Here is a 274,638-nt window from a genome sequence, read left to right as displayed (position 1 = left end):
ATAAGTAAATAAAATCTTTAAAAAACAAAAGTAAAAGAATCCTGTTTTCCCAAATGTTGTCAATACCACTGAATCAAAAGCAGTCACATCTTAACTGTAACTGCTTTCTCTGTCAACATAGATCCCAAGCTAGCTGCATAGGCAGAGGACATGCAAATAAGCCCCTCCTTCTGCTGATTAAACGTCCCAGCCCTGACCCTAGATATGAGAGAAGAGCCCCAGGCCCAGGAATCCCAGGTATTCCAATGCAGTGATCAGGACAGAACACAAAAAACTAATCGTGGAAACTGTGGTTGGCTGGGTTTCCCTGGTTACTATTCTAAAAGGCAATTTGTGGTGAACAAGAAACATTCATTATGTGAGTAGATATGAATGAGAGGATCAGTGTGGAGTTGTGACAGTTTCCTGACAAGGATATCTTGTGCCTGCTGGTGTCTATGTGAGGTGCAGCTGGTGGAGTCTGTAGGAGACCTGGTGAAACCTTGGGGGTCCCAAAATCACTCCTGTGCAGCCTGTGGGTTCACCTTCAGGATCTACTGGATGAGCTGGCTCAGCCAGGTTCTAGGGAAAGGGCTGCAGGTGTCTAATGTACTAGCTTGGATGGAAGTAGCATAAGTTGGGGAACTTGGAGACCTGAATGGTAACTGTCAACAAAGGCACGAGGACAGGAATGTTCCAGATCAAGCATACAGGAAGGAAGAATGAGGAAATTCTTCCTCCTTCTGCATTTCATTCTTTTCAAAACTGTAATAGATTGGATGATGCCCACTGGCCCAGACACCATGGATACAAATACCAATCTCTTCTGAAACAGCATTACAGGCACCCACGGAAAAAAATGTTTATTTGGGCACCCATGGCCCAGTCACTTTGACAAATAGGGTTAACCATCACACATCAACCTTCTGTAAATGTTAGCATCAACATGCATCTCCTTAAATCACACTCATTCTGAACATAGAGAAAGTAACATGGTCATAATTTCAACTGATATGATGTAAATATCCTGCATACAATCAAAAGCACAAAACCCCTTTCCAGAGGAGTGATGTTTACTCTTCTCCTCAATAAACTGTAACAGAGGAGAGGAGGAGTCAAGATGGCAGAGAAGTAGCAGACTAAGATTACCTCAGGTAGCAGGAAATCAGATAATTAGTTTATCAAACCATTCTGAACACCTACAAATCCAAGAGGAGTTCAAAGAGAAGAGCAGCAATTCTAGAAACATAAAATCTACCACTTTCTGAAAGGCAGTGTAAGGGCCTATTTAGCCAGAGCGGCCCCACCTCTGTTGAATTTTGTTGTTTATGCAGTAAATCTTAAATTGACCCTGCCCACCTCCCAAGGGAACTTACTTAAAAGCAAGTTGGGGAAGCCAGTCCCAGGTAACAAAGCCCAAATACAAGGGTGGATCTGATCGGTAGAGATAACAGCCCGAATGCAGGGATGAGTCGGGTCAGGTGGAGACATCCAATCAGTAAAGTGTGCATACTGTCTCTCTAGCTACAAAGGAGTGTGGTTCCTGCCCTTTGGGTGCCAATTCCCACCAAGGTTATAGGCTAGTTCAAATGTCTATGATAGTGTAAATTGTAATTCAATTGGTCACTTATGCGTGACCTAGCATGACTGTGCAGCTTTCTCTGTGTGTTACAATCTCATTTGCCACCTGTATGTGGCTAGGTCCAACCACATGGCTTTGCTCTATAAAAGTTAGTCTGTGAGGCAGGGAGGGGTCGCCTTTTCTGTAAGAGCCATGGCCCCGGCCAGTCGGTTTGATTCTCGATGCTTAGCATGAAATAAAGCTTTGCTTAAACTTATCTTTGTATCAGTCTCGCTCCTTTAATCACAGACCCATTATTTGGGGACCCAACATAGGGGACCCAACAGTAGGACCAGCAGAGAAGTGAATCCAAAGTGATGGGAAGATAGACTGTGGCGGGAAGGACCGTCTCCCTGCAAGTGGCGGAGCAAGGGAGCACAAAATCAGAACTTTTAAAAGTCGGCTCCACTGAGGGACATCGCTCCAAAGGCTAAGCCAGGGTGAAGCCCACGTGGGGATAGAATGGTCTCTGATCCCACAGGGTTACAGGAGGATCCGGGGTGTCTGAGTGTAGCAGAGCTCGCCCGTATTGGAGAGGAGAAGCCGACTAGAGAGACAGAGCTGAGAAGTGAGCTCTCAGCTTGGGGTTACCTTAAATGGTGATCCATGTCACCCGCCACTGCTCTGTGAGCAGGGATCCCACAAGATCTGGGAAGACTCCCCTGGAAGAGTGCAGGGATCTGTGGGGTTTGGAGACTCCAGGCGGTACTGTGTGCCAGAGACAGAGACACTCGGTCACAGGCCAGGTGAGCTCGGAGAGCAGACAGAGGCCAGGGAGACAGGAGTGATTGAGCGCTTTTCTCCGACAGCCCACTGAGGAGTGGGGCCCCGAGCTCTCAACTCCTCCGGCCAGAGACTGGGAGGCCACCATTTTCATTCCCGTTCTCCAGAACTCTACGGAAAGCACTCAGGGAAAAAAGCTCCCAAAAGCGAACCCGAGTGGATGATTTAGCCCGGCCCCTGGTAAGGGCGGTGCAATTCCGCCTCAGGCAACAACACGTGAAAATCACTACAACAGGCCCCTCCCCCAGAAGATCAGCAAGAAATCCATCCCCCACCAAGTTCACTGACCAAGGAGAACAGCAGAATTCCAGAGGAGGAGAAAGCAAAGCATGGAATTCATGGCTCTCTCCCCATGATTCCTTAGTCTTGCAAAGTTAATTAAATTTTTTAAATTTATTTTTTCTTATTCTAATATTTTTAATTTTACTCTCACCTCTTTTAACATTTTTTAACTAGTTTATCTTAACAATACCTTTCTTTAAAAAATCTTTTTGAACCTTCATTATTCTAGTCATATTTTATCCTTCATTGTATCTAACCTTATTTTTTGTATACACATAGAGTTTTTTCTTATAAGAAATTTTGGGATACAACTTCTTCTAATAGATCAACATATACTCTAAATCTAGCACAGGGCTTTGTTCTAGTCTGCAGCCTCAGCAAATTCTCTCCACTTTCTTTCACTTTATGCTCCCAACCAACTTATCTTATCAACTCCTTTTCTAGAATTTTTTAAAAATTTTTTCACCTTTATAGTCATATTCCACCCATTCATCATTTTTATTCTTATATATGTTTTTCATTCTTTAAAACTAGGGGAGCTATTTTCTTCTGAGAGAGTAAAATACTCCCCAAATTAAGTGGGTGACCCTGTTCTATTGACCAGTCTAATATATATATATATATATATATATATATATATATATATATTCTTTTTTGTATTTTTTCTTTATTTTTTTCTTTGTTAATTTTCTTTTCTAAACTTCTTTTTATCCCATTTCTTCCCCCAATGATTTGGGGTCTCTTCTGATTTGGTTTAAGCACATTTTCCTGGGGTCTTTGCCACCCTTTTACTATTTTATTGGCTCCTTCATATATTTTTATCTGGATAAAATGACCCAACTTTTGTAACAACATGGATGTACTGGAGGAGATTAGCTGAGTGAAATAAGTCAAGCAGAGAGAGTCAAGTATCATATGGTTTCACTTATTTGTGGAGCATAAGGAATAACATGGAGGACATGGGAGATGGAGAGGAGAAGTGATTTGGGGGAAATTGGATGGTGAGATGAACCATTAAGAGACTATGGACTCTGAAAAACAAACCAACAATTTTGGATGGGAGGGGAGTGAGGGTTGGAGGAGCCTGGTGGTGGGTATTATGGATGGGACGTATTGCAGGGAGCACTGGGTGTGATGCATAATGAATGAATTCTGGAACACTGAAAATAAATTAAAAAAAAGAAATCTTAATTTTCCATCATAATATTTCAGTGGAAACCTATCAAGGGGACAGTAAACACCACTTAAGATTTTCACCCCCTCTTCGGAGAAAGGTTTAGAGAGTTCTTGGTTGTATGCAGGATACTTGTATCATATATGGTGAAACTCTATTACTATTTTTTACTTGGGAAACGAGTATGATTAAGGCAATGAATATGGATGCCCAGTTTTCAGGAGTTGATGAGTGGTGGTTAATGCTATATGTCAAATTACAGGGACATGGGTGCCCAGATTGAACATTGTTTCTCTGGGGCTTTGTGAGGCTGTTTTTAGGAGAGATTGATGATTTTATCCATGGTCTCTGTGTACGTCGACATCATCCAATCCATTAAGCTTCTGAATAGAATAAAGGGCTGTGGGAGGAGGAATTCCCTCATGTTTACTTCCCGTGTGCATGCATGAGCAGGTACACTGGTCACCTCCTGCCCTTGGATGCAGTTATACCGTCAAGTCCCCAGGATCTCTGACTACACCCCAATGAAAATCTGATGAGACCTTCATCACTGGCCATCCTGGGTCCCTTGTGATAGGAGATCATGAGACTTCCCAGACTTTTCAGTGATGTAGGCCAGTGAGCTATGTGTTCTTCAGGAGAACACTGACTAATACGTGGAGATTCTAGAATGTTCTTGTGGCTTACTGTAACTGTGATTCCCTCTGTAATTCAGGTAAACTCTAGAACAAACAAAACCATCCTGTCCCCATTACAGGAGGGGTTCCACATTCCTCCTGAGCCTGACATTCTGTCCTACAGGTGGTTCACGGGTGCAGTATGTCTTGTGGGAGGAGGACAGATCAGATCCTGGGGTCACTCTTCCCCCTTACATGCTTTATACACCTCAAAAACCATCTAAAATCCTGGGCATACATTCACATCTCTTAATGGATCACATGAAATCTATACCTAAAGATATCTGTGCATGTGTTTAAAAAAAGGTAGCATGTGGAGGTTAAGCGTGTGCTCTGGAAAATCATATAATAAAAAAATCATATTTTCCCAAATGCTGTCAATACCACAAAATCAGGTGCAATCACATGGAGGACATGGAGAGATGGAGAGGAGTAGGAGTTGGGGGAAACTGGAGGGGGAGATGAACCATGAGAGACTGCGGACTCGGAGAAACAAAGTGAGGGATTTCAAGGGGAGGGGCATGGGGGATTGGGTGAGCTTACTGGTGGGTATCATGGAGGGCACGTATTGCACGAAGCACAGGGTATGGTGCATAAACAATGAATTCTGGAACATTGAAAAAAATAAAAGAAATTTTTAAAAAAAGACAGAGAGTCAATTATCATATGGTTTCACTTATTTGTGGAGCATAACAAATAACATGGAGGACAAGGGGAGTTAAAGAGGAGAAGGGAGTTGAGGGAAATTGGAAGGCGAGATGAACCATGAGAGACTATGGACTCTGAAAAACAATAAGAGGGTTTTGAAGGGGCGGGGGTGAGAGGTTGGGGGAGCCAGGTGGTGGGTATTAAGGAGGGCACATATTGCATGGAGCACTGGGTGTGGTGCAAAAACAATGAATACTGTTACGCTGAAAAGAAATTTAAAAAAAAAAGACAGAGTGGACACATAGGAGAACCTTTAGAAAAGGGAGATGGTTTCTGAGACTGTGGAACTTTATTTTAAGGATGCTATTTTTTTTTTAGCCTTTCCAGAAGTTGCAGATGTGGTCACCCTGTGGGATTTGAGACTGAGAATCACTTTACAAAGTTGCGTTATACTGATTGTCATGAGGTGTGCACCTGTCACTGAATGTACGGTTGTTAACTCATGTCCCTATTTGAAACCCACCTGCATCTATGACTCTTCCTGTGGTCATGATGGTAGGTTCCATGTGGTGTGTGCACTACTGGAAACACTCAAAGGCACCTACCTTACCTGTTGACAATTTCACTTTTCAGTTGTCTGCAATCCTTTTACTAATTGGTCTCTACTCTAACCAGAGAACACGTCCGAGTGTCCAGCCGGAGTTGTTGTTGGTAATGTCCACAGCATCAGACACTTGATAGCTCCAAATGTCTCCACTTCCACCCACGTAAACATAAGTGCACCAGTTATACATTCTTCCCTTTGAGCAGTGATGGCAGCAGGTCTCTGTCCAGGAGCACACACACCCTGAGTGTCAAGTACACTCATCAAAGCTGCTGCAGATAAGCACATAGACGCCTCTGGCAGAACGCAGAAATAATGAAATATTATCACCTGGAAAATGCAGCTGCAAGAACTGTGATGCTCTGTATTTCAAGTAAATTCTAGAACAAGCAAAATCATCCTGTCCCCATTCCAGGAGGGGTGTGTTCCTCATGAGCCTGACACTCTGTCCTGCATGTGGTCCATGGGTGCAGTACATCCTGTGGGAGGAGCACAGAACAGACCATGGGGTCACTCTTACCCTGTACAGATTATGGGGTCGCGCTTAACCAGTACATGCTTTAGACCCCTCAAAAACCATCTAAAATTCTAGGTATACACTCACATCTCTTAATGAGGTCACATGAAATCTACATGTAAAGATTTCTGTTCATGTGTAAAAAAGAAGGTAGCACGTGGAGGATAAGCATGTGCTCTGGAAAATCATAATTAAAATGTCTTATTTTTTATTTTGTTGTCATATACAGCATAATAATACTGTCAATACTGCAACTTCAAATGCAATCACACCAATCTGCTCTGGTCACTGCCCTCTCTGTTCACATAGACCCCAAAGCTGAATATATACTAAGAGGACATGAAAATAGAGCCTTCCTTCTGCTGATTAAAGCAGACCAACCCTAACCCTGCAGCTGGAAGAGGAGCCCCAGCCACCAAATTTCCAGGTGTTCCCATTCATGAATCAGGACAGAATAGAGAAAACTCACCATGGAGTTTGTGCTTGGCTGGGTTATCCTTGTTACTCTTTTAAGAGGTAATTTACAGGGAATAAGAGACCTTGAGAGTGAGAGTGGACATGAATGAGAGAAACACTGGCTGTGTGAGAGTGTCCTGACAAAGATGCCTTGTGTCTGCAGGTGTCCAGTGTGAGGTGCAGCTGGTGGAGTCTAGGGGGTCCCTGAGACTCTCCTGTGCAGCCTCTGGATTCACCTTCAGTAGCTATGCCATGAACTAAGTCCGCCAGGCTCCAGGAAAGGGGCTGCAGTTGGTTGCAGATATTAGCAGTGGTGGTAGTTACACATACTATGCAGACTCTGTGAAGGGCGGATACACCATCTGCAGACAATGGCAAGAATACGTTGTATCTGCAGATGAACGGCCTGAGCACCAAGAACACGGCTGTGTATTACTGTGTGAGAGACAGAGTGAGGGGACATCAGTGTGAGCTCAGATACAAACCTCACCTTAGGAAGGGATCTGGACAACCAAGGGGGTGCACACTACTCACCAATTCTGTCTTTAGCCGCAGGAGCAGAGGCAGATGGTAGTTATGGGCAGGTTTCCTCTCAGGATCTGGTGCTTCCTCTCTGTTTATAGCTGTTCCCCCAGGAAACCTCTGTGGACACATGATTCTGTGCTTACCTATTCATTCTCAGACATAAAAATTGAAAAGTTGAAGAACTACTATAGTAACAAGTGCAAAAGTCAGTGTCACATGCACTTGCTTTTTCCTGGCCCCAAATTTGAATGAATTATGAATGTCTCCATGCACATCACCAGAGTACGTTCAAGAGTTCCAGCTGCACTCACTGTGCATCACAGGAACATCCAGCTCAATGTGCAAGGTTGCCAGAAGTGGCATAACGTGCATGCTGGACAGGAGGCTACAAGGGTATCAACAAACGAAAGCAAGAGATGAAATATCCCTGGTAGGGGTCACTGTCTTGAACCATGTTCACAGCATGGTTAGTAGCACCATGGTAAAGTGACAGACTCCCACCAGGACATGGTGTGGATGTGGAGTCTGAAGACCACACATGCATGCAAACACACACACACACACATACAAGTGTATAAAACCATCATCACCTTCACAGTCGTGTCTGTTGAGAGTAGGGCTGGTCTCTCAGCAAGACAAATGCATAGAAGGAGCCAGTGAAGGACACTGGCTCAGGTTTTGTACTGTGGGTCAGCGGTGGGGATTGGGTCCTGTTCATGGGAGGAGCTTTTGTGGAGTCAGACTCCCATATGCATCAAAGGATGGAGAACAGGTGTGTTCTTCTTAGATTTCCCATCTGTGAGGCAGGCAGAAAAGAGAGAGGAATGAAGGTAAAGGACCTAGCAGGGAATAATGTGATGATTAATTCCACTAAACATGTGTGAAACTGAAAGAACAAAAGAGGAAATTGGCCACTCTAAGTAGAAAATGGTATGAATCCTTAGAAAATTGGAATAATCCATAGAAGCACCACAGTAAAAAGACAATGATAGAAGTAGACTGTGTTCTACCCAGGGTCTGCAAGGGAAGCTGTCCACTCCCCAAGATCACCTGCTGGTTCTGAAGGTCTTCTGTCCCCTGTGTGCACACGGAGATCAGAAGCTTCTACTGGACCCATAAGAATCAGCAATCCAAAGCAAGAGAATTGACAGCCCTGGTAGAGCCTCCATCTTGAACCATGGTCACAGTATCAATGTTAATGACAACGTGGGAAAGAAGAGGAAACCTGCACCAGGATGTTGTGTGGATACAGAGTCTGAAGATCACACACACACACACACACACACACACACACACACACACACACGTGATTATAAAACTGTTATCACCTTAACCATCAAGTCTGTTGAGAGGAGGCAGGCCTCTCAGAAAGTCATAAGTGCTTGAATAGAGAGCCAGGGAAGGATACTGGCTCAGGGTGTCTGTTGTGTGTCTGTGGTCTTGACAGGGTACTGCTTATGGGAGGGGCTTCTGGGGAGTCAGTCTCCTACCTGTATCAAAAGAGGGAGAAGATTTGCATTCTTGTTAGAGATCCCATGCGTAGGATGAGAGGAGAAGAGGATGAAAAAAGCTCAAGGAACTAGCAGACAATAATCAACGCATGTGTCATGATGACTAAATCCACTAAACAAGTTTTAAAACTGTGAGAACAAAAAGAGAAATGGTCATTCTAAATAGAAAATGAATCTTTGGAAAATGGGAAGAATGATCCATGGAAAAGCACAAGCAATAGAATCATGATAAAATAGACCAAGTTCTACCCAGTATCTGGGGTGGAGTCTGTACACACCCCAAGGTCACCAGCTGATTTCGGAGGTCTTGTGTCCCCTGTGTGCACACAGAGACCAGAAGCTTCTACTGGATCCATGAGAATCCTCAGGTTGAGATGCTGGATTGGAGGGACCTTCCACCTGCAGGGAATAACTAATTGATCCTCTAGTTGTTGCTATCAGCTCTATGTGTGTGACCTCTACCATCACAGAGGAATCCTAATGACAATGTGATGGGATGAGGAGGATGGGTCTTAGGGAAGCACTTAGGTCAGGAGAGGGCAATCTCATGATAGTATTTGTGCCTTTACACACCAGGACTGGGAAAGATCCTTGCCTCCTGGCCCCACATGAAGTGACAGGGAAAGGACACTCTAAGATGTGTAGGCTCTCCAGACACCAAATCTGTCTACACCTTGACCTGGGACTTCCGAGACTACAGAACTGTGAGAAATTAGTGTGTGTTGTTTAAAGTCACTCAATCTGTGTACCTTGCTACAGCAGCTGGAACAGATGAAGACATTAGTGACATATGAACCCAAGCACTGACCCTCTGGAGTTTCTCTGCTGCTTTTGTTGTGGAAAGTACTTGATAAGTTCCTTCAATAAGGTTCTGAGTGGACTTGTCACATGTTCCCTCCCACAGACAGGACTAACCAGTTGATTATGCCAGGGCTCTGTGAAATGATGCAGTGGACACACACAAGGAGAAACTTGGTACAAGGGAGTCAGGGTTTCCTAGAATTTCTGGAACTTCAATATAAGGGTGATGATTTTTCAAACTTTCCAGAAGATGTGGATGTGACGACTCTGTGGGATTTGATTCTGATCATCACATTACAGAGTTGTGTTGTACTGAAAGCCCTAAAGGTTAAGCTCTTTTGTTCCCTAGTTCCTTTCAGGATTCTTTCCTTCTCTGTGTTGTATTTTATGAGTTTGACTATGATAAGCTTTAGAGATCATCAGCTTTTGTTGAATTTAACAAGAGTTCCCTATAGTTCCTGGATTTTGATGTCAGTGTCCTTCTGCATATTACAGAACTTTTCAGCTACTATCTTATGGAATAAACCTAATCCCCCTCTTTTCCTCTGTTCATCGTCAGAGACTCTTATGATACAAATATTATTATGTTTTAATAAGACCCTGAATTCTCAGGAGAGGAGTCAAGATGGTGGAGAAGTAGCAGCTGAGACGACTTCAGGTAGCGGAAGATCAGCTAGATAGCTTATCCAAAGATTGCAAACACCTACAAATCCAATGGGAGATCAAAGAGAAGAAGAACAGCAACTCTAGAAACAGAAAATCAACCACTTTGTGAAAGGTAGGACTGGCGGAGAAGTGACTCCAAAGCGACAGGAAGAAAGACTGCGGGGGGAGGGGCCGGCTCCCGGCAAGCGGCAGAGCAACGGAGCACAAAATCAGGACTTTTAAAAGTCTGTTCCGCTGAGGGACATCGCTTCAGAGGCTTAACCCGGGTGAAGCCCACGCGGGGTCAGCGTGGCCTCAGGTCCTGCAGGGTCACAGAAGGATCGGGGGTGTCTGAGTGTCGCAGAGCTCACAGGTATTAGAACGGGGAAGCCAGCTCCAGAGACAGAGCCGAGGAGTGACTCTCGCTCAGGGTTACCTTGAACCGGTCGACGGCTCGGTCAGCTGGGAGCGCTGCCGGAGGCCAGGGTGGCTGGAGTAATTGGGCGCTGTTCTCTGAGGGTGCACTGAGGAGTGGGGCCCCGGGCTCTCAGCTCTTCCGGTCAGACACTGGGAGGCCGCCATCTTCATTCCCGCCCTCTGGACTCTATGGAAAGCGCTCAGGGAACAAAAGCTCCTGAAAGCGAACCCGAGCGGGTAGGGTGGTGCAACTCCGCCTGGGGCAAAGACGCTTGAGAATCACTACAACAGGCCACTCCCCCAAAAGATCAACGAGAAACCCAGCCAGGACCAAGTTCGCCTACCAAAGAGTGCAGGTTCAAAACCAAGGAGAGCAGGGGAATTCCAGAGGAGGAGAAAGCAAAGCACGGAACACATGGCTTTCTCCCCATGATTCTTTAGCCTTGCAGTTAATTTAATTTTTTTTTTCAATTTTTTTTCTTCTTCTGCTAAATTTTTTTAACTTTTACCCTTTTCTTTTTTAACGTTTTTTTAACTAGTTTATCTAATATATTTTCTTTACTTTTTATATTTTTTCTTTATACGCTTTCTTTTTTTAATTGTTTCTTTTTTTTTTTTTCTTTCTGAACCTCTTTTTATCCCCTTACTCCCCCTCACGATTTGGAACCTATTCTGATTTGGCTAAAGCATATTTTTCTGGGGTTGTTGCCACCCTTTTAGTATTTTACTTGCTCCTTCATATACTCTTATCTGGACAAAATGACAAGGCAGAAAAATTCACAACAAAAAAAAAAGAACAAGAGGCAGTATCAAAGGCTAGGGACCTAATCAATACAGATATTGGTAATATGTCAGATATAGAGTTCAGAATGATGATTCTCAAGATTCTAGCCGGGCTCGAAAAAGGCATGGAAGATATTAGAGAAACCCTCTCAGGAGATATAAAAGCCCTTTCTGGAGAAATAAAAGAACTAAAATCTAACCAAGTTGAAATCAAAAAAGCTATTAATGAGGTGCAATCAAAAATGGAGGCTCTCACTGCTAGGATAAATGAGGCAGAAGAAAGAATTAGCGATATAGAAGACAAAATGACAGAGAATAAAGAAGCTGAGCAAAAGAGGGACAAACAGCTACTGGACCACGAGGGGAGAATTCGAGAGATAAGTGACACCATAAGACGAAACAACATTAGAATAATTGGGATTCCAGAAGAAGAGGAAACAGAGAGGGGAGCAGAAGGTATGTTGGAGAGAATTATTGGAGAGAATTTCCCCAATATGGCAAAGGGAACAAGCATCAAAGTCCAGGAGGTGCAGAGAACCCCCCTCAAAATCAATAAGAATAGGTCCACACCCCATCACCTAATAGTAAAATTGACAAGTCTTAGTGACAAAGAAAAGATCCTGAAAGCAGCCCAGGAAAAGACGTCTGTAACGTACAATGGTAAAAATATTAGATTGGCAGCAGACTTATCCACAGAGACCTGGCAGGCCAGAAAGAGCTGGCATGATATATTCAGAGCACTAAACGAGAAAAACATGCAGCTAAGAATACTATATCCAGCTAGGCTATCATTGAAAATAGAAGGAGAGATTAAAAGCTTCCAGGACAAACAAAAACGGAAAGAATTTGCAAACACCAAACCAGCTCTACAGGAAATATTGAAAGGGGTCCTCTAAGCAAAGAGAGACCCCAAAAGTAGTAAATCAGAAAGGAACAGAGACAACATACCGTAACAGTCACCTTACAGGCAATGTAATGGCACTAAATTCATATCTCTCAATACTTACCCTGAATGTTAATGGGCTAAATGCCCCAATCAAAAGATACAGGGTATCACAATGGATAAAAAAAACAAAACCCATCTATATGTTGCCTACAAGAAACTCATCTTAAACCTGAAGACAACTCCAGATTTAAAGTAGGGGGTGGAAAAGAATTTACCATGCTAATGGACATCAGAAGAAAGCAGGAGTGGCAATCCTTACATCAGATCAATTAGATTTTAAGCCAAGGATATAATAAGAGATGAGGAAAGACACTATATCATAATCAAGGAACTGTCCAACAAGAAGATCTAACAATTTTAAATATCTATGCCCCTAACGTGGGAGCAGCCAACTATATAAACCAATTAATAACAAAATCAAAGAAACACATCGACAAGAATACAATAATAGTAGGGGATTTTAACACTCCCCTCACTGAAATGGACAGATCATCCAAGCAAAAGATCAACAAGGAAATAAAGGCCTTAAATGACACACTGGACCAGATGGACATCACAGATATATTCAGAACATTTCATTCCAAAGCAACAGAATACACATTCTTCTCTAGTGCACATGGAACATTCTCCAGAATAGATCACATTCTTGGTCCTAAATCAGGTCTCAACCATTATCAAAAGATGGAATAACTCCCTGCACATTTTCAGACCACAATGCTCTGAAGCTAGAACTCAATCACAAGAGGAAATTTGGAAAGAACCCAAATACATGGAGACTAAACAGCATCCTTCTAAAGAATGAATGGGTCAACCAGGAAATTAAAGAAGAATTGAAAAAATTCATGGAAACAAATGATAATGAAAACACAACGGTTCAAATTCTGTAGGACACAACAAAGGCAGTCCTGAGAGGAAAATATATAGCAGTACAAGCCTTTCTCAAGAAACAAGAAAGGTCTCAGGTACACAACCTAACCCTACACCTAAAGGAGCTGGAGAAAGAACAAGAAAGAAAGCCTAAACCCAACAGGAGAAGAAAAATCAAAGATCAGAGCAGAAATCAATGAAATAGAAACCAAAAAAAACAATAGAACAAATCAACAAAACTAGGAGCTGGTTCTTTGAAAAATTAATAAGATTGATAAACCCCTGGCCAGACTTATCAAAAAGAAAAGAGAAAGGACCCAAATAAATAAAATCAAGAATGAAAGAGGAAAGATCACAACTAACACCAAAGAAATACAGACAATTATAAGAACATACTATGAGCAACTCTACGCCAACAAATTTGACAATCTGGAAGAAATGGATGCATTCCTAGAGACATATAAACTACCACAACTGAACCAGGAAGAAATAGAAAGCCTGAACAGACCCATAACCAGTAAGGAGGTTGAAACAGTCATCAAAAATCTCCAAACAACAACAACAAAAAAAAAGCCCAGGGCCAGATGTCTTCCCGGGGGAATTCTACCAAACATTTAAAGAAGAACTAATTCCTATTCTCATGAAACTGTTCCAAAAAATAGAAATGGAAGGAAAACTTCCAAACTCATTTTATGAGGCCAGCATCACCTTGATCCCAAAACCAGAAAAGGATCCCATCAAAAAGGAGAACTACAGACCAATATCCTTGATGAACAGAGATGCAAAAATTCCCGCCAAAATACTAGACAATAGGATTCAACAGTACATTAAAAGGATCATTCACCACGACCAAGTGGGATTTATTCCAGGGCTGCAAGGTTGGTTCAACATCCGCAAATCAATCAATGTGATACAACACATTAATAAAAGAAAGAACAAGAACCATATGATACTCTCCATAGATGCTGAAAAAGCATTTGACAAAGTACAGCATCCCTTCCTGATCAAAACTTTTCAAAGTATAGGGATAGAGGGCACATACCTCGATATTATCAAAGCCATCTATGAAAAACCCACCGCAAATATCATTCTCAATGGAGAAAAACTGAAAGCTTTTCCGCTAAGGTCAGGAACACGGCAGGGATGTCCGTTATCACCACTGCTATTCAACATAGTACTAGAAGTCCTAGCCTCAGCAACCAGACAACAAAAGGAAATTAAAGGCATCCAAATCGGCAAAGAAGAAGTCAAACTATCACTCTTCGCAGATGATATGATACTATATGTGGAAAACCCAAAAGACTCCACTCCAAAACTGCTAGAACTTGTACAGGAATTCAGTAAAGTGTCAGGATATAAAATCAATGCACAGAAATCAGTTGCATTTCTCTACACCAAAAACAAGACAGAAGAAAGAGAAATTAAGGAGTCCATCCCATTTACAATTGCACCCAAATCTATAAGATACCTAGGAATAAACCTAAGCAAAGAGACTAAGAATCTATACTCAGAAAACTATAAAGTACTCATGAAAGAAATTGAGGAAGACACAAAGAAATGGAAAAATGTTCCATGCTCCTGGATTGGAAGAATAAATATTGTGAAAATGTCTATGCTACTTAAAGCAATCTACACATTTAATGCAATTCCTATCAAAGTACCATCCATTTTTTTCAAAGAAATGAAACAAATAATCCTAAAATTTATATGGAACCAGAAAAGACCTCGAATAGCCAAAGGAACATTGAAAAAGAAAGCCAAAGTTGGTGGCATCACAATTCCGGACTTCAAGCTCTATTACAAAGCTGTCATCATCAAGACAGCATGGTACTGGCACAAAAACAGACACATAGATCAAGGGAACAGAAGAGAGAGCCCAGAAATAGACCCTCAACTCTATGGTCAACTAATCTTCGACAAAGCAGGAAAGAATGTCCAATGGAACAAAGACAGCCTCTTCAATAAATGGTGTTGGGAAAATTGGACAGCCACATGCAGAAAAATGAAATTGGATCATTTCCTTACACCACACATGAAAATAGACTCAAAATTCATGAAGGATCTCAATGTGGGAAAGGAATCCATCAAAATCCTTGAGGAGAACACAGGCAGCAACCTCTTCGACCTCAGCCGCAGCAACATCTTCCTAGGAACATTGCCAAAGGCAAGGGAAGCAAGGGCAAAAATGAACTTTTGGGATTTTATCAAGATCAATAGCTTTTGCAAGCAAAGGAAACAGTTAACAAATCCAAAAGACAACTGACAGAATGGGAGAAGATATTTGTAAGCGACATATCAGATAAAGGGCTAGTGTCCAAAATCTATAAGGAACTTAGCAAACTCAATACTCAAAGAACCAATAATCCAATCAAGAAATGGGCAGAGGACATGAACAGACATTTCTGCAAAGAAGACATCCAGATGGCCAACAGACACATGAAAAAGTGCTCCACATCACTCAGCATCAGGAAATACAAATCAAAATCACAATGAGATCCCACCTCACACCAGTCAGAATGGCTAAAATGAACAAGTCAGGAAATGACTGATGCTGGTGAGGATGCGTAGAAAGGGGAACCCTCCTACACTGTTGGTGGGAATGCAAGCTGGTGCAACCACTCTGGAAAACAGCATGGAGGTTCCTCAAAATGTTGAAAATAGAACTACCCTATGACCCAGCAATTGCACTGCTGGGTATTTACCCTAAAGATACAAACATAGTGATCAGAAGGGGCACGTGCACCCGAATGTTTATAGCAGCAATGTCTACAATAGCCAAACTATGGAAAGAACCTAGATGTCCATCAACAGACGAATGGATAAAGAAGATGTGGTATATATACACAATGGAATACTATGCAGCCATCAAAAGAAATGAAATCTTGCCATTTGCGACGACGTGGATGGAACTAGAGGGTATCATGCTTAGTGAAGTAAGTCAGTCGGAGAAAGACAACTATCATATGATCTCCCTATATGAGGGAGAAGAGATGCAACATGGGGGGTTAAGGGGGTAGGAGAAGAGTAAAAGAAACAAGATGGGATTGGGAGGGAGACAAACCATAAGTGACTCTTAATCTCACAAAACAAACTGAGGGTTGCTGGGGGGAGGGGGTTTGGGAGAGGGGTGGTGGGATTATGGACATTGGGGAGGGTATGTGCTATGGTGAGTGCTGTGAAGTGTGTAAACCTGGTGATTCACAGACCTGTACCTCTGGGGATAAAAATAGATGTTTATAAAAAATAAAAAATAATAACAAAAAAGATTAAAAAAATAAAATAAAATAAAAATTTAAAAAAAGACCCTGAATTTTCTAAGCCTACCTTTGCAGTCCATTATCTTGGTTTCAATCATCTTCTCAGTCATTATTTTCTATAATTTTATCTTGTATACCACCAATTTGCTCCTCTCCATCCATCTTTATTTTTTATTGCCTCCACTCGGGATTGTGACTTGGTTTTAGAGCTTGTTTGTTTTTAATTTGGGCCTGATTCAATTTTAGTTCATGTATCATTGCAGTAAGGAATTCTTAGTGTCTTGTGTCCTTTTTCAAGTCCAGCTAGTATACTTACAATCATCACTTTAAATTCTAGTTCAGACTTCATATTTATGTTTGTATTGATTAAAAACCTGGGAATGAGATCTACATCTTATTCATTCTTCTAGGGTGAATTTTTCCATCCTTTCATTTCTTTTCAATATCTTCTTTTTTCAAATTTTATTTTACTTTTTCAGTGCTCCAACTATCGTTTATGCACCACACCCAGTGCTCCATGAAATACATGCCCTCCAGAATACCCACCACCATGCTCAACTAACCCCCCACTCCCCACCCACTCCAAAACCCTTAGTTTCTCAGAGTCCACAGTTTCTCATCTCCCCCTCAGATTTTCCCCAATTCTCTTCTCCTCTCCTTCTCTCAAAATCCTCCATGTTATTCCTTATACTTCACAAGTAAATGAAACCATATGATAATTGATTCTCTCTGCTTGACATATTTCACTCAGAATACTCTCCTCCAGTCCCGTCCATGTTGATGCATAAGGTGGATATTTATCCTTTATGATGGAGACATAAAACTCCATTGTATATATGGACTATATCTTCTTTATCCATTCGTCCGTTGAGAGACATCTTGGCTCTTTCCACAGTTTGGTGACTGTGGCCGTTGTTGCTATGAACACTGGGGTACAGACGGTCCTTCTTTTCACTACATCTGTATCCTTGGGGTAAATACCCAGTAGTGCAATGGCAAGGTCATAGGGTAGCTCTATTTTTAATTTCTTGAGGAATCTCCATACTGTTCTCCAAAGTGGCTGCACCAACTTGCATTCCCACCAACAGTGTGAGAGGGTTCCCCTTTCTCCACATCCTCTCCAACACATGTTTTTCCTGTCTTGCTAATTTTGGCCATTCTAACTGGTGTAAGGTGGTATCTCAATGTGGTTTTAATTTGAATCTCCCTGATGGCTAGTGATGATGAACATTTTTTCATGTGTCTGATAGCCATTTGTATGTCTTCATTGGAGAAGTGCCTGTTCATCCTTTCATTTTTTTTTTTTGAAAAATAAAATAAGAAGAGGGGGGAAATTAAGACATATAAATTGAGGATTTGTCATAATGAATGCTTCTTAAATAGAATATAGATCATAAATAAATAAAATATATATAAATGAAAAAAGCAAAAATAGAAAAGATAAGTATGTGTATTTATAAAAATTAAACCTAAAAAAATGTAAGGAGCAAGTATATAAAATGCAAAGAAAGATGAATCAGAAAATAAATCAAAAATAAAAATAAAAAACTTAAGAATAAAAAGAAAGAAAGCTAAGCCTACTTCCCTGGGAACTGAAAGTGTGCCACACTCTATGATCATTAAACTTGCTGAGTTGCAATTGTTCTGTGGATCTTCTGGGGCAGGTGTCTGCTATGATTATTCTCAGGGGTTTTGCCCTCATGGAAATGGACATCTTGGGAGCAGGGGACAGGGCTTGGTGTAGGTGTGTCTGCCCTCCACTAGGTGCCACTGTTTTGCTTCCTGATGGCACTGATGTGTAGGTTGAATATGGCATCCATTCTCTAGGCAGGGGTTGAAATCTCACATACACCCCTCACTTCAGTGAGCCCTCACAGAAAAGAAATCAACCCCTTTCTCTCCAAAGTTTCCATCTGAAACCCGTGTTCACCCTACCTGTGTCTGAGCTGTTGCATCTCAGGCACATGATTGCATTTCAAAACTTCAACATTAGGGGCTCCTATGGTGTGGACCCATGCTATTCCTCCAGGGGAGAGTCTCATACCTTTTGCCATTTGCCCACAGGTCTCAGAAAAGAGGTCACATGACCAGATTGTGGTTCACTGTTTATGGCAAGTCAGACCAGAAAGCCTGCACTTAGACTTACTGTTCAACCGGGTTCCAAGCTCTTTGCCCAGCATCTGTGCATCACAATGGTGCCACACATCCTTCTTGTGACTCAGCAGACCTCAGACCCTGGAATTCTGTCCCATTTTGCACTTCAGCTTCTTTATACCAGCCATATTCCCACAGTAGCACACTTCTAAAAGTTCACATGTTGTGCTCTGCTGCTACAATACACCGTGGTAGCTTCCAGAAGCAGGCTCCATCCCTGATGTCACCCCCACAGCTATATCTGTCCCAAGACAACTCTCTGCACCTGCTACATAAAAAAAGGAGATTGATTTTCTATTTGAAGACTTGCAGGTTTTGTTCTCTCTGACCTCTGATTGACTTCTTGGCTGCTCAGAATGACTTGATGACTACCTGGCTGTGTTCCAGAAATCCAAGCCTAGGGACCCCATCTCCTCTGCCATCCTAACCACTCCATCCCACATTTTCTTGTAGCAATGAGGGTGTGATAAATTCCTTCTTCTGTATATGCTTAAGCTCAAACTTGAAATCCAGTGTTTTATTTCAGAATACCCTAATTTATTTCTCTCTTTGCTCTGATCCAGTTGTCTTATGGTTCAGTTGCTCTTTCAATGCGCAATCCCATTAAATATTATACAATTATTATATTATTTTGCAGTAATGATTGACATACGTTGTCCACGTACATAACCTCATTCACTAGGAGACTCAGAGAGGAACGCATCTCCTGGCAGTGAGCCCGGGGCTATGAGCAAGTAGTGAGGGGTGCTCCCCAAGGAGAAGTATTGCAGGAACATTGCTAGCACCAATCCATGTGTCCATGCAGTGAACACAGGTGCATTTTGGATGGCATGGCCAGTTTGCAGTCTTCCTGATGCACAAAATGCACTCAAGGAAGGAAACTGCAGGATGTGGAGACAGAACCAAACTCCTGTACTCATCCAGCAAGGTCAAAGGGTCTCAGCTGAGAAAACAAAAGCAAAGGTAGATCAGAGCTGCAACCTGAAGTTGAATTGGTTTTGAATTTCCATGCTGGGTTTGTTGTCAAAAGTCCCTGTAGGCATTTTAACAATGTTTATTCTTCTGATCCAAAAGCATGGAATGGTCTTCCATCTTTTTGTGTCTTCTTCAATTTCCTTCATGAGTTTTCTGTAGTTCCTCAAGTACAGATCCTTCACCTCTTTGGTTAGGTCTATTCCCATGTATCTTACGCTTCTTAGGGCTATAGTAAATGGAATCGATTCTCTAATTTCCCTCTCTGTATTTTCATTGTTAGTGTATAAGAAAGCCACTGATTTATGTACATTGACCTTGTATCCTGCCACGTTACTGAATTGCTGTATGAGTTCTAGTAGTTTGGGGGTGGAGTCTTTTGGGTTTTCCATATAAAGAATCATGTCATCAGCAAAGAGAGAGAGTTTGACTTCTTCATTGGCAATTTGGATACCTTTTATTTCTCTTTGTTGTCTGATTGCTGTTGCTAGGACTTCTAATAGTATGTTGAACAAGAGTGGTGAGAGTGGGCATCCTTGTCGTGTTCCTGATCTCAATGGGAAGGCTGTGAGCTTTTTCCCATTGAGGATGATATTTGCTGTGCGTCTTTCATAGATAGATTTGATGAAGTTCAGGAATGTTCCCTCTATCCCTATACTTTGAAGTGTTTTAATCAGGAACAGATGCTGGATTTTGTCAAATGCTTTTTCTGCATCAATTGAGAGGACCATGTGGTTCTTTTCTCTTCTCTTATTAATTTGTTCTTTCACATTGATTGATTTGCGAATGTTGAACCATCCTTGTAGCCCAGGAATGAATCCCACCTGGTCATGGTGGATAATCTTTTTAATGTGCTGTTGGATCCTGTTTGCTAGGATCTTGTTGAGAATCTTAGCATCCATATTCATCAGTGATATTGGTCTGAAATTCTCCTTTTTGGTAGGGTCTTTGCCTGGTTTGGGGATCAGGGTAATGCTGGCTTCATAGAAAGAATCTGGAAGTTTTCCTTCTGCTTCAACTTTTTGAAACAGCTTCAGGAGAATAGGTGTTATTTCTTCTTTGAATGTTTGGTAGAATTCCCCAGGGAATCCATCAGGTACTGGGCTCTTGTTTTAATGTCATTCTGGTCAAAATTCCACCGGCATTTTTCAAAGAGCTGGAGCAAATAATCCAGAAATTTGTACAGAACCAAAGAGACCCCGAATCTCTAAGGAAATGTTGAGAAACAAAAATAAAACTGGGGGCATCACATTGCCTGATTTCAAGCTTTACTACAAAGCTGTGATCACCAAGACAGCAAGGTACTTGCATAAAAACAGACACATAGACCAGTGGAACAGAGTAGAGAGCCCAGATATGGACCCTCAACTCTATGGTCAGTTAACCTTCGACAAAACAGGAAAAAATATACAGTGGAAAAAAGACAGTCTCTTCAATAAATGGTGCTGGGAAAACTGGACAGCTATTTGTAGAAGAATGGATCTCAACCATTCTCTTCCACCGTACACAAAGATAAACTCAAAATGGATAAAAGACCTCACCGTGAGACAGGAATCCATCAGAATCCTAGAGGAGAACATAGACAGTAATCCCTTCGATATCAGCCACAGGAACTTCTTTCAAGATATGTCTCCAAAGGCCAAGGAAACAAAAGCGAAAATAAACTTTTGGGACTTCATCAAAATCAAAAGCTTCTGCACAGCCAAGGAAACAGTCAACAAAACAAAGAGGCAACACACGGAATGGGAGAAGATATTTGCAAATGACAGTACAGACTAAAGATCGATATCCAGGATCTCTAAAGAACTCCTCAAACTCAACACACACAAAACAAACAATCATATAAAAAGATGGGCAGAAGATATGAACAGACAATTCTCCAATGAAGACATACAAATGGCTATCAGACACATGAAAAAATGTTCATCATCACTAGCCATCAGGGAGATTCAAATTAAAACCACATTGGGATATTGCCTTACACCAGTTAGAATGGCCAAAATTAGCAAGACAAGAAACAACATGTGTTGGAGGGGATGTGGAAAAAGGGGAAACCTCTTACACTGTTGGTGGGAATGCAAGTTGGTGCAGCCACTTTGGAGAACAGTGTGGAGATTCCTCAAGAAATTAAAAATAGAGCTTCCCTATGACCCTGCAATCGCACTACTGGGTATTTACCCCAAAGATACAGATGGAGTAAAAGAAGGGCCATCTGTACCCCAATGTTCATAGCAGCAATGGCCACGGTCGCCAAACTGTGTAAAGAACCAAGATGCCCTTCAATGGACGAATGGATAAGGAAGATGTTGTCCATATACATGATGGAGTATTATGCCTCATCAGAAAGGATGAATACCCAACTTTTGTAGCAACATGGACGGGACTGGAAGAGATTATGGTGAGTGAAATAAGTCAAGCAGAGAGAGTCAATGATCATATAGTTTCACTTATTTGTGGAGCATAACAAATAGCATGGAGGACAAGGGGAGTTAGAGAGGAGAAGGGAGTTGGGGGAAATTGGAAGGGGAGGTGAACCATGAGAGACTATGGACACTGAAAAACAATCTGAGGGGTTTGAAGCGGCAGGGGGTGGGAGGTGCGGGAACCAGGTGGTGGGTATTAGAGAGGGCACGGATTGCATGGAGCAATGGGCGTGGGGCAAAAACAAGGAATACTGTTATGCTGAAAATTAAAAAATTTTTTTTTCAAAATTGGTCATTAGCACTGAATTAAAGGTATTCACAACTGTGTGGGTCACTGCCTCTCTGTCAGAATAGATCCCCAAGCTGAATATATAGCCAGAGGACATGCAAATAGGGCCTTCCTTCTGCTGATTTAACTACCACAGACAAGATCCTGCAGTTGGGAGAAAAGCCCCAGGCCCGGGATACCCAGGTGTTCATTCAGTGATCAGGACAGAATACAGACAACTCACCATGGAATTTGTGCTGGGTTGGGTTTTCCTTCTTGCTCTTTTAAAAGGTAATTTATGGATAAAAAAAGAAATTGAGTATATGAGTGGGTATGAGTGAGTGAAACACTGGATATGTGATAGTTTCCTGACCAAGGTGTCTTCCATCTACAGGTGTCCAGTGTGAGGTGCAGCTGGTGGAGTCTGGGGGAGACCTGGTGAAGCCTGGGGGGTCCCTGAGACTCTCCTGTGCAGCCTCTGGATTCACCTTCAGCAACTACTACATGCACTGGGTCCGCCAGGCTCCAGGGAAGGGGCTGCAGTGGGTCGCACGTATTAGCGATACTGGTCGTAGCACAAGCTATGCAGACTCTGTGAAGGGCAGATTCACCATCTCCAGAGACAACGGCAAGAACACGCTGTATCTGCAGATGAACAGCCTGAGAGCTGAGGACACAGCCGTGTATTACTGTGTGAGAGACACAGTGAGGGGCCCTCAGCTTGAGCCAGGACAGAAATCTCCCTGTTGACACAGGATGTGCTGAGCTGCAGGGGCACTCAGGGCAGCAGAGAGTGCTCAGCATCCACAGCAGAGATCAGACCCAGGAGCAGGTGTAGTGGGGTATGGCTTCCTTTTGAGATCAGGGATTTCCTCTCTAGACTCTCAGCTGTCCACAAGGATATATTTTTTTTCTTCCATCGCTAATACCTCATGTTCTCCATGCAGCCAACCACAAGAATATAACTTTGCCTCCACATAGCTGAGATCTCACCAGTCTCTGGGGAACTTCCCTTCATCAACCTCTTCTATGTCCCATTTTTGTTCTCCACAGAAGCACATGCTGCAGATTCCCATCGTCCTTGAGAAGTACCTGCACAGCCCAGGATCTCTGCATGCTGCGTGCCTGTTCTCTGCCCTCAGGGGGCACACACTGTCCCCACATGTTTATGAGCTTCCCACAGGATGACTGCCCAACTCAGTTCTTGTCCTTCTGGCTCCAGGGTATCCTCTGGCTCATTATACATGTGGGTGGACACAGGTGATCAGGAACTGCCCCTCTGTAGGCACCGCTCCATTTCCTGGATGGAAAAGCAACCCACCTGTTATGAGGGGTTCTCAGATTTCCCCCAAGAAAGTGGTGGGATGACAATACAGAGGGGGAAACCCATCCCTGTCCTGCTGGATCCTGTTCTGGTGGGGAGAGTCCTTGAAAGCATCCTTGGTGAATGTGTTTGAGATGTGTTTCCTGGCTTCCAAACAGGGAATCCATGTGAATCCTGAGATCCAGCTGGCAGGTCCCAGATCCCTGCCCACCCTGTGCTGTCCCTTGAATATCCATCAGAAACCAACCCCCAACCTCACTCTCTCCTTCTTCTGACTTCTCCCTCAACCTGTCCTGGACCCTGAGCCCCATGGAGCTGGACCCCTGTAACTCTTCCCAGATTTCCACCAAGTACCAGATGGAGAGAGGCTAAATGATGAATGTCTACCATGATAGCAGAACCCTAAAGTGTCACTGCAATTGGGATCTACAGCTCAAACCATGATCCAGAATTAAAATAATATATCAACTACTATATGAGACAATACTGTCACTTCCTCTCATATCCCTGCTTATGTCCCATCGACTGGCCAGGATTTCCCCTAGAGAATTCATAAATAAATTCTGAGTGGTTTGCTCTCTTGATTTCCCATGAAATCAGTACTGAACTCTGCACATCAAAGGAGTCACAGGAATGGGGTCATCTGAGGGGGGTCGGCATGGAATCCATCTTCTTTGTCGGAGGTGAATCTGTGCCCTTGTAGCTGGAGCAGGGTCAGGCCCAGTCCTCACCAAAACATGAAACTCCTTGAGATGGCCGGTCCCAAGAAGAGGGAAACTCATTAGGGGGTCTTCTGTCTATTGGAAGTTGTCCTGTGCATATATCTAAGACATTTCAGGAATGAATAAAAACAGTTACTAATCTAATGTACCTGTCCCCTGTGACTTTCCTTGTGTTGGGTGCACTGGTCCTGATGAACCTGGACAAGGAGACTCAGGTGTGCAGAACCTCACAAACTCTCTCACTTACCTGTGTCACCACAGAGTTCTCTTGAGCATCCTGCTCTAGAATGTTTGGTTCAACCAGGAGAGCAAAGAAGAACTTAAATAATTTGGGGAAACCAATGAGAATGAGGACACTTCGGTCCAAAACCTATGGGATACAGCAAAGGCAGTCCTAAGGGGGGAATACATAGCCATCCAAGCCTCCCTCAAAAAAATTGAAAAATCCAGAACACAGCAGCTGTCTCTACACCTTAAAGAACTGGAGAATCAACAACAAACTAAACCAACTCCACACACAAGAAGGGAAATAATCAAGATTAGAGCTGAGATCAAAGAGATAGAAACTAGAGATACAGTAGAACGTATCAATGAAACTAGAAGCCGGTTTTTTTTAAAGAATCAATAAGATCGATAAACCATTGAACACTAATCCAAAAGAAAAGAGAGAAAGCCTAAATTCATAAAATTATGAATGAAAAGAAAGAGATCACAATTAACAACAAGGAAGTAGAAACAATCATCAGAAGTTATTACCAACAGTTATATGACAATAAGTTAAGCAAACTAGATGAAATGGATGCATTCCTGGAAAACTATAAACTCCCAAAATTGAACCAGGAAGAATTTGACAACCTGAATAGAGCAATATCTAGTAACGAGATTGAAGCAGTGATCAAAAACCTTCCAAAAAACAAGAGCCCAGGACCTGACGGATTCCCTGGGGAATTCTACCAAACTTTCAAAGAAGAAATAACACCTATTCTCCTGAAGCTGTTTCAAAAAATTGAAGCAGAAGGAAAACTTCCAGATTCTTTCTATGAAGCCAGCATTACCCTGATCCCCAAACCAGGCAAAGACCCTACCAAAAAGGAGAATTTCAGACCAATATCACTGATGAATATGGATGCTAAGATTCTCAACAAGATCCTAGCAAACAGGATCCAACAGCACATTAAAAAGATTATCCACCATGACCAGGTGGGATTCATTCCTGGGCTACAAGGATGGTTCAACATTCGCAAATCAATCAATGTGAAAGAACAAATCAATAAGAGAAGAGAAAAGAAACACATAGTCCTCTCAATTGATGCAGAAAAAGCATTTGACAAAATCCAGCATCTGTTCCTGATTAAAATGCTGCAAAGTATAGGGATAGAGGGAACATTCCTGAACTTCATCAAATCTATCTATGAAAGACCCACAGCAAATATCATCCTCAATGGGAAAAAGCTCACAGCCTTCCCATTGAGATCAGGAACACGACAAGGAAGCACACTCTCACCACTCTTGTTCAACATACTATTAGAAGTCCTAGCAACAGCAGTCAGACAACAAAGAGAAATAAAAGGTATCCAAATTGCCAATGAAGAAGTCAAACTCTCTCTCTTTGCTGATGACATGATTCTTTATATGGAAAACCCAAAAGACTTCACCCCCAAACTACTAGAACTCATACAGCAATTCAGTAACGTGGCAGGATACAAGGTCAATGTACATAAATCAGTGGCTTCCTTATACACTAACAATGAAAATACAGAGAGCGAAATTAGAGAATCAATTCCATTTACTATAAACCAAGAACAATAAGATCCTGGGAATAGACCTAACCAAAGAGGTGAAGGATCTGTACTTGAGGAACTACAGAAAACTCATGAAGGAAATTGAAGAAGACACAAAAAGATGGAAGACCTTTCCATGCTCTTGGATGGGAAGAATAAATATTGTTAAAATGTCGATACTACCTCGAGCAATAGGTAAATAGTATACTACCTATACTTTTAATGCCATTCCAACCAAAATACCACCGGTATTTTTGAAAGAGCTGGAGCAAATAATCCAGAAATTTGTATGGAATCAGAAAAGACCCTGAATTACTAATGAAATGCTGAAAAACAAAAGTAAAACTAGCTTCATCATGTTACCTGATTTCAAACATTACTACAAAGCTGTGATCACCAAGACAGCAAGGTACTGGCATAAAAACAGACACATAGACCAGTGGAACAGAGTAGGGAGCCCAGATATGGACCCTCAACTCTATGGTCAGTTAACCTTCGACAAAACAGGAAAAGATATACAGTGGAAAAAAGACAGTCTCTTCAATAAATGGTGCTGGGAAAACTGGACAGCTATGTGTAGAAGAATGAATCTCAACCATTCTCTTCCACCGTACACAAAGATAAACTCAAAATGGATAAAAGACCTCACCCTGAGACAGGAATCCATCAGAATCCTAGAGGAGAACATAGACAGTAATCCCTTCGATATCAGCCACAGCAACTTCTTTCAAGATATGTCTCCAAAGGCCAAGGAAACAAAAGCGAAAATAAACTTTTGGGACTTCATCAAAATCAAAAGCTTCTGCACAGCAAAGGAAACAGTCAACAAAACAAAGAGGCAACACACGGAATGGGAGAAGATATTTGCGAATGACAGTACAGACTAAAGATCGATATCCAGGATCTCTAAAGAACTCCTCAAACTCAACACACACAAAACAATCATATAAAAAAATGGGCATAAGATATGAACGACACTTCTCCAATGAAGACATACAAATGGCTACCAGACACATGAAAAAATGTTCATCATCACTAGCCATCAGGGAGATTCAAATTAAAACCACATTGAGATATCACCTTACAACAGTTAGAATGGCCAAAATTAGCAAGACAGGAAACAACATGTGTTGGGGGGGGGGATGTGGAGAAAGGGGAACCCTCTTCCACTGTTGGTGGGAATGCAAGTTGGTGCAGCCACTTTGGAGAACATTGTGGAGATTCCTCAAGAAATTAAAAATAGAGTTTCCCTATGACCCTGCCATTGCATTACTGGGTATTTACCCCAAAGATATAGATGTAGTGAAAAGAAGGGCCATCTGTACCCCAATGTTTATAGCAGCAATAGCCAAGGTCGCCAAACTGTGGGAAGAACCAAGATGCCCTTCAACAGACAAATGGATAAGGAAGATGTGGTCCATATATCTATGGAGTATGATGCCTCCATCAGAAAGGAAGAATACCCAACTTTTGAAGCAACATGGACAGGACTGGAAGAGATTATGCTGAGTGAAATAAGTCAAGCAGAGAGAGTCAATTATCATATGGTTTCACTTATTTGTGGAGCATAACAAATAGCATGGAGGACATGGGGAGTTATGAGAAGGGAGTTGGGGGAAATTGGAAGGGGAGGTGAACAATGAGAGACTATGGACTCTGAAAAACAATCTGAAGGGTTTGAAGAGGTGGGGGCGTGGGAGGTTGGGGGAACCAGGTGGTGGATATTAGAGAGGGCACAGACTGCATGGAGCACTGGGTGTAGTACAAAAACAATGAATACTGTTATGCTGAAAATAAATTTTAAAAAATGATTAAAAAAAAGAAAGAAATTAAAAATAGAGCTTCCCTATGACTCTGCAATTGCACTACTGGGTATTTACCCCAAAATTACAGAGGTAGTGAAAAGGGGCATCTGTACCCCAATGTTTATAGCAGCAATGGCCACGGTCGCCAAACTGTGGGAAGAACCAAGATGCCCTTCAACAGACAAATGGATAAGGAAGATGTGGTCCATATATCTATGGAGTATGATGCCTCCATCAGAAAGGAAGAATACCCAACTTTTGAAGCAACATGGACAGGACTGGAAGAGATTATGCTGAGTGAAATAAGTCAAGCAGAGAGAGTCAATTATCATATGGTTTCACTTATTTGTGGAGCATAACAAATAGCATGGAGGACATGGGGAGTTATGAGAAGGGAGTTGGGGGAAATTGGAAGGGGAGGTGAACAATGAGAGACTATGGACTCTGAAAAACAATCTGAAGGGTTTGAAGAGGTGGGGGCGTGGGAGGTTGGGGGAACCAGGTGGTGGATATTAGAGAGGGCACAGACTGCATGGAGCACTGGGTGTAGTACAAAAACAATGAATACTGTTATGCTGAAAATAAATTTTAAAAAATGATTAAAAAAAAGAAAGAAATTAAAAATAGAGCTTCCCTATGACTCTGCAATTGCACTACTGGGTATTTACCCCAAAATTACAGAGGTAGTGAAAAGGGGCATCTGTACCCCAATGTTTATAGCAGCAATGGCCACGGTCGCCAAACTGTGGGAAGAACCAAGATGCCCTTCAACAGACAAATGGATAAGGAAGATGTGGTCCATATATCTATGGAGTATGATGCCTCCATCAGAAAGGAAGAATACCCAACTTTTGAAGCAACATGGACAGGACTGGAAGAGATTATGCTGAGTGAAATAAGTCAAGCAGAGAGAGTCAATTATCATATGGTTTCACTTATTTGTGGAGCATAACAAATAGCATGGAGGACATGGGGAGTTATGAGAAGGGAGTTGGGGGAAATTGGAAGGGGAGGTGAACAATGAGAGACTATGGACTCTGAAAAACAATCTGAAGGGTTTGAAGAGGTGGGGGCGTGGGAGGTTGGGGGAACCAGGTGGTGGATATTAGAGAGGGCACAGACTGCATGGAGCACTGGGTGTAGTACAAAAACAATGAATACTGTTATGCTGAAAATAAATTTTAAAAAATGAGTAAAAAAAAGAAAGAAATTAAAAATAGAGCTTCCCTATGACTCTGCAATTGCACTACTGGGTATTTACCCCAAAATTACAGAGGTAGTGAAAAGGGGCATCTGTACCCCAATGTTTATAGCAGCAATGGCCACGGTCGCCAAACTGTGTAAAGAACCAAGAGGCCCTTCAACGGACGAATGGATAAGGAAGATGTGGTCCATATACACTATGGAGTATTATGCCTCCATCAGAAATGATGAATACCCAACTTTTGTAGCAACATGGATGGGACTGGAAGAGATTATGCTGAGTGAAATAAGTCAAGCAGAGAGAGTCAATTATCATATGGTTTCACTTATTTGTGGAGCTTAAGAAATAACATGGAGGACATGGGGAGATGGAGAGGAGAAGGGAGTTGAAGGTAATGGAATGGGAGGTGAACCATGAGAGACTATGAACTCTAAAAAACAATCTGAGGGTTTTGAAGGGGCGGCGGGTGGGAGGTTGGGGGAACCAGGTGGTGGATATTAGAGAGGGCACAGATCGCATGGAGCACTGGGTGTGGTGCAAAAACAATGAATACTGTTATGCTGAAAAGAAATAAAAAAAAAATTTTTAACTTAAAAAAAAAGAAATTAAAAATAGAGCTTCCCAATCGCACTACTGGCTATTTTCCCCAAAGATAGAGATATAGTGAAAAGAAGGGCCATCTGTACCCCAATGTTTATAGCAGCAATGGTCACGGTTGCCAAATTGTGGAAAGAACCAAGATGCCCTTCAACGGATGAATGGATAAGGAAGATGTGGTCCATATACACTATGGAGTATGATGCCTCCATCAAAAAGGATGAATACCCAACTTTTGTAGCAACATGGACGGAACTGGAAGAGATGATGCTGAGTGTAATAAGTCAAACAGAGAGAGTCAATTGTCATACGGTTTCATTTATTTGTGTAGCATAACAAATAACATGGAGGACATGGGGATATGGAGAGGAGAAGGGAGTTGAGGGCCATTGAAAGGGGAGATGAACCATGAGAGACTATGGACTCTGAAAAACAATCTGAGGGATTTGAACGGGCGGAGGGTGGGAGGTGGGGGAGCCAGGTGGTGGTATTATGGAGGGCACGTATTGCATGGAGCACTGGGTGTGGTGCATAAACAATGAATTCTGTTACACTGAAAAGAAATTTTAAAAAACTACAAGAAAAAAAAGAAGATATGGTCCATATATACAATGGAAATTTATGCCTCCATCAGAATGGATGAATACCCAATTTTGTATCAACATGGATGGGACTAGAAGAGATTATGCTGAGTGGAATAAGTTAAGCAGAGAGAGTCAGTCATCATATAGTTTCATTCACTTGTGGAGCATAATAAATAACACAGAGGACTTGGGGAGCTGGAGAGGAGAAAGGAGTTGGGAGAAATTGGAGGGGAGACAAACCATGAGAGACTATGGACTCAGAGGAACTAACTGAGGGTTTTGGGGGGGAGAGGGGTGCGAGGTTGGGTGAGCCTGGTGTTGAGTATTGTGGAGGACATGTATTGCATGGACCACTAGGTGTGGTGCATAAAAAATGAATTCTGAACATTGAAAGACATTTAAATAAATAAATAAAATTTTTAAGAAAAAAGAAATAAATAGAGCAAACAACTGACTCCACCTGGAGTCACCACACCCCAATTTCAAGCTAGATTACAAAGCTGTTTCATGAAAACAGTATGGTGCTGGCATAAAAACGGACACACAGGACAATGGAACACAACAGAAAGCTTGGAAACTGATAGTCCTAGTACTTTTGCAAAGTTTATCCATTCATATATTGAAGGTAATTTAAACTTGGCTCTAATAGAACTCTTAACTCTGAATGGGAATTTATATTATTGATGCCCTGTTCCAACATTTCCCACCAATAAATGCATTTTTTAAACATTTTATTTATTTATATTGACAGACAGAGATCACAAGTTGTCAGAGAGGCAGGCAGAGAGAGGGGGGTGGTGAAGCAGACTCCCTGGCCCAACAGAAAGCCCGAGGGGGGTGCTCGATCCCAGGAATCTGGGATCATGACCTGAGCCAAAGGCAGAGGCTTTAACCCACTGATATACCCAGGGGCCTGATAAATGCATTTTAAAACAAACAAACAAAAAGGAATACTGCATATTTTCAAAGTGCCATCTAAACAAAGTGATCCACAAACAATGCAATCTTTGTTTTTAACTTGTAATGAATTGATCCTATGTCTGGAGCTAACAATATACTCAGAGGACATGCAAATAGGGTCTTCCCTCCACTGAATAAGAGAGCCCAGCCCAGACCATGCAGCTGGAAGAGGAGTCCCAGGCCTGGGATTTCCAGGTGTCCACATTCACTGATCAGGACAGAACACCAAAACTCACCATGGAGTTTGTGTTTGGCTGGGTTTTCCTTGTTGCTCTTTTAAAAGGTAATTTCTGGAGAACAAAAGAAATTGAGGATGTGAGAGGATATGAGTGAGAGAAACCATGGTTGTGTGACATTTTCCTGACCAGCTTGTCTTGTGTCTGCAGGTGTCCAGTGTGAGGTGCAGCTGGTGGAGTCTGGGGGAGACCTGGTGAAGCCTGGGGGGTCCCTGAGACTCTCCTGTGCAGTCTCTGGATTCACCTTCAGTAGTACTGGCATGAGTTGGATCCGCCAGACTCCAGGGAAGGGGCTGCAGTGGGTCACAAGTATTAGCTATGATGGAAGTAACACATACTACGCAGACTCTGTGAAAGGCCGATTCACCATCTCCAGAGACAATGGCAAGAACATGCTGTATCTGCGATGAACAGCCTGAGAACTGAGGACACGGCTGTGTACTTCTGTGTTACAGACACAGTGAGGGGACATCAGTGTGAGCCGACACAAACCTCAAACTACAAGGGTATCAGACCAGCAGAGGGTGCACACATCTCACCAATTCTGTCTTTAATCCCAGGAGCAGGAGCAGATGGAATCTATGGCATATTTCCTGTCAGGGTCTGAGGTTTCCTCTCCATAGAGCAGTTTCCCCAAGGGACTTTCCTTGACATTATTCTCTGCTTACCTATTCACTCTCTGACTTAGAAACTTAGTTGTAGCAGGAAGACAAATATACGAACATGCAAAAAAAAAAAAAAGAGTCAGTTACATTAGTTTCCTCTTGTCCTTAAATACCAATAAATTACAAATATCCTGATGCAGGTCAACAAAACCTTTAAAAGAATCTCAGTGGCACTCACTGTGGATCACAAAACCTCCAGCAGAGCCAGAAGATCACACACACACACACACACACACACACACACACACACACACACAGCAGTATAAAACCTCCACTGAAAAAATAAAATTAAATTTAAGAAAATAGTAGAAAACCGTTACCACCATCCTGTAATTTCTCTGCAGTAAAGGTGGTCCTAAGACAGAAATACATACCATACAGGAGCACCTCAAGAAGCAAGAAAAATCTCAAATAAACAACCTATCGTTACACCTAAAGATGCTAGAGAAATAGCAGCAGCTGAATCCTAAATATAGCAGAAGGAAGGAAATAGTAAGATTAGAGCAGAAAGAGATTATATAGAAACTAAGAAACACAAAACAGATTAAAGAAACCAGGGTCTGATGGGGGGTTAAGGGGGTAGGAGAAGAGTAAATGAAACAAGATGGGGTTGGGAGGGAGACAAACCATAAGTGACTCTTAATCTCACAAAACAAACTGAGGGTTGCTGGGGGAAGGGGTTTGGGAGGCGGGGCGGGTTATGGACATTGGGGAGGGTATGTGCTGTGATGAGTGCTGTGAAATGTGTAAACCTGGTGATTCACAGACCTGTACATCTGGGGATAAAAATACATTATATGTTTATAAAAAATAAAAATTTTTTAAAAAGGAAACCAGGGTCTGCCTATGTTGTTTTCTAATTCAATTAGCCAAAAAATAGTACATCATTGACTTTTGATATAATATTCAATGCTCCGTCTGTTCAGAATAAAACTTTGTGCTCATCATGTCACGTGATACTTTGGAGAAAAAAACCACAATACACCTGAGAATCCTCTACCTAAGTTTATCAAAATGAAAGAGAAAGAGCCCAAGTTAATAACAAAGAAGTCTATCTGGTCCAGTGTGTCATTCAAAGCCCTTATTTTAATTTTTTTTTATTTTTAAAGATTTTATTTATTTCACAGCCAGATCACAACTAGGGAGAGAGGCAGGCAGAGAGAGAGAGGGTGAAGTAGGCTCCCCTCCGAGCAGAGAGCCCGATGCGGGGCTTGATTCCAGGACCCTGGGATCATGACCTGAACCGAAGGCAGAGGCTTAATCCACTGAGCCACCCAGGCGCCCCTCAAAGCCCTATTTCCTTGGAGCATGAACAATGAATTCTGGAACACTGAAAAGCAATTAAAAAAAAACAAAAACAAAAACAAAATGTCCGGCGCCTTGGTGGCTCAGTGGTTAAGCCTCAGCTCAGGTCATGATCTCAGGGTCCTGGGATCAAGTCCCACAATGGGCTCTCTGCTGTGGAGAACCTGCTTCCTCCTCTCTCTCTCTCTCTCTCTCTCTCTCTCTCTCTCTCTCTCCGCCTACTTGTGATCTCTGTCAAATAAATAAATAAAATCTTAAAATAAAATTAAATTAAATTAAAAAATTAAAAAAATTTTTTAAAGTGAAAAAAGTCTATATTCTTTTTTAATGTTCACTTAGCCAGCATATAGTACATCATCAGATTTTGATGTATTGTTCAAAGTTTCATTAGTTGTGTATAACACCCAGTGCTCATCGCATCACCTGCCCTCCTTAATACCGATCACCTGCCTACCCCATCCCCCACCACCCTCACTTCTGTAATCCTTGTTTGTTTCTGAGATACAGAGTCTCTCATGGTTTGTCTCCCTCTCTGTTTTTTATTTTTCAGTGTCCAAGATACACTGTTTATGCAGCACACCCAGTGCTCCATGCAATACGTGTCCTCCTTAATACCCACCACCAGGCTCACCCATCCCTCCACCCCCTCCACTCCCAAACCCTCAGTTTGTTTCTCAGAGTCCTCACTCTCTTATGCTTCATCTCCCCCTCTGATTTGCCACAATTCAGTTTTCCTTTAATCTCCTAATATCTTCTGTGTTATTCCTTATGCTCCACAAGTAAGTAAACCCGTATGATAATTGACTTTCTCTGTGGTCCTCCTCATTATCCCTATGTTCCACATAGAGGTGAAACCATAGGATAATTATCTTTCTCTGCTTGACTTATTCTACTTGACATAACACCCTCCGGTTCCATCCAAGTCGATGAAATGGTAGGTATTCATCCTGTCGGATGGCTGAGAAATATTCCATTGTATATATGGACCACATCTTCTTTATCCATTCATATGTGGAAGGACATCTCACCTCCTTCCACAGATTCCCTATAATGGACATTATTCCTATGACTACTGGGGTGCATGTGCACCTTTTTTCACTACAGCTGTATCTTTGGGGTAAATACCCAGTAGAACAATTGCTGAGTCATAGGGTAGTTCTATTTTTAACTTCTGAGGAATCTAGACACTGTTTTCCATGGTGGCTGTATCAACATGCATTCGCACCTACAGCATAAGAGAGTTCCCCTTTCTCCACATCCTCTCCAACATTTGTTGTTCCCTGTCTTGTTAATTTTAGTCTTTCTAACTCATGAAAGGTGATAACTTATTGTGGTTTTGATTTATATTTCCATGGTGGCAAGAGATGTGCAGCATTTTTTCATGTGTCTGTTGGCCACTTGTATGTCTCTCTGGAGAAGTGTCTATTCATGCCTTCTGCCCATTTTTTGACTGGATTATTTGTTTTTTGGGTGTTCAGTCTGGTAAGTTCTTTATAGATCTTGGATATCAACCCTTTTTCTGTAGTGTCATTTGCAAATATCTTCTCCCATTCCATAGGTTGCCTTTTAGTTTTGTTGACTGTTTCCTTTGCATCGCAGAAGATTTTTATCTTGGTGAAGTCCAAAAATTCCTTTCTGTTTGTTTCCCTTGCTTTTAGAGACCCAACTTGCAAGAAGTTGTTGCACTTGAGGATTTAAAATGTTACTGTCTGTGTTCTCCTCTCAGATGTTGATGCTAACCTTTTCTCTTTTTTTAAGATTTTATTTATTTATTTGACAGACAGAGATCACGAGCAGGTAGAGAGGCAGGTGCGGGGGGAAGCTGGCTCCCCACTCAGCAGAGAGCACAATGCGGGGCTTGATCCCAGGACCCTGGGATCATGACCTGAGCCAAAGGCAGAGGCTTTAACCAACTGAGCCACCCAGGCACACCTATGCAGTCCTTTTCTTAATGGGTCTCTGAACTACATAGGTAACACACCCTAGTATCCAGCCAAAGTTGTCATTGACAATGTCCACATCACAGACACCTGTTACCCCACATGCCAGTTGTATTGTTCCTGGGGATGAGAACCCCATAGCAACCCACCCACACCCACATAAATATGAACACTCCTGTTTATTTCCTTCCCTCTGACCTGTGATGTCAGCTGCTCTCTATCCAGGTCCACACACACCCTGGAGCCAGGGTGGACACTCACCTCTGTCTGTGCAGATTAAGGGCCCAGAGAACAAATTGTGAATTTGAGAATCCCCTTGACCCGGATGCTGTGGGTGTCTCTTCCTGTCTGCAGTCCCCAATCTGGTCAGCCAACTCTTCCAGGCCCTAACACAGGGTCCAGATGTGTCCTCATAACTGCATCTGCCAGCTTCTCATGATCTTCAATCCCTCTATCAGGCACGTTATGTATTTATTATTTAATTCATTTTTACAACCTACAGGGGAGCCAGGGGACACGATCCTGCATCCACAGCTCTGTTCATGAAGACAATGAGAGAAGCGCCTTCACAGAGCACTGATCTAAATCACTGAGTGCAGTGGTGAGGACACAGGTTATAAAGGGGCTGATCTGCTCCTGTAACACTAGTATCAAGTGTCATTGCAGGACCAGAGAAGGTGTTACTTGTCTAAATGTGTCACTGAGAGGTGAGTGGTCTCCCAGGAAGTTCCCAGGGAGGTGACACTGATTGGAGCAATGACAAAATCTGACAGCTCTGCCATACTATTCTGTCCTTTACACGTGAACATATCTGGTAATGAAGGTGTTTCAGGGAAGTTAAATCCACTCGTGATGAGTGGAGCAGCTCTGAATTGCCAAATACAGTGGAGTGACCCAGCTTTGAGAAATTTCCACATGATTTGTACATGGAGCTGCTGTCCCCAAACTTGCACACACAGTACTTGAACCACAAGGGAATAGAGGGGCGGGTGGAACAGAGAGGTTCCCTAACAGTACGGAGCCCCTGGAATTATGGTGGGGTTTCATGAATGTGTACCATGCACAGGGCACTTGGTATTATATTGTTATGTTTTATGCTTCCTGTAGATGATCACACCCTCCCTTTGTGAGGCCTATGCTGTGGAGTGTGTGACTCTCTTCCTGGCTCCACTGGTAAATGGGCTGCCTGGGTAGCAGCAGTGAAATGTGTCTCTGCTGTAGCCACACAAGAGTTCAGATTCCTCCAGAGATCTCCTGTTTTTGGTCCCGGATCAGCACTGTGAGCTCCTTGAGCTCCACCATGTAGAATCTACTTCCACTCTCCAGTACACTCCTCTGCTCTACACAGGTAACAGTCGTTAGTGTGGTGGAAGGCTTCAGACTACAAGGACTCTGACTCGATGATGTAGCCTTAGCCTCAGGTGTTCCCAGGTACCTGGGTCAGGGGAGGCCTTTATGTGTCTTTGCCCCTCCTCCAAGTGGTCCAAGTCCATGTATTTTTGCCTGTCTCTGGGTACACAGTCATTCTGTTCTTCCCCGTTGTCCCCTCCCAGAGCTCCAGTGGTCCCTGGGTGTCCTCAGCTTCCTGTTTCTCTACATTTCCCTGAAGACTAAGGCTTTCATTCCATGTGAAAAGTGTGTGTGGTCCTCAACAGAACTGAGGTTGTGACGTCTGTTCCCATCCCAGATCCTATGGGGCTCCACCTGTGACCACAGGATGCATATTCTAAGGGCTTCCTCTGCAGGTAAATTATTTATTTCTGTGGTGGACTCAGGATGCATGGATCTTCATGCATTCCTGCTCTGAGTCATCTTCCTCCCATTCTGCCAGGACCACCAGGGTGTGGGGAGGTTTTTTATGATTTTTCCCCATCCTACAGGATAGGATTGATTTAATGATACGGTCCTGGAGAACCTCACACTATAACACCATTAGCACACGTGATGTCAAGAAATCCATTAAATGTTCTATCTAAACCTGGTGATAGTTTATTTGTCATCAGAGATCTGCAGTCACAATATGCCAAGATGCTGGTTCTTAGCCCCTGTGAGTACTTGTCACTCCTGAGAGTTTAAGATTATTGTTTGTCTCATGAACACAATTAGAAGGTATACTGACACGAATTTGTTGATCTGAAGTTTATTCTATTTACTTCTTTAGCTCTTGCAACTCCAATCTGATTAGTGAGTTTATTGAAATACAGAAACACTACATCAAAACTAATGATGTCCATATGGTAACTAAAATAAATAGATAAATAAATAAATACATAAATGAAAATAAAATACAGAAACATGGGAACAATTCCAAGCCCAATCATCGGCTTAAAAGTGGACATATTGTGCTCTATGTCATCTTTCGAAAGCTGCCCATCATTAAAAAATTATAATAAATATGGGGGTATTGTCAAGTATTTGGTTCAGTAATAGAAGCCCTAGAAATAAAGGTAAATTTCACACAGTTACAAAATTATATATTCTAGAAAATTAAAGCTAGTGTGAGGTACCATGAGGATCAATAACAATGTAAGGACAGAGTAAAGAAGGAACGAGGAAGGAAGGAAGAATTGCAAATACAGGAATTTTGTGGAAAATGGATTTGCTCGCTCTGGATACTGTTGATTCGGACACCTGTGTTCCTCATATCACACTCTCTGCCTGTGTGCAGTCCATCCTGCGTCGAGCGCACTCATCAAAACTATTACAAATACTCCCAGAGATGACTTGGGATGAAGACAGTGACAGTGAAACCTTAGAGACTTGAAAGACCACCTGCACGCACCCTGATTCTGTATTTTAGATAAATTCTAGGACAAAGTCACCTTGTCCTCACTACAGGCAGGATCTTACGTTCTGCATGAGCCTGTGCACTCCGTCCTGCAGGGGGCTCAGGGTGGGTAGTAGGTCCTGTGAGAGGAGCACAGGTCCAAATCCCGGGGCTCCCTCTCACCTGAGTGTTCTTGGACAACTCTAAACCCTCCACAATTCTGGATGTAGGATTATGTCACTTTAAGGGGAAACATGATACCTACACTCTCGATATGAGTGACTATGTGAAATCAAACTGGTAAATGGAAACCAAGCAGGTACTCTGAAAATCATATAATTAAACTTGATCTTTTCCCAAATCCTGTCAGCATCACCAAATCAAAGGCAGTCACACTTGCTCTGGTTACTGTCCTCTCTGTCAGGATAGATAGCATGCTGGCTATATAGTCAAGGGTCATGCAAATAGGGTTCACCTTCTGCTGATTAAACCAGCCCTGCCCCAAGCCTGCAGCTAGGATGGGAGCCCCAGTCTTGGGATTCCCAGACTTTCCATTCAGTGTTCAGGACAGAACAGAGACAGCTCATGATGGAGTTTATTCTTGGCTGGGTTTTCCTTGTTATTCTTTTCAAAGGTCATTTACAGAGAACAAGAGACATTGAATAAGAAAGTGGATATGAGTAAGAAAAACAGTAAGAGAAGGACAGTTTCTTGACCAGGATGTCTTGTGTCTGCAGGTGTCCAGTGTGAAGTGCAGCTGGTGGAGTCTGGGGGAGACCTGGGAAGCCTGGGGGGTCCCTGAGTCTCTCCTGTGCAGTCTCTGGGTTCACTTTCAGTGACTACAGCATGATTGGGTTTTCCAGGCTCTAGGGAAGGGGCTGCAGTGTGTCTCAGCCATTATAAGTGGTGGTAGTTACAAATAATACGAAGACACTGTGAAGGGCCAATTCACCATCTCCTGAGACAATGGCAAGGCCATGCTGATTCTGCAGGTGAACAGCCTGAGAGCTGAGGACACCACCGTGTGTTACTGTAATGTGTGTACACAGTGTGTACACTCTTGGGGTGAACCGAGACACAAACTTTCCTGCAGGGGCACAGGAGTAGCTGGGTTGCAGGGGTGCTCAAGGCCCCAGGAGGCTCTCTGGTCACCAGAGGGAGCTCAGGTCCCCAACAGGTGCTCAGGAGTCAGTCAAAACACCAGGGGGCTCTCAGGGCACCAGGGAGTACTTAGGACAGAAGGATCAGATAGTTCAGTGCTCTTGAGGTGCTCAGGACACCTGGGGGTGCTCACTTCAGCACGATGCACTCAAGATCCACAGACACAAATCAGACCCAGGAGCCGGGGCAGTTGGGGGTGAGGGGCTTTCTATTGAAATAGGGGGTTTCCCCTCTAGCCTCTCTAGATTCACTCAGGGCTATATATAGTTATTTCTTCATTCTCTAATTTCTCATATTCTCCATGTAGCCAACCAGAACGAGATAACATTGGCTATGTTAGATGAGATCTCACCAGTCCCTGGGGAACTTTCCTTCATCAACCTTATCCATATCCTGTTTTTCTTTCTCCAAAGAGGACCTGCAGGAATTCTCATCATCCCTGAGAAACACCTGCACAGCCCAGGCTTTCTGAGAGCTTAGTTCCTGTTCTCTGCCCTCAGCGGGCACACACTACCTCCACATGGTTATGAAAACACCCCCAGGACATCTACCCAAACTGGGTCCTTGTCCTCCTAGATACAGTTTATCCTCTGGCTCATTATCCAAGTGGGTGGACACTGGTGATCAGGAACTGTCCTTCTGGAGGCACTGCTCCATCTCTTCAGTGGAAAGGCAGCCCACCTCATGGGATACACTCTCTGATTTCCCCCAATGAAATAGGCAGGATGACCTGGAGGATGACAACCAGAGACAAAAACCCATCACAGTACTGCTGGGTCCTGTTCTGGAGTCTATGAGAGCAGCCTTGGAGGTTGTGTCTGAAACGTGTTTCCTGGCTTCCACACAGGAAACACATGAATCATCAGATCTGGCTGGTAGAGTGTGGATCCCTGCCCATCCACTGCTGTCCTTCAATTATCCTACAGAAAGTCACCATGTCCTCACTCTGCCCTATTGTAACTTCTCCCTCAACCTGTCCTGGACCCTGAGCCCCATGGGGCTGGAGTCCTGTCACTCTTTCCTGATCCCCACCAGGTGCCAGTTGTAGAGTGAGACTCAATAACGGATGTCTACCATGATGACAGACCCTAGAGTGCGGCTAACCTGGGAACTCTGGCCCAAAATATGTTTCAGAAGAAAAATAATGAATCAACCACTGATGAGACAACACTGACATTTCCTCTCATGTCCCTGCTTTTGACTCATTTTAAGCTGAATTCCATATAGAATTCAAAAATAACTTCTGGTTTTCTAGCTCTCTTTGCTTTTTTCTTGTTATTATTATAGAAGATCCCTATGGTAGGGGCATAAGCTGTGGGTATAAACAGGTATTTGTAGTTTATGATTGGTCTCTCTATCTCTGACCTGAGACCCTTGATGTCTTCCTCACAAGAGAATCTCAGGTTACACCTCACTGAGGCGACACAGGAAGGCCTAAGGGGAGGGGAGGAGGGGTGCTTCCCTTACCCCACGCAAAATCTAGAATGAACTGGATGTTGGCATTTAACTTCCTCCAGTTCTTGAATTATCTGGCGAGTTTCTTAAGAGGATCTTTCCCCACCTCAGAAGCACAGCAGATGTTCATCCTTTCATTCCTGGGGGAATGAGGTGGGGCTTCTGGACTTAAAACACAAACTTGTAGGAAACCCCTAAGGTGGTCACCAATTCCACAGGAGCTTCAACTCAGACATCTTGACACCGAACCTTCATCAATTCACCATCTGCCTTTCAATTTTCCTATTTTCTTGTGGGTCCTGTAGATATTTCTCTACTTTCCTGTGGGTCCTGTGGATATATCTGCAAGTGGCTTTTGCCTTAGTAAGTTGCTAATTCCTTGCATATGCCCATTTGTAAACTCAATTTTTGGATCACAGTTTTCCCTGAACTATGATATAAATATATGTGTCCCCTGCAAATTCAAGTGTTCTAATGTAATGTCCAATTAGATGGCAAAGGAGTAAGGGCTCTGGGAGAATGTTTGGTTATGAATGGAATCAGAGCTATTATGATCCCATAGGATCCTCAAAATCTTCCATTTGCCATATGAAGACACAGTTTAAAGACATGCCCAATGATCCAGATGGAGGCACGCACTACACAGCGAATATGCCAATACCTTGATCTTGCACTTCGAAGGCTCCAAAAATGTGAGAAATGTATTTGTAAGCTACCTAGTTTATGCTCTCCGTTATAGCATCCTAAGAAGTGTGGATCTGCTGTTACAAAGACCTAAATCATGGAAGCCGTTTGAATCTGAGTACGGGTAAGGGCTAGCAGGCTTCTGTGATGTGTGCAGAAGAAGCCTACATTGCCAGGAAGGGGTCATAAAGGGTGATTCATGGGAGACCCCAGAAGGAAAGAAGAGACCTACAATGAAAGCCCCAATCTTCATAGAGAGTATCTAAATGCTTAAGGACTGTATGTGGTAAGACATAAATATTATGGGCCACTCTGATGTTGTCACAGACAAGATGAGGAATGTGCCTTTGGGAAACAGAGGGGAGGTGACCTATGCTGTAGACTGGTAGAGAGCGTACTTGCATTGAGATCTGAATGGAAGAATTAGGGAGAGGTGCAACTTGGTAAGAGGCTGAGGGAATTTCTGAGCAAAGGTAAAGCATCAGAAGGCTTCTCTTGAATTCTTATGATAAAGTGTGGTATGAACAAATGATATGAAGACATAATCATTAATCAGTATGAAGCAGAACTGAAAATTTGGGGAAATTCTCAGCCTGTTCCTACTGGAAAGAAGGAGAGATTTTGTTCCAGAGAAATCAGGAAGGATGTGGAAATACTTGATGAGGGGGTGGTTATGGGTTGACCATCTCAGCATAACCCTGGAGCTCCTCGTCAAGACCCTGAGAACAATATGAGCCTCTAAAGAGAAGCCTGGACCTCCTGTCCACAACATTTTGGAGATCAATGGGAATAACCCCCTCCCAGCACAGGCTGAGCAAGGCAGCCTGGATGTGCTGCATGACTTGACATTGAACTTCAATATTTCATAACTCTGATGGAATTCATTTCTACAGTTTATACACTACCCAGGCAGTGGTATTTTTCACAGCTGCCTGATCAGACAAAGATATCCTATCACAACATCTCTGGTGGGTCTGAGAAGAGCTGGTGACTTCCAGTTGTTCAGCTTATGGGCAGACTAAAGACTTCCAGGCTTTGACAGATCTGACCAGAAACCAGATTCCTCATGTCACACATGAATAATAGGGATTTGGTTTGTTGTTACATATTTAGTACTTGTTACTTTGCTTCTCCAAATGAAAAGGTTTTTCAATTTAATTTAAATTCACTTAATTAACACATAGTGTATCATTAGTTTTGGAGTAAAGTTCAGTTACTCATCAGTTGCCTATAACACCCAGTGCACATTACATCACATATCCTGCTCAATGTCCATCATCCACTTACCCCAGACACCAGCCCCTCACCTCTAGCAACCCTCAGTTTGTTTCCTAGACTTAAGAGTCTCTCAGGCTTTGTCTCACTCTCTGATTTCGTCTTATTTTATTTTTCCCTCCCTTCCCCCAGATCGTGTTTTGTTTCTTAAATTCCGCATATGAGTGAAATTTTATGATAATTGTCTCTCCCTGGTCGACTTATTTCACCCTTGCATAATAGTTTCTAGTTCCATCAATGTCTTTGCAAATTTTTTATGAAGAAGTAAATTCCATTGTATATATATACCACATCTTCTTTATCCACGAAAATAATGATACAGGGTATGATGGAACCTTGTCCATGGCTTCTAAGGAAATGGTTCAGTCACTTACCATTAAATGAGATATCTTTCATTAATTAAATCATTTTTAGTTTGATGATCATGACTTTTTATCTTAAATAGGGGGATGACTTCTTTTTTTTTTTTATTTATTTATTTATTTATTTATTTTTTTTTTTTTTAATTTTTTTATTTTTTTTCAGCATAACAGTATTCATTACTTCTTGATGTTAACATTTGAACACATTACGATTAGAAGAGACTCTGTAGGAATATGTAATTTTTACACACATGGTTATGTTAGGTTTACCAGCATTTCATTACAATATGTGCATTTGGGTCCATCAGACACATCATCCAGGTGACCTGACTCAGGTTCAGGTGTTTCTCTACCCAGACCCCACTTCTCCACCTGAGAAGGGGGGTGCACAGGGCATCACAGACACTGGTCCACAGGGACTGACACATCAGGTTTCCCATCCCTGGTCCCCTGTTCCCAGATCAGCACTTGCTTCTGCTCCTAGGGAAACTGCCTTACCCAGTAGCCTCCACAGCTCTGTACTCGAGCTCATTCTCTGTGGAAAGAGCCCTGGTAACACAGAGTCGGGGATGTGGCAAGGGTGTATATCCTCAAAGAGATGTTCAGATGTGGGACCTCAGCATCCCAGGAATGTGTTTCCCCTCTGATGTGTCTTCTCTCTGGATGAGCCATTTCCTGATATGAAATATTCTGCTTTGTGAATATGCAAATGAGCCAAAGTGTACTCGCTTAAATAAACACATGTTTGGGTCCTGAGAACATCACCCAACAGCTGCACACAATCCTTTGTAGATACCATGAGAGCACAGCACCTCACCATGGACTGGAGCTGGAGAATCCTCTTCCTGGTGGTATTGGCTACAGGTAGGTGATTTCTCCAGTCCTTTGGCAGAGGAGGGGGACAGGGCCAGTCAGCATGACTTCATCCCCTCCTATGCCCTCTCCACAGGTGTCCACTCCCAGGTGCAGCTGGTACAGTCTGAGGCTGAGGTGAGGAAGCCTGGGGAATCCGTGAAGGTCTCCTGCAAGGCATCTGGGTACACCTTCACCAGCTATGCAATGAGGTGGGTGCGACAGGCACCAGGAAAGAGCCTGTAGTACATGGGATATATCAACACGAACACTGGGAATCCAACATATGCCCAGGGCTTCTCTGGTCGGTTTGTTTTCTCCACGGACACCTCTGTCAGCACAGCCTATCTACAGATCAGCAGCCTGAACTCTGAGGACACGGCCGTGTATTACTGTGCAAGAGACACGATGTGAAAACCCACATCCTGCCTCTGTCAGAAACCTGTGGAAGGCTCATCTGTGCTGGGCTGAGGGGGTGACAGGGACCACAAATCTAAAGACACTCTATAACTGAGGGCCATGCACTTAGTTTTTATTTTTTATTGTTATGTTATTTTAGTCACCATGCAGCACATCATTAGTGTTTGATGTAGTATTCCAAGACTCATTGTTTACATATAACACCCGGGGCTCCATGCAACATGTGCCTCCTTAATACCCATCCCAGGATAACCCAACCTCCACCATCCTCCTCTCTAAAACCTTCACTTTATTTCTCAGTGTCCATAGTCTATTGTGGTTCATTTCACCCTCTGATTCCCACACCTTCATTTTTCCCTTACTTCTCCTAATGACCTCCATGACTCCTTATCTTCCACAAATAAGGGAAACCTATGATAATGGTCTTTCTCTGCTTAACTTATTTCACTCAGTATAATTGCCTCCAGTCCCATCCATGCTGATACAAAAGTTGGGTATTCATCCTTTGTGATGGATGAGTAATATTCTGTTGTAGATATGAACTGCATCTTCCTTATCCATTCCTCTGTTGAAGGGCATTTCAACTGTTTCCACAGTTTGGCAATTGTGGACATTGCTGCTATGAACACTGGGGCTCCTGTGGCCCTTCTTTACACTAATTTGTATCTTTGGGGTAAATACCCAGTAGTGCAATTGCTGGGTCATATGATAGTTCTGTTTTCATTTTTTTTAGGAACTCCAACTTTTTTCCAATGTGGCTGTATCAACTTGGATTCCCACCAACAGTGTAAGAGGGTTCTCCTCTCTCCAGAACTTCTCCAACATTTTTTGTTTCCTGCCTTCTCTCTTTTTTTTAAATTTTATTTCTTTTTTTCAGTTTTCCAAGATTCATTGTTTATGCATTGTCACTTGTGCCATTCTATCTGGCGTAAGGTGGTATCTCAATGTGGGTTTTTTTGTTGTTGTTACTGGTATGTATTTTATTTTTTTATTAATTTCTTTTCAGCATAACAGAATTCATTCTCTCTGCACCACACCCAGTGCTCCATGCCATACCTGCCCTCCTTAATGCCCACCACCTGTCTCCCCCAACCTCCCACCCCCCACCCCTTCAAAATCCTCAGATTGTTTTTTCAGAGTCCATAGTCCATAGTCTCTCATTATTCATCTCCCCTTCCTATTTTGATTTGAATTTACCTGAAGGCTAATGATGATGAACACTTTTTCATGGGCCTCTTGGTTATTCATATGTGTCCTTTGGAGAAGTGTCTGTTCATGTCTTCTGCCCATTTATTGATGTGATTATCTGTTTTTTGAGTGTTGAGTTTGAGTTCTTTCTACATCCTGGATCTTAGCCCTTTGTAGTATTTGTAGTATCATTTGCATTGTCTCTTTGTTTTGTTGACTGTTTCCTTTGCTGTGCAGAAGCTTTTCATCTTGATGAAGTCACAAAACATCATTTTTGCTTTCATCACCTTTGCCTTTGGAGACATGTCTTGAAAGAATTAGCTTGGCCAATGTCGGAGTGGTTACTGTCTATGTTCTCCTCTAGGATTTGGATAATTCCTGTCTCACATTGAGGTCTTTCATCCATCTTGAGTTTATATTTGTGTATGGTGTAAGTGAATGGTCGAGTTTCATTCTTCTGTATATAGGCAATTTCCCCAGCACCACTTATTGAAGAGACTGTTTTTTTCCATTAGATATTTTTCCCTGCTTTGTCAATTACTTGATCATAGAGTTGAGGGTCCATGTCTGGACTGTCTACTCTGTTCCATTGGTCTAAGTGTCTGTTTTTGTACCAGTACCAGACTGCTTTTTTTTTTTTTTTAGTTTCTTTTCAGTGTACCAGAATTCACTGTTTATGTACCACACCCAGTGTTCCATGCATTACCTGCCGCCCATAATATCCACTACCATGCTCACCCAACCTCCCACCACCTCCCCTTCAAAACCCTCAGGTTGCTGTCTTGGTGATCACTACTCTGTAATATAGCTTGAAGTCAGGCAATATGATGTCCCCAGCTTTGTTATCCTTTTTCAACATTTCCTTGTTGATTCAGGATCTTTTCTGGTTCTGTGCAAATTTTAGGATTGTTTGTTCCACCACTTGATCAGGATGGAATTGAAAGTATAGGTTGTTCTTGGCAACATAGAAATATTAGCAATATTTATTCTTCCAAACCATGAACATGAAATGTTTTCCATCTTTTTGAGTCTTTTTCCATTTCTTTCATAAGTGTTCTGTAGTTTCTGGAGTATAGATACTTTACCTCTTTGGTTAGGTGTATTCCAAGGTATCTTAATATTTTTGTGCTATTGTAAATGGAGTCAATTCTCTATTTTCTCTTTCCACAGGTTCATTGTTAGTGTATATAAAAGCAACTGATTTCTGTGCATAGGTTTTGTATCCTGCCATGTTACGAATTGCTGTGTGAGTTCTAGTTGTTTGGGGGTGGAGTCTTTTAGGTCTTCCATATAAAGAATCATGCCATCTTGAAGAGAGAGAGTTTGACTCCTTCTTTGCCCATCTGAATACCCTTTATTTCTTTTTGTTTTCTAATTGCTGTTGCTAGAACTTCTAGCACTATGCTGAACAATAGTGGCTAAAGGGGGTAACCTTGTCATGTTCCTGATCTTAAAGGAATGATATTTGCTGTGGGTTTTTCACAGATGGAATTTAGGAAATCAAGGAATGTTTCTTCTATCCCACACTCTGAAGAGTTTTAATCAGGAAAAGATGTTGTATTTTACCGAATGCTATTTCTGCATCAATTGAGAGGACCATGTTATTCTTCTCTTCTCTTATTAATTTGTTCTATCACACTGACTGGTTTGCAAATATTGAATGAACCTGTCAGCCCGGGGAAAATCCACTTGGTCGTGATGGATAATCCTTTCAAAGTACTATTATGCAATTATCTACGATCTACGTGACACTTTTGGCATCCATATTCAATCGCGTTACTGGTTATTGGTCTATTCAGGTTGTCAATATCTTCCTGTTTCAGTTTTGGAAGTTTATAGGTTTCTAGGAATGCATCCATTTCTTCTAGGTTGCTTAACTTATTGACATATAGCTGTTGATAATAATTCTGATGATTGTTTCTATCTCCTTGGTGTTAGTCATGTTATCTCCACTTTCATTTGTAATTTAATAATTTACTAATTTAATTTACATAACTTAACAATTTAATAATATAATAATTTAATAATTTAGGTCCTTTCTCTTTACTTTTGGATAATTCTGGCCTGTGGCTTATTGATCTTACTAATTCTTTCAAAGAACCAGCTTCTAGTTTCATTGATGTGTTCTACTGTATTTCTGGTTTCTAATTCATTGATCTCTGCTCTGATCTTTTTTTTTAAAGATTTTATTTATTTATTTGACAGACAGAGATCACATGTAGGCAGAGAGGCAGGCAGAGAGAGAGAGAGAGAGAGGAGGAAGCAGGCTCTCCACTGAGCAGAGAGCCCGATGCGGGGCTTGATCCCAGGACCCTGAGATCATGACCTGAGCCGAAGGCAGAGGCTTTAACCCACTGAGCCACCCAGGCGCCCCTCTGCTCTGATCTTAATTGTTCCCCTTCTAGTGAATAGGTTAGGCTAAATTTGCTTTCATTGTCTTCTTCCCAGGTTGCTTCCCTAGCCCTAGCAAGAGAGCATGCTCCTCCAGATACCAGTCAGCCTGGGGAGGAGGTTGCTCCATGAGGCAGGCAAGACCACTTCCTCTGTGCTCTCTCCCAGTGTGCGAGCTACCTCGCGGTCCACTTTCAGGACACTTCCTATTCTCTGGAATATTTGAATAATTACTCTCACACCTGATAAACACCTTTTCTCAGGAGACAGGATGGCGGAGAAGTAGGAGATACTATTCCAACCTGTCCCCTAAAGTGAGCTGATTACCTACCAAAGAACTCTGATCATCCATGAAATCAGCCTAAGATTAGAATTATACGCTTCTGGATCTCTATGGGGGCAGAAGAGGCCAGTGGACAAGTAAAGTGGAGTGGGAACATCAGGCTGCTATTGGAAGATAAATAAGAGGGGGAGGGAGCCACCAGAAGTGACCCATTGGAAAGTCATACCCCAATATGAGAGTGCCCTGTGATTGGGGACCAGCATTAACTTGGAGTCTGGTTGAAAGCACTCAAAAAGAGCAAAAGATCTTAAAGGGAAATTGATTGAATCAGGTGGTTAGGGACAGGGGCTGAAGCCCACGAACCCAGGACCACTACCCCTGGTGCTGAGCCAGAGAGAGTGCAGCAAAGAACCAGGCCTTTGTCTCTAAGCTGCCAACATGCGTGAGAGCATCTGCATGGCAGCTCACGTGAGAGAGTCTGGTGTGGATGCCAGCTGGAGCTCTCTAGAACCACAGAATTTTGTACTCTGCATGCACAGTGTGCAAATGGGGTCTGAGTCACTCTCTACACCCTCCCCTGAGAGAGATCCTAGCCAGTGTTCTCTAGGACCAGGAGAGTCTGAACACTCCAAGCCTGGACCAGCAGGAAAATCTCAGTGTGCTATCTCTAGTTGGGACCTCTCTGGAGGTCTGGACCTGCACAGACAGCCATGGCAGAGGCAACCACAGGAAGCCAGCTCTCAGGACTAGTATTTCTCATGGTTTTGGGTAAAAGCGGGAGTTCTTCTGACCACTGAGAATGTGACTGAATATGTGTTCTGCCAGCAGCAAGGGGTGGAACTTATATGCTCTGGAACACCCAGAGAGGAAAGGACTGAGGCTTCTCTCTGAGACGGAGGTCCGGGTGCAGTTTGTTTTCCTCTAGACCTCCAAAGAAATGCCAAAAGCCACAAAGGGAGGGAAAAAAAAAAAAAAACAGAGAACAAAAGCCTGAAAAAACAGTTTCCTCAGAGCCCAGCCCCTTGAGAGGGGCAGGAGGACTAAACTGTAGCAAGACTGCCTAAAAAACCACACAGCAGGACCCTCCCACAAAAAGCCAGTGAAAAGAACAACAACAACAAAATAAAACCAAGAGAACAACCACCACTACTTCATAGATACAACTTTTAATTTTAATTCATTCCCACTATTCTCATTATTTTCAATTTTTTAAAATAATTTATTAACCTATTTACCATCACAATGAGATGTTCAGTACAACAAATTCCATAATAACCTTTTTTTTTTTTTAGTAAAATGCTATCCAAATACACAAACATTAGGATAACTTTTATTAAAAAAATTCTACACATTTGGCATATAGTTGGTGTTGAATAAAGGCTTGGTCACCTCTTCACACACTAGCACCTCCTTACTTACTTCCAATTTTAGTATGTGTGCTGCCAAAGTGAGCACTCCTTACTTACTTACTTTTTTTTTTTATAAACATATAATATATTTTTATCCCAAGGGGTACAGGTCTGTGAATCACCAGGTTTACACACTTCACAGCGCTCACCATAGCACAAACCCTCCCCAATGTCCATAACCCCACCCCCCCTCCCAAACCCCTTCCGCCAACAACCCTCAGTTTGTTTTGTGAGATTAAGAGTCATTTATGGTTTGACTCCCTCCTAATCCCATCTTGTTTCATTTACTCTTCTCCTACCCTCTTAACCCCCTATGTTGCATCTCCTCTCCCTCATATCAGGGAGATCATATGATAGTTGTCTTTCTCCAACTGACTTTTTCGCTAAGCATGATACCCTTTAGTTCCATCCACGTCATCGCAAATGGCACGATTTCATTTATTTTGATGGCTGCATAGTATTCCATTGTATATATATATACCACATCTTCGTTATCCATTCTTCTGTTGATGGACATCTAGGATCTTCCCATAGTTTGGCAATTGTAGACATTGCTGCTATAAACATTCGGGTGCACGTGCCCCTTCGGATCACTACATTTGTATCTTTAGGGTAAATACACAGTAGTGCAATTGCTGGGTCATAGGGTAGTTATATTTTCAACATTTTGAGGAACCTCCATGCTGTTTTCCAGAGTGGTTGCACCAGCTTGCATTCCCACCAACAGTGTAGAAGGGTTCCCCTTTCTCCGCATCCTCGCCAGCATCTGTCATTTCCTGACTTGTTCATTTTACCATTGTGACGGGTGTGAGGTGATATCTCATTGTGGTTTTGATTTGTATTTCCCTGATGCCGAGTGATATGGAGCACTTTTTCATGTGTCTGTTGGCCATCTGGATGTCTTCTTTGAAGAAATGTCTGTTCATGTCTTCTGCCCAATTCTTGATTGGATTATTTGTTCTTTGGGTGTTGAGTTTGCTCAGTTCTTTATAGATTTTGGACACTTGCACTTTATCTGATATGTCGCTTGCAAATATCTTCTCCCATTCTGTCAGTTCTCTTTTGGTTTTGTTAACTGTTTCCTTTGCTGTGCAAAAGCTTTTGATCTTGATGAAATCCCAATAGATCATTTTTGCCCTTGCTTCTGTTGCCTCTGGCTATGATCCTAGGAAGATGTTGCTGCGGCTGAGGTCGAAGAGGTTGCTGCCTGTGTTCTCCTCGAGGATTTTGATGGATTCCTTTCTCACATTGAGATCCTTCATCCATTTTGAGTATATTTTCGTGTGTGGTGTAAGGAAATGATCCAATTTCATTTTTCTGCATGTGGCTGTCCAATTTTCCCAACACCATTTATTGAAGAGGCTGTCTTTGTTCCATTGGACATTCTTTCCTGCTTTGTCGAAGATGAGTTGACCATACAGGTGAGGGCCTATTTCTGGGCTCTCTCTTCTGACCATTGATCTATGTGTCTGTTTTTGTGCCAGTACCATGCTGTCTTGATGATGACAGCTTTGTAGTAGAGCTTGAAGTCCGGAATTGTGACGCCACCAACTTTGGCTTTCTTTTTCAATATTGCTTTGGCTATTCGAGGTCTTTTCTGGTTCCATATAAATTTTAGGATTATTTGTTCCATTTCTTTGAAAAAAATGGATGGTACTTTGATAGGAATTGCATTAAATGTGTAGATTCCTTTAGGTAGCATAGACATTTTCACAATATTTATTCTTCCAATCCAGGAGCATGGAACATTTTTCCATTTCTTTGTGTCTTCCTCAATTTCTTTCATGAGTACTTTATAGTTTTCTGAGTATAGATTCTTAGCCTCTCTGGTTTGGTTTATTCCTAGGTATCTTATAGTTTTGGGTGCAATTGTAAATGGGATTGACTCGTTAATTTCTCTTTCTTCTGTCTTGTTTTTGGTGTAGAGAAATGCAACTGATTTCTGTGCATTGATTTTATATCCTGACACTTGACTGAATTTCTGTACAAGTTCTAGCAGTTTTGGAGTGGAGTCTTTTGGGTTTTCCACATATAGTATCATATCATCTGCGAAGAGTGGTAGTTTGACTTCTTCTTTGCTGATTTGGATGCCTTTAATTTACTTTTGTTGTCTGATTGCTGAGGCTAGGACTTCTAGTACTATGTTGAATAGCAGTGGTGATAACGGACATCCCTGCCGTGTTCCTGACCTTAGCGGAAAAGCTTTCAGTTTTTCTCCATTGAGAATGATATTTGCGGTGGGTTTTTCATAGATAGCTTTGATAATATTGAGGTGTGTGCCTTCTATCCCTACACTTTGAAGAGTTTTGATCAGGAAGGGATGCTGCACTTTGTCAAATGCTTTCTCAGCATCTATGGAGAGTATCATATGGTTCTTGTTCTTTCTCTTATTAATGTGTTGTATCACATTGATTGATTTGCGGTTGTTGAACCAGCCTTGCAGCCCTGGAATAAATCCCACTTGGTCGTGGTGAATAATCCTTTTAATGTACTGTTGAATCCTATTGGCTAGTATTTTGGTGAGAATTTTTGCATCTGTGTTCATCAAGGATATTGGTCTCTAGTTCTCTTTTTTGATGGGATCCTTGTCTGGTTTTGGGATCAAGGTGATGCTGGCCTCATAAAATGAGTTTGGAAGTTTTCCTTCTATTTCTATTTTTTGGAACAGTTTCAGGAGAATAGGAATTAGTTCTTCTTTAAACGTTTGGTAGAATTCCCCGGGGAAGAAGTCTGGCCCTGGGCTTTTGTTTGTTTGGAGATTTTTGATGACTGTTTCAATCTCCTTACTGGTTATGGGTCTGTTCAGGCTTTCTATTTCTTCCTGGTTCAGTTGTGGTAGTTTATATTTCTAGGAATTCATCCATTTCTTCCAGATTGTCAAATTTGTTGGTGTAGAGTTGCTCATAGTATGTTCTTATAATTGTCTGTATTTCCTTGGTGTTAGTTGTGTTCTCTCCTCTTTCATTCATGATTTTATTTATTTGGGTCCTTTCTCTTTTCTTTTTATAAGTCTGGCCAGGGGTTTATCAATCTTATTAATTCTTTCAAAGAACCAGTTCCTAGTTTCGTTGATTTGTTCTATTGTTTTCTTGGTTTCTATTTCATTGATTTCTGCTCTGATCTTTATGATTTCTCTTCTCCTGTTGGGTTTAGGGTTTCTTTCTTGTTCTTTCTCCAGCTCCTTTAGGTGTAGGGTTAGGTTGTGTACCTGAGACCTTTCTGGTTTCTTGAGAAAGGCTTGTACCGCTATATATTTTCCTCTCAGGACTGCCTTTGTTGTGTCCCACAGATTCTGCACCGTTGTGTTTTCATTATCATTTGTTTCCATGAATTTTTTCAATTCTTCTTTAATTTCCTGGTTGACCCATTCATTCTTTAGAAGGATGCTGTTTAGTCTCCATGTATTTGGGTTCTTTCCAAATTTCCTCTTATGATTGAGTTCTAGCTCCAGAGCATTGTGGTCTGAAAATATGCAGGGAATGATCCCAATCTTTTGATACCGGTTGAGACCCGATTTAGGACCGCGGATGTGATCTATTCTGGAGAATGTTCCATGTGCACTAGAGAAGAATGTGTATGCTGTTGCTTTGGGATGAAATGTTCTGAATATATCTGTGATGTCCATCTGGTCCAGTGTGTCATTTAAGGCCTTCATTTCCTTGTTGATCTTTTGCTTGGATGATCTGTCCATTTCAGTGAGGGGAGTGTTAAAGTCCCCTACTATTATTGTATTATTGTTGATGTGTTTCTTTGATTTTGTTATTAATTGGTTTATATAGTTGGCTGCTCCCACGTTAGGGGCATAGATATTTAAAATTGTTAGATCTTCTTGTTGGACAGTACCTTTGAGTATGATATAGTGTCCTTCCTCATCTCTTATTATAGTCTTTGGCTTAAAATCTAATTGATCTGATATAAGGATTGCCACTCCTGCTTTCTTCTGATGTCCATTAGCATGGTAAATTCTTTTCCACCCCCTCACTTTAAATCTGGAGGTGTCTTTGGGTTTAAAATGAGTTTCTTGTAGGCAACATATAGACGGGTTTTGTTTTTTTTATCCATTCTGATACCCTGTGTCTTTTGATTGGGGCATTTAGTCCATTAACATTCAGGGTAACTATTGAGAGATATGAATTTAGTGCCATTGTATTGCCTGTAAGGTGACTGTTATTGTATATTGTCTCTGTTCCTTCCAGATCTACTACTTTCTGGGTCTCTCTTTGCTTAGAGGACCCCTTTCAATATTTCCTGTAGAGCTGATTTGGTGTTTGCAAATTCTTTCAGTTTTTGTTTGTCCTGGAAGCTTTTAATCTCTCCTTCTATTTTCAGTGATAGCCTAGCTGGATATAGTATTCTTGACTGCATGTTTTTCTCGTTTAGTGCTCTGAATATATCATGCCAGCTCTTTCTCGTCTGCCAGGTCTCTGTGGATAAGTCTGCTCCCGATCTAATATTTTTACCATTGTATGTTACAGATTCTTTTCCAGGGCTGCTTTCAGGATTTTCTCTTTGTCACTAAGACTTGACTTATTAGGTGATGGGGTGTGGACCTATTCTTAATGACTTTGAGGGGGGTTCTCTGAACCTCCTGGATTTTGATGCTTGTTCCCTTTGCCATATTGGGGAAGTTCTCTCCAATAATTCTCTCTAATATACCTTCTGCTCCCTCTCTCTTTCTTCTTCTTCTGGAATTTCAATTATTCTAATGTTGTTACGTCTTATGGTGTCACTTATCTCTCAATTTCTCCCCTCGTGGTCCAGTAGCTGTTTGTCCCTCTTTTGTTCAGCTTCTTTATTCTCTGTCATTTTTTCTTCTATATCACTAATTCTGTCTTCTGCCTCATTTATCCTAGCAGTGAGAGCCTTCATTTTTTATTGCACCTCATTAATAGCTTATTTGATTTCAACTTGGTTAGATTTTAGTTCTTTTATTTCTCCAGAAAAGGCTTTTATATCTCCCAAGAGGGTTTCTCTAATATCTTCCATGCTTTTTCGAGCCCAGCTAGAACCTTGAGAATCGTCATTCTGAACTCTAGATCTGACATATTACTAATATCTGTATTGATTAGGTCCCTAGCCTTTGGTACTGCCTCTTGTTCTTTTTTTTGTGGTTAATTTTTCCACCTTGTCATTTTGTCCAGATAAGAGTATATGAAGGAGGGGCGCCTGGGTGGCTCAGTGGGTTAAGCCGCTGCCTTCGGCTCAGGTCATGATCCCAGGTCCTGGGTTCGAGCCCCACATCGGGCTTTCTGCTCAGCAAGGAGCCTGCTTCATCCTCTCTCTCTGCCTGCCTCTCTGCTTACTTGTGATTTCTCTCTGTCAAATAAATAAATAAAAATCTTAAAAAAAAAGAGTATATGAAGGAGGAAGTAAAATACTAAAAGGGTGGCAATAACCCCAGGAAAATATGCTTTAACCAAATCAGAAGAGATCCGAAATCGTGAGGGGGAAGAAAGTGGATAAAAAGAGGTTCAGAAAGGAAAAAAAATAAACAATTAAAAAAGAAAATGAATAAAGAAAAAATATATATATATATATATTAGATAAACTATTTAAAAACGCTAAAAAAAGAAAAGGGTAAAAGTTTTTAAAAATTGGCAGAAGAAAAGAAAAAAAATTTTAAAAGAAAAAAAATTAAATTAACTGCTAAGCTAAAGAAACATGGGGAGAAAGGCATGAGTTCTGTGTTTTGCTTTCTCCTCCTCTGGAATTCCGCTGCTCTCCTTGCTATTGAACCTGCACTCCTTGGTAGGTGAACTTATTCCTGGCTGGATTTCTTGTTGATCTTCTGGGGGAGGGGTCTGTTGTAGTGATTCTCAAGTGTCTTTGCCCCAGGCGGAATTTCACTGCCCTTACCAGGAGCCTGGCTGAGTAATCCGCTCGGGTTTGCTTTTGGGAGTTTTTGTTCCCTTAGCCCTTTCCATAGAGTCCAGAGGATGGGAATGAAGTTGGTGGCCTCCAGTCTCCAGTCCAGAGGAGCTGAGAGCCCGGGGCCCCACTCCTCAGTGTACCCTCAGAGAACAGCGCCCAATTACTCCCGTCACCCTGGCCTCCGGCCACTCTCCAAGCTGACCGAGCCTGAAACCGGTTCAAGTTAACCCTGAGCTGAGAGCTCACTCCTCAGCTCTGTCTCTGTAGCCGGCTTCCCCGTTCTAATACCTGTAAGCTCTGTGACACTCAGAAACCCCTGATCCTTCTGTGACCCTACAGGACCTGAGGCCACACTGACCCTGCGTGGGCTTCACCCTGGTTAAGCCTCTGGAGCAATGTCCCTCAGCAGAACAGACTTTTAAAAGTCCTGATTTTGTGCTCCGTTGCTCAGCCGCTTGCCGGGAGCCGGCCCCTCCCCCCACGGTCTATCTTCCCGTCGCTTTGGAGTCACTACTCCACCAGTCCTACCTTTCAGAAAGTGGTTGATTTTCTGTTTCTAGAATTGCTGTTCTTCTTCTCTTTGATCTCCCATTGGATTTGTAGGTGTTTGCAATCTTTAGATAAGCTATCTAGCTGATCTCCTGCTACCTGAAATAGTCTCAGTCTGCTACTTCTCTGCCATCTTGACTCCTCCTCCCCATAATAACCTTTTAACTTGAAATTTTTTGAGACATATACCTGTGTTTTTCTTTTGATTTTCTATTTTTTAATTTTTTTAAATATTCATATAGAGATAAGCTTCAAGGTAATCCCCTTAACCCAATCAATGCTACTCTTATATATAAACCAGTTTTAATCCCCCATTATCTCAGGAATGTTGAGTCCTTTAACAAAGATATAAAGATACATCCAGGAAGGGTGAGGAGGAGTCAATATGGCAGAGAAGTATCAGGCTGAGATGACATCAGGTAGTGGGGATCATCTAGATAGCTTATCAAGCCATTTCAAACTCCTACAAATTCTGCAGGAGATCGAAGAGAAAAACAGAAAAAGAAAATCAACCACTTTCTGAAAGGTAGGACCATCAGAGAAGTGACTCCAAAGTGATGGGAAGATAGACCTCGAGGGAAGGGCCAGCTCCTGGAAAGCATCAGAACAATGGAGCACAAAACCAGAACATTTAAAAGGCTGCTCCCCTGAGGGACATCACTCCAGAGGCTAAGCCCAGGTGAAGCCTACATGGGACTGAGTGGTCCTCAGGTCCCACGGGGTCATGGAAGGATCAGGGGTGTCTGAGTGTCGCAGAGTTCACAGGTATTAGAGCGGGAAGCCAGCTACAGAGACAGAGCTGAGGAATGAGCTCTCAACTCTGGGTTACCTTAAACTGTGATCCATGGCACAATCAGACCGCTGCTCTGTGAGCTGGGACCCCACAAGATCCAGGGAGAACCCCCTGAAAGAGCTCAGGGATCTGTGGGGTTCAGAGACTCCAGGCGGGGCTATGTGCCAGAGACAGAGATGCTCAGCCACAGGCTGGGTGAGCTCCGAGCACAGCCAGAAGCCAAGGAGACAGGAGTGATTGAACGCTTTTCTCTGAGCACACACTGAGGAGTGGGGCCCCGAGTTCTAGGCTCCTCGAGCCAGAGACTGGGAGGCCACCATTTTCATTTCCATCCTCAGGAGCTCTATGGAATGTGTTCATGGAACAAAAGCTCCTAAAAAGCAAACCTGAGTGGATTACCTAGCCTGGCCTCTGGTAAGGATGGTGCAATTCGACCTCGGGCAAAGACACTTGAGAATCACTACAACAGGCCCCTCCCCCAGAATATTAGCAAGAAATCCAGCCAAGATGAAGTTCATTTACCAAGGAGAACAGCGGAATTCCAGAGGAGGAGAAAACAAATCTTACCTGGACAAAACGACAAGGTGGAAAAACTCACCACAAAAAAAGAACAAAAGGTAGTACCAAAGGCTGTGGACTTAATCAATATGGATATTGGTAATATGACAGATTTAGAGTTCAGAATGACGATTCTCAAGGTTCTAGCCAGGATCAAAAAGGCATGGAAAATATTAGAGAAACCATCTTGGGATATATAAAAGCCCTTTCTGGAAAAATAAAAGAACTAAAATCTAACCAAGTTGAAATAAAAAAAGCGATTAATGAGGTGCAATCAAAAATGGAGGCTCTCACTGCTAGGATAAATGAGGCAGAAGACAGAATTAGCGATATAGAAGACCAAATGACAGAGAATAAAGAAGTTGAGCAAAAGAGAGACAAACTACTGGACTACAAGGAGAGAATTCGAAGATAAGTGACACCATAAGATGACACAACATTAGAAAAATTGGGATTCCAGAAGAAGAAGAAAGAGAGAGGGGAGCAGAAGGTATATTGGAGAGAATTACTGTAGAGAATTTCCCTAATATGGCAAAGGGAACAAACATCAAAATCCAGGAGATGCAAAGAATGCCCCTCAAAATCAATAAGAATAGGTCCACACTCCATCACCTAATAGTAAAATTTACAAGTCTTAGTGACAAAGAGAAAATTCTGAAAGCAGCCCGGGAAAAGAAGTCTGTAATATACAAGGGTAAAGATTGGCAGCAGACTTCTCCACAGAGACCTGGCAAGCCAGAAAGAGCTGACATGATATATTCAGAGCACTAAACAAAAACAAAAACAAAAACAAAAACAAAACAAAACAAAACAAAAAAACAAAATAAACAAACAAACAAAAAAAAACCATGCAGCCAAGAATACTATATTCAGCGAGGCTACCATTGAAAATAGAAGGAGAGATTAAAAGCTTCCAGGACAAACAAAAACTGAAAGAATTTGCAAACACCAAACCAGCTCTACAGGAAATATTGAAAGGGGTCCTCTAAGCAAAGAGAGACGCTAAAAGTAGTAGATCAGAAAGAAACAGAGACAATATACAAAGACAGTCACCTTACAGGCAATACAATGGCACTAAATTCATATATCTCAATACTTACCCTGAATGTTAATGGGCTAAATGCCCCAATCAAAAGACACAGGGTACCAGAATGGATAAAAAAACCAAAACCCGTCTATATGTTGCCTACAAGAAACTCATTTTAAACCCAAAGACACCTCCAGATTTAAAGTGAGGGGGTGGAAAAGAATTCACCTTGCTAAAGGACATCAGAAGAAAGCAGGAGTGGCAATCCCTATATCAGATCAATTAGATTTTAAGCCAAAGACTATAATAAGAGATGAGGAAGGACACTATATCATACTCAGAGGGTCTGTCCAACAAGAAGATCTAACAATTTTAAATATGTATGCCCCTAACGTGGGAGCAGCCAACTATATAAACCAATTAATAACAAAATCAAAGAAACACATCGACAAGAATACAATAATAGTAGGGGATTTTAACACTCCCCTCACTGAAATGGACAGATCATCCAAGCAAAAGATCAACAAGGAAATATAGGCCTTAAATGACACACTGGACCAGATGGACATCACGGATATATTCAGAACATTTCATCCCAAATCAACAGCATACACATTCTTCTCTAGTGCACATGGAACATTCTCCAGAATAGATCACATCCTTGGTCCTAAATCGGGTTTCAACCGGTATCAAAAGATTGGGATCATTCCCTGCATATTTTCAGACCACAATGCTCTGGAGTTAGAACTCAATCACAAGAGGAAATTTGGAAAGAACCCAAACACATGGAGACTAAACAGCATCCTTCTAAAGAATGATTGTGTCAACCAGGAAATTAAAGAGGAATTGAAAAAAATTATGGAAACAAATGATAATGAAAACACAACGGTTCAGAATCTGTGGGACACAACAAAGGCAGTCCTGAGAGGAAAATATATAGTGGTACAAGCCTTTCTCAAGAAACAAGAAAGGTCTCAGGTACACAACCTAACCCTACACCTAAAGGAGCTGGAGAAAGAACAAGAAAGAAACCCTAAACCCAGCAGGAGAAGAGAAATCATAAAGATCAGAGCAGAAATCAATGAAATAGAAACCAAAAAAACAATAGAACAAATCAACGAAACTAGGAACTGGTTCTTTGAAAGAATTAATAAGATTGATAAACCCCTGGCCAGAATTATCCAAAAGAAAAGAGAAAGGACCCAAATAAGTAAAATCATGAATGAAAGAGGGAAGATCAAATCTAACACCAAAGAAATACAGAAAATTATATGAACATAATATGAGCAAGTCTACACCAAAAAAATTTGACCATCTGGAAGAAATTGATGCATTCCTAGAGACATTTAAACTACCACAACTGTACCAGGAAGAAATAGAAAGCCTGAACAGACCCATAACCAGTAAGGAGATTGAAACAGTCATCAAAAATCTCCAAACTAACAAAAGCCCAGGGCCAGACGGCTACCCCGGGGCATTCTACAAACGTTTAAAGAAGAACTAATTCCTATTCTCCTGAAACTGTTCCAAAAAACAGAAATGGAACGAAAACTTCCAAACTCATTTTATGAGGCCAGCATCACCTTGATCCCAAAACCAGACAAGGATCCCATCAAAAAAGAGAACTAGAGACCAATATCCTTGATGAGCACAGATGCAAAAATTCTCACCAAAATACTAGCCAATAGGATTCAACAGTACATTAAAAGGATTATTCACCACGACCAAGTGGGATTTATTCCAGGGCTGCAAGGCTGGTTCAACATCTGCAAATCAATCAATGTGATACAACACATTAATAAAAGAAAGAACAGGAATCATATGATACTCTCCATAGATGCTGAAAAAGCATTTGACAAAGTGCAGCATCCCTTCCTGATCAAAACTCTTCAAAGTGTGGGGATAGAAGGCACACACCTCAATATTATCAAAGCCATCTATGAAAAACCCACCGGAAATATCATTCTCAATGGAGAAAAACTGAAAGCTTTTCCGCTAAGGTCAGGAAAACGGCAGGGATGTCCGTGATCACCACTGCTATTCATCATAGTACTAGAAGTCCTAGCCTCAGCAATCAGACAACAAAAGGAAATTAAAGGCATCAAATCGGCAAAGAAGAAGTCAAACTATCACTCTTCGCAGATGATATGATACTATATGTGGAAAACCCAAAAGACTCCACTCCAAAACTGCTAGAACTTGTACAGGAATTCAGTAGAGTGTCAGGATATAAAATCAATGCACAAAAATCAGTTTCATTTCTCTACACCAAAAACAAGACAGAAGAAAGAGAAATTAACGAGTCAATCCCATTTACAATTGCACCCAAAACTATAAGATACCTAGGAATAAACCTAACCAGAGAGGCTAAGAATCTATACCCAGAAAACTATAAAGTACTCATGAAAGAAATTGAGGAAGACACAAAGAAATGGAAAAATGTTCCATGCTCCTGGATTGGAAGAATAAATATTGTGAAAATGTCTATGCTACCTAAAGCAATCTACACATTTAATGCAATTCCTATCAAAGTACCATTCATTTTTTTCAAAGAAATGGAACAAATAATCCTAAAATTTATATGGAACCAGAAAAGACCTCGAATAGCCAAAGCAATATTGAAAAAGAAAGCCAAAGTTGGTGGCATCACAATTCCGGACTTCAAGCTCTACTACAAAGCTGTCATCATCAAGACAGCATGGTACTGGCACAAAAACAGACACATAGATCAATGGAACAGAAGAGAGAGCCAAGAAATGGACCCTCAACTCTATGGTCAACTCATCTTCGACAAAGCAGGAAAGAATGTCCAATGGAAAAAAGACAGCCTCTTCAATAAATGGTGTTGGGAAAATTGGACAGCCACATGCAGAAAAATGAAATTGGATCATTTACTTACACCATACACGAAAATAGACTCAAAATGGATAAAGGACGTCAATGTGAGAAAGGAATCCATCAAAATTCTTGAGGAGAACACAGGCAGCAACCTCTTTGACCTCAGCCACAGCAACATCTTCCTAGGTTCATCGCCAGAGGCAAGGGAAGCAAGGGCAAAAATGAACTATTGGGATTTTATCAAGATCAAAAGCTTTTGCACAGTGGATGGAACTAGAGGGTATCATGCTCAGCGAAATAAGTCAGTTGGAGAAAGACAACTATCATATGATCTCCCAGATATGAGGGAGAGGAGAAGCATCATGGGGGGTTAAGGGGGTAGGAGAAGAGTAAATGAAACAAGATGGGATTGGGAGAGAGACAAACCATAAGTGACTCTTAATCTCACAAAACAAACTGAGGGTTGCTGGGGGGAGAGGGGTGGGAGAGGGGGTTGGGGTTTTGGACATTGGGGTTGGGTATGTGCTATGGTGAGTGCTGTGAAATGTGTAAACCTGGCTACTCACAGACCTGTACCCCTGGGGATAAAAATATATTATATGTTATAAAAAATAAATTTTTAAAAAAATTTTAATAAAAAAAATGGTGTAGTGTCCTTCTGTATCTCTGACTACAGTCTTTAGTTTAAAATCGAATTTATCTTATATGAGAATCGCTACCCCGGGCCTTCTTTTGAGGCCCATTGGCATGAAAGATGCTACTCCATCCCTTAACTTTCAGTCTGGGTGTATCTTTAGGTTCAAAATGGGTCTCTTGTAGACAACATATGTATGGGTCCTGTCGTTTTATCCAATCTGCAACCCTGTTTCATTTGATGGGTGCATTTAGGCCATTCACATTGAGAGTGATTGTTGATAGATACGTTTTTATTGACATCGTGTTACATTTTAAGTCTTTCTGTAGACTGTCTCTGTAATTATGTTCAATGCTATTCTTAGGAATTTTCCTCTTTTATAGAAGCCCCCTTAATATATCCTGCAGTGTCGGCTTGGTGGTTGCATATTCTTTTAAGCTTTGCCAGTCTTGGAAACTCTTTATCTCTCTATCCATTTTGAATGTCAGTCTTGCTGGATAACGTATTCTTGGCTGCATGTTCTTCTCATTTAGTGCCCTGAGTATATCTTGCCAGCCCTTTTTGGCTTGCCAGGTCTCTGTGGACGGGTCTGACGTTATTCTGATGGGCTTTCTTCTGTAAGTAAGGAGCCTCTTTGTCCTAGCAGCTTTCAAGAGATTATACCTACAATTATGATTCCTCAATTTGACTATCAGGTGTCTTGATGGTTTTTTTTGGGGGGGGATCTATAATATTGGGGGAGACCGTTTGGCCTCTAGTACATGAACACTGGTTCCATTCACGAGATTGGGAAAATTTTCATGAAGAACTTGTTCCACTATATCCTCTAGACTTCTTTCTTTCTCCTCCCCTTCGGGGATTCCAATAATTCTGACGTTGGAACGTTTCATGGCATCATTTATTTCCCTGATTCTGTTTTCATGGCTTCTAAGCTGTTTATTCCAGGCTTCCTCCTGATCCTTTCTCTCTATCTGTTTGTCCTCCAGATCACTAATTCTATCTTCTGTCTCAGTTACCCTAGCTTTGAGAGAATTTAGATCAGAATGGAACTCATTGAGAGCATTGTGAACCTCCTCCCTGGTGGCTTTCAGTTCTGCCCTAACATTGTGAACATCATCCCTGGTGGCTTCAGTTCTGCCCTAATCAATTCCGTTTGATCATCCATGGCTTCCTCCAACCTAGCTATTGCCTGGATAATTGTTAGCCTGAATTCTCTTTCTGATTTATTGTCTATGTTCATAGCTGTTAGCTCTGTTGCAAAAGGCCCATTCTCTGTATTTTTCTTCTGTTGGGCATTCCTCCTCCTATTCATTTTGGTGAGAGATGACTGAATGGATGTAGCTGGATGTATCAACCATGGTGCTGTCAAGGTGCACCCTTGAGCAATCAGGATTCCCCACCCAAGTGAGAGAAAAAAGAAAAGAAAAAGAAAAAAAGAGAGAGAGAGAGAGGGAAAAAAGGGAAGCTAAAAGAGAAGGTTCAGCCCAAATTGGCCCCAAGGTAAGATTTATGAGGTATACAAACAAAAACAGACATACAAAAAGACTGATAAAAGTATATGACAAGAGAAAAAAATATATATATACAAGCAAATAAAGGAAGAACCTTGTCAAAAAGAACCCCAAGTATAAGATTTGTATACTATCAGGACAAACACAAAAACACAGAAACACTGGTGGAAGAAAAAGATGGGAGAGTGGTTATAAATTCTTAGTGTGGGCGAGGAAGGTTGTTTTGATTCTTCCTGGATGTAACTTCATATCTTTGTTAAAGGACTCAACTTTCCTAAGATAAAGGGGGATTAAAAATTGCTTTACCAGGGCGCCTGGGTGGCTCAGTGGGTTAAAGCCTTGCCTTCAGCTCCAGTCATTATCCCAGGATCCTGGGATCGAGCCCCACATCAGGTTCTCTGCTCTGCGGGGAGCCTGCTTCCTCCTCTATCTCTCTCTGCCTGCCTCTCTGCCTACTTGTGATCCCTGTCTGTCAAATAAATAAATAAATAAAATCTTTTTTAAAAATTGGTTTACCTACAGGAGTAGCATTGATTGCAGAAAGGGGATTACCTTGAAGTTTAACTCTATATGAATATTAGAAAATAAAAATAAAAAAGGAATAAACTAGACTAAACTAAACTAAAAGTTAAAAAAAATTAAAAATAGAAATGCAAAAGAAATACACAGGTGTATGTATCAAAGTTCAGGTTACAAGGTTATTATGGAATTTGATGTACTGTACATCTCACTGCAATGGTAAATAGGTTTAAAAAATTATCTATATAAAAAAATGAACCAGAATAGTGGGAAGGTGTTAAAAATAAAAGTTGTCCTATGAAGTAGTGGTGGTTGTTCTCTTTTAGTCTTTTTTTCTTTTTCTTTCCTGGTTGGTTTTCTGGGGGCGGGGCCTGCCACGTGGGTTTTCAGTCAACGATGTTCCCTGAGTTAAGTCCTCTCCTGCCCCTCAAGGGGGTGGGCTCTGAGGAAACCGGTTTTTTCAGGCTTTTGTTCTCTGGAGGTTTTTATGTTTGTTCAATTATTTTTTCCTCTCGCCTTGACCACTTTTGATGGTTTTTGTAGGTTTAGAGGAAAGCAAACTGCACCCCGACCTCTCTCTCAGAGAGAAGCCTCAGTCTGGTCCCCTGTGGATGCTGCAGAGCCCATATAAATTCCCTCTTGGCCGCTGGCAGAGGAGGTTTGAAGTCGCGGTCCCTGGGGACACACGATCTTCTGCTTGTACCCAAAACCACAGCATTGGCTGCTGTCTGGGCTGGTGTATTCTGGATTTTTCGATTTCTTTTGAGGGAGGCTTGGATGGCTATGTATTTCCCCCTTAGGGCTGCCTTTGCTATATCCCATAGTATTTGGACCAAAGTGTCTTCATTCTCATTGGATTCAATGGATTGTTTAAGTTGCCTTTCACTTCCTGGTTGATGCAAACCTTTTTAAGCAAGGTGGTCTTTAGCTTCCAGGTGTTTGAATTCCTTCCAAACTTTTCTGTGTGGTTGAGCTCCAGTTTCAAATCATTGTGATCTGAGAATATGCAGGGAATAATCTCAATCTTTTGTGTATCCATTCTTTCTGATGGAGGCATAATGCTCCATAGTACATATGGACCACATCTTCCTTATCCATTCGCCCATTGAAGGGCATCATGGTTCTTTCCACAGTTTGGCGACTGTGGCCATTGCTGCTAAAAACATTGGGGTACAGATGGCCCTTCTTTTCACATCTGTATCATTGTGGTAAATACCTAGTAGTGCAATAGCAGTGTCATAGGGAAGCACTAATTTTAATTTCCCTGAAGAATACTACCAAACATTCAAAGATGAGATAATGCCTCTTCTCCTGAAGCTGTTTCAAAAAACTGAAGCACAAGAAAAACTTCCAGACTCTTTTTTTGAAGCCAGCATTACCCTGATCCCCAAATCAGGCAAAGACCCCACCAAGGAGGGGAATTTCAGACCAATATCCCTGATTAACATGGATGCTAAGATTCTCAACATGATCCTAGCTAATACGATCCAACAGTTCATTAAAATAATTACCCACCATGACCAGGTGGGATTTGTCCATGGGATGAAGAGGTGATTCAACATTCGCAAATCAATCATGTGATACAGAAGTCAATAAGAGAAAAGAGAAAAACCACAAGGTCCTCTCATTTGATGCAGAAAAGGCATTTGACAAGATACAGCATCTATTTCTGATTAAAATGCTTCAAAGTATAGGGATAGAGGTAACATTCCTTAATTTCATAAAATCTATCTGTGAAAAACCCACAGCATATATCATCCTCAATGGGAAAAAACTGACAGCATTCCCTTGGAGATCAGTAGCAGGACAAGGAGGCCCACTCTCACTACTCTTGTTCAACACAGTATTAGAAGTCCTCCAACAATAAGCAGACATCAAAGAGAAATAAAATGTATTCAAACTGTCCATGAAGAAGTCGAACTCTCTCTCTTCACAGATAACATGATACTTTATATTAAAAACCCAAAACACTCCAACCCTAAAGTGCTAGAACTCATACAGCAATTCAGTAATGTGGCAGAATACAAAATCAATGTACAGAAATCAGTGGCTTTCTTATACACTAACAATGAAAATAGAGAAATGGAAATTAGTGAATTGATTCCACTTACTATAGCACCAAGAACCATAAGATACCTGGGAATAAACCTAACTGAAGAGGTAAAGGATCTGTACATCTGTACTCGAGGAACTACAGAACACTCATGAAAGAAATTGAAGAAGACACAAAAGGACGGAAGACCATTCCGTGCTCATGAATCAGAAGAATAAACATTGTTAAAATGTCTATACTGCCTTGAGCAGTCTATACTTCCAATGCCATCCCAAAAAAATTCCACAGAATTTTTCAAAGAGCTGGAACAAACAATCCTAAAACTTGTGTGCAACCAGAAAGAGACCCTGGATTGCTAAGGATATGTTGAAAAAGTATAACAAAACTGGGGGCATCACGTTGCCTGATTTCAAGCTTTACTACAAAGCTGTGATCACCAAGACAGCATGGTACTGGCATAAAAACAGACACATAGACCAGTGGAACAGAGTAGTGAGCCCAGATATGGACCCTCAACTCTATGGTCAAATAATCTTCGACAAACCGGAAAAAACATCCAGTGGAAAAAAGACGGTCTCTTCACAAAATGGTGCTGGGAATATTGGACAGCTATGTGTAGAAGAATGAAACTCGACTAACCTCTTCCACCATATAGAAAGATAAACTACAAATGTGTAAAAAACCTCAGTGTGAGACAGGAATCCATCAGAACCCTAGAGGAGAACATCAGCAGTAACCTCTTCGACTTTGGCCACAGCAACTTCTTTCAAGATATGTCTCAAATGCCAAAGGAAATAAAAGTGAAAATGAATTTGTGGAACTTCATCAAGTTCAAAATCTTCTGCACAGTGAGCCTGGTGGTGGGTATTATGGAGGACACATATTGCATAGAATACTGGGTGTGATACACAAACAATGAAATCTGGATACACTGAAAAGTAATTTAAAATTTTTTAAAAATTTTTTTTATTTAATCATTTTTTTAATTTATTTTCAGCATAACAGTATTCATTGTTTTTGTACCACACCCAGTGCTCCATGCAATCCGTGCCCTAATACCCACCACCTGGTTCCCCCAACCTCACACCCCCCCACCTCTTCAAACCCTTCAGATTGTTTTTCAGAGTCCATCGTCTCTCATGGTTCACCTCCCGTTCCAATTTCCCCCAACTCCCTATTCCTAACTCCCCATGTCCTCCATGCTAATTATTATGTTCCACAAATAAGTGACTTGTATTTTTACAAACCTATATTTTTAACAGGTATATACTTTATTTTAGCAAGTTGTTCACTCTACTCAGTTTTACCTTCTTATATATCCATCTTTTAATTTTCTAGTGATTTTGAGATTTAGTGTCCTCTAACATATAGATCAAAATTCACCCAGGAGTAACTGAAGCACTCTATTTTGTCCAAAATGAAAGTTACAGCCACTATTTACTTGCCCTCTTTTTTATTTTCTACTCTATATATATTTTATACATAATATTTTAATTTTTTCAATGTTTTTTGCTTATTTTATTTATTTTTTTAGTTGACAAATGTATGTTTATTCTTTTTTAAATTTTTTAAATTAATTTTCAGCGTAACAGTATTCATTGTTTTTTGTTTTGTTTTGTTTTGTTTTGTTTTGTTTTGTTTTTTAAACATATATTTTTATAGCCAGGGGTACAGGTCTGCGAATCACCAGGTTTACACACTTCACAGCACTCACCATAGCATATACCCTCCCCAATATCCATAACCCCACACCCCTCTCCCAAACCCCCACCCCCCATCAACCCTGTTTGTTTTGTAAGATTAAGAGTCACTTATGGTTTGTCTCCCTCCCAATCCCATCTTGTTTCATTTATTCTTCTCCTACCCCCTTAACCCCCCATGTTGCATCTCCTCTCATATCAGGGAGATCATATGATAGTTGTCTTTCTCCGATTGACTTAGTTCACTAAGCATGATACCCTCTAGTTCCATCCACGTCGTCGCAAATGGCAAGATTTCATTTCTTTTGATGGCTGCATAGTATTCCATTGTGTATATATACCACTTCTTCTTTATCCATTCGTCTGTTGATGGACATCTAGGTTCTTTCCATAGTTTGGCTATTGTAGACATTGCTGCTATAAACATTCGGGTGCACGTGCCCCGTCGGATCACTACGTTTGTATCTTTAGGGTAAATACCCAGCAGTGCAATTGCTGGGTCATAGGGTAGTTCTATTTTCAACATTTTGAGGAACCTCCATGCTGTTTTCCAGAGTGGTTGCACCAGCTTGCATTCCCACCAACAGTGTAGGAGGGTTCCCCTTTCTCCGCATCCTCGCCAGCATCTGTCATTTCCTGACTAGTTTATTTTTAGCAATTCTGACTGGTGTGAGGTGATATCTCATGGTGGTTTTGATTTGTATTTCCCTGATGTCGAGTGATATGGAGCACTTTTTCATGTGTCTGTTGGCCATCTGGATGTCTTCTTTGCAGAAATGTCTGTTCATGTCCTCTGCCCATTTCTTGATTGGATTATTTGTTCTTTGGGTGTTGAGTTTGCTAAGTTCTTTATAGATTTTGGACACTAGCCCTTTATCTGATATGTCATTTGCAAATATCTTCTCCCATTCTGTCAGTTCTCTTCTGGTTTTGTTCACTGTTTCCTTTGCTGTGCAAAAGCTTTTGATCTTGATGAAATCCCAATAGATCATTTTTGCCCTTGCTTCTGTTGCCTCTGGCTATGATACTAGGAAGATGTTGCTGCGGCTGACGTCGAAGAGGTTGCTGCCTGTGTTCTCCTCTAGGATTTTTTTTTAAAGATTTTATTTCTTTATTTGACAGAGAGAAATCACAAGTAGGCAGAGAGGCAGGCAGAGAGAGAGGAGGAAGCAGGCTCCCTGCTGAGCAAAAAGCCCCATGTGGGGTTTAAACCCAGGACTTGGGATCATGACGTGAGCCGAAGGCAGCAGCTCAACCCACTGAGCCACCCAGGCGCCCCTCCTCAAGGATTTTGATGGATTCCTTTCTCACATTGAGATCCTTCATCCATTTTGAGTCTATTTTCGTGTGTGGTGTAAGGAAATGATCCAATTTCATTTTTCTGCATGTGGCTGTCCAATTTTCCCAACACCATTTATTGAAGAGGCTGTCTTTGTTCCATTGGACATTCTTTCCTGCTTTTACGAAGATGAGATGACCAAAGAGTTGAGGGTCCATTTCTGGGCTCCCTCTTCTGTTCCATTGATCTATGTGTCTGTTTTTGTGCCAGTACCATGCTGTCTTGATGATGACAGCTTTGTAGTAGAGCTTGAAGTCCGGAATTGTGATGCCACCAACTTTGGCTTTCTTTTTCAATATTGCTTTGGCTATTCGAGATCTTTTCTGGTTCCATATAAATTTTAGGATTATTTGTTCCATTTCTTTGAAAAAAATGAATGGTATTTTGATAGGAATTGCATTAAATGTGTAGATAGCTTTAGGTAGCATACCCATTTTCACAATATTTATTCTTCCAATCCAGGAGCATGGAACATTTTTCCATTTCTTTGTGTCTTCCTCAAATTCTTTCATGAGTACTTTATAGTTTTCTGGGTATAGATTCTTAGCCTCTCTGGTTAGGTTTATTCCTAGGTATCTTATAGTTTTGGGTGCAATTGTAAATGGGATGGACTCCTTAATTTCTCTTTCTTCTGTCTTGTTGTTGGTGTAGAGAAATGCAATTGATTTCTGTGCATTGATTTTATATCCTGACACTTGACTGAATTCCTGTACAAGTTCTAGCAGTTTTGGAGTGGAGTCTTTTGGGTTTTCCACATATAGTATCATATCATCTGCGAAGAGTGATAGTTTGACTTCTTCTTTGCCAATTTGATGCCTTTAATTTCCTTTTGTTGTCTGATTGCTGAGGCTAGGACTTCTACTACTATGATGAATAGCAGTGGTGATAACGGACATCCCTGCCGTGTTCCTGACCTTAGCGGAAAAGCTTTCAGTTTTTCTCCATTAAGAGTGATATTTGCGGTGGATTTTTCATAGATGGCTTTGATAATATTGAGGTATGTGCCCTCTATCCCTACACTTTGAAGAGTTTTGATCAGGAAGGGATGCTGTACTTTGTCAAATGCTTTTTCACCATCTATGGAGAGTATCATATGGTTCTTGTTCTTTCTTTTATTAATGTGTTGTATCACATTGATTGATTTGCGGATGTTGAACCAACATTGCAGCCCTGGAATAAATCCCACTTGGTCGTGGTGAATAATCCTTTTAATGTACTGTTGAATCCTATTGGCTAGTATTTTGGTGAGAATTTTTGCATCTGTGTTCATCAAGGATATTGGTCTCTAGTTCTCTTTTTTGATGGGATCCTTGTCTGGTTTTGGGATCAAGGTGATGCTGGCCTCATAAAATGAGTTTGGAAGTTTTCATTCCATTTCTGTTTTTTGGAACAGTTTCAGGAGAATAGGAATTAGTTCTTCTTTAAATGTTTGGTAGAATTCCCCCAGGAAGCCGTCTGGCCCTGGGCTTTTGTTTGTTTGGAGATTTTTGATGACTGTTTCAATCTCCTTACTGGTTATGTGTCTGTTGAGGCTTTCCATTTCTTCCTGGTACAATTGTGGTAGTTTATATGTCTCTAGGAATGCATCCATTTCTTCCAGATTGTCAAATTTGTTGGCGTAGAGTTGCTCATAGTATGTTCTTATAATTGTCTGTATTTCTTAGGTGTTCATTGTGATCTCTCCTCTTTCATTCATGATTTTATTTATTTGGGTCCTTTCTCTTTTCTTTTTGATAAGTCTGGCCAGGGGTTTATCAATCTTATTAATTCTTTCAAAGAACCAGCTCCTAGTTTCGTTGATTTGTTCTATTGTTTTTTGGTTTCTATTTCATTGATTTCTGCTCTGATCTTTATGATTTCTCTTCTCCTGCTGGGTTTAGGGTTTCTTTCTTGTTCTTTCTCCAGCTCCTTTAGGTGTAGGGTTAGGTTGTGTACCTGAGACCTTTCTTCTTTCTTGAGAAAGGCTTGTACCGCTGTATATTTTCCTCTTAGGACTGCCTTTGTTGTGTCCCACAGAATCTGAACCGTTGTGTTTTCATTATCATTTGTTTCCATGAATTTTTTCAATTCTTCTTTAATTTCCTGGTTGACCCATTCATTCTTTAGAAGGATGCTGTTTAGTCTCCATGTGTTTGGGTTCTTTCCAAATTTCCTCTTGTGATTGAGTTCTAGCTTCAGAGCATTGTGGTCTGAAAATAGGCAGGGAATGATCCCAATCTTTTCATACCGGTTGAGACTTGATTTAGGACCAAGATTGTGATCTATTCTGGAGAATGTTCCAAGTGCACTAGAGAAGAATGTGTATGCTGTTGCTTTGGGATGAAATGTTCTGAATATATCTGTGATGTCCATCTGGTCCCGTGTGTCATTTATGGCCTTGATTTCCTTGTTGATCTTTTGCTTGGATGATCTGTCCATTTCATTGAGGGGAGTGTTAAAATCCCCTACTATTATTGTATTCTTGTCGATGTGTTTCTTTGATTTTGTTATTAATTGGTTTATATAGTTGGCTGCTCCCACGTTTGGGGCATAGATATTTTAAATTGTTAGATCTTCTTGTTGGACAGTTCCTTTGAGTATGATATAGTGTCCTTCATCATCTCTTATTATAGTCTTTGGCTTAAAATCTAGTTGACTGATATAAAGATTGCCACTCCTGCTTTCTTCTGATGTCCATTAGCATGGTAAATTCTTTTCCACACCCTCACTTTAAACCTGGAGGTGTCTTCGGGTTTAAGATGAGTTTCTTGTAGGCAACATATAGATGGGTTTTGTTTTTTTATCCATTCTGATACCCTGTGTCTTTTGATTGGGCCATTTAGCCCATTAACATTCAGGGTAAGTATTGAGAGATATGAATTTAGTGCCATTGTATTGCCTGTAAGGTGACTGTTATTGTATATTGTCTCTGTTTCTTTCTGATCTACTACTTTTAGCGTCTCTCTTTGCTTAGAGGACCCCTTTCAATATTTCCTGTAGAGCTGGTTTGGTGTTTGCAAATTCTTTCAGTTTTTGTTTGTCCTGGAAGCTTTTAATCTCTCCTTCTATTTTCAGTGATAGCCTAGCTGGATATAGTATTCTTGGCTGCATGTTTTTCTCATTTAGTACTCTGAATATATCATGCCAGCTCTTTCTGGCCTGCCAGGTCTCTGTGGATAAGTCTGCTGCCAATCTAATATTTTTACCATTGTATGTTACAGACTTCTTTTCCCGGGCTGCTTTCAGGATCTTTTCTTTGTCACTAAGACTTGTCAACTTTACTATTAGGTGACGGGGTGTGGACCTATTCTTATTGATTTTGAGGGGGGTTCTCTGAACCTCCTGGATTTTGATGCTTGTTCCCTTTGCCATATTGGGGAAATTCTCTCCAATAATTCTCTCCAACATATCTTCTGCTCCCCTCTCTGTTTCCTCTTCTTCTGGAATCCCAATTATTCTAATGTTGTTTCGTCTTATGGTGTCACTTATCTCTCGAATTCTCCCCTCGTGGTCCAGTAGCTGTTTGTCCCTCTTTTGCTCAGCTTCTTTATTCTCTGTCATTTGGTCTTCTATATCGCTAATTCTTTCTTCTGCCTCATTTATCCCAGCAGTGAGAGCCTCCATTTTTGATTGCACCTCATTAATAACTTTTTTGATTTCAACTTGGTTAGATTTTAGTTCTTTTATTTCTCCAGAAAGGGCTTTTATATTTCCCGAGAGGGTTGCTTTAATATCTTCCATGCCTTTTTCAAGCCCGGCTAGAACCTTGAGAATCGTCATTCTGAACTCTATATCTGACATATTACCAATGTCTGTATTGATTAGGTCCCTAGCCTTTGGTACTGCCTCTTGTTCTTTTTTTTTGTTGTGAATTTTTCCGCCTTGTCATTTTGTCCAGATAAGACTTTATGAAGGAGCAAGTAAGATACTAAAAGGGTGGCAACAACCCCAGGAAAATATGCTTTAGCCAAATCAGAAGAGTTCCCAAATTGTGAGGGGGTAGAAAGGGGATAAAAAGGGGTTCAGAACGAAAAAAAAAAGAAACTATTAAAAAAAAGAAAGCCAATAAAGAAAAAATATAAAAAGAGGAAAAATATATATATATATTAGATATACTATTTTAAAAACGTTTAAAAAGAAAACAGTAAACGTTAAAAAAATTTAGCAGAAGAAGAGAAAAAAAATTGAAAAAGAAAAAAAAATTAAATTAACTGCAAGGCTAAAGAGTCATGGGGAGAAAGCCATGAGTTCCATGCTTTGCTTTCTTTTCCTCTGGAATTCCGCCGCTCTCCTTGGTATAGAAACTGCATTCCTTGGTAGGTGAACTTGGTCCTGGCTGGGTTTCTCGTTGATCTTCTGGGGGAGGGGCCTGTTGTAGTGATTCTCAAGCATCTTTGCCCCAGGCGGAGTTGCACCGCCCTTACCCGGGGCCGGGCTGAGTAATCCGCTCGGGTTTGCTGGGTTTGCTTTCGGGAGCTTTTGTTCCCTGAGCACTTTCTGTAGAGTTCTGAAAGACGGGAATGAAGATGGGGGCTTCCCGGTCTCCTGCCTGGAGGAGCCGAGAGCCCAGGGCCCCACACCTCAGAGCGCCCACAGAGAACAGTGCCCAATTACTCCCGTCACCCTGGCCTCCCACCGCGCTCTGAGCTGACCGAGCCTGCGACCGGTTCAAGGCAACCCCAAGCTGAGAGTCACTCCTCGGCTCTGTCTCTGTAGCCGGCTTCCCCGTTCTAATACCGGTAAGCTCTGCGACACTCAGACACCCCCCATCCTTCTGTGACCCTGTGGGACCTGAGGCCGCGCTGACCCCGCCCCAGTTAAGCCTCTGGAGCGATGTCCCTCAGCAGAACAGACTTTTAAAATCCTGATTTTGTGCTCCATTGCTCCGCCACTTGCCGGGATCCAGCCCCTCCCCCCGCGGTCTATCTTCCCGTCGCCTTGGATTCACTTCTCCGCCAGTCCTACCTTTCAGATAGTGGTTGATTTTCTGTTTCTAGAATTGCTGTTCTTCTTCTCTTCAATCTCCCATTGGATTTGTAGGTGTTTGCAATCTTTAGATAATCTATTTAGCTGATCTCCCGCTACCTGAAGTAGTCTCAGCCTGCTACTTCTCTGCCATCTTGATTCCTCCTTTGTATTCATTGTTTTTGCACCACACCCAATGCTCCATGCAGTCCATGCCCTCTCCAATACCCACCACCTGGTTCCCCCAACCTCCCAACCCCAGCCCCTTCAAACCCCTCAGATTGTTTTTCAGAGTCCATAGTCTCTCATGGTTCACCTCCCCTTCCAATTTCCCCCAACTCCCTTCTCTCCATCTCCTCTTGTCCTCCATGCTATTTGTTATGCTCCACAAAAGAGTGAAACCATATGATAATTGACTCTTTCTGCTTGAGTTATTTAACTCAGTATAATCTCTTCCAGTCCCATCCATGTTGCTACAAAAGTTGGGTTTCATCCTCTCTGATGGAGGCATCATACTCCATAGTGTATATGGACCACATCTTCCCTATCCATTCGTCAATTGAAGGGCATCTTGGTTCTTTCCACAGTTTGGTGACCGTGGCCATTGCTGCTATAAACATTGGGGTACAGATGGCCCTTCTTTTCACTACCTCTGTATCTTTGGGGTAAATACCCAGTAGTGCAATGGCAGGATCCTAGGGGAGCTCTATTTTTAATTTCTTGGGGAATCGCCACACTGTTCTCCAAAGTGGCTGCACCAACTTGCATTCCTACCAACCTTGGAAGAGGGTTCCCCTTTCTCCACATCCTCTCCAACACATGTTGTTTCCTGTCTTGCTAATTGTGGCCATTCTAACTGGTGTAAGTTGGTATCTCAATGTGGTTTTAATTTGAATCTCCCTGATGGCTAGTGATGATGAACACTTTTTCATGTGTCTGATAGCCATTTGTATGTCTTCATTGGAGAAGTGTCTGTTCATATCTTCTTTCCATTTTTTGATATGATTGTCTGTTTTGTGTGTGTTGAGTTTGAGGAGTTCTTTGTAGATCCTGGATATCAACCTTTTGTCTGTACTGTCATTTGCAAATATCTTCTCCCATTCCGTGAGTTGCCTCTTTGTTTTGTTGACTGTTTCCTTTGCTGTTTTGATCTTGAGGAAGTCCCAAAAGTTCATCCTCACTTGTGTTTCCTTTGCCTTTGGAGACATATCTTGAAAGAAGTTGCTGTGGCTGATATCGAAGAGGTTACTGCCTATGTTCTCCCATAGGATTCTGATGGATTCCTGTCTCACGTTGAGGTGTTTTATACATCTGGAGTTTATCTTTGAATATGGTGGAAGAGAATGCTCACGTTTCGTTCTTCTACACATAGCTCTCCAATTTTCCCAGTACTATTTATTAAGGAGACCGTCTTTTTTCCACCATATATTTTTTTCCTGCTTTGTTGAAGATCATTTGACCATAGACTTGAGGGTCCATGTCGGGGCTCTCTACTCTGTTCCACTGGTCTATGTGTGTCTGTTTTTGCACCAGTACCATGCTGTCTTGGTGATCACAACTTTGTAGTAAAGCTTGAAATCAGGCAACGTGATACCACCAGTTTTGTTTTTCTTTTTCAACATTTCTTTACCAATTCGGGGTCTCTTCTGATTCCATATAAATTTTAGGATTGTTTCCTCCAGCTCTTTGAAAAATATCAGTGGAATTTTGATTGGAATGGCATTAAAAGGATAGATTTCTCTAGGCAGTATAGACATTTTCACAATGTTTATTCTTCCGATCCAAGAGCATGGAATGGTCTTCCATCTTTTTGTGTCTTCTTCAATTTCTTTCATGAGTGTTCTGTAGTTCCTCGAGTACAGATCCTTTACCTCTTTAGTTAGGTTGATTCCCAGAAATCTTATGGTTTTTGGTGCTATAGTAAATGGATTCGATTCTTTAATTTCCCTTTCTGTATTTTCATTGTTAGCGTATAAGAAAGCCATTGATTTCTGTACATTGACTTTGTATCCTGCCACGTTACTTTATTGCTGTATGAGTTCTAGTAGTTTGGGGGTGGAGTCTTTGGGTTTTCCATATAATGTATCATGTCATCTGCAAAGAGAGTTTGACTTCTTCATTGCCAATTTGAATACCTTTTATTTCTCTTTGTTGCTGATTGTTATTGCTAGGACTTCTAATACTATGTTGAACAAGAGTGGTGAGAGTGGTCATCCTTATCATGATCCTGATCTCAAAGAGAGCTGTGAGCTTCTTCCCACTGAGGATGATATTTGCGCTGGGTTTTTATATCTAGATTTTATGAAGTTAAGGGATGTTCCCTCTATCCCAATACTTTGAAGCGTTTTAATCAGGAACGGATGCTGGATTTTGTCAAATGCTTTTTCTGCATCAATTGAGAGGACCATGTGGTTCTTCTCTCTTCTCTTATTGATTTGTTCTATCACATTGATTGATTTGCGAATGTCGAACCATCATTGTAACCTCGGGATGAATCCCACTTGTTCATGGTGGATAATCTTTCTAATGTGCTGTTGTATCCTATTTGTTAGGATCTTGTTGAGAATCTTAGCAATCATAATCACCAGGGATATTGGTCTGAAATTGTCTTTTTTGTTGGGTTCTTTGCCTGGTTTTGGGTTGAGGGTAATGCTAGCTTCTTAAGAAGAGTATTGAAGTTTTCCTTCTGCTTCAATTTTTGAAACATCTTCAGGAAAATAGGTATTATTTCTTCTTGGAAAGTCTGGTAGAATTCCCCAGGGAATCAGTCAGGTCCTGAGCTCTTGTTTTGGGGATGTTTTGATCACTGCTTCAATCACGTTACTAGATGTTGGTCTATTCAGGTTGTCAATTTAGTCCTGCTCCAGTCTGGAAGTTTATAGTTTTTAGGAATGTATCCATCTTGACTAGGTTGCTTAGCCTTGGCATATAACTGTTGATAATAATTTTTGATGACTGTTTCTATTTCCTTGGTGTTAGTCGTGATCTCTCCCTTTTCACTCATAATTTTATAAATTTGGGTCCTCTCACTCTTTCTTTTGGGTTATTTGGCCAACGGCATATTGATCTTATTGATTTTTTCAAAAACCAGCTTCTAGTTTCACCTATGCAGTCTACTGTATCTCTAGTTTCTAGCTCATTGATCTCTGCTCTAATCTCGATTACTTCCCTTCTTGTGCATGGGGTTGGCTTAATTTGTTGTTGTTCTCCCGTTCTTTAAGGTGTAAAGACAGCTAATGTATTCTGGAATTTTCAATTTTTTTGAATGAGGCTTAGATGGCTATGTATTTCTCCCTTAGGACCATCTTTGGTATATCCCGTAGGTTTTGGACTCTAGTGTATTCATACTCATTGGTGTAAAAGAATTGTTTAAGTTCTTCTTTGATTTCCTGGTTGATCCAAGCATCTTAAGCAAGATGGTCTTTAGCTTCCAGGTGTTTGAATTCCTTCTGAACTTTTCTTGTAGTTGAGTTCCAGATTCAAAGCACTGTGTTCTGAGAATATGCAGGGAATAATCTCAATCTTTTGGTATCAGTTGAGCCCTGTATTTTGACCCAGTACAGGATCTATTCTGGAGAAGGTTCCATGTGCACACGAGAAGAAAGAGTATTCTGTTGTCTGGGGGTGGAATGTTCTATATGTATCAATGAGGTCCATCTGGTCCAATGTGTCATTCAATGGTCTTGTTTCTTTATTGATTTTCTGCTCGGATGATCTGTCTATTACTGAGAGTGGCATGTTAAGATCCGCTACTAATGTATTTATATCAATATGACTCTTTATCTTGATTAACAGTTGTCTTATGTAGTTGGCTGCTCCCATATTGGAATTATAAATATTTACAATTGTTTGATCTTCTCGGTGGATAGACCCTTTAAGAATGACATAGTGGGGTCACCTGGGTGGCACAGATGGTTAGGCATCTGCCTTCAGCTCAGGTCATGATCCCATGGTCCTGGGATCGAGCCCCGCATCTGGCTCCCTGCTTGGGCGGGGAGTCTGCTTCTCCCTCTCTCTCCCCGTTGTCCCCCCTGCTAGTGCTCTCTCGATCTCTCTGTCAGATAAATAAATAAAATCTTAAAAAAAAAAAAGAATGATGTAGTGTCCTTCTGTATCTCTGACTACAGTCTTTAGTTTAAAATCTAATTTATCTGATATGAGAATCATTATCCCAGCCTTCTTTTGAGGCCAGTTGGCATCCATCCCTTCACTTTCAGTCTGGATGTATCCTTAAGTTCAAAATGGGTCTCTTGGGGGCGCCTGGGTGGCTCAGTGGGTTAAAGCCTCTGCCTTCAGCTCAGGTCATGTTCCCAGGATCCTGGGATCAAGCCCCACATCGGGCTCTCTGCTCGGCGGGAGCCTGCTTCCCCCCCTCTCTCTGCCTGTCTCTCTCCCTGCTTGTGATCTCTGACTGTCAAATAAATAAATGAAATCTTTAAAAAAAATGGGTCTCTTGTAGACAACATATGGACAGGCCCTCTCATTTTATCCAATCTACAACCCTGTGCCATTTAATCGAACATTCAGGCCATTCACGTTGAATGTGATCATTGAGAGTAAGTTTTTATCGGCATCATGTTGCCCATGAAGTCCTTGTTTCTATAGATTGTCTCCATAAATTTCTGTTCTATGACCCTCTTGGGTTCCTTCTTCTTTTATAAAACCCCACTTAATATTTCTTGTAGTGCCAGCTTGGTGGTCATATAATCTTTAAAACCTTGCTGGTCTCAGAAGCTCTTTATCTCTCTATCTATTTTGAATGTCAGCCTTGCTGGATAAAGTATTCTTAGATACAAGTTCTTTTCATTTAGTGCCCTGAATATGTCTTTCCAGCCCTTTTTGGCTTTCCAGGTTTCTGTGGACAGGTCTGAAGTTATTCTCATGGACCTTCCCCTATACATAAGGAATCTCTTACCCCAGCTGTTTTCAAGAGCTTCTGTCTAAAATTATGATTCCTCCATTTCACAATCAGGTGTCTCGAGGTCTTTCTAGATCCTATGATCTTGGGGGCAGCCCTTTCTGCCTCTAGGACACATATGCTGGTTCCATTCGCCAGATTGGGAAAATTTTCATGGAGAATTTGTTCAACTATATCTTCTAGTCTTCTTTCTTTCTCCTCCCTCTCAGGAATTCCAATAATTCTGACATTGGAATGTTTCATGGCATCATTTATTTCCCTAATTCTGTGTTCGTGGTTTCTAAGCTGTTTGTTCCAGGCCTCCTCCTGATCCTTTTTCTCTCCGTTTGTTCCCTAGATCACTAATTTTATCTTCTCCCTCAGTTACCATAGCTTTTAGAGAATTTAGATTAGATTGGAACTCATTGAGAGAATTGTTAACATATTCCCTGGTTGCTTTCACTTCTGTCCTAATCAACTCCATGTTGTCATTAATGGTTTTCTCTAACCTAACCATTGTCTGGATGATTGTTAGCCTGAATTCCCTTTCTGACATACTGTTTATCCATATCTAAGAGCTCTGATGGAGAGGGCACAGTCTCTGAATTTTTCCTCTGGTGGGGATTCCTCCTCCTAGTCCTTTTGGTGAGAGATGCCTGAAGTGTAGCTGAATGTATCAACCGTGATCCAGGCAAGGTGCACCCCTGAACTCTTCTGAGCTATTGGGAGTCCCCACCAAAGTGAAAGAAAGAAAGAGACAGGAAAAAGAGAAAAAAGAGAGAAAATCCAGCTAGAACGGGCCCCAAGGTAAGATTTATAAGGTATACAAACAAAAAAGGACAAACAAAAAGACCGACAAAAATAAATGACAAGAAAAAATAGAACCCACCCAAAATGAACCCCAAGTATAGCATTTATATACTGTTAGGGCCAATTTAATGTTAAAACCTGTTTAACTATTAGGGTCTGCTTAGCCAGAGCAACTCCATATTGCCTAAGTAACCATATTGTTATTTAAATCCACAGACTTCATTCTGGCAATAAACGCCCCTGTAGTTCATGGTATGGTTCCAGGTATCGACTCATGGAGTAAACGCCTTAACAATAGAAGCCACGTACCTTGGGTCTGTGGTTATGCCCTATAAAACCAGCCTGTGAGATCTGGAGGGGGTCGCTCTCTTCGGAGGCGGCCCTGGCCAGTCAGTCTGACTTCTAATGCTTGGCATAGAATAAGGCTTTGCATAACTTTCACTTTGTCTCCGTCTTGTTCCTTTGATAATGGACCCCAACATTCTGGGGGCTCGTCTGGGATTAAAGAACAAGAACATCAGAATTTCTGGGAAAAGCCTTTGGAGGTAAGATCTCAAGATTTTATCCTGCAGGATCTGGTCTGTCTGTCTGGTTGCAGAGCTCCAGGCTATAGCCCACCGGGGAGAACCTGGACGCAGCATTGCTCCCCAGGGCTGGAACAGATGTGAGGAGGCCCCATCCCTCCACTGGGATGCCAGGGGGTTCAAATCCCCCTAGGCCATCAGGGGACCAAGAAAATCCCCACCAGCGGCAGGTTGTATCTGGTTGAGGAAGGGTTGCTGGGTCTGGTCTGCGGTTGTCTTTGTCTTGTCTTTTTGTTGACTGTTATGTTGTTTGTTGTGTTTGAAGAAATGGGGCAAGTGGAGAGTAAGGGACCTATGACACCCCTAAGGCTTGTTTTCCAGCATTTCAAGGATTTTCAAGGTAAAACCACCCAGTTGGCTGACAAGGTTTACCCAGGAAAACGTTCTAAAACTGGGAATCCTTTCTCTGCCTTCTGACAGCACTCCCCCTTCTGTTTCTGCACCAACTTGGGTGTGGCCTGCATAACTGGCCTCCAGACTGTCCTCAGTGCTTCCTGCACCATGGATCCTTCCCTCTTCACTGTCAAGGAGCAAGAAGAGCAGCCCCTGGACCTAACACCCCACACTCCAGATCTTCCCTTCCCACCCATGACTCGGGTAGATATTAAAAGTGGAGTGGGTCCAGGTGAAACGTAAATCAATATGTGAACTAAGTTAAGTTTGTTGGTTTAATTAAGATAGACATGTCTTTAAAGTTACAGCAGTAAATGTGAAACTTCAATCAAAGTTTACCGAAGGTCAAATAAGCTCATGCTATTTGTTAAAATCTGTTAGCAAAGAAGTAACTGAACTGATGGTTAACTGTCTGTCTCAAAGTTTTAATGGGTAACTGTTAAAGTAACTTTCAAAGTCTTTGGTAACCTGAAACTTTAAAGTTTTGGTTGGATGACAAATGGAATTAAATTATGGACATCTAGGTCTTAACCAAATGAGATAAAATGCTAAAGCATTGAGTACTTGATATAGGTTTATGTTTTTGACTTCTTACTACAATTCTGTTGTAACTGTTCACAATTGCTTAATACTTAACCATCACTAGAGACTGAAGTGTTTCTAAGAATAGAAAATTCTGCTAACTATAACTAAGACTGATGGCAGTAAGGGAAATAACCCTATATGTTAAAAAGTAGGAGATACATAAGAAATATAAGGAATGGGAATACATTTTGTTAAAGAAAAGGTAATTTTGTCCTAAATGAGATGGTTGTTTGAAAGGAAATGGCTTGAGACAAAACCTGGATACAAAAGAAAGTTTTAAAAGGTTTGTGAAGGGAAATTTTCAGAAAAAAAATTTTTTTAGGTATGCTCAGGATGGACTACCAAAAGAAAAACGCAGTAAGGTTTTTATTAAAAGTTTTAATGTTGTCTGAAAAACCAGAGGAAAGGCAGTTAACTGATAGTAAGTTTAAAAAAAAACTGTACACCCAAAAAAAGAGGGCCTAAGAGAGTAAATAGTTTTATCTTAAAGTATGAAAACCAGACTAAAAAAATAGTTAAAGTTTTGGCATTACATGAGGTGGGAAGGAGACATAAAATAAAAATGTCAGTGGAAAAGAAAAAGGCAGGTAGGAGATGGTCAATGGAAAGAAAAGCCTAAACACAGAGAAAGCAGGTGGGAAGGCTTAGATTCAGATCAATGTGCTTACTGCAAGGAAAAAGGACATTGGACCAGAGAGTGCCCTAAGAAGAAAATGGCAATGCCTGCCACCAAAGACTGAAGGGGCCATGGTTCGGAGTCCCTCCCAGAACCTCGGGTTAAAATTGAGGTGGAGGGGAAATCAATTTATTTTTTGGTGGACATGGGAGCCCAATTTTCATCATTACTAAAGCCTATGGGAAAACTATCTGGAGAAGAAGTCTGGGTACAAGGGGCAAATGGCACAGAAAGAGAAATGGACAACAGAAAGGACTTTTTTTAAAAGATTTATTTATTTATTTATTTGACAGATGGAGATCACAAGTAGGCAGAGCCAGGCAGAGAAAGGAGGAAGCAGGCTCCCCGCTGAGCAGAGAGCCCAATGCAGGGCTCGATCCCAGGACCAGGGGATCATGACCTGAGCCGAAGGCAGAGGCTTTAACCCACTGAGCCACTCAGGTACCCCCAGGAAGGACTTTAAATTTGGCCACAGGAGTAGTCAAACATCAATTCTTGGTCCTCCCTAATGCCCCGTATAACCTGATGGGAAGAGATCTCCACAAACTATGGGCTGGCATTCAGTTCTCAGAAGGAGACATGACTGTGACTTTGGGACAACCCACTGTGCACTGTGCAGATGCTTGTGGCAGCAGTAGATGAACATCTCCTTTACGAACCAGTCTCAAAACCAGAGGAGATAAGGGAGGGAAGCCTTCTCCAAACCCTACACATTAAAATTCCTGAAGTCTGGGCAGAAGGGAGGCCTCCTGGCTGGCCAAAGTACAGCCTCCAGTAGTGGTACAGTTAAAAGCAACAGCTATGGCCATTCAAGTCCAGCAGTACTCCCTCCCCTGGGAAGCAAAGGAAGGGATCAGAAAACACATTAACTGCCTCTGAGGAGACAGGATCCTAGTTTCTTGCAAGTGTCCATGGAACACACTTGCCCATCAAAAAGGCTGAAACTGGGGAGTACCAACCCGTTCAGGACTTGCGGGAAGTTAACAAACAGGTTGAAGATATCCACCCGATGATGCCCAACCCCTATACCCTACTCTCCCTCCTGGGCCCCAAAAGAACTGTGTATACCATCTTAGATCTCAAGGATACATTTTTCTGCATACCTTTGGCAAGGGAGTCTCAACCCCTCTTTGCTTTTGAGTGGTCTGACCCACAGGAAGGGTTCCAGGGCCAGTTCACCTGAACAAGACTTTCCTAAGGATTCAAGAATTCACCCACCATTTTTGACAAGGCCCTACACGAGGATTTGCGTGAGTACAGAATCACCAACCCAGACTGGAAGAGATTATGCTGAGTGAAATAAGTCAAGCAGAGAGAGTCAATTATCATATGGTTTCACTTATTTGGGGAGCACAACAAATAGCATGGAGGACATGGGGAATTAGGAGAAGGGAGTTGGGGGAAATTGGAAAGGGAAGTGAACAATGAGAGACTACGGACTCTGAAAAACAATCTGAAAGGTTTGAAGAGGTGGGGGGTGGGAGGTTGGGGGAACCAGGTGGTGTGTATTAGAGAGGGCACGGATTGCATGGAGCACTGGGTGTGGTACAAAAACAATGAATATTGTTATGCTGAAAATAAATTTTAAAAATGATTAAAAAAAAAAGAATCACCAACCCGGGAGTCACTCTGTTACAGTATGTTGATGACTTGCTAATAGCCGCTGAGGACTATGTGTCATGCTTGCGGGGGGACAAAAACTATCTTACAGATTCTGCAGGAAAAAGGGTATCAGGTGTCAGCAAGGAAAGCACAGCTCTGTCAGAGCCATGCCACTTATTTAGGCTTTGATCTCCACAAGGGAGTGCGTTCACTGTCTGAGTCCAGGAAACAGGTGATCACCCGATACCCCCACCCCAGCACACCCCAACAAGTGAGGGAGTTTCTTGGGACAGTGGACTACTGTAGGCTGTGGATACCGCAGTTCGTGCAGATTGCCTGACCCCTCTACAAACTGATTAAGGGAGGACTCACTATGGTAGACTGGACAGCTGAGGCAGAAGGACCATTTCAAAAATTAAAAACAGCCTTACTGAGTGCCCCAGCACTGGCCGTCCCAGATGTTACCAAGCTTGTATGTGGATGAAAAAGCAGGGGTGGCCAAAGGGGTTTTGACTCAGACTCTGGGGGCTTGTCAAAGGCCAGTAGCCTATCTTAGCAAAAAAAAAAAAAAAAACTAGATCCAGTAGCAGCTGGTTCTCCCTCGTGCCTCGGCATAATTGCTGCAATGGCCCTCCTGGTCAAGGATGCATGTAAATTAACTTTGGGTCAAAATCTCATCTTCACCACCACCCAGGCTATCTAAGGCCTCCTCTGGACCCCACCAGACCGGTGGATGACAAACACCCAAGTGACAGGGTATCAAGCCCTCCTCCTCAATGAAAGGAAAGTGATTTTCAGGCCCCCAGCAGTGCTAAATCCAGCCACGTTGCTGCCAGAAAAGCTAGCTGACCACCCACACGACTGCAGGGAGGTCCTAACCCAGATCACAGGAATAAGGCCTGACCTCAGAGACACTCCCCTCCTGGATCCGGAGATGACTCTGTTCACAGATGGGAGTAACTACGTGGCTGACGGAAAGAGGTATGTGGGGGCTGCGGTGGTTTCTCCTGGACAGGAGCTCTGGAAGGCGGCCCTGCCACACGGAACCTCAGTGCAAAAGCCAGAGCTGATTGCACTCACCAAGACACTGCAGATGGCCAAGGGTTAGACTGCCAACATCTATACGGACAGCAGGTACAGCAGGTACGCCTTTGCTACTCTCCATATACACGGGACTATTTATTTTAAAAGGGGCCTATTAACAGCAGAAGGAAAAGAAATTAAAAACAGAAAAGAAATATTGGCTCTCCTCCAGGCTATTTGGGACCTGAAAGAGGTCGCTGTTATGCATTGCCCGGGACACCAAAAGGGGACTAATCTGGTTTCAAAAGGAAACCAATTAGCAGATCGAACAGCAAAGCAAGCAGCCAGGGAAACGGCTCGAGAAATGGTACCGCTCCAGCCCTACCAAAAATACAGATTATTCAGAGGAAGGTTTAAAACATTCACAAAAATGGACTAAATTAGACTATGAAGGGGATTGGGCTAAGACTAGAGCAGGAGAGTTAATTCTTCCTCGAAGACTAGGAAAACAAAATTAGTAAGCCAAATACATCAGGGCACTCCTTTAGGGACACACAAGCTTAAGGAGCTCATGGGTAAACTGTTCCAGGTTTCTAAATTAGGGCGTATGGCTCAGGATGTGGTTGATAGATGTGCTCAATGTCAGACGGTAAATGCGGGAGGAACTAGGATGAGAAGAGGAAAAAGAAAAAGAGGAGGGGAACCAGGAATTTATTGGGAAGTAGATTTTACAGAGATGAAACAGGAAAAGTATGGACACAAGTATATATTAGTTTTTGTGGATACCTTTTCAGGCTGGGTAGAGGCTTTTTCTGCCAAACATGAAATGGCAGGAATGGTAGCCAAAATATACTACAGGAAATAATTCCTAGGTTTGGGTTGCCTCTCATGATTGGGCCAGACAACGGCCCTGCATTTGTGAGTTCAGTCTCACAGGCATTGGCCAAGGCCATGAGCACTAATTGGAAACTACACTGTGCCTACCTGACCCAGAGCTCCTGACAAGTAGAGAGAATGAACCAGACTCTTAAAGAGACCCTAACAAAGTTAATTCTGGAGACTGGCGGTGGATGGGTGGATCTTCTTCCCTTTGCCCTCCTTAGGGTGCAATGTACACCCTACTTAAACAAGGTGACCCCATTTAAAATAATGCTCAGAAGACCCCCTCCACTCTGCCTATGGCTACAAGAGGTTGCGCTAGCAGAAATGACTGATCAGTCTGTACTCCAGTCACTGCAGGTGCTACCGTCTGTCTTAAAAAGAGCCCATACAGGGATCTGAGCTGCATACACTGAGACGGAGATGGAAATGGAACCATATCCATACCAACCCGGAGACTTGGTTTGGATACGCCACCACCAAGTGGAAAACTTGGAGCCTTGTTAGAAGAAACTGTTTACTGTCATCCTATGGAGGACCTGAGGGATTCCAACATCTTACTGCAGGAATAAAATGGACAAAGTGTGCGGTTCCCATCCTAATCCCAGCACTAGTTGTGTCAGGGATAACAGGGTCCACAACAATAGAAACTGCAGATTTAATAAAGGATGACTTAACATACAGTTCCTTAAAAAAAAAAAAAAAAAAAAAAAAAAGAGGGGCTCTGCGTAGCCCTGGGAAAGAAATACTGCTTCTGGGTATTAACACTCTAATATCATTTGTACAAAAAAAGAAATTGGGGCAATAAAAATGTTAGTCCTACAAACTCAGTATAACACCTTACAACAGGAAAACATAAAACTGGCTAAAAAGTCAAAGAATTGACTAATCTCTGAAGAAAAGGGGGGGGATGTTAGGGCCAATTTAATGTTAAAACCTGTTTAACTATTAGGGCCTGCTTAGCCAGAGCAACTCCATATTGCCTAGGTAGCCATATTGTTGTTTACATCCGCAGACTTCATTCTGGCAATAAATGCCCCTGTAGTTCCTGGTATGGTTCCAGGTATCGATTCATGGAGTAAACGCCTTAACAATAGAAGCCACGTACCTTGGGTCTGTGGTTATGCCCTATAAAACCAGCCTGTGAGATCTGGAGGGGGTCGCTCTCTTCGGAGGTGGCCCTGGACAGTCAGTCTGACTTCTAATGCGTGGCATAGAATAAAGCTTTACATAACTTTCACTTTGTCTCAGTCTCGTTCCTTTGATAACGGACCCCAACATATACTACCAGAACAAAAGCAAATACATAGAAACACTGACAGAAGAAAAAGACAGGAGGGTGGTTATAAATCCTCAGTGTGGGCGAGGAAGATTGTTTTGATCCTTCCTGGGTGTATCTTGATATCTTTGTTAAAGGACTCAACTTTCCCACGATAAAGGGGGACTAAAACTGATTTATATATAGGAGTAGTATTGATTGGGTAAAGAAGATTACCTTGAAGGTTATCTCTACATGAATATTTTAATAATAGAAAAGGAAAAGTAAAACACAGGTATATGTATCAAAAAAAGTTCAAGCAAAAAGGTTAGTATGGAATTTTTGTACTGAACATCTCATTGTGATGGTAAATAAGTTAAAAATTATTTTTTAAAAAAGGAATGAAAATAGTGTGAATTAATTAAAAATAAAAGTTGTATCTATGAAGTATACAAGTTTTTGGGCAATACTGGGAGTTTAACATCTTCTTTTCCCACATATTGGGGTTTTACAGTTTTATGGGGACACCCTGTTGGTTATCGTCCCATTTTTTTGGCTGGCTTTCTGGGGGAGGGGTCTGCCGGGTTGTTTTTCAGGTAGTCTTGCTTGGGTTGACTCCTCCTGCCCACTATTAAGGGGCTGGGCTCTGAGGAAGCCAGCTTTTCAGGCTTTTGTTCTCTGGAGGGTTACCCCCCATCCTTGGTGGCTTTTGGTGGTTCTTTGGAGATTTAGAGGAAAGCAAACTGCACCCAGACCTCTGTCTCAGAGAGAAGCCTCAGTCTGTTCCCCTCTGGGTGGCCAGAACACATAGACTCCCCCTCTGCTACCTCCCACCAGCCAAGCACGTCCCCAGCCACCATCTCAGGTGTCACAGGAGCTCCCACTTGTCTCTGCATCCTGGTGCTACTAAAGCCATGAGCGATATTGGTTCAGGGAGCCCACTTCCAGTGGCTGCCTTTGCCAGGCTGCTGTCTGGGCAGGTCCAGACAGCCGGAGAGATCCCAACTAGAGACAACACACTGAGATTTTCATGTCAGCCATGCTGCGAGTGTTCAGACTCTTGGTTGGTCATAGAGACCACCAGCTAGAGCTTGCATGGACCTCTCTTAGGGGAGGATGTGGAGCATGGCTCAGGCCCCCATTGTGCAGTGTGGGTACAGAGTGCAACAGGCTGTGGTTCTAAAGAGCACTGGCTGCTGAGCACCTGGACTCTCTCACGTGGACCAGTGGCTCAGGAACATGCTTCACCACACACTCTCTGGCGTGGCACTGGCAGTAGTCATCCTGGGTCGGTGGGCTTAAGCCCATTCCCATAGCCGCCCCATTCCACCAGTTGCCCCTTAAGATCCTTTGCTCTTTTTGAGTGCTTTTAACCAGACTCCAAGTTAATTCTGGTCCCCAATCACAGGACACTCTCGTATTGGGATATTACTTTCCAATGGGTCACTTCGGGAGGCTCTCGCCCTTATATTTATCCTCTGAAGTCAGTCCCATCATTCCAACTCCAATGCTTAAATTCATCACTGACGTCTTCTGCCTCCATAGAGACCCAGAAGTGTATAAGCCTACATCTCAAGCTGATTTCATGCATGTTCAGAGTGGTCTGATAGACAATACGGGACTGGTTGAAACAGCATCTCCTACTTTTCTGCTATCTTGCCCCCCTCCTCCGATTTACACATTCAATAATATCCATATCAAAATACCATCAACAGATTTCACGGCACTGGAACAAACAATCCTATAATTTGTTGGAGCCCAAAAAGACACCAAATCACCAGGGAAATGTTGAAAAAGAAAATTAAAGCAGGGGCCATCACAATACCTCATTTCAAGCTGTATTACCAAGCCATAGTCATCAAGAGAGTATGGTGCTGGCACAAAAACAAACACATAGATCAGTGGAACAGAATGAAGACCCCAGAAATGGACCCTCAATTCTATGGTCAACTACTGTTATAGAAATCACAAAAGAACAATCAATGCAGAAAAGACAGTCTTCTGTAAAACAATCTGAAGGGTTTGAAGAGGTGGGGGGGTGGGAGGTTGGGGGAACCAGGTGGTGGGTATTAGAGAGGGCACGGATTGCATGGAGCACTGGGTGTGGTACAAAAACAATGAAAACTGTTATGCTGAAAATAAATTTTTAAAAGATTTAAAAAAAAAAAGAAAAGACAGTCTTTTCCACAAATGGTTCTCAGAAAACGGGACAACTACATGCAGAAGAAAGAAACTGGACCATTCTATTACACTACACACAAATATAAGCTCCAAGTGTATGAAGGACAACAATGTCAGACAGAAATCCATCAAAATGCTAGAGAACACAGGTAGTAACCTCTTTGACACTGCCCACAGCAACTTCTTTCAAGACACCTCTCTAAGGCAAGGGAAACAAAAGCAAAATTTAACTTTTGAGACTTCATCAAGATAAAAAGCTTTTGTACAACAAAGTAAAAAGTCAAAAAAACTAAGACACAGTCCATGGAACGTAAGAAGATATTTGCAGTTGACATTATAGAAAAAGGGCTCATATCCAAGACCTATAAAGAACTTACCAAACTCAATACCCAAAAACAATTAACCCAGTTAAGAAATGGGCAGAAGACAGGAACAAACACTTTTCCAAAAATGACTTAGAAATGGCTGACAGAACAAGAGAAAATGTCCAACAACACTAGCCATCAGGGAAATACAAGAAAACACCATAATGAGATATCACCTTATACCCGTTAGAATGGCCAAAATCAACAGGACAGGAAATAACAAATGTTGGCAAGGATGTGGAGGAAGGGGAACCCTCTCACACTGTTGGTGGGAATGCAAGCTGGTATAGCCACTCTGAAAAACAGTATGGAGTTTCCTCAAGTAGTTAAAAATAGAGCTACCTTTTGACCCAAATGCACTACTGGGTATTTATCCTTAAGATACATCTGTAGTGAAAAGAAGGGGCACCTGCCCTCCACTGTTCATAGCAGCAATATCCACAATAGCCATACTGTGGAAGGAGCTGAGATACCCTTCCACAGATGAATGGATAAAGAAGATGTGGTCCATATATACAATGGAATATTATTCAGCCAACAGAAAGGATGAATACTTACCAATTACATTGATGTGGATAGAACTGGATGGTATCATTCAAAGTGAAATAAGTCAGTCAGAGAAAGACAATCATCACATGGTTTCAGTCATATGTTGAATAGAAGAGACAGGGCAGGTGATCATAAAGGATAGGAGGGAAAACTGAATGGGAAGAAATCAGAGAGAGAGAGACAATCCATAGGAAACTTTTACCTCTGGGAGACAAAGTGAGGGTTACAGAAGGGAGTGGGTGGAGATATGGGGAAGCTGGGTGGTGATTAAGGAAGGCATGTGTTGTAATGAGCACTGGATGTTTTATGCAACTAATGAGTCACTGAACACTGCATCAAAAACTGATGATGTACCATAATTGACTGATTGAATATAATAATAGAAAGTCCTTGTTTCTTTGATCTGTTTAGATCTTTGGTTAGATGATCTGTCCATTGCTGTGAGTGGGGTGTTAAATATCCCTACTATTATTGTACTATTATCAATGTGCCTCTGCATTTTGATATTAATTATTTATATACTTGACTGCTCCCAGGTTAGGGGCATAATATCAACAATTTTTAGAACTTCTTATTTGCTGAACACTTTTACTATGATATAGTGCCCTTCTTCATCTCTTATTACTATCATTGGATTAAACACTATTTGTCTTATATAAGCATGGCTACCCTAGCTTTCTTTTGAGGTCCACTGGCATAATCAATAGTTCTCCATCCCCTTACTTTCAAACTGAAGGTGTCTTTGGTTCTAAAATTAGTCTCTTGTAAGCAGGAAATTATGGGGCTTGTCCCTTAAGATCTGGAACCTGAAAGGGATGTCCACTCTCACCACTGCTTTTCAAGACAGTACTGGAAGACTAGCCTCAGCAATCAGAAAACAAAAAGAAATAAAAGTCATCCAAAATGGGAAAGAAGAAGTCAAACTCTCATGCTTCACAGATAACACGAAACTCTGTACAGAAATCCCAAAAACTTCTGGCAAAAAAATTACTAGAACTGATAAGCAATTCAGCAAAGTGTCAGGATATACAATCAATGAACAGAAGTCAACTGTGTTTCTATACACTAACAATGAGGCAGAAGAAGGATAATCAAGCAATTGATCCCCATGACAATTGCACCAAAAATAAAGATACCTAGGAATAAACCTAAATAGAGAGGTAAAGGATCTGTACTCTAGAAACTACAGAACACATATGAGATAAATTGAGAAACACATAAAGAAATGGAAAAAGACATTTCATGTTTTTCCATTCTCGATAAAGCAGGGAAAAATATCCAATGGAAAAAAGACAGTCCCTTCAATAAATGGTTTTGGGAAAGTTTGACAGCAACATGCAGAAGAATGAAACTGAACCATTCTCTTACACCATACACAAAGATGAACTCAAAAATGGATGAAAAACCAAAATGTGAGTCAAGAATTCATCAAAATCCTAGAGAAGAATGCAGGCAACAACCTCCTTGACCTCAGCCACAGGGACTTCTCGCCAGGCACATTTCCAAAAGCAAGACAAACAAAAGGAACAATGAACCATTGGGACTTCATCAAAATAAAAACTTCTGCCTACGAAAGGAAACTGTCAACAAACCTAAAGGCAACTAAGAGAGTGAGAAGAAGGTATTTTAACATGTCTTATCAATGAAAGGGTTAGTATCCAAGATGTATAAAGAACTTATCAAACTCAGCACCTCAAAACACTTAAATAATCCACGCAGGAAATGGGTAGAATACACAAATAGATATTTCTCCACAGAAGACAGACAAATGTCTAACAGATGCAAGAAAAACTGTTCAATATCACTTGGCATCAGGAGAAAAGATATCAAAACTGCAATGATATACCACCTCACCCTAGTCAGAAGGGCTAAAATTATTGAGTTAGGAAACATTGGTTAGCAAGGATGCAAAGAAAGGGTAAATCTCTTGTACTGTTGCTGGGAATGCAAGCTGGCACAGCTACACTGGAAAACAGTATGGAGCTTCCTCAAGAAGTTAAAAATAGACCTACCCTACAACCCAGCAATTCCACTACTATGTATTTACCCCATAGTACAGATGTAGTGAAAAGAAGGGGCACATGCACCCCATTGTTCACAGCAGCAATGTCTGCAATAGCAAAACTGTGTCAGGAGCTCAGATGTCCTTCAACAGAGGAATGGATAAAGAAGGTGTGGTTCATATATACAACAGAATATTGTTCAGCCTCCAGATAGGATGAATACCTAACATTTGCATCAACATGGATGGAACTGGAGGGTATTATTGTAAGTGAAATGAGTCAGTCAGAGAAAGATAACTATAATATGGTTTCCTCATATGTGGAACATAAGGAATAGTGCAAAGGACAATAGGGGAAAGGAGGGAAAACTGAATGGGAAGAAATCAGAGAGCGAGACAATCCATAAGAGACTCTGGACATGGAGTAACATGTTGAGGGTTCAGAAGGGAGGGAGTTGTGGAGATGGGGTAAGAGGGTGATAGATATTAAGGAGGGGACATGATCTAATGGGCACTGGGGTTAATGCAACTCATTAATCATTGAACACTACATCAAAAACCAATGATGTAAAAAAAAAGACTAATGATGTACTATGCATTAGATAATTGAACTTAAAAAAAAAGGATTAATACCTAAAATCTACAAAGAACGTACTAAACTCAACACCCAAAAATCAATTAATTCAGTCAAAAATGGGGAGAACGGGAGGAGGAGTCAAGATGGCGGAGAAGTAGCAGGCTGAGACTACTTCGGGTAGCGGGAGATCAGCTAAATAGCTTATCTAAAGATTGTAAACACCTACAAATCCAACGGGAAATTGAAGAGAAGAAGAACAGCAATTCCAGAAACAGAAAATCAACCACTTTCTGCAAGGTAGGACTGGCGGAGAAGTGAATCCAAAGCGACGGGAAGATAAACCGCGGGGGGAGGGGCCGGCTCCCGGCGAGCGGCGGAGCAACGGAGCAAAATCAGGACTTTTAAAAGTCTGTTCCGCTGAGGGACATCGCTCCAGAGGCTTAACTGGAAGCCCAGGCCGGGTCAGCGCGGCCTCAGGTCCCGCAGGGTCGCAGAAGGATCGGGGGTGTCTGAGTGTCGCAGAGCTTACCGGTATTAGAAGGGGGAAGCCGGCTGCAGAGACAGAGCCGAGGAGTGACTCTCAGCTCGGGGTTGCCTTGAACCGGTCTCAGGCTCGGTCAGCTCGGAGCGTGGCCGGAGGCCAGAGTGGCGGGAGTCTTTGGGCGCTGTTCTCTGAGGGCGCACTGAGGAGTGGGGCCCCGGGCTCTCGGCTCCTCCGGGCCGGAGACCGGGAGGCCGCCATCTTTATTCCCGTCCACCGGACTCTACGGAAAGCGCTCAGGGAACAAAAGCTCCCGAAAGCGAACCCCAGCGGATTACTCAGCACGGCCCCGGGTAAGGGCGGTGCAACTCCGCCTGGGGCAAAGACGCTTGAGAATCACTACAACGGGCCCCTCCCCCAGAAGATCAACGGGAAACCCAGCCAGGACCAAGTTCACCTACCAAGGAGAGCGGCGGAATTCCAGAGGAGAAGAAAGCAAAGCACAGAACTCATGGCTTTCTCCCCATGATTTTTTAGCCTTGCAGTTAATTTAATTTTTTTTTCTTTTTCAATTTTTTTTTCTTTTTCTCTTCTTCTGCTGAATTTTTTTTAACTTTTACCGTTTTCTTTTTTTAACGTTTTTTAAATAGTTTATCTAATATATATATTTTTTTCCTCTTTTTATATTTTTTCTTTATCGGCTTTCTTTTTTTTAATAGTTTCTTTTTTTTTTTTTCTTTCTTTCTGAACCCCTTTTTTCCCCTTTCTCCCCCCTCACAATTCGGGATCTCTTCTGATTTGGCTAAAGCCTATTTTCCTGGGGTTGTTGCCACCCTTTTAGTATTTTACTTGCTCCTTCATAAACTCTTATCTGGACAAAATGACAAGGCGGAAAAATTCACAACAAAAAAAAGAACAAGAGGCAGTACCAAAGGCTAGGGACCTAATCAATACAGACATTGGTAATATGTCAGATATAGAGTTCAGAATGACGATTCTCAAGGTTCTAGCCGGGCTTGAAAAAGGCATGGAAGATATTAAAGCAACCCTCTCAGGAGATATAAAAGCCCTTTCTGGAGAAATAAAAGAACTAAAATCTAACCAAGTTGAAATCAAAAAAGCTATTAATGAGGTGCAATCAAAAATGGAGGCTCTCACTGCTAGGATAAATGAGGCAGAAGAAAGAATTAGCGATATAGAAGACCAAATGACAGAGAATAAAGAAGCTGAGCAAAAGAGGGACAAACAGCTACTGGACCACGAGGGGAGAATTCGAGAGATAAGTGACACCATAAGACGAAACAACATTAGAATAATTGGGATTCCAGAAGAAGAGGAAACAGAGAGGGGAGCAGAAGGTATATTGGAGAGAATTATTAGAGAGAATTTCCCCAATATGGCAAAGGGAACAAGCATCCAAATTCAGGAGGTTCAGAGAACCCCCCTCAAAATCAATACGAATAGGTCCACACCCCGTCACCTAATAGTAAAATTGACAAGTCTTAGTGACAAAGAAAAGATCCTGAAAGCAGCCCGGGAAAAGAAGTCTGTAACGTACAATGGTAAAAATATTAGATTGGCAGCAGACTTATCTACAGAGACCTGGCAGGCCAGAAAGAGCTGGCATGATATATTCAGAGTACTAAATGAGAAAAACATGCAGCCAAGAATACTATATCCAGCTAGGCTATCATTGAAAATAGACGGAGAGATTAAAAGCTTCCAGGACAAACAAAAACTGAAAGAATTTGCAAATACCAAACCAGCTCTACAGGAAATATTGAAAGGGGTCCTCTAAGCAAAGAGAGACCCTCAAAGTAGTAGATCAGAAAGAAACAGAGACAATATACAATAACAGTCACCTTACAGGCAATACAATGGCACTAAATTCATATCTCTCAATACTTACCCTGAATGTTAATGGGCTCAATGCCCCAATCAAAAGACACAGGGTATCAGAATGGATAAAAAAACAAAAACCATCTATATGTTGCCTACAAGAAACTCATCTTAAACCCGAAGACACCTCCAGGTTTAAAGTGAGGGGGTGGAAAAGAATTTACCATGCTAATGGACATCAGAAGAAAGCAGGAGTGGCAATCCTTATAGCAGATCAATTAGATTTTAAGCCAAAGACTATAATAAGAGATGAGGAAGGACACTATATCATACTCAAAGGAACTGTCCAACAAGAAGATCTAACAATTTTAAATATCTATGCCCCCAACGTGGGAGCAGCCAACTATATAAACCAATTAATAACAAAATCAAAGAAACACATCGACAAGAATACAATAATAGTAGGGGATTTTAACACTCCCCTCACTGAAATGGACAGATCATCCAAGCAAAAGATCAACAAGGAAATCAAGGCCTTAAATGACACACTGGACCAGATGGACATCACAGATATATTCAGAACATTTCATCCCAAAGCAACAGAATACACATTCTTCTCTAGTGCACATGGAACATTCTCCAGAATAGATCACATTCTTGGTCCTAAATCAAGTCTCAACCGGTATCAAAAGATTGGGATCATTCCCTGCATATTTTCAGACCACAATGCTCTAAAGCTAGAACTCAATCACAAGAGGAAATTTGGAAAGAACCCAAATACATGGAGACTAAACAGCATCCTTCTAAAGAATGAATGGGTCAACCAGGAAATTAAAGAAGAATTGAAAAAATTTATGGAAACAAATGATAATGAAAACACAACGGTTCAAAATCTGTGGGACACAACAAAGGCAGTCCTGAGAGGAAAATATATAGCGGTACAAGCCTTTCTCAAGAAACAAGAAAGATCTCAGGTACACAACCTAACCCTACACCTAAAGGAGTTGGAGAAAGAACAAGAAAGAAACCCTAAACCCAGCAGGAGAAGAGAAATCATAAAGATCAGAGCAGAAATCAATGAAATAGAAACCAAAAAAACAATAGAACAAATCAACGAAACTAGGAGCTGGTTCTTTGAAAGAATTAATAAGATTGATAAACCCCTGGCCAGACTTATCAAAAAGAAAAGAGAAAGGACCCAAATAAATAAAATCATGAATGAAAGAGGAGAGATCACAACGAACACCAAAGAAATACAGACAATAATAAGAACATACTATGAGCAACTCTACGCCAACAAATTTGACAATCTGGAAGAAATGGATGCATTCCTAGAGACATATAAACTACCACAACTGAACCAGGAAGAAATAGAAAGCCTGAACAGACCCATAAGCAGTAAGGAGATTGAAACAGTCATCAAAAATCTCCAAACAAACAAAAGCCCAGGGCCAGACGGCTTCCCGGGGGAATTCTACCAAACATTTAAAGAAGAACTAATTCCTATTCTCCTGAAACTGTTCCACAAAATAGAAATAGAAGGAAAACTTCCAAACTCATTTTATGAGGCCAGCATCACCTTGATCCCAAAACCAGACAAGGATCCCAACAAAAAAGAGAACTACAGACCAATATCCTTGATGAACACAGATGCAAAAATTCTCGCCAAAATACTAGCCAATAGGATTCAACAGTACATTAAAAGGATTATTCACCACGACCAAGTGGGATTTATTCCAGGGCTGCAAGGCTGGTTCAACATCCGCAAATCAATCAATGTGATACAACACATTAATAAAAGAAAGAACAAGAACCATATGATACTCTCCATAGATGCTGAAAAAGCATTTGACAAAGTACAGCATCCCTTCCTGATCAAAACTCTTCAAAGTGTAGGGATAGACGGCACATACCTCAATATTATCAAAGCCATCTATGAAAAACCCACCGCAAATATCATTCTCAATGGAGAAAAACTGAAAGCTTTTCCGCTAAGGTCAGGAACACGGCAGGGATGTCCGTTATCACCACTGCTATTCAACATAGTACTAGAAGTCCTAGCCTCAGCAATCAGACAACAAAAGGAAATTAAAGGCATCCAAATCGGCAAAGAAGAAGTCAAACTATCACTCTTCGCAGATGATATGATACTCTATGTGGAAAACCCAAAAGACTCCACTCCAAAACTGCTAGAACTTGTTCAGGAATTCAGTAAAGTGTCAGGATATAAAATCAATGCACAGAAATCAGTTGCATTTCTCTACACCAACAACAAGACAGAAGAAAGAGAAATTAAGGAGTCCATCCCATTTACAATTGCACCCAAAACTATAAGATACTTAGGAATAAACCTAACCAAAGAGACTAAGAATCTATACTCAGAAAACTATAAAGTACTCATGAAAGAAATTGAGGAAGACACAAAGAAATGGAAAAATGTTCCATGCTCCTGGATTGGAAGAATAAATATTGTGAAAATGTCTATGCTACCTAAAGCAATCTACACATTTAATGCAATTCCTATCAAAGTACCATCCATTTTTTTCAAAGAAATGGAACAAATCATCCTAAAATTTATATGGAACCAGAAAAGACCTCGAATAGCCAAAGGAATATTGAAAAAGAAAGCCAAAGTTGGTGGCATCACAATTCCGGACTTCAAGCTCTATTACAAAGCTGTCATCATCAAGACAGCATGGTACTGGCACAAAAACAGACACATAGATCAATGGAACAGAATAGAGAGCCCAGAAATGGACCCTCAACTCTATGGTCAACTCATCTTCGACAAAGCAGGAAAGAATGTCCAATGGAACAAAGACAGCCTCTTCAATAAATGGTGTTGGGAAAATTGGACAGCCACATGCAGAAAAATGAAATTGGATCATTTCCTTACACCACACACGAAAATAGACTCAAAATGGATGAAGGATCTCAATGTGAGAAAGGAATCCATCAAAATCCTCGAGGAGAACACAGGCAGCAACCTCTTCGACGTCAGCCGCAGCAACATCTTCCTAGGAACATCACCAAAGGCAAGGGAAGCAAGGGCAAAAATGAACTTTTGGGATTTTATCAAGATCAAAAGCTTTTGCACAGCAAAGGAAACAGTGAACAAAACCAAAAGACAACTGACAGAATGGGAGAAGATATTTGCAAATGACATATCAGATAAAGGGCTAGTGTCCAAAATCTATAAAGAACTTAGCAAACTCAACACCCAAAGAACAAATAATCCAATCAAGAAATGGGCCGAGGACATGAACAGACATTTCTGCAAAGAAGACATCCAGATGGCTAACAGACACATGAAAAAGTGCTCCATATCACTCGGCATCAGGGAAATACAAATCAAAACCACCATGAGATATCACCTCACACCAGTTAGAATGGCTAAAATTAACAAGTCAGGAAATGACAGATGCTGGCGAGGATGCGGAGAAAGGGGAACCCTCCTACACTGTTGGTGGGAATGCAAGCTGGTGCAACCACTCTGGAAAACAGCATGGAGGTTCCTCAAAATGTTGAAAATAGAACTACCCTATGACCCTGCAATTGCACTGCTGGGTATTTACCCTAAAGATACAAACATAGTGATCCGAAGGGGTACATGCACCCGAATGTTTATAGCAGCAATGTCTACAATAGCCAAACTATGGAAAGAACCTAGATGTCCATCTACAGACGAATGGATAAAGAAGATGTGGTATATATACACAATGGAATACTATGCAGCCATCAAAAGAAATGAAATCTTGCCATTTGCGACGACGTGGATGGAACTAGAGGGTATCATGCTTAGCGAAATAAGTCAATCGGAGAAAGACAACTATCATATGATCTCCCTGATATGAGGGAGAGGAGATGAAACATGGGGGGTTGAGGGGGTAGGAGAAGAGTAAATGAAACAAGATGGGATTGGGAGGGAGACAAACCATAAGTGACTCTTAATCTCACAAAACAAACTGAGGGTTGATGGGGGGAGGGGGTTGGGAGAGGGCGTGGGGTTATGGATATTGGGGAGGGTATGTGCTATGGTTGTGAAGTGTGTAAACCTGGCGATTCGCATACCTGTACCCCTGGGGATAAAAATATATGTTTATAAAGCTGTAAAAAAAAAAAAAAAAAAAAAAAAAAAAAAAAAAAAAAAGAAAGAAAGAAAGAAAGAAAGGATGAATACCCAAGTTTTGTAGCAACATGGACGGGACTGGAAGAGATTATGCTGAGTGAAATAAGTCAAGCAGAGAGAGTCAATTATCATATGGTTTCACTTATTTGTGGAGCATAACAAATAGCATGGAGGACAAGGGGAGATGGAGAGGGGAGTTGAGGGAAATTGGAAGGGGAGGTGAACCATGAGAGACTATGGACTCTGAAAAACGATCTGGGAATTTTGAAGGGGTGGGGGGTGGGAGGTTGGGGCACCAGGTGGTGGGTATTGTGGAGGGCACAGATTGCATGGAGCACTGGGTGCTGTTATGCTGAAAAAATAAAAAAATTATAAAAAAAAAAAAAAAAAAAAAAATGGGGAGAACGCATGAACAAACATTTCTCCAAAGAAGACATACAAATGGCCAAGAGAAACCTGAAAAAATGCTCCACATCATTCAGCATCGGGGAAATACAAATCAAAACCACAATGTGATATGACTTAACACAAGTGAGAATGGCTACAATGACAAGACAGGAAACAACAAATGTTGGCAAGGATGTGGTGAAAGGGGAGCCCTCTTGCACTGTTGGTGGGAATTCGACCTCGTGCAGCCACTCTGGAAACAATATGTCGGTGCACATCCCAGAGCTCAGGACACCCTGGGAAGACCATGGGATGGCAGGTAGTGGAAGCAGCAAGCTCTGGAGGGGAGGAGGAATCTGGTAACATGTGTCCCTTAGGACCTTCTGACCACCAGTCCCAGCCCCAGATGTAGGTGCAGAGAGAGGCTGGAAGTGACAGATTCCTGTAGGGCTCTGCAGTGTCCGTTGCTGTGAACAAACCCATGTTTAGGGCTCAGCTCCTCTGTTTTCCTGCCTCTGAGTCACAATTTCCCTTATAACCTCACACACTGGGAAGTGGTTCAGGTACCCCTGAGCCATGATTGATTCAGTCATTGCAAGATGCTAAATAACACAAATGATCTTATTTATGTCCTCTCCACTTAAAGATGTGATCCTGCCTATGTAATGATTTAGGTTTCAAAGGCATATTGCATGCGCTGTTATGGGAAAGATCTGCTCCAGAGCTTAGATAAAATTACACAACAACCAATATCTACAAGGAGGCATCACCACCCTGTGTGAAAGCTGTGCTTATTCATTAAAAAAACTAACACATACCCTTACTTGGGTGTCAACCCAATGTTGACACCAAAATATTCTTTCATCATGAAAATATGGTTTTAGAAACAATGACAATTATGGACATTCCATTTTATGTGTCCATAATGATACAATTCCTCTCTAGTGTCTTTTAAAATAATATAAAATTATCTAAGTATCCATCTGTCATCTATCTGTTCTATAGTCATCTGATCTCTATCTGAAGTCAATTCATCTATCTCACCATTTATCCTCTTGCTGCAAGTCTTTCAGGAATATGAACATAAGCCCCACAATCTCTTATTAGACCTCTAATGTTTAGATCCTAATAATCTCTGGGTCATTAACACCATTTCCTTCAGGGTAGTATTTGAGTCTCATTAACTCCACGCCTGAATTAATGATCATCTCTGTGCTGCATAAGAGAAAAGTTACCCACTTTTCTTTAAAACAAGATCCTCCTCCCAGAGATAACAGTCCCCTGTGTGAGGTGGATTTCTCAGGACAAGAGAAGCACCCTCCAAGCATAGGAACTGTAACTGCAAAACACAGAGTAGGTGCCTTGTGTTGGTGTCCATGAACTTGAGGACAAAGATATCACTTACATGTTTTGCAGACATCTTTGCAGACATAGCCCATCAGCAGAGACCATTGGGATCAAAGGTCTCCAGATATGCAGATGCTGTGCAGGTAGTTGTGCATTGGAAAGCTGTCGCTACAAAGTATGGATCCCATTAAATATATTTTTGAAAAATGGTTTAGATTAAAATGAATTTTGAATCACTCGTTTATTCAGCATTTATCCTTTGCTCAGAAAATGAGGCCTTCTATTGACCTGCTTCCAACACAGCTCATAGACCAAGGGCTCAACCATCCTAGAACAACATACCTTGTGAGTTCAACAAGGAGATACCCACAGGTGGTCCTGGAAGGTCCAGAGGAGCCTGCCCCTGTCCTTGTTGACTTAAAAGAACAGGCTCCCTCCCACACATGCAAACTTCTCCTCAATCTCTAGGGTAAAATCCACTCTCAGGCAGTAGGAGCTCACAGCTCTCTCTTCAGACAGGGTGACGTCTCTGGGGAAGGCAGAGCTGTGGTCTATGGGAATATGAGTTTCTAGGCCCTTCTCTGTGTCTGGTGACAGCTCCTCAAAAAGATGGTGCAGATGTCAGACATGGCACCATTGGGATGGTTGTGAATGTCGTGAGTGACTCGGCCTTGTGCCCAGGTGTCCTGTCCCAGGTGCTGCTTCAGGAGTCAGGCTCATGACTGGTGAGGGGATCACAGACCCTACACCTCACCAATGCTGTCTCTGGATTCTCCGTGTCATGCAGTAATTTCTGATGGAACTGAATCCACCAACCCCAAGTGACTGGGTGCAGTGAATTGGTTTATAAATCATAGGTAAAGCACACATGACAGGCCATCCAACAAGAGCCACATGTCCTTCTCCAGGGTCACATCCAAGAATGAGTTCTTGCAGCTGACTGATCTCAGTGCCACCAAGGTCCTGGCCATGTATTACTGGTAGAGACAGTGTGAGGGCATGTCAGTGTGAGCCCAGACCCAAACCTCCCTGCAGGGACACAGGAGAGGCTGGGCTGCAGGAATAGTTAGGACACCAGGGGGCGCTCGAGTCGCCAGGGGGCACTCAGGACACCAGGGGGTGCTCAGGCCCACCAAGTACAGCATAGGTCTAGGTACAGGTGAAGAAGGTGAATTGTTTTCCTTCTCAGCTAGAAAAATATGTACTGGGCTTGGGGGGTCTGGATTTTTACAGGTTCTGATATTTTATTAGTATTGTATATTATAATCATTGTTTCATGTTGAAATAATTTTTACACTAAAATATATGTTACGTGTTCTCTGGAAATAAAAGATGAAAAATATATATTCCAAAGAAATAATAATGTGCAACTATTTCCTTTTATCCTTCCAGATTTTATGAATATTTTTTGCTGTTTCTAACTACAAAGCAATTGGATTTTAATATATAACAATAAATAAATGCATAGTTTAAAAAATCTCTAGGATAATCTATTTATTAAATATTTTAATGAATATTATTATTAAATATTTTAATACCATTTAAAACTATTAAACACTCTTATTAACTATTTCAATAAAATATTCCTATAAATAATTCCTAAATAATAAAGTTGAATGATGGACAAAGTATCAGTATTTTGGATTATCCATAACTGCCTTCAATATATCCATATACTATGCATGAATTAATTTTGAATTTTTCACTTCAAATGGACTCATTCATTAGACTGTTCTTGACAAAATCAGTATTGCTCTGTGTTTTGGAAAGATGACATCGTCTTGAGACTCTCATCTGCACTCTTGCTTCTTCAAGGCTTTAAGAATTGCCCCCAGGATGAACAGAACCTATCTTCCCCCATCAGTGTCCAAGGACCAGGGGTCTCTCCCTTCTTAGATCTCATGATCTTTTCATCATCTCTTTTCTCCTCATTATCCTCACCCAGCTCTTGTCCCAAACACGCAGCATGACACTTCATTCATAGAACTTTGATTGTTAGCCCTTCATATGTCTGACACATTTTGGCACTTACAAGCGACAAGAACATACCAGAAGCTCCATGTACTTGTCATAGTTCTCCTGAGGAAAGGAACACATAGCCCACTGCAAATATCACTGAAGAGTCTGAGAAGACCCATGATCTACTATCACAAGGTGGAGACCCAGGGTGGCCAGTGATGTAAGTCTCATCACATTCTCAGTGGGGTCTAGTCAGAGATCCTGTGGACCTGAAGGTGTAACTGCATCCAAGGGCAGGAGGTGATCAGTGTACCTGCTCAAGCATGCACACAGGAAGTAAACCTGAGGGAATTCCCCCTCCCTGAGCCTTTTATTCTACTCAGTACCTTAATGGACTGGATGATGCCCACATACAGAGGGACCATGGATGCAAATGCCAATCCATTCCAGAAACAACATCACAGACACCCAGAGAAACAATGTTCAATCCACTTAACCATGTCCCTGTCACACTGACACATTGAGTTAACCATCAACCATCAACTTCCCATAAACTGGGCATCCATATTCATTGCCTAAATCACACTCATTCTGCAAACAAAGAAAATAACACAGTCACAATTTCACCATATATGACACAAGTATCTTGCATACAACCGAAACCATCTAAAGCCTTCCCCAGAGGTGGAGGTGAAGCCCTTCAGTGTTGTTTTCTCTTCTCATTGATATCCCTCAATTGAAATAGTATGATGGAAATTTTTTTTTAATTTTTTTTTAATTTTATTTTTTATAAACATATATTTTTATCCCCAGGCGTACAGGTCTGCGAATCGCCAGGTTTACACACTTCACAGCACTCACCATAGCACATACCCTCCCCAATATCCATAACCCCACCCCCCCTCTCCCAAACCCCCACCCCCCATCAACCCTCAGTTTGTTTTGTGAGATTAAGAGTCACTTATGGTTTGTCTCCCTCCCAATCCCATCTTGTTTCATTTATTCTTCTCCTACCCCCTTAACCCCCCATGTTGCATCTCCTCTCCCTCATATCAGGGAGATCATATGATAGTTGTCTTTCTCCGATTGACTTAGTTTGCTAAGCATGATACCCTCTAGTTCCATCCACGTCATCGCAAATGGCAAGATTTCATTTATTTTGATGGCTGCATAGTATTCCACTGTGTATATATACCACTTCTTCTTTATCCATTCGTCTGTTGATGGACATCTAGGTTCTTTCCATAGTTTGGCTATTGTAGACATTGCTGCTATAAACATTCGGGTACACGTGCCCCTTCTGATCACTACGTTTGTATCTTTAGGGTAAATACCCAGCAGTGCAATTGCTGGGTCATAGGGTAGTTCTATTTTCAACATTTTGAGGAACCTCCATGCTGTTTTCCAGAGTGGTTGCACCAGCTTGCATTCCCACCAACAGTGTAGGAGGGTTCCCCTTTCTCCGCATCCTCGCCAGCATCTGGCATTTCCTGACTTGTTCATTTTTGCCATTTGGTCGTGGTGAATAATCCTTTTAATGTACTGTTGAATCCTATTGGCTAGTATTTTGGCGAGAATTTTTGCATCTGTGTTCATCAAGGATATTGGTCTATAGTTCTCTTTTTTGATGGGATCCTTGTCTGGTTTTGGGATCAAGGTGATGCTGGCCTCATAAAATGACTTTGGAAGTTTTCCTTCTATTTCTATTTTTGGGAACAGTTTCAGGAGAATAGGAATTAGTTCTTCTTTAAATGTTTGGTAGAATTCCCCCAGGAAGCCATCTGGCCCTGTGCTTTTGTTTGTTTGGAGATTTTTGATGACTGTTTCAATCTCCTTACTGGTTATAGGTCTGTTCAGGCTTTCCATTTCTTCCTGGTTCGGTTGTGGTAGTTTATATGTCTCTAGGAATGCATCCATTTCTTCCAGATTGTCAAATTTGTTGGCGTAGAGTTGCTCCTAGTATGTTCTTATAATTGTCTGTATTTCGTTGGTGTTCGTTGTGATCTCTCCTCTTTCATTCATGATTTTATTTATTTGGGTCCTTTCTCTTTTCTTTTTGATAAGTCTGGCCAGGGGTTTATCAATCTTATTAATTCTTTCAAAGAACCAGCTCCTAGTTTCGTTGATTTGTTCCATTGTTTTTTGGTTTCTATTTCATTGATTTCTGCTCTGATCTTTATGATTTCTCTTCTCCTGCTGGGTTTAGGGTTTCTTTCTTGTTCTTTCTCCAGCTCCTTTAGGTGTAGGGTTAGGTTGTGTACCTGAGACCTTCCTTCTTTCTTGAGAAAGGCTTGTACCGCTATATATTTTCCTCTCAGGACTGCCTTTGTTGTGTCCCACAGATTCTGAACCATTGTGTTTTCATTATCATTTGTTTCCATAAATTTTTTCGATTCTTCTTTAATTTCCTGGTTGACCCATTCATTCTTTAGAAGGATGCTGTTTAGTCTCCATGTATTTGGGTTCTTTCCAAATTTCCTCTTGTGATTGAGTTCTAGCTTCAGAGCATTGTGGTCTGAAAATATGCAGGGAATGATCCCAATCTTTTGATACCGGTTGAAACCCGATTTAGGACCAAGAATGTGATCTATTCTGGAGAATGTTCCATGTGAACTAGAGAAGAATGTGTATTCTGTTGCTTTGGGATGAAAAGTTCTGAATATATCTGTGATGTCCATCTGGTCCCGTGTGTCATTTAAGGCCTTGATTTCCTTGTTGATCTTTTGCTTGGATGATCTGTCCATTTCAGTGAAGGGAGTGTTAAAATCCCCTACTATTATTGTATTCTTGTCGATGTGTTTCTTTGATTTTGTTATTAATTGGTTTATATAGTTGGCTGCTCCGACGTTAGGGGCATAGATATTTTAAATTGTTAGATCTTCTTGTTGGACAGTTCCTTTGAGTATGATATAGTGTCCTTCCTCATCTCTTATTATAGTCTTTGGCTTAAAATCTAATTGATCTGAAATAAGGATTGCCACTCCTGCTGTCTTCTGATGTCCATTAGCATGGTAAATTCTTTTCCACACCCTCACTTTAAACCTGGAGGTGTCTTCGGGTTTAAGATGAGTTTCTTGTAGGCAACATATAGATGGGTTTTGTTTTTATATCCATTCTGATACCCTGAGTCTTTTGATTGGGGCATTTAGCCCATTAACATTCAGGGTAAGTATTGAGAGATATGAATTTAGTGCCATTGTATTGCCTGTAAGGTGACTGTTATTGTATATTGTCTCTGTTTCTTTCTGATCTACTACTTTTAGCGTCTCTCTTTGCTTAGAGGACCTCTTTCAATATTTCCTGTAGAGCTGGTTTGGTGTTTGCAAATTCTTTCAGTTTTTGTTTGTCCTGGAAGCTTTTAATCTCTCCTTCTATTTTCAGTGATAGCCTAGCTGGATATAGTATTCTTGGCTGCATGTTTTTCTCATTTAGTGCTCTGAATATATCATGCCAGCTCTTTCTGGCCTGCCAGGTCTCTGTGGATAAGTCTGCTGCCAATCTAATATTTTTACCATTGTACGTTACAGACCTCTTTTCCCGGGCTGCTTTCAGGATCTTTTCTTTGTCACTAAGACTTCTAAATTTTACTATTAGGTGACGCGGTGTGGACCTATTCTTATTGATTTTGAGGGGGGTTCACTGAACCTCCTGGATTTTGATGCTTGTTCCCTTTGCCATATTGGGGAAATTCTCTCCAATAATTCTCTCCAACATACCTTCTGCTCCCCTCTCTGTTTCCTCTTCTTCTGGAATCCCAATTATTCTAATGTTGTTTCGTCTTATGGTGTCACTTATCTCTCGAATTCTCCCCTCGTGGTCCAGTAGCTGTTTGTCCCTCTTTTGCTCAGCTTCTTTATTCTCTGTCATTTGGTCTTCTATATCGCTAATTCTTTCTTCTGCCTCATTTATCCCAGCAGTGAGAGCCTCCATTTTTGATTGCACCTCATTAATAACTTTTTTGATTTCAACTTGGTTAGATTTTAGTTCTTTTATTTCTCCAGAAAGGGCTTTTATATCTCCTGAGAGGGTTGCTTTAATATCTTCCATGCCTTTTTCAAGCCCGGCTAGAACCTTGAGAATCATCATTCTGAACTCTATATCTGACATATTACCAATGTCTGTATTGATTAGGTCCCTAGCCTTTGGTACTGCCTCTTGTTCTTTTTTTTGTTGTGAATTTTTCCGCCTTGTCATTTTGTCCAGATAAGAGTATATGAAGGAGCAAGTAAAATACTAAAAGGGTGGCAACAACCCCAGGAAAATATGCTTTAGCCATATCAGAAGAGATCCCAAATCGTGAGGGGGGAGAAAGGGGATGAAAAGGGGTTCAGAAAGAAAAAAAAAACTATTAGAAAAAGAAAGCTGATAACAAATATAAAAAGGAAATATATATATATATATATATATATATATAATATATATAATATATATATAATATAATATATATAATAATATATATAATAATATATAATAATAATATAATATATATATATTAGATAAACTATTTAAAAATGTTAAAAAAAGAAAAGGGTAAAAGTTAAAAAAAATTAGCAGAAGAAGAGTAAAAAAATTGAAAAAGAAAAAAAAATTAAATTAACTGCAAGGCTAAAGAATCATGGGGAGAAAGCCATGAGTTCCACGCTTTTCTTTCTTCTCCTATGGAATTCCGCCGCTCTCCTTGGTATAGAAACTGCACTCCTTGGTAGGTGAACTTGGTCCTGGCTGGGTTTCTCATTGATCTTCTGGGGGAGGGGTCTTTGTAGTGATTCTCAAGCGTCTTTGCCCCAGGCGGAGTTGCACCGCCCTTACCTGGGGCCGGGCTGAGTAATCCGCTCTGGTTTGCTTTCAGGAGCTTTTGTTCCCTGAGCGCTTTCAGTAGAGCTCTGGAAGACGGGAATGAAGATGGCGCCCTCCCGGTCTCTGGCCTGGAGGAGCCGAGAGCCCGGGGCCCCACTCTTCAGTGCGCCCTCAGAGGACAGCACCAAATTACTCCCGTCACCCTGGCCTCCGGCCGCACTCCGAGCTGACCGAGCCTGCAACCGGTTCAAGGTAACCCCGAGTTTAGAGCTCACTCCTCGGCTCTGTCTCTGTAGCCGGCTTCCCCGTTCTAATACCGGTAAGCTCTGCAACACTCAGACACCCCCGATCCTTCTGTGAACCTGTGGGACCTGAGGCCGCGCTGACCACGCCTGGGCTTCACCCCAGTTAAGCCTCTGGAGCGATGTCCCTCAGTGGAACAGACTTTTAAAAGTCCTGATTTTGTGCTCCGTTGCTCCACCACTTGCGGGGAGCCGGCTCCTCCCCCCGCGGTCTATCTTCCCGTTGCTTTGGATTCACTTCTCCGCCAGTCCTACCTTTCAGATAGTGGTTGATTTTCTGTTTCTAGAATTGCTGTTCTTCTTCTCTTCGATCTCCTGTTGGATTTGTAGGTGTTTGCAATCTTTAGATAAGCTATTGAGCTGATCTCCCGCTACCTGAAGTAGTCTCAGCCTGCTACTTCTCCGCCATCTTGACTTCTCAATCAGTATGATGGAAAATTAAGAATTCTTAAATGCAATGATATAAAGTCAATACATCTTATGTTACATGGCAAAGAAAAAGACAGGAAACAAAACAAAGACATACCCATATTTTTAAAAAATAAGGGGGACATAAGCATGATAACTAAGGTCCTCATTTCTGTAACTGGAAACGACTGAAAATTGGGATATAGAGCTGCTTTTGTACTCTACCAATGATGTATTCACCCTGTTGTCAGCCAAATTTTCAGCCGTGCCAGGTCATTACCTGACAGGATGACCAACATCTTCATTCCAGAAGGATCTAGACTTTGCCTCAAATTTGCAAGATGTTGCCACTGAACTAATGTTGCAATCCTGTCTTCCTTAGAGAATTTCTGTCATATAAAACAGGTGCTCTAGGGAAGTGGAGAACATGATAAGACAAGTCAGTTCCCTCTGAGGAACTAACTGAAGGTCTTGGAGGGCACCGGGGTAGGAGGTTGGTTTAGCCGTGTGGTGGATATTGTTGAGGGAACGTATTGCATGGAGTACTGGGTGTGGTGCATAAACAATGATTTCTGAAACACTGAAAAGAAATTTAAAAATAAATAATTTTTTAAAAAGAAATTTTTAAAAAATAAATAATTTTTATTTTTTTCCCAGATTAGAATATCTTTTTTTTTTTCAGCATAACAGTATTCATTGTTTTTGCACCACACCGAGTGCTCCATGCAGTCCCTGCCCTGCTTAACACCCACAACCTGGCTCCCCCAACCTCCCACCCCCTTGCCACTTCAAAATCCTCAGGTTGGTTTTTTTTTTCTATTTTATTTTTTTTTTCGAGTAACAGTATTCATTGTTTTTGCACCACACCCAGTGCTCCATGCAATCCGTGCCCTCTCCAATACCCACCACCTGGTTCCCACAATCTCCCACCCTCCCCCACACTTTCAAACCCCTCAGATTGATTTCAGAGCCCATAGTCTCTCATGGTTCACCTCCCCTTCCAATTTCCCTCAACTCCCTTCTCCTCTTCATCTCCCCTTGTCCTCCATGCTATTTGTTATGCTCCACAAATAAGTGGAACCATATGATAATTGACTCTCTCTGCTTGACTTATTTCACTCAGCATCATCTCTTACAGTCCTGTCCATGTTGCTACAAAAGTTGGGTGTTCATCCTTTCTGATGGAAGCATAATACTCCATAGTGTATATGGACCACATCTTCCTTATCCATTCCTCTGTTGAAGTGCATCTTGGTTCTTTCCACAGTTTCGCGACCGTGGCCATTGCTGCTATAAACATTGGGGTACAGATGGCCCTTCTTTTCACTACATCTATATCTTTGGGGTAAATACCCAGTAGTGCAAGGCAGGGTCCTAGGGAAGCTCTATTTTTAATTTCTTGAGGAATCCCCACACTGTTTTCCAAAGTGGCTGCACAAACTTACATTCCCACCAATGGTGTAAGAGGGTTCCCCTTTCTCCACATCCCCTCCAACACATGTTGTTTCCTGTCTTGCTAATTGTGGCCATTCTAACTAGTGTAAGGTGGTATCTCAATGTGGTTTTAATTTGAATCTCCCTGATGGCTAGCGATGATGATTTTTCATGTGTCTGATAGCCAATTGTATGTCTTCATTGGAGAAGTGTCTGTTCATATCTTCTGCCCATTTTTTATATGATTGTCTGTTTTGTGTGTGTTGAGTTTGAGGAGATCTTTATAGATCCTGGACATCAACCTTTGTCTGTACTGTCATTTACAAATATATTCCACTCCGTGAGTTGCCTCTTTGTTTTGTTGACTGTTTCCTTTGCTGTGCAGAAGCTTTTGATCTTGATGAAGTCCCAAAAGTTCATTTTCACTTTTCTTTCCTTTGCCTTTGGATATCGGTGTGATAGAACAAATCAACAAGAGAAGAAAGAAGAACCACATGGTCCTTTCAATTGATGCAGAAAGAGCTTTTCACAAAATCCAGCATCCGTTCCTGATTAAAACACTTCAAAGTATTGGGATAGAGGGAACATTCCTCAACTTCATCAAATCTATCTATGAAAGACCCACAGCAAATATCCTCAATGGGAAAAAGCTCACAGCCTTCCCGTTGAGATCAGGAACACGACAAGGATGCCCACTCTCACCACTCTGTTCAACATAGTATTAGAAGTCCTATCAACAGCAATGAGACAACAAAGAGAAATAAAAGTTGTTCAAAATAGTAATGAAGACATAGAACTCTCTCTCTTTGTAGATGACATGATTCTTTATACGGAAAATCCAAAAGACTCCACCCCCAAACTACTAGAACTCATACAGCAATTCAGTAACGTGGCAGGATACAAAGTCAATGTACAGAAATCAGTTGCTTTCTTATACACTAACAATGAAAATACAGAAAGGGAAATTAGGGAATCGATTCCATTTACTATAGCACCAAGAACCATAAGATACCTGGGAATAAACCTAACCAAAGAGGTAAAGGATCTGTACTCAAAGAACTACAGAACACTCATGAAAGAAATTGAAGAAGACACAAAAAGATGGAAGACAATTCCTAGATCTTGGAGCAGAAGAATAAACATTGTGAAAATGTCTATACTGCCTAGAGCAATCTATACTTTTAATGCCATTCCAATCAAAATTCCACCGTTATTTTTCAAAGCCCTGGAGCAAATAATCCAGAAATTTGTATGTAACCAGAAGACACCCTGAATCAGTAAGGAAATGTTGAAAAAAAAATAAACTGGGGACATCACGTTCCCTGATTTCAAGCTTTACTACAAAGCTGTGATCTCCAAGACAGCATGGTACTGGCATCAAAACAGACACATAGACCAGTGGAACAGAGTAGAGAGCCCAGATATGGACCCTCAACTCTATGATCAGTTAATCTTGGACAGAACAGGAAAAATATACAGTGGGGGAAAAAAAGACAGTCTCTTCAATAAATGGTGCTGGGAACACTGTACAGCTATATGGAGAAGAATGAAACTCGACCATTCTCTAACACCGTACACAAAGATAAACTCAAAATGGATAAAAGCCCTCAACGTGAGACAGGAATCCATCAGAATCCTAGAGGAGAACATAGGCAGTAACCTCTTTGATATCAGCCACAGCAACTTCTTTCAAGATATGTCTCCAAGGGCAATGGAAACAAAAGCGAAAATAAACTTTTGGGACTTCATCAAAATCAAAAGATTCTGCACAGCAAAGGAAACAGTCAAGAAAACAAAGAGGCAACCCACGGAATGGGAGAAGATATTTGCAAATGACAGTACAGACAAAAGGTTGATATCCAGGATCTATAAAGAACTCCTGAAACTCAACACACACAATACAGATAATTGTATTAAAAATGGGCAGAAGATATGAACAGACACTTCTCCAATGAAGACATACAAATGGCTATCAGACACGTGAAAAATGTTCATCATCACTAGCCATCAGGGAGATTCAAATTAAAACCACATTGAGATACCACCTTCCACCAGTTAGAATGGCCAAAATTAGCAAGACAGGAAACATGTGTTGGAGGGGATGTGGAGAAAGGGGAACCCTCTTACACCATTGGTGGGAATGCAAGTTGGTGCAGCCTCTTTGGAAAACAGTGAGGAGATTCCTCAAGAAAGTAAAAATAGAGCTTCCCTATGACCCTGCAATTGCACTACTGGGTATTTACCCCAAAGATACAGAGGTAGTGAAAAGAAGGGCCATCTGTACCCCAATGTTTATAGCAACAATGGCCACGGTCGCAAAACTGTGGAAAGAACCAAGATGCCCTTCAACGGACGAATGGATAAGGAAGATGTGGTCCATATATACATGATGGAGTATTATGCCTCCATCAGAAAGGATGAATACCCAACTTTTGTAGCAACATGGACGGGACTGGAAGAGATGATGCTGAGTGAAATAAGTCAAGCAGAGAGTGTCAATTATCATATGGTTTCACTTATTTGTGGAGCATAACAAATAGCATGGAGGACATGGGGAGATGGAGAGGAGAAGGGAGCTGAGGGAAATTGGAAGGGGAGGTGAACCATGAGAGACTATGGACTCTGAAAAACAATCTGACGGTTTTGATGGGGTGGGGATGGGAGGTTGGGGGAACCAGGTGGTGGGTATTGGAGAAGGCACAGACTGCATGGAGCACTGGGTGTGGTGCAAAAACAAGGAATACTGTTATGCTGAAAATTAAAAAATAATATAAAATTTTTAAAAAAGAAATTAAAAAAAAAACACTAGTGAGTTCCGCCTTTAACTGTGTCTCAATATCATGCAGAAGCAAATGTGAACCAGGTTCAACTTTTTCTTCCCCTCTGAAGTAATTGTAGGACTCTCCCTATGAGGCCATATATGTAGATTAGGATAGAGAAAGCAGTATAGCAGGACTGGAGATCATGGGCATGTGGAAATACTTCATGTGACTTCCTTACATCTTCAGGATCTCTTCAGACACCATCATTTCTTCCATCGGCTGGTGGAGTATCAGTGTACATGCTCCACTTTATGGCTTGGACATTCAAATAATGCCCACTTCAAGATGGACAGCTCAATTTCCATGGCAACCTAGGGACTCAGGCTTGAACCTATAGTTCCTAAGATCCAGAAACAGGCTTCCAGCTATTTCTCAAAAGAAGAATCATGATCTGTAAAGACTGGCGGGGCTTTCCTCCAAAATTTTAAAGTCCAAGACTGTGATTTACCTATAGGGGACTGCCACAGCTCTTAACAAATTGTGCAGCACAAACTGGACATGGGAATGGGCAGCGGGTGACTCTCACCACCCCTACATCCTCTATATCCATGATGGTAGCACTAATCTTAGCAGTTCTTCAAGGAACATGTATCAGCATAATGTCCTATTCTTCTAGAAAGAGGTAATTATATACATCAATATGTTCATCCTCACAAGATACCACTACACCTGCACTAAGAATGGCTAATATACAAAAAGACTGACAATACATTATGCCAACAAGCATGTACATGATGTAGAACTATTATTCATTTCCAGCTGAAATTTTGCATGCAGAAAGAACATATGTAATTAGATCCCATGGTAAGAAAGCCTGAGAAGTCCCAGGCTCCGTCCTCTACAAGCTGGTGGGGATGGTGGAGTAAATCATTCACAAACTGTTGTATGGAGAACCAGGGGATCCATTGATGTATTACTCAGTCCAAGAATAGGAAAGGAAAAGAGGAGATGAGCAGTTCAGGCAATGAGATTGAAATGAAAGGGTGACTTCCTCCTTCTTATGCCCGTGTTCTCTTCAGTTTCTCAGTGGGCTGGAGGATACTCACCTCCACTCGGAAAGCAAGTCTGTTACACAGCAGGGATCCAATGCTAATCTCACCTAGAAGCACACTCACTCCTATGGAAATCCAAGGTTTCTGTGCAAGGCTTGTAGACTCAGTCATTTCTGTGCCTATCTGTAGTTTGGGGGTGGATTCATCTGTGCCCTCAACTTTCTAAGGGGACCAAGAAATGTGTCTTCCTTTTTCAATATCTTCGATATTTTCTTGCTTCAAAGATGGTGTGCTAAGTACACAGTGCTTTATATATTGAGGCTCAAAATGGCACTCTGCTGTTGTATTTTAGAATATCTTACCCTTATTTCCCTTCCTCCTTTGATCCAGTGGTCCTATGAACCCAACTGCTGTTTTAATGTGGAAAGCCCATTGAAAATTGTTCAATTACTATATCTTCGCAGTAAGTGACTGTTGCCACCTGAGGTCCAGGCACATAATCTCACAAAACAAGTCACATAGAGAAGAAAGCATTTGTCAGCAATGAGACAGTCACTTTGAGCAGGAAGTCAGAGGTGCTCCAATAGGACAGAATGGCAGGGATATTGTCAGCAGCACTCAGTATCACAGTGCAGTGGACATTGCTGCATTGTGAATGCTTTGGCTGGATGGCAGTGTTCTTGATGCACAGGATCCTTTCAGGAATTGAAACTACTGGATCTGGAGATGGACGATAAGTCCTCTGCCCACCCTGTGGGGTCAGAGGGCCTTATCTAAGAAAACCTAAATTGAGGTTGATCAGAATTGCACCTGAAACTGCATTCTTCCATCTTGTCATTTTTTCTAAGATTCTACCTTCTTCTGTGTGTTACAAAAGCAAGTTATGTTGAGGGCTTGGTACTTCAGAGAGATCTCTGGTGTGTACTGGTGTGTACTGTGTACTGTTTGTTCTCTGCTGTTCTGTTTTAGCAGAACTTGCCTTCAGGCAAGTTGTCTAAAGAGCCACTCCTTGGCTGCAGTGGGCAGTGTTTGGTCATTAGCCAGAATGTGGGAGTTTTAAGTAGAGGCGCTCTGCTGGGCTTGTTAAATGGGATCTGATACCACCTCCTTAGAACTGAGGGCCTGCAGAATTCCCTGGTCAGGAGATGTGGAGTGTGCAGGGTGCAGCCACTCTGAAATACAGGATGTAGATTCCCCAAATACTTACAAGTATTTGATCCAGCAATCACACAACTGGATATTTACCCGAAGAGTGCAAAAAGACTAGTTCACAGAGAACCTCACACCCCTATATTAACAGCAGCATTATTTACAATAGCCAAACTATGGAAACATCCCACGTGTCCACTCATTGAAGAATGATAAAGAAGAGGTAGTATATGCAGAGAGAGTGGAACATTACTCACTCATACAAAAGAATGATATCTTGACATTTCCAATGACTTAGATGGAGCTAGAGAGATTTATGCTAAGTGTATAAGTCAGTGAAAGATAAACACCATATAATTTCACTCATATGTTGAATTTAAGAAACAAAATAAATGAGGAAAGGGGGGAAAGAAGGAGACAAAAAAAAGAAACATACTCTTAACTACAGATAACACACTGATGGTTACCAGAGGGGTGGCAGAGGGAGGTGGGTTACGTAGGTTTGGGTCTTGTTAAATATACCCTACATTAAATAACTGTAATTTAAATAAAAACTGAAAAAAATAACTGCAAACAGTTATTGTATTCATGCTCCTGAACTTCACATCATACCACAGAAGGATTTTTCCACTAAACAAAGCTGATATTATTCAGGGATTTACTTATTACCACTTCTGTGAAACTGAATGGTTAACAAGCTACCAAGATCCAAATTCTTGAACTCCTATTACTATAAAGTGACTCATACTGGGAAACATAACTAATCCTTAGATTTTTAAGGTTTTATAGCTTGTAGGGTTAGGGAGTCGATTGCCTATTTTTAAATTTTGCTTCTTGACTATTCATTTGTTTTAATTTAACTTTTGCATAATTGCCTTCTGTTTTGTCCTTTGTATGTGACAGAAGAAAGGAACAACACAACTGGTAAACATTAACATACTCTATGTATCTCAACTCTACTCAGTTAAACCAGTAACACCAGGAAGCTCTTGCAAAGGTGTGGATGACATCCTATGAGGGGCAAGACTAAGTTCCAGTCCTGAGGCCCTGATCATGGCAGGAATGGTCCACATGTCAGGTGTGGTGGAAGAAATGAGACTCTGTTGGAAATACTTCAGTGTGAAATCATGTGGTGTATATGCTTGTCACCATTGCATTTTACATTTCAAAAATTTAAGATGCTACATATTATGTGGGGTGATTATTTTCTAAAATAAAACAATTAAAGACAGGCATTCCTAACTAATACAGAAAATCTACACTCATATTTAGTGAATGTTTTTAAACTTGCAGAGTAATTTGAATAGTCTCTCTAATTTAGGTTAAAAGAGAGAAATTATATCTCAAAGGTCATAATCATTGCGATCTAGAGTAATGAGACTCAACTCTTTGCATTTATCCCTATGATTCCTGACCGTTTGTGGACGTTAATTAACTAAAATAGTCATGACTCTCTGTGTGGAGCCATATGGGTTGGCATTTCCTTACTTGTCTGTGCCCACACCTCACTGGCAGGTGTCCAAACACCTTGCATCCCTCATCCTGCCCAAGTGTGGTCGTCCTGACCTCCTGGGCCAGGCTGGTTCACAGCGGTGCACCAGAGAACTCGTGAAACATGAACAAGTGTCAGTTGGCCTTCCCTTGCACCTCCCATTCCTCTGCAGGGAACAAGCCCGAGCTTGAGGATGCATGTTTACAATGTGTTGTTCCCCTGGTCCTCACTGCCTGACACCACTCATGTATTCCAGTACCTGCTGCTTTTTTCTTATTTTTTTATTTTTACTTTAAATTTTATTAGTTACCACACAGGTTAAAATTGGTTTCTGGAGTATAATTCACTGATTCATCCTTACATACAACACCTAGTGTTCATCGAAACTGGTGCCTTCTTTCATGCTCATCATCATCTCCCCAGTCGTCACGCATCTCCCTCCATCAACCTGCGGTTTGTTCTCTATTACTAAGAGTCACTTGTGGATGTTTCCCTCCCTCATTATTTTCTTTTCCCCCTTCCCTTGTGTTCATCTGTTTTTCCTTCATAAATTCCACATGAGTCAGAAATAGGAGAAGATATTTGCAAAAGACATCTATGATAAATTTAATATCCATAACCTGTAAAGACTTTACCACATTCAACACACAAGGAATGCAATTAGAAAATGGTCAGAAGAAAGGAATAAACACTTACTGAAAGAAGACATCCAAATGGCATCAGATACATGAAGAGACGCTCAACATCAGTCATCATCAGTGAAGCACAAATCAAAAGCATGGAAAGACGTCACCTCATACCTGTCAGAATGACTAAAACCCAATACCTGCTGAGCACAATTCTCAAACCAATGACAATTTCATTAGTGATTGACATCAAATATAAGTGGAAACATATAGGGATGTGGTTTCTAGGACTTCTCCTCCCAGGACAAGCAGATGACCCTCGCCTTACTCTGTGAGGGAAAGACTTCACAGTGCGTGGGCACGTGATAGAATGCAGGGACTTGATCCAAGGTTCCTGCTCACCTCTGAATACAATAAATATTGGGTATTGTGGCCTAAGGAGCAGAGTGAGGAGCTCAAGTAAAGGAGGTAAGTATGAGGACATATCCTTTCAACAGGCAATCTGTAATGGTGATGCTGAGAGGGTAACTCCTCGCATGTTGGTTAAATGGGGAAGGGAAAAGAGGAGTCCCTGTATCTCTGCAAGGGTCTGTGACACCTGCTGGTGCACTGCGACCATCAGGGTGCACTCACAAGCCCTCTGACTCAAGAACCTCAGAGCTCATGATCCAGGACAAGAGGTTGGTTGAGGGCTGGTCTCCTCTCTCAGGTTTCCAGCTAAATGCTCTGTTACTTCTTCCAGACAGATACACAGTAAACAGTTTCTAAATCTGTGGAAATACAGAAGAGTCCTACATTTTTGGAATAAACCATCAAAATGACAAAAACCAAGCTTGCCAAGGGTGAAGCATTAGGATAAATATAATTTATATCATCATGGCAATCAATATGAGTGTAGAAGTACAAAGATCTCCATTTCAGAAATGAAGAATTGTCTTTAACTAACAGCATGTGTTCTGATCTCAGGTGTTCTGACATTAATTGTTTAACTAATAATTCCGTTCTTTTACCTTTATTTAAAATTTTCCATTAATGTGTGCAGAGAGAACAGGCATAAATGCCCCTTGTGGTTGTTGATAACCCACAGCATCTCCAGAAGCTCTATGAATATCTCTCAAGGTTTCTCAGTGTCTCCAAGTTTCTATGAAAGAAAGACCTGGTCTCCACACATCATTCTACTGGGAATTCTGGAAATTCAGAAAGCCTGAAAATCTCATATCCAACTTTGTCCTGCAGGAGGTTCAAGGGAGCAAACAGTTCTCATGGTGAGGAGCACAGACTCAGACACTGGGGCTCAATTTCACCTGCTGTGCTCACCTGGAAATTCACACAACCGTTTTGTGCTGTGGTGTGTACATATCCACCTGTAAAGTAGTGGTAAAACTGGTACCTACATCATGATGATGGGGTGCATATGTGAAAAAAGTAAAACAGTAGGTGTTAAGCAGTTTCTTTAGCAAAATCACAAAATAAAAGGCTGTGGTTTCCTCAAAGATATCATGGTGACCAAACTCCCCCAGGACCCTCACAACTGCTCTAGATAACTGCCATCATGAGGATTCTAAGTGGAAAATTTGTTATATAGTCAGAGAACATGCAAATAGGGCCTTCCATCTGCTGATTAAAACAGCCCAGCCCTGACCATGCAGCTGGGAGAGGAACCCCAGTACCAGGATATCCAGGTGTTCCAATCAGTACTCAGGACAGAACACAGACAACTCACTATGGAGTCTGTGCTTGGCTGGGTTTTCCTTGTTGCTCTTTTATTTTTTTTTTCTTGTTGCTCTTTTAAAAGGTAATTCATGGTGAACAAGAGACCTTGAGTGTGGGACTGGATACGAATGAAAGAAACAGTGGGTCTGTGACAATTTCCTGACCAGGATGTCATGTGTCCTCAGGTGTCCAGTGTGAGGTGCAGCTGGGGGAGTCTGAGGGATCTTGAGACTCTCCTGTGCAGGCTCTGGGTTCACCTTCAGCAGTTCCCACATGAGCTGTGTCCTCCAGGATCCAGGGAAGAGGTTGCAGTGGGTCACATGCATTAGCAATGATGGAAGTAGCAAAAGCTACGCAGACTCTGTGAAAGGCCGATTCACCATCTCCAGAGACAATGGCAATAATACACTGTATCTGTAGATGAACAGCCTGAGAGCCAAGACACTGCCATATATTACCGTGCAACAACACAGTGAGGGGACATCGGTGTGAGCCCAGACAGAAACCTCACTGTAGGAGAGGATGGGGACAACCAGGGGTGCACACTCCTCACCAGTTCTATCTTTAAGCCCAGGAGAAGATGCAGAAGGAGGTTATGGGCAAGTTTCCTGTCAGGATCTGGCGATTCCTCTCCAGAGAACACTTTCCCTCAGGGCCCTCTCTGCACACATGATTCTGTGCTTACCTCTTCACTCTCTGACTTCAAAAATTTGTTCTAATGGGAAAACGATTATATTAAAATGCACACAATACAGAGTCACTCACGTTGTTTATTCCTGTCCCTAAATACCAATGAATCACAAATATCCTGATGTTCTTCAATTGAACATTTACAGGAATCCCAGAGGCACTCAGTATGATCACAGGTCCACCCAGATCAATGTGCAAACTTGATAGAAGGAGCATAAAGTTCATCCTGCACATGAGGCCACAGAGGCATCAACAATCCAAAGTAAAATAAGAAAAGGTCTTTGGGGTGGAGTGTCACCATCTTAAACAAAGCTCAGGGCATCAATGTTAGTGACAACATCAGAAAGCACTGAAATCCCACCAGGTGAAGTGTGGATGTGGAGCCTGAACATTAAACACACTCACACACACACACACACACACACACACACACAAGTATAAAACCTTCATCACTTTCCCCTAATTATTCTGCAACAAAGGTGGTTCTAAGACAGAAATACACAGCACACAAGAAGACCTCAAGAAGCAAGAAAAATCTAAAAGACACCACCTAACATTACACCTGAAGGAGCTAGAGAAGGTAAAATGACTGAAGCCTAAATACAGCAGAAGGAAGGAAATGCTAAAGACTAGAGGAGAAATAAATGATATTAAAACCAAAAAACAGCAGAACAGATTTAAAAAACCAAGGTCTCTTTCTTTGGGAAATAATAAAATAAAATTGAGAAACCTCTGCCTAGATTTCTCAAAAGGAAAAGGAAAGCCCCAAATAAATAAAATCAGAAATCAATATGTTTCTCTGTGGAACAGACAGAGATTTTGAGGGGTGGGGGTCAGGAGATGGGGTAACTTGGGGATGAGCGATTAGGAGGGCACATGCTGGGAGGAGCAGTGAGTGTTATACGCAAATAATGAATTGCTGAACACTATATAAAAAATGAAAGATGTACTATATGGTGGCTAACTGAACATAATTGTTAAAAGAATTTAAGCAGATAATGTTGTGATAAAGGTGGTGGGTATTAGAGAGGGCACAGATTGCATGGAGCACTGGGTGTGCTACAAAAACAATGAATACTGTTATGCTGAAAATAAATAAAAAATGATTAATTAAAAAAGTAAATAAATAAAGATATAATTCTAGGATAAACATTCCCCAAACCAAATCCTGAAGTTATATTCAAAATTTTGTGTTTACTACTGGGTATTTACCCCAAAGATACAGATGTAGTGAAAAGAAGGGCCATCTGTACCCCAATGTTTATAGCAGCAATGGCCACGGTCGCCAAACTGTGGAAAGGACCAAGATGCCCTTCAACGGACGAATGGATAAGGAAGATGTGGTCCATATACACTATGGAGTATGATGCCTCCATCAGAAAGGATGAATACCCAACTTTTGTAGCAACATGGGCGGGACTGGAAGAGATTATGCTGAGTGAAATAAGTCAAGCAGAGAAAGTCAGTTATCATATGGTTTCACTTATTTGTGAGGCATAAGGAATAACACAGAGGACATGAGGAAATGGAGAGGAGAAATGAGTTGGGGGAAATTGGAGGGGGAGACACTGTGGACTCTGAAAAACAGCATGAGGGTTTTGGAGAGGAGGAGGCTCGGAGGTTGGGTGAAGCTGGTGGTGGGTATTATGGAGGGCACGTATTGCATGGAGCACTGGGGGTGGTGCTTAAACAATGAACTCTGGAACACTGAAAAGAAATTTTAAAAAAAATAAATATTTTTTTTTTAAATGCTTTAATAATCCCAAGAAAAGACAGTAAATCGGGGATTTTATTGTGGGTCGATTGAAAATTTGTGATGGCTCTGCCAAGTCAAAGGCAAAGGATTAGTCTTTCTAATACGGCTTCCCATTTGTATAGTAGAAGATGAAGGAATGAGCCTTATGGTTGTAAGTAATGAATCATTGGACTATGAAGACTGATGACTAATACCTGCAAGAACAATAAAAATTAGTGAAAGAGAAAATAAGTGACCAATAGGTGTAAGGGATAAACAGAGTCCCTGGACAATGGGAATGGAAATACCTAAGAACATGATGTTAATAAAACTATTAGAAGTAGGAAGAGGGCTTACCCAAGATCTCAGGTGAAATTTCTCCAGTCCCCAAGGTCACCAGCTGGTTCTGAAGGTCTTGTGTTTGCTGTGTGCACACAGAGACCAGAAGCTTCCAGTGGGTCCGTGAGAATGCTCAGATTGAGGTGCTGGTTGGGAGAAGCCTTCCATCATAACTAACTGATCCTTCAGTTGCTGATATAATTTCCATGTGTGTGTCCTTTACCATCCCCATGTGAAACCTAACATGTGATGAGACAAGGACGTGGAGACTTTGGGAAGGGTGCATCAGGAGGGTAAGGCCTCATACTGGGAATAGTGCTCCTCCTCACAGAAGAAAACCCACACCACGGACACAGGAGGGGATTAAAACTGAGGGGCTACAGAATACAGATCTTTCTGAGGACAAGAAAGGGACACTCAGGGACAATGGTGATACCAGGTAGAGGACAAGGACCCTACAACACTTTCCAGACCAAATTCTGGATAGTCCAACCTGGGCCTCACACATTTCTCCCTGTGTCCTTGTGGTCTTGACCAGTACCTCTCTCTATTCTTCATTGGATTTTCCAGGAACATCTAAGAGTCTTCTGGGAGCATCACAGGAGAAAGTGTTGCTTGAGGTACAAGGGGAAGGTGTCGGGAGAGGGGATGAGAAACAGAATGCAGCCCCGTGAATGGACAGAAAGAAAGCTGTCTGGTGAAGAGAGATTGTCTGGAATCTGGGGAAGCTCTTTGAGCACTGACCGCACTCACCTGTCGCTCTACTTCCCTGCCCACCAGGAGATGTGGAGCAGCATCAGCTGAGTCAGATAACTTGGCGCTGCTTTCTTCCACCCCAGTTCTCAGGATTATCTCTCCTGATAATCCCTCCTGAGCCAGGAGGTCACCATGGCTCCCAGTTGCAGGTACAAGATCGTCAGGGGATGACTTCTCATGCCTGTCCTCCGTCCCAGGACCAGCCTCACACCTGCTGGTGTCCACACTGTCCAGCAGGACCAAGCATATTCCAGAGTATAGTCACTAACAAAACCTCCTGTTTGGTGGGCATGAACCCAGTATCCAGCCAGGTCTGAGGCACACACACCACTGATCATGCTGTGTGGTGTGTGCAGCCCAACTGTACAAGCCCAGAGTATAGGCTGGAGGGTGGGACACTCTTGCAGTCACCACAATCCTCCCTATACCCAGAAGCACAGCTTTCCTGAAGAAGAACCACGAGGACTTTCTACATACAGCATCAAGCTCTTGTGACGAGATAGTTTATCCAAACCAGAAGCAAATGAGGCTCCTCCACTGTGGCTTCTTATGTGAATTACCAGCTGTTCTGGAAATGTTACCAAGACAGGCCAGTTCTTCATGGAGCCCATCGGCACAGGTGAGAAGGTGATTGAATTCTGGGAGGGACACCCCATCTCAGAGACCCTTCATTGTCACTCAACCAGGGGACTCTGACCCAACAAGACAGCATTCCAGATCACCTGTCCCTGCATCAGCACCTGCCTTTGTTTTGGAAAGACTGCCCTGTCCTGTGACCTCCAGAGTCCTGTCCTTAGTATCCTGGCTGTGCCCACTGGGAAAGGAGACCTCCTGGGGCTGCAGGTCTACTGGGACCTTCCCCACATGCCAAGGGCTCAGTGATGGCAGCAATGACAGGGTGGGTCAGCCCAGGAATGACACTCTGAGGAGCAACCATGGACTCTTCTGTCCACAGCGTCTGCAGGGTCCCAGGTGCTGGAAGAACACAAAAAAACCCAACGTGCATGCACTTCCCTTGTCTCTGCTTGAATTAATTGCTTTTGTTGTGTTGTCATGAATGGAGGCACACTCCTGGTCCCAGCATCAGTGCGGAGGGCACTGTCCATGTGCCGTGTACAGGGAAAAGGGAAACTTGGATCCCTACTGCTAATATCAGCTACAGCATTGGTGCATGTTATTGGATAGTGGGTGTGGAGCGGACTGTGAGCTACATGCGTGAGCATGAGCACACACAATCAGACATAACCTTCAATCCCAGGAACCTAAAGGAGATAAGAGGCCCCACCCCGATATCCCCCAGAGTTTATGGACTTCTAATGAGTACGGGGCTCCAGGGAAGGGGCTCCCGGGTGGGTTCTGAGATCCCTTGCTTGGGGTTTCCCTGTAGAGTGTGCAGGTCTATTAAGAACATCTCACTATCACAGGAGAGGTTATCAGAGCACATGGTGTCATTGGAAGAGCTCCCTGAAGGCACAGCACACACATTGTAGGGGCAGAAAGTTTTACCACATTCCTTTCCAGGACCTTCAGCTGTTTTAACAATTAAATTGACATAAGAAATCCAGTAGAAAATGAATTTAATTTTGCATTTATTTTATTTTCATTGTTATTTTATTTTTTATTATTTTTTCTTTCAAAACAGATTTGGTTTTTTAAATTTTTATTTACTTTTTAAATTTCTTTTCAGTTTTCTATTATGTTATGTTAGTCACTCTGCAGTACGTCATTAGTTTTGATGCAGTGTTCCAACACTCATTATTTACATATAACACCCAGGGTTCCATGCGATACATGACCTCCTTCATGCCCATCATCGGGCTGAGCCATCCCCTTAACCTCCTCCCCTCTAAAACCCTCAGATTGTTTCCCAGAGTCCACAGTTCTCATGCTTCATCTCCCTTTCTAATCCGCACCCCCTGCATTTGTTCATTCTTTCTCCTAATATCCACCATGACATTCATGATGTTCCACAAGTCAGTTAAACCATACAATAATTGACTTTCTCTGCTTGACTTATTTCACACAGTATAATCTCCTCCAGTCCCGTCCATGTTGATACAAAAGTTGGGTATTCATCCTTTCTGATGGTTGAGTAATATCCCATTGTATACATGGACCACATCTTCTTTATCCATACATCTCGTCTCTTCCCACTGTGGACATTGCTGTTATGAACATTGGGGTGCATATGCCCCTTCTTTTCACTACATCTGTATCTTTGATGTAAATACCTAGCAGTGCAATAAGAGTCATATAAATGTAAGACACAAAGATGTGAGCAAAGCAGAAAACTCTTAAACCTTTGGAAAGATCAACAGTAAACTTATGAAGAATGATAATAAAAAGAAGCATGGGTTTGTGGAAATAAATTTGTAAAGAAATATGGTTTGTTTGTAAAGCATCCGAGGTCTTAAATTCCTAATTCTGGTGCTAAGGACATCTCTCTCTTTCTGGCACAGCGAGGGAGCCTTTCCCATTGGACACTTATCTTCAGGTTTCAGGGTGAAGGGGACCTGACAGGGTACATGGGCTGTCTTAAGTACCTTTAATTCCAGAAGCACATGTGGGGTGACATTTTCTGCTTCCCTTTGCCATGTAATACTGGAGTATAGACACTGCAGTAAAAACTTCATGAGCCCAGACAGTGTCCTCCCTGCAGGACAGGGTCTGGACTGCTTGGGGTGCTCAGGACCACCCAGCATAGGGCTGCTGACCCAGGAACAGGTACCCAGGGCTCTGAGGACATCTTTCCTCTCTGAATCAAGGTTTCCTTTATCAGAAAACAATGTAACATATAAGTAGGACAGGGAAAGCTAAAGGGTGTGTAGATATCCTGTTCTATCGGTAGTATGTACCAAACTCAAGGCAATGAGAAGCATATTTGAGGAGGATGATATTCCAGGACTTTTAGATGTCTTAATTGTGAAGAGATTGAGGAACGAATGCACTTATAAGCTCATGGGTGCAGTATTTTGGAGACACACTGATCCAGGAGTAAGTTATTCAGATAGCAGAGCCAAGAACAGGTTCAGGGTGTCTCTCTGTCATTCCAAGGTGGGGTTGCATGAGGAGCATTTCCTGGGCTTTTTTTCCTTCAGTGGAGAAGCTCTGTCTAAACACAGTTCAGCGAGCTGCAGGGTACCCATGTCTTCAAACAAGGATTAGGACTTGGGTCCTCACCATGTGACTGAGCTCAGTCCCTGTGATGTCTATCTGCTTCTTCTTTTGATGGGTCTGGTCTTGAGTATGAAATACTATTCCTTATGAATATGCAAATAGTCCAAGGTGCATCATGTTAAATATGGAAATATCTCTGCACTGAGAGCATCACCCAACAACTGCACCCTCCACTACAGAATCCTCTGAGAGCACAACCAGTCACCATGACCTGGAACTGGAGAATCCTCTTTTTGGTGGCACTGGCTACAGGTAAGTGACTCCCAGTCTCTGGGCTGAGGAGGAGAAAAAGACCAATCAAAGATGATTTCATCCCCACCTGCTCTTTCTCCACAGGTGTGTACTCCCAGGTGCATCTGTTACAGTCTGGAGCTGAGGTGAGGAATCCTGGAGCATCCGTGAAGGTCTCCTGCAAGGCATCTGGATACACATTCACTGACTACTATACGCACTGGGTGCGACAGGCCCCAGAACAAGGGCTTGAGTGGATGGGACGAATTGACCCTGAAGATGGTGCCACAAATAGTGCACAGAAATTCCAGGCTAGACTCACGCTTATGGCGGACACATCCACAAGCACGGCCTACATGGAACTGAGAAGTCTGAGGTCTGAGGACACGGCTGTGTATTACTGTGCAAGACACAGTGTCAGAACCCACATCCTGCATGTGTCAGAAAGCATGAGAAGGGATGGCTTTGTTGGTGGGTTGAGGAGGAAGGGGACAAAATACGCCTGACTTCCTCATACAAATGAGTCAGAAGTTTGGGATAAAAATACTGCTTTCATGTGCACACCAATCTCTGTAGAAAGATTGGAAGAGTCCAGAAACGCTATAGAAAGGTAAGGCTTAAATACTTTGCATCTAAATTTTTTCTTTACTAGTTTTTTCAGAGGGATATTTGCAACCTCTATGTGGATGGAGGGAATGTCTGTCTAAGCATCATTTGGGAATAGTTGGGAGGAGGTGGGCTGCAGAGTACAGGAATGTAGCTCAGTCCCTAACAAGTTCTGAACTTCTTCCTCTATTTTTGAAATATGGCCATATGCTTGGTGAAAAGAAATGATATGAAAAGGAGGGATTTCTATGGATTGATGCATATGCCCCAACTCCATCTGAGTATCACACACAGTACATTCTGGTAGGAGACTCATGAACTCATGGTCACAAGTCACGGTCTGACAGATGTGCCAAGTTCAAGCTCACTCTACAGCAGCTCCTCATCCTTGCAGTCCCCCTTTCAGTGCTGAGTTCCTGCAGAGGCTCCTCCCCATGGACTGCTGCCCAAAAGGGTCCCTGTCCCTGGGGTAGTCCCTGTCCCTGGGGCACAGAACAGGAGCTGCAGGGGGAGATGTTTGTAAGACTCGCTACCTGCCCTGCAGTATTTTCCGTGATCACTGGATCCTGGTACCAGACACAGGGCTCAGGCCTACACATGTTTGATGTCCTACTGCCTGTAGGTCTACAAGAAATCAAATCCACTGGTCTACACTCAGTGCCGGGAGGGATACACCCCTGCAGGAGCTCTGGGGTTGAGTCTATTCCTCTGGGTTTTCACAGATTCACCCCCTTGCATTTTCAGACTCGTGAGTCCTTACTCCAACCTATCAGCAAGAAGACCATTGATTATCTCTGGTCACATGACTCAACTCTTCTACTGGGGCCTAACATTCCTCTGTTGTCTCTCAAAAGAGCACTTGACATGACATTAGGAACCGCCCAGATTCTCCCAAAAAGGAGTTCTGCTATTTTACTTAAGTATAGTTGACCGACAGTGTTTCATGTTTCTGGAGGACGACACAGTGACTGGACAAGATTATATGGTGTGCTGTGCTCCTCACAGGGGTATCTTTTATCAGGGAAATATTTGAATCTTAAGGTCTCTATGTTAATGAAATAAGGCAACGTCTGATTCATCCTATAAGAGAATCCTCACAATTTCTAATCATTGTCAGGCCACCGCAGTCGACCCTCAGGACTCCAAGCTCCACATCCATCCCATATACCCATACATTCATCACATCCCCACAGCCCCTAAAGCCTCAGTCCAGAAATGCATAAACTCCAGTTCATCATCTTCTAAGTATCATCACCCCAAATCCCCACATCTCATCATCTAAAACACATACAGGCAGCACTCTGAGTGGAAATCCGTCCTGGGAAATTCTCCTCTTAACCTGAGGACCCATGATACTCAAAAATACATTATATGTGTCCAAAATGTCTGGTTTAGCTTACAAGGAACATCAGTTGGAGACACTCCCATTGCATGGATCACATAGAGGGACTAAAGGAATTAACAGTTGTTTCTATGAACAACTGGGAAACAATTAGTATCTGAGGCCTGAGATTCTCTGTAGTAGAGAACTCTACACTGGGTCTAAGGCTCTGCATCTTGGGTCAATTTTCCTTCTTCTGGATCTGTGCCAGTGTGAGAATGTGCGTGCTTTCACTGGGATGCTCCCTGCTAAGAGAATCTGGGGAGCATTGGCCACCTTTCACCTTGTCCTCTCTTCCCATTTTGCCCTAGGTGGGAATGACCAAATCTCTCCAACTTTGTCAAAACTGTGTGGGACTCTGTTGCATGAGGTATTCACTGCACTTGGATAAGATCATGCCACAGCAACACTGCAAAACTGATAATAAACACGTTTATTGAAGATTCAGAATTCCTGATTTTCACAAATTTGTGGAGCTTAGATTGGCCAGCGTGGATGTTCATGTGTATCACTGATACTATTCCAGAAATGTCCAGTGTCTGCATGTCGTTTTACCTGGTGCTAATAACAATGTGGTTGGAGGAATTCTCCAGGACATGACAAGAAAGGGGACCATCTCCAGTGTAGGTGTGGGGTGAGGTTGGGGGTGAACATGAAGCCAGCCAGCGACTCCTCAGGGTACCCTCCACAACAGCTAAACAGCACCCTTATTCAGTCATGGGCTGATGAGGAGGGAGGGTTAGACTTGTGGTCCGCTGTGTCTCACAGGAACAGCTGGGCCTATCAAGGCCCCATATCCATGGACTATTGCTAAGGGAACGTAGACTCCTTGCACATAGGTCAAGAACATGTCTGTTTACACAGCCTATGAAAATGACTTGTGCATTGACCCTGTATTACTGAACATTGTCATCCCTCTCTGCCTGGGTGGCTCAGTGGGTTGGGCCTCTGCCTGTGGCTCCGATCGTGGTCTTGGGGGTCCTGGAATCAGGCCCCACATTGCACTCTCTGCTCAGCGGGGGGCCTGCTTCCCCCCCCCATGCCTGCCTCTCTGCCTACTTGTGGTCTTTCTCTCTATATATATATGTTAAATAAATATATGAAATATTTATAAAAATAAAAAAAGCACACTAGGTCAAGAACCTCAGAATAGCTTCCTGTTCTCTGCCGGCTCACACTTCTGTCTCTGTAGCTAAGATGAGCACCTCCTTACACTCCTCTGCTCTCAGTTCTGAAAGAGGGGGTGTCCCAACGAGAGCTGGACATGAGTAGCCACAGCAAAGGGCTCACTGCTACTCCATGAGAGACTCACTTCCATCCCATGCTGCAAGGACTTGTGTAACCCCACAGGTGTCAGGCCCTTGGTGAAGATTCAAGTCTTCCCAAATCCACCTTCCACAGTCAAAAAGGTAAGCACGGGGTTTAAGGTAGCAACAAAGGTAGAGACTCCTGGGTCCCAGCTTGGGAATCCTGTGCTCCACATTCATGCTTCTGGTCTTTACATTCTCTGAGTGCTCAGGTCAAGGGCTCCCTCAGGGAGGAGGATTTCTGCCCCATTGTAAAGTGGCTTCACTGTCTTCTTGTGCTTTCTTCACAGGTGTTCCACCCCAGGTCTTCCTGCAGGATTCTGGTTCTGGGTAAGCAAAACCCAGGGAGTCCTTTATTAGTCACCTGCCTCTTCTCTGGGTTCTTACTGAGCACTTCTGATGTGGGTGTAGCCTAGGTCCATCAGCCCCTGGGAAGGCACTGGGGTGGATCCCAACATCTGCTGGGACAATGTTAAGTAATACAAGCTATCTCTGAGGAACTAACTTATAATTTCCAAGGACCCCTCCGAACAGCAGGGGATCCTGACAATGACCAGCATGGAAACTTCCCACCCAGCCATTTATTACCATGTATGGAGGATACAGAGACACAGCTCAAGTTGTTCCTTGACAAGATCCACCACAGGCCCTCCCCTGAGCCCCACTTCTGCAGAACTGGAAATTGTGAACAGATAGAATTTCCTGCCAGGCCTGAATTTCCTATCCTAACCTCACTGTCTCAGAGTCCTGATTTCCTTTTTCTTTTCTTTTGAGAAGACCCCAATCCCCTGACATTCATTATCAACAGGCCCTTTGCAAACAGGCAAAAACCATCCATATAAATCAGCCATTCAAAGACTCCTTCACTAAATGTAGCATAATAAAAATTAAATTAAAATATGCCTTGAGTAAAACACTGTGCCTGATGTTGGAATAGCATTAGGGGATAAGGGATATGAAATCCGGAAGATTCTAGAGATAGAGATATGAGCTAGTCTTGTACGGAAAAAGATAAATTATAGTGACACACATGTGAGTGTAAACCATTTTGTGAAACGGCAACACAGCTAACTGTGTTCTCATCATAGAGTGTCAGACACTGAGTTTTCAGTGTCTCACATGAGAGCTGTGTAGGAAACATCTAGCTTCAAGGTCTCAGCTGAGTGCAGAGAGCTCCAGAGCAACAGCCTGTATAGAAATTCCAGCTCCTGGAAAGGTAAATGTCTCTGATTGGCACCAGAAGCACATCTCTCCAATCTGATGAGCAAACTGGGGGAAAAGGCACAGCACAGCATCTGTCCTGAAACCTCAAGTTCAAGTCTAAGCATGAGAATGGAATTGTCTATGGTTTATAATATCTACACCATGAAAATGAATTGCCAGATTCTATACATTTGAAAGGAAACAACAAAAGACTGAGTTACAAATACCAACTTCAGAACAAGACAAAACTGAGAGAGACCAGAAAAACACAAGACTTTTCTGTCAATTGTATATCAATGTCAATGTATATCATTCTGTCAATGTATGTATATCAAGAAACTATTCACAGGCAATCAATATACATGAAAAAAAAAAGTTATAGTTAAAAGACCAGGTCTGTAAAAACACATATTATAAGTAGACTTTGTAAAAATCAAATACCTTTTTCTGCCTACATGACAATCAATTTAAGGAAAGACAAGTTATGGGCTAAGGGACAATATGCAAAAATTGGATAACCAGCAAAGGACTTGCATCCAGAATGTAATAAGAACTCTGGAAATACAATGGAAAGATAGGCAACCACCATCTATAAAACAGGCCCAGCCTTGTGTAGATATTGCATCCAGGATGGTATAGAGATGTTAGTTAAATGCAGGAAAGGACACTTCTCACCATGGATTGTCAGGGAAATCCAAGAGAAGCCCACAATGAGATGCCCTCTGCACTCATTACAGTGGCTCAGGTGTGAAGGAGGTACTGACCATACCATCTTGGTGAGCATGTATCACACCTGGAGCCTCAAACCTTGCAAGTTGGAAAGAACAATGAAACAGCAGCTCTCAAAAAATATTTGGCTGTTTCCTATGAAGTTAAAGGTGGATACAGGGGGTGTCTGGGTGGCTCAGTGGGTTAAGCCTGTGCCTTCAGCTCAGGTTATGATCTCAGGGTCCTGGGATCGAGCTCCGCATTGGGATCTCTGCTCAGAAGGGAGACTGCTTCCTCCTCTCTCTCTGCCTGCCTCTCTGCTTACTTGTGATCTCTCTCTCTGTCAAATAAATAAATAAAATCTTTTTTAGAAAAAAAAGATGGAAACAGGTAATGTGTGACCTGGAAATCCCACCCATGTGTGTTTGCTCCAGGAAAATGAAATCCCATGTTCACACAAAAATGGCATGTGAATATCTATAGCATTTTTATTTGTGTTTGAGGCTAAGAACTCCACAAAAGTCTTCTATATTTAAAAGAATAATGCAAGTAGAAAACATCCTTCAATGGAACACTATTCTATGACTACAAGTCACACTAGTGATACACACATCCACCCAGGGGAACCTCAAGGACATGACACTGAGTGAAGGTCGGCACTCTCAAAGAGAACATAGGCCATGTAGCTCATGGCATTAAAGACATTTTAATAATGTTTATTCTTCTGATCTATGAACATGGGATGCTTTTCCATCTTTTTGTGTCTTCTTCAATTTCTTTCATGAGTGTTCTGTAGTTGCTCAAGTACAGATCCTTTACCTCTTTGGTTAAGTTTATTCCCAGGTATCTTATAGTTCTTGGTGCTATAATAAATGTAATTGATTCTCTAATTTCCCTTTCTGTATTTTCCCTTAGTGTATAGGAAAGCAACTGATTTCTGTACATTGATTTTATATCGTGCCACATTACTGAATTGATGTATGAGTTCTAGTAGTTTGGGGATATTTATCCCAAAGATACAGAAGTATTTAGAAGAAGGGCCATCTGTACCCCAATTAGTCAATTATCATATGGTTTTGTTTATTTCTGAAGCACTAGGAATAACACTGAGGACATGGGGAGATGGAGAGGTGAAGGGATTTGGGGGAAATTGGAGGGGGAGATGAGCCATGAGAGACTGTGGCCTCTGAAAAACAAATTGATGGTTTTGGAGGGGAAGGCAGTGGGGATTGGGTTAGCCTGGTGGTGGGTATTAAGGAGGGCATGTATTGCATGGAACACTGGGTGTAGTGCATAAACAATGAATTCTGGAACACTGAAAAGAATATTTTTAAAAAGTGGACATATTGTGCTCTATGTCATCTTTGGAAAGCTGCCCATCATAAAAAAATATAATAATGAATATCGTGGCATTGTCACGTAGTTGACTGAGCAATAGAAGCCCTAGAAATAAAGGTACACCTAATACAAATACAAAATTATATATTCTAGAAAATTAAAGCTAGTGTAAGTTAACATGAAGATCAGTAGTAATGTGGGGACAGAGTAAAGAAGGAATGAGGAAGGAAGAATTGCAAAGATAATACAGGAAATTTTTGTGGGAAATTGTTTTGCTTCCTCTGGGTAATGCTGATTCTGACTGCAGGGTTTACCATATCACACTCTTTACTCATGTGTAGTCATCCTGTGTCAAGTACACCCATCACAGCTATTGCAGATAATCCCAGAGATTACTTGGGAGGAATGTAGAGATAAGGAAAGTTTAGAGACTTGAAAATAGAACTGCAAAAACACTATTTCTCTCTATTTTTAGAGAAAATTTAAAAGAAGCAAAATCATCTTGTCCCCAACACAGCAGGGGTTCCACCTTCCTCATGAACCTGCCCCATGAACACCCCAAGATGGGGGCGAATGTGTAAAAAAAGCACAGGAGGCCAAGTGTGTGTTCTGGAAAATCACATAACAAATAAAAACATTTTTTTCCCAAATCCTGTCAATGCCTCAAAGTCACAGCAGTCACACCTACTCTGGTCACTGCCCTCTCCATCAGCTTAGATCCCAAGCTGGATATATAGTCAGAGGACAAGCAAATGGGGCCCTCCCTCTGCTGATTTAAACAGCCCAGTCCGGGGGCACCTGGGTGGCTCAGTGGGTTAAAGCCACTGCCTTCAGCTCACGTCATGATCCCAGGGTCCTGGGATCGAGTCCCGCATCGGGCTCTCTGTTCAGCGGGGAGCCTGCCTCCCCTTCTCTCTCTCTCTGCCTGCCTCTCTGCCTGTCGAATAAATAAATAAAATCTTTAAAAAAAAAAAAAAACAGCCCAGTCCGGACTCAGCAGCTAGGAGAGGCGACACAGCCACGGCATTTCCAGGTGTTCCCATTCACTAATCAGGATAGAATAGAGAAAATTCACCCTGGAGTTTGTGCTTGGCTGGGTTTTCCTTGTTGCTCTTTTAAAAGGTAGTTTACAGAGAATAAGTGACCTCGAGTGTGAGAATAGATACGAGAGAAACAGTGGGTGTGTGACAGTTTTCTGACCAGGATGTCTTGTGTCTGCAGGTGTCCAGTGTGAGGTGCAGTTGGTGGAGTCTGTGGGAGACCTGGTGAAGCCTGGGGGTCCCTGAGACTCTCTTGTGCAGCCTCTGGATTCACCTTCAGCAGCTACTATATGAGTTGGGTCAGCCAGGCTCCAGGGAAGGGGCTGCATTGGGTTGCAAGTATTAGCAATGATGGAAGCAGCACATACTACGCAGACCCTGTGAAGGGCCGATTCACCATCTCCAGAGACAAAGAGACGCTGTATCTGCAGATGAACAGCCTGAGAGCCCAGGGCACAGCTGTGTATTATTGTGCAACAGACACAGTGAGGAGCTCTCAGTGTGAGCCCAGACACAGACCTCACTGTAGGACGGGATCTGGACGACCAGGGGTTGCACACCACTCACCAGTTCTGTCTTTAAGCCCCAGGAGCAGGCACAGTTGGAGGATATGGGCAGGTTTCCTGTCAGGGTCTTTGGCATTCATGCCTTCAAGATTTTTCCCCAAGGGAGCCTCTTTGGACACATGATTCTGGGCTTCCTCTTCAGTCTCTGATTTGAAATTTGGGACAACAACTATACTAACAAGCACAATGACAGTGTCACTTACATTTGATTGTTCCTATCTCTAAATAACAATGGATTACAAATATCTCCATATATGTCATCTGAACCTTACAGGAGTCCCAGCTACTCTCTCTGTTCATTATAGGACCACCCAGCCCAGTGTGCAAGCTTGTCAAAACCAGTGTAAAGTGCGTGCTGGATATGAGCCTACAGAGGCATCAACAATGCAAACCAAGAGAATTAACACCCCTGGTAGAGTCTCAATCTTGAACTATACTCACAGTATCAATGTTAATGACAATGTGGGAAAGAAGAGGAAACCTGCTCCAGGATGTTGTGTGGATACAGAGTTAGAAGATCATACACATACACACAGAGACACACATACACAACCAAGTGAATATAAAACTTTTTTTAAATTTTAATTTTTTCAAAGTTCCAAGATAAATTGTTTATGCTCCACATCCAGTGCTCCATACAATAGATGCCTTCCGTAATACCGACCACCAGGCTCATCCATCGTCGCATGCCCTCCCCTCCAAAACACTCAGTTTGTTTCTCAGGGGACACAGTCTCTCATGGTTCATCTCCCCCTTTGATTTACCCAAATTCACTTTTCCTTTCCTTCTCCTAATGTCATCTGTGTTATTTCTAATGCTTCGCAAGTAAGTGAAACCACATGATAACTGACTCTCTCTGCTTGACTTATTTCACTCACCATCATCTCCTCCAGTCCCATCCATGTTGATACAAAAGCTGGGTATTCATCCTTTCTGATGGATACATAATACTTCATAGCGTATATGGACCACATCTTCCTTATCCACTCGTCTTTTGAAGGCATCTTGGTTCTTCCCACAGTTTGGTGATTGTGGCCATTGCTGTTATGAACATTGGGGTACATATGGCCCCTCTTTTCACTACATCTGTATCTTTGGGGTAAATACCCAGTAGTGCAATTGCAGGGTCATAGGGAAGCTCTATTTTTTTATTTCTTAAGGAAATTCCACGCTCTTTTCCAAAGTGGCTGCACCAGCTTGCATCCCGAAAACAGTGTGAGAGAGTTCTCCCTACTCAAAATCCTCTACAACACCTGTTTTTTTTTTTTTTTTTTTACTGTCTTGTTAATTTTAAAGTTTCAAAGTATAGGCATAGAGGAAACTTTCCTCAATATCATAAAATCTATCTATGAAAAACTCACAGGGAATATCATTCTCAATGGGGAAAACCTGGCAACCTTCCCTTTGAGAACAAGGATGCCTACTCTCACCACTCTTGTTCAACATTATGCTGAGTGAAATAAGTCAACAGAGAGAGTCAATTATCATATGGTTCCACTTATTTGTGGAGCATAACAAATAGCATGGAGGACAAGGGGAGATGGAGAGGAGAAGGGAGTTGAGGGAAATTGGAAGGGGAGATGAACCAGGAGAGACTATGGACTCTGAAAAGCAATCTGAGGGTTTTGAAGGGGTGGTGGTGGGAGGTTGGGGGAGCCAGGTGGTTTGTATTACAGAGGGCACATATTGCATGGAGCTCTGGGAGTGGTGCATAAACAATGAATTCTGTTACGCTGAAAAGAAATAAAAACAAAAAGAAGTCTTAGCAACAGCAATCAGGCAACAACAACAAAAAATAAATAAAAGGTATTCAAATAATCCACACACTTAAGCCACTCCTAAGTGGCTGCACCAACCTGCATTCCCACCAACAGTGAAAGAGGGTTCCGCTTTCTCCACATTCTTTCCAACACACGTTGTTTCCTGTCTTGCTAATTTTGGCCATTCTAACTGGTGGAAGGTGGTATCTCAATGTGGTTTTGATTTGAATCTCCTGGTGCTAATGAGGTTGAACATTTCTTCATATGTCTGATAGCCATTTGTATGTCTTCATTGGACAAGTGTCTGTTCATGTCTTCTGCCCATTTTTTGACATGATTATCTGTGTTGCGTGTTGAGTTTGAGGAGTTCTTTATAGATCTTGGATATCAACCCTTTGCCTGTACTGTCATTTGTGATTCACTTTTCCCTTTCCGTGGGTAGCTTCTTTGCTTCCTTGACTCTTTCCTTTGCTGTGCAAAAAGTTTTTATTTTGATGAAGTCCCAAAGTTCATTTGCGCTTTTGTTTCCTTTGCCTTTGGAGACATATCTTGAAAGAAATTGCTGTGGCTGATGAAAGAGAGGTGACTGCCTATTGTCTCCTCTAGGATTCTGGTGGATTCCTGCCTCAACGTGGCAGTCTTTTATCCATTTAGAGTTTATCTTTGTGTACGGTGTAAGAGAATGGTCGAGTTTCATTCTTCTTCATATAGCTGTCCAGTTTTCCCAGCACCATTTATTGAAGAGACTGTCTTTTTTCCACTGTACATTATTTCCTCCTCTAGAATGTTTTCTTTCTTTCTTTCCTTCCTTCTTGGTTTTGAAAGCAGAAGGTTTTATTTTAGTTTCTCTATTTTATTTTTTATTAACTATTTTATTTTATTTTTTAATTCAAATTCAATTAACCAACATATAGTACATCATTATTTTCTGATGTAGTGTTCAATGATTCATCATTGCTTTTAACACCCTGTGCTCATCACATCACATGCCCTCTTTAATGGAGGTGGGACTCCATCAAAACACCAACTTTGCAGAGCAAATGTTCCAGAGGAGGAAGGCAGACTGTGAAATGGGAGACAGTGTGTTCAACCATATATTGAGAAGGGGTTAATACCCAAAGTACAGAAAAGACACCTTAACTTGAATAGCAAGTTTGACAAATGCAATAATAACAATAAAGAAATCCATGATTAAAATTTGGGCCCTGGATGGGGTGCCAGGATGGCTAAGTTGGTTAAGTGTCCAACTCTTGATTTCTGCTCAGGTCATGACCCAGGATCCTGCTATTAAGCCCCACGTTAGGCTCTGTGCCCACTGAGAATATGTTTGATATGTTTTCTTTCTATCTCCTTTTGCTCCTCCACTCACTTTCTCTTTCTCTCTAAATAAATAAATAAATAAAGGCATTAAAAATAATGGGCCCAGGTGGTCTTCTATATGCATTTCTCCATAGAAGACAAATAAGGGCTCTGGTTGACTTCATTGATTAAGCATCTGATTTCATGTTAGGTCATGATCTGGGATCAAGACCCACATCAGGATCTGTGACCAGCTAAGAATGGGCTTCTCCCACTCCTTCTTTCCCTCCCCTTACATGTGCAATCTCTATCTCCCAAATAAATAAATAAAATCTTACAAAGAGAATACATGAGTTCATCAATATTCAACAACACAAATCATCAGAGAGATCAAACCCCAAACCATTGAGATATCAACCCACAACTTTTACTATGAAAATAACAGAGTAAAGAAAATGAGAATGGACCCCAAGTGAGAATGACCCTCCACTGAGAATGTGGTGATCAGGGACCCCTGGAATGCTCTGGGTGGGAATACCATATAGTGTCGTTATTATGGAAACCAGCATGGTGAACACAACCCACTAAACAGTTCCAAATCTGTTCTTGTACAAGTCAATTCATTTCTACCTGCGTGTGAGGAAGGTCTAGACCTCAGGTTGTGGGGAGAGTCAGCAGCAGGAGACAGATGCCCCAGTGAAAGTGTCCTAATCTATTCCTGCACACCTGCAGGAGAGAGGCAGAGACAGAGACACTGGAGGGGACAGCTGCTGTCAGAACACATGTCAGACTCTGGGCTCAGCGACTCTCCAGGAGCCTGAGGTGGGATGGTTCAGTTTGTGCAGACTCCTGCATGAGGACATTGTTGATGGTGGGACAGCATGATGCCTGAGGCAGGGGAGCTCATCATCTGGGTAGGGGGAAGCAAGAGGTAAACAAAGCCCAACCAAAACACTGTCACCGTGGGCTCCCTGTGTGAATGCTGCAGGCTACATGGCCTATGTCCTCTTTGAGAGTGCTGACCATCACTCAACATCACGTCCTGAGGTTCCCCTGGGCTGATGTGTGCATCAGTAGTGTGACTTCTTAGTGTAAAATATATTCAATTGATGGATATTTTCTACTTGGATTATTCCATTAATTTAGAAACACTTTTCTAAATTATTTTAAATAATTAATTTAATAATAAGTTCTAATTTTTCTAATTATTATTCTTAACTTCTAATACAAATAAAGATGTTGTAAATATTTATATCCCATTTTTATGTGAACATGGGGTTTCATTTTTCTGTAGCAAACATTCATGGGTGGGATTTCCAGGTCACATGTTAAGAGTATCCATCTCTAACATCGTAAAAGAAGCCAAATGGGCAGAAGATATGAACAGACACTTCTCCAATGAAGACATACAAATGGCTATCAGACACATGAAAAAATGTTCATCATCACTAGCCATCAGGGAGATTCAAATTAATCAATTCAAAATAATTCAAGTTGAGATATCACCTTACACCAGTTAGAATGGCCAAAATTAGCAAGACAGGAAACAACATGTGTTGGAGGGGATGTGGAGAAAGGGGAACCCTCTTCCACTGTTGGTGGGAATGCAAGTTGTGCAGCCTCTTTGGAGAACAGTGTGGAGATTCCTCAAGAAATTAAAAATAGAGCTTCCCTATGACCCTGCCATTGCACTACTGGGTATTTACCCCAAAGATACAGATGGAGTGAAAACAAGGGCCATCTGTACCCCAATGTTTATAGCAGCAATGGCCACGGTTGCCAAACTGTGGAAAGAACCAAGATGCCCTTCAATGGACGAGTGGATAAGGAAGATGTTGTCCATATACATGATGGAGTATTATGCCTCCATCAGAAAGGATGAATACCCAACTTTTGTAGCATCATGGACGGGACTGGAAGAGATGATGCTGAGTGAAATAAGTCAAGCAGAGAGAGTCAATTATCATATGGTTTCACTTATTTGTGGAGCATAACAAATAGCATGGAGGACATGGGGAGTTAGGAGAAGGGAGTTGGGGGAAACTGATAGGGGAGGTGAACTATGAGAGACTATGGACTCTGAAAAACTATCTGAAGGGTTTGAAGAGGGAAGGTGGGAGCTTGGGGAACCAGGTGGTGGGTATTAGAGAGGGCACAGATTGCATGGAGCACTGGGTGTGGTACAAAAACAATGAATACTGTTATGCTGAAAATAAATTTTAAAAAGTGATAAAAAAATTCTATTACAGATATGATGTAATTTGGAGACCTAAATAAAAATCAAGTAAGAGTTTAAAAAAAAGTGTCAGTCAGTGAAATACAAATACCATATGATAACATTCACATGTGGAATTTAAGAAACAAAACAAGAAAAGGGAAAAATAGAAAAGAATGACAAACTAAGAATATAATTTGAAACCATAGAGAAAATGATGGTTATGAGGGAGCAGGTACATGGGTAGATGAGTTAAATAGGTGTTGGGTGTTAAGGGGTGGCCTTGGAGTGATGAGCTTCTTGTATGGAACTGTTGAATCACTATACTGTATCGCTGAAACTACTATTACACTCTGTGTTAACAACTGGCATTTAAATTAAAACTTAATTGGTGTGCCAGGATGGCCAGTGGATTAAAGCCTCTGCCTTCGGCTCAGGTCATGATATTAGGGTCCTGGGATTGAGCCCCACATCCAGCTCTCCACTAAGCAGGGAGCCTGGTTCCCTTCCTCTCTCTCTCTGACTGCCTCTCTGCCTACTTGTGATCTCTGTCAAATAAAATTTTTAATAAATAAATAAATAAATAAATAAATAAAAATTAAAAACTGAAGAATCAAAAGAAAGAAAGCTAAGCATACTTCCATGGGAACTGAAAGTGTGCCACATTTTATGATCATTACACTTGGTGAGATGGAATTGTTCTGTGGATCTTCTGGAGCAGGTGCCTGCTATGATTATTCTCAGGGGTTTTGCCTTCCGGGAAAGGCACATCTTTGAAGCAGGGGACAGGGATCAGTGTAAGCAGTTGTGCCCTCCACTAGGTGACACTGTTTTGCTTCTTGATGGCACTGATGGTAGGTTGAATATGGCATCTGCTCTCTAGGCAGAGGTTGAAATTTCACATACACCCCACTCTTCAGTGAGCCCTCACAGAAGGGCAAACAACCCCTTTCTCTGCAATGTTTCCATCTGAAACCCATGTTCACCCTACCTGTGTCTGAGCTTTGCATCTCAGGCACATGATTGAGTTTCAAAACTTCAACATTAGGGACTCCCATGATATGGACCCATGCTATTCCTCCAGGGGAGAGTCTCATACCTTTTTCCATTTGTCCACAGGTCTCAGGAAAGAGGTCACATGGCCAGATTGTGGTTAACTCTTTATGGCAAATCAGAGCAGAAACCCTGCACTTAGACCCACTGTTCAACCGGGTTCCAGGGTCTTTGCCTAGCATCTGTGCATCACAATGGTGTCACACATCCTTCTTGTGACTCAGCAGACCTCAGACCCTGGAATTCTGCCCCACTTTGCCACTTCAGCACCTTTATCCCGGCCACATCCCCAAAGTAGCACACTTCTAAAAGTTCAGATGTTGTGCTCTGCTGCTACAATATATCCTGGCAGCTTCCAGGAGCAGGCTCCATCCTTGATGTCACCCCCACAGCTATATATGGCCCAAGAAAACTCTCTGCACCTCCTACATTCCAAAAGGAGATTGATTTTCTATTTGAAGACTTGTTTTGTTCTCTCCGACCTCTATTTGACTTCTTGGCTGCTCAGAATGACTTGATGACTACCTAGCTGTGTTCCAGAAATCCAAGCCTAGGGACCCCATCTCCTCTGCCCTCCTAAGCACCCACCCCACATTTTCCTGTAGTAATGAGGGTGTGATAAATTCCTTTTTCTGTATATGCTAAAGCTCAAACTTAAAATCCAGTGTTTTATTTCAGAATATCCTAAATTATTTCTCTCTTTGCTCTGATCCAGTTGTCAATTGCTCTTTCAAGGTGCAATCCCATTAAATATTATGCAATTATTATATTATTTTGCAGTAATGGTTGACATATGTTGTCGACCTACGTAACCTCCCTCACTAGGAGACTCAGAGAGGAATGCACGTCCTGGCAGTGAAAAAGAAAGCCAAAGTTGGTGGCATCACAATTCCAGACTTGAAGCTCTATTACAAAGCTGTCATCATCAAGACAGCATGGTACTGGCACAAAAACAGACACATAGATCAATGGAACAGAATAGAGAGCCCAGAAATAGACCCTCAACTCTATGGTCAACTCATCTTCGACAAAGCAGGGAAGAATGTCCAATGGAACAAAGACAGCCTCTTCAATAAATGGTGTTGGGAAAATTGGACAGCCACATGCAGAAAAATGAAATTGGATCATTTCCTTACACCACACATGAAAATAGACTCAAAATGGATGAAGGATCTCAATGTGAGAGAGGAATCCATCAAAATCCTTGAGGAGACACAGACAACAACCTCTTAGACCTCAGCCGCAGCAACATCTTCCTAGGAACATTGCCAAAAGCAAGGAAAGCAAGGGCAAAAATGAACTATTGGGATTTTATCAAGATCAAAAGCTTTTGCACAGCAAAGGAAACAGTGAACAAAACCAAAAGAGAACTGACAGAATGGGAGAAGATATTTGCAAATGACACATCAGATAAAGGGCTAGTGTCCAAAATCTATAAAGAACTTAGCAAACTCAACACCCAAAGAACAAATAATCCAATCAAGAAATGGGCAGAGGACATGAACAGACATTTCTCAAAGAAGACATCCAGATGGCCAACAGACACATGAAAAAGTGCTCCACATCACTCGGCATCAGGGAAATACAAATCAAAACCACCATGAGATATCACCTCACACCAGTCAGAATGGCTAAAATGAACAAGTCAGGAAATGACAGATGCTGGCGAGGATGCGGAGAAAGGGGAACCCTCCTACACTGTTGGTGGGAATGCAAGCTGGTGCAACCACTCTGGAAAACAGCATGGAGGTTCCTCAAAATGTTGAAAATAGAACTACCCTGTGACCCAGCAATTGCACTGCTGGGTATTTACCCTAAAGATACAAACGTAGTGATCCGAAGGGGCACATGCACCCGAATGTTTATAGCAGCAATGTCTACAATAGCCAAACTATGGAAAGAACCTAGATGTCCATCTACAGACGAATGGATAAAGAAGATGTGGTATATATACACAATGGAATACTATGCAGCCATCAAAAGAAATGAAATCTTGCCATTTGCGACGACGTGGATGGAACTAGAGGGTATCATGCTTAGCGAACTAAGTCAATCGGAGAAAGACAACTATCATATGATCTCCCTGATATGAGGGAGAGGAGATGCAACCTGGGGGGTTAAGGGGGTAGGAGAAGAGTAAATGAAACAAGATGGAATTGGGAGGGAGACAAACCATAAGTGACTCTTAATCTCCCAAAACAAACTGAGGGTTTATGGGGGGAGGGGGTTTGGGAGGGGGGTGGGATTATGGACACTGGGGAGGGTATGTGCTATGGTGAGTGCTGTGAAGTGTGTAAACCTGGCGATTCACAGACCTGTACCCCTGGGTATAAAAATATATTATATGTTTATAAAAAATAAAATTTAAATAAATAAATAAATAAATAAATAATAAAAAAATTTTTAAAAAAAGTCAAAAGGCCCATCCTCTGTATTTTTCTTCTGTTGTGCATTCCTCCTCCTAGTCATTTTGGTGAGAGATGACTGAACGGATGTAGCTGGATGTATCAACTGTGGTGCAGTCAAGGTGCACCCTGGAATGCTTCTGAGCAATCAGGATTCCCCAACCAAATGAGAGAATAAAGAAAAGAAAAAGAAAAAAAAAAGAGAGAGAGAGACAGGAAAAAAAGGGAAGATAAATGAGAAGGTTCAGCCGAAATGGGCCCCAAGGTAAGATTTATGAAGTATACAAACAAAAACAGATAAATAAAAAGACTGATAAAAGTATATGACAAGAAAAAATATCTATATAAGCAAATAAAGGAACAACCTCGTCAAAAAGAACTGCAAGTATAAGATTTTATATATCAGGACAAACACAAAAACACAGAAACACTGGTGAAAGAAAAAGATCGGAGAGTGGTTATAAATTCTCAGTGTGGGTGAGGAAGGTTGTTTTGATTCTTCCTGGATGTATCTTGATATCTTTGTTAAAGGATTCAACTTTCTTAAGATAAAGGCGGATTAAAAATTGGTTTACCTATAGGGGTAGTATTGATTGGGAAAAGGGGATTACCTTGAAGTTTAACTCTTTATGAATATTAGAAAATAAAAATAAAAAAGGAATAAACTAGACTAAACTAAACGAAAATTTTAAAAAACTCAAAAAATAGAAATGCAAAAGAAAAACACAGGTGTATGTATCAAAAAGTTCAGGTTAGAAGGTTATTATGGAATTTGATGTACTGGACATCTCACTGTGATGGTAAATAGGTTAAAAAATTATCTATATTTTATTTTATTTTATTTTTTTTTTTTTTTAAAGAATTTTATTAAATTTTTTATTTTTTTTCAGCATAACAGTATTCATTATTTTTGCACCACACCCAGTGCTCCATGCAATCCGTGCCCTCTACAATACCCACCACCTGGTGCCCCCCAACCTCCCACCCCCCACCCCTTCAAAATTCTCAGATCGTTTTTCAGAGTCCATAGTCTCTCATGGTTCACCTCCCCTTCCAATTTCCCTCAACTCCCTTCTCCTCTCCATCTCCCTTTGTCCTCCATGCTATTTGTTATGCTCCACAAATAAGTGAAACCATATGATAATTGACTCTCTCTGCTTGACTTATTTCACTCAGCATAATCTCTTCCAGTCCCATCCATGTTGCTACAAAACTTGGGGATTCATCCTTTCTTTCTTTTTTTTTTTTTTTTTTGCAGCTTTATAAACATATATTTTTATCCCCAGGGGTACAGGTCTGCAAATCGCCAGGTTTACACACTTCACAACACTCACCATAGCACATACCCTCCCCGATATCCATAACCCCACCCCCTCTCCCAACCCCCTCCCCCCATCAACCCTCAGTTTGTTTTGTGAGATTAAGAGTCACTTATGGTTTGTCTCCCTCCCAATCCCATCTTGTTTCATTTACTCTTCTCCTACCCCCTCGACCCCCCATGTTGCATCTCCTCTCCCTCATATCAGGGAGATCATATGATAGTTGTCTTTCTCCGATTGACTTATTTCGCTAAGCATGATACCCTCTAGTTCCATCCACGTCGTCGCAAATGGCAAGATTTCATTTCTTTTGATGGCTGCATAGTATTCCATTGTGTATATATACCACATCTTCTTTATCCATTCGTCTGTAGATGGACATCTAGGTTCTTTCCATAGTTTGGCTATTGTAGACATTGCTGCTATAAACATTCGGGTGCATGTGCCCCTTCGAATCACTATGTTTGTATCTTTAGGGTAAATACCCAGCAGTGCAATTGCAGGGTCATAGGGTAGTTCTATTTTCAACATTTTGAGGAACCTCCATGCTGTTTTCCAGAGTGGTTGCACCAGCTTGCATTCCCACCAACAGTGTAGGAGGGTTCCCCTTTCTCCGCATCCTCGCCAGCATCTGTCATTTCCTGACTTGTTAATTTTAGCCATTCTGACTGGTGTGAGGTGATATCTCATGGTGGTTTTGATTTGTATTTCCCTGATGCCGAGTGATACGGAGCACTTTTTCATGTGTCTGTTGGCCATCTGGATGTCTTCTTTGCAGAAATGTCTGTTCATGTCCTCTGCCCATTTCTTGATTGGATTATTTGTTCTTTGGGTGTTGAGTTTGCTAAGTTCTTTATAGATTTTGGACACTAGCCCTTTATCTGATATGTCATTTGCAAATATCTTCTCCCATTCTGTCAGTTGTCTTTTGGTTTTGTTAACTGTTTCCTTTGCTGTGCAAAAGCTTTTGATCTTGATAAAATCCCAAAAGTTCATTTTTGCCCTTGCTTCCCTTGCCTTTGGTGATGTTCCTAGGAAGATGTTGCTGCGGCTGACGTCGAAGAGGTTGCTGCCTGTGTTCTCCTCGAGGATTTTGATGGATTCCTTTCTCACGTTGAGATCCTTCATCCATTTTGAGTCTATTTTCGTGTGTGGTGTAAGGAAATGATCCAATTTCATTTTTCTGCATGTGGCTGTCCAATTTTCCCAACACCATTTATTGAAGAGGCTGTCTTTGTTCCATTGGACATTCTTTCCTGCTTTGTCGAAGATGAGTTGACCATAGAGTTGAGGGTCCATTTCTGGGCTCTCTATTCTGTTCCATTGATCTATGTGTCTGTTTTTGTGCCAGTACCATGCTGTCTTGATGATGACAGCTTTGTAATAGAGCTTGAAGTCCGGAATTGTGATGCCACCAACTTTGGCTTTCTTTTTCAATATTCCTTTGGCTATTCGAGGTCTTTTCTGGTTCCATATAAATTTTAGGATTATTTGTTCTATTTCTTTGAAAAAAATGGATGGTACTTTGATAGGAATTGCATTAAATGTGTAGATTGCTTTAGGTAGCATAGACATTTTCACAATATTTATTCTTCCAATCCAGGAGCATGGAACATTTTTCCATTTCTTTGTGTCTTCCTCAATTTCTTTCATGAGTACTTTATAGTTTTCTGAGTATAGATTCTTAGTCTCTTTGGTTAGGTTTATTCCTAGGTATCTTATAGTTTTGGGTGCAATTGTAAATGGGATGGACTCCTTAATTTCTCTTTCTTCTGTCTTGTTGTTGGTGTAGAGAAATGCAACTGATTTCTGTGCATTGATTTTATATCCTGACACTTTACTGAATTCCTGTACAAGTTCTAGCAGTTTTGGAGTGGAGTCTTTTGGGTTTTCCACATAGAGTATCATATCATCTGCGAAGAGTGATAGTTTGACTGCTTCTTTGCCGATTTGGATGCCTTTAATTTCCTTTTGTTGTCTGATTGCTGAGGCTAGGACTTCTAGTACTATGTTGAATAGCAGTGGTGATAACGGACATCCCTGCCGTGTTCCTGACCTTAGCGGAAAAGCTTTCAGTTTTTCTCCATTGAGAATGATATTTGCGGTGGGTTTTTCATAGATGGCTTTGATAATATTGAGGTATGTGCCATCTATCCCTACACTTTGAAGAGTTTTGATCAGGAAGGGATGCTGTACTTTGTCAAATGCTTTTTCAGCATCTATGGAGAGTATCATATGGTTCTTGTTCTTTCTTTTATTAATGTGTTGTATCACATTGATTGATTTGCGGATGTTGAACCAGCCTTGCAGCCCTGGAATAAATCCCACTTGGTCGTGGTGAATAATCCTTTTAATGTACTGTTGAATCCTATTGGCTAGTATTTTGGCAAGAATTTTTGCATCTGTGTTCATCAAGGATATTGGTCTGTAGTTCTCTTTTTTGTTGGGATCCTTGTCTGGTTTTGGGATCAAGGTGATACTGGCCTCATAAAATGAGTTTGGAAGTTTTCCTTCTATTGCTATTTTTTGGAACAGTTTCAGGAGAATAGGAATTAGTTCTTCTTTAAATGTTTGGTAGAATTCCCCCGGGAAGCCGTCTGGCCCTGGGCTTTTGTTTGTTTGGAGATTTTTGATGACTGTTTCAATCTCCTTACTGGTTATGGGTCTGTTCAGGCTTTCTATTTCTTCCTGGTTCAGTTGTGGTAGTTTATATGTCTCTAGGAATGCATCCATTTCTTCCAGATTGTCAAATTTGTTGGCGTAGAGTTGCTCATAGTATGTTCTTATAATTGTCTGTATTTCTTTGGTGTTCGTTGTGATCTCTCCTCTTTCATTCATGATTTTATTTATTTGGGTCCTCTCTCTTTTCTTTTTGATAAGTCTGGCCAGGGGTTTATCAATCTTATTAATTCTTTCAAAGAACCAGCTCCTAGTTTCGTTGATTTGTTCTATTGTTTTTTTGGTTTCTATTTCATTGATTTCTGCTCTGATCTTTATGATTTCTCTTCTCCTGCTGGGTTTAGGGTTTCTTTCTTGTTCTTTCTCCAGCTCCTTTAGGTGTAGGGTTAGGTTGTGTACCTGAGACCTTTCTTGTTTCTTGAGAAAGGCTTGTACCGCTATATATTTTCCTCTCAGGACTGCCTTTGTTGTGTCCCACAGATTCTGAACTGTTGTGTTTTCATTATCATTTGTTTCCATAAATTTTTTCAATTCTTCTTTGATTTCCTGGTTGACCCATTCATTCTTTAGAAGGATGCTGTTTAGTCTCCATGTATTTGGGTTCTTTCCAAATTTCCTCTTGTTATTGAGTTCTAGCTTTAGAGCATTGTGGTCTGAAAATATGCAGGGAATGATTCCAATCTTTTGATACCGGTTGAGACTTGATTTAGGACCAAGAATGTGATCTATTCTGGAGAATGTTCCATGTGCACTAGAGAAGAATGTGTATTCTGTTGCTTTGGGATGAAATGTTCTGAATATATCTGTGATGTCCATCTGGTCCAGTGTGTCATTTAAGGCCTTGATTTCCTTGTTGATCTTTTGCTTGGATGATCTGTCCATTTCAGTGAGGGGAGTGTTAAAATCCCCTACTATTATTGTATTCTTGTCGATGTGTTTCTTTGATTTTGTTATTAATTGGTTTATATAGTTGGCTGCTCCCACGTTAGGGGCATAGATATTTAAAATTGTTAGATCTTCTTGTTGGACAGTTCCTTTGAGTATGATATAGTGTCCTTCCTCATCTCTTATTATAGTCTTTGGCTTAAAATCTAATTGATCTGATATAAGGATTGCCACTCCTGCTTTCTTCTGATGTCCATTAGCATGGTAAATTCTTTTCCACCCCCTCACTTTAAACCTGGAGGTGTCTTCGGGTGTAAGATGAGTTTCTTGTAGGCAACATATAGATGGTTTTTGTTTTTTTAATCCATTCTGATACCCTGTGTCTTTTGATTGGGGCATTTAGCCCATTAACATTCAGGGTAAGTATTGAGAGATATGAATTTAGTGCCATTGTATTGCCTGTAAGGTGACTGTTATTGTATATTGTCTCTGTTTCTTTCTGATCTACTACTTTGAGGGTCTCTCTTTGCTTAGAGGACCCCTTTCAATATTTCCTGTAGAGCTGGTTTGGTATTTGCAAATTCTTTCAGTTTTTGTTTGTCCTGGAAGCTTTTAATCTCTCCGTCTATTTTCAATGATAGCCTAGCTGGATATAGTATTCTTGGCTGCATGTTTTTCTCATTTAGTACTCTGAATATATCATGCCAGCTCTTTCTGGCCTGCCAGGTCTCTGTGGATAAGTCTGCTGCCAATCTAATATTTTTACCATTGTACGTTACAGACTTCTTTTCCCGGGCTGCTTTCAGGATCTTTTCTTTGTCACTAAGACTTGTCAATTTTACTATTAGGTGACGTGGTGTAGACCTATTCTTATTGATTTTGAGGGGGGTTCTCTGAACCTCCTGGATTTTGATGCTTGTTCCCTTTGCCATATTGGGGAAATTCTCTCCAATAATTCTCTCCAATATACCTTCTGCTCCCCTCTCTGTTTCCTCTTCTTCTGGAATCCCAATTATTCTAATGTTGTTTCGTCTTATGGTGTCACTTATCTCTCGAATTCTCCCCTCGTGGTCCAGTAGCTGTTTGTCCCTCTTTTGCTCAGCTTCTTTATTCTCTGTCATTTGGTCTTCTATATCGCTAATTCTTTCTTCTGCCTCATTTATCCTAGCAGTGAGAGCCTCCATTTTTGATTGCACCTCATTAATAGCTTTTTTGATTTCAACTTGGTTAGATTTTAGTTCTTTTATTTCTCCAGAAAGGGCTTTTATATCTCCCGAGAGGGTTGCTTTAATATCTTCCATGCCTTTTTCAAGCCCGGCTAGAACCTTGAGAATCATCATTCTGAACTCTATATCTGACATATTACCAATGTCTGTATTGATTAGGTCCCTAGCCTTTGGTATTGCCTCTTGTTCTTTTTTTTGTTGTGAATTTTTCCGCCTTGTCATTTTGTCCAGATAAGAGTATATGAAGGAGCAAGTAAAATACTAAAAGGGTGGCAACAACCCCAGGAAAATATGCTTTAGCCAAATCAGAAGAGATCCTGAATTGTGAGGGGGGAAAAAGGGGATAAAAAGGGGTTCAGAAAGAAAGAAAAAAAAAAAGCTATTAAAAAAAAGAAAGCCGATAAAGAAAAAATATAAAAAGAGGAAAAAATATATATATATTAGATAAACTATTTAAAAAACGTTAAAAAAAGAAAACGGTAAAAGTTAAAAAAAAATTTAGCGGAAGAAGAGAAAAAGAAAAAAAAATTGAAAAAGAAAAAAAAATTAAATTAACTGCAAGGCTAAAAAATCATGGGGAGAAAGCCATGAGTTCCGTGCTTTGCTTATTTCTCCTCTGTAATTCCGCCGTTCTCCTTGGTAGGTGAACTTGGTCCTGGCTGGGTTTCCCGTAGATCTTCTGGGGGAGGGGCCCGTTGTAGTGATTCTCAAGCGTCTTTGCCCCAGGCGGAGTTGCACCGCCCTTACCCGGGGCCGCGCTGAGTCATCCGCTCGGGTTTGCTTTCGGGAGCTTTTGTTCCCTGAGCGCTTTCCGTAGAGTCCGGAGGACGGGAATAAAGATGGCGGCCTCCCGGTCTCCGGCCCGGAGGAGCCGAGAGCCCGGGGCCCCACTCCTCAGTGCGCCCTCAGAGAACAGCACCGAATGACTCCCGTCACCCTGGCCTCTGGCCGCGCTCCGAGCTGACCGAGCCTGCGACCGGTTCAAGGCAACCCTGAGCTGAGAGTCACTCCTCGGCTCTGTCTCTTCAGCCGGCTTCCCCGTTCGAATACCGGTAAGCTCTGCGACACTGAGACACCCCCGATCCTTCTGCGACCCTGCGGGACCTGAGGCCTCGCTTACCCCGCCTGGGCTTCACCCCAGTTAAGCCTCTGGAGCGATGTCCCTCAGCGGAACAGACTTTTAAAAGTCCTGATTTTGCTCCGTTGCTCTGCTGCTCGCCGGGAAAATTATCTATATTTTAAAAATGAACCAGAAATTGGGAACGAGTTAAAAATAAAAGTTGTATCTATGAAGTAGTGGTTGTTTTTCTCTTGTAGTCTTTTTTTTCTTTATCTTTCCTGGTTGGTTTTCTTGGGGAGGGGCCTGCCACGTGGGTTTTCAGTCAATGATGTTCCCTGAGTTAAGTCCCCCAACTGCCTCAAGGGGGTGGGCTCTGAGGAAACCGGTTTTTTCAGGCTTTTGTTCTCTGGAAGTTTTTATGTTTGTTCACTTATTTTTTTTTTTCTCTCTTGCCTTGACCGCTTTTGATGGTTTTTGTAGGTTTAGGGGAAAGCAAATTGCACCCTGACCTCCCTCTCAGAGAGAAGCTTCAGTCTGGTGCCCTGTGGGAGCTGCAGAGCCCATATAAATCCCCCCTTGGCGGCTGGCAGAGCACGTTCCTAGTCGCGGTCCCTGGGGATGCAGGTTCTTCTGCTTGCACCCAAAACCACGGCAGTGGCGGCTGTCTGGGCAGCTCCAGACTGCCAGAGAGGTTCCAAGCAGCGATTGAACGGTGAGATTTCCCACTTGCCCAGGCTGGGAGTGCCTGCTCTTTCTGGGTCGAAGAGTGCAGGGCTTGGGCGCACCTCTCTCAGGGGAGGCTGTAGGTCGTGGGCGCGTGCATCTCAGGCTCTGATATCAGGGCACGGGTCTGAGAGCAACAGGCTGGGCCTTCGTGCAACTCTCTCAGGGGAGAGTGAGGGGCGCACGCGCGTCTCAGGCTCTGTAGCAGGGCTTGGTGTTCTACCATCTGGCAAGGCTCCCAGCCCCTCACGGGAGCCAGACCCCACGTGTTCTCAGGCGTGCTGGTGGCTCAGGAACCAAGACCTGGATTCTCCGCTGCACTCTCTCTGGATCAGTGCCAGGGGAGGCTGTCCTGGGTCGGGGACTTAAGCCCCTGTCCCTAGTTGTCCGGATTTAGACAATCCCCCCCCACACACACACCACGATCCTTTGGTCTTTCTGAGTGATTTCAACCAGTCTCAAAGTTAATGCTGGTCCCCAGGTGCAGGGCACTCTCCTATTAGGGGTATTACTTTCCAATTGGTCGCCTCTGGTGGCTCCCTCACCCTTTTGTTTATCTTCTGATATCAGTCCGATGTTCTCACTCCACTTTACCTGCTCACTGGTGTATTCTGCCCTTGTAGAGATCCAGACATGTATAATTCTGATCTCAGGCTGATTTCAGGGGTGATTGGAGTTCTTTGGTAGGTAATCAGCTCACTTTAGGGTATAGGTTGAAATGGCGCCTCCTCCTACTTCCCCACCATCTTGTGTCCCCCTATCCCCAAACAACTTCTTAAAAAAATAAAATCCTGTTATGTCCATTCTTTGGACAGGTGCTAATCATTAAAACCAGTGATTCTGGGCGCCTGGGTGGCTCAGTGGGTTGGGCCTCTGTCTTCGGCTCAGGTCATGATCTCAGGGTCCTGGGATCAAGCCCCACATCGGGCTCTCTGATTGGTGGGGAGCCTGCTTCCTCCTCTCTCTCTGCCTGCCTCTCTGCCTACTTGTGATCTCTCTCTGTCAAATAAATAAAATATTTAAAAAACAAACAAACAAACACATGTTTAATTGTTTCAAACACATTGTATCTTGGTAGTTTTTACTTAAATAAGAAAGAAACATCCTAACGAACTGAAATCTCACCTCCAACAGGAATCTCTACACTCCCACCGTACTTTTCCTGTCTCACGTTAATCAGTCACATCTTATCTTGTGTTCCAATGAGGTGTCCAGGTCTCCTCTCCATTAAATACTGGAGCAACCCCAGTGGAGACCTGTTTATCAAGCAAAACTCCACTTTGCAGGGACACACTGTGGAGAACCTCTGGATAGAACAAAACAGCAGCCAAGTTGGCAACAACAGAGGGTCCTTCAAGAAATTGTGGGAATTCTAACAATCTACATACGTGCATGAGCTAGGAGCTTTGCAAAATGGATAAGCTAGAGTGACAGACGTATTTCTCAGGAAGAGTCAGTAAGTTCCTATCAGAGGATGTGTTCATTGCTCAGGAAAATTTCAGAATGACCTCTGAGTGTGCCAGGACAAGCTCCCTCTAGGATATGGCCTAAAAGGAGAAGACTCTGACATTCTCTGGTAGATAAAAGTGCAGATTTTGAGCTTCAGAACGAAGGGGAGGCTGCACCATAAATGAAGGTAATCGACGTGGTCCTGAGAGAGGGAACCCAATTCTAGGCAGACCATGATGAGGAGACATAGATGGTCACTCAGAAGCAGAGGGTCTCTGGGAAGCAGGAGGCAGTGGATACTCGTGTCTCAATTCTAAGCTATTTGCACTGAAGTAATGTAAATCCTCTGCCCTGTCACACATGACCATCTTATCATTATTGTGTCTAGAAGGGGTAGTTTGGAATGGAGATAATGGGGTAGAAGTATCCTCCCCATCTGTACTTCTCAAAGACTCTATTTCCAGAAACCTCAACCTAAGGGCTGCATTTATTCTCCTACCTGAATGGAACAAAATAAAAAGTGGGCTAATTATGTTGCAAAAATTAAGCCAGATGGAAATACATGAATGATAGTGACGCATCAGAGAACTGTTAATACAAGGTTCAGGTTGGGGACGAGAATGCTAGAGAGGATAGACAGACAGAAAGGACCAAAACATGGACAGAAAGAGAAACAGCAAAGCCAGAGATAATGAGACACAGTAAACAAACTCTCCAGGAATCCACAAGAGATACGAGGCCTGGGGTGGAACTGGCCTTCTCACAGGATGAAGGATGGAGACCAAAACTCTGGGGCTGATAGCTGGGTGCTCTCGTTAACTGCCTCTTTCTCTCAGTCCATGGCCAATTAGTTAGCAAGTCTTGCCAGTGATAAGTTCAAGACGCACTCAGAATCCAACCATTTCTCACCCCTTTGCTGCTGCCACGCTGGACTGAGCTCCTATAAGTTTTCACTTGGAGTCCAGCAAGAATCTCCTCACCTTGCAGATTCCAAGTTCCCATGTCCCTGTCTCACTCCTAACTACTCTCCGCACCAGAGTCAGTCAGAGAATCCTTTACCATATGGAGAAAGAGAGGATTGCTGCTGGTTTATGGTCTGTCTTCCCTCCTCAAAGGTAAGGCCCATGAAGGCAAGTTCTTCTATTTCTGTTCATTGCTGTAATCACAGAGACGAGGCAGGGCTACACTTTGTGCAGTTAGAACCAAATAAATATTAGTTAATGAACTACACAAACAGTTATAGAACTTTACACTAGACTTCTGAGTAAAGAATAAGGGATCTGCATTTTGTCTCCATTTGTGGGTCTTCAGAATGGTTGGGGTCTGGAAATCATTTGTTTTTTTTTTTGTTGTTGTTGTTTTTTTTTTTTTTTTTTTTTTTTTTTTTTTGTCATCATCACTGAGACTACAATGGCCTCTTCATAACGTTCACTGCATGAACTAGTGGAAAGGATGTCCGATAGGTTGACTACCTTACTTGGTGCCTAGAACTGGCCTGGGAAGAATATGGATGCTGTTCTGTCCCCACACACAAGAGCAAGTACATGTAAAGAGTAGAGTTCATAAGCAACAGCCAGTCTGCAGGAAAACCATTATTCCACATGGGCTGAATGAATTCTGCACCAGTGACCCACAGTGCAGAGGTGGCGAAGATAATTCTTGTCTTCGAGGTCTAAGAAAATTGTAGGCATCTCTGTTTCCACTGCTTGTGAACAAGTACCATGGTGGTATACGTGTTCTGAGGGAGATGCACACAGGGAACATTGGGAGCCACGTAGAAGTAAGTGATCATCTTACCTGAAGAGGCCATGTGGTCAAGGAAGGACTTCTGAGGAAGTTTTTACCTGAGCTGAACCAAGGCTTAGGAGGATGTCTAGCATGTGAGAAAAAGCACAAGGAGGGAAGAAGGCACAGACTGTGTGAAGGCCCAGCACACATGGTTGCCTTCCCAAGTGGATCCTGGGAGGAAGTTAACAAAATGGGGAAGGACAGGAAACCCTTATAGCACACATTCCTCTAAGGACAAAACCTGTGCTTTCCAACGTTCATGGACACACTTCCTCTCAAACTACTCATTTCCCCCTAAGAAGGTGACTAATAAAGGGGCTTAAGAGAGTTAAATACACTGGGCGACAAAATCAGAGAAGGCAGATATTTATCTGGCTTCCACTCCAGTTTATGGGAGGACTGATGCATGTGTGTAGAGCACAGTGTTCCCTATTATTGTCAGCACTTACAAGGAAGAATGTGGTTTCACACCAGCTCTGTTCCAAAGCATGACATGGCTGCTGGGAGGCTCCATGTGGGGTAACACAGTCTTTTTCCTGGTTGTCAAGTTCGAGGAATTCCCATTGGAGTTCCACTCCTTTGTTCTAAATGCACTTTGTACAAAGAAACGGACAGAATCTGAAACAGGGATGATGTTTTCAGGAAAACATAAAGGTTCTTATTTTCCGATTAAAATAGAAAACCAGGAGGGTGGCAGAGTAGCAATAAATTTGCACTGTTTTGACAGAGACTACATTCTAGTCACAGTTAATACCCACAGTCAAGGTCTACAATGGCTCAAAGGAAGTAAGTTCTTGGAGTCAGTAGGAGACACACATGTGTCGAGCCTCCTAATGAGCCTAGTAATGCAGGGAAACTATTCTCAACAAAAGAAGATTCCACACGTGTCAGGTACACTCTGTGGGGGTGTAGGCAGGTGTGGCTGCAGAAATGGATCCGCTCCGTGCACTGGTGACAAGGAAAGAAGGCTGCTGGTTTGAGACAAAGAGCAGCTGCTGTTCCCAGGTGGTGACTGCAGCTCACAGCTGAGGTTAGCACTGGAACTGAGTGGAGAATGTGGGAGTTACAGGCATAGTCAGAGGCTGGCCACTTGTCATAGTATCCACAGGCTGGTGCCCGAGTGTTGGATTTGTTTGTGCACAGGTTTCTTCTGCAGCAAGACAGCTCCTCCCATGCTGTTTTTCCTCCTGGTGCGTTGCATCTTCCATGGACAGGTCTTTCTGAGCTTCTAACTCAACATTCTCTGGTCCACCTCTTGCTGCCTTTTGTTCTCTTCTCCACAGCCAGCAGAAATGGTTTCTGAACAACAAGGGAGTTCTTCTCTTTTTTGGAACAAAGTCCTCCTAGGTCAAGAGGGTGTGTGGATGAGGCTTGAAGCAAGTGGCTTCTTTCTGCTCTTTCAGATCTTCCTCCAGCTTCTGCTTCCAACTACAATTAAATTCATTTTAAAACCACATTGAGATACCACCTTACACCAGTTAGAATGGCCAAAATTAGCAAGACAGGAAACAACATGTGTTGGAGAGGATGTGGAGAAAGGGGAACCCTCTTACACTGTTGGTGGGAATGCAAGTTGGTGCAGTCACTTTGGAGAACAGTATGGAGATTCCTCAAGAAATTAAAAATAGAGCTTCCCTATGACCCTGCCATTGCACTACTGGGTATTTACCCCAAAGATACAGATATAGTGAAAAGAAGGGCCACCTGTACCCCAATGTTTATAGCAGCAATGGCCATGGTCGCCAAACTGTGGAAAGAACCAAGATGCCCTTCAACGGACGAATGGATAAGGAAGACGTGGTTCATATACACTATGGAGTATGATGCCTCCATCAGAAAGGATGAAACCCAACTTTTGTAGCAACATGGACGGGACTGGAAGAGATGATGCTGAGTGAAATAAGTCAAGCAGAGAGAGTCAATTATCATATGGTTTCACTTATTTGTGGAGCATAACAAATAGCATGGAGGACATGGGGAGTTAGGAGAAGGGAGTTGAGGGAAACTGGAAGGGGAGGTGAACCATGAGAGACTGTGGACTCTGAAAAACAATCTGAGGGTTTTGAAGGGGCGGGGGGTAGGAGGTTGGGGGAACCAGGTGGTGGGTATTAGAGAGGGCATGGTTTGCATGGAGTACTGGGTGCAGTGCAAAAACAATGAATTCTGTTACACTGAAAAAAAAAAAAAAACAGTGATTCCTGATACAGACAGCAACAGGACTGTATCCACAAGGACTGATCCTGAGGCACAGAAGCCCTACAGAGAAAGTACGTAGAGTACAATGTCCCATTTATGAATCCTACAGAATTAAAGCTAGTATAAAGTGACTTGAGAAAGAACAATAGTTATGTGGGGACACCGTGAACCAGGGAAAGGGAAGGAGGAATTCCAGGGGGAAATGCTGGAAATTTCAGGGAGAATTGATGCACTCACTGTCAATAATGTTGATTGTGACACCTGTGTTTATCATATCACACACTCCGTATGTGGGCCGTTCATCTTGTGTCGCATATACACACCAAACTTATTATAGGTAATAACGAAGGTGATTCTGGAGGGACGCAGAGAGAGTGAATGTTAAAAACATGAAAATACACCTACACGATACTGATTTTCTCTGTATTTAAGGTAAAGTATAAAATAAGCAAAATAAATCCATCCCCATTACAGGAGGGGTTCCACATTCCTCATAGCCTGACACTCTGTCCTACAGAAGGTTCAGGGTGGGGGGCAGAAGCTCCTGTGGGGGAAGCACTGACCTAGATCCTGGGGCCAATCTCACCCCACATGTGCTCATGGACACCTTACAAACCCAAGCATACCCACTGGAAGGTTATGTAATAAAAAACTTTTTTTTTTTTTTTCAAAATAGTCATTAGCACTAAATCAAAGGCATTCACAACTGCTTGAGTCACTGCATCTCTGTCAGAATAGATCCCCAAGCTGAATATATAGCCAGAGGACATGCAAATAGGGCCTTCCCTCTGCTGATTTAACCAGCACAGCCACGACCCTGCAGCTGGGAGTGGAGTCCCAGGCTCGGGATACTCAGGTGTTCATTCAGTGATCAGGACAGAATACAGACAACTCACCATGGAATTTGTGCTTGGCTGGGTTTTCCTTGTTGCTCTTTTAAAAGGTAATTCATGGTAAACAAGAGATGTTGAGGACGTGAGTGGATAAGAGTGAAAGAAACCATGGATGTGTGACAGTTTCCTGACTAGGATGTCTTGTGTCTGCAGGTGTCCAGAGTGAGGTGCAGCTGGTGGAGTCTGGGAGAGACCTTGTGAAGCCTGGAGGGTCCCTGAGACTCTCTTGTGCAGCCTCTGGATTCACCTTCAGTAGCTATGGCATGAGCTGGGTCCGCCAGGCTGCGGGGAAGGGGCTGCAGTGGGTCGCAAGTATTGGCAGTAGTAGTACTTACACATACTATGCAGACTCTGTGAAAGGCCGATTCACCATCTCCAGAGACAATGGCAAGAACACGCTGTATCTGCAGATGAACAGCCTGAGAGCCGAGGACACAGCCGTGTATTACTGTGTGAAGGACACAGTGAGGGGCCTTCAGTGTGAGCCCAGACACAAACCTCACTGTGGGAGGCAGTATCTGGACCACTAGGGGGTGCACGCTACTCCTCAGGTCTGTCTTTAAGCCCAGGAGCAGATGCCAATGGAGGTTATGGGCGGGTTTCCTGTCAGGATCCAGGGATTCCTCTCCAGAGAACACTTTCCCTCAGGGCCCTCTCTACGCACATGATTCTGTGCTTACCTTTTCACTGTCTGACTTTGAAAATTTGTTCTATTCGGAAAAAAATTATACTAAAATGCACAAAATACAGAACCACTCACATTGTTTATTCCTGTCCTTAAATACCAATGAATCACAAATATCCTGATGCTCATCAACTGAGCCTTCACAGGAATCCCAGAAGCACTCAATATGCATCACAGGTCCCCTCAGCTCAATGTACAAACTTGATAAAAGATGCATAAAGTGCATGCTAGACATGAGGCCACAGAGGCATCAACAATCCAAAGTAAAAGAAGGAAGGGTCTTTGGGGTGGAGTGTCACTGTCTTAAACAGAGCTCAGAGCATCAATGTTACTGACAATATTGGAAAGCAGTGGAAACCCCACAAGGTGTTGTGTGGATGTGGAGCCTGGACATTACACATACTCACACACACACACACACACACACACACACACGTATAAAACCTTCATCACTTTCACCTAATTAGCATGGGTGGTCAGTCCTAATACAGAAATACACAGCACACAAGAAGACCACAAGAAGCAAGAAAAATCTAAAAGACACCACCTAACATTACACCTGAAGGAGCTAGAGAAAGTGCAATGACTGAACCCTAAATACAGCAGAAGGAAGGAAATTCTAGACTAGAGGAGAAATAAATGATATAAACCAAAAAACAACAGAACAGATTAAAAACAAAAAACAACAACATCTGGTTCGTTGGAAAAAAAATAAAATGAAATTGAGAAACCTCTGCCTAGATTTATCAAAAAGAAAAAAGAAAGCCCCAAGTAAATAAAATCAGAAATCAAAATGTTTCTCTGGGGAACAAACAGGGTTTTGGAGGGGTGGGGGTCAGGGGATGGGGTAACATGGGGACGGGCGATAAGGAGGGAACATGCTGGGAGGAGCAGTGGGAGTTACACACAAATAATGAATGGTTGAACATTACATCAAAAACGAATGATATATATAGGGTGGATAGCTGAACACAATTTAAAAAGGAATTTAAGCAGATATGTTGTGAGTATAAATAAATAAATAAAGCTAGAATTCTAAGAGGAACATTCCCCAATCCAAATCCTGAAATTATACTTAAAATTCTGTCTTAAACTAGGAGTGGCTGGGGGGAGGGTGGTAACTGGCTGATGGACATTAAGGAGGGCACTTGATGGAATGAGGACTCAGTGTCACATGCAACTGACGAATCAATAAATTCTAACTCTGAAACCAGTGATGCACTGTGTGTTAACTGAACTGAATTTAAATAAAAAATTTCAAAACATAAAACAAGAAATCAGTCTAATCTAGTGTGTCATTCAAAGTCCTTGTTTTGAAAAATGCCAGTGGAATTTTGATCAAGATGGCACTGAAAGTATAGATTGCTCTGGGAAGTATAGATATTTTAACAATGTTTATTCTTCCAATCCATGGGCATGGAATGTTTTTCATCATTCTGTGCTGGAACAAACAATCCTAAAATTTGTATGGAACCAGAAAATACCCTGAATTGCTCAGGAAATGTTGAAAAAGAAAAACAATGCTGGGGGCATCACGTTGCCTGATTTCAAGCTTTACTACAAAGCTGTTGTCACAAAGGCCTCATGGTACTGGCACAAACACAGACACACATACCAGTGGAACAGAGCAGAGAGCCCAGATATGGACCGGCAACTCAATGGTCAAATAATCTTCGACAAAGCAGTAAAAAAATAACCAGTGGAAAAAAGACAGTCTCTTCAATAAATGGTGTCAGGAAAATTGAACTGCCATGTGTAGAAGAATAAAACTTAACCATTCTCTTACACCATATACATAAACTCGAAATGGATAAAAGACCTCAACATGAGGCAGGACTCTACCAAAATTCTAGAGGAGAACATAGGCAGTAATTTCTTTGACATCAGTCACAACAACTTCTTTGAAGACATGTCACCAGAGGCATCTGGGTGACTCAGTAGGTTAAGTCCTCTGCCTTTGATTCAGGTCATGGTCCCCAGGTCTTCGGATCGAGCCCCGCATTGGGCTCTCTGCTCAGCGGGGAGCCTGCTTCCTCCTCTCTCTCTCTCTGCCTGCTTGTGATTTCTGTCTGTCAAATAAATAAAAACTAAATCTTAAAAAAAAAGGACATGTCTCCAAAGCAAAGGAAAAATAAGCAAAAATGAACTTTTGGGACTTCATCAAGATCACAAGCTTCTGCACAGCAAAGGAAACAGTCAACAAAACAAAGAGACAACCCACAGAACACAAGACGATATGTGCAAATGATGGTACAGACAAAGTGCTGATATCCAAGATCTGTAAAGAACTCCTCAAACTCAAAACACACAAAACAGATAATCATGTCAAAAAATGGGCAGAAGACATGAACAGACACTTCTTCAATGAAGACATACAAATGGCTCACAGACACATGAAAAAATGTTCATCATCACTAGCCATCAGGAAGACTCAAATCAAAACCACATTGAGATACCACCAGTCACCAGTTAGAATGTCAGAAATTAACAAAAAAGGAAACAACGTGTGTTGGAGAGGATATGGAGAAAGGGGAACCGTCTTACACTTCTGGTGGGAATGAAAGTTGGTGCAGCCACTCTGGAAAACGGTGTGGAGATTCCTTAAGAAACTGAAAATTGACCTTCCCTATGACCCTGAATTGCACTACTGGGTATTTACCCCAAAGATACAGATGTAGTGAAAAGAGGGGCTATCTCTACCCCAGTGTTTATAGCACCAATGGCCACAGTCAACAAACTGTGGAAAGAACCAAGATGACCTTCCACAGATGAATGGATAAGGAAGATGTGGTCCATATGCACTATGGAGTATTATGCCTCCATCAGAAAGGATGAATACCCAACTATTGTATCAACATGGACAAGAGTGGAGGAGATTATGCTGAGTGAAGTAAGTCAAGCAGAGAGACCCAATTATCACATGGTTTCCCTTAGTAGAGCGTAAGGAATTACATGGAGAACATCAGGAGATGGAGAGAAGAAGTAAGTTGGGGAAAATTGGAGGGGGAGACAAACCATGAGAGTCTTTGGACTCTGAGAAACAAACTGAGGGTTTTGGAGGGGAGGGGCTGAGAGGGTGGGTGAGTGTGGTGGTGGGTATTAAGGAGGGCATGTACTGCATGGAGCACTGGGTGTGGTGCATAAACAATGAATTCTGGAACACCACAATTTAAAAACTAAATAAAATTTGTTTTAAAATTACATGATTAAAAAAAAAAGTCCTTTATGGTTTGTCTCCCTCCCGATCCCATATCACCAAGAATATCATTGAACAGAAATTTATGGAGACAACCCATAGAAACAAAGACTTCACAGGTAACATGATGTCAATAAAAACGTATCTCTCAATAATCACTCTAACGTGAATGGCCTAAATGCGCCCATAAAATGGCACAGGGTTGCAGATTGGAAAAAACGACAGGACCCATCCATATGTTGTTGAACTTCTGGGACTCCATCAAGATCAAAAGCTTCTGAGCAGCAGAGTTCTTTATAGATCTTCTATACCAACCCTTTATCTGTAATGTCATTTCAAATATCTCCTCCCATTCCCTGGGTTTACTCTTAGTTTTGTTCACTACGATTACCAAGGAAATGCAGACAATTGTTAGAACATACTATGAATCATGATATGCCAACAAATTAGGCAGTCTGGAAGAAATGGATGCATTCTTGGAAACTAATAAACTACCAATACTGAAACAGGAGGAAGTAGAATATATGAACAGACACTCAGCCAGGAGGACACTGAAGCAGCAATCAAAAACAAGAGTCCAGGGCCAGATGGCTTCCAGGGGAATTCTGCCAAACACTCAAGGAAGAAATCATACCCATCCTACAAAGACTGTTTCAAAAAATGGAAGGAAAACTTCTGAAATCCTTCTGTGATGCCAGCATTACATTGATCTCAAGACCAGATAATGGCCCCAACAAAAAGAATTACAGACCAATGGATGCTGAACATGAATGCCAAAATACTCACAAAGGTACTAACCAAGAGGATGCAACAGTACATTCATTTTTTAATTCGCCATTTATTTCTTGGGTGTTTTTTGTGGGGGAGTCACTACTTTTTTTTAATACGTTTATTTTATTTTATTTTTTTCTGTGTTCCAAGATTCATTGTTTATGCACCATATCCAGTGCTCCATCCAATAGTACATTAAAAGGATTTTTCACCAGGACCAAGTGGGGTTTATTTCTGGTGTGTAAGGGTAGCTCAGTCTTTGCAAATCAACGTAAGAGATCACTTTAACAAAAGGAGAGAGAAGAACCTTTTAACCCTCTCAATTCAATAGGGAAAGCATTTGACAAAATACATCATCCTTTCCTGATTAAAATTCTTCAAATATAGGGATAGAAAGAACATACCTCAACAGAATAAAAACCATCTACAAATAGCTACAGGAAATATCATTCTTAATGTAGAAAAACTGAGAGCTTGCCCTAAGGTCAGGAACAGAACAGGGATGCCCACTTTTACCACTATTGTTCATCATAGTACTAGAAGTCCTAGCCACAGAAATCAGACAATAAAAAGAAATAAAATGCATTCAAGTTGGCATACAAGAAGTCAAACTCTCTCTCATTGCAGATGACATGATACTTTCTGTGGAAAACCAAAAAGACTCCACCCCAACATTGCTAGATTTTATATAGAAGGTGACCAACGTGGCAGGATGTTTAATTAATGCACAGAGATCAGTGGTACTTCTATACATTAAAATATGATTTAAGAAAGAGGAGATAATAAATTGATCCCATTCACAATTGCACCAAAACCATAAGACCTCTAGGAATAAATCTAACCAAAGAAGTAAAACATCTGTACTCTAGAAACTATGGAACCCTTATGAAACAAACTGAGGAAGACACAAAGAGATGGAGAAATATTCCATGCTCATGGAATGGAAGAATGAACAGTGTTAAAATGTCTATGCTGCCCAGAGCAATCTATATATTCAATGTAATCTCTATCAAAATACCATCAACATGTTTCACAGAGCTGGGAACAAACAACTCTATAATCTGTATGGAGCCAGAAAGGACCCCAGATCACAGGGGAGCCTGGTGGTGGGTATTAAGAAGGGCATGTATTGCATGGACCACTGGGTGTGATGCATAAACAATGAATCTTGGAACACTGAAAAAATAAAATAAAGCTTAAATAATAAAATAAAAAATAAATTAAAAAAAAGAAAACCAAAAGTGGGACCGTCACAATGCAAAGCTGAGATCATCAAGAAATCATGGTATTAGCAGAAAAACAGATACATAGATCAGTGGAACAGAATAGAGAGGCCAAAAATGGACCCTCAAGTATCTTCCTTTCTCTCATTAATAAATAAACAAATAAACAAACAAACAAATAAATAAAATCTTTGAATAATATAAAAATAAAATAGTCATGATTCTCAATGCAGTGCCACATGGTTAGGACTTAACACCCCAGCTGCTCTTCCTAGCTCATCTGCATCCACACCTCATGGGCAGCATGTCCAGGAACAATTGCCTCCCGTGTCCTGCCTCTGTGTGATAGTCCCGTGCTCCTCTACCTGGTTGGTTCAGAGGGTGCTGCTGGGTACTCATGAAGCATGGACAAGTGTCAGCTGGCATACTCTAGCACCTCCCATCCTAGGTAGGGAACAAGCCCAAGCTTGAGGATACCCATCTCCCATGTGCTCTTCCCCTGGTCTTCACCACCTGGCACCATCCATGTATTCCAATACCTGCTTCTGATGTGAATTTTCAGATGAAGGGAAATTTCATTAATTATTGACACTAAAAATAATTGGGAGCAAGTGTAGGCACAATATCAGATTTTAGCTGCATGGAAAGGGAACCATTGCTTTCACTCCCAGAAGACAGTGTAGGGGTTTATAAAATGTGTCAAAGCACAGAAGTGCTTTCCCTTCTTGGAATCAATCATCAGAAAGTTAATACCCAAATTTGCAAAGTGCTAGGTCACTGGGATAAGTTTAACTCTATGATCTTGGCAATAACTGTGAGATTAGAAGTACAATGATCTCCATTTCATGGATGAAGAAATTTCCCTAAATAACAACATCCATTCTAATCTCAGGTGTTGTGAGTTTCATTGTTTGCTAATGATTCCACCATTTTATTTTCATTGAGGCTTCCATGAGTGTGTATAGAAAGATCATGTATAAATGCTCCTTGTGGTTTTTGAAAACCCAGTGTCTGCATCAACTCTGTGAGTTTCTCCCTAGGATTGTCAGTGACTCCAAAATTCTGAGACAGGAAGAGTTGGTTTCCACCCTTCAGTATATTTAGGAATCTTGAAACTCAGGAACATTGCAGACCTCACTGAGAAAGATCAACTCTGACCTGGAAGTAGTTCAGGTAAACAGGAAAGTCCCATGGTGGGGAGCACAGGCCCAGACATGGGCTCACACTCACCTGCTGTGTGCTCTTGGACACTCACAAAGCCCCTCTCTGTTGCAGTGTGGATGTATCCACCCATAAAATGGTGATAAATGGATACCTACATCACATGTTATTCATAGAGAAAAAAAAGACATTGAGTATGTGAGTGGATAGTAATGAAAGAAACAGTGGGTGTGTGACAGATTCTTGACCAGGATGTCTTGGGCCTGCAGGTGTCCAGTGTGAAGTGCAGCTGGTGGAGTCTGGGGGAGAACTGGTGAAGCCTGGTGGGTCCCTGAGACTCTCCTGTGCAGCCTCTGGATTCACCTTCAGTAGTAATGCCTTGAGATGAGTCTTCCAGGCTCCAGGGAAGGGGCTGCAGTGGGTCTCACATATTAGCAGTGATGGAAGTAGCACAAGCTATGCAGACTCTGTGAAGGGCCAACTCACCAGCTACAGAGATGACACCAAGAACATGCTGTATCTGCAGAAGAACAGCCTGAAAACACTGTGTGAATGACAGAGTGAGGGAACATCAGTATGAGCTCAGACACAAACCTCTCTATAGAAGGGGATATGGACCAATAGCAGGTGCATCTTACAATTCTGTCTTTAAACGACATGAACAGACGTGGATGGAGGAAATGGGCAGGTTTCCTCTCAGGGTCTGGGGTTTTCTTTCCATGGAGTATTTTCTCCCAGGGAGCCTCTCTACACACATGATTCTGTGCTTCATCTTCACTCTCTGATGTAAGAAGTTAGGAAATCAACTATACTAACAAGTGCAAGTCTGTCATTTGCATGTATTTGTTCCTGTCCCTAAATATGAATGAATTACATATATCTACATGCACATATTCTGAACATTTTCAGGAGTCCCAGATGCACTCACTGTGTATCAAAGGACCCCCCAGCTCAATGTGCAAATTTTCTAGAAACAGCATAAAGTGCAACCTGGCCATGATGCTATAGAGGGAACAAAAAAATAAGGAAAGTGAAAAAAGACCAGTGATAGGGTCACTATCTGGAACTATGCTCACAGCATTAATATTATTGAAGCATGTGAAAGCAGAGAGAAACCCATGAGGACATTGTGTAAATGTGGAGTCTGAAGATCTGTCTCTCTCTCTTCTCTCTCTCTCTCTCTCTCTCACACACACACACACACACACGCATGCATGCATGTGCACTAACATGAGAGAGAGTCTAAAAATTTATCACTTTCATTCAGGGGAGCGTCTTGTGTAGAGGCAGTCTCCTACACTGACCAAGGAGGGAGAATCCAGGGATTCTTGTTAGGTTTCCCAAGTGTGGGGTGTGAGAAGAGGGAGGGATGAAGGTTAAGGTGCAAGCAGGCAATAATCATGGATAGGTTGTGATGACTACGTCCACTGAAAAATATGAGAACTTGGAGAACAAAAAAGAAAAATTGCCATTCTAAGTAGAAAACAGAATCCTTTGTAAATGAAAAGAATGTCACAGGGAAAAAGCACAAATTATAAAATGATAATAGAGATGGACTGAAGTCTTAACCAGTGTCTAAGAGGGAAGCTGTCCACTCCCCAAGGTCACCAACTGGCTCTGAAGTTCTTGTGTTCACTGTGTGCTTGCAGAGACCAGAAGCTTCTGCTGGATCCTTGAGAGTCCTCAGGTTGACATGCTGGTTGGGAGGAGGCTTCTACCTTCAGGGAACAACTAACGGATTTTTCCATTGCTGAGATCTGCTCAAAGTGTGTGACCTCTACCATCACAGGTTGAAACATAAGGACGATGTGGTATGAGGAAAAGGTGGGGCCTTAGGGAAGCATTTATGTCAGGAGTGTGCAGCCTCATGGTGAGATTAGTGCCCTTATACTCCAGGACTGGGAAAGCTCCCTGCACTGTGACCCCCTGTGAGGTGACAGGGAAAGGATGGACTAGGAGGTGGGTGCTCTCCAGACTTCAAAGCTGTCTGCCCCTGACCTGGGACTCCCCATAATACAGAACTGAGATAAATTAGTGTCTGCTATTTAAAACCACCCAGTCCATGTACATTGTTACAGCAGCTGGAGCAGACGAAGACATTCGTGACACATGAACCCAAGCACTGATGCTCTGGAGTTCCCCTGCTGCATTTGTTGTAAAAAGTACCTGATAAGGTCCTTCAATGAGGTTCAAGGGTGGATTTCCTACATGCTCCCTCCTGCAGATAGGACTACCCAGCTGGCTATCCTAGGACGTTGTGAAATAGACACAGTGGACACATAGGAGAACCTTTAGAAAAGGGAGACAGGGTTCCTGAGACTGTGGAACTTTATTTTTTTTTTAAGATTTTATTTATTTATTTGAGGGAGAATGAGTGAGAGAGAGCATGAGAGAGGAGAAGGTCAGAGGGAGAAGCAGACTCCCCAAGGAGCTGGGAGCCCGATGCGGGACTCGATCCTGGAAGTCCGGGATCATGACCTGAGCTGAAGGAAGCTGCTCAACCAACTGAGCCACCCAGGCACCCCAAGATGCTGGTTGTTTTTTTAACCTTTCCAGAAGTTGTGGATGTGACCACCCTGGGGGAATGGAGTCTGAGAATCACCTTACAAAGTTGCGTTATACTGATTGCCATGAGTTGTGCACCTGTCACTGAATGTTCTGTTGTTAACCCTTGTCCTGATTTGAAACCCACTTGCATCTGTGACTCTTCCTGGGGTCGAGATGGTAGGGTCCACGTGCTGTGCTCAATACTGGAAACACTCAAAGGCACCCACATTACCTGTAGACATTTTCACTCTTTAGTTGTCTGCAAACCTTTTTCTAATTGGTCTCTACACTAAACAGGGAATACTACCTACTATCCAGCCAGAGTTGTCGTTGGTAATGTCCACAACATCACAGGCTCCTGGGAGCCCCAAATGTCTGTTCCCTAGAATCCCACCTCCACCCACATAAACATAAGCACACCTGGTATACATTCTTCACTTTGATCAGTGATGGCAGCAGGTCTCTGTTCAGGTCCACACACACCCTGAGTGTCATGTACACTCATCAAGTCTATTGCCAATAACCACAGAGATGACTCTGGCAGAATGTAGAAATAAAGAAATATTAGAAACTGGAAAATGCAACTCCATGAACCATCATTCTCTCTTTATTTCAGGTAATCTCTAAAACAAGCAAAATCATCCTGTCCCCATTACAGGTGGGGCTCCACATTCCTCATGAGCCTGACACTCTGTCCTGCAGGTGGTCCATGGGTGAAGTACATCCTGTGGCAGGAGCACAGAACAGATCATGGGGTCGCTCTTACCCTGTACATGCTCTAGACTCCTCAAAAGCCATCTAAAATTCTAGGTATACACTCTCATCTCTTAATGGGGTCACATTAAATCTACACCTAAAGATTTTGTGCATTTGTAAAAAAAAAAGGTAGCACATGGAGGTTAACCCTGTGCTCTAGAAAAACATATAATAAAAATATTTTTTCCATAAGGCTGTCAATTCCACGAAATCAAATGCAATCACACCTGCTCTGGTGACTGCCCTCTCTGTTCATATAGGCCCCAAGATGAATATATACTGAGAGGACATGCAAATAGGGCCTTTGCTCTGCTCATTAAAGCAGCCCAACCCTAACCCTGCAGCTGGGAGAGGAGCCCCAGCCCCCATACTTCCAGGTGTTCCCATTCACTAATCAGGACAGGATAACGAAAACTCACCATGGAGTTTGTGCTTGGCTGGCTTTTCTTTGTTGCTCTTTTAAAAGGTAAATTTCAGAGAATTAGGGACCTTGAGTGTGAGACTGAATACGAGTGAGAGAAACACTGGATGTGTGACAGTTTCCTGACCAGGATGTCTTGTGTCTGCAGGTGTCAAGGGTGAGGTGCAGCTGGTGGAGTCTGGGGGAGACCTGGTGAAGCCTGGGTGGGTCTCTGAGATTCTCCTGTGCAGCCTCTGGATTGACCTTCAGTAGCTACTTCATGAACTGGGTCTGCCAGGCTCCAGGGAAGGGGCTGCACTGGGTCGCATGTGTTAGCAATGATGGAAGTAACACATACTACACAGACTCTGTGAGAGGCTGATTCACCATCTCCAGAGACAACGGCAAGAACACGCTGTATCTGCAGATGAACAGCCTGAGAGCTGAGGACACGGCTGTGTATTATTGTGCAATGGGCACAGTGAGAGGACATAAGTGTGAGCCAACAAACCTCACTGTAGGACAGGATCTGGACCACCAGGGGGCGGACGCCACTCACCAGTTCTGTCTTTAAGCCCCAGGAGCAGGCACAGCTGGAGGATATGGGCAAGTTTCCTGTCAGGGTCTTTGGCATTTATGCCTTCAAGCTTTTTCCCCAAGGGAGCCTCTCTGCACACATGATTCTGTGCTTCCTCTTGAATCTCTGACTTGGATATTTGGGAAAACAACTATACTAACATGCACAAAAGACAGTGTCACTTACACTGGCTTGTTCTGTCCCAAAATACTAAAGAATTATAAATATCTCCATGTATGTCATCTGAACCTTACAGGTGTCCCAGATACATTCTCTGTTCATCAGAGGACCACCCAGCTCATTGTCCGAGTTTGTTAGAAGCAGTGTAAAGTGCATGCTGGATATGAGCCTACAGAGGCATCAAAAATCCAAAGCAAGAGAATTAAGAGCCATGGTACTGTCTCTATTTTGAACAATACTCACAGTGTCAATGTTAATCACAGTGTGGGAAAGAGGAGGAAACCTGAACTAGGATGTTGTGTGCATACAGAGTTTGAAGATTACACACACACACACACACACACGAATATAAAACATTTTTACATTTTATTTTATTTTTTCACTGTTCCAAGATTCGTTGTTTATGCACCACACACAGTGCTCCATGCAATCCGTGCCCTCTGTAATACCCACCCACCAGGATCACAAAACCTCCCACCCCCCGCCCCTTCAAAACCCTCAGATTATTTTCAGAGTCCACAGTCTCTCATGGTTCGTCTCCCCTGCATATTCACCCAACTCCTTTCTCCTCTCTTTCACCCACTGTCCTCCGTGTTATTCCTTATGCTCCACAAGTAAGTGAAACCATGTAATAATTGACTCTCTCTGCTTAACTTATTTCATTCAGCATAATTCCTCCAGTATTGTCCATGCTAATACAAAAGTTGGGTATTCATCCTTTCTGAGGGAGGCATCATACTCCATAGTGTATATGGACCACATCTGCCTTATCCATTCATCTGTTGAAAGTCATCTTGGTTCTTTCCACAGTTTGTTGACCGTGGCCATTGCTGCTTTGAACATTGGGGTACAGAGGGCCCTTTTTTCACCACATCTGTATCTTTGGAGTAAATATTCAGTAGTGCTATTGGAGGTTCATATGGTAGCTCTATTTTTTTAATTTCTGAAGGAAATTCCACACTGTTTTCAAAGACAGTTGCACCAACGTGTATTCCCACAAACAGTGTAAGAGGGTTCCCCTTTCCCTACAAACTCTCCAACATTGTTGTTTCTTGCCTTGTCACTTTTATTTTATTTTATTTTTTCAGTGTTCTGAGATTCATTGTTTATGCCTTGTCACTTCTGCCATTCTAACTGGTGAAAGGTGGTATCTCAGTGTGGTTTTGATATGAATTTCCCTGATGGCTAATGAGAATGGACACTTTTTCATGTGCCTCTTGACTATTCATATGTCTCCTATGGAGAAGTGTCTGTTCATGGCTTCTGCCCATTTTTTGACATGATTATCTGTTTTTTGGGTGTTGAGTTTGAGATGTTCTTTTTAGGTCTTTGATCTCATCACTTTGTCTGTAGTATCATTTGTAAATATCTTCTCCCATCCCGTGGGTTCCCTCTTTGTTTCATTGACTGTTTCCTTTGTTATACAGAAGGTTTTTATCTTGACGAAGTCCCAAAAGATCATTTTTGCTTTTGTTTCCTTTGCCTTTGGAGGCATGTCTTGTAAGAAGTTGCTGTGGCCAATGTCGAAGAGGATAGAACAAGAGATGGTCTACTCTAGGATTCTGATGGATTCCTGTATCACATTGAGGTTTTTCATCCATTTTGAGTTTATATTTGTGTATGGTATAAGCAAATGGCCGAGTTTCATTTTTTCTGTATATAACTCTCCAATTTTCCCAGCACCATTTATTGAAGAGACCCTCTTTTTTTGCATTAGATATTTTTTCCTACTTTGTCAATTACTTGACATAGAGTTGAGGGTCCATTTCTGGGTTCTCTACTCTGTTCCACTGGTGTAAGTGTCAGTTTTTGTGCCAATACCATGCTGTCTTGGTGATTGCAGCTCTGTAATATAGCTAGAAATCAGGCAATGTGATGCCCCCAGCTTTGTTTCCCTTTTTCAACATTTTCTTCTTGATTTGGGATCTTTTCTGATTCTAGGCAAATTACAGAATTGTTTGTTCCAGCACTTTGAAAAACGACTATAGTATTTAGATCATTATGGAAATTAAAGGTTCTTCTTGGCAACATAGATATATTAACAATATTTATTCTTCCAAACCATGAGCATGAAATGTTTTTCCATCTTTTTGAGTCTTCCTCCATTTCTTTCATAAGTGTTCTGTAGTTTCTGGAGTACAGATCCTTTACCTCTTTGGTTAGGTTTATTCCAAGGTATCTTATTATTTTTTTTGCTATTGTAAATGGAATCAATTCTCTAATTACTTTTTCCACAGGTTCATTGTTAGTACATACAAAACAACTGATTTCTGTGTATTGGGTTTGTATCCTGCCACATTACTGAATTGCTGTATGAGTTCTAGTAATTTAAGGGTGGAGTCTTTTGGGTTTTCCACATAATGTAACATGCCTTCTGCAAAGAGAGTTTGACTTCTTCTTTGCCTATTTGAATACTTTTTATTTCTTTTTGTTGTCTGATTGCTGTTGCTTGAACTTCTAGTACAACAGTGAACAATAGTGGCTAAAGGGGTCAACCTTGTCATATTCCTGATCCTAAAGGAATGATATTCACTGTGGGATTTTCATAGATGGAATTTATGAATTTGAGGAATGTTCCCTCTATCCCTACACTCTGAAGAGTTTTAATCAGGAAAGGATGCTGTGTTTTATCAAATGCTCTTTTTGCATCATATGAGAGGACCATGTTGTTCTCTCTTCTCTTACTAATTTGTTCTATCATACTGACTGATTTGCAAATGTTGAACGGATGTTGCAGCTCAGGGAAAATCCCACCTGGTCATGATAGATGATCCTTTTCTTTTACTATCGTGTGCAATCATCTAGGATCTACTTGACACTTTTGACATCCATATTCATCAGGGATATTGGTCTGAAATGCTCCTAACTGATGGGGTCTTTGCCTGGTTTCGGGCTCAAGGTAATGCTGGCCTCATAGAATGAGTCTGGAAGTTTTCCATCTGTTTCTAATTTTTGAAAAAGATTCAGGAGAATAGGTATTATTTCTTCTTTGAATATTTGGTAGAATTCCCCCACAGAATCTAGCATGTCCTGGACTCCTGTTTTGGGGAGGTTCATGATCATTGAATGAATCTCATTACTGGTTATTCATCTGTGTAGATTGTTTATTTCTTTCTGTTCCAGTCTTGGAAGTTTATAGGTTCCCAGGAATGCATCCATTTCTTTTATATTGCTTCACTTGTTGACATATAGCTGTTGATAAAAATTCCTTATGATTGATTCTATTGCTTTGGTGTTAGTCATGATCTCTCAGTTTCATTCATAATTTAATAATTTGGGTCCTTTCTCTTTACTTTTGGATAAGTCTGGCCAGTGGCTTATTTATCTTATTAAGTCTTTAAAAGAACCAGCTTCTAGTTTCATTGACGTGTTCTACTGTATTTCTAGTTTCTCATTCATTGAATTCTCCTCTAATCTTAATTGTTTCCCTTCCAGTGCATAGGTTAGGCTTAATTTGTTGTTGATTCTCCACTTCCTTAAGGTCTAAACATAGTTAGTGTATTAAGGATTTTTTTTTTTTTTGAGGGAGGCTTGGATGGCTATATATCCCCCCCCCCCCCCCCGTAGGATTGCCTTTGCTGTATTCCATAGATTTTGGGCTGAAGTGTCTTCATTCTCATTGTTTTCCATGAAATGTTTAAGTTCTTCCTTGATTTCCTGGTTGACCCAAACATTCTTCAGCAGGATGTTCTTTAGCTTAAAAGTGTCTGAATTTCTCCCAAACTTTTTCTTGTGGTTGAGTTCCGTTTGAAAGCATTATGTTCTGAGAATATGCATGGAATAATCTCAGTCTTTTGGTGTCAGTTGAGACCTGATTTGTGACCCAGTATGTGGTCAATTCTGGAGAAGGTTCCATATGCACCCAAGAAGAATGAGTATTCTGTTGTTTGCGGGTGGAATGTTCTGTATGTATCGATGAGGTCCATCTGGACCAATGTGTCATTCAAAAGTTTTGTTTCTTTGTTGATTTTCTGCTTAGATGATGAGTCTGTTGCTGAGACTGGAGTATTAAGGTCTCCTACAATTAAGGTATTATTATCAATATCTCTCTTCTTTTTGACTAACAATTGGCTTATGTAGTTGACTGCTCCCATGTTGGGGGCATAGATATTTACATTTGTTAGATCTTCTTGGTGGACAGACCCTTCTAGCATGATATGGTGCCCTCTCTATCTCTGACTACTACTCTGATTTTAGCTTAAAATCTAATTTGTCTGATATGAGAATCACTATCCCAGCTTTCTTTTGAGGCCAGTTGGCATTCGAGGTGTTTCTCCATCCCTTCACTTTCAGTCTAGAGGTGTATTTAGGTTGAAAATGAGTCCCTTGTAGACAACATATGGATGGGTCCTGTCTTATCCAATCTGCAACTCTGTGCCATTTTATGGGAAAATTTAGGACATTCATGCTGAGAGTGCTTATCAAAAGATATGATTTTATTGTCATCATGTTGCCTGCGAGGGCCTTGTTTTTTTAGATTATCTCTGTAAATTTCTCTCAGGGTCGTTCTCTTTTTAAGGAACCGCCCTTAATATTTCTTGCAGGGCTGGCTTAGTGGTCACATATTATTTCAGTCTCTGTCAGTCTTGGAAGCTCCTTGCCTCTCCATCCATTCTAAATGAGATCCTTGCCAGATAAAGTATTCTTGGTTACATATTCTTCTCATTTAGTACCCTGAATATGTCTTGTCAACCCTTTCTGGTTTTCTAGGACTCTGTGAACAGGTCTGACATTATTCTGATGTTCCTCCCTCTGTATGTAAGGGATCTCTTTCCCCTAAATGCCCTTAAGATGGTTCCCTTGGTTTTAAGATTTGCGTTTTTTACTACTACACGCCAGGGCATTGGTTTATTCTCCTTGATCTTGGGAGGGTCCTCTATGCCTCTAGGACATGAGTGCTTTTTTCACCCAAAGATCAGGGAAATTCTCAGTTAGGACTTTTTCAAATATATCTTCTAGTCTTCTCTCTCTCTCCACCCCCAGAGGGATCCCAATAATTCTCACACGGTACATTTCTATAAAGGATTAGCACCTTTATTTCTCAAATTCTATTTTCATGAATTCTAAGCTGTTTTTTTCCAGGCCTCCTCCTGTTCCTTCCTTTCCATCAGTTTGTCTTCTACATCACTAATTAATTCTTCTGCCTCATTTACCCTAGCTCTTAGAGTATCTAGATTAGAATGGATCTCACTGACAGCATTTTTATGTTCTGCCAGATCATCTTGCACTTCTGCCTGAGAGAATCTATGTTGCCATTAATGGTTTCCTCCAGCCTAGCTGTTGTCTGCATAACTGTTACCCTGAAGTATATTTTTGACATCTTGCTTATATCCATATCCATTAGTTCTGTGGCAGAGGTCACAGTCTCTGAATTTTTCCTGTATAAGGAATCATCATCCTGATGAAGAGTGATTGAGGGAATGTACAAAGTCCAAATTATTGACCACAACCCAGGAAAGATGCACTTGTTTTATAGGGACCTTAAGGTCTTAGGACTCTTGTTCTTTCAGCCTGTCTTCTGGGGGAGGAACCTGAGGTGCAGTTACTCAGGCAACCCTGTTTGGGCAGAGTTGCCCTACACTCTATAGGGGAATGGGCTCAGTGAAAACCGGTTTGGGGATAATTTATCCTCTGAAAGTTTTTGATGGTGGCTTTCTGTGTCTCTTCTGAGAGTCAGAGCAGAAATGACCATATTCAGACTTCTGTCTCAGAACAAAGAGATCACAGTCTATTCTCCAGAAAGCCCTTCAGGTCACACTAACTCCATTTTGTCTGTGCTGCTAAAAATCACAAGATCCTGGGTTGTGCACCTCACAGCAGCACTCCCAGCCCTTGCTACACGGTCCAGGCATGTCTCTGCCCTTTGTGCTTCCAAAACCACCAGCTGCCCCCAGTTCACACATGTGCCACTGCAGCTCCATGTTTCAGAGAGGGGGTTGCTCTAAAGTCCTTTCTGCAAGGCTACTGGTCTGTGACTCTGTGCCCAGTCCCCTGCCTGGGAGACTTTTGCACTCTGGAGATGCATGGTCCTGGAGGATCCCTCCCCCTTCCATTTATCTTCCAGTATCTCCCCGCAGAATCATGACTCTCCACTTCATACCACAAAACTGGCCATCAGAGATATTCTGTTGGTATAGATCCTGATATATCTTCTTACATCCCAGGTTGATTTCGTGAGCATTCAGAATGACTTGTTATGTTTCCAGCTCAATTTGGGGGATCAGTTTAAATAAAGTCCCCTACTCTTTAACCATCTTGCCATCCTCTAGAATCAGCATTTTTAAAAACGATTATGTAGAGCACAAAATCCCATTATTACCTCAGCGCAGTAGAAGGCTGTGAAGTCTAGTCTCATCCTAGCCAATGTTGAGATTTATTTTCGGGGGACTCTCTGAACTTCGGGATACTGGGCACATGCCCTAAGCCCTAGCCCTTAGCCCCTAATCTCTAACCCCTAAATCTAACCCTATCTCTAACACTAACACTAACCTTAAGCATAACACTGCAGGAAATGAGTAAATAAGTAAATACTAATTCCCATGTGTGAATCTGAGTTCCGAAGAACATCCACATAATAAGAAAACCCTCCCGAGTCAGATATACTCCCACATTGATGCAAATGTTTGCCTCCACATCTACTTCAGCTTAGTTGTTGTTGTGGAAAGTGTATAAATAACACATCCTCTGAACACTACACCTTCAAGTCCAGGCTGGGAGCCAACTTTATTGAAATACCTGAAACTGGAAATTATCCCCACTCTAAAAACTGCTTCAAAAATAAAATTCTCCTATGTTCCTTGTCTGCAATGCTGCCAATAAATAAAGTGGACTGTGTACTCTGAGAAACAAACTGACGGTTTTGGAGGGGAGAGCAGTGGGAGTTGGGTGAGCCTAGTGGTGGGTACTAAGGAGGGCACGTATTGCATGGAGCACTGGGTTTGGTGCATAAACAATGAATCTTGGAACACTAAAAAAAAATAAATAAAACTGATGATTTTTGCTATGTGCAGCAACATGGATGTATTCCCAATGATAGATGCTGAGAAAAATGAGCCCTAAAAATAAAAGGACATACAGTAAAATTAACATTTATATATTCTAGAAAATTGAACCTAGTGTAAGATGACATGAGAAAGATCAATAGTTATGTGGGACAGGGTGAAGAAAGGAAGAGAAGAAGGAGGAATTCCACGGAAAATACAGGAAAATCTAAGGGGACATGACCTTCTCACTCTTGACAATGTTCGCTCTGACCCAGTTCTTCCCATATCACACACTCCACACGTGTGACCTTCATCATGTGTCAACTACACACACCATAGCTATTACAGATAATCCCAGAGATGACTCAGGAGGAAGGCAGAGATAGTGCAATGTCAGAGACTTGAAAACACACCTGAGAACACTGATTCTCTCTGTATTTCAGGGAAACTCTAGAATAAGCAAAAACACCCTGTCCTCATACAGGGGTTCCACATTCCTCATGACCCTGCCATTCTGTTCTTCAAGTGGTTCAGGAAGGCAACAGATCCCATGGGGAGGAGCACAGGTATACATCCTGAGGCTCACTCTCACCCCATAGGTGCTCTTGGACATCTCACAAACCCTCTACAATTCTGGATGTAGGTTCACATGTCTTTATGTGGTAAGATGGTGTTTATGCCCCAAGATTTGTGTGAATCTGTAAAAACTACATAGCACATGAAACCCAAGTGTGTACTCTGGAAAATCATTTAAACAAAAATCCGATTTTGCAAATGTCAATACCACTGAGTGAAAGCAATCACATCTGATCTGGTCGTTGCCCACTCTCTAAACACAGATCCCAAGCTAGCTGTATAGGCAGAAGACATGCAAATAGGGCCCTCCATCTGCTGATCAAAGAAGCCCAGCCCTGACCCTAGAAATGAGAGAGGAGCCCCTGGCCCAGGAATCCAAATTGTTCCTATGCAGTGATCAAGACAGAACACAAACAACTCACTATGGAATTTGTGCTTGGCTGGGTTTCCCTAGTTATTATTTCAAAAGCTAATTTATTTTGAAAAAGAGATATTGAGTATGTGACTAGGTATGAGTGAGAGAAACAGTGGAGATCTCATGTCTGCAAGTGTCCATGTGAAGTGCAGTTGGTGGAGACTGGGGGATACCTGGTGAAATCTTGGGGGTCCCAGAAACTTTCTTGTGAACAGGATGACCTGGGTCTGCCACTTTCCAGGGAAAGGGCAGCATGGGTCTAATATTTTAGCTTTGTTGAAATAGCACAGGTTGCTATGGAGATATGGAGATATGAAAGAGCAATTATCTCCAAAGGCAGAAGGACAGGACTGTTCCTGTTCCAGATCAAGCATCTTCCAGATCAAACATACAGGAAAGAAGAATGAGGGAATTCCTCCCTCTGCATTTCATTCTATTCAGAACCTTAATGGATTGGATGAGGCCCACTGGCCCTAGACCATGGTTACAAATACCAGTCTCTTCTGGAACAGCATTATAGGCACCCAAATAAGCAGTGTTTAATTTGGGCACCCATGGCCTAGTCACTTTGACATATAGAGTGAACCATCACACATCAATATTCTGTAAATGTGGGCATCAATATGCATCTCCTTAAATCAAACTCATTCTGAATATAGAGAAAATAACAGGGTCATATTTTCACCTTATATGAAATAAATATCCCACATATAACCAAAAACATGAAACCCCTTTCCAGAGGCTGAGGGGAAGCTCTTGAGTGATGTTTACTCTTCTCCTCAATAATCTGTAATTGGACTATTATGATGTATGGTTAAGAATTCTTGGGACACCTGGGTGGCTCAGTTGGTTAAGCGGCTGCCTTCGGCTCAGGTCATGATCCCAGCGTCCTGGGATCGAGTCCCACATCGGGCTCCTTGCTTGGCGGGGAGCCTGCTTCTCCCCCTGCCTCTGCCTGCCATTCTGTCTGTCTGTGCTTGCTCTCTCTCCCTCTCTGTCTGACAAATAAATTAAAAAAAAATCTTTAAAAAAAAAAAGAATTCTTAAATGCACTGATCAAGCAAGATGGTAAAAGAGATGGAGGCTTCATTTCATCTGTTTCCATGAATTTAGCGAGATAGCTATCTAATCACTCTGAACACCTGAGTTCAATCTGAGAGGTACGGAAAAAAATGCTGGAATTCTATAAATAGAAAAAGAACTTTTTTCAAGGAAGGAGGGCCGAGAAGTGAAACAAAAGAGATATTTCAGAGGATAAACAACAGGGGAGGGAACTTCAGAAAGCCGGCCAAAATAAGTGATACAGCCCCTGATGGCAAAACCAGAACCATTAGAAATCTGCTCCAGTGAGAGAAATTCCTGCTTGAAAAGTGCTCTTTGGTGAAGGGGGCGGGGCAGAATCTTAGGTGGGACTGTGTGGTCTCAGGATCATGGATACACAGAAAAAATGGGAATGCCTGAACTTGCAGAGTTCCTCAGCATTGCAGCAGGGAGACTCGTTATGGTCTGAGAACTTGGGAGGGGCTCTCAGCTCAGTTCTCTATAAACCCTGAACCCTACCAGCTCTGGTGACAGCTCTCAGTGTGGGGGAGGGATGTTGCATATGCCAAAATATAAGTGGCCCACCGCCATCCCACAAGAGGGGTGACTCAGGAGTGCATATGACCAGGTGACCACTCTCCGTGGGGGATCTTGAGAAGGACAGAGAGGCACGACCCTCTACCTACCCAGGAGGATTGATGCAGGTGCACACCACAGGAGTCTAGATGGTTCCACACACAGAAGGGAAGACTTCTTATCCCTGAGTGTTTACTGAAGAAAGGAGCTGGGATCATTAAGTTCCTGGGCTGGAGATCACCATGTGGCTATTTTTATTCTCATCCTCTAAAGAGACTCAAATGCCTTCAGGGAAGAAAAGCCACATAGAAAAACTAGAAACATCTTACACTGACCCCGACACCTGGCAAGGGTTGGAACAACTCCACTGACACAGAGACACCTGGGAATCAGTGCATCAGGCCCCTCCCTCAGAAGAATAGCTGGAAGAGCATGGAACACCACGTGTACAGAGCACTCAGCACTGCACAACTCCAGCTCTAGGGGAATATACTATATAGAATTTGAGGTTATTTCTCATGATTGGTTACTATTTCAGTTTAAAATTTTCTTTTTTTTTTCCTTTTTTTCTTCGCAATGACTTTCTTATGTTAACAACTCTGTTCTTAAGTCTTAATCTAAGTCGTATTTTGTACACTTACTTTTTACACATATATTCTTCATTTTTTGCTTACTTTCACTGTATTCAATTTTATTTTTGTATATAAGTTTCGCTTTCTTTACAATTTTGGGATTTAGTGTCTTCTAACACACAGACTAAAATATACTCAGGACCAGAGGGGGACAAGATGGTGGGGAAGTAGGAGGAGGTGCCTTTTCAACCTGTACCCTAAGTGAGCTGATTACTTACCAAAGAACTCTGATCATCCATAAAATTCGCCTGTATATTTATACTATATAATATTTATATTATATATTTATATATAATATATAATTATATATTTATATTATTTATATGTATATATGTATATTTATATTATATTATATAGTATAATTAGAATTATACACTTCTGGATCTCTACGGGGCAGAAGACGCCAGTGGGCAGGTAAAGTGGAGTGGGAACGTCGGACTGATATCGAAGATAAAGAAAAGGGGGAGGGAGGCACCAGAAGCAACCCACTGGAAAGTAATACCCCAATATGAGAGTGCCCTGAGACTGGGTACCAGCATTAACTTGGAGTCTGGTTGAAAGCACTCAAAAAGAGCAAAGGATTGTGGGGGGGAAGTTGTGGGAATTGGGACGGTTAGGGACAGGGGCTTAAGTCCGCCAACCCAGGACAGCCACCACTGGTGCTGAGCCAGAGAGAGTGCAGCAAAGAAGCCAGGTCTTGGTCCCTGAGCTGCCAGCGTGCTTGAGAGCATCTGCATGATGGCTCCCATGAAGGTGAAGGAACTTCGCCAACCTGCAGAACCACAGCCTTATGCACTCTCCACGTACATTCCTGTGACCCCAGAGACAATGACTGGGAATGTGCTCTGCCAGTCTCAGAGGGGGAATTTATGTGTTCCGGAGCACCCAGAGGGGAACAGACTGAGGTTTCTCTCTGAGAGGGAGGTCTGGGTACAGTTTGCTTTCTTCAAAACCACCAAAACCATCAAAAGCTACCAAGGGGAGAGAAAACAAAGGAACAAACCAACAAAAAAACATCCAGAGAACAAAAGCCTGAAAATCCAGTTTCCTCAGGGCCCACCCCCTTGATGGGGACAGGGAACGTGCCTGAAACACCACTCAGCAGTCACCTCCCCAGAAAGACAACAACAAAAACAAAAACAAAACAAGAGGACAACCACCACTAATTCAAGATACAACGTTTATTTTTAATTCATTCCCACTATTCTGGTTCTTTTTTTTTTCTATTAATTTATTGTTTTATATCCTTTCAGCGTAACAATATTCATTGTTTTTGCACCACACCCAGTGCTCCATGCAGTCCGTGCCCTCCCTAATACCCACCAACTGGATCCCTCAACCACATCTCCCCACCCCTTCAAAAACCTCAGGTTGTTTTCAGAGTCCATAGTCTCTCATGGTTCACATCCCCTTCCAATTTCCCTCAACTCCCTTCTTCTCTCCAACTCCTCATGTCCTCCATGCTATTTGTTATGCTCCACAAATCAGTGAAACCATATGATAATTGACTCTCTCTGATTGACTCATTTCACTCAGCATAATATCTTCCAGTCCCGTCCATGTTGCTACAAAAGTTGGGGATTCATCCTTTCTGATGGAGGCATAATACTCCATAGTGTATATGGACCACATCTTCCTTATCCATTCATCCGTTGAAGGGCATCTCGGTTCTTTCCACAGTTTGGCGACCGTGGCAATTGCTGCTGTAAACATAGGGGTACAGATGGCACTTCTTTTCACTACATCTGTATCTTTGGGGTAAATACCCAGTAGAGCAATGGCAGGGTCATAGGGAAGCTCTATTTTGAATTTCTTGAGGAATCTCCACACTGTTTTCCAAAGTGGCTGCACCAACTTGCATTCCCACCAACAGTGTAAGAGGGTTCCCCTTTCTCCACATCCTCTCCAACACATGTTGTTTCTTGTCTTGCTAATTTTTGCCATTCTAACTGGTGGAAGATGGTATCTCAGTGTAGTTTTTTTTTTAATTTATAATTTTTTATTTTTTATAAGCATATAATATATATTTATCCCCAGGGGTACAGGTCTGTGAATTTCCAGGTTTACACACTTCACAGCACTCACCATAGCACATACCCTCCCCAATGTCCATAACCCCACCCCCCTCCCAAACCCATCCCCCCAGCAACCCTCAGTTTGTTTTGTGAGATTAAGAGTCACTTATGGTTTGTCTCCCTCCCAATCCCATCTTGTTTCATTTACTCTTCTTCTACCCCCTTAAGCCCCATGTTGCATCTCCTCTCCCTCATATCAGGGAGATCATATGGTAGTTGTCTTTCTCCGATTGACTTAGTTCGCTAAGCATGATACCCTCTAGTTCCATCCACGTCGTCGCAAATGGCAAGATTTCATTTCTTTTGATGGCTGCATAGTATTCCATTGTGTATATATACCACATCTTCTTTATCCATTCATCTGTTGATGGACATCTAGGTTCTTTCCATAGTTTGGCTATTGTGGACGTTGATGCTATAAACATTTGGGTGCACGTGTCCCTTTGGATCACTACGTTTGTATCTTTAGGGTAAATACCCAGCAGTGCCATTGCTGGGTCATAGCGTAGTTCTATTTTCAACATTTTGAGGAACCTCCATGCTGTTTTCCAGAGTGGTTGCACCAGCTTGCATTCCCACCTACAGTGTAGGAGGGTTCCCCTTTCTCCGCATCCTCGCCAGCATCTGTCATTTCCTGACTTGTTCATTTTAGCCATTCTGACTGGTGTGAGGTGATATCTCATTGTGGTTTTGATTTGTATTTCCCTGATGCCGAGTGATGTGGAGCACTTTGCCATTTGACTGTTGGCCATCTGGATCTCTTCTTTACAGAAATGTCTGTTCATGTCCTCTGCCCATTTCTTGATTGGATTATTTGTTCTTTGGGTGTTGAGTTTGCTAAGTTCTTTATAGATTTTGGACATTAGCCCTTTATCTGATATGTCGTTTGCAAATATCTTCTCCCATTATGTCAGTTGTCTTTTGGTTTTGTTAACTATTTCCTTTGCTGTGGAAAAGCTTTTGATCTTGATAAAATCCCAAAAGTTCATTTTTGCCCTTGCTTCCCTTGCCTTTGGTGATGTTCCTAGGAAGATGTTGCTGCGGCTGAGGTCGAAGAGGTTGCTGCCTGTGTTCTCCTCAAGGATTTTGATGGATTCCTTTCTCACATTGAGATCCTTCATCCATTTTAGGTCTATTTCGTGTGTGGTGTAAGGAAATGATCCAACTTCATTTTTCTGCATGTGGCTGTCCAATTTTCCTAACACAATTTATTGAAGAGGCTGTCTTTGTTCCATTGGACATTCTTTCCTGCTTTGTCGAAGATGAGTTGACCATAGAGTTGAGGGTCCATTTCTGGGCTCTCTATTCTGTTCCATTGATCTATGTGTCTGTTTTTGTGCCAGTACCATGCTGTCTTGATGATGACAGCTTTGTAATAGAGCTTGAAGTCCGGAATTGTGATGCCACCGACTTTGGCTTTCTTTTTCAATATTCCTTTGGCTATTCGAGGTCTTTTCTGGTTCCATATAAATTTTAGGATTATTTGTTCCATTTCTTTGAAAAAAAATGGACGGTACTTTCATAGGAATTGCATTAAATGTGTAGATTGCTTTAGGTAGCATAGACATTTTCACAATATTTATTCTTCCAATCCAGGAGCATGGAACATTTTTCCATTTCTTTGTGTCTTCCTCAATTTTTTTCATGAGTACTTTATAGTTTTCTGGATATAGATTCTTAGTCTCTTTGGTTAGGTTTATTCCTAGGTATCTTATAGTTTTGGGTGCAATTGTAAATGGGATGGACTCCTTAATTTATATTTCTTCAGTCTTGTTGTTGGTGTAGAGAAATGCAACTGATTTCTGTGCATTGATTTTATATCCTGACACTTGACTGAATTCCTGTACATGTTCTAGCAGTTTTGGAGTGGAGTCTTTTGGGTTTTCCACATATAGTATCATATCATCTGCGAAGAGGGATAGTTTGACTTCTTCTTTGCCGATTTGGATGCCTTTAATTTCCTTTTGTTGTCTGATTGCTGAGGCTAGGACTTCTAGTACTATGTTGAATAGCAGTGGTGATAACGGACATCCCTGCCGTGTTCCTGACCTTAGCGGAAAAGCTTTCAGTTTTTCTCCATTGAGAATGATATTTGCGGTGGGTTTTTCATAGATGGCTTTGATAATATTGAGGTGTGTGCCGTCTATCCCTACACTTTGAAGAGTTTTGATCAGGAAGGGATGCTGTACTTTGTCAAATGCTTTTTCAGCATCTATGGAGAGTATCATATGGTTCTTGTTCTTTCTTTTATTAATGTGTTGTATCACATTGATTGATTTGCAGATGTTGAACCAGCCTTGCAGCCCTGGAATAAATCCCACTTGGTCATGGTGAATAATCCTTTTAATGTACTGTTGAATCCTATTGGCTAGTATTTTGGCGAGAATTTTTGCATCTGTGTTCATCACGGATATTGGTCTGTAGTTCTCTTTTTTGTTGGGATCCTTTTCTGGTTTTGGGATCAAGGTGATGCTGGCCTCATAAAATGAGTGTGGAAGTTTTCCTTCTATTTCTATTTTTTGGAACAGTTTCAGGAGAATAGGAATTAGTTCTTCTTTAAATGTTTGGTAGAATTCCCCCGGGAAGCCGTCTGGCCCTGGGCTTTTGTTTGTTTGGAGATTTTTGATGACTGTTTCAATCTCCTTACTGGTTATGGGTCTGTTCAGGCTTTCTATTTCTTCCTGGTTCAGTTGTGGTAGTTTATATGTCTCTAGGAATGCATCCATTTCTTCCAGATTGTCAAATTTGTTGGCGTAGAGTTGCTCATAGTATGTTCTTATAATTGTCTGTATTTCTTTGGTGTTCGTTGTGATCTCTCCTCTTTCATTCATGATTTTATTTATTTGGGTCCTTTCTCTTTTCTTTTTATAAGTCTGGCCAGGGGTTTATCAATCTTATTAATTCTTTCAAAGAACCAGCTCCTAGTTTCGTTTATTTGCTCTATTGTTTTTTTGGTGTCTATTTCATGGATTTCTGCTCTGATCTTTATGATTTCTCTTCTCCTGCTGGGTTTAGGGTTTCTTTCTTGTTCTTTCTCCAGCTCTTTTAGGTGTAGGGTTAGGTTGTGTACCTGACCTTTCTTGTTTCTTGAGAAAGGCTTGTACCGCTGTATATTTTCCTCTCAGGACTGCATTTGTTGTGTCCCACAGATTCTGAACCGTTGTGTTTTCATTATCATTTGTTTCCATGAATTTTTTCAATTCTTCTTTAATTTCCTGGTTGACCCATTCATTCTTTAGAAGGATGCTGTTTAGTCTCCATGTATTTGGGTTCTTTCCAAATTTCCTATTGTGATTGAGTTCTAGCTTCAGAGCATTGTGGTCTGAAAATATGCAGGGAATGATCCCAGTCTTTTGATACCGGTTGAGACTTGATTTAGGACCAATAATGTGATCTATTCTGGAGAATGTTCCATGTGCACTAGAGAAGAATGTGTATTCTGTTGCTTTGGGATGAAATGTTCTGAATATATCTGTGATGTCCATCTGGTCCAGTGTGTCATTTAAGGCCTTTATTTCCTTGTTGATCTTTTGCTTGGATGATCTGTCCATTTCAGTGAGTGGAGTGTTAAAGTCCCCTTCTATTATTGTATTATTGTCGATGTGCTTCTCTGATTTTGTTATTAATTGGTTTATATAGTTGGCTGCTCCAACGTTAGGGGCATAGATATTTAAAATTGTTAGATCTTCTTGTTGGACAGTTCCTTTGAGTATGATATAGTGTCCTTCCTCATCTCTTATTATAATCTTTGGCTTAAAATCTAATTGATCTGATATAAGGATTGCCACTCCTGCTTTCTTCTGATGTCCATTAGCATGGTAAATTCTTTTCCACCCCCTCACTTTCAACCTGGAGGTGTCTTCGGGTTTAAGATGAGTTTCTTGTAGGCAACATATAGATGGGTTTTGTTTTTTTATCCATTCTGATACCCTGTGTCTTTTGATTTGGGCATTTAACCCATTAACATTCAGGGTAAGTATTGAGAGATATGAATTTAGTGCCATTGTATTGCCTGTAAGGTGACTGTTATTGTATATTGTCTCTGTTCCTTTCTGATCTACTACTTTTAGGGTCTCTCTTTGCTTAGAGGACCCCTTTCAATATTTCCTGTAGAGCTGATTTGGTGTTTGCAAATTCTTTCAGTTTTTGTTTGTCCTGGAAGCTTTTAATCTCTCCTTCTATTTTCAATGATAGCCTAGCTGGATATAGTATTCTTGGCTGCATGTTTTTCTCATTTAGTACTCTGAATATATCATGCCAGCTCTTTCTGGCCTGCCAGGTCTCTGTGGATAAGTCTGCTGCCAATCTAATATTTTTACCATTGTACGTTACAGACTTCTTTTCCCGGGCTGCTTTCAGGATTTTCTCTTTGTCACTAAGACTTATAAATTTACTATTAGGTGACGGGGTGTGGAACTTTTCCTATTGATTTTGAGGGGGGTTCTCTGCACCTCCTGGATTTTGATGCTTGTTCCTTTTGCCATATTGGGGAAATTCTCTCCAATAATTCTCTCCAATATACCTTCTGCTCGCCTCTCTGTTTCCTCTTCTTCTGGAATCCCAATTATTCTAATGTTGTTTCGTCTTATGGTGTGATTTATCTCTCGAATTCTCCCCTTGTTGTCCAGTTGCTGTTTGTCCCTCTTTTGTTCAGTTTCTTTATTCTCTTTCATTTGGTCTTCTATATCGCTAATTCTCTGTACTGCCTCATTCATTCTAGCAGTGAGAGCCTCCATTTTTAATTGCACCTCATTAACAGCTTTTTTTTATTTCAAGTTGGTTAGATTTTAGTTCTTTTATTTCTCCAGAAAGGGCTTTTATCTCTCTGAGGAGTGTTTCTCTAATGTCTTCCATGCCTTTTTCGAGCCTTCTAGAACCTTGAGAATCGTCATTCTGAACTCTATATCTGACATATTACCAATGTCTGTATTGATTAGGTCCCTAGCCTTCGGTACTGCCTCTTGTTATTTTTTTTGTGGTGAATTTTTCCGCCTTATCATTTTGTCCAGATAAGAGTATATGAAGGAGGGCGCCTGGGTGGCTCAGTGGGTTAGGCCACTGCCTTCGGCTCAGGTCATGATCTCAGGGTCCTGGGATCGAGCCCCGCATCGGGCTCTCTGCTCAGCAGGGAGCCTGCTTCCTCCTCTCTCTCTGCCTGTCTCTCTGCCTGCTTGTGATCTCTCTCTGTCAAATAAATAAATAAAATATTCTTTAAAAAAAAAAAAGAGTATATGAAGGAGCAAGTAAAATATTAAAAGGGTGGCAACAACCCCAGGAAATGTGCTTTAACCAAATCAGAAGAGGTCCCAAATCGTGATGGGGGAGAAAGGGGATAAAAAGAGGTTCAGAAAGAAAAAAAAAAAGAAAAGAAACAATTAAAAAAAAGAAAACGAATAAAGAAAACTATAAAAAAATTGTATACATATATATTATGTATTATATATATATAATATATAATATATATACAATTTTTTATAGTTTTCTTTATTTTCTTTATTTATTTCTATATTTTCTAATATATATATTAGATAAACTAGTTAAAAAACGTTAAAAGAAAAGGGTAAAAGTTAAAGAAAAATAGCAGAAGAAAAGAAAAAAAATTGAAAAAGAAAAAAAAATTAAATTAACTTCAAGGCTAAAGAATCATGGGGAGAAAGCCAGGAGTTCCGTGCTTTGCTTTCTCCTCCTCTGGAATTCTGCTGCTCTCCTTGGTATTGAACCTGCACTCCTTGGTAGGTGAACTTGGTCCTGGCTGGATTTCTTGTTGTTCTTCTGTGGGAGGGGCCTGTTGTAGTGATTCTCAAGTGTCTTTGCCCTAGGCGGAGTTGCACCGCCCTTACCAGGGGCCGGGCTCAGTAATCTGCTCGGGTTTGCTTTCAGGAGCTTTAGTTCCCTGAGCTCTTTCCATAGAGTTCTGGAGGACTGGAATGAAGACTGCGGCCTCTCAGTCTCCTGCCCGCAGGAGCCGAGAGCCCAGGGCCCCACTCTTCAGTGCGCCCTCAGAGAATAGCGCCCAATTACAGCCGTCTGCCTGGCCTCTTACCACGCTACAAGCCTATGGAGACTGCGACCAGTTCAAGGTAACCCCAAGCTATGAGCTCAATCCTCGGCTCCGTCTCTGTAGCCGGCCTCCCCGTTCTAATACCTGTAAGCTCTGCGACACTCAGACACCCCCGATCATTCTGTGACCCTGCAGGACCTGAGGCCATGCTGACCCCGTGTGGGCTTCAACCCAGTTAAGCCTCTGGAGTGATGTCCCTCAGCAGAACAGACTTTTAAAAGTCCTGATTTTGTGCTCCGTTGCTCCGGCGCTTGTTGGGAGCCGGGCCCTCCCCCCACAGTCTATCTTCCCCTCGCTTTGGATTCACTTCTCCACCAGTCCTACCTTTCAGAAAGTGGTTGATTTTCTGTTTCTAGAATTGCTGTTCTTCTCTTCGATCTCCCGTTGGATTTGTAGGTGTTTGCAATCTTTAGATAAGCTATCTAGCTGTTCTCCCACTACCTGAAGTAATCTCAGCTGCTACTTCTCCTCCATCTTGACTCCCCTCTCAATGTAGTTTTAATAGGAAACTCCCTAATGCTAGTGATGAACATTTTTTCATGTGTCTGATAGCCATTTGTATGTCTTCATTGAAGAAGTGTCTGTTCATATCTTCTGCCCATTTTTTTTATATGATTGTCTGTTTTGTGTGTGTTGAGTTTCAGGAGATCTTTAAAAATCCTGGATATCAACCTTTTGTCTGTACTGTCATTTGTGGATATCTTCTCCCATTCCGTGGGTTGCCTCTTTGTTTTTTGACTGTTTCCTTTGCTGTGCAGAAGCTTTTGATCTTGATGAAGTCCCAAAAGTTCATTTTTGCTTTTGTCCCCTTTGCCTTTGGAGCCATATCTTGAAAGAAGTTGCTGTGGCTGATATCGAAGAGGTTATTGCCTATGTTCTCCTCTAGCATTCTGATGGATTCCTGTCTCACATTGAGGCCTTTTATTCATTTTGAGTTTATCTTTGTGTAGGTGTAAGAACTTCATAATATCAATCTATGAAAGACCCACAGCAAATATCATCCTCAATGGGAAAAAGCTCGCAGCCTTCCCGTTGAGATCAGGAACACGACAAGGATGCCCACTCTCACCATTCTTGTTAAACATAGCATTAGAAGACCGAGCAACAGCAATCAGACAACAAAGAAAAATAAAAGGTATCCAAATTGACAATGAAGAAGTCAAACTCTCTCTCTTCACAGATGCCATGATTCTTTATATGGAAAACCCAAAAGACTCTACTCCCAAACTACTAGAACTCATACAGCAATTCAGCAATGTGTCAGGATACAAAGTCAATGTACAGAAATCAGTGTCTTTCTTTTACACTAACAATAAAAACACAGAAAGGGAAAGTAGAGAACAGATTCCATTTACTATAGCACCAAGAACCATAAGATACCTGGGAATAAACCTAACCAAAGAGGTAAAGCATCTGTACTCAAGGAACTACAGAACACTCATGAAAGAATTGAAGAAGACACAAAAGGATGGAAGACCATTCCATGCTCTTGGATTGGAAGAATAAACATTGTTAAAAGGTCTATACTGCCTAGAACAATCTATACTTTTAATGCAATTCCGATCAAAATTCCACCGGTATTTTTCAAAGAGCTGGAGCAAATAATCCTAAAATTTGTATGGAATCAGAAGAGAACCCGAATCACTAAGGAATGTTGAAAAACAAAAATAAAACTGGGGGCATCATGTTACCTGATTTCAAACTTTACTACAAAGCTGTGATCACCAGATAGCATGGTACTGGCATAAAAACAGACACATAGACCAGTGGAACAGAGTAGAGAGCCCAGATATGGATGCTCAACTCTATGGTCAACTAATATTCAACAAAACAGGAAAAAGTACACAGTGGAAAAAAGACAGTCTCTTCAATAAATGGTGCTGGGAAAACTGGAGAGCTATATGTAGAAGAATGAAACTCACCATTCTCTTACACCGTACACAAAGATAAACTCGAAATGGATAAAAGACCTCAACGTGAGACAGAAATCCATCAGAATCCTAGAGGAGAACATAGGCAGTAACCTCTTCGATATCAGCCACAGCAACTTCTTTCAAGATATGACTCTAAAGGCAATGGAAATAAAAATGAAGATGAACTTTTGGGACTTCCTCAAGATCAAAAGCTTCTGCACAGCCAAGGAAACAGTCAACAAAACAAAGAGGCAACCCACGGAATGGGAGAAGATATTTGCAAATGACAGTACAGACAAAAGATTGATATCCAGGACCTATAAAGAACTCCTCAAACTCAACACACACAAAACAGACAATCATATCAAAAAATGGGCAGGAGATATGAACAAACACTTCTCCAATGAGGACATACAAATGGCTATCAGACACGTGAAAACATGTTCATCATCACTAGCCATCAGGGAGATTCAAATTAAAACCACATTGAGATAATACCTTACACCAATTAGAATGGCCAAAATTATCAAGACAGGAAACAACATTGATGGAGGGGATGTGGAGAAAGGGGAACCCTCTTACACTGTTGGTGGGAATGCAAGTTGGTGCAGCCACTTTGGAGAACAGTGTGGAGATTCTGCAAAAAATTAAAAATAGAACTTCCCTATGACCCTGCCATTGCTCTACTGGGTATTTACCCCAAAGATACAGATGTAGTGAAAAGAAGGGCCATCTGTACCCCTATGTTTACAGCAGCAATGGCCACGGTCGCCAAACTGTGGAAAGAACCAAGATGCCCTTCAACGGACGAATGGATAAGGAAGATGTGGTCCATCTACATTATGGACTATTATGCCTCCATCAGAAAGGATGAATACCCCAATTTTGGAGCAACATGGATGGGACTAGAAGAGATTATGCTGAGTGAAATAAGTCAAGCAGAGAGAGTCAATTATCATATGGTTTCACTTATTTGTGGAGCATAAGGAATAACATGGAGGACAAGGGGAGTTAGAGAGGAGAAGGGAGTTGAGGGAAATTGGAAGGGGAGGTGAACCATGAGAGACTATGGACTCTGGAAAACAATCTGAGGGTTTTGAAGGGGCTGGGTGTGGGAGGTTGGGCGAACCAGGTAGTGTGTATTACAGAGGGCACGTATTGCATGGAGCACAGGGTGTGGTGCATATACAATGAATTCTGTTACAGTGAAAGAATTTTTTAAAAAATTTACAAGAAAAAATAAGAGATATGGTCCATACATACAATGGAGTATGATGCCTCCATCAGAAAGTATGAATACCCAACTTTTGTATCAACATGGATGGGACTGGAAGAGATTATGCAGAGTGTAATAAATCAAGCAGAGAGATTCAGTCATCATATGGTTTCATTTACTTGTGGAGCATACAAAATAACATGGAGGACATAGGGAGATGGAGAGGACAAAGAAGTTGGGAGAAATAGGGGGGGACCCAAACCATGAGATACTGTGGACTGGGAGGAACTAACTGAGGGGGTTGGAGGGGAGAGGGCTTGGGAGGTTGGGTAAGCATGGTGGTGGGTATTGTGGATGACGTGGGTTGCATGGACCACTGGGTATGGTGCATAAACAATGAATGCTGAACATTGCAAAGATATTTAAATAAATAAATAAAAATTTTTCAAAAAAGAAAGAGATCAAGCATGCAACTAAGCTACCTGGAGTCACCACGCTCCAACTTCAAGCTAGATTACAAAGCTGTTTCGTCAAAACAGGATGGCGCTGGCATAAAAACACACATAGAGTTAGGGCGCCTGGGTGGCTCAGTTGTTAAGTGTCTGCCTTCAGCTTGGGTCATGATGCCAGGGTCCTGGGATCAAGCCTGCATAGGGTTCTCTGCTCACCGGGGAGTCTGCTTCCTCCTCTCTCTCTCTGCCTGACTCTCTGCATGCTTGTGATCACTTTTGGTCAAATAAATAAATAAAATCTTTAAAAAGAACACACACACACATAGGACAATGGAACAAAACAAAAAGCTTGGAAACTGATAGTCCTAGTACTTTTGCAAAGTTTATTCATTCATATATTAAAGGTATATTTAAACTTGGCTCTGATAGAATTCTTAACTCTGAATGAGAATTTATATTATTGATGTCCTGTCCCAATATTTCTAACCAATAAATGCATTTTTTAAACATTTCATTTATTTATATTAACAAACAGAGATCACAAGTTGTCAGAGAGGCAGGCAGAGAGGGGGGGTGGTGAAGCAGACTCCCAGGCCCATCAGAAAGCTCAATGGGGGTGCTCGATCCCAGGAATCTGGGATCATGACATGAGCTGAAGGCAGAGGCTTTAACCCACCGAGATGCCCAGGCACCCAATAAATGCACCTATTTTTTATTTTTTTTTTATTTATTTTTAGCATAACAGTATTCATTATTTTTGTACCACACCCAGTGCTCCATGCAGTCCGTGCCCTCTCCAATACCCACCACCTGGTTCCCCCAACATCCCACCCCCCACCTCTTCAAACCCTTCAGATTGTTTTTCAGAGTCCATAGTCTCTCATTGTTCACCTCTCCTTCCAATTTCCCACAAATGCCTTCTCCTAACTCCCCATCCTCCATGCTATTTGTTATGCTCCACAAATAAGTGAAACCATATGATCATTGACTCTCTATGCTTGACTTATTTCACTCAGCATAATCTCTTCCAGTCCCGTCCATGTTGCTACAAAAGTTGGGTTTCATCCTTTCTGATGGAGGCATAATACTCCATAGTGTATATGGACCCCATCTTCCTTATCCATTGATCCATTGAAGGGCATCTTGCTTCTTTCCACAGTTTGGCGACCATGGCCATTGCTGCTATAAACATTGGGGTACACATGGCCCCTCTTTTCACTACATCTGTATCTTTGGTGTAAATACCCAGTAGTGCAATTGCAGGGTCATAGGGAAATTCTATTTTTAATTTCTTGAGGAATCTCCACGCTGTTCTCCAAAGTGGCTGCACCAACTTGCATTCCCACCAACAGTGTAAGAGGGTTCCCCTTTCTCCAAATCCTTTCCAATACATGTTGTTTCCTGTCCTGCTAATTTTGGCCATTCTAACTGGTGTAAGGTGATATCTCAATGTGGTTTTAATTTGAATCTCCCTGACGGCTAGTGATGATGAATGTTTTTTCATATGTCTGATAGCCATTTGTATTTCTTCATTGGAGAAGTGTCTGTTCATATCTTCTGCCCATTTTTTATATGATTGTCTGTTTTTTGTGTGTTGAGTTTGAGGAGTTCTTTATAGATCCTGGATATCAATTTTTGTCTGTACTGTCATTTGCAATTATCTTCTCCCATTCCGTGGGTTGCCTCTTTGTTTTGTTGACTGTTTCCTTTGCTGTGCAGAAGCTTTTGATTTTGATGAAGTCCCAAAAGTTTATTTTCGCTTTTTTCCTTTGCCTTTGGAGACATATCTTGAAAGAAGTTGCTGTGGCTGATATCGAAGAGATTACTGCCTATGTTCTCCTCTAGGATTCTGATGGATTCCTGTCTCACGTTGAGGTCTTTTATCCATTTTGAATTTATCTTTGTGTACAGTGGAAGAGAATGGTCAAGTTTCATTCTTCTACATATAGCTACCCAGTTTTCCCAGCACCATTTATTGAAGAGACTGTCTTTTATCCACTGTATATTTTTTCCTGCTTTGTCGAAGATTAACTGACCATAGAGTTGAGGGTCCATGTCTGGGCTCTCTACTCTGTTCCACTGGTCTATGTGTCTGTTTTTATTCCAGTACCATGCTGTCTTGGTGATCACAGCTTTGTAGTAAAGCTTGAAATCAGGTTACGTGATGCCCCCAGTTTTATTTTTGTTTTTCAACATTTCCTTAGTGATTCAGAAGGAAAACTTCCAGACTCTTTCTATGAAGCCAGCATTACCCTGATCCCCAAACCAGGCAAAGACCCTACCAAAAAGGAGAATTTCAGACCAATATCACTGATGAATATGGATGCTAATATTCTCAACAAGATCCTAGGAAACAGGATCCAACAGCACATTAAAAAGATTATCCACCATGACCAGATGGGATTCATTCCTGGACTACAAGGATGGTTCAACATTCGCAAATCAATCAATGTGATAGAACAAATTAATAAGAAAAGAGAGAAGAACCACATGGTCCTTTCAATTGATGCCGAAAAAGCATTTGACAAAATCCAGCATCCGTTCCTGATTAAAACACTTCAAAGTATAGGAATAGAGGGAACATTCCTGAACTTCATCAAATCTATCTATGAAAGACCCACAGCAAATATCATCCTCAATGGGAAAAAGCTCGCAGCCTTCCCGTTGAGATCAGGAACACGACAAGGATGCCCACTCTCACCATTCTTGTTAAACATAGTGTTAGAAGTCCTAGCAACAGCAATCAGACAACCAAAAGAAATAAAAGGTATCCAAATTGGCAATTAAGATGTCAAGCTCTCTCTCTTCGCAGGTGACATGATTCTTTATATGGAAAACCCAAAAGACTCCACCCCCTAACTACTAGAACTCATACAGCAATTCAGTAACGTGGCAGGATACAAAGTCAATGTACAGAAATCAGTTGCTTTCTTATACACTAACAATGAAAATACAGAAAGGAAATTAGAGAATCGATTCCATTTACTATAGCACCAAGAACCATAAGATACCTGGGAATAAACCTAACCAAAGAGGTAAAGGATCTGTACTCAAGGAACTACAGAACACTCATGAAAGAAACTGAAGAGGGCACAAAAAGATGGAAGACCATTCCATGCTCTTGGATTCGAAGAATAAACATTGTGAAAATGTCTATACTGCCTAGAGCAATCTATACTTTTAATGTCATTCCAATCAAAATTCCACCGGTTTTCTTCAAAGAGCTGGAGCGAATAATCCAAAAATTTGTATGGAACCAGAAGAGACCCCGATAAATGCATTTTTTAAACAAACAAACAAAAAAGAATACTGCATATTGTCAAAGTGCCATCTAAACAAAAGATCCACAAACAATGCAATCTTTGTTTTTAACTTGTAAAGAATTGAACCTACGTCTGGAGCTAACTATATACTCAGAGGACATGAAAATAGGGTCTTCCCTCCACTGAATAAAACAGCCCAGCTGGGATCATGCAGCTGGGAGAGGAGCCCCAGTTCTGGGATTTCCAGGTGTCCATATTCACTGATCAAGACAGAACACAGAAAACTCACCTTGGAATTTGTGCTGGGCTGGGTTTTCCTTCTTGCTCTTTTAAAAGGTAATTTCTAGAGAACAAAAGAAATTGAGGATGTGAGTGGATATGAGTGAGAGAAACCATGGATGTGTGACAGATTCCTGACTGGGATGTCTTGTGCCTACAGGTGTCCAGTGCGAGGTGCAGCTGGTGGAGTCTGGGGGAGACCTGGTGAAGCCTGGAGGGTCGCTGTGACTCTCCTGTGCAGACTCTGGATTCACCTTCAGTAGTACTGGCATGAGCTGGGTCCGCCAGACTCCAAGGAAGGAGCTGCAGTGGGTCACAAGTATTAGCAGTGTTGGAAGTAACACATTCTATGCAGACTCTGTGAAGGGCCAATTCACCATCTCCAGAGACAACGGCAAGAACATGCTGTATCTGCTGATGAACAGCCTGAGAGCTGAGGACACAGCCGTGTATTACTGTGCAACAGACACAGTGAGGGGACATCAGTGTGAGCCCAGACACAAACCTCAAACTACAAGGGTATCAGACCAGCAGAGGGTGCACACATCTCACCAATTCTGTCTTTAATCCCAAGAACAGGTGCAGATGGAATCTATGGCATATTTCCTGTCAGGGTCTGGGGTTTCCTCTCCATAGAGCAGTTTCCCCAAGGGACTTTCCTTGACATTATTCTGTGCTTACCTATTCATTCTCTGACTTAGAAACTTACTTGTAACAGGAAGAAAAATATAATAACATGCAAAAAAAAAAGTCAGTTACATTAGTTTTCTCTTGTCCTTAAATATCAATAAATTACAAATATCATGATGCACGTCAACAAAACCCTCATAAGAATCACAATGGTACTCACTGTGGATCACAAGAACCTCCAGCAGAGCCAGAAGGTCACACACACACACACACACACACACACACACACACACACGTATAAAACCTCCACTGAAAAAAATAAAACTAAACTTAAAAAATGAGTAGAAAACCTCTATCACCACCCTGTAATTTCTCCGCAGCAAAGGTGGTCCTAAGACAGAAATACACACCATATAGGAAGACCTCAAGAAGGAAGTACAATCTCAAATAAACAACCAAACATTACCTAAAGATGCTAGAGAAAGAGCAACAGCTAAATCCTAAATATAGCAGAAGGAAGGAAATAGCAAGATAAGAGCAGAAAGAGATAATATAGAAACTAAGAAACACAGAACATATCAAAGAAACCAGGGTCTGCATACTTTTTTATAACTCAATTAGCCAAGATATAGGACATCACTGGCTTTTGATATAATATTCAATGCTCCATCTATTCAGTATAAAATCCTGTGCTCATCACGTCACATGACACTTTGGGGGAAAAAAACTGCAATACACCTGAGAATCCTCTACCTAAGTTTATCAAAATGAAAGAGAAAGGGCCCAAATAAATAACAAAAAAGTCTATCTGGTCCAGTGTGTCATTCAAAGCCCCTATTTCCTTGGTGTATGAACAATGAATTCTGGAACACCGAAAAGAAATTCTTAAAAAACGTGAAAAAATTCTGTATTCTTTTTTAATGTTCATTTAGCCAACATATAGCACATCATATTTTTTTTTATTTTTTTAAGATTTTATTTATTTATCTGAGAGAGAGACAGTGAGAGAGAGCATGAGAGATGAGAAGGTCAGAGGGAGAAGCAGACTCCCCATGGAGCTGGGAGCCTGATGTGGGACTTGATCCTGGGACTCCGGGATCCTGACCTGAGCCCAAGACAGTTGCTTAACCAACTGAGCCACCCAGGCACCCCACATCATCAGTTTTTGATGTAGGGCTCAAAGATTCATTAGTTATGTAAAACACCCAGTGCTCATCTCATCACCTGCCCTCTTTAATACCCATCACCTGGCTGCCCCATCCCCCACCACCCTCACTTCTGTCATCCTTGTTTGTTTCCCAGAATCCAGAGTCTCTCATGGTTTGTCTCCCTCCCTGATTTTTTTTTAATTTTTCAGTGTTCCAAGACTCACTGTTTATACACCACACCCAGTGCTCCATGCAAAACATGCCCTCCTCAATACCCACCACCAGGCTCACCCATCCCTCCACTCCCAAATCCTCAGTTTGTTTCTAAGAGTCCACAGTCTCTCATGCTTCATGCTTCATATCCCCCTCCAATTTACTGCAATTCAGTTTTCCTTTAATCTCCTAATATCTTCTGTGTTATTTCTTATGCTCAACAAGTAAGTAAACCCGTATGATAATTGACTTTTTCTGTGGTCCTCCTCACTATTCCTTATGTTCCACATAGAATTGAAAGGATAATTGTCTTTCTCTGCTTGACTTATTCTCCACGACATAAAACACTCTGGTTCCATCCAAGTCGATGAAATGGTAGGTATTCATTCTTTCTGATGGCTGAGTAATATTCCATTGTATATATGGACAACATCTTCTTTATCCATTAATATGTGGAAGGACATCTCAGCTCCTTCCACAGTTTCACTATTGTGGACATTATTCCTATGAATATTGGGGTGCATGTGCCCCTTTTTTCACTACATCTGAATTTTGGGGGAAAATAGCCAGTAGAACAATTGCTGAGTCATAGGTTAGTTCTATTTTTAACTTCTGAGGAATCTAGACACTGTTTTCCAAGGTGGCTGTATGAACTTACATTCCAACCTACAGTGCGAGAGAGTTCCCCTTTCTCCACATCCTCTCCAACATTTGATGTTCCCTGTCTTGTTAATTTTAACCTTTCTAAGTCATGTAATATCTCATTGTGGTTTTGATTTATATTTCCATGGTGACAAGAGATGTGGAACATTTTTTCATGTGTCTGTTGGCCTTTTGTATCTCTTCTATGAAAAAGTGTCTATTGATGCCTTCTGCCCATTTCTTGAAAGGTTATTTGTTTTTTGGTTGTTCAGTCTGGTAAGTTCTTTATTTATCTTGGATATCAACCCTTTTTCTGTAGTGTCATTTCCAAATATCTTCTCCCATTCCATAAGTTGCCTTTTAGTTTTGTTGACTGTTTCCTTTGCATCACAGAAGATTTTTATTTTGGTGAAGTCTCAAAATTCATTTATGTTTGTGTTTCCCTTGCTTTTAGAGACCCATCTTGCAAGAAGTTGTTGCACTTGAGGATCTAAAAGGTTATTGTCTGTGTTCTCCTCTCAGATGTTGATGCAATCCTTTTCTTTTTTAAGATTTTATTTATTTATTTGACAGACAGAGATCACGAGCAGGCAGAGAGGTAGGTGTGGGGGGGGAAGCAGGCTCCCCACTGAGCAGAGAGCCCAATGTGGGGCTTGATCCCAGGAACCTGGGATCATGACCTGACCCGAAGGCAGAGGCTTTAACCCACTGAGCCACCCAGGCACACCTATGCAGTCCTTTTCTTAATGGGTCTCTGAACTACTTAGGTAACACACCCTAGTATCCAGCCAAACTTGTCACTGACAATGTCCACATCACAGACACCTGTTACCCCACATGCCAGTTGTATTGTTCCTGGGGATGAAAACCCCATAGCAACCCACCCATACCCACATAAATATGAACACTCCTGTTTATTTCCTTCCCTCTGAGCAGTGATATCAGCTGCTCTCTATCCAGGTCCACACACACCCTGGAGCCAGGGTGGATACTCACCTCTGTCTGTGCAGATTAAGGGCCCAGAGAACAAATTGTGAGTTTGAGACTCCCATTGACCCGGATGCTGTGGGTGTCTCTTCCTGTCTGCAGTCCCCAATCTGGTCAGCCCACTCTTCCAGGCCCTAACACAGGGTCCAGATGTGTCTTCATAACTGGATCTACCAACTTCTCATGATCTTCAATCCCTCTATCAGGCAGGTAGTGTATTTATTATTTAATTCACAGTAGCAACCTACAGGGGAGCCAGGAGACAAGATCCTGCATCTACAGCTCTGTTCATGAAGATATCAACAGAAGAGCTTTCACAGAGCACTGACCTAAATCACTGAGTGCAGTGTTGAGGACACAGGTTATAAAGGGGCTGATCTGCCCCTGTCACAAAGGTATGAAGGGTCATTGCAGGACCAGAGAAGGCGGTACTTGTGTAAATGTGTCACCGAGAAGTGAGGGTTTACCCAGGAAGTTCCCAGGGAGGTGACACTGATTGGAGCGATGACAAAATCTGACAGCTCTGCCATCCTATTTTCTCCTTTACACATGAACATACCTGGTCGTGAAGGTATTTCAGAGAAGTTAAATCCACTCATGATGAGTGGAGAAGCTCTGAGTTACCAAATACAGTGGAGTGACTCAGCTTTGACAAATTTTCACATGATTTGTACATGGAGCTGCTGTCCCCTAACTTGCACACCCAGGACTTGAACCACAAGAGAATAGAAGGGCGGGTGGAACAGAAAGGTTTCTTAACAGTACGGAGCCCCTGGAATTATGTTGGGGTTTCATGAGTGTCTACCATGCACAGGGCACTTGGCATTATATTGTTATGTTTTATGCTTCCTGTAGATGATCACACCCTCCCTTTGTGAGGCCTATCCTGTGGAGGATGTGACTCTCTTCCTCGCTCCACTGGAAAACGGGCTGTCTGGGTAGCAGCAGTGAAATGTGTCTCTGCTGTAGCCACACAAGTGTTCAGATTCCTCCAGAGATCTCCTGTTTTTGGTCCCGGATCAGCACTGTGAGCTCCTTGAGCTCCCCCATGTAGAATCTACTTCCACTCTCCAGTACACGCCTCTGCTCTACTCAAGTGACAGTCGTTAGTGTGGTGGAAGGCTTCAGACTACAAGGACTCTGACTTGATGATGTAGCCTTAGCCTCAGGTGTTCTCGGGAACCTGGGTCGGGGGAGGCCTGCACATGTCACTGCCCCTCCTCCAACAGTGGACCAAGTCCATGTATTTTTGCCAGTCTCTGGGTACACAGTCATTCTGTTCTTCCCGGTTGTCCCCTCCCAGAGCTCCAGTGGTCCCTGGGTGTCCTCAGCTTCCTGTTTCCCTACTTTTTCCTGAAGACTAAGGCTTTCATTCCATGTGAAAAATGTGTGTGGTCCTCAAGAGAACTGAGATTGTGATGTCTGTTCCTCTCCCAGATCCTATGGGGATCCACCTGTGACTTCCACCTGAGGGCTTCCCCTGCAGATAAATTCCTTATTTCTGTGGTGGACATAGGATGCATGGATCTCCATGCATTCCTGCTGTGAGTCATCTTCCTCCCATCCTGCCAGGACCACTGGGATGTGGGTAGGCTTTTCATGATTTGTCTCCATCCTACAGGATAGGAGTGCATGAGGACAGGATTGATTTAATGGTATGGTCCTGGAGAACCTCGCGCTATAACATCTTTAGCTCACATGATGACAAGAAATCCATTAAATATTCTACCTAAACTTGGTATAGTTTATTTGTCATCAGGGATCTGCATTCACAATATGCCAAGATCCTGCTTCTTAGCCCCTGTGAGTACTTGCCACTCCCAAGAGTTTAAGATTATTGTTTGTCTCGTGACCACAATTAGAAAGGAAATTGGAATGGAAGGTGAACAATGAGAGACTATGGACTCTGAAAAACAATCTGAAGGGTTTGAAGAGGTGGGGGGGTGGGAGGTTGGGGGAACCAGGTGATGGGTATTAGAGAGGGCACGGATTGCATGGAGCACTGGGTGTGGTACAAAAACAATGAATACTGTTATGCTGAAAATAAATTTTAAAAATGATTAAAAAAAGAAGGTATATTGACATGAATTTGTTGATCTGAAGTTTGTTCTATTTATTTCTTTAGCTCTTGCAACTCCAAACTGAGTTGTGAGTTTACTGAAATACAGAAACATTACATCAAATCTAATGATGTCCGTATGGTAACTAAAATAAATAGATAAATAAATAAATAAATAAATAAATAAATAAATAAATAAATAAAATTAAAATAAAATACAGAAACATGGGAACAATTCAAGCCCAATCATCGGCTTAAAAGTGGACATATTGTGCTCTATGTCATCTTTGGAAAGCTGCCCATCATAAAAAACATAATAAATATGGGGGTATTGTCAAGTATTTGGCTCAGCAATAGAAGCCCTAGAAATAAAGGTACATTTCATACAATTACAGAATTATATATTCTAGAAAATTAAAGCTAGTGTGAGGTAAATGAAGATCAATAGTAATGCGAGGACAGAGTGAAGAAGGAATGAGGAAGGAAGATTTGCAAAGAAAATGCAGAGACTATGGACTCTGAAAAACAATCTGAGGGGTTTGAAGCGGCAGGGGGTGGGAGGTTGGGGGAACCAGCTGATGGGTATTAGAGAGGGTATGGATTGCATGGAGCACTGGGTGTGGTACAAAAACAAGGAATACTGTTACGCTGAAAATAAAAAAAATAAATTAAAAAAAAGAAAATACAGGAAATTTTGTGGAAAATGGATTTGATTGCTCTGGATACTGTTGATTCTGACACCTCTTTCTTATATCACACTCTCTGCCTGTGTGCAGTCCATCCTGCGTAAAGCACACTCATCAAAACTTTTACAAATACTCCCAGAGATGACTTGGGATGAACCCAGTGACAGTGAAACCTTAGAGACTTGAAAGAACACCTTCATGCAATCTGATTCTGTATTTCAGATAAATTCTGGAACAAAGTCATCTTGGCCTCACTACAGGCAGGATCCCACGTTCCCCATGATCCTGTGCAGTCTGTGCTGCATGAGGCTTAGGGTGGGTAGTAGGTCCTATGGGAGGAGCACAGGTCCAAATCCTGGGGCTCACTCTCACCCCAGACTGTTCTTGGGCACCTCGCAAACCCTCCATAATTCTGGGTGTAGGAACATGTCACTTTAAGGGGAAACATGATACTTACACCACAATATGTGTGACTATGTGAAATAAAACTGGCAAATGGAAACCAAGTGGGTGCTTTGAAAATCATATAATTAAATTTCATGTTTTCCCAAATGTCAGTACCACCAAATCAAAGGCATTCATACCTGCTCTGGTTATTGTCCTCTCTGTCAGTTATAGATACCATGCTGGCTATAGAGTCAAGGGACATGCTAATAGGGTCCAACCTCTGCTGATTAAACCAGCCCAGTCCTGAGCCTGCAGCTGGGATGGGAGCCCCAGTCCTGGGATTCCCAGGTTTTCCATTCAGTGCTCAGGACAAAACACAGACAACTCATGATGGAGTTTATTCTTGGCTGGGTTTTCCTTGTTACTCTTTTTAAAGGTCATTTACAGAGAACAAGAGTCATTGATTAAAAAAGTGGATATGAGTAAGAAAAACAGTAAGTGAAGGACAGTTTTCTGACCACAATGTCTTGTGTCTGCAGGTGTCCAGTGGGAGGTGCAGCTGGTGGAGTCGGGGAGACCTGGTGAAGCCTGGGGGGTCCCTGAGACTCTCCTGTGCAGCCCCTGGGTTCACTTTCAGTGACTACAGCATGATTGGGTTTGCCAGGCTCTAGGGAAGGGGATGCAGTGGGTCTCAGCCATTATGAGTGGTGGTAGTTACATATAATATGAAGACACTGTGAAAGGTCAATTCACCATCTCCTGAGACAATGACAAGAACATGCTGATCCTACAGATGAACAGTCTGAGAGATGAGGACACTACTGTGTGTTACTATAATGTGTGTATCCAGTGTGTACACTCCTGGGGTGAGCCCCGACACAAACTTTCCTGCAGGGACACAGGAATAGCTGGGCTGCAGGGATGCTCGAGGCCCCAGGAGGCCCTCTGGTCACCAGAGGGAGCTCAGGTCCCCAACAGGTGCTCAAGTCACCAGGAGTCACTCAGAACAGCAGGGGGCTCTCAGGGCACAGGGGCTCTCAGGGCACCAGGGAGTGCTTAGGACAGAAGGATCCGATAGTTCAGTGCTCTTCAGGTGCTCAGGACACCAGGAGGTGCTCACATCAGCATGGCGCACACAAGATCCACAGACACAAATCAGACCCAAGAGCAGGGGTCGTTGGGGTGGAGGGGCTTTCTATTGAGATAGGGGTTTCCCCTCTAGCCTCTCTAGAATCAATCAGGGATATATATGGTTATTTCTTCGTTGTCTAATGTCTCATATTCTCCATGCAGCCAACTAGAACGACATAATATTGTGTATGTGTAGATGAGATCTCACCAGGTCCTAGGGAACTTTCCTTCATCAACCTCATCTATATCATGTTTTTCTTTCTCCAAAAAAGGCCTGTAGGAATTCTCATCATCCCTGAAAAGCCCCTGCACAGCCCAGGCTTTCTGTGAGATTCGTGCCTATTCTCTACCCTCAGCAGGCACACACTGCCTCCACACGGTTATGAAAACACCCCCAGAACATCTGCCCAAACTGTGTCCTTGTCCTCCTAGCTACAGTTTATCCTCTGTCTCATTATCCAAGTGGGTGGACACTGGTGATCAGGAACAGTCCCTCTGGAGACACCACTCCATTTCTTGGGTGGAAAGACAGCCCACCTCATGGGATATGCTCTCTGATTTCCCCCAGTGAAACGGACACATTGACCTGCTGGATGACAAGCCAGACAGAAAAACCCATCGCAGTACTACTGGGTCCTGTTCTGGAGTCTATGAGAGCAGCTTTGGGGGTTGTGTCTGAAACGTGTTTCCTGGCTTCCACACAGGAAATCCACATGAATCCTAAGATCTGGCTGTTAGAGACTGGATCCCTGCCAATCCGGTGTTATCCTTCAAGCATCCCACAGAAACCCACCATGACCTCACTCTGCCCCATTGTAACTTCTCTCTCAACCTGTCCTGGACCCTGAGCCCCATGGGGCTAAGCCCTGTCATTCTTTCCTGATCCCCACCATGTGCTAGTTGTAGAGTGAGGCTCAATAATGAATGTCTACCATGATGACAGAACCCTAAAGTGGGGCTGAAATGGGACTTATAACCTAAATTGTGATTCAAAAGAAAAATAATGAATCAACTACTAATGAGACAATACTGACACTCCCTCTCATGTCCCTGCTTTTGTCTCATTTTGATCTGGATTTCCATACAGAATTCAAAAATAACTTCCCATTTTCTAGCTCTCTTTGCTTTTTCTTCTGTTATTATTATAGGAGATCCCTATGGTAGGGGGATAAGGTGTGGGTATAGACAGGCATCTACAGTCTATAGTTTGTCTTTCTATCCCTGATCTAAGACACTTGATGTGATACTCACAAGAGAATCTCGGGTTACACCTCACTGAGGTGACACAGGAAGGCCTAAGGGAAAGTGAGAGGAGGGGGTACTTCCCTTACCCCACCCGGAAATATAGAATGGACTGGATTTTGGCATTTACCTTCCCCCAGGTCTTGATTTATCTGGCAAGTTTCTCAAGAGGATCTTTCCCCACCTCAGAGCACAGCAAATGTACATCCTTTCTTTCCTGGGGAAATGAGGTGGGGTTTCTGGACCTAAAATACAAACTTGTAGGACACCCCTAAGGTTGCCACCAATTCCACAGGAGCCTCAAGTCAGACATCTCCCCACTGAAACTTCATCAACTCACCATCTACAGTTCAATTTTCCTACTTTCTTGTGCATCCTGCGCATATATCTTTGGGTGGCTTTTGCCCTAATAAGTTGAGATTCCCTGCATATGCCCATTTGTAAACTCAATTTTGGGGTCACAGTTTTTCCTTCACTATGATCTGAATATATGATTTCCCTGCAAATTCAAGTGTTGTAACGTAATGTCCAATAAGATGGCAAAGAAGTAAGGGCTTCTGAGAGAATGTTGTTATGAATGGAATCAGAGCTGTTATGATCCCACTGGATTCTCAAAACCTTCCGTTTGTGATATGAAAATGCAGTTTAAAGACACACCCAATGATCCAGATGGAGGCACTCACTACACAGCGAATATGCCAATACCTTGATCTTGCACTTGAAGGCTCCAGGAATGTGAGAAATTTATTTCTAAGCTAACCAGGTTGTACTCTCTTTTATACCAACCTTAGAAATGGAGCTGCTGTAACAAAGACCTAAATCATGGAAGCGGTTGGGATCTGAGTAATGGGTAAAGGCTGGCACCTTCTGTGATGTGTGCAGAAGAACCCTACATTGTCAGGAAGTTGTCGTAAAAGTTAATTCATTGGAGACCCCAGAAGGAAAGGAGCAACCTACAGTGAAAGCCCCAATCTTCCTAGAGAGTATCTAAATGCTTATGAACTGTACATAGTAAGACATGAACAGTACAGGCCACTCTAATGATGTCACAGACAAGGTGTGGAAGGTACCTTTGAGAAATGGAGGGGAGGTGACCTATGCTGTAGACTGGTAGAGAGCTTGCTTGCATTGAGATCTGAAAGGAAGAACGTAGGAGAGGTGCAACTTGGTAAGAGGCTGAGGGAAATTCTGAGCAAAGGCTTAAAGCACCAGAAGGCTTCTCTGGAATTCTTATGGTGAAGTGTGGGAAGAACAAATGATATGTAGACATAATCATTAATCAGTATGAGGCATAACTGAGAATTTTGGAAAATTCTCAGCCTGTTCCTACTGGACGGAATGAGAGATCTTGTTCCAGAGAAATCAGAAAGGATGTGGAAATACTTGATGAGGGGGTGGTTATGGGTTGACCATCTCAACATAATGCAGGAGATACTCATAAAGACCCTGAGAACATTATGAGAATCTAAAGTGAAGCCTAGAACTACTGTCCACAACATTTTGGAGACCACTGGGACTGACCCCCTCCCAGCACAGGCTGAGAGAGGGGGCCTGGATGTGCTGCATGACTTGACCTTGGACTTCCATCTTTCATAACTCTGATGGAATTCATTCTACAGTTTATACCCTACCCAGGCAGTGGTATTTTTCACAGCCGCCTGATCAGACAAAGATATCCTATCACAACATCTCTGGTGGGTCTGAGAAGAGCTGGTTACTTTCAGTTGTTCAGCTTATGGACAAACTACAGACTTCCAGGCTTTGACAGATCTGACCAGAAACCAGAATCCTCATGTCACACGTGAATAATGGGGGTTTGGTTTGTTCTTACATGTTTAGTACTTATTACTTTGCTTCTCCAACTGAAAATTATTTTATTTAATTTAAATTCACTTAATTAACATATAGTGTACCATTAGTTTTGGAAGTTAAGTTCAGTTACTCATCAGTTCCATATAACACCCAGTGCTCATTACATCACATATCCTGTTTAATGTCCATCACCCACTTACCCCAGACCCCAGAACAACCCCTCTAGAAACCCTCAGTTTGTTTCCTAGACTTCAGAGTCTCTCATGGTTTGTCTCACTCTCTGATTTCATCTTATTTTATTTTTCCCTCCCTTCCCCTATGATCCTGTTTTGTTTCTTAAATTTCACATATGAGTGAAATTGTATGATAATTGTCTTACCTTGGTTGACTTATTTCACTCTAGCATAATACCTTCTAGTTACACCAATGTCTTTGAAAATTTTCTTATGGTGAAGTAAATACCACTGTATATCTACATACCACATCTTCTTTATCCATGAAAATGTTGATACAGGGTATCACGGAGCTGGTCTGACTTGTTCATGGGTTCCAAAGAAATGGTTTAGTCATTTACCATTAAATGAGATATCTTTTATTAATTAAATCATTTTTAGTTTGGCGATCATGACTTTTTTGTCTTAAATAGGGGGATGACTTTTTGATGTTTACATTTGAACATATTACCTGATTAGAAGAGACTCTGTAGGAATATATAATTTTTAAACCCATAGTTATGTTAGACTTACCAGCATTTCATTACAATATGTGCATTTGAGTCTATCAGACACAGCATCCAGGTGACCTGACTCAGGTTCAGGTGTTTTTCTACCCAGACCCCACTTCTCCACCTGAGAAGGGAGGTGCACAGGGCATCAGAGACAAGGGTCCACAGGACTGACACATCAGGTTTGCCGTCCCTGGACCCCTATTCCCAGATCAGCACTCGCTTCTGCTCCTAAGGAAACTGCCTTACCCAGTGGCCTCCACAGCCCTGTATTTGGGCTCATTCTCAGTGGAAAAAGCTCTGTAACACAGAGTTGGGGATGTGGCAAGGATGTATATCCTCCAACGGAGGTTCAGATGTGGGACATCAGCATCCCAGGAATGTGTTTCCCCTCTGATGGGTCTTCTCTCTGAATGAGTCATTACCTGATATGAAATATTCTGCTTTGTGAATATGCAAATGAGCCAAGGTGTACTAGGTTAAATATACACATGTTTGGGCCCTGAGAACATTACCCAACAGCTGCACACAATCCTTTTTAGAAACTGTGAGAGCACAGCACCTCACCATGAACTGGAGCTGGAGAATCCTCTTCCCTGTGGTATTGGCTACAGGTGGGGGATTCCCCCAGTCCTTTGGCAGTGGAGGGGAACAGGGCCAGTCAGCATGACTTCATCTTCTCCAATTCCCTCTCCACAGGTGTCCACTCCCAGGTGCAGTTGGTGCAGTCTGAGGCTGAGCTGAGGAAGCTGGGGGAATCCGTAAAGGTCTCCTGCAAGGCATCTGGGTACACCTTCACCAGCTACACAATGAACTGGGTGCAACAGGTACCAGGAAAGAGCCTGCAGTACATGGGATAGATCAACATGAAAGCTGGGAATCCAACGTATGCCCAGGGATCCAGTCGATCTGTTTTCTCCATGGACACCTCTATCAGCACAGCCTATCTACAGATCAGCAGCCTGAACTCCAAGGACACGGCCGTGTATTACTGTGCAAGAGACGTGATGTGAGAACTCACATCCTGCCTGTGTCAGAAATGCAGTGGAAGGCTCATCTGTGCTGGGCTGAGGAGGTGACAGGGACCACAAATCTAAAGACACTCTATGACTGGGGGCCATGCACTTTGCTTTTATTTTTATTGTTATGTTATTTTAGCCACCATACAACACATCAATAGTTTTTGATGTAGTGTCCTATGATTTGTTTTTCGTGTATAACACCCAGGGTTCCGTGCAATATGTGCCCTCCTTAGCCTGCCTTAGCCTCCTTAGCCTGCCCTCCCCCAGGCTAACCCATCCACCACCATCCTCCTCTCTAAAACCCTCACTTTATTTCTCGGTGTCCATAGTCTTTCATAGTTCATCTCCCCCTCTGGTTCCCACCCTTTCATTTTTGGCTTCCTTCTCCTAATGTCCTCCATGCATTCCTTATCTTTCATGAATAAGTGAAACCTTATGATAATTGTCTTTCTCTACTTAACTCAGTTCACTTAGGATAATCTCCTCCAGTCCCATCAATCCTGGTGCAAATCTCTTCCAGTCCCATCCTTTGTGATGGATGAGTAATATTCTGTTGTATATATGAACTGCATCTTCTTTATGCATTCCTTTGCTGAATGGCATCTTGGCTGTTTCCACAGTTTGGCTCTTGTGGACATTGCTGCTATGAACATTGGAACTCATGTGGCCTTTCTTTTCACTACATCTGTATCTTTGGAGTAAATACCCAGTAGTGTAATTGCTGGGTCATAAAATAGTTCTATTTTTAACTTCCTGAGGAACCTCCACACTTATTTCGAATATGGCTGTATCAACTTTCATTCCAACCAACATTTGTAGTTTCTTGCCTTCTCACTGTCCTTAATTATATTTTTCATAAACATATAATATATTTTTATCCCCAGGGGTACAGGTCTGTGAATCGCCAGGTTTACACACTTCACAGCACTCACCATAGCACATACTCTCCCCAATGTCCATAACCTCACCCCCCTCTCCCAACCCCCCTCCCCCCCATCAACCCTAAGTTTGTTTTGTGAGATTAAGAGTCACTTATGGTTTGTCTCCCTCCCAATCCCATCTTGTTTCATTTACTCTTCTTCTACCCCCTCAACCCCCCATGTTGCATCTCCTCTCCCTCATATCAGGGAGATCATATGATAGTTGTCTTTCTCCGATTGACTTATTTCACTAAGCATGATACCCTCTAGTTCCATCCACATCATTGCAAATGGCAAGATTTCATTTCTTTTGATGGCTGCATAGTATTCCATTGTGTATATATACCACATCTTCTTTATCCATTCGTCTGTTGATGGACACCTAGATTCTTTCCGTATTTTGGCTATTGTAGACATTGCTGCTATAAACATTTGGGTGCACGTGCCCTTCAGATCACTACGTTTGTATCTTTAGGGTAAATACCCAGTAGTGCAATTGCTGGGTCATAGGGTAGTTCTATTTTCAACTTTTTGAGGAACCTCCATGCTGTTTTCCAGAGTGGTTGCACCAGCTTGCATTCCCACCAAAAGTGTAGGAGGGTTCCCCTTTCTCCGCATCCTCGCCAGCATCTGTCGTTTCCTGACTTGTTAATTTTAGCCATTCTGACTGGTGTGAGGTGATATTGTGGTTTTGATTTGTATTTCCCTGATGCCGAGTGATGTGGAGCACTTTGCCATTTGACTGTTGGCCATCTGGATGTCTTCTTTGCAGAAATGTCTGTTCATGTCTTCTGCCCATTTCTTGATTGGATTATTTGTTCTTTGGGTGTTGAGTTTGCTAAGTTCTTTATAGATTTTGGACACTAGCCCTTTATCTGATATGTCATTTGCAAATATCTTCTCCCATTCTGTCAGTTGTCTTTTGGTTTTGTTCACTGTTTCCTTTGCTGTGCAAAAGCTTTTGATCTTGATAAAATCCCAATAGTTCATTTTTGCCCTTGCTTCCCTTGCCTTTGGCGATGTTTCTAGGAAGATGTTGCTGCGGCTGAGCCTTCTCACTTTTTTATAAAATTAATTTTGTTTTTTCAGTGTTCCAAGATTCATTGCTTATGCCTAGTCACTTTTGCCATTGTAACTGGTTTAAGGTGGTATGCCTTAGTGGTTATGATATGAATTTCCCTGATGGCTAATGACTATGAATACTTTTTCATGGGCCTGTTGGCTATTTGCATGTCTCTTTTGGAGAAGTGTCTCTTCATGTCTTTTGCCCATTTTTTGACTTGATTATTTATTTTTCAGGCGTTGAGTTTGAGGACTTCTTTATAGGTCTTGAATATCAACCCTTTTTCCATAGTATCATTTGTAAATATCTTCTCTCATTCTGTGCCTTGTCTCTGTGTTCAGTTGACTGTTTCCATTGCTGTGCAAAAACTTTTGATCTTGATGATGTCCCAAAAGTTCATTTTCACTTTTGCTTCCTTTGTCTTTGGAGACGTGTCTTGAAAGAAATTTCTGTGGCCTATGTTCTCATCCACGACTTTGATGGATTCCTGTTATCACATTGAGGTTTTTCATTCTTTTTGAGTTAATCTTTGTGTATGCTGTAAGAGAATGGTCTAGTTTCATACTTCTATACATAGCTGTCCAATTTTCCTAGCAACAATTATTGAAGAGACTGTCTTTTTTCCACTGAATATTTTTCCTGCTTAGTCAAAGATTGTTTGACCATAGAGTTGCCAGTAATATCTGGGCTCTGTATTCTGTTACACTGGTCTACGTGTCTTTTTGTATGCCAGTACCATGCTGTTGTGGTGATCACAGCTTTGTAGTAAAGCTTGAAATCAGGCAACGTGGTGCCCCTAGCTTTGTTTTCCTTTTTCAACATTTCCTTAGCAATTCAGGGTCTTTTCTGGTTCCATACAAATTGTAGGATTGTTTATTCCAGCATTTTGAAAAGTGGCCGTGGAAATTTGATCAGAATCGCATTGAAAGTATAGATAGTTCTGCACAGTATAGACATTTTAACAACGTTTATTCTTCTGATCCAAGAGCATGGAATGGTCTTCCATCTTTTGAGTCTTCTTCGATTTCTTTCATGAGTTTTCTGTAGTTCCTCGAGTACAGTTCCTTTACCTCCTTTGTTAGGTTTATTCCCAGGTATCTTATGGTTCTTGGTGCTATAGTAAATAGAATCGATTCTCGAATATCCCTTTCTATATTTTCATTGTTAGTGTATAAGAAAGCAACTGATTTCTGTCCATTGATTTTGTATCCTGTCACATTACTGATTTGCTGATTGAAATCTAGTAGTTTGGGACTGGAGTCTTGGGTTTTCCATATAAAGTATCATGTCATCTGCGAAAAGAGAGAGTTTGACTTCTTCATTTCCAATTTGGATATCTTTTCTTTCCTTTGTTGTCTGTTTGTAGCTGCTAGGACACTATGTTGAACAAAAGTGGTGAAAGTGGGCATCCTTGCCGTGTTCCTGATCTCAAAGGGAAGGGTTTCAGCTTTTCCCCATTGAGTATGATATTCGCTCTGTGTTTTTCATAGATTTGATGAAGTTGAGGAATGTTCCCCCTATCCTTATAATTTCTTTATTTTATTTTTAAATTTTGATTTTTCTTTTTAATTTTTACTTATTTTTTAAATTTCTTTTCAGTGTTCCAGAATTCATTGTATATGCACCCAGAGCTTGAAGCAATATGTGCCCTCCTTAATACTTAATACACTTAATACTGTTTACTACTTAATACAGTTAATACTTAATACACTAGGCTCACCCTACCTCCATCCTCCTCCCCTCCAAAACCCTCAGTTAGTTCCTCCAAGTCCACAGTCCCTCATGGTTCATCTCCCCCTCCAATTTCCCACAAATCCCTTCTCCTCTCCATCTACCCATATCCTCCGTGTTATTCCTTATACTCCACAAATAAGAAAAAACATATTTGACTCCCTCTGCTTGACTTAGTTCACTCAGTGTAATCTCTTCCAGACCCATCCATGTTGCTACAAAAGTTGGGTATTCATCCTTTCTGAAGGAGTCATAATACTCCACAGTGTAGATGGACCACATCTTCTTTATCCATTCGCCCATTGAAGGGCATCTTGGTTCTTTCCACAGTTTGGTGACTGTGGTCATTGCCGCTAAGAACATTGGGTTACACATGACCCTTCTTTTCACTACATCTGTATCTTTGGGGTAAATACCCAGTAGTGCAATTGCAGGGTCATATGGAAGCACTATTTTTAATTTCCACACTATTCTCCAAAGTGGCTGTATCAACTTGAATTCCCACCAAAATGTAGGAAGGTTCCCCTTTCTCCACATCCTCTCCAACACACGTTGTTTACTGTCTTGTTAATTTTGGCCATTTTAACTGGTGTAATGTGGTATCTCAATGTGGTTTTGATTTGACTCTCCCTGATGGCTAGTGATGATGAACAATTTTTCATGTGTCTGTGAGCCATTTGTATGTCTTCTTTGGAGAAGTGTCTGTTCATTTCTTCTGTCCATTTTTTGACATGATTATCTGTTTTGTGTGGGTTGAGTTGGAGGAGTTCTTTCTACATCTTGGATATCAGCCCTTTGTCAGTACTGTCATTTGCAAATACTTCTCCCATTTTGTGGGTTCCCTCTTTGTTTTCTTGACTGTTTCTTTTGCTGTGCACTACACAAAGATAAAATCGAAATGGATAAAAGACCTCAACGTGAGTCAGGAATTGATCAGAATCCTAGAGGAGAACATAGGCAGTAATCTCTTCAACATCAGCCACAGCAACTTCTTTCAAGATATGTCTCCAAAGGCAAAGGAAACAAAGGCGAAAGTGAACTTTTGGGACTTCATCAAGATCAAAAGCTTCTGCACATCATTAGTATTTGATGTAGTGTTCCAAGATTCGTTGTTTGCTTATAATACCCAGTTCTTCATGCAATACCTGCCCTCCTTAATACCCATCCCAGAGTAACCCATCAACCCACCACGCTCCTCTCTAAAACCCTCACTTTATTTCTCACTGTCCATTGTCTCTCTTGGTTCATCTCACCATCTGATTGCCACTCCTTTATTTTTCCCTTCCTTCTCCTAATATCCACCATGCAATTCCTTATCTTCCATGAATAAGTAAAACCTTATGATAATTGACTTTTTCCGTTTAACTTATTTAGCATAATTTCCTCCATCCCATCCATGTTGATACAAAAGTTGTGTATTCATGCTTTCTGATGGCTGAGTAATGTTCTGTTTATATATAAACTGCATCTTCTTTATACAACCTACGTTAAAGGGCATCTCCACAGTTTAGCTATTGTGGACATTCTTGCAATGAACATTGGGACTCATGTAACCCTTCTTTTCACTAGATCTGTATCTTTGAGGTAAATACCCAGTAATGCAACGACAGTTCAGAAGATACTGCTATTTTCAACTTTTTTAGGAACCTCCACACTGTATTCCAATGTGGCTGTATAAGCTCGCATTCCCACCAAAAGTGTAAGAGGGTTCTCCACTATCCACATCCTCTCCAAAATTTGTTGCTTCTTGTCTTCTCAATTTGTTTAATCTTTTAATTATTTATCTATTTACTTTTAATTTTTTATTCTTTCTTCCTTTTTTTTTAAAATTTTCAGCATAACAGTACTCCTTGTATTAGCACCACACCCAGTGCTCCATGCAATCTGGGCACTCTCTAATACCCACCACCTGGTTCCCCCAACCTCCCACTCCCCGCCATATCAAACCCCTCAGATTGTTATTCAGAGTCCATAGTCTCTCATGGTTTACCTCCCCTTCCAATTTCCCCCAACTCCCTTCTCCTCTCTAACTCCCCTTGTTCTCCATGCTATTTGTTATGCTCCACAAATAAGTGAAACCATATGATAATTGACTCTCTCTGCTTGACTTATTTCACTCAGCATCATCTCTTCCAGTCCCGTCCATGTTGCTACAAAACTTGGGTATTCATCCTTTCTGATGGAGGCATCATACTCCATAGTGTATATGGACCACATCTTCCTTATCCATTCGTCTGTTGAAGGGCATCTTGGTTCTTTCCACAGTTTGGCGACCGTGGCCATTGCTGTTATAAACATTGGGGTACAGATGGCCCTTCTTTCACTAAATCTGTATCTCTGGGGTAAATACACAGTAGTGCAATGGCAGGGTCGTAGGGAAGCTCTATTTTTAATTTCCTGAGGAATCTCCACACTGTTCTTCAAAGTGGCTGCACCAACTTGCATTCCCACCAACAGTGTAAGAGGATTCCCCTTTCTCCACATCCCCTCCTAAACATGTTGTTTCCTGTCTTGGTAATTTTGGCCATTCTAACTGGTATAATGTGGTATCTCAATGTGGTTTTAATTTGAATCTCCCTGATGGCTAGTGATGATGAACATTTTTTCATGTGTCTGATAGCCATTTGTATGTCTTCATTGGAGAAGTGTCTTTTCATATATTCTGCCCATTTTTTGATATGATTATCTGATTAGAGCTGAGATCAATGAGGTAGAAACCAGAGATATCAATGAAACTAGAAGCTGGTATTTTGAAAGAATCAATAAACCATTGGCCACACTAATCCAAAAGAAAAGAAAGCCCAAATTCATAAAATTATGAGTGAAAAGGGAGAGATCACAACTAATTTTTTATACATAATTTTTTAACTTATTTACCATCATAGCAAGATGTCCAGTACATCAAATTCCATAATAACCTTCTAACCTGAACTTTTTGATACATACACCTGTGTTTTTCTTTTGCATTTCTTTTTCTTGAATTTTTTAAAATTTTAGTTTAGTTTAGTCTAGCTTATTCCTTTTTTATTTTTATTTTCTAATATTCATATAGAGTTAAACTTCAAAGTAATCCCTTTCCCATATCAATACTACCCTATAGGTAAACCAATTTTTAATCCCCCTTCAGCCTAGGAAAGTTGAGTCCTTTAACAAAGATATCAAGATACATCCAGGAAGAATCAAAACAACCTTCCTCGCCCACACTGAGAATTTATAACCACTCTCCCATCTTTTTCTTCCACCAGTGTTTCTGTGTTTTTGTGTTTGTCCTGATAGTATATAAATCTTACACTTGGGTTTCTTTTTGACAAGGTTCTTCCTTTATTTGCATATATATAAATTTTTTCTCTTCTTATACACATTTATCACTATTTTTGTTTGTCTGTTTTTGTTTGAATACCTCATAAATCTTACCTTGGGGCCCATTTGGGCTGAACCTTCTCTTTCATCTTCCCTTTCTTTCCTGTCTCCCTCTCTCTCTCTCTCTCTCTTTTTCTTTCTCCTTTCTTTTTTCTCTCATTCGGGTGGGGAATCCTAATTACTCAGAAGTGTTCCAGGGTGCACCCAGACTGCACCATGGTCGATACAACCAGCTACATCTGTTCAGTCATCTCTCACCAAAATGACTAGGAGGAGGAATGCCCAACAGAAGAAAAATACAGAGGATGGACCTTCTGCAACAGAGCTAACAGCTATCAACATAGACAATATGTCGGAAAGAGAATTCAGGCTAACAATTATCCAGGCAATAGCTAGGTTGGAGAAAGCCATGGATGACCAAATGGAATTGATTAGGGCCAAGCTGGAAGCGATCAGACAGAATGTTCACAATGTTAAGGAAGAGCTAAAAGCTACCAGGGCTGAGGTTCACAATGCTCTCAATGAGTTCCAATCTAATCTAAATTCTCTCAAAGCTAGGGTAACTGAGACAGAAGATAGAATTAGTGATCTGGAGAACAAACAGATAGAGAGAAAGGATCAAGAGGGAGCCTAGAACAAACAGCTTAGAAACCATGAAAACAGAATCAGGGAAATTAATGACGCCATGAAACATTCCAAAGTCAGAATCATTGGAATCCCTGAAGGGGAGGAGAAAGAAAGAAGTCTAGAAGATATAGTGGAACGAGTTCTTCATGAAAATTTTCCCAATCTCATGAATGGAACAGCGTTCATGTACTAGAGGCCAAACAGTCTCCACTCAAGATGATAGATTCCAGAAAACATCAAGGCACCTAATAGTCAAATTAAGGAATCAGAATTGTAGATATAATCTCTTGAAAGCCACTAGGAAAAAGAGGTTCCTTACTTACAGAGCAAAGCCCATCAGAATAATGTCAGACATGTCCACAGAGACCTGGAAAGCCAGAAAGGGTTGGCAAAATACATTCAGGGCACTAAATGAGAAGAACATGCAGCCAAGAATACTTTATCCAGAAAGACTGGCATTCAAAATGGATGGAGAGATAAAGAGTTTCCAAGACCAGCAAAGCTTAAAAGACTATTCAACCACCAATCCAACACTGCAGGAAATATTAAGGGGGGGTTCTATAAAAGAGGAAAAATCCTAAGAATAGCATTGAACAGAAAAATAGAGCCAATCTACAGGAAGAAAGACACCAAAGGTAACACAATGTCAATAAAAACGTATCTATCAATAATCACTCTCAATGTGAATGGCATAAAAGCACCCATAAAATAGCACAGGGTTGCAGATTGGATAAAACAACAGGACCCATCCATATGTTGTCTACAAGAGACTCATTTTGAACCTAAAGATACACCCAAACTGAAAGTGAAGGGATGGAGAAGAATCTTTCATGACAATGGGCCTCAAAAGAAGGCCGGGGTAGGGATTCTCATATCAGAAAAATTAGATCTTAAACTAAAGACTATAGTCAGAGATACAGAAGGACACTACAACTTTCTTAAAGGGATTATTCACCAAGATGATCTAACAATTGTAAATATCTATGCCCCCAATATGGGAGCATCCAATTACATAAGAAAACTGTTAAGGAAGATAAACGGTCATATTGGTATGAATACATTAATAGTAGGAGATCTTAACACGCCTCTCTCAGAAATAGACAGGTCATCGAAGCAGAAAATCAATAAAGAAACAAGAGCATTGAATGACACATTGGACCAGATGGACCTCATAGATATATATAGAACATTCCACCCTAAAACAACAGAATAGTCATTCTTCTCAAGTGCACATGGAACCTTCTCAAGAATAGACCACATACTGGTCACAAATCAGGACTCAATACATACCAAAGGACTGCAATTATTCCCTGCACATTCTCAGATCTCAATGTTTTGAAACTGGAGCTCAATCACAAGGAAAAGTTCAGAAGGAACTCAAACACCTGGAAGCTAAAGACCACCTTGCTTAAGAATGTTTGGATCAACCAGGAGATCAAAGAAGAACTGAAACAATTCATGGAAACCAATGAGAAAGAAGACACTTCTGTCCAAAACCTATGGGATACAGCAAAGGCAGTCCTAAGGGGGAAATACATAGCCATCCAAGCCTCCCTCAAAAAAATTGAAAAATCCAGAACACACCAGCTGTCTCTACCCCTGAAAGAACTGCAGAATCAACAACAAATCAAACCAACTCCACACATAAGAAGGGAAATAATCAAGATTAGAGCTGAGATCAATGAGGTAGAAACCAGAGATACAGTGGAAGGTATCAATGAAACTAGAAGCTGGTTTTTTGAAAGAATAAATAAATTCGATAAACCATTGGCCACACTAATCCAAAAGAAAAGAGAGAAAGTCCAAATTAATAAAATTATGAATGAAAAGGGAGAGATCACAACTAACACCAAGGAAGTAGAAACAATCACTGGAAGTTATTATCAACAGTTATATGCCAATAAGCTAAGCAACCTAGATGAAATGGATGCATTCTTGGAAAACTGTAAACTCCCAAAATTGAACCAGGAAGAAATTGACAACCTGAATAGACCGATATCTAGTAACAAGATTGAAGCAGCGATCAAAAACCTCCCAAAGGGGCACCTAGGTGCCTCAGTGGGTTAAGCCGCTGCCTTCGGCTCAGGTAATGATCCCAGGTCCTGGGTTTGAGCCCCGCATCAGGCTTTCTGCTCAGCAGGGAGCCTGCTTCTGCCTCTCTCTCTGCCTGCCTCTCTGCCTACTTGTGATTTCTCTCTGTCAAATAAATAAATAAAATCTTTAAAAAAAAAAAACTCCCAAAAAACAAGAGCCCAGGACCTGATGGATTCCCTGTGGAATTCTACCAAACTTCCTAAGAAGAAATGACACCTATTCTCCTGAAAATGTTTCAAAAAATTGAAGCAGAAGGAAAACTTCCAGACTCTTTCTATGAAGCCAGCATTACCCTGATCCCCAAACCAGGCAAAGACCCTACCAAAAAGGAGAATTTCAGACCAATATCACTGATGAATATGGATGCTAAGATTCTCAACAAGATCCTAGCAAACAGGATCAAACAACACATTAAGAAGATTATCGACCATGACCAGGTGGGATTCATTCCTGGGCTACAAGGATGGTTCAACATTCACAAATCAATCAATGTGATAGAACAAATTAATAAGAAAAGAGAGAAGAATCACATGGTCCTCTCAATTGATGCAGAAAAAGCATTTGACAAAATCCAGCACCCGTTCCTATTTAAAACGCTTCAAAATATAGGGATAGAGGGAACATTCCTGAACTTCATCAAATCTATCTATGAAAAACCCAGAGCAAATATCATCCTCAATGGGAAAAAGCTTGCAGCCTTCCCATTGAGATCAGGAACATGACAAGGATGCCCACACTCACCACTCTTGTTCAATATAGTATTAGAAGTCCTAGCAACAGCAATCAGACAACCAAGAGAAATAAAAGGTATCCAAATTGACAATGAAGAAGTCAAACTCAACTCTTTGCAGATGACATAATTCTTTATATGGAAAACCCAAAAAACTCCACCCACAAAGTACTAGAACTCGTACAACAATTCAGCAACATGTCTGGATACAAAGTCAATGTACAGAAATCAGGGGCTTTCTTATATACTAACAATGAAAATACAGAAAGGGAAATGAGAGAATCTATTCCATTTACTATAGCACCAAGAACCATAAGATAACTGGGAATCAACCTAACCAAAGAGGGAAAGGATCTGTGCTCGAGGAACTACAGAACACTCATGAAAGAAATTGAAGAAGACATAAAAAGATCGAAGACCATTCCATGCTCTTGGATCAGAAGAATAAACATTGTTAAAATGTCCCTACTGCCTAGAGCAATCTATACTTTTAATGCCATTCCGATCAAAATTCCACTGGTAATTTTCAAAGAGCTGGAGCAAATAATCCAGAAATTTGTATGGAACCAGAAGAGACCCTGAATCGCTAAGGAAATGTTGAAAAATAAAAATAAAACTGAGGGCATCACGTTACCTGATTTCAAGCTTTACTACAAAGCTGTGATCACCAAGACAGCATGGTACTGGCATAAAAACAGACACATAGACCAGTGGAACAGAGTAGAGAGCCCATATATGGACCCTCAACTCTATGGTCAGTTAATCTTCGACAAAACAGGAAAAAATATACAGTGGAAAACAGACAGTCTCTTCAATAAATGGTGCTGGGAAAACTGGGCACCTATATGCAGAAGAATGAAATTCAATTATTCTCTTACACCGTACACAAAGATAAACTCAAAATGGATAAAAGACCTCAACGTGAGACAGGAATCCATCAGAATCCTAGAGGAGAACATAGGCAGTAATCTCTTCGATAACAGCCACAGCAACTTCTTTCAAGATATGTCTCCAAAGGCAATGGAAACAAAAGCAAAAATAAACTTTTGGGACTTCATCGATATCAAAAGCTTCTGCATAGCAAAGGAAACAGTCAAGAAAACAAAGAGGCAACCCACGGAATGGGAGAAGATATTTGTAAATGACAGTACAGACAAAAGATTAATATCCAGGATCTATAAAGAACTCCTCAAACTCAACACAAACAAAACAGACAATCATATAAAAAAATGGGCAGAAGATATGAACAGACACTTCTCCAATGAAGACATACAAATGGCTATCAGACACATGAAAAATGTTCATCATTATTAGGCATCAGAGAGATTCAAATTAAAACCACTTTGAGATATCACCTTACACCAGTTAGAATGGCCAAAATTAGCAAGACAGGAAACAACATGTTTAGGAGGGGATGTGGAGAAAGGGGAACCCACTTACACTGTTGGTGGGAATGCAAGTTGGTGCAGCCTCTTTGGAGAACAGTGTGTAGATTCCTCAAGAAATTAACAATAGAGCTTCCCTATGACTCTGCCATTGCACTACTGTGTATTTACCCCAAAGATACAGATGGAGTGAAAACAAGGGCCATCTGTACCCCAATGTTTATAGCAGCAATGGCCATGGTTGCCAAACTGTGGAAAGAAGCAAGATGCCCTTCAACGGATGAATGGATAAGGAAGATGTGGTCCATATACACTCTCGAGTAGTATGCCTCCATCAGAAAGGATGAATACCCAACATTTGTAGCAACATGGATGGGACTGGAAGAGATTATGCTGAGTGAAATAAGTCAAGCAGAGAGAGTCAATTATCATATGGTTTCACTTATTTGTGGAGCGTAACAAATAGCATGGAGGACAAGAGGAGGTAGAGAGAAGAATGGAGTTGGGGGAAATTGGAAGGGAGGTGAACCATGAGAGACTATGGACTTTTTGTGTGTGTGTGTGAGTGAGGCTTAGATGGCTATGTATTTTCCTCTTAGGACCACCTTTGCCATGTCCCGTAGTCTTTGGACTGATGTGTTTTCATTCTCACTGGGGTCCTTGAATTGTTTAAGATCTTCTTTGACTTCCTGGTTGAACCAAACATTCTTGAGTATGATAGTCATTAGTTTCCAAGATTTTGAATTCCTTCCAAACTTTTCCTTGTGATTGAGCTCCTGTTGAAAGCATTGTGGTCTGAGAATATGCAGGGAGTAATCTCAGTCTTTTGGTATCTGTTGAGACCTCATTTGTGACCCAGTATATGGCCTATTCTGGAGAAACATCCATGAGTGCTTGAGAAGAATGAGTATTCTGTAGTTTTAGGGTGGAATGTTCTGTGTATATCTATGAGGTCCAACTGGTCTACTGGGTAATTTGAAGCTCTTGTTTGTTGATTTTCTGCTTTGATGATGAGTCTATTGTTGATACTGGAGTGTTGAGGTCTCCTACAATTAGGGTATTACTAACAATATGTCTTTTTGTTGTTGTTAACAGTTGGCTTATGTTGTTGACTGATCCCGTGTTGGGGGTATAGATATTTACAATTGTTAGATCTTCTTGGTGGATAGACACTTTTCGCACAATGTAGTGTCCCTCTGCATCTCTTATTACAGTCTAGCTTAAAATCTAATTCATCTGATATGAGAAAGGCTACCCCAGCTTTCTTTGCAGTCATTGTCATGAAAGATGGCCCTCCGTCCCTTCCCTTTCAGTCTGGATGTATGTTTAGGATCAGAATGAGTCAGCATGTGGATGGGTCCCATCTGCTTATCCAATCTGCAACCCTGTGCCATTTTATAGGAGCATTTAGGACGTTCGTGTTGAGAGTGATTATTGAAAGATATAATTTTTTTCTCATCATGTTGCCTGTGAGCGCCTTGTTTTTGTAGGTTATCTCTGTAAATTTCTGTTCTACAACTCTCTTGGCATCTTTCTCATATTATGGACCTCCCCCCTTAATATTTCCTGTGGTTCTTGCTTAGTGGTTACATATTCTTTCAATCTCTGTCAGTCTTGGAAGTTCCTTGACTCTCCATCCATTCTAGGTGAGAACCTTGCCAGATAAAGTATTCTTGGCTTCATATTCTTCAAATTTATGTCCTGAATATATCCTACCAGCACTTTCTGGTTTGCCAGGACTCTGTGGGCAGATCTGACATTATTCTGATTTTCCTCCCTCTGTACATAAGGAATCTCTTCCCCATAACTTCCCTTACAATGGTTTCCTTGCTTTTAAGATTTGTGTAATTTATTACTACGTGCTGTAACATTGATTTATTTTCCTTGATCTTAAGAGAGGTCCTCTCGGGACACCTGGGTGGCTCAGTTGGTTAAGCAGCTGCCTTCGGCTCAGGTCATGATCCCAGCGTCCTGGGATCGAGTCCCACATCGGGCTCCTTGCTCGGCAGGGAGCCTGCTTCTCCCTCTGCCTCTGCCTCTGCCTGCCATTCTGTCTGCCTGTGCTCGCTCTCTCTCCCTCTCTCTCTGACAAATAAACTAATAAAATCTAAAAAAAAAAAAAAAAAAAAGAAAAAGAAAAAAAAAAAGAGAGGTCCTCTCTGTCTCTAGGACATGAGTGCTTATATCATTCCCCAGACTGGGGATGTTTTCAGCTAGGATTGGCTCAGATGTATATTCTAGTCCACTCTCTCTCTGTCTCCACCCCCTAAAAGATCCCAATAACTGTATATTCATACAATACCTAGGTATTAAACATACATAGGTATGTTTCAAGTGGTCATTTATTTCTTAAACACTGTTTTCATGGATTCTAAGCTGTGTGTCCCAGGCATCCTCCTGGTCCTTCTTTTCTATCAGTTTGTCTTCTACATCACTAATCCATTCTTCTGCCTCATTTATCCTGGCTGTTAGAGTATCTAGATTAGAATGGAGCTTACTGATAGCATTTTTAAGTTCTGTCAGATCATCTCTCACTTCTTCCCTTAGAGAATCTATGTTGCCATTAATGGTTCTCTCCAACCTAGCCATTGTCTGTGTAACTGTTACACCAAAGTGTATTTCCAACATCCTGCTTATATCCATATCCATTAGTTCTGTGGCAGAGGTCACAGTCTCCAAATTTTTCCTCTGTTGGATATTCCTCCTCCTAGTCATTCTGTTGAGGAGTGGTTGATGGAATATACAAATCCCAAGTTATTGACCGCAACCCAAGCAAAATGCTCATGTTTTATACGGACCTCAGGGTTGTAAACCTCTTGTTCTTTCACCCAGTCTTCTGGAGAAGGAGTCTGCTGCAGCATTACTCAGGCAACCCTTATTGGGCAGAGTTTCCCTGGCCCTTGTTGGTGGGTGGGCTCAGTGAAAGCCAGTTTTGGGGGGCTTTTGCTCTCTCAAAGTTTTCCCTGGTGGCTTTCTGTGTCTCTTCAGAGAATCAGAGCAGAAATAACTGTATTCAGGCTTCTGTATCAGAACTGAGAGATCGCAATCTGTTCTCCAGAAAGTCCTCCAGGCCACTCTGACTCCATTTTTGTCTGTGCTGCTAAAAACCACAGCGTGTGGGTTCTGCACCACACAGTAGCATTCCCAGCCCTTGCTACAAGGTCCATGGATGTCTCTTCCCTTTGTGTTTCTAAAACAACCAGCCACCCCAAGTTTGCATGCAACACACTGCAGCTCCATGTTTCAGAGAGACAGCTACCCTAAAATCCTTTCTCTGCTGCTACTGGTCTGTAAGTCTGTGCACAACCAGCAGCACAGGAAAATTTTGCACTCCAGGGTCACAGGACCTTGGAAGCTTCCTCCCCCTTCCATTTATCTTGCATTATCTGCCTACAGAATCATGGCTCCACACTTCATATCTCAAAACCGGCCAACAGAGATATTCTGTATGTATAGATCCTGATATATCTTCTTACATCTCAGATTGATTTTGTGGGTGTTCAGAGTGCTCTGGTATGTCTCCAGCTCAATTCAGGGGACCAATTTAAATAAGGTCCCCTACTCCTTCAGCATCTTGTCCTGCTCTAGAATCAACATTTTAAAAAACAAGTATGTAGAGCACAAAATCCCCTTCTTACTCAGTTCAGTAGATGGCTCCCAGGACTATTCTCATCCTAGGAAATGTTGAGATTTATTTTCTGGGGTGTTCTGAACTTCAAAGTACCAGGCACTTGCACTGAGCCCTAACCCTTAGTCCCTAACCCCTAGTCCCTAACCCCTAATCCTGAAATTTAAACCTAACTCAAACACTAATACTTAAACATAACCCTCTGAAGGAAATGAATAAATAAATAAACACTAATTCCCATCTGTGAAACTGAGCTTCTAAAAAACAAAAACAAAAACAAAAAAAACTACATAACCCAAATGTTCATAGCAGCAACGGCCACAGTTGCCAAACTGTGGAAAGGACCGACATGCCATTCAACAGATAATGGATAAAGATGATGTGGCCCATATACTATGGAGTATTATGCCTCCATCAGAAAGGATGAATACCCAACTTTTGTATCAACATGGAAGGGCTGGAGGAGATTATGTTGAGTGAAATAAGTCAAGCAGAGAGAGTTAATTATCATATGTTTCACTTATTTTTGGAACATAATGAACAAATTGGAAGTCATTAGGAGATGGAAAGGAAAAGTTAATTGGGGAAAATCTGAAGGGAACATGAACCATGAAAGACTGTGGATTCTGAGAAACAAACTGAGGGTTTGGGAAGGGAGGGGGTGGGAGGTTAGGTGACTCTGATGCTGGGTATTAAGGAGGGCACATATTGCATGGAGCGCTGGGTGTGATGCATAAACAATGAATTCTGGAACACTGAAAAATTTTAATTTAATTTTAAAAAATGATCAACTACATAATTAAAAAACCCTCCCAAGTTGTATAAACACCCATATTGATGCAAATATGCACCTCCACACTACTTCCAATTAGTTGTTGTTGTGGAAAGTTATAAATAACACATTCTCTGAACACTACACCTTCAAGTCTAGGCTAGGAAGCAACCTTATTGAAATACCTGAAACTGGAAATTATCCCAATCCTTAAAAACTACTGAAAAAATAAAATTCTCCTGTGTTCATTGTCTGAATGATTTTTGCTACACATAACCACATGGATATATTCCCAAGGATTGATGCTGAAAAAAATAAGCCCTAAAAATAAAAGGACCTACAGTAAATCTAACATTTTTACATTCTAGAAAATTGAAACTAGTGTAAGGTAACATGAGAAAGATCAATAGTTATGTGTGGACAGGGAGAAGAAAGGAAGAGAAGAAGGAGACATTCCAGGGAAAATACAGGAAAATCAAAGGGGGCATGACCTCCTCACTCTTGAGAATGTTGACTCTGACCCAGTGGTTCCCATATCACACACTCCACACGTGTGAACTTCATCCTGTGTCAAATACACACACAACAGCTATTATAGATAATCCCAGAGATGACTCAGGAGGAAGGCAGAGATAGTGCAATGTCAGAGACTTGAAAACACACCTCAGAAGCCTGATTCACTCTGTATTTCAGGGAAACTCTAGAGTAAGCAAAACGAATCTGTCCCCATACAGGATGGGTTCCACATTCCTCATGAGCCTGCCCATTCTGTTCTGCAAGTGGTTCAGAAAGGCAGGGGTGGTCCCATGGGGAGGAGCTCAGGTATACATCCTGAGGCTCATTCTCACACCATATCTGCTCTTGGACGTCTCACAAACCTTCTACAATTCTGGATGTAGGTTCACATCTCCTTCTGTGGTAACATGACATCTATGCCCCAAGATTTGTGTGAATATGTAAAAACTACATAGCACATGAACCCCAAGTGTGTACTCTGGAAAATCATTAATCAAAAATCCTATTTTGCAAATGTTGTCAATACCACCGAATCAAAAGCAATCACATCTGATCTTGTTGCTGCCCACTCTGTAAACACAGAGCCCAAGCTAGCTGTATAGACAGAGGGCACGCAAATAGGGCCCTCTTTCAGCTGATTAAAGCAGCCCAGCCCTGACCCTAGAAATGAGAGAGGAGCCCCAGGCACAGGAATCCAAAGTGATCCGATGCAGTGATCAAGACAGTACACAAACAACTCACTATGGAATTTGTGCTTGGCTGGGTTTCACTAGTTACTATTTTAAAAGCTAATTTATGTTGAACAAGAGACATTGAGTATGTGACTGGATATGGGTGAGGGAAACAGTGGAGATCTTGTGTCTGCAGGTGTCCGTGTGAAGTGCGGTTGGTGGAGTCTGGGGGAGACCTTGTGAAATCCTTGGAGTCCATGAAACTTTCTTGTGCAACCTGTGGGTTCACCTTCAGTATCTGCAGGATGAGCTGGGTCTGAGAAGCTCCAAGGAAAGGGCTGCATTGGTCTAATATATTAGCTTTGCTGAAATAGCATAAGTTGGAGAACCTGGAGATATGAAAGAGTAATTGTCTCCAAAGACAGAAGGACAGGACTGTTCCTGTTCCAGATCAAGCATGTTCCAGACCAAGCATACAGGAAAGAAGAATGAGGGAATTCCTCCCTCTGCATTTCATTCTATTCAGAACCTTAATGGATTGGATGATGCCCACTGACCCAGAGACCATGGCTGCAAATACCAGTCTCTTCTGGGACAACATTATGGGCACCCACAGAAGCAATGTTTAATCTGAGCACCCATGACCCAGTCACTTTGACACATAGACTTCACCATCACACATCAATATTCTATAAATGTGGGCATCAGTATGCATCTTCTTAAATCAAACTCTTTCTGAATATAGAGAAAATAACACGGTCATAATTTCACCTTATATAAAATAAATATCCTGCATATAAACAAAAATTTGAACCCCGTTTCCAGAGGATTAGGTGAAGCTCCTGAGTGATGTTTACTCTTCTCCTCAATAAACTGTAACTGAGCTATTATGATGTACAATTAAGATTTCTTAAATGCACTGATCAAGCAAGATGGTAAATGAGTCAGAGACTTCGTTTCATCTGATTCCCTGAATTTGGCTACATAACTATCCAATCACTCAGCACTTCTATGACTTCAAACTGAGAGGTATGGAAAAAAATGCTGGAATTCTATAAATGGAAAAAGAACCACTTTTTTCAAAGAAGGAGGGCCAAGAAGTGAAACAAAGGAGATATACAGAAGATATACAGAAGATAAACAATAGGGTAGGGAACTTCAGAAAGCCAGTCAACATAAGTGATATAGCCCCTGATGGCAAAGCCAGAACCTTTAGATATCTGCTCCAGTGAGAGAAATTCCTGCTTGAAACGTGCTCTTTGGTGAAGGAGGGTCAGAATTTTAGGTGGTACTTGTGGTCTCAGGATCATGGAGACACAGACAAAATGGGAATGCCTGAATCTTCAGTGTTCATCATTGGAGCAGGGGAAACTGGTTTTGGTCTGAGAACTTGGGAGGGGCTCTCAGCTCAGTTTGCTATAAACCCAGAACCCTGCCGACTCTGGGTGACAGATCTCAGGGTGGGAGAGGGATGTTTCAAATGCCAAAAAAAGTGGTGGCCCGGGGCGCCTGGGTGGCTCAGTGGTTTAAAGCCTCTGCCTTCTGCCTTCAGCTCGGGTCATGATCTCGGGGTCCTGGGATTGAGCCCCGTGTCGGGCTCTCTGCTCAGCGGGGAGCCTGTTCCCTCCCCCTCTGCCTGCCTCTCTGCCTACTTGTGATCTCTGTCAAATAAATAAATAAAATCTTTAAAAAAAAAGTGGTGGCCCTAGCCATCACACAGGAGGGGTGGTTCAGGAGTGCACATGACCAGGGGACCACTCTCCATGGGGGATCTTGAGGACAGAAAGGCAGGACGATCCACCTACCCATGAGGACTGGTACAGGTGCACACCACAGGAGTCTAGACAGTGACACATACAAAAGGGAAGACTTCTTATTCCTGAGTGTTAACTGTAGAAAGGAGCTGGGATTATTCAGCTCCCGGGCTGGAGAACATCCTATGGTTATTTTTATTCTCATCCTCTAAAGAGACTGAAATGCCTTCAGGGAACAAAAGCTACATAGAAAAACTAGAAAGGGTTTACACTGACCCTGACCCCTGGCAATGGGTGGTACAACACCACTGACACAGAGACACCTGAGAATCACTGCATCAGGCCCCTCCCCCAGAACAACAGCTGGAAGAACACGGAATACCACGTGTACAGAGTACTCATCACTGCACAATTCCAGCTCTAGGGGAAAATACTACACAGAATGTGAGGTTGTTTCTCATGATTCATTGTTATTTCATTTTAAAATTTTCTTTTGGGGCGCCTGGGTGGCTCAGTGGGTTAAGCCTCTGCCTTCGGCTCAGGTCATGATCTCAGGGTCCTGGGATTGAGCCCTGCATCGGGCTCTCTGCTTGGTAGGGAGCCTGCTTCCCCCTCTCCCTGTGCCTGCCTCTCTGCCTACCTGTGATCTCTCTCTCTGTGTCAAATAAATCTTTAAAAAAATTTTTTCTTTTTCTTTTCTCTTTTTTTTCTTTTCAATGACTTTGTTATTTTAACAACTCTGTTTTAAAGTCTTTTTAACTAGAATTTGAACATATACTTTTTATACGAATATTCTTCATTTTTTGCTTACTCTCACTGTATTCAATTATTTTGTATATATGTAAGTTTTGCTTTCCTTACAAATTTGGGATTTAGTTTCTTCTAAAACACAGACCAAAATATTCACAGGACCAAGTGGATCCCCCTGTTTTGTCCACCCGGAAGATTATATTCTTGCTTCCACACCCAGCATTTTTTATTGTTTGGTTCTGACCTCTTCTGTCTTCTCTACTGTGTATTTTGCTTGCATTTGGGTTCATATTTGTGCTTTTGTTCACTCATTCATCCACACTTCTCTAGACGAAATGGCTAGAGAGAGGAAGCCAAAGCAGAAGAAAGATACAGAGGTAAAACTCTCTGCCACAGATGTAATCTATAAAATAAAATCGAAACTTTTTAAATAAATAAATAATTAAAATATAATAAAATGGGATAGCCACATACAGAGGAATGAAACTGGACCATTTCCTTACACCACACACAAAAACAGACTCAAAGAAGATGAAAGATCTCAATGTGAGACAGAAATCCATCAAAATCTTTGAGGAGAACACAGGAAACAACCTCTTCAACCTCAGCCACAGCAACGTCATCCTAGAAACATTGGCAAAGGCAAGGGAAGCAAGGGAAAAAATGAGCTATTGGTATTTCATCAAGATCAAACCTTTGGCACAGCAAAGGAAACAGTTAACAAAACCAAGAGACAACCGACAGAATGGGAGATGATACTCACAAATAACATATTGGATAAAGGGTTAGTATTCAAAATCTATAAAGAAGTTTTCAAACTCAACACCTAAAGAACCAATAATCCAATCAAGATATGGACAGAAGACATGAACAGACATTTCTGCAAAGAAGACATCCAGATGGCCAACAGTCAAATGGCAAAGTGCTCCACATCACTCGGCATCAGGGAAATATAAATCAAAACCACAATGAGATAAAACCTCACACTAGTCAGAATGGCTAAAATTAACAAGTCAGGAAACGACAGAAGTTGGCAAGGATGTGGAGAAAAGGGAAACCTCCTACACTGTTGGTGGGAATGCAAGCTGTGCAGCCACTCTGGAAAACAGCATGGAGGTTTCATAAAAAGTTGGAAATAGAGCTACCTACAACCTAGCAATTGTACTACTACTCTATAACTCACCAATCAGACTACTGGGTATTTACCCTAAAGATACAAATATAGTGACCTGAAGCATCATGGGCACTCAAATATTTATAGCAGCAATGTCCACAATAGCCAAAGTATGGGAAAAACCTAGATGTCCATCAACAGATGAATGGATAAAGAAGATGTGGTATATATACACAACGGAATATTATGCAGCCATCAAAAGAAATGAAATCTTGCCATTTACAATAATGTTGATGGAACTAGAAGGTATTATGCTGAGTGAAATCAGTCACTCAGAGAAAGACAATTATCATATGATCTCCCTGATACAAGGAATTTGAAAGACAGGATGGGGGGTCGTTGGGGGTAGGGAGGGAAAAAAATGAAACACCATGGGATGAGGACGGAGACAAACCATAAGGGACTCTTAATCAGACAAAACAAACTGAGGGTTGCTGGGGGGGGTGTGGGAGTAAGGATAGGGTGGTTGGCTTATGGACATTGGAGAGGGTATGTGCTATGGTGAGTGCTGTGAAATGTGTAAGCCTGATGATTCATAGACCTGTACCCCTGGGGCAAATAATAAATGTTAAAAAATAATTTTTAAAAAAACAATAAAATAAAATTATGCTATGTTCACTCCTTGGGTAACTGCAAACATTAAAATAAATGATTCTTGCTACAGACAGCAATAATCTTGAATTTTCAAGGATTTGTGCAGAGAAAAAAAAAGCCCTACAAATAAAATTACATACAATAGCACTACTGGGTATTTACCCCAAAGATACAGATGTAGTGCAAAGAAGGGCCATCTGTACCCCAATGTTTATAGCAGCAATGGCCACGGTCGCCAAACTGTGGAAAGAACCAAGATGCCCTTCAACGGACGAGTGGATAAGGAAGATGTGGTCCATATACACTATGGAGTATGATGCCTCCATCAGAGAGGATGAATACCCAAGTTTTGTAGCAACATGGACGGGACTGGAAGAGATGATGCTGAGTGAAATAAGTCAAGCAGAGAGAGTCAATTATCATATGGTTTCACTTATTTGTTGAGCATAACAAATAGCATGGAGGACATGGGGAGTTAGGAGAAGGGAGTTGGGGGAAATTGGAAGGGGAGGTGAACCATGAGAGACTATGGACTCTGAAAAACAATCTGAAGGATTTGAAGGGGGTGTGGGAGGTTGGGGGAACCATGTGGTGGGTATTAGAGAGGGCACAGATTGCATGGAGCACTGGGTGTGGTACAAAAAACAATGAATACTGTTATGCTGAAAATAAATTAAAAAACGATTTAAAAGGGGCGCCTGAGTGGCTCAGTGGGTTAATAAGCCTCTGCCTTCGGCTCAGTTCATGATCTCAGGGTTATGGGATTGTGTCCCGCATCAGGCTCTCTGCTTGGCAGGGAGCCTGCTTCCTCCTCTCTCTCTGCCTGCCTCTCTGCCTACTTGTGATCTCTCTCTGTCAAATAAATAAATAAAATCTTTTAAAAAAAGCGATTTAAAAAATTACATACAATATTAATTCTTCAAAATTAAAACTAGTCTAACTAACATGAGAAAATTCCATAATTATGTGTCAACGGGTGAAGAAGGGAAGAGGAAGGAGGAATTCCAGAGAATATACAGGAAGTTTTATGGAGAATTGATTTGTTCACTATGGATAATGTTGATTCTGTCACCCATGTTTATCCTATCACACACTCTGCCTGTATGCCGTTCATTCCCAGTCAAGCACACTCACCAAAATTCTTACAAATAATCCCAGAGATGACTCAGAGTAACAAAAAGACATTGAAATGTTAGAAAATACACCTGCACAAACCCGATGCTCTCTATATTTCAGGGCAACATAGAGAGGACGTAAAATCATCCTGTCTGCATTACAGGAGGGGTTCCACATTCCTCACCAGCCTGCCCACTCTGTCCTCCAGGTGGTTCAGGGGACAGTGTGTCCTATGGGGATGAGCACAGGGCCACATACTGGGGCTCACTCTCAACCTGTGTGTGCTCTTGGACACCTCACAAAACCCTCTAAAATTCTGGGTGTAGGTTTACATTTCATTATGGCATAACATGACATCAATTCCACAACATTTGTGTGAATATGTAAAAAGAAAGTAGCACATGTCCAAGTATATACTCTGGAAAGTTATATAATGAAAATCATATTTTTTTTTCTACAGTGGTCAAAACAAACAAAACAAAGGCAGTCACATCTCTTCTGGCCATTGCCCTCTATGGTCACGTAGATCCCAAGCTGAATATATAGTCAGAGAACATGCAAATAGGGCCCTCCATCTGCTGGTTAAAAACAGCCCAAACCTGACTCTGCAGCTGGGAGAGGGGCCCCAGCACCAGGATTCCCAGGTGTTCCAGTCAGTACTCAGGACAGGACACAGACAACTCACCATGGAGTTTGTGCTTGGCTGGGTTTTCCTTGTTGCTCTTTTAAAAGGTAATTCATGGTGAACAAGAGACGTTGAGGACGTGAGTGGATATGAGTGAAAGAAACCATGGATGTGTGACAGTTTCCTGACTGGGATGTCTTGTGTCTGCAGGTGTCCAGTGTGAGGTGCAGCTGGTGGAGTCTGGGGGAGACCTGGTGAAGCCTGGGGCGTCCCTGAGACTCTCCTGTGCAGCCTCTGGATTCAACTTCCGTAGCTATGGCATGAGCTGGGTCCGCCAGGCTCCAGGGAAGGGGCTGCAGTGGGTCGCAGCTATTAGCAGTGATGGAAGTAACACATACTACGCAGACTCTGTGAAGGGCCGGTTCACCATCTCCAGAGACAACGGCAAGAACACGCTGTATCTGCAGATGAACAGCCTGAGAGACGAGGACTCGGCCGTGTATTTCTGTGCAACAGACACAGTGAGGGGCGCTCAGTGTGAGCCCAGACACAAACCTCCCTGTAGGACGGGATCTGGCCACCAGGGGGTGCACACCACTCTCCAATTCTGTCTTTAAGCCCCAGGAGCAGGCACAGCTGGAGGATATGGGCAGGTTTCCTGTCAGGGTCTTTGGCATTCATGCCTTCAAGCTTTTTCCCCAAGGGAGCCTCTCTGCACACATGATTCTGTGCTTAACTCTTCACTCGCTGACTTTGAAAATTTGTTCTAATGGGATAACAATTATACTAAAATGACAAAATACAGACTCACTCACGTTTTTTTGCTGTCCCTAAATGCCAATGAATTATAAAAATCCTGATGTTCATCAACTGAACACTTACAGAAATCCCAGCTGCTCTCACTGTGCATCAAAGGTCCACCCAGCTCAATGTGGAAACTTGGTAGAAGGAGCATAAAGTGCATATAGGACATGAGGCTACAGAGGCATCAACAATCCAAAGTAAAAGAAGAAATGGTGTTGGTTGGGGAGTCACTGTCTTAAACGATGCTCTCAACATCAATGTTAGTGACAACATGGGAAAGCAGTGGAACCCCCTCCAGGTGTGATGTGTAGTCTGAACATTACACACACACATGCATAAACATGCACACACACACATGCACACACACACACACACACACACACACACACAGAAGTATGAAACCTTTTTCACTTTGCCCTAATTTTTCTGCAGCAAAGGTGGTCCTAAGACAAAAATACACAGCATACAGGAAGACCTCAAGAAGCAAGAAAAATCTGAAAGAAACACTCTAACGTGATTACTAAAGCCAAATAAAGGAGAAGGAAGGATATGGTAAAGATTAGAGCAGTAATAAATGATATAAAAACAAAAGAAAACAAAAAACAAACACAGAGCAGAACAAAAAATCAAGGTCTGGATTTTTGGAAAAAAAATAAAATTGAGAAACTTCTGCTTAGGTTTATCAAAAGGAAAAGAGAAAACCCGAAATAAATAATATCAGAAATCAAAATGTTTCTCTGTGGAACAAATAGGGTTTTGGAAGGGTAAGAGGGATGGAATGGGGAAACTCGGCGATGGGCAGTGAGGACACATGATGGGTGAGCACTGGGTGTTACATGCAGATAATGAGTTGTTGAACACTACATTAAAAACTAGTGATGTACTATATGGTGACTAACTGAACATAATTTTAAAAAGGAATTTAAAGAGATAATGTTGTGAGAAAATAAATAATTAAAGCTAGAATTCTAGGAGAAACATTTCCCAATCCAAATCCTGAAGTTGTACTCAAAATTTGTGTTCAAACTAACATCCCAGGGGAGATATAAAATGATTTATGACCACAACAGGGCAACAGCTCTCAGGGCGGTGTGGCCCATGAAAGGACACTGGAGTGGCACCTGGCCATGAACTGAGAGCCATGCAAGAGGGTGCATGTGTGAGCCCATAGCTTGGTGCATAAAATGGCTACATTCTCAACTGAGCAACAGCTCACCAGAATGATGTGACACCTGACAGGACACTGGGTCAGCACTCAGCATGACCTGGAGGTGCAGAAGAGGGTGCACTCACGAGTCCACACACGCTAACAGTTGCAAAGTCAGAAAGCATGGAGACACTCATGGGTCCATGGAACTTTCCCCAGAGAATTGCAGTGGACATCAATAATGCACATCTGGGGGCGCCTGGGTGGCTCAGTGGGTTAAGCCGCTGCCTTCTGCTCAGGTCATGATCTCGGGGTCCTGGGATCAAGTCCCGCATCGGGCTCTCTGCTCAGCAGGGAGCCTGCTTCCCTTCCTCTCTCTCTGCCTGCCTCTCTGCCTACTTGTGATCTCTCTCTGTCAAATAAATAAATAAAATCTTTAAAAAAAATAATGCACATCTGGGGATTTGGGTACACATAGAAGTGGAGGTGGATTGACCTGAAGTGGTGGTGAGGGTCCGGTCCACCACATTGTGGCTCTGGGCTGGAGATTCCCACATGTTTGCCATGTTTGCTCTGACCCTCTGAGGAGAAGCAGAAATCCACCAGGGAAAAAGAACTAGACACAGGGTCGGCTCCCATTTAGCCAATGACCCTGACAAGAGTAGGGCAACTCCACCAGCGCAAAGATGCCTGAGAAGCCAAGCAGCAGGCCCCTCCCCCAGAAGTCAGACTGGAAGAACAGGTGAAGGATAAGGTTATTTCCCACAGGAACGTGAAACTCCAGCACCAGGGGAAAATTACATAGGGAGCTCCAAGTGTTCCCTCACGACTTGCTTATACTCAGGATAAAATTTTACATTTCTTTTTTCTTTTTTCTGTTCCTTGCTTTTTCTTTTTACCCTGTTCCCATTTTAAACAGGCTTATTTCCTAACTTCAGTTTCTAAATTTCAAATATTCATTTTATAGATTTATGCCCCCACATAATCCCATTTTCCCTCTATTCAATTTATATATAAAATAAGTTCTGATTTCCTTAACATTTTCAAATATAGTGTCTTCTAACATATACCAAAAATCAATCAGGAACAGGGAGATCGTGGCAAGATGGCGGAGGTGTAGGGGACCTAGTTGAAGCAGGTCCCTTGAATTTAGCTGCGTATCTATAAACTATTTTGAACATCCATGAAATCAACCTGAGATGTAAGGATATATATTTGGATTCTAAAAAAAATTGGCTGTGTTTGACAAGATGTCTATTATACCAGCTCATTTCTTCATAGGCCATTTTTAACTTGTATTTTTACAAACCTATATTTTTAACAGGTATATGCTTTATTTTAGCAAGTTGTTCACTCTACTCAGTTTTACCTTCTTATATATCCATCTTTTAATTTTCTAGTGATTTTGAGATTTAGTGTCCTCTAACATACAGATCAAAATTCACCCAGGAACAACTGAAGCACTCTATTTTGCCCAAAATGAAAATTACAGCCACTATTTACTTGCCTCTTTTTAATTTTCTACTCTCTCTACATTTTATATATATATATTTTTAAATATTTTTCAATGTTTTTAATTTTAATTCTTTTCAGTGTTCCAAGATTCATTGTTTATGCACCACACCCAGTGATCCATGCAATACGTGCCCTCCATAATACCCACCAGGAGACTCACCTAACCTCCCACACCCCTCCCTTGCAAAACCCTCAGTTTGTTTCTCAGAGTACACAGCCTGTCATGGTTCATCTCCCCCTCCAATTCCCTCCAACTCCCTTCTCTCCAATTACCCATGTCCTCCGTGTTATTCCTTATGCTCCACAAATAAGCAAAACCAAATGTAATTGACTCTCTCTGCTTGATTTATTTCACTCAGCATAATCTCTTCCAGTCCCATCCATGTTGATACAAAAGTTGGGTATTCATCCTTTCTGATGGAGGCATAATGCTCCATTTCCTTTATTTTAACTTTTGCATAGTTGCCTTCTGTTTATGTGCTTTCTATGTAAGAGAAGAAAAGAACAACACAACTGGTAAACATTAACATACTCTATGCAACTCAACTCTACTCAATTAAACCAGTAACACCAGGGAGCTCGTGGAAAGGTGCAGATGACATCCTATGAGGGGCAAGACTAAGGTCTAGTCCTGAAGCACTGATCATGGCAGGGATGGTCCACATGTCAGGTGTGGTGGAAGAAATGAGACTCTGTTGGAGATGCTTCAGTGTGAAATCATGTGGTGGATATGCTTGTCACCATTGCACTTCAAATATTTAAGATTCTACGTATTATGTTGTGTGTGTTTTTTTTTCTAAAATAAACAAAGGCAGGTATTTATAATGACTAACAGAGAAAATTTATGCTTATATATTTAGTGAATGGTTTTAAAGTTCCAGAATAATTTTAATGTTTTCTCTAATTTAGGTAGAAAGAGAGAAATTATGTCCCAAAGGTCATAACTATTGGGATCTAGAGTGATGACACTCAACTTTTTGTATTTATCAATTTGATTCCTGACCGGTTGTGGACATTAACTAAAACAGTCATGACTCTCTGTGTGGTGCCATATGGGTTGGCATTTCCTTACTTGTCTGTGCCCACACCTCACTGGCAGGTGTCCAAACACCTTGCATCCCACATCCTGCCCAAGTGTGGTCGTCCTGAGCTCCTGGGCCAGGCTGGGTCACAGCCTGAACATGAACAAGAGTCAGCTGGCCTTCCCTTATACCTCCCATTCCTCTGCAGGGAACAAGCCCAGGCATGAGGATGCATGTTTACAATGTGTTGTTCCCCTGGTCCCCACTGTCTGATACCACCCATGTATTCCAGTACCTGCTGCTTTTTTCTTATTTTTTTATTTTTTTGTGTGTGACTAATTATTTATTTTTGTTTATTTTTTAAATTTCAGTGTTCCAGAATCATTGTTTTTTTTTTATTTTTTGACATATAATATATTATTTATTTCAGGGGTACAGGTCTGTGACTCAACAGCCTTACACAATACATTAGCATTCACCATAGCACATACCCTCTCCAATGTCCATCACCCAGTGACCCCATCCCTCCCACTCCCACTTCCCTCCCTTCCAGCAACCCTCAGTTTGTTTCCTGATAATATTTTTATGTTTAGAAAAGTAATGATGGCAAAGATAACAATGATAGAATGGTTAACACTTATTAAACATAACTGTGTGCCAAGCTCTACTTGATGTTTTTTGTGGATTATTTCATTTAAATCTTGAAACAATCCTATAAATAAGTTCCTTAAATATCTCATTTTATAGATGAATACACTGATGTTAAGATGTTAAATAATTTGCCTGAAGTCACACAATTAGTAATAAAAAAATCAGCATTCAATTTACTGTGACCCCAAATCATTCAAAGCAAATATTATATACATATTTTGCATATAAGTAAACATAAATATGTATCTATTGTAGTATGAGTTTATTAGGAATCAAAATAAAAAGCAGTCCTATTTTCTTCCAAATAAATTTTTCTCACACTGGGGAGACATTTGAGATAAAATAGTTAATATAAATGAAAGCAATAATGATTACTTATTATAATAGATCCTAAATAATACTTTTTTTTAATTTCTTTTCAGCATAACAGTATTCACTGTTTTGCACCACACCCAGTGCTCCATGCAATCCATGCCCTCTCTAATACCCACCACCTGGTTCCCCCACCTCCCACCCCCCACCACTTCAAACCCCTCAGATTGTTTTTCAGAGTCCATAGTCTCTCATGGTTCACCTCCCCTTCCAATTTCCCTCAACTCCCTTCTCCGCTCCATCTCCCCTTGTCCTCCATGCTATTTGTTATGCTCCACAAGTAAGTGAAACCATATGATAATTGACTCTCTCTGCTTGACTTATTTCACTCAGCATAATCTCTTCCAGTCCCGTCCATGTTGTTACAAAAGTTGGGTATTCATCCTTTCTGATGGAGGCATAATACTCCATAGTGTATATGGACCACATCTTCCTTATACATTCATCCCTTGTAGGGCATCTTGATTCATTCCACAGTTTGGGGACTGTGGCCATTGTTGCTATAAACATTGGGGTACAGGTGGACCTTCTTTTCACTACATCTGTATCTTTGTGGTAATTACCCAGTAGTGCAATGGCAGGGTCCTAGGGAAGCTCTATTTTTAATTTCTTGAGGAATCTCCACACTGTTCTCCAAAGTGGCTGCACCAACTTGCATTCCCACCAACAGTGGAAGAGGGTACCCCTTTCTCCACATCCTCTCCAGCACATGTTATTTCCTGTCTTGCTAATTTTGGCCATTCTAAGTGGTGTAAGGTGGTATATCAATGTGGTTTCAATTTGAATCTCCCTGATGGGTAGTGATGATGAACATTTTTTCATGTGTCTGATAGCCATTTGTATGTCTTCATTGGAGAAGTGTCTGTTCACGTCTTCTGCCCATTTTTTCACATGATTATCTGTTTTCTGTCTGTTGAGTTTGAGGAGGTCCTTATAGATCCTGGATATCAGCCTTTTGTCTGTACTGTAATTGCATATATGTTCTCCCATTCATGGGTTGCCTCCTCATTTTACTGACCATTTCCTTTGCTGTGCAGAAGCTTTTGATTTTGATGAAGTCCCAAAAGTTCATTTTCGCTTTTGTTTCCTGTGCCTTTGGAGACATATTATGAAAGAGGTAGCTCTGGCTGATGTTGAAGAGATTACTGCCTATGTTCTCCTCTAGGATTCTGATGGATTCCTGTCTCACGTTGAGGTCTTTTATACATTTTGAGTTTATCTTTGTGTATGGTTTAAGGGAACAGTCGAGTTTCATTCTTCTACGTATAGCTGTCCATTTTCCCCAGCACCATTTATTAAAGAGACTGTCTTTCTTTCTCTGGATATTTTTTCCTGCTTTATCTAAGATTATTTGACCGTAGAGTTGAGGGTCCATATATGGGCACTGTAATCGGTTCAACTGGTCTATGTGTCTGTTTTTGTGCCAGTACCATGCTGTCTTGGTGATCACAGCTTTGTAGTGAAGCTTGAATCAGGCAACATGTCGTCCCAGTTCAGTTGTTCTGTTTCAATATTTCCTTAGCAGTTCGGGGTCTCTTCTGATTCCATACAAATTTTAGGATTGTTTGCTCCAGCTCTTTGAAAATTGCAAGTGGAATTTTGATCGGAATGGCATTGAAAGTATAGATTGCTTTGGACAGTATAGACATTTTCACAATGTTTAGTCTTCCAATCCATGAGGTGGAATAGTCTTCCATCTCTTCATGTCTTCTTCAATTTCTTTCATGTGTGTTCTGTAGTTCTTCCAGTACAGATCCTTTACCTCTTGGTTAAGTTTATTCCCAGGTATCTTATAGTTTTTGGTGCTAAGTAAATGGAATCGATTCTCTAATTTCCCTTACTGTGCTTTCATTGTTAGTGTATAAGAAAGAAACTGATTTCTGTACATTGATTTATATCGTGCCACATTACTGAATTGCTCTATGAGTTTTAGTAGTTTGGTGATATTTATCCCAAAGATACAGATGTAGTTAGAAGAAGGGCCATCTGGGAGGCCTGGGTGGCTCAGTTGGTTGGACGACTGCCTTCGGCTCAGGTCATGATCCTGGGAGTCCTGGGATCGAGTCCCGCATCGGGCTCCCAGCTCCACGGGGAGTCTGCTTCTCTCTCTTACATTCTCCTCGCTCATGCTCTCTCTCACTGTCTCTCTCTCAAATAAATAAATAAAATCTTAAAAAGAAAAGAAGGGCCATCTGAACCCCAATGTTCATAGAAGCAATGTCCACAGCCACCAAGATGTGGAAGGAGCCAAGATGCCCTTCAATGGATGAATGGATAAGGAAGATGTGGTCCATATACACTATGGAGTATTATGCCTCCATCAGAAAGGATGAATACCCAACTTTTGTATCAGCATGGACGGTACTGGAGGAGATGATGCTGAGGAAATAAGTCAAGCAGAGAGGGTCAATTATCATATGGTTTCACTTACTTGTGGAGCATAAGGAATAACATGGAGGACATTAGAAGAAGGAAAGGATCACTGAATTGTGGACTATCAGAGGGAGAGTTGAACCATGAGAGACTGTGGGCTCTGAGAAAGAAACTGAGGGTTTTGGAGTGGAGGGGATTGAGGGTTAGGTGAGTCTGGTGGTGGGAATTAAGGAGGGCACGTATTGCATGGAGCACTGTGTGTGGAGCATAAACAATGAATCTTGGAACACTGAAAAAATTTTTTAAAAGTTTATTACAGGGTTGGCTTTTCCCCATCATCACCAACACTTGGTCCATTCTCATTTTCTTTGTTTTTTTTTTTTTTTCATAGACTTGTTAAGAGCTGTGGGGTGCTTTCTCACTGGTGTAGAGTTGGGTTTCGCTGATGATTAGTGATGTTGATCACTGATAGACATTTGGTTGTATTCTTTTCCAATATTTTTTTTATATGAGGGACAGACAGAAATTCATCAAGTGCACAGAGGGGCAGAAAGAGAGGGAGAAACAGATTCCTAGGGGATGACAGAGCCCAATGTGGGACTCAATTCCAGGTCGTAATTTGAGCTGAAGGCAGATAATTAATAAACTGAGTCACCTAGAAGCCACCATTTTTTTTATCTTCTATAGAGAAAAGAATATGGAAGACCTTGGCCCAAATTTTTTGAAATATATTATTTATATATGTGAAAGAAAGAAAAAATGAGAAGAGGAGCAGATGGAGAAGAAAGAAAATGTCCAATAGATTCCCAATGAACACAGAGCCTGTGACAGGGCTCAATCCCAGGACCTTTGTCATTACCTGATCAGAAATCAAAAGATGGAGTCAAAATCTACTGAGTCATTCAGATGCCACATCCTTGCCCGAATTTTTTAATCTTGTGATTTGTTAATTTTTATTAATGTGTTTTTGATAGTTTCTGTTGAGGTTAAGGAGTCCCTTCTGCTTTTTAAATGTTAACTCCTTCTCAATATTTGGTTGAGCACTGTCTCCCATTTCATAGGCTACCTTCTTGCGCTGCCAACATTTTTCTGCACACTTTGTAGTTTGATGTAGTCCCACCTGTCTGTCTCTGCTCTTGTTTCCTGTGATTTCACTTTTATAACAAATAAACCATAGCTGAGCAAATGTCATGATGTTTGTTCCCCTTTGTTTTCTTTTTTAAATTTATTTTATTCCTTTAAATTCAAGCTAGTTAACATACAGTGAATTATTAATTTGAGGGGCGGTATTTAGTGCTTCATTAGTTGTGTATAACAGCCAGTGCTCATTACATGATATGTCCTCCCTAATGCCCATCACCCCGTTACCCCATCTCCCCACCCACATCCCCTCTAGCAACCCTCAGTTCTCTATAGTTGAGTCTCTTATGTTTTTGTTTTTTTCTTTTTCATTTCTTTTCAGCATAACAGTATTCATTATTTTTGCACCACACCCAGTGCTCCATGCAATACGTGCCCTCCCCAATGTGGGGGTTTGGGGGTCAGGTTTTTTGCTTAAGTCTTTAATCCACTGTGAGATTTCCTGGATCTATATATCTGTATGTTATAAGATAAGGACCCAATATCATGATTTTGCATGTGGATATCCAACACCATTTGTTATAGACAATATCCTTTCCCCACTGTATTTTCTTAAATAACTTGCGGGGAATATGCTGACTGCATATGAAGACTTTCACTTCTTGTCTCCATAATCCACTGCACTACCTATGAGTATGATTGTATGCTAGTCATAGACCATTGTAGTTAATATACCTCTGCATTATATTTATAAAGAAGGAATATTATGTCCCCAGGAGCTTGGTCTTTCTTCTCATGATTGTGTTGCCACAGCCATGTGCTTTGTATTTCTATATGTATAAGGATTTTTTTTTCTATTTCTGTAAAAAGATCATTGGTATTTTAATGGTTTAATTAACATTAAAATTATTAGAAGAGAAAAAAAGAAATTGAAACTATGCAAATACAAATTCAAGGAGATTGAAATTGGTATTTTGAAGAGAAAAATGTAATTTAAAATCATAGGTAGACTAGAAAAATAGGTAAACCTCAAATAAATACAGAGTTCAAAGAGAAGAAGTAGCTGACACCAAATAAATGAAAAGGAACATGAGGAAAATACTAAGATATTTACAGAGCAACATTGGAATAACAAAAGGAAAATTAGAAAATTTCTAGATTTATCAATACACCAAGACTGTTTCATGAAGAAAAAGGAAATGAACAGAAAAAAACTAATAAGAAGACCAAATTCATAATCTAAAGCCTTCTGCCTCAAAAAGAAAAACAAAAAACAAACCAAAAGTGAACGAACAGACAAAGAAACCAGTCCAGGATCAGATTGTTTTACCTATGAATTACACCAAATATTTAAACAAGAATAAAGGCCAATATTTCTCAGTCTCTTCCCAAAAACCTGACAGGAAAGTAATATGTCCAAATTCATTCTATAAAGCCGGCATGACACCGACAACAAAGCCAGGCAAAGACTCCTCAAGACCTGAAAACTCAGGCCAATATCTCACCTGAACATGCCTGTAAAAATCCAGGCATATTGAATGCAAAGTACATTGAAAAATCATACATGATGACCTAGTGCAAATCGTCCTTCAGAAACAAAAATCACTCAACATACACAGATCAATATATGGGACACTCTGAATTAAGAGAGGGAAGGATTGGATCTACATAATGTTCTCCACTGATGCCTAAAACTATCTGAGAAATTTCAACACATGTTCATCATTAAAGTACCTCAACAATTGAGGAACAGATGGAAATTACCTCCACATGCTCATGGCTATAGATGATAAAACCACACTTTACATCATATTAAACAGTGAGAACCTGAAGCCTTTCCTGTCATGTCAAGAGACAGGCAAGGATGCTCACTCCTACCATGAGTACTCATCATGGTATCATGAAGGAGAATAAGATGTGCAATTCCAAATATGTCATCTGGTCCCTGAGTTACTGTGAACTAAAGTCACTTGAGAACCTGTCAGTGGAAGGACCTTCTGAGCCTCCTTTGTCCTCCTGACAGCAGGAAATCAAGCTCCTGTGGGAAAGTTCCCTTCCCTGTACCAGGAGGGGAGAACCATCCTCAACACCAGAATATGGAATTTAGGGCCCAGAAGACTATGAAAACAAACCTTGTTGGTTCTTCACTAATTTACTGACCCAAATCTTTGCCTTAAATCTTTGCAAACCCAATCTTTTGTTATCTAAGTGGCACAAGTGCTGTCTACTTCGGTCGTTTTCTGAGTTCATATTTTAGGGATCTGATGCATGTGCAAAATGAAATTCATTTTCCCCTTACATCTGTTCTGCAGCTACTGAATATTTCGACCCAAGAAAGAACCCAGAAGATAAGAAGGGAATGTCTTCTACATTGACAACGGGAAGACCTACCCAGAGAAATTAGCCAATAAAAAAATAAATATATTGGGCGCCTGGGTGGCTCAGTGGGTTAAGCCGCTGCCTTCGGCTCAGGTCATGATCTCAGGGTCCTGGGATCGAGGCCCGCATCGGGCTCTCTGCTCAGCAGGGAGCCTGCTTCCCTCTCTCTCTTTCTCTGCCTGCCTCTCCATCTGCTTGTGATCTCTCTCTGTCAAATAAATAAATAAAATCTTAAAAATAAATAAATAAATATATTGAAATCAGTAACAGGAAGAAAAATTCTTTGTTTGCATATGATATGTGTGTTTTTTAAAGACTTTATTTATTTATTTGTCAGAGAGAGAGAGAACAAGATAGCTAGTACAAGCAGGGAGAAAAGCAGGGAGAAAAGCAGGGAGAAAAGCAGGCAGAGGAAGAAGGGTCCCTGCTGAGCAAGGAACCTGATGTGGGTCTCGATCCCAGCACCCTGGGATCATGACCTGAGCTGGAGGCAGAGGCTTAATGATGGAGCCACCCAGGGGTCCCCGCATATGACATGTTCTTATACACAAACACTACAAATGGCACGCTCAGAGAGACAAAAATCTTTGAACTAAACAATGATATCTGGGAAACTCCAGGTTACAAAATCAACATACAAAATAAAGCTATGTCTCCACAGGATAACAACAAATATCTTTAAAAAAAAAAAAAGAAATTGATAAAATAATTCCATTTACACTGATACAGGAAATAAAATATTTTGGGTTAACATTCAATAAGGAGTTGAGACTGTACACTAAAAATGATGAACATTGATGAAAGACTTATAAAAGTGCATAGAGAAATGGAAAGATAACTGTGTTCACAGATTAGAAAACTTCCTCTAGTCACAGTACCATCTAAACAAAGTGATCTTCAAACCTAATGCAATATTTGCTTTCTTAACTAGTAAAGGATGGAATCTAAGACTGGAACTGGCTATATAGTCAGAAGACATGCAAATAGGGCCCTCCCTTTGCTGATTAAAACATCACAGCCAGAAACTTGCAGCTGGGAGAGGAGCCCCACCCCAGGATTCCCAGGTGTTCCGATTCAGTGATTAAGACAGAACACAGACAACTCATCATGGAGTTTGTGCTTGGCTGGGTTTTCCTTTTTGTTCTTTTATTTTTTTAATTATTTATTATTTTTTAATTATTTTATAAACATATAATGTATTTTTATCCCCAGGGGTACAGTTCTGTGAATCGCCAGTTTTTCACTTCCACAGCACTCACCATAGCACATATCCTTCCCAATGTCCATAACCCCACCACCCTCTCCCGACTCCCCTCCCACCAGCAACCCTCAGTTTGTTTTGTGAGGTTGAGTCTCTTATGGTTTGTCTCCCTCACAATCCCATCTTGTTTCATTTATTCTTTTCCTACCCTCCAAGCCCACCATGTTCCCTCTCAACTTCCTCACATCAGGGAGATCATAAATGATCATTGTCTTTCTCTGTTTGGCTTATTTCACTAAGCATGATACCATCTAGTTCCATCCACGTCATCACACATAGCAAGATTTCATTTCTTTTGATGGCTGCATAGTATTCCATTGTGTATATATACCACTCCTTCTTTATCCATTCATCTGTTGAGGACATCTAGGTTCTTGCCATAGTTTGGCTATTGTGGATATTGCTGCTATAAACATTCGGGTGCAGTGTCCCTTCAGATCATTACATTTGTATCTTTAGGGTAAATACACAACAGTGCGATTGCTGGGTCATAGGGTAGTTCTACTTTCCGCTTTTTGAGGAATCTCCATGCTGTTTTCCAGAGTGGTTGCACCAGCTTGCATTCCCACCAACAGTGTAGGATGGTTCCCCTTTCTCTGCATCCTCGCCAGCATCTGTCATTTCCTGACTTGTTAATTTTAGCCATTCTGAATGGTGTGAGGTGGTGTCTCGTTATGGTTTTGATTTGTATTTCCCTGATACCGAGGGATGTGGAGCATTTTTTCAGGTGTCTGTTGACCATCTGGATGTCTTCTTTGCAGAAATGTCTGTTCATGTCCTCTGCCCATTTCTTGATTGGATTATTTGTTCTTTGGGTGTTAAGTTTGCTGAGCCTTTTATAGATTTGGATACTAGTCCTTTATCTGATATCTTGTTTGCATGTGTTGAGTTTGAGGAGTTCTTTTTAGATCCTGGATATCAATCTTTTGTCTGTACTGTCATTTGCAAATATCTTCTCCCATTCTGTGGGTTGCCTCTTTGTTTTCTTGACTGTTTCTTTGCTGTGCAGAAGCTTTTGATTTTAGTGAAGTCCCAAAAGTTTATTTTGGCTTTTGTTTCCTTTGCCTTTGAAGACATATCTTGAAAGAAGTTGCTGTGACTGATATCGAAGAGATTACTGCCTATGTTCTCCTCTAGGATTCTGATGGATTCCTGTCTCACGTTGAGGTCTTTTATCCATTTCGAGTTTATCTTTGTGTACCGTGGAAGAGAATGGTCGAGTTTCATTCTTCTACATATAGCTGTCCAGTTATCCCAGCACCATTTATTGAAGAGACTGTCTTTTTTCCACTGTATATTTTTTCCTGTTTTGTCGAAGATTATTTGACCATAGAGTTGAGGATCCATATCTGGGCTCTCTACTGTGTTCCACTGGTCTATGTGTCTGTTTTTATGCCAGTACCATGCTGTCTTGGTGATCACAGCTTTGTAGTAAAGCTTGAAATTAGGTAACGTGATGCCCCCAGTTTTATTTTTGTTTTTCAACATTTCCTTAGCGATTCGGGGACTCTTCTGGTTCCATACAAATTTTTGGATTATTTGCTCCAGCTCTTTGAAGAATACCGGTGGAATTTTGATCGGAATGGCTGCCGCTGCCCCTCGGAACAATTTGTTACTTGTAATTGTTACTGTAACCCTTGGAGGATCTTACTAGTTGCCAAGCACATTTAGATATGGCCTTAAGAAATATATATACTGGCAACAGGTCTTTGGGGAGAAGGACGATATACGACCGTGAAGCTGGGCAGCTGGGGATGCCTGGCTTGCTCAGGGCAGAATGCTGCCCCTTCACAGAAGCTGGGCAGCTGGGGATGCCCGGCTTGCTCAGGGTGGGAGGCCTCCCCATCACAGAAGCCGGGCAGCCAGGAACGCCTGGCCCGCCCAGGGGGGAATGCCACCTGCTTTAGGGAAGCCGAGCCCCCGGGAACTCCTGGTCAGCTCAGGGTGGAACGAAAACCACCTGCTTCCCTTTTCTGTTATCGCTCCTTTCTCATCCCAGAAAAGCCCGTTGTTAGTTAGGTGTGTCCTTTGAATATGCTTGGTTGTGTCCTTTGAATATGCTTGGTTAACTATAAACTTTATCCTCCTCCTCGCTTGCCTGCAAGACTTGTGACTGATGTTTGACCTTCATTGGTTCTTCTGTTGGCTATTGTTTCTCTCCAATAAAAGTGAGACTGTGGAGTTGCTTGGGACAGCAGTCCTTTTCGACTGTTGTCCCCTGCTCCCAATCTCTTGCAGCTCACTTGTTTGTGCCTAATTCTTCTCCCGTCGCCAACTGGAAGCGGCAAGTGGCACCCGAACGTGGGGCCAGACCAGACCCGATCTGATCAGAAATTATACAGGAGAAGAAGCCCCAACGTGAATTTTGCATGGCCATGCCTTTTTCCCGCTGGTGAGCTGTGGGCCATTATCGCAGGGTATGGGTAATCTAGAGAGCACAAAAGATTATCGCCCTTACGTTTGTTTATTGAGAAGGCTCCTGAAGGCGGGAGGAGCAAAAGTCAGCGAGGGCCAACTTATGGAGCTTTTAAAGGTAATTAAAGAACATTGCTCCTGGTTCCCTATATTAGGGACTTTAGATTTACAAACATGGGGAAAAGTAGGTCACGAGTTAAAACTTTCGTATACTAAAGGAAAGCAAATTCCAGTTACTATATGGCCTACTCGGACCCTCATTCGCTCCGTTTTGGAACCTTTACAAACCCCTGATTCAGAGAGCGATAATGAAAGTTCAGGAGAAACTAAAAAAGAGGAACCTGAACATGCCATCCAGGAGAAGAAAGAAACTATTAAGGCCACCAGAATTTAAAGGACAGTGTTGAAACTGTGGGCAAGCAGGGCACAAATATTAATCTTACTTTTGGATATCAAAATAGGCCAATATGTATCGGCAATCATTCCAGTTGCCTTGTCCCTGGTGATCAGAGATGGTTGGTGGACCTTCCTACTAACAATTATTTGACTAAAGCTCAGTTACATTTACTCTCCATTGAAGGATTCCAAGCCTACAAATAATGGGATCCTAGCTATAATTCAACACCCCCTATTCCCAAATGCAAACCAACACAAAATGTGGTCTGATGAGGGAATTCGCCCTTTATGGAAGGAATGTCGAGCTTCTCACCCCAGTATTGTTATTAATGATTCCTATGGAATTGTATGGGACTGGTCCCCTAAGGGGATGGCAGTCACCAATTGTACTAGGGAACCCTGCTCCCCTCATCAAAAGTTAAAATGGCAAGTTTTTAATGATCCCATTTTACCACAAATCTTAGCTTCAGGAGATGCACCTCTGGTCTGACTTGGGCAAGGACTTTCTATGCCATCTCCTTTTGTTGATTATCATAAAAGACAAAAGAATTTATGGAAGGTCACTACCCCTGTAAGTCACGTAAGAGTTTGGAATGGCTCTTACATTCATCAGTCTAATAACTATGCATTTTCTTTTTTCCTTTGGATGAAGAATGGGTAAGAGCTTGTGTTAGAGATCCTGATGTTTTTGTTATTGGAAAAATGACTTTTATTCATAGTAATAGAGAAATAGACTGTCTAAACTGTAAGATGTTCACCTGTGTAGATAAAAATGTTTATACAGACAATTCTATCATTGTTTTAGCTAGAAGAAGAATAGGCATTTGGCTACTGGTGAAGCACCACTGTGTTTGGGAAGGCTCTCCAGACGTACATATACTTTTGACAGTTTTGAATAACTGGGTCAGTAGGACAAAAAGATTTGTTGGGTTGCTTATAACAGTTATTCTAGGAATTATAGCCATTACTGCTACAGCTACCACTGCAGGAATGGCCTTGCATCAAACTGTACAAACTACACAATTTGTACAGAAGTGGCATGAGAATGCTAGCAAGGCCTGGAATCAACAAACGATCATAGATCAAAAATTAGATGAACGTATCTCTCATTTAGAAACAGCCATGATATACATAGGAGATGATCTTCAGAATATAAAACTTAGACTTCATATTTTATGTGATTGGAATGTTTCTTCTTTCTGTGTTACTCCCCATGCCTATAATGAATCAGAAGTGTCTTGGAGCAAAATTCGCTGACATATTACTAACAATTATGGTGATTATCTAACCTTAAATATTAAACAACTTCAAGATACAATTCTAAGTATTACTCACTCATCATTACAATCCGTTCCAGGAGTGAGTTTTACTCAAAGAATTAATGATATTCTGTCTGATTTAAACCCTTCTGCTTGGATCACACAAACTGGTCTCGGTGTTATAAGTGGAATGATTATTTTTCTTATTGCTATAATCTTTTTATGCTTAGTCCTCAGAAGCATGCAAAAATCCCTCCAATGACTGAAAAATCAAGAAGCTGCAAAATCAACTTCTCTACTCCTTCACAAACAAAAGGGGGGAGATGCCACTGCCCCCCGGAACAATTTGTTACTTAAACTGTAACCCTTGGAGGATTTTACTAGTTGCCAAGCACATGTAGATATGGCCTTAAGAAATACATATACTGGCAACAGGTCTTTGGGGAGAAGGACGATATACGACCGTGAAGCTGGGCAGCTGGGGATGCCCGGCTCGCTCAGGGCGGGAAGCCGCCCCTTCACAGAAGCCAGGCAGCCAGGAATGCCTGGCCCGCCCAGGGGGAAACGCCACCTGCTTCAGGGAAGCCCAGCACCCGGGAACGCCCTCTCAGTTCAGGGTGAATGAAAACCGCCTGCTTCCCTTTTCCATTATTGCTCTTTCTCATCCCAGAAATGCCCGTTGTTAGTTAGGTGTGTCCTTTGAAAATGCTTGGTTAACTATAAACTTTATCCTCCTCCTCGCTTGTCTGCAAGACATGTGACTGATGTTTGACCTTCATTGGTTCTTCTGTTGGCTATTGTTTCTATCCAATAAAAGCGAGACTGTGGAGTTGCTTGGGGCAGCAGTCCTTTTCAACTGTTGTCCCCTGCTCCCAATCTCTTGCAGCTCACTTGTTTGTGCCTAATTCTTCTCCCGTCACTGACTGGAAGCTGCAAATGGCGTTAAAAGTATAGATTGCTCTGGCAGTATAGACATTTTAACAATGTTTATTCTTTGAATCCAAGAGCATGGAATGGTCTTCCATCTTTTTGTGTCTTCTTCAATTTCTTTCATGAGTGTTCTGTAGTTCCTCGAGTACAGATCCTTTACCTCTTTGGTGAGGTTTATTCCCAGGTATCTTATGGTTCTTGGTGCTATAGTAAATGGAATCTATTTTCTAATTTCCCTTTCTGTATTTTCATTGTTAGTGTATAAGAAAGCCACTGATTTCTGTACATTGACTTTGTATCCTGCCATGTTACTGAATTGCTGTATGAGTTCTAGTAGTTTGGGGGTGGAGTCCTTTGGGTTTTCCATATAAAGAATCATGTCATCTGTGAAGAGAGTGAGTTTGACTTCTTCATTGCCAATTTGGATACCTTTTATTTCTCTTTGTTGTCTGATTGCTGTTGCTAGGACTTCTAATACTATGTTGAACAAGAGTGGTGAGAGTGGGCATCCTTGTCATTTGCAAATATTTTCTCCCATTCTGTCAGTTGTCTTTAAGGAAGACACAAAGAAATGGAAAAATGTTCCATGCTCATGGATTGGAAGAACAAATATTGTGAAAATGTCTATACTACCTAAAGCAATCTACACATTTAATGCAATCCTTATCAAAATCCAATCCATTTTTTTCAAAGGAATGGAACAAATTATCCTAAAATGTATATGGAACCAGAAAAGACCTCGAATAGCCAAAGCAATATTGAAAAAGAAAGCCAAAGTTTCCAGACTTCAAGCTATATTACAAAGCTGTCATCATCAAGGCAGCATTTTAATGGCACAAAAACAAACATATCAATCAATGGAACAGAATAGAAAGCCTAGAAGTAGACCCTCAACTCTATGGTCAACTAATCTTGGACAAAGCAGGAAGGAATGTCCAATGGAATAAAGACGGTCTCTTTAACAAATGGTGTTGCAAAAATTGGACAGCCACATGCAGAAAAATGAAATTGGACCATTTCCTTACATCACACATGAAAATAGACTCAAAATGGATGAAGGACCTCAATGTGAGAAAGGAATCCATCAAAATCCTTAAGGAGAACACAGGCGGCAATCACTTCAACCTCAGCCATAGCAACTTCTTCCTAGGAACATCGGCAAAGGCAAGGGAAGCTAGGGCAAAAATGAACTATTGGGATTTCATCAAGAGCAAAAGCTTTTGCACAACAAAGGAAACAGTTAACAAATCCTTTGTGTTCTTTTAAAAGGTAATTTATGGAGAATAATGGACATTAAATATGCAAGTGGATGTGTGTGAGGGAAACAGTGGGTATGTGATAGTTTCCTGACTAGGATGTCTTCTGTCTGCAGGTGTCCAGTGTGGGGTGCAGCTGGTGGAGCCTGGTGGAGACCTGGTGAAGCCTGGGGGGATCCCTGAGACTCTCTGTGCAGCCTCCAGATTCACATTCAGTAGCTACGTCATGAACTGGGTCCGCCAGACTCCAGGGAAGGGGCTGCCGTGGGTCTCAGATATTAGCAATCATGGAAGTAGCACAAGCTACACAGACTTTGTGAAGGGCCGATTCACCATCCCCAGAGACAACAGCAAGAACACGCTATATCTGCAGATGAACAGCCTGAGAGCTGAGGACACAGCCGTGTATTACTGTGTGAGAGACACAGTGAGGGGACCTCAGTGTGAGCCCAGAGACAAACCTCACTGTGGGACAGAATCTGGACCACCAGGGGGTGCACACCACTCACCAATTCTGTCTTTAATCGCCAGAAGCAGCTAAAGATGGTGGTTATGAGCAGGCTTCCTGTCAGGGTGTGGGACTTCCTCTCCATAGAGCAGTTTCCCCACAGGAAGCCTCTCTGGACACATGATTCTGTGCTTACTTCTTCATTCTCTGACTTAGAAACTTTGTTCTAATGGGAAAACAACTACACAAAATTTAAAAAAATAGATATAAATACACAAAATATAGAGTCAGTTACATTGTTTATTCTCATCCCTAAGTACCAATGGATTACAAATATTCTGGTTCTCATCAACTGAACCTTTACAGGAATACCAGCAGCACTCAGTATGCATCCCATGTCCACCTAGCTCACAGTACAAACTTGCTATAAGGAATATTCATGCTGGACATGAGGCTACAGAGGCATCGACAATGCAAAGCAATAGAAGAAAGACCCATAATAGGGTCACTGCCTTAACCATGCTCACAAAATCAATATAGTGACAGTCTGGGAAAGCAGAGGGACCCACAGCCATACATGGTGTGAAAGTGGAGTCTAAAGCTCACACACACACACACACACACACACACACACACACACACGTGTCCGCGTGCATGCACACACACACACACGAGTATGTAAAATCATCATGACCTTTACCATCATGTGTGCTGAGAGTGGGGCAGGCCTCTCAGCAAGCATAAGTGCTTGGATAGAAACAGGGAAGGACACTGGCTCAGGATGTGTGTTGCATGTCAGTGGTGGGGACAGGGTCCTGCTCATGGGAGGGACTTATGAGAAGTCAACCTTCCACCTGCATTGAAGTAAGGAGATCCCCTGGGTCCTTGCTGGATTTCCCATGTGTGGGGTATGAGGAGAAGTGGGAGGAATGAAGATCAAGGAGCTAGCAAGCAATGGTCAAGGGATACAGTGTGATGACAAATTCCACTAATAAAGTACAAAACCAATGAGAACAAAAAGAGAGAAAAGGCCATCCTAAGTAGAAAAAGGTCTGAGTTTCTGGAAAATGAGGAATGATTTATGGAGGCAACACAACAGAATTGCACTATGTTGCTATAGAGAATCTTCATTCTAGTCAGAGTTAAAAAGCACAGTCTAGGTCCATGATGACTGAAAGGAAGTAAGTCCATGAAGTCATTAGGAGGCATACATGTGTCCATCCTCCTTATGAGCCTCACCAATGTTGGAAAAATCTCAACAAAAGGAGAGTCCACAGGTGTTAGGTACACTCTGTGGAGTGTCGGCAGATGTTGCTGCAGAAATGGGTCCTCTCCATGCACTGGTGACCAGGAAAGAAGGCTCCAGGTTTGAGGCAAACAATGGTTGCCATTCCCAGATGGTGCCTGTAGCTCACAGCTGAGGTTAGCAGTGGAATCCAGTGGAGAACATGGGCGATATGGGCACAGTCATAGGCTGGCCACTTGAAATAACTTCCACAGCCTGGTGCCTGAGTTGTGGATTTGCATGTGCACAGGTTCCTTCTGCAGCCTGGCAAGCTCCTTCCATACTGCTCTTCCTTCCGGTGTCTGGCCTCTTCCAGGGAATGGAATTTCTGAGCTTCTACCTCAACATTCTCCTGTCCTGCTGTCTCTTGGCACTCTTCTCCACAGCCAGTGGGAAAGGATCATGATCAACAAGGGATCGTTTCTCTCTCTGGGATCCAAGAGCTCCTGGGACAAGACAGTGCATGGATGAGCCTCAAAGCAAGCTGCTGCTTTCTGCTGCTTCAGATCTTCCTCCAGCTTGTGCTTCCAAGCCTGTGTCTTTGGAGACACCAGTCTCAAAACCAGCAATTCCTGATACACACAGCAACATGGCTACATGCACAAGGATTGAAGCTGAGCCAAAGAAGCCTTACAAAGACAGTACATGTAGTACAATGACCCACTCATGAATTCTACAAAATTAGAGTCTAAGGTGACATGAGAAAAAACAACAACTATATGGGGACAGGGTGAAGAAGGGAAGAGGAAGGAGGAATTCCAAGGAAAGTGGAGGAAATTTTCAGGAGAACTGATTTCCTCACTCTTGATACTGTTGATTTTGACACCTGTGTTTATCATGTCACACACTCCGCCTGTGCGTAGTTCATCCGGTGTCAAGCATATGCACCAAATCTATGAGAGATAATCACAGAGATGACTCAGGAGGAATGCAGAGATAGTGGACAGCTAAAGACTTGAAAAGACACCTTCATGATCTGATGCTGTCTGTAATTCAGGTAAACACTACAACAAGCAAAATCATCCCATCCCCATCACAGGAGGTGTTCTACATTCTTCATGAGCCTGCCCAATCTGTCCTTCAGCTGATTCAGGGATGTAGCAGGTCCTGAGGGGAGGAACACTGTCCCATATCCTGGGATCACTCTCACCCTACAAATGTTCATGGACACCTCACAAAACCTCTCCAGTTTTGAGTGTATGCTCACAGCTTTTATGGGGTACATGACACCTACATTCTGAGATTTTTGCAAATATGGAAAAAACAAAGTAGAAGATATAGCCAAGGTATATACTCTGGAAACATATATAATAAAAATTTATTTTTTTTTCAGAAGTGGTCAATACCACCAAATCAAAGACAGTCACACGTGCTACAATCACTGTCCTCTCTGTCAGCTAATATCCCAATATGCAATACACAGAGGACATGCAAATAGGGCCCTCCCAATGCTGATTAAACCAAGCCAGCCCTGACCCTACAGTTGGGAGAGTAGCATCAGCCCCAGCATTTCCAGGTGTTCCACTCAGCAATCAGAAAGAACACAGACGACACAGCATGGACTTAGTGCTTTTGTGTTTTCCTTCTTCCAGTTTTAAAAGATAATTTATGGAGGACATGGGGAGATGCAGAGAGGAAGTGACTTGGGAGGAAATCAGAGGGGGAGATGAACTATGAGGGACTGTGGACTCTGAGAAACAAACTGAGGGTTTTGGAGGGGAGGGGGTAAAGAGGGTGGGTGAGACTGGTGGGGGGTATTAAGTAGGAGACATACTGCATGGAGCACTGGGTGTGGTGCATAAACAATGAATCTTGGAACACTTAAGAAAATGAGGTTTTTAACAAAGGTAATTTATGGAGAACAGAAGATATTGAGTATGTGACTGAATATGAGTGATAGAAACAGTGGATGTGTGACAAATTCCTGACCAGAATGTCATGTGTCTGCAGGTGTCCAGTGTGAGGTACAGCTGGTGGAGTCTGAGTGAGACCTGGTGAAGCCTGGGGGTCCCTGAGACTCTTGTGCAGCACCTGGATTCACCTTCAGTCGCCATGCCATGAGCTGGTCCACCAGGATCCAGGGAAGGGGCTGCAGTGGTTCTCAGGTGTTAGCTATGATGGAAGTAGCAAATGCCAGGCAGATTCTGTGAAGGGTTGCCCACTATTTCCAGAGACAAAACCAAGAACATGTATCTGCAGAAAAACAGCCTGAGAGCCAAGGATATGGCTATCTTTTACTGTAGGGGAAAGACAGTAAAGGGACATCAGTATGAACTCAGACAAACCTCCCTGCAGGGACACACCAGGGCATCAGCTAAAGAGGCACACAGATCACCAGGGGATGCTCAGGTCACCAGGGGAGACTTAGGTGATCATCAGCATTCAAGAGCAAACAATATCCTTTCCACAAAGGAAGCAGGTGCAGGTGGAGATTAATCGCGTGTTTCCTGGCACAGTTTGGGGCTTCCTTTCCATAAACCAGTTTCCCCAACGAGACTTTCTAGAATTATTTGATCTTACTTCTTACATCTGTGAATAGAAATGTTGGCTATCATAGAAGAAAACTGTATGTACATTCACCGAATGCAGGAAGTCACTTACACTTGATGAATCTTTTCCCTCAATGACAATTACAGACATTCTCTTTTTTTCTTTTTTTTGTTTTTTGCATTTTATTTTATTTTATTTTATTTTATTTTATTTTATTTTATTTTTTATAAACATATAATATATTTTTATCCCCAGCGGTACAGGTCTGTGAATCACCAGGTTTACACACTTCACATCATTCATCATAGCACATACCTTCCCCAACGTCCATAACCACCCTCTCCCAATCCCCCTCCCACCATCAACCCTCAGTTTGTTTTGTGAGATTAAGAGTCACTTATGGTTTGTCTCCCCCCCAATCCCATCTTGTTTCATTTACTCTTCTCCTACCCCCTTAACCCCGCATGTTGCATCTCCTCTCCCTCATATCAGGGAGATCATATGGTAGTTGTCTTTCTCCGATTAACTTATTTCGCTAAGAATGATACCCTCTAGTTCCATCCACATCGTCGCAAATGGCAAGATTTCATTTATTTTGATGGCTGCATAGTATTCCATTGTGTATATATACCACATCTTCTTTATCCATTCATCTGTTGATGGACATCTAGGTTCTTTCCATAGTGTGGCTATTGTAGACATTGATGCTATAAACATTCGGGTGCACGTGCCCCTTCGGATCACTACGTTTGTATCTTTAGGGTAAATACCCAGCAGTGCAATTGCTGGGTCATAGGGTAGTTCTATTTTCAACATTTTGAGGAACCTCCATGCTGTTTTCCAGAGTGGTTGCACCAGCTTGCATTCCCACCAACAGTGTAGGAGGGTTCCCCTTTCTCCGCATCCTCGCCAGCATCTGTCATTTCCTGACTTGTTCATTTTAGCCATTCTGACTGGTGTGAGGTGATATCTCATTGTGATTTTGATTTGTATTTCCTGATGCTGAGTGATATGGAGCACTTTTTCATGTGTCTGTTGGCCATCTGGATGTCTTCTTTGCAGAAATGTCTGTTCATGTCTTCTGCCCATTTCTTGATTGGATTATTGGTTCTTTGGGTGTTGAGTTTGCTAAATTCTGTATAGATTTTGGACACTAGCCCTTTATCTGATATTTCATTGGCAAATATCTTCTCCCATTCTGTCAGTTGTCTTTTGGTTTTGTTAACTGTTTCCTTTGCTGTGCAAAAGCTTTTGATCTTGATAAAATCCCAACAGTTCATTTTTGCCCTTGCTTCCCTTGCCTTGGCGATGTTCCTAGGAAGATGTTGCTGTGGCTGAGGTCGAAGAGGTTGCTGCCCATGTTCTCCTCAAGGATTTTGATGGATTCCTTTCTCACATTGAGATCCTGCATCCATTTTGAGTCTATTTTCGTGCGTGGTGTAAGGAAATGATCCAATTTCATTTTTCTGCATGTGGCTGTCCAATTTTCCCAACACCATTTATTGAAGAGGCTTTCTTTTTTCCATTGGACATTCTTTCCTGCTTTGTTGAAGATAAGTTGACCATAGAGTTGAGGGTCTATTTCTGGGCTCTTTCTTCTGTTCCATTGATCTATGTGTCTGTTTTTGTGCCAGTACCATGCTGTCTTGATGATGACAGCTTTGTAATAGAGCTTGAAGTCCGGAATTGTGATGCCACCAACTTTGGCTTTCTTTTTCAATATTCCTTTGGCTATTCGAGGTCTTTTCTGGTTCCATATAAATTTTAGGATTATTTGTTCCATTTCCTTGAAAAAAATGGATGGTACTTTGATAGGAATTGCATTAAATGTGTAGATTGCTTTAGGTAGCATAGACATTTTCACAATATTTATTCATCCAATCCAGGAGCATGGAACATTTTTCCATTTCTTTGTGTCTTCCTCAATTTCTTTCATGAGTATTTTATAGTTTTCTGAGTATAGATTCTTAGTCTCTTTGGTTAGGTTTATTCCTAGGTATCTTATAGTTTTGGGTGCAATGGTAAATGGGATGGACTCCTTAATTTCTCTTTCTTCTGTCTTGTTGTTGGTGTAGAGAAATGCAACTGATTTCTGTGCATTGATTTTATATCCTGACACTTGACTGAATTCCTGTACAAGTTCTAGCAGTTTTGGAGTGGAGTCTTTTGGGTTTTCCACATAGAGTATCATATCATCTGCAAAGAGTGATAGTTTGACTTCTTCTTTGCCGATTTGGATGCCTTTAATTTCCTTTTGTTGTCTGATTGCTGAGGCTAGGACTTCTAGTACTATGTTGAATAGCAGTGGTGATAACGGACATCCCTGCCGTGTTCCTGACCTTAGCACAAAAGCTTTCAGTTTTTCTCCATTGAGAATGATATTTGCGGTGGGTTTTTCATAGATGGCTTTGATAATATTGAGGTATGTGCCGTCTATCCCTACACTTTGAAGAGTTTTGATCAGGAAGGGATGCTGTACTTTGTCAAATGCTTTTTCAGCATCTATGGAGAGTATCATATGGTTCTTGTTCTTTCTTTTATTAATGTGTTGTATCACATTGATTGATTTGCGGATGTTGAACCAACCTTGCAGCCCTGAAATAAATCCCACTTGGTCGTGGTGAATAATCCTTTTAATGTACTGTTGAATCCTATTGGCTAGTATTTTGGCGAGAATTTTTGCATCTGTGTTCATCAAGGATATTGGTCTGTAGTTCTTTTTTTTGTTGGGATCCTTGTCTGGTTTTGGGATCAAGGTGATGCTGGCCTCATAAAATGAGTTTGGAAGTTTTCCTTCTATTTCTATTTTTTGGAACAGTTTCAGAATAGGAATTAGTTCTTCTTTAAATGCTTGGTAGAATTCCCCCGGGAAGCCGTCTGGCCCTGGGCTTTTGTTTGTTTGGAGATTTTTGATGACTGTTTCAATCTCCTTACTGGTTATGGGTCTGTTCAGGCTTTCTATTTCTTCCTGGTTCAGTTGTGGTAGTTTATATGTCTCTAGGAATGCATCCATTTCTTCCAGATTGTCAAATTTGTTGGCGTAGAGTTGCTCATAGTATGTTCTTATAATTGTCTGTATTTCTTTGGTGTTCGTTGTGATCTCTCCTCTTTCATTCATGATTTTATTTATTTGGGTCCTTTCTCTTTTCTTTTTGATAAGTCTGGTCAGGGGTTTATCAATCTTATTAATTCTTTCAAAGAACCAGCTCCTAGTTTCGTTGATTTGTTCTATTGGTTTTTTTGGTTTCTATTTCATTGATTTCTGCTCTGATCTTTATGATTTCTCTTCTCCTGCTGGGTTTAGGGTTTCTTTCTTGTTCTTTCTCCAGCTCCTTTAGGTGTAGGGTTAGGTTGTGTACCTGAGACCTTTCTTGTTTCTTGAGAAAGGCTTGTACCGCTATATATTTTCCTCTCAGGACTGCCTTTGTTGTGTCCCACAGATTCTGAACCGATGTGTTTTCATTATCATTTGTTTCCATAAATTTTTTCAATTCTTCTTTAATTTCCTGGTTGACCCATTCATTCTTTAGAAGGATGCTGTTCAGTCTCCATGTATTTGGGTTCTTTCCAAATTTCCTCTTGTGATTGAGTTCTAGCTTCAGAGCATTGTGGTCTGAAAATATGCAGGGAATGATCCCAATCTTTTGATACCGGTTGAGACTTGATTTAGGACCAAGAATGTGATCTATTCTGGAGAATGTTCCATGTGCACTAGAGAAGAATGTGTATTCTGTTGCTTTGGGATGAAATGTTCTGAATATATCTGTGATGTCCATCTGGTCCAGTGTGTCATTTAAGGCCTTGATTTCCTTGTTGATCTTTTGCTTGGATGATCTGTCCATTTCAGTGAGGGGAGTGTTAAAATCCCCTACTATTATTGTATTCTTGTTGATGTGTTTCTTTGATTTGTTATTAATTGGTTTATATAGTTGGCTGCTCCCACGTTAGAGGCATAGAGACTTAAAATTGTTAGATCTTCTTGTTGGACAGTTCCTTTGAGTATGATATAGTGTCCTTCCTCATCTCTTATTATAGTCTTTGGCTTAAAATCTAATTGATCTGATATAAGGATTGCCACTCCTGCTTTCTTCTGATGTCCATTAGCATGGTAAATTCTTTTCCACCCCCTCACTTTAAACCTGGAGGTGTCTTCGGGGTTTAAGATGAGTTTCTCGTAGGCAACATATAGATGGGTTTTGTTTTTTTATCCATTCTGATACCCTGTGTCTTTTGATTGGGGCATTTAGCCCATTAACATTCAGGGTAAGTATTGAGAGATATGAATTTAGTGCCATTGTATTGCCTGTAAGGTGACTGTTATTGTATATTGTCTCTGTTTCTTTCTGATCTACTACTTTTAGGGTCTCCCTTTGCTTTGAGGACCCCTTTCAATATTTCCTGTAGAGCTGGTTTGGTATTTGCAAATTCTTTCAGTTTTTGTTTGCCCTGGAAGCTTTTAATCTCTCCTTCTATTTTCAATGATAGCCTAGCTGGATATAGTATTCTTGGCTGCATGTTTTTCTCATTTAGTACTCTGAATATATCATGCCAGCTCTTTCTGGACTGCCAGGTCTCTCTGGATAAGTCTGCTGCAATTTAATATTTTTACCATTGTACATTACAGACTTCTTTTCCCGGGCTGCTTTCAGGATCTTCTCTTTGTCACTAAGACTTGTAAATTTTACTATTAGGTGACGGAGTGTGAACCTATTCTTATTGATTTTGAGGGGGGTTCTCTGAACTTCTTGAATTTTGATGCTTGTTCCCTTTGCCATATTGGGGAAATTCTCTCCAATATACCTTCTGCTCCCCTCTCTGTTTCCTCTTCTTCTGGAATCCCAATTATTCTAATGTTGTTTCGTCTTATGGTGTCACTTATCTCTCGAATTCTCCCCTCCTGGTCCAGTAGCTGTTTGTCCCTCTTTTGCTCAGCTTCTTTATTCTCTGTCATTTGGTCTTCTATATCGCTAATTCTTCCTTCTGCCTCATTTATCCTAGCAGTGAGAGCCTCCATTTTTGATTGCACCTCATTAATAGCTTTTTTGATTTCAACTTGGTTATCTATTAGAACTTTTATTTCTCCATAAAGGGCTTTTATATCTCCCGAGAGGGTTGCTTTAATATCTTCCATGCCTTTTTCAAGCCCGGCTAGAACCTTGAGAATCGTCATTCTGAACTCTATATCTGACATATTACCAATGTCTGTATTGATTAGGTCCCTAGCCTTTGGTATTGCCTCTTGTTCTTTTTTTGTTGTTGTGAATTTTTCTGCCTTGTCATTTTGTCCAGATAAGAGTTTATGAAGGAGCAAGTAAAATACTAAAAGGGTGGCAACAACCCCAGGAAAATATGCTTTAGCCAAATCAGAAGAGATCCCAAATTGTGAGGGGGGCGAAAGGGGATAAAAAGGGGTTCAAAAAGAAAAAAAAAAACTATTTTAAAAAAGAAAGCCGATAAAGAAAAAATATAAAAAGAGGAAAAAAATATATATATATTAGATAAACTAAAAAACGTTAAAAAAGAAAACGGTAAAAGTTAAAAAAAATTAGTAGAAGAAGAGAAAAAGAAAAAAAATTGAAAAAGAAAAAAAATTAAATTAACTGCAAGGCTAAAAAATCATGGGGAGAAAGCCATGAGTTCCGTGCTTTGCTTTATCCTCCTCTGGAATTCTGCTGCTCTCCTTGGTATTGAAACTGCACTCCTCGGTAGGTGAACTTGATCCTGGCTGGGTTTCCCATTGATCTTCTGGGGGAGGGGCCTGTTGTAGTGATTCTCAAGCGTCTTTGCCCCAGGCGGAGTTGCACCGCCCTTACCCGGGGCCGCGCTGAGTAATCCGCTCGGGTTTGCTTTCGGGAGCTTTTGTTCCCTGAGCGCTTTCTGTAGAGTCCGGAGGACGGGAGTGAAGATGGCGGCCTCCCAGTCTCCGGCCCGGAGGAGCCGAGAGCCCGGGGCCCCACTCTTCAGTGCGCCCTCAGAGAACAGCGCCCAATGACTCCCGTCACCCTGGCCTCCGGCTGCGCTCTGAGCTGACCGAGCCTGCGACCAGTTCAAGGTAACCCCGAGCTGAGAGTCACTCCTTGGCTCTGTCTCTGCAGCCGGCTTCCCCGCTCCAATACCGGTAAGCTCTGCGACACTCAGACACCCCCGATCCTTCTGCGACCCTGCGGGACCTGAGGCCACGCTGACCCCGCCTGGGCTTCACCCCAGTTAAGCCTCTGGAGCGATGTCCCTCAGCGGAACAGACTTTTAAAAGTCCCGATTTTGCTCCGTTGCTCCGCCGCTTGCCGGGAGCCGGCCCCTCCCCCGCGGTCTATCTTCCCGTCGCTTTGGATTCACTTCTCCGCCAGTCCTACCTTGCAGAGAGTGGTTGATTTTCTGTTTCTGGAATTGCTGTTCTTCTTCTCTTCAATCTCCCGTTGGATTTGTAGGTGTTTGCAATCTTTAGATAAGCTATTTAGCTGACCTCTCGCTACCCGAAGTAGTCTCAGCTGCTACTTCTCCGCCATCTTGACTCCTCCCCCAAAACTCACCCATTTTAACTGTCAGTTTGGAGATTTTTGATGACTGTTTCTATCTCCTTACTGGTTATGGGTCTGTTCAGGCTTTCTATTTCTTTCTGGTTCAGTTGTGGTAGTTTATATGTCTCTAAGAATGCATCCATTTCTTCCAGATTGTCAAATTTTTTGGCGTAGAATTTCTTATAATTGTCTGTATTTCTTTGGTGTTAGTTTTGATCTCCCCTCTTTCATTCATTATTTAATTTATTTGGGTCCCTTCTCTTTTCTTTTTGATAAGTCTGGCCAGGGGTTTATCAATCTTATTGATTCTTTCAAAGAACCTGTTCCTAGTTTCATTGATTTGTTCTATTGGGTTGTTTTTTTTTTTTTTTTTTTTGGTTTCTATTTCATTGATTTCTGCTCTGATCTTTATGATTTCTCTTCTCCTGCTGGGTTTAGGCTTTCTTTCTTGTTCTTTCTCCAGCTCCTTTAGGTGTAGGGTTAGGTTGTGTACCTGAGACCTCTCTTGTTTCTTGAGAAAGGCTTGTACTGCTATATATTTTCCTCTCAGAACTGCCTTTATTGTGTCCCACAGATTTTGAACCGTTGTGTTTTCATTATCACTTGTTTCCATGAATTTTTTCAATTCTTCTTTAATTTCCTGGTTGACCCATTCATTCTTTAGAAGGATGCTGTTTAGTCTCCATGTGTTTGGGTTCTTTCCAAATTTCCCGTTGTGATTGAGTTCTAGCTTCAGAGCATTGTGTTCTGAAAATATGCAAGGAATGATCCCAATCTTTTGATACCAGTTGAGACCTGATTTAGGACCAAGAATGTGATCTATTCTGGAGAATGTTCCATGTGCACTAGAGAAGAATGTGTATACTGTTGCTTTGGGATGGAATGTTCTGAATATATCTGTGATGTCCATCTGGTCCAGTGTGTCATTTAAGGCCTTGATTTCCTTGGTGATCTTTTGCTTGGATGATCTGTCCATTTCAGTGAGGGGAGTGTTAAAGTCCTCTACTATTATTGTATGATTGTTGATGTGTTTCTTTGATTTTGTTATTAATTGGTTTATATAGTTGGCTGCTCCCACGTTAGGGGCATAGATATTTAAAATTGTTAGATCTTCTGGTTGGACAGTTCCTTTGAGTATGATATAGTGTCCTTCCTCATCTCTTATTATAGTCTTTGGCTTAAAATCTAATGGATCTGATATAAGGATTGCCACTCCTGCTTTCTTCTGATGTCCAGTAACATGGTAAATTGTTTTCTACCCCCTCACTTTAAATCTGGAGGTGTCTTTGGGTTTAAAATGAGTTTCTTGTAGGCAACATATAGATGGGGTTTTTTTTTATCCTTTCTGATACCCTGTGTCTTTTGATTGGGGCATTTCGCCCCTTAACATTCAGGGTAACTATTTAGAGATATGAATTTAGTGCATTGTATTGCCTGTAAGGTGACTGTTACTGTATATTGTCTCTATTCCTTTCTGATCTACTACTTTTAGGGTCTCTCTTTGCTTAGAGGACCCCTTTCAATATTTCCTGTAGAGCTGGTTTGGTGCTTGCAAATTCTTTCAGTTTTTGTTTGTCCTGGAAGCTTTTAATCTCTCCTTCTATTTTCAATTATAGCCTAGCTGGAATAGTATTCTTGGCTGCATGTTTTTCTCGTTTAGTGCTCTGAATATATCATGCCAGCTCTTTCTGGACTGCCAGGTCTCTCTGGATAAGTCTGCTGCCAATCTAATATTTTTACCATTGTACGTTACAGACTTCTTTTCCCGGGCTGCTTTCAGGATTTTCTCTTTTTCACTAAGACTTGTAAATTTTACTATTAGGTGATGGGGGGTGGACCTATTCTTATTGATTTTGAGGGGGGTTCTCTGCACCTCCTGGATTTTGATGCTTGTTCCCTTTGCCATATTGGGGAAATTCTCTCCAATAATTCTCTCCAATATACCTCCTGCTCCCCCCTCACTTTCTTCTTCTGGAATCCCAATTATTCTAATGTTGTTTCATCTTATGATGTCACTTATCTCTCGAATTCTCCCCTCGTGGTCCAGTAGCTGTTTGTCCCTCTTTCCTCAGCTTCTTTATTCTCTATCATTTGGTCTTCTATATCGCTAATTCTTTCTTCTGCCTCATTTATCCTAGCAGTGAGAGCCTCCATTTTTTCTTGCATCTCATTAATAGCTTTTTTGATTTCAACTTGGTTCGATTTTAGTTCTTTTATTTCTCCAGAAAGAGCTTTTATATCTCCCGAGAGGGTTATTCTAATATCTTCCATGCCTTTTTCAAGCCTGGCTAGAACCTTGAGAATCGTCATTCTGAACTCTAGAATTGACATATTAACAATGTCTGTATTGATTAGGTCCCTAGCCTTCGGTGCTGCCTCTTGTTCTTTTTTTTTTTTTTTTTTTTTTTTTTTTTTTGGTGAATTTTTCCGACTTGTCATTTTGTCCAGATAAGAGTATATGAAGGAGCAAGTAAAATACTAAAAGGGTGGCAACAACCCCAGGAAAATATGCTTTAACCAAATCAGAAGAGATCCCAAATCGTGAGGGGGGAGAAATGGAATAAAATGGGGTTCAGAAAGATAAAAAAGAGAGAAATAATTAAAAAAAGAAAATGAATAAAGAATAAATATAAAATAGAAATATATATATATATATATATATATATATATATATATATATATGGTAAACTAGTTAAAAAACGTTAAAAAAGAAAAGGGTAAAAGTTAAAAAAATTTGGCAGAAGGCAAGAAAAAGAATTGAAAAAGAAAAAAAAAATTAAATTAACTGCAAGGCTAAAGAATCATGGGGAGAAAGCCATGAGTTCTGTGCTTTGCTTTCTCCTCCTCTGGAATTCTGCTGCTCTCCTTGGTATTGAAACTGTACTCCTTGGTAGGTGAAATTGGTCCTGGCTGGATTTCTTGTTGATCTTATGGGGGAGGGGCCAGTTGTAGTGATTCTCAAGTTCTTTGTCCCAGGGGGAATTGCACCACCCTTACCAGGAGCCAGGCTGAGTAATCTGCTTGGGTTTGCTTTCAGGAGCTTTTGTTACCTGGGAACTTTCCGTACAGTTCTGGAGGACGGGAATGAAGATGGCAGCCTCCAAATCTCCAGCCTGGAGGAGCCGAGAGCCCGGGGCCCCACTCCTCAGTGCGCCCTCAGAGAATAGCTCCCAATTACTCCCGTCACCCTGCCTCTGGCCGCGCTCCCAGCAGATCGAGCCTGCTACTGGTTCAAGGTAACTCCGAGCTGAGAGCTCACTCCTTGGCTCTGTCTCTGTAGCCTGCTTCCCCGTTCTAATACCTGTAAGCTCTGTGACACTCAGACACCCCCGATCCTCCTGTGACCCTGCGGGACCTGAGGCCACACTGACCCCACGTGGGCTTCACCCCGGTTAAACCTCTGGAGCGATGTCCCTCAGTGGAACAGACTTTTAAAAGTCCTGATTTTGTGCTCCGTTGCTTTGCCTGTTGCCAGGAGCCGGCCCCTCCTCCTGTGGTCTATCTTCCGTCACTTTGGATTCACTTCTCCACCAGTCCCACCTTTCAGAAAGTGGTTGATCTCCCGTTGGATTTGTAGGTGTTTGCAATATTTAGATAAGCTATCTAGCTGATCTCCTGCTACCTGAAGTAGTCTCAGCCTACTACTTCTCCGACATCTTGTCTCCTCCTCCCAGACATTCTGATGTAAGCCTAATAAGCCTGTAAAAGTTTCAGTTGGACTCAACAACACAGCATAACACAGCCTAGTGTACAAGCTGTGAGCCAGCATCATCATGTTCATCCTGGACATCAGGTACAGGGCATAATGAAGCCAAAGCCAGAGAAGAATGGCCCCAATATGGGGGGACATTGTGTGGACCACATGCTCACAGAATCTATTTAGCTGACACCATCCAGTGGCAGAGGATCTGAAACACTCTTGGTATAGTTGGTGAATCAGATGATACGATACACACTTACAAGAGATTATGAAATGTTAATCACCTCCATCATCAAAATATCTGTTGATTTCAGGGAATGCCTCCCAGCATGTCAGAAACGCTTCAATAAACCTTAGAAAGGACACAAAATCAGGGATTTTGTTGTTGTTGTTGTTTCAGTTAGTGCTGGAAAATTCCATAGGGATCTGCAACATCAAGGGCACAGAACCTAGGCTTTCATACGAGATTCCCCATGTATGGAGCATGAGAAGACAGAGGAATGAGGCTTCTGGTGCCAGTAAAAAATCATCAGAAGATAAAGTGTCATGACTAATTCCATGCAACAATTACAAAAAGGAGTGAAAAGGAATATAAGTGATCAATAGGTGTAGAAGACCATCTGAGGGGCCCCTGGGTGGCTCAGTGGGTTAAAGCCTCTGCCTTCACCTCAGGTCATGGTCTCAGGGTCCTGGGATCAAGCCCCACATTGGGCGCTGCTCAGCATGGAGCCTGCTTCCTCCTCTCTCTGCCTGCCTCTCTGCCTGCTTGTGGTCTCTGTCTGTCAAATAAAATAAATAAAATCTTAAAAAAAAGAAGACCATCTGAGTCCCTTGAAAATAGGAATGATAATATATAAGCAGACAATAATAATATTAAATCTATGAGAAGAGGGGAAGGGTAGTACCCAGTGTCTCAGGTGAAAGCTGTCCACTTCCCAAGATCACCAGCAGGTTCTGATGGTCTTGTGTCCCCTGTAAGCACACAAAGACTAGAAGCTTCAGCAGGATCCATGAGAAAGCTCAGGTGGAGGTGCTGGTTGGGAGGAGCCTTCCACTTACAGAGATAAATTAATCCTTCAGTTACTGATATCAGCCCAATGTGTTAAAATTCTACCATCACTATGTTGAAACCTAACACCAATTTAATGGAATGAGTGGGTGGGGACTTAGGGAGGCACTTAGGTCAGAGTGTGCAGTCTCATAATAGGATTAGGGCTCTTATACACCAGGAATGGGAAAGCTTTCTGCCCCTTGGGCCCATGTGAGTTAACAGGGAAAGGACCGCCTAGGACGTTAGTTCTCTCCAGACACCAAATCTACCTGCAGCTTTGGAATGGCACTTCCCAGACTCCAGAACTGTGAGAAATGTGTGTCTAATGTTTGAAACCACCCAGTTCGTGTACATTGTTACACCAGCTGGAACACACGGAGACATTAGTGACACTATGAACCTAAGCATTTTTTCTGGCATTTTCAGAGTTTGTGGCAGAGATAACGGATGTGATTTGAGACTTACCATCATTTTACAGAGTTGTGTTATGCTGATTGCCATGAGCTGTGCAGCTCAGTCACTGGACATAATGTTGTTACCCCATGTCCCCAACATGAAACCTAGGTTGTGGGTTTCTGTGACTCTCCATCTGATCGTGAGGGTATGTTCCCCTTGACATGCTCGTTACTGGAAACCCTCAAGGCACCTACATTACTTGTTTATCCTTTATTGTGTTATTTATATGCAATCCTTTTTCTAATGCATTTTGCACCAACTAAGTAACAACAAATAATGGCAATACCTAACAGCTCTGCCATCCTATTACAAAGGTAACACATGAACACACCTGGTAGTGAACCTGTTTCAATAAAGTGCACTGATGATGAGTGGAGCAGTTCTGAATTACCAGAAGCAGTAGAGAGGTCCAGTTTGTCCAAATTCAACAAGATTTGTATGCTTAGCTGCTGTCCCCCAAACTTGCACATCCACGACTTTAAGCCCGAGAGGATCAAGGAGGCAGTGGATAAAAGAGGTTCTCTAAGAGAGGGGAGCCCCTTGACTAGGGGTGGGGGTTGGTGAATGTGTGAGCAGCCCCTGGGGCAGAGGAATGTAGGCTCTCCATGCAGTAGGATCATCTCCTCTGTCTATAACCAGGTCTCTGGGAAGCTCCATGTGGACATTCCCCACATGGGAGAAAGAGGGTCCTGGGCATGGTGAAGGGGGACACCAGAGAGAACACTGAGGTCCCTAAGGGTACAGGGAGACCCTCCTCCCAGGGCACTCCCAGGAACTAGTATGCTCTCTCCCCTATTCCCAATTCCATACAAAGTCAGCTCCCACATGCCCATCGCTACCTGGACAATAGATGGAACACCAGCCCTCATTTACTTACATTTTGGTCCTCCTTACTCAGGAGTTACCTATTTTCACCACCTCTTACATTTTCCTACATCTGTTCCATGGATTCATGATGTCACAGAGTCAAATTTCTGCACTGAGGTCCCTGCAGTCCTGAGAGCTGGGCACCATAGAAACAAAGACAACATTAGCAAACATTATAACTCCTAAAGACCAACCACAGGGTCTTTTGCTCACCCTGAGCACAGAAGGTTCTGGTGAGGAAGACGTTAATCTGAGTTTGAAAGAGAAGCTTGGTGTTCCCTTCCCAGGTAACCTAAGATATAGAGACCCTACTAAACCAAGACCTTCATGAGCTCTAGCCCCAGGATGAGCCACCCACCACCATCCAGACCCCAAATTCTCATGGGAAAGAGGAGGATGAGGGGGAGGCTGGAAGTGAGCTTTCACACAGGATCTAGAGTATGGATATTCTTCAACTTGATTTCTCTGTCCTCCGTGGTCCTCATGGAAAGGTTCAGCATGTATGTTATGTTTTGGGGGTGTTGAGTATGAGAAGTTATTTCTAGATCATGGACATCAGCCCTTTGACTGTAGTGCCATTTAAGAATATCTTCTTCCATTCCATGAGCTCCTCTTCATTTACCTGACTGCTTACTCTGTTGTGCAGAAGATTTTTATCTTGATGAAGTCCAAAAAGTTCATTTTTTCTTTTGTTTCCTTTGCCTTTGGAGACATGTCTTGAAAGAAATTGTAGTGTCCAGTGTTGAAGAGGTTACTGCCCATGTCCTCCTCCAAGACTTTAATGTATTCCTGCCACACATTGAGGTCTTAAATCAATTTTCAGTTTATCTGTGTAGGGTGTAAGAGAATGCCCAAGTTTCAGTCATAGACACACAGCTTTCCAATTTTCCCAGCACCATTGAAGAGACTGTCTTTTTTCCACTGGAATTTTTCTCTGCTTTGTTGAAGATTAGTTGACCATAAAGATGACAGTCCATATCTGGGCTATCTACTCTGTTCCATTGGTCTGTGTTTCTGTTTCTGTGCCAGTACCAGGCTTTCTTGGCAATCACAAATTTGTAGTAAAGCTTGAAATCAGGCAACATGATATCATGTTCCCAGCTCTGTTTGTCTTCTTCCAAATTTACATAGCTAATTGGGATCTTTTCTGGTTCCATACAGATTTTAGGATTGTCTGTTCCAGCACATTAAAAATGTTGCTGGTATTTTGGCCAGGTTGAAATTGAAAGTATAGATTGCTCTGGGAAGAATAAACATTTTAACAATGCTTAGTCTTCTGATCCAAGAGCATGGAATGGTCTTCCATCTTTTTGTGTCTTCTTCAATTTCTTTCATGAGTGTTCTGTAGTTCCTTGAGTACAGATCCTTTACCTCTTTGGTTAGGTTTATTCCCAGGTATCTTACAGTTCTTGGTGCTATACTAAGTGGAATCAATTCTATAATTTCCCATTCTGTATTTTCATTTTAGTGTATAAGAAGGCACTGATCTCTGTACATTGAATTTGTATCCTGCCACATTACTGAATTGCTGTAGGCGTTCTAGTACCTTGGCAGTGGAGTCTATAGGGTTTTCCATTAAAGTGTCATGTCATCTGTGAAGAGAGAGAGTTTGACTTCGTCATTCCCAATTTGAATACCTTTTATTATTCTTTGTTGTTTGAATGTTGTTGCTAGGACTTCTAACACTATCTTGAACAAGAGTGGTGAGAGAAGGCAACCTTGTCATTTTCCTGATCTCAAGGAGAAGGCTGTCGGCCTTTTCTCATTGAGGATGATATTTGCTGTGTGTTTTTCATAGATAGATTTGATGAAGTTCAGGAATGTTCCCTCTATCCCTATACTTTGAAGCATTTTAATCAGGAACTGATGCTGGATTTTGTCAAATGCTTTTTCTGCATCAATTGAAGGACCATGTGCTTTTTCTCTTTTCCATTATTGATTTGTTCTATCACACTGATTGATTTGCAAATGTTGAACCATCCTTGCAACCCAAGGATGAATCCCACCTGGTCATGGTGGATATTTTTTTTTTAAAGATTTTATATATTTATTTGACAGAGATCACAGGTAGGCAGAGAGGCAGGCAGAGGGAGAGAGCCAGGCATGTTCCCTGCTGAGCAGAGAGCTAGATGTGGGTCAAAAATTTCTCAATTTCCAATAATCACACCTCAGATAAACCTCATTAGCTACAATACTAAGGTGGATAATCTTTTTAATGTGCTGTTGGATCCTATTAGCTAGGATATTGTTGAGAATCTTAGCAACCATATTCATCAGGGATATTGGTTGGAAATTCTTTTTGGTGGGGTCTTTGCCTGGTTTGGGGACAAGAGTAATGCTAGGTTCATAAAAAGAGTCTCGAATTTTTCTTTCTGCTTCAATTTTTGCAATATCTTCAGGAAAATAGGTATTATTTCTTCTTGGAAAGTCCAGTAGAATTCAACAGGGAATCTGACAGGTCCTGGGCTCATACTTTTTGGGAGATTCTTAATCACCGCTTCAGTCTCGTTACTAGACATTGGTCTATTCGGGTTGTCAATTTCTTTCTTATTAAGTTTTGGAAGGTTATGGGTTTCCAGAAATTCATCCATGTCATCTAGGTTGCTTAACTAACTGGCATATAAATGTTGATAATAATATTTTTATTTCTTTTCAGTGTAACGGTATTCATTGTTTTTGCACCACACCCAGTGCTCCATGCAATCTGTGCCCTCCTTAATACCCACCACCTGGTTACCCCAACCTACCAGCCCATGCCCCTTCAAAACACTCAGATTGTTTTTCAGAGTCCATAGTCTCTCATGGTTCACCTCCCCTTCCAATTTCCCTCAACTCCCTTCTCCTCTCCATCTCCCCTTGTCCTCCATGCTATTTGTTATGCTCCACAAATGAGTGAAACCATATGATGATTGACTCTCTTTGCTTGACTTATTTCACTCAGAATAATCTCTTCCAGTCCCGTCCATGTTGCTACCAAAGTTGGGGATTCATCCTTTCTGATGGAGGCATCATACTCCATAGTTTATATGGACCACATCTTCCTTATCCATTCGTCCGTTGAAGGGCATCTTGGTTCTTTCCACAGTTTCGCGACCGCGGCCATTGCTGCTATAAACATTGGGGTACAGATGCTCATTTTTTAATATGATTGTCTGTTTTGTGTGTGTTGAGTTTCAGGAGTTCTTTATAGATCCTGGATATCAACCTTTTGTCTGTGCTGTCATTTGCAAATATCTTCTCCCATTCCGTGGGTTGCTTCTTTGTTTTCTTGACTGTTTCCTTTGCTGTGATGAACTTTTGATTTTGATGAAGTCCCCAAAGTTTATTTTCGCTTTTGTTTCCTTTGCCTTTGGAGACATAGCTTGAAAGAAGTCACTGTTGCTAATATCGAAGAGATTACTGCCTATGTTCTCCTCTAGGATTCTGATGGGTTCCTTTCACACGTTGAGGTCTTTTATCCATTTTGAGTTTATCTTTGTATATGGTGTAAGAGAATGGTCGAGTTTCATTCTTCTGCATAGAGCTGTCCAGTTTTCCCAATACCATTTATTGAAGCGACTGTCTTTTTTCCACTGTATATTTTTTCCTGTTTTGTCGAAGTACACTTGACCATAGAGGTGAGGATCCATATCTGGGCTCTCTACTCTGTTCCACTGGTCTGTGGGTCTGTTTTTATGCCAGTACCATGCTGTCTTGGTGATCCCAGCTTTGTAGTAAAGCTTGAAATGAGGTAACGTGATACCCCCCATTTTATTTTTGTTTTTCAACATTTCCTTAGCGATTCGGGGTCTCTTCTGATTCCATTCAAATTTTTTGATTATTTGCTCCAGCTCTTTGAAAAATAGCAGTGAAATTTTGATCGGAATGACATTGAATTATAGATTGCTCTAGGCAGTATAGACATTTTAACAATGTTTATTATTCTGATCCAAGAGCATGGAATGGTCTTCCATCTTTTTGTGTCTTCTTCAATTCCTTTCATGAGTGTTCTGTAGTTCCTCGAGTACAGAACCTTTACCTCTTTGATTAGGTTTATTCCAAGGTATCTTATGGTTCTTAGTGCTATAGTAAATAGAATCAATTCTCTAATTTCCCTTTCTGTATTTTCATTGTTAGTGTATAAGAAAGCCACTGATTTCTGTACATTGACTTTGTATCCTGCCACGTTACTGAATTGCTGTATGAGTTCTGGTAGTTTCGGGGTGGAGTCTTTTGGGTTTTCCGTATGAAGAATCATGTCATTTGCGAAGAGAGAGAGTTTGACTTCTTCATTGCCAATATGGATACCTTTTATTTCTCTTTGTTGTCTGATTGCAGTTGCAAGGACTTCTAATACTATGTTGAACAAGAGTGGTGAGAGTGGGCATCCTTGTCGTGATCCTGATCTCAAGTGGAAGGCTGTGAGCTCTTTCCCATTGAGGATGATATTCCCTGTGGGTCTTTCATAGATAGATTTTATGAAGTTCAGTAATGTTCCCTCTATCCCTGTACTTTGAAGCGTTTTAATCAGGAAAGGATGCTGGATTTTGTCAAATGCTTTTTCTGCATTAATTGAGAGGACCGTGTGGTTCTTCTCTCTTCTTTTATTGATTTGTTCTATCACATTGATTGATTTGCAAATGTTGAACCATCCTTGTAGCCCAGAGATGAATCCCATCTGGTCATGGGGGATAATCTTTTTAATGTGCTGTTGGATACTGTTTGCTAGGATCTTGTTGAGAATCTTAGCATCCATATTCATCAGTGATATTGGTCTAAAATTCTCCAATTTGATAGGGTCTTTGCCTGGTTGGGGATCAGGGTAATGCTGGCTTCATAGAAAGAGTCTGGAAGTTTTCCTTCTGCTTCAATTTTTTGAAACAGCTTCAGGAGAATAGGTGTTATTTCTTCTTTGAAAGTTTGGTAGAATTCCCCAGGGAATCCGTCAGGTCCTGGGCTCTTGCTTTTTGGGAGGTTTTTGATCACTGCTTCAATCTCGTTACTAGATATTGGTCTATTCAGGTTGTCCATCTTCCTGGCTCAATTTTGGGAGTTTATAGTTTTCCAGGAATGAATCCACCTCATCTAGGTTGCTTAACTTATTGGCATATAACTGTTGATAATAACTTCCAGTGATTGTTTCTACTTCCTTGGTGTTAGTTGTGATCTCTCCCTTTGCATTCATAATTTTATTAATTTGAACTTTCTCTCTTTTGGTTTAGTGTGGCCAATGGTTTATCAATCTTATTGATTTTTTCAAAAAACCAGCTTCTAGTTTCATTGATACGTTCTATGGTAACTCTAGTTTCTACCTCATTGATCTTTGCTCTAATCTTGATTATTTCCCTTTTTGTGTGTGGAGTTGGTTTAATATGTTGTTGATTCTCCAGTTCTTTAATGTGTAGAGACAGCTGGTGTGTTCTGGATTTTTTAATTTTTTTTGAGGGAGGCTTGGATGGCTATGTATTTCCCCTTTAGGACCATCTTTGCTGTATCCCATATGTTTTGGACCGAAGTGTCTTCATTCTTATTGGTTTCCATGAATTGTTTCAGTTTTTCTTTGATCTCCTGGTTGATCCAAGCATTCTTAAGCAAGGTGGTCTTTAGTTTCCAGGTGTTTGAGTTCCTTCTGACCTTTTCCTTGTGATTGAGCTCCAGTTTCAAAGCATTGTGATCTGAGAATATGCAGGGAATCATCTCAGTCTTTTGGTATTGGTTGAGTCCTGATTTGTGACCCAGTATGTGGTCTATTCTGGAGAAGGTTCCATGTGCACTTGAGAAGAATGAATATTCTGTTGTTTTAGGGTGGAATGTTCTGTATATATCTATTAGGTCCATCTTGTCCAATGTGTCATTCAATGCTCTTGTTTATTTATTGTTTTTCTGCTTGGAAGATCTGTCTATTTCTAAGACAGGTGTGTTACGATCTCCTACTATAAATGTATTTCTATCAATATGACTCTTTATCTTGATTAACAGTTTTCTTATGTAATTGGCTGCTCCCATATTGGGGGCATAGATATTTACAATTGTTAGATCATCTTGGTGGATAGTCCCTTTAAGTATGATGTAGTGTCCTTCTGTATCTCTGACTACAGTCGTTAGTTAAAATCTAAATTGTCTGATATGAGAATCGCTATCCCGGCCTTCTTTTGAGGCCAATTGGCATGAAAGATGCTTCTCCATCCCTTCACTTTCAGTCTGGGTGTATCTTAGGTTCAAAATGGGTCTCTTGTGGACAATAGATTGATGGGTCCTGTTGTTTTATCCAATCTGCAAAACTGTGTCATTTTATGGGTGCATTCAGGCCATTCACATTGAGAGTCATTATTGATAGATACGTTTTTATTGACATCGTGTTACCTTTGAAGTCTTTCTTTCTGTAGATTGTCTCTATATTTCTGTTCAATGCTATTCTTAGGATTTTTCTTCTTTTCTAGAACCCCCCCTTAATATTTCCTGCAGTGTCGGCTTGGTGGTTGCATAGTCTTTTAAGCATTGCTGGTCTTGGACACTTTTTATCTCTCCATCCATTTCGAATGTCAGTCTTGCTGGATAAAGTATTCTTGGCTGCATGTTCTTCTCATTTAGTGCTCTGAATATATCTTGCCAGCCCTTTCTGGCTTGCCAGGTCTCTGTGGACAGGTCTGACGTTATTCTGATGGGCTTTCCTCTGTAAGTAAGGAGCCTCTTTGTCCTAGCGGCTTTCAAGAGATTATATCTACAATTATGATTCCTCAATTTGACTATCAGGTGCTTTGATGGTTTTTTGGAATCTATAATCTGGGTGGAGTCCATTCAGCCTCTAGTACATGAACGCTGGTTTCATTCCCGAGATTGGGAAAATTTTCATGAAGAACTTGTTCCACTATATCTTCTAGACTTCTTTCTTTCTCCTCCTCTTCAGGGATTCCAATGATTCTGACGTTGGAACGTTTCATGGCATCATTTATTTCCCTGATTTTGTTTTTGTGGCTTCTAAGCTGTTTGTTCCAGGATTCCTCCTGATCCTTTCTCTCTATCTTTTGTCCTCCAGATCACTAATTCTATCTTCTGTCTCAGTTACCCAAGCTTTGAGAGAATGTACATTAGATTGGAACTCATTGAGAGCATTGTGAACCTCATCACTGGTAGCTTTCAGCTCAGCCTTAACATTGTTAACATCTTCCCTGGTCGCTTTCAGTTTGACCCTAATCAATTCCATTTGGTCATCCATGGCTTTCTCTAACCTAGCTATTGCCTGGATATTTGTTAGCCTGAATTCTCTTTCCGACATATTGTCTATGTTGATATGTTGATTAGCTCTGTTGCAGAAGGCCCATCCTCTGTATTTTTCTTCTGTTGGGCATTCCTCCTCCTAGTCATTTTGGTGAGAGATGACTGAACGGATGTAGCTGGATGTATCGACCATGGTGAAGTCAAGGTGCACCCTGGAACACTTCTGAGCAATCAGGGTTCCCCACCCAAATGAGAGAAAAAATAAAAAGAAAAAAAGAGAGAGACACACACAGGAAAGAAAGGGAAGATAAAAGAGAACGTTCAGCCCAAATGGGCCCCCAGGTAAGATTGACGAAGTATACAAACAAAAACAAACAAAAAGACTGATAAAAGTATATGACAAGAGAAAAAAAAATATATATATAAGCAAATAAAGGAAGAACCTCATCAAAGAACCCCAAGTGTAAGATTTCTAGACTATCAGGACAAACACAAAAACACAGACACACTGGTGGAAGAAAAAGATGGGGGAGTGGTTATAAACTCTCAGTATGGGTGAGGAAGGTTGTTTTGATTCTTTCTGGATGTATCTTGGTATCTTTGTTAAAGGACCCAACTTTCCTACGATAAAGGGGGATTAAAAATTGGTTTACCTATAGGGATAGCATTGATTGGGGAAATGGGATTACCTTGAAGTTTAACTCTATATGAATAATAAAAATAAAAAAGGAATAAACTAGACTAAACTAAACTAAAATTTTAAAAAAATAAATTTAAAAAATAGAAATGCAGAAGAAAAACACAACTGTAAGTATCAAAATGTTCAGGTTATAAGGTTATTATGGAATTTGATGTACTGGACATGTCACTGTGATGGCAAATAGGGTAAAAAATTATCTATATAAAAAAGAAAATGAGCCAGAATAGTGGGAACGAATTAAAAATAAAAGTTCTCCTATGAAGTAGTGGTGGTGGTTCTCTTTTAGTTTTTTTTTTTTTTTTCTTTCCTGGTTGGTTTTCTGGGGTAGGGGCCTGCCACGTGGGTTTTCAGTCAATGATGTTCCCTGAGTTAAGTCCTCCCACCCCCCTCAAGGGGGTGGGCTCTGAGAAAACCGGTTTTTTCAGGCTTTTGTTCTCTGGAGGTTTTTATGTTTGTTCACTTTTTTTTTTTCTCTCTCGCCTTGACCGCTTTTGATGGTTTTTGTAGGTTTAGAGGAAAGCAAACTGCACCCTGACCTCCCTCTCAGAAAGAATCCTCAGTCTGCTCTCCTGTGGATGTTGCAGAGCCCATATAAATTCCCCCTTGGCTGCTGGCAGAGCAGGTTCCGAGTCGCGGTCCCTGGGGATGCAGGATCTTCTGCTTGTACCCAAAACCACGGCAGCAGCAGCTCTCTGGGCAGCTCCAGACCACCAGAAAGGTTCCAAGCAGTGATTGCCCACAGATTTTCCCGCTGGCCCAGGCTGGGAGTGCCTCGTCTTTCTGGGTCTAAGAACTCCATGCTTGCACGCACCTCTCTCAAGGGAGGCTGTGGGTCACGCGCAGGTCTCAGGCTCTGAGAGCAGGGCATGGGTCCAAAAGCACCAGGCTGGGCCTTCACGCACCTCTCTCAGGGGAGATTTTGGGGCGTGCCCATGTCTCAGGCTCTGAAACAATGGCGGGAGTCTAAGAGCACCTGGTGGGCCTTTGCGCAACTCTCTCAGGAGAGAGTGAGGGGCCTGTGCATCTCAGGCTCTGTTAGCACGGCTCGGCTCCGCATTCTGCCATCTGGCAAGGCTTCCAGCCCCTCACAGGATCCGGACCCCACGTGTTCTCAGGCGCTCTGGCAGCTCAGGAACCAAGACCTGGTTTCTATGCTGCATTCTCTCTGTCTCAGAGCTAGGGGAGGCTGTTCTGGGCCCGGGGACTTAAGCCCCTGTCCCTAGCAACCCCTATTCCCACAATTGCCACCCCCCCCCCGAGATCCTATGCTCTTTTTGAGTGCTTTCAACCAGTCTCCAAGTTAATGCTGGTCCCCAGATGCAGGAAACTCTCATATTAGTGCTATTACTTTCCAATCGATCACTTCTGGTGGCTCCCTCCCCCTTTTGTGTATCTTCTGATACTAGTCTGACGTTCCCACTCCGCTTTACCTGCCCACTGGCATCTTCTGCCCCTGTAGCGATCCAGACGTGTATAATTCTGATCTCAGACTGATTTCGTGGGTAGTCAGAGTTCTTTGGTAGGTAATCAGCTCACTTTAGGGTACACGTTGAAAAGGCGCCTCCTCCTACTTCCCCGGCATCTTGTCTCCCCC

General features: G+C 41.7%; 1 long non-coding RNA gene and 4 gene segments (V, D, J or C); 4 read left to right on the top strand and 1 right to left on the bottom strand.

The window, feature by feature from the left end:
- The first annotated feature begins 22,485 nt into the window (after nt 1–22,485).
- Nucleotides 22,486–41,864, top strand: LOC125104244 (immunoglobulin heavy variable 3-74-like). The segment is given in 3 exon segments: nt 22,486–22,601; nt 22,705–23,003; nt 41,828–41,864. Coding segments are annotated over 3 exon segments (354 nt in total).
- Nucleotides 31,463–31,948, top strand: LOC125104248 (immunoglobulin heavy variable 3-30-like). The segment is given in 2 exon segments: nt 31,463–31,570; nt 31,674–31,948. Coding segments are annotated over 2 exon segments (306 nt in total).
- A 2,035-nt stretch (nt 41,865–43,899) lies between the features above and the next one.
- LOC125104550 (immunoglobulin heavy variable 7-4-1-like) lies at nt 43,900–219,091 on the top strand. The segment is given in 4 exon segments: nt 43,900–44,001; nt 205,640–205,949; nt 218,547–218,584; nt 219,087–219,091. Coding segments are annotated over 4 exon segments (420 nt in total).
- On the top strand, nt 156,236–159,692 carry LOC125104233 (immunoglobulin heavy variable 3-21-like). The segment is given in 3 exon segments: nt 156,236–156,351; nt 156,455–156,753; nt 159,665–159,692. Coding segments are annotated over 3 exon segments (348 nt in total).
- A 29,535-nt stretch (nt 219,092–248,626) lies between the features above and the next one.
- The window catches only part of LOC125104252 (uncharacterized), a 337,467-nt gene continuing 311,455 nt past the window's right edge, over nt 248,627–274,638 (bottom strand). The window contains exon 3 of the long non-coding RNA XR_007128623.1: nt 248,627–248,769. This is a non-coding gene — a long non-coding RNA (uncharacterized LOC125104252). The remainder of the gene's footprint in view (nt 248,770–274,638) is intronic.

This window comes from Lutra lutra, chromosome 7 (assembly GCF_902655055.1).
Source record: "Lutra lutra chromosome 7, mLutLut1.2, whole genome shotgun sequence".
NCBI classification, from domain to species: domain Eukaryota; kingdom Metazoa; phylum Chordata; class Mammalia; order Carnivora; family Mustelidae; genus Lutra; species Lutra lutra.
This window is presented reverse-complemented; position numbering and strand designations above follow the sequence as displayed.